General features: G+C 43.7%; 3 protein-coding genes and 1 long non-coding RNA gene across 24 annotated transcripts; 2 read left to right on the top strand and 2 right to left on the bottom strand.

The window, feature by feature from the left end:
• Positions 1-819: 819 nt before the first annotated feature.
• Positions 820-48,905, top strand: CSNK1D (casein kinase 1 delta). 5 transcript variants are annotated; one of them, XM_024104731.3, is made up of 10 exons: positions 820-1,134; positions 16,752-16,862; positions 17,779-17,927; positions 18,425-18,653; positions 19,622-19,792; positions 23,582-23,730; positions 28,000-28,171; positions 33,510-33,556; positions 44,816-44,880; positions 46,714-48,905. In XM_024104731.3, exons 1-9 carry the CDS (start codon positions 1,059-1,061, stop codon positions 44,846-44,848), a joined length of 1,137 nt encoding a protein of 378 aa, XP_023960499.1. In that variant the 5' UTR covers positions 820-1,058; the 3' UTR covers positions 44,849-44,880; positions 46,714-48,905. The 5 variants fall into 5 exon arrangements, 4 of the variants coding, with proteins under 4 accessions (XP_023960499.1, XP_008165941.1, XP_008165942.1 ...); XM_008167719.4 differs by having other exon boundaries at positions 33,510-33,649; XR_010591945.1 differs by having other exon boundaries at positions 821-1,134; positions 33,510-33,649; positions 35,692-44,880.
• Positions 48,906-62,158: 13,253 nt separating this feature from the next.
• On the bottom strand, positions 62,159-107,220 carry SLC16A3 (solute carrier family 16 member 3). Of its 6 annotated transcripts, none has more exons than XM_024104728.3 (6): positions 106,519-107,007; positions 88,068-88,255; positions 78,708-78,950; positions 78,169-78,312; positions 77,015-77,782; positions 62,159-72,558 (listed from the first exon to the last, which is right to left on the bottom strand). In XM_024104728.3, the coding sequence occupies exons 3-6, from the start codon at positions 78,928-78,930 to the stop codon at positions 72,272-72,274; spliced, it is 1,422 nt and encodes a 473-aa protein (XP_023960496.1). In that variant the 5' UTR covers positions 78,931-78,950; positions 88,068-88,255; positions 106,519-107,007; the 3' UTR covers positions 62,159-72,271. The 6 variants fall into 6 exon arrangements, with proteins under 6 accessions (XP_023960496.1, XP_065419908.1, XP_065419907.1 ...); XM_065563836.1 differs by lacking the exon at positions 106,519-107,007 and adding an exon at positions 98,340-104,455; XM_065563835.1 differs by lacking the exon at positions 106,519-107,007 and adding an exon at positions 89,808-90,106.
• A 13,131-nt stretch (positions 107,221-120,351) lies between these two features.
• Positions 120,352-122,804, bottom strand: LOC112059453 (uncharacterized). Its single transcript, XR_006172333.2, has 3 exons — positions 122,642-122,804; positions 121,462-121,673; positions 120,352-120,922 (listed from the first exon to the last, which is right to left on the bottom strand). It is a non-coding gene; the product is annotated as an uncharacterized LOC112059453 (long non-coding RNA).
• Positions 122,805-130,037: 7,233 nt separating this feature from the next.
• On the top strand, positions 130,038-239,264 carry CCDC57 (coiled-coil domain containing 57). 12 transcript variants are annotated; one of them, XM_042840884.2, is made up of 19 exons: positions 130,045-132,040; positions 140,851-141,259; positions 153,325-153,433; positions 159,791-159,892; positions 161,824-161,981; positions 164,674-164,748; positions 168,784-168,984; positions 172,608-172,766; positions 174,201-174,363; positions 175,450-175,584; positions 181,448-181,676; positions 186,246-186,437; positions 189,853-189,953; positions 200,609-200,837; positions 202,590-202,726; positions 206,268-206,402; positions 206,814-207,039; positions 236,502-236,736; positions 238,121-239,253. In XM_042840884.2, exons 1-18 carry the CDS (start codon positions 131,986-131,988, stop codon positions 236,723-236,725), a joined length of 3,039 nt encoding a protein of 1,012 aa, XP_042696818.1. In that variant the 5' UTR covers positions 130,045-131,985; the 3' UTR covers positions 236,726-236,736; positions 238,121-239,253. The 12 variants fall into 12 exon arrangements, 11 of the variants coding, with proteins under 11 accessions (XP_065419903.1, XP_042696818.1, XP_042696819.1 ...); XR_010591944.1 differs by lacking the exons at positions 236,502-236,736; positions 238,121-239,253 and adding exons at positions 221,971-223,747; positions 224,739-224,878 and having other exon boundaries at positions 130,046-132,040; XM_065563831.1 differs by lacking the exons at positions 236,502-236,736; positions 238,121-239,253 and adding an exon at positions 224,739-225,298 and having other exon boundaries at positions 130,038-130,172.
• The last annotated feature ends 3,074 nt before the right edge of the window (positions 239,265-242,338 follow it).

Genomic DNA, 242,338 nt, shown 5'->3' with positions numbered 1-242,338 from the left:
ACCCCTGCCGCACCCCCCTGCGGCCCTGCCCGAAGCCAGCCAGCCCCACACACACCCCTGCCCGCACCAGCCCTGCACCCCCTGCCCTGTTTCCAGCCAACCCCTGCCACACACCCCTGCCTGAAGCAAGCCAGTCCCGCACTCCTCTGTCTCCAGCCCTGCCAACCCCTGCCGCACCCCCCCGCGGCCCTGCCTTAAGCCAGCCAGCCCACCCCACACCCCCCGTCTCCAACCAGCCCACCCCACACACCCCTGTCTCCAACCAGCCCCGCACCCCTTGCCCTCCCTGCAGCCAGCCCCATGTCCACTGGTGCCCTGCAGTTCCCAGGGCAGTAACCCTGCACACCTGCTTCAATGGGGGGGGCAGGGAACAGCTGGGACCCAGACATGTGCACCCCCTCCCCCGGGAGTGGCGGGGACCCGCACATGTGAAACGGAGCTCATTAATAACTGATCAACAGCATATATGATGCAATGTACATAATATATCATTGTATTATTTATATAGTTATGGAAAGTGAATAATACATGGAAGAAATGAAAGGGCTTTTTTTTACAGGTTTTTTTGTTTTGTTTTGTTTATGTTAGTCATCCCTGCCGGGGTCCCGCCGAAAATGTTCGAATTGGGCCCCGCACTTCCTAAAGCCGGCCCTGCCTCTACGTTAGCCCTGAGGCCGGGGTTTGGGGCTGCAAACCTGGACGGGGCTGCGGTCCGCGCTCCGATGTGGGGGCTGATTCCGGGTCACACGTACCATGGTAGCACGCTCCCTCCAAGAAACCACCCCAGGCCACGCCCTTCAACCAAGTGAGCCCCGCCCCTCTCCCGTTACTAGGGAAGTGAGGTCACACAGTATGGCGGCTCGGGCCCGGAGACGCTGAGGCGATCCGGGACCCTGGGGAATCCGCGTCCATCCGACCCGGAGCGGCGCCGCCCGCTCGCCTCACTGGTTTCGAGCGGCGGGACCGGGGGCTGCGATGGTCACAGGAGTTGCCGGGCTCTGAACTGGCATCCGTGAAGCCGACTTAGGCGGGCAGAGCAGCCGAACTGGGCCGCTGCCATGGAGCTGAGAGTCGGGAACCGGTACCGGCTGGGCCGGAAGATCGGGAGCGGCTCTTTCGGGGATATTTACCTAGGTAAGGCGTGGGCGCGGAGCCTTGTCCTGCAGGGTTCTGTCTCTGCGGTGTTTGAGCAGCTGCCTTGGGGCTCACGAGCCTATCGCGAGGGGTGGGGGCTCTCGGAAGTCTCTCACTGTGTTCGCCCGGGCCGGGGTAGGGAGCAGGGGGGTGGGGTGGGAGTCAGTTCATGCTCCGGTGTCGCCCGAGCTGTTCTGCTGCCAAAGAAATGCCCCCAAATCTCAGGAAACTTCTTGTTGTCACGTACGGAGGAGAGACTAAATTCGCATTGAAGCATCATGCTCTAATTTAGGCAGGGCTGTCAGCCAGATCTCCTGGATTCTATACACATTTTTTTGCTGATTTACTCCCTTTGTGACATTGGGCAAGCTGTTTTCACACCCTGCTCCACTCTCTTCCCATCTGTAAAACGGATAAGGATACTGACTCACCATTTGACGACTGTGTAAAGTGACTTGAAAATGAACCATGAACATTGATGCTAGATATCATTATAATTGCTATAGAGTTGATGAAACTGCTGTGACTTTGTTTACTTTTCTGATTGGCCTATAAGAAATTGGTCAACTAATGATAATTATCAGAGGGATAGCCGTGTTAGTCTGGATCTGTAAAAAGCAACAGAGTCCTGTGGCACCTTTAAGACTAACATATGTATTGGAGCATAAGCTTTCGTGGATGAATACGCCTGCGTCTGACGAAGTGGGTATTCACCCACGAAAGCTTATGCTCCAGTGCATCTGTTAGTCTTAAAGGTGCCACAGGAGACTGTTGCTTTTTAATGATAATTAGGTATGGGCCAAAAAAATCAAACCCTTTTTAAACCAGTATAATCTAGTGGGCCTATGTGACTTTTCTTGCCTTGTGTATCTCACTTACCCAGTCTTGTCATAAGTGTAAGTTCTTCAGGGCAGGGATTGTCTCTTCCTCTATGTTTACACAGCACCCAGTTCTGACTGGAGCCTCTGGATTCTATTAATAATTTAAATCATAAGCAGACTTGAGAAATTGCATCTTTTAAAACACATTTGTAATGTGTTCTAAAAAAAGGTCTCTGGATTTTTATCTTTGGAAGGCTATTCCAATTTTTATAAGCAGACACCTGTGCTAACATGCTACATATAGAATTTGAAAAAAATCAATATGTAGCATGTTAGCACAGGTGTTTGCTTTCAAAAATTGGAGTAAAGATGAGCCATTAAAACATACTTTCCTGCAACCGCTGCTGAAAAATTGTAGCCACCTAAATTAAAAAGAATATCACTGATTTGTGTGTGTGTATCAGCTGCATCTGTATATAAATAAATTAATGTACCTTTCTACACTACAATATTTCTTATTGCAATGGACAGCTGTTCCTCAGAAATAACTTCTAAACTAAAATCACTTGTTCACAGGCACTGAATATTGATTATCCTTGAACAGAACACATGCGTAATGAAGTCTCCATGTTTCTAGCTGAAGGTCTGCAGTGTATATAGACAGAGATCAGGATTCTCAGTCTCTATTAATGTATTCATTTAGAAGGCTGAAGAAGGTGGTATATGTTGCTACGCACATGTAATACCAGTACTCCAGAATCTGCACTGGCTACCTATGGGTTTCTGGGTGGAGTTTAAGATGCTAGTTAGTTTGAGGCCTGCCTGCCTAAGGCCTTGTCTACACTACAGGTGAAATTCAATCTAAGCTACGTAATTTGAGTTACGTGAATAGCATAATTCAAATAGATGTAGCTCAGATCTACTTACTGTGGGGTCCACACTACACAATGTCGACCGGAGATGCTCTCCCATCGACTCCCCCGGAGAGCGATCTGCGGTCATTTGAGCGGGTCTGTAAAGACCTGCTAAATCAACCACCGATGCATTGATTCCCTGGTAAGTGTAGCCTGTGCCTCTCACCATGCAATTCTGCCATAGCTAAGATCAGTAGAGGCATTTGAATTGGAGTTCCCATAGTATATTCAGACCTGTAATTATCCACTGTTGCAGTTCCATCTCTGGGGGGTGATGGCGGAGGCAAGAGAGCAAGCCAGTGCTTGTCATCCCTATCTACACTAGAGCTTCTGCTGGTGGAGCTGCACAAGTGAAGTATTAGGGCATGGCTACACTTGCAGATGTAGAGTGCTGTGAGTTAAACCCACCTTTGTAGAGCGCAGTAGGGAAAGCGCTACAGTCTGTCCACACTGACAGCTTCAAGCACACTGGCATGGCCACATTTGTGGCACTTGCAGCGGCATTGGGAGCGATGCATTATGGGCAGCTATCCTGGCATGCAAGTGACTGCAATGTGCTTTTCGAATGGGGGGGGGGGCGTGGAGTGTGACAGGGAGTGTGTTATGTGTATGTGGGGAGCAAGAGAGTGGGTTTTTGGGGTGTGTCAGAACCAACCTCCCCCGCCTCTCTCTCACTCACGGAGCTTTGAATGGGCATTTCCGCATTCCTGCAGCCGATTTCACAACAATGACAAGAGTGGCCACTTGACTTAAGGGGATGGATTATGGGACGTTTCCGGAGGCTGATCATAGTGCAGTAATGCAACACCTCGTTCACACTTGCACTGCTGTGCTCCAGTGGGGGCAGAGCAAACGTTATTCCACTCGCCAAGGCTGAGTACCAGCAGCGTTGTAGCTGTGGTGTCAGAGCGCTCTATGTGCCTTGCCAGTGTGGACGGGGAGTGAGCTAGGGCGCCCGGGTTCCTTTATTGCACTGTAAGTCACAAGTATAGCCAAGGCCTTAGTCCTGTATTTCCTAGACTAGACAGTCCCTAAAAGAGAGTTGTTTGCAGAACATACTGCATGAGAGTGCCCCCTTTTGGTTCAGAATAACCAACTACTTTGGGGTTAGGGTTAGGCATGATGTTTTGGCAGACATCTGGGGAGAGTTTCAGTTTGAAGGGATATGGTTAATTATGTGGACTTTTTTTGAAGTGGGGGTAGAGAATCTGTTCCCCCCACCTCACCCCCAGGAGGTTTTTGTGAATAACAATTCTTAGTTTTATTATGTTTGTGCATTCAGCTACTTGGTAGGGTGTCTAGAGCCTAGAACAGTTATTGTTTGTCTAAATGTTGAAATAGAAACAAATATGAGCTGAGTCTATACTGTTTTTCCTCCATGTTGGGAAAACAATTTTTAAAACTAGTTTCTTCTCACAATTGTGAAGCCAGTATGAATAGGGCATAACTTAGTCAAAACAAGTTTAAAATCATTTTGAAACTAGTTCACTGCCTAACCAGTAATGACTTTTAATATTCACTCAGTAGATTTTTAAAATTCCACCCAAATTTTAGATTTAGGATTTTGGTTTCTTTCCCTGCCTTATCCTCCTCCTTCACTACAAATATAGGATGTGCTGGGAGGTTAGGGCCCTCTCAAATGACACTTTTCAGAAAGGAGTCCACAGTTCTTCCTCAGTCACTTTGTGCTTTCAGATTCTCTGCCTCATCCCTCAAGTTGTAGGTGTTTAGAATCACACCAAGCTGGCTGTGTAGGACTTGCAGACAGAATTTCAAAATCCAAAGCACTGTCTGAAATAAAACAGTTTGAAGTGCGAATTTAAAAAGAACAAACTAGGGGTTTAATATACCTAAATCTTTTGAAATTGCCCCCTTGAGAGAAAAAGGAAAAAAAGTAGCATGGATTCTCACATGGTATTTTAAATAGTCCCAAGAATGTATAATATACAGATAGAGAAGAATAACACATTTAAAATAGGTAGCTGTTCTAAAGTTTAATACACTAGGCCATAGTCTTTGGAGTCAAACTAGTATACATTTTTACAAAACTTGGCCCACTGTGTTTCAGACTTGCGCATGGTGTTTACTGTCAGTTTGATAACTCCTTATTCTAAATCAGATTTTCACAACCTCATTATGTTTACTATTAAAAATAAAATTTAAAAATCTATACTACTGCTACATTTGACCACAAACCATGAAGGCCACCCCAAAGTTATTCTGGAAACTTTCTTTTCTTTTATTTAGAATTGTAATAAAATGCCTTGCCTACCCTGATCACTCTCAGCAGTTGCAACTCACCACTTGGGAAACACTGCTCTAGAGTATAACCCTGTATGATTTAATTCTTACATCTAAATAGAACAGAATAAAACCAAATGTTTTCACTAATGATATGAACATTGAAAATTATCTAGACTTAAAATGAGGAAACAGGGAACTAGGAATGCAAAATTGTATGGGTTAAAAACATCACCCGCCCTTGTTTTTTATTAAGTAAAAAAAGGCCTTGTAATGTAACACTCCCTTTTCACTCTTTCAAAAACTGAAGTTGATTTTTTTTTTTAAATGTCTCATTTATTGTCTGTCTTTAAGGTAATAGTTTGTTTATTTGGGTTTATACAAAAGAGTGCCTATCCAAGGCTCTTAGGTGCTCTTTATACAAGTTACAAGAAGAAATATTAAATAGCAGCTTAACATCATATCCAGCAGAACTTGATCCCCTACAAAACACTGTCTCCATGTGGATCTCATCCCCATCAAATCCTATCCTCTGCAGCAGCTGATGGAAATATGTGCCTTGCAGCATGCCCTGAAGGTTAGCAGACCAGGACTGTTTCTGACTAGGGTAAGAAAGAAGGCTATTTCTAGAGGTGATGATCCCTGATAGAGAATGCTTCACCACCAGTCCTCTTTCAGACTGAGTGATCTCCATATGGAATGCTTTTACTGATTGCAGCTGTGGTGGTATGGTACAGGGTGGGAGAGAGTCTCTCTAGTCTCTCCAGCTGTGTACTAAAAAAAAAAATTCAAAAATTGCTGCTCTGGTCTGGCAGGGGCAGGGGCAGGGCCAGCTGAGGGGGAGAGGACAGCGGGCCCAGTGAGTTCAGCAGGGGATCAGGGTGCGGGGATGTGGGTCTCTGGGGGGGCTCTAGGCAGTGAGGGGTTTGTGGTGAGGTGCTGGGCAGCATAGGCCTGGGAACTAGGTATGTGGGGGATGCTCCAGCACCCCCAGGCTTTACTTGGGGCTCTACTCCTGACTCCCTGCACCCGGGGTCCCGGCTGCTGGTTCTGGGGTCCTGGCTGCTGGCCCTGCGCACCCACTCTGTGGAAGGGTCTTTGGGCGGGGGCTACTGGGCATAGGGGTCTGTGGGAGGCTTTTAGTTGTGGGGGCACTGGGCATAGAGATCTGTGGGGGAGGTCTTTGGGCAGAGGAGTGCTGGGTATAGAGAGTTGGGGTGGGGCAGCACCTGTCGGGGGTCGGTGTGGAGCGTGGTGCAGATCTGCCCCCGAGGGGAAGGGGCAGGCTGGCAGTGCAGGGTTCGGCAGGCCAGCATTGTCTGGCGCAGTGGTTCTCAACTGGCGGCCCACAATGGTAAATAGGTTGAGAACCACTGTTCTAGTAGGAAGGACCCAAGATATATGGAATGCTGTAGGTGAAAATTAACTCCTTAATAATTTAATAAGCAGATAGACCTCTGTTTCATGATCTGCACTCATGTGCTGCCACAGAAGAACCACTTAATAAGCAGGCCCCTTAAGATTTTGGATTGTACAGCCCTGTCTAAAGCGCACTGCAGTAATCCAGGCTCGAGATGACAAAAGCCAAGATCACAATAGCAAGGTTTGAATCCGAAAGAAACACTCACTATCTCCTGGACATTGCTACTATATGATTGTCTAACAGCAGTGAACGATACCGAAGCACACCCAGATTGCAATTGAGTCACAAATGGCAGGCATATACCCTCTATTAGAGACAGAGAAATAATTTTCTCCATACCTCCTAGTTGCTTTCCTCTGTTTGCCAGCATCCACCTCAATATTAGCCAGATCACGCTTCAGACAACTTCTGCTTTCTTAAGGAGTGCTGTGAAATGTTGCCCAGTCAATATAAACCTTTGTGTTGGCTGAAAACCTGCTTACTTGACAAAGAAGGCTACCTTACCAGGGAAAATTAGGCAATTAAAACTCAAAGTTGCAGTTGATCCCTTTTATTACATTAATAAAAAATTCATTAATTGCAGCCTAGTGTGGGTTTTATGGTTCTCAGAACTAATTTTCGTTAGCATTTTCAAAACTCTGAGTGCTCTCATTCCCCACCTCTCCCCCACACCCAGTGCTATTTCTTTAAAACCAATTATATGCATCAAGCATGCATGTTCTTAGCTCCTTACCCAGGTCTTGGCACTGTATGCTTCGTGCATGCTCCCAGCATGCCTCTTCTCATCCCTCACCCTAAGCGGTAGGGCACCCCCAGATTCAGGCTCACCTGAGGTGTAAGAAGAGGATCTCAGACTACTTCAGAGGGATGATCCTGGTTCATATAGGGTCAGGGAGAGGGACTTAGACCTCCTCCAAAGGAGCAGGGCTTCCCCAGATGCCAGCTCACATGGGGGCCAGAGAGAAGGGCTCTGCCCTTCTCTGAATGACAGGGACCTCTAGATCCTAGCTCATATGGGGAACAGGGAAAGGGGTTCAGACAACTCCAGAGTGACAGCACACCCAGAGGAAGGAAGAACGTCGGGCTAACAGGTGTCCTCTACTCGTGATCCCTTCCACCCACTTCCATGAAACCCCTTCTAGTGTCTGTCCCCTCTCACTTCCCCTGACCCGACTCCTTCCCCTACCACTCATTTTCATTTATCTCCCTCCACTCACTATAGTCCCAAACCCCTCCCCACGCCTCCATTCCCTAATTTCCCCTCCTTGCCAGCAGGCATTCATTTGTGTAATTTATTTTCTTTTCAAAAATAGTTTTAGCACCTTCTGAATTTTATGCTGTACTCTGATTACATTTTTCCAAAACACAAATCCTCAGAGTCAAATTGTAGGAACATGACAACTTTTTTGTACTTTCAGATTTCTTCAAAGGATCAGATTTGAACTCCTAGGTAAGGCTACACTTTAATCATGGGTATTTTTAGTAAAAGTCTTGGACAGGTCACAGGCAAGACTCAAAAAATCACTACCCATGACCTGTCCATGACTTATACCATAAATATCCCTGATTGAATCTTAGGGGAGGGTGCTGCCAGGGCGGGCGGAGCCCATGGCACAGGCTGCTGGGTGAAGGGATCCCTGGGGGACCAGCCACTGCTCTGGCCGCCGCCGGGGCAGGGGAGCCCCAGAGGGCCGGCTGCTGCTCTGGGTGCCCGGGACTGCTGCTGGGAGTCGCAGAGCAGCGGCTACACCCGTTGCATCCGGGGCTGCTGCTCAGGCGGTCCCCAGGGCCAGCCACACTGGCCACTGCAGAAGTCATGGAGTCTGTGACTTCTTTGACAAACATGGAGCCCTATTCATAGTGCCAGAATGTTGCTCAATTTCAGTGACTGTAAGATGTCCCTTAAGCTATTCAGGTCCAGAATCATGGCTGGCTCACAGTTCTCTTGGGAAATCATGCTGCACAGATGCAGACAAATCCGTTAGGTATGAGCCTAATGCTCAAATGCCAATCTGCGGAGCCAAAATCTTTTTTTGAATACTGTTTTCAGTATTTCTTCCTTAAAGAGTTAGTGATTGCCATGCTGAGGTAAATGTTGAGTGATTGAGTCCATTTGGGCAATGATCAAACCATGGCTTTGGAGAAAAGTTGATAAAATCTGTCAATCTTAAGGAACCCTCTGTGACAGGTTCCCCCCAGGGTGTCACCTGGAACTTGGGTACCACTGAGCACTCTGACACACAAGCCTGAGTGCTCTCTCATACTTTACAGCTGTGACAAGCTGCAAAGCCCTCCAGCCTGCACTTTCACCAGCATTCACACAGGTAGGGATACACAGTTACATGCAGTTACACACAGGCTCTCTGACCACCAGATTCTCAGCCTAGTACTCCAGAGTAGTACCATCTTGCCCTGGTCAAATCTGGCCAGTATATGGATTAAATACCCATTCCACCTCTCCCTCAATGTGAAGAGCACAATGCATACCAAGCAGAGATTTCCCCCCATCACTCCAGTCAAAGCTCACTGGTTTATATTAAAACAAAAACAAGTTTATTAACTACAAAAGATAGGTTTTAAGTGATAGCAAACAGATAAAGCAGATTACCTAGCAAACAAAAAACTAAAACTAAGCTTAATATACTAAATAAATTGGATATGAATAGCAGATTCTGACCCTAACTGATGGTACAGGCAAACTTGTAGATTCTTAAGGCAGAGCTACACTTGCTTTGCATCTTGAAATCCCCAGGTATTTCATACACAGGCTAGAAATCCCTTTAGCTTGGGTCCAGCACTTCCCCCAGTTCAGTCTTCGTTCTGCAGGTGTTTCCAGGAGTCGTCTTGTGTGAGGAGTGAAGAACCACGGGTGATGGCATTCCCTGTCTTGTATAGCTTTAGCATATGGCGGGAACCCTTTGTTTCAAAACCTGGTTCTCAGACCTGTTTGTGGGAAAAATACTGCTATCCCAAGATGGTGTCCAGAATCATGTGGTCTGGTCATATATCCTTGTAGGCATAGCAGCCATTACTTACAGGCTGTCTGTAGCCTTCTCAGGAAGGCTCACCAAGTGGGAGATAAGCTTCTCCTAAGGCCTATTGTTTTCCCTAATGGCTCATTGCCCTGAATAGGCCCATCCAAACCAGCTATCTAGACTTAAAGCATCTTGTCTAGTGGGTGTAACCCAGGTGTAATTACATTTGAAGTACAGATACGTAGTCAGCATTTATAACTTCATATACAAAGACGAGGCATGCATATAAATAGGATAATCATATTCAGCAAATCATAACTTTTCCAATGACACCTCACATGACTTATCTTGTACAAAATGCATCATAATTATGCCATAACCCTATTTTAATAATATTACTAGGACGAATATGGGGTGCAGTGTCACACCCACATATGCCAGCAATGCCCCCTCTGCCATGTACATTGGCCAAACCAGACAGTCTCTACACAAAAGAATAAATGGACACAAATCAGATGTCAAGAATTATAACATTCAAAAACCAGTCGGAGAACATTTCAACCTCCCTGGTCACTCAGTTACAGACCTAAAAGTTGCAATTCTCCAACAAAAAAAACTTCAAACACAGACTCCAATGAGAAACTGCAGAACTGGAATTAATTTGCAAACTGGACACCATCAAATTAGGCTTGAATAAAGACTGGGAGTGAATGGGTCATTATACAAGGTAAAAACTATTTCCCCATGCTAATTTGTCTCGTATTGTTACTCACACCTTCTTGTCAACTGTTTGAAATGGGCCATCCTGATTATCACTACAAAATGTTTTTTTCTCCTGCTGATAATAGCCCACCTTAATTGATTAGTCTTGTTAAAGTTGGTATGGCAACACTCATTTTTTCATGTTCTGGTGTGTGTGTGTGTGTGTGTGTGTGTGTGTGTGTGTGTGTATATATAGATATATATATATATCTCCTCTTACTGTATTTTCCACTGCATGCATCTGATGAAGTGGGTTTTAGCCCACGAAAGCTTATGCCCAAATAAATTTGTTAGTCTCTAAGGTGTCACAAGTACTCCTTGTTCTTTTAGTTGTATTTAGGGAGGAAGGCCATGTCTGGGTGGATCTCAAAGTGACACACTTATCCAAAGTAACAGACTTATTCATATTAATAAATTCCAGGGCCAAAAGAGACCATTGTCATCATGTAATTTGACCTCTTGTGTAACAGCCCATAGAACTTCCCCAAAATAATTTATAGAGCATATCTTTTAGACAAACATCCAGTGCTGATTTAAAAATGGTCAGTGATGGAGAATCCACCACAACCCTTGGTATGTGGTTCCAGTGGTTAATTATTCTCATGCTTGCTATATTTGAAATGTCTCAAGTTGAGTAGGGTTACCATATTGCAGTCCTGGAAAAAGAGGACACTCCAAGAGGCCCTGGCCCCGCCCCAACTCCACCCTTTCCACAAAGTCTCCGCCCCCCTGCTCCACCCCCTCCCCTGCTTCCTGCGAATCAAATGGTTGTGGGAAGCCTGAGGCAGGCAGGCAGCAGGTAAGCTGGGGCTGCGGGGGGGGGGGGCATGAGGAGGCGCAGCCCAGTCTACCTCCCCCACCCTGGCTGAGTGGCTCCCTCCGGCGGCTGGCCAAGAGGCTCTGGCCCTGGCAGCTCTGGGCTGTTCCTCACTGCCTCAGCTGCAGCTCCTGAAGCCCTGGATCGCAGGCTCTCCTCCCATATGCTTTCTATAGTCCAAGCTTTGCCTGCAGAGAAGCTGACTATGGGGGTTGCGGGGGGAGATATGGTGCTGAGCACCCCCCTCGCCGGGCCCCCCAGGTGGCGGGTGAGGTGACACCCCCACGTGCCCCGGGCCGGGCTGAGCCTGGTTATGTGTCCCTTTAAGAGCGGGGCCTGGCTGAGCCGAGCCGGCAAGGGGGTGGCTTCGCTACCCGCTGCAGGCTGATGCCGGAGCCTGGGCTGAGAGCCCCGCTCGTCTCCTGCACCAGTTCCGGGCAGGGCTTTGCTGCGGCTCCCCCAGGACTGGGCTGCCCCACGGTAGGGGCGGGTTGCTTGAGGCAGGGCAGGACCCGGTGACGCCGAGGGCTGAACAGGCCCGGCAGGGCAGTGCAGGGGCTGCTGGAGGGGGAAGCTGGGGAAGGGGTGGCACGGCCTCAAACCCCTGGGGCTGCCTGCCCTGTGGAGGAGGCAGAGGGGCGCAAGCCGCAGCAGAACCCCAAACCCCCGGGGGAGGAGATCTGGGGCCAGCCCGGGGAGGCAGGAGCAGCCCTGGGGTTGCTGGGCGCGTTTAAATTATAGTTTCTTTTTTAAAATAATATGTTTAAAATTAAATCTGAATTTATTATAAAATATGTTAGGGCCTAAATTTATCTCTTAAATCATTTAAATAAAAAAATTAGCTGAATCCAGGAACCTCTATCAAAATCTTTTCTATATAAATAAAGAATATGTGGGGAAAAATCTAACTTTTGAGGTAAATATGGCACAGTAGGTCACTGTATTAAGGTCTTGTTTTGTTTAATAACAAACTTTGTGCTCTTTTGCTTGTTTAAATTCCTGTTATCCTAATGCATCTTGACACAAATCATGTGCAAAAAATTATCTAGTAAATAAGCAATATATCATTTATGATTTTCTAGCATACTAAAATATACAATTAATAAGAATCAGAAAATATTAAAATATAAAATTGCTTAAATGTACATAGTTATAGTGGACCTTCTTAGGTAGCAAAAATATGTACCAAATATAGTCTAAAGGCATGATTGAGTTGTAAATCAACATGTTTTAGTGGTTATATTAACCAATAAGAATGCACCTTTCTTTAGAAAATAAATGATGTACACATGGAAAACTTGATTACAATCAATTATTTAAACTGAGGCTTTCCACGTGGTGATTTAAATCATTTATTTAAATAGTCTTGATTTAAATCAATACACCCTGTTCCCTTCTGTGACTGACTTCTTCCCCCATCATCAGCTGCTCTAGGTGTAGATTAAGATCTCTTTGGGCTGCTCTTGCAGAATGGGACCTCAGCAGATGTGGAAGATTTGACTTTTAGTATGTAAATTGATGAGTTTATGACTATGTATTTTATAATGAATACCACAGAATATAACTGAGCTGACCTTATTTTACAACCTATTTTCCTGTTGTATAAGTCCCCTATGGGCACTCATGGTATGTCTACACTGCATTTAGACACCCTTGGCTGGGGTTTGCCAGCGGACTTGGGCTCACGGATCTAGGACTAAGGGGCTGTATAATTGCAGTGTAGATTTTTGGGCTCAGGCTGTAGCCTGAGCTCTGGGACCCTCCCACCTCTCAGGGTCTTAGAGCCTAGGCTCTAGCCTGAGTCCAAACATCTACACTGCAGTTAAACAGCCCTTTAGCCCAGCCCTACAAGCCTGAGTCAGCTGGTGTGGTCCAGCTGCAGGTTTTTAGTACATACTCTCAGAGAACTGAAAATTAACTTAGTAGATTTCCTTTCTAGGAATAACTTCTCTCCAGGTCCAAGACACGCTTCTTTGGGTATGTCTGCACTGTGGTGTAAGCCCGGAGTTAGTAGAACTCAAGTTAGCAGACCCTAGGCTTGTTAATTTAGGGCTTGAATGTTTACACTAATTTGTAACCCCAGGTTAGCAATTGTTGGACCCTGGGACCCCGCCTTGGGCTCCAGTGTGTCTACACTGCGTTATGTGGTCCCAAGTCCAACCACTCATATTCCAGACTTTCTAGTGCACTCCCAGAATGTGGCTGCTCTTGCCCACTGTTCATGGTGCAGTGTGGGAACACTTGACTGTCCAGGGAACAAAGAAAATCAGCCCATGGGATTGTAGATTACTTTTGGTGGACTCCAAGCACAAGTCCAATGGGACTGCTTGTCATGCCCTACTCTAGATGAGTACTTCCAAAGCTGAATTGAAACACTACACCCATTAGTAGAGTTATCTGCCTTTCAACTATGGTTTTGGTCCTACTTTACTCATTGCTGCACCTAGACAGCCAGTTGGCTAGAAATGTATTTTTCAGGCTATGTCTACACTATAAATCAACACCTCTGAGCAATGTAAGTTACACCAACCTAAGTGCTGGTGTGGACACCGCTATGCCAGCAGGGGAGCTTCTCCCACCAACATAGCTACTGCCTCTGGCGGAGGCAGGAGTTAAGACGAAGGGAGAGCTCTCTTCCATCCATTTAGAGCATCTTCACCAGAAGCAGTACAGTGGTGCAGCTGCTGTAGTACAGATATAGCCTCAGTATCCAGTCATCAGGAAGGACTTTCCATTCATATGGGGACTTGGCCTTGGGTTTGTGGGTGATGGATTGTTGGCTAGTAAAGCTTGTGAAAGTGAGCCTGAACAAGGTAAAAGTTATTTGCTTAAAGTAGATCAGTATAATGAGACACTATCTGTGGAGAACAGCAGTTTAGCTATTGGGAGTGGCAACTTGCCTGTTAAGGAAGCTGTCCCACTTTCCAAGTATATATGTGAAATCAGCCATGGTTGCTGGGACAAGGAAAGGATCTCTCCAATTGTTTGTTAAGAACAGCAGTGTGCCTGCTGCAAAAGTGTGTGTCTCTAGCTCTTTGTTGGGGGGAGGGATAGCTCAGTGGTTTGAGCATTGGCCTGCTAAACCCAGGGTTGTGAGTTCAATCCTTGAGGGGGCTACTTAGGGATCTGGGGCAAAAAATAAGTACTTGATCCTGCTAGTGAAGGCAGGGGGCTGGACTCAATGACCTTTCAGGGTCCCTTCCAGTTCTATGAGATAGGTATATCTCCATATATATATATATATATATATATATATTTTTTTTTTTTATTAGAAGAAGCCTGTCAGCCTATGGTGGTTGAAAATTTATCAGTTGTACCAGAGCTGGTTCTGGATTCAACTGAAGCCCAGGAAGGAAATGTTCCTAAGTTTGTCTCTCCTGGGGAGAATGACATAGTAACTAGGTCGCACCCAGTTAGTGTCATAACAAAGTCCCAGGGACCAGGCAGTTCTGGTGTCTATTTTGCCTGTTGCTAGTGTGTTGCTGAGTAAAGATATGACAACTCTGTTTAATCAGGTTGATATCATGACTAGGGCACAAGCAGAGCATTAAGGTGGTTTATCTGTGTTATCCACTAACAGTGTGGATAGCTTTGAGAATGTTTTAAATGGAATGAAGATTGTCAGGGAATTTGAACAACCATATGATAACCAACTTGTTGGGAAGACAATGGTGTTGGAACAGGAATGTCTCCATGTTGATTCTATAAATGAACAGTCTGTGTCTCAGGTTCAGAGGGAAGACTGGGTAGCTGAATCTACAGAGCAGGACAGCAGTGCAGTTAATCTCTCGAATACAGTGGATGGCAAGTAAACTCCCATCTCTAGATACTTTGGATATGTCTTGTAGTGTCTTAGTGGACTCAACATCTGATTCCATGTGGAAGCAGAGGTTGGTAATGGAAGGACAAAAGAACCTTGAGTCTAACATACTAGTGAAAATGGATGGTATCTCTTTAAGATGGAGTCCAGCCTTGGAATTAGTAAAGGTTAAAAATCTGAAAACTAGTAAACAAGCTAGTGTCTGTGTTGTTGTAAATTACTTGACTGATGGTAGGGGGAGAGACTTACCTGTAGCTGTTAGCAAAGAGGACACACCTAGCCAGCCAATGGATTCTGTTACACAAGAGAGCTCAGATTTTGACCCTCCGGAACAGGGAGGAAGCCACAGGTTAACCCTAAAATGCCAAAATCCCAATGGTATTGAGCCAAAGGCATGGCATCACAAAAATGTTTGTAAATATACACTTGTAATAGATTTGATGTTAACTCTTGTAACTAATGTGTTGCTGATACCAAGAACTATAAAAATGTACAGTGTTCCTAATCTTTTGGAAAAACCCTTGAACATGTTAAGAGTGATATATAAGAACACACTTTATGTTAAAAGGCCTTGTGATACTGATATTTCAAAGCTAGTGCCTGCAACCAGTCTTGGAACTTTTCTCAGCAGAAAAGATTCCAGATCTAATGTGCTGTATAAAAAGGGGAAACTGAGGCACACCACCATATTGCTTTCCTGGCTAAATGCCAAGATTTCTACGCTATGGAGAACATTAATATCTACATTGACTTGAAGTTAATTGGGTTCCAAACATTTGCCAGAGCTTGTTAGAATAAATTAGCTATTTTCAAGAGCAGATCTAATCCACTATTGGTCTAACCAAGTTTTACCTTGGGTTTGTAAAGGGATTCAATGATATTGTTACTTCCATAATGAACCTTACAAAGAAAAAGCTTGTTTTGATCAAACATAATTTGGATAAACCATTTCAGTTATACACGACACTGCTAATATGTGTTAGAAGCTGTAGTAATACAGAACCAAGAATGGGAAGTTCCTACCTTCACTTCCCAGCACAGACAGGTTGCCCAACACCTGCTTGCTTTCTCTTCAGAAACAGTTAACAGGTGCAGTTGCTAAAGTTATAAGGTACCAAACAGCACGTCTTATTCAAACCCACTTTATTATTAAGGTAAAAAGCATTATAGAGAAAACAAAAACAATAAAAGAACCTATATGAACGTTAATTAGCTCACCAAGGTTCACCCTAATGTAGATTGTGGAAGGAGCAGTCCTTCAACAACCTCTGCCTCCCAACCCCATGGGATTCTTTGTGGTTACCAGTTCATCACAGCTTCAGCTCAGAACAAGCACCCAGTCTCCTGGGGCCTCAGTAGGCCAACTCCTTCCAACCTCCCTAAGGACTGGAGCCCTCTGCCATGGGCCAGTTTATAACCAGCCTATTTGTTCAAAAACCCTTTAGTTGTCTGTTGGTTAATGGAGAATCCAGTTTGAACTAGTATATGGGTACCTCTCCATGATGTGGCTTCAAAGGACTAATAATAGAGGAACTAGATTAGCATCCTCCCTATTAGAGAGGTACATACAATGCCACAATAATACATGTACAATAGCATTTTAATACAATGTACTCCAAAGATATTAACCCTAACTCAATAAGGTTTAACTTAATTCTGTAAAGTTTATTTTAATTCCATATGGTTCACTCAGGATATTGTCAGTCTGTCACATGATCATTATAGAACAGTTTGTCAGCATCTTGTTTAATTGAAATTATCAATTTTCATACAGGAAACACATTTAGCAATAAATATCTTGGTTTTCTTGCGTTTCAATATCAATTGTCCTTTTCTTTTCTTAGGAACCGACATTGCTGCCGGTGAGGAGGTTGCCATCAAATTGGAATGTGTGAAAACCAAACATCCTCAGCTCCACATAGAGAGTAAAATCTACAAAATGATGCAGGGAGGAGGTAAACTTAAGTTTCTGTCTAATAAGAGTATTTTTGTCTGTGTTCATAGATATCAGATACATTAGTGTTCAGGTTCCCTTTTGGAAATGGGGAACACAGTTTTTCTGTGTTCGAGGATTTGCCCCGAAGACTACCATTTGCTAATCTAGTCAACACAACTCAGAAAAATGTTAAAATATAGCTCTTTTGCTCTGTTCAGTTTTTTAAAAGTTTAAAAGAGGTGGTTATCAGTACTGATGTCTTATTGACCTTCAGTGGGATGCTGTCCAGGCACAGAGGATTATGCTAGCCAATCCCAAAAGAGGTTTGGGGCCTAAACATATAGTTAACTTATTTTTATTATTAACTGCTTCAAATAAATAAAATCCATTTCAAACGCTAAGCACAGATAAATGTTTTTATTATGATATGATCATGGTTCTGGAAATCAGAAAATTGAGTTCTAAAGCTTATTCTGACAAGCACACTCTCTGTCACTTTACCTCAGTCACTTACTTGTCACAGGCTGTCTAGCTGTATAATGGAGCTATTTACCTCCCTTATAGGGACTGTATGAATGTGTGAAATGTTGTCTAAGGCCCTGATCCAACAAAGCACCAATGCATGGGATCACATGCTAAGCACAATATGTGTGTCAGTTCTTTTTTGAAAGAGGAGGATGCTAGTTTAGATATCTCCTGCTATAAATTTTGTGTTAGTCCTTCTGCAGAATCTTAGGTTTATATTCTCAAAACACCTTTACATGGTGTAAAATATTATACATCACTGGAAATACAATAGCCCCCATTGGGAATATTTAAAATTTACAGAAGAATGTGTTTTTTAAATCTGTCTTAAGGGTCTTGAAGGTCCACGTTCATGATCTATAAAACTCAGATGAAAAGCACTGTGAATAAACTATTTTTCTCTGTTCTAGTGGGTATTCCCACAATTAAATGGTGTGGAGCTGAAGGAGACTATAATGTAATGGTGATGGAGTTGTTGGGACCAAGCCTTGAAGATCTATTCAATTTTTGTTCAAGGAAATTCAGTCTGAAGACAGTCCTGTTGCTTGCTGACCAAATGGTAGGAAATTGCTTAGAAGCTTTTGATGATATATACTTATCATAATAAGGTTTTCAAAGAGAGTTTACTGAGCTATATCCCTTGTCAGGAATTCAGAGGTGGGTGGGGTTTGCTATCTCTTTTAAAGGTTGTAACACTCAAAATTAGGTTTATTTTTGTAAATGCAAAACTTTAAATCAATAATTTTGATGAATGTTTAAATTAAAACAGTTTTTGTTGGGATTTAAATATTCTTCTGAATTGTTTACTACCTAGACGTTGTTACATTGTGCTAGTGCAAAACAGCCAGAAAGTGAAGGGGAGTAGAAACAAATGTGAAATTGAGAAAGATACGAAAACAATGTAGTGAAAAGTAAATGAAGTTTGTAAAATACATTTCTTTTAATAATCTGAGATTTTAAATGAAAAAACAGCTAAGAAAATGTCTGTTTTTAAGACTGTTTCTAGTAACAGAAATTCATGCACGTCTCTTGAATTAATTTCTTCTCTGTATCTAGATTAGTCGGATTGAATATATACACTCTAAGAACTTCATCCACCGAGATGTAAAACCTGATAACTTCCTGATGGGTCTGGGAAAGAAAGGCAATCTGGTCTACATCATAGACTTTGGGTTAGCCAAGAAGTATCGGGATGCTCGAACTCACCAGCACATTCCATATCGTGAAAATAAAAACTTAACAGGAACTGCCCGTTATGCATCTATAAACACTCATCTTGGAATTGGTGAGCTGGAGGAAGATAACTTTCTGTCTAGCGAAATATGTATCTGTCATTTTGAGTCTTCAGTTAATGAAATACACAATCTGGATAAATCCTTTTAGCAAGCAGATATTCTTTTGTAGCCGATGCATTGAAAGAAATGCCTATTACTATTAATTGGCTGAGTTTGCAAGGCTTACACTCAACTTGATGCTGTCTGTTTGTCATGCAATAACTTTTGAATGCTGCATCCAATACATTCCAGAATTTCAGCAAATATTTTAGGCAACAATGTGCAGAACCCTGTTGATTTTTTGGGGGAAATTAGAAAACTGAAGGGTGCAAATGTGGGGGGCGGAGAGGCACACAGATTTCTTGCCTCCTATTTAGATGAACCACAAATTCAGGCACCTCTGCAATTGTCTATAAATCAAATAACTGGTTGATAGGGGTATTATGTTGGAAGGCGTTAAATGATTCTATCTCATTTCTGGCCATCATTCCAATAGAATTGAAGATACTAAAACCCTGAATCCCAGTAAGAAAGAAAAGCAATAACAATAGTGGGGGCGGGTGGGAAGCAGGGGGTGCACGTAGCACCTTTGGCATAAAGGTGGGTTACAGAGATTTATTGGAAATAGAAGGGAATGGAAAGGTGGCACACAGGGAACTTGTGGTGGGAAATGGAGGAATGCAAGGGGTCCCCTGGTGTGTGCAATGAACTTGGCTTTCGGTGTGTGATTTCTTTAGGCTTATGTCTGCAGGTAGGAATAAAAGCAGGAAACTAATGGTTCCAAGGAATTAGCAAGTTTTTTCATAACTGCAAGAGGGATAACCGTTTCTAATTATTGGCAAGTTTAAGATGGACTTATTGACCTTCAGCCGTATATTATGTATATGTAAGGCTTTCAGTGACAGTTTGTGGCATAAACATTTTTGTACCTTCACACCATAACATCAAAGCTAACAACTCCACTTTTATACTCTTGTAGAGCAGTCTCGCAGAGACGACTTGGAGTCCTTGGGCTATGTACTGATGTATTTTAACCTGGGCTCCCTACCCTGGCAGGGACTGAAGGCAGCAACAAAAAGACAGAAATATGAACGCATCAGCGAAAAGAAAATGTCTACACCCATTGAGGTTTTGTGTAAAGGATATCCTTGTAAGTTATCCTTTTGATAGTATATTGACAAAGTGAGCTTTTTTTTTTTTTGATTTGTTGACATTGAATGGTAGGTTCTATCACTATTTACATTTTAAGATACATTCATTTAGTGATTACTTTGACATCTGTTCATAAATAGGCATACCAAACTCAATGATGGGCTAAATGTTCATGTACATGGATATCATACTTGCTTGTCAGGACTCCTCCCTGTCCCTTGACCAGCTCTCCTCACCTTCAATTTTATATTTTATTTGAATGTGCATTCATTGGGACTTGGAGATTGAAAGCTGGCTCTCCAGGTCTCCTGACTCTGTACTTGTATCATATTTTTTGCTCTTGTAAAAATGCTGTGCTGTATGAAGACAGACAAAAATAATTATTTATAGGAGTTGACCAGTTCCAGGTTTTCATCCCTTTGAGTGGGCTGGATTGCAAAGTCAGATGCACCAATAGCACCTGCTGTACTTGGGAACATGGAGCATAGGAATTACCACACTGGACTGGATATATGGTCCATCTGATCCAGTATCCTGTCTCTGAGAGTGGCCAACACCAGATGCCTCAGAGGAAGATGCAAGAAACCTTACATTAGGCTAGTATTTTCCCCCACATTTGATCTGCCCTGTCACACTGTCCCTTCCCTCCCCAGAAAAATTAGTTATCTTCCTAATCTCTGGCAGTTAAAAATTGTTTTAAACCCAGACACATGAGGTTTAATCTCTTCCACAGTTTATTATCATTAACTAAAAATGTTCACATTTTTGTTAGCTGTATAAATGTCCAGTCTTTGAATCTTGCTAAGTTTTTGGCCTCAACAACTACCTGTGGTGACACTTCCACAGTTGGAATTGTGTCAAAAACATATTTATTTTCATTTTTTGAATTTTACCACCTTTCAATTTAATTGCATGTTCCTTTGTTCTTGTGTTACAAGAGACAACAGAAGATCCTGATCTGTCTTCTCTGAACCATTCATTTGAGTTGTCTGCATTTCATTTTAAGGAAACAAAGCTTACATTATGGTTGAAAATATTAAAAATGGGAAGCTTGCAGTCTAAAGTTCTCAAACAACGTTAACTCTGCCACTGTGTATATGTATAATTGTGTGTGTGTGTGTGTATATATATATATATATATATATATATATATATATATATATATATATATATATATATATATATATATATATATATAAAAATTGCATGGAGGGTATAGAATAGTAATATATATGTAACAAGAATATTCAGAGTTATAGCTTGTGTGTGTATATAAGGGCTGTCAAACGATTAAAAAAATTATCGTGATTAATCATGCGATTAAAAAAATTAATCGTGCTGTTAAACAACAATAGAATACCATTTATTTTAAATATTTTTGGATGTTTACTACATTTTCAAATATATATACTTTATATTTATATTTATTTATTATTACAAATATTTGCATAGTAAAATATTTTTCAATTCACTTCATACAAGTACTGTAGTGCAATCTCTTTATCATGAAAGTTGAACTTACAAATGTAGAATTATATTTTATTTTGAATGCAGGTGTGTGGTTTTTTTTTTTTTTTTTTTTTTTGGTACAGTGTAAAACTTTAGAGCTTACAAGTCCACTCAGTCCTACTTTTTGGTCAGTCAATCATTCAGAAAAACAAGTTTGGTTACAATTTTCAGGAGATAATGCTGCCTGTTTCTTGTTTACAATGTCACCTGAAAGTGAGAAAAGGCATTCGCATGGCACTGTATTAGCTGGCGTTGCAAGAGGTTTACGTGCCAGATGTGCTAAAGATTCATCTATCCCTTCAGGCTTCAACCACCATTCCAGAGGACATGCTTTCATGCAGATGATGGGTTCTGCTTGATAATGATCCAAAGCAGTGCGGACTGATGCATGTTCATTTTCATTATCTGAGTCAGATGCCAACAGCAGAAGGTTGATTTTCTTTTTTGGTGGTTTGGGTTCTGTAGTTTCTGCATCAGAGTGTTGCTCTTTTAAGACTTCTGACAGCATGTTTCACACCTCGTTCCTCTCAGATTTTGGATGGCACTTCAGAACCTGAAACCTTGGGTTGAGTGCTGTACTTATTTTTAGAAATCTCACATCGGAACCTTCTTTGCATTTTGTCAAATCTGCTGTGAAAGTGTTCTTAAAACGAACATGTGCTGGGTCATCATCCAAGATTGCCAAACATGAAATATATGCAGAATGCGGGTAAAACAGAGCAGGAGACATACAATTCTCCCCCCAAGGAGTACAGTCACAAATTTAATGGACGCATTATTTTTTTTAACGAGCATCATCAGCATGGAAGCATATCCTCTGGAATGGTGGCCGAAGCATGAAGGGGCATATGAATGTTTAGCATATCTGGTATGTAAATACCTTGCAATGGCAGCTACAAAAGTGCCATGCGAACGCCTGTTCTCACTTTCAGGTGACATTGTAAACAAGAAGCAGGCAGCAATATCTCCTGCCAATGTAAACAAACTTGTTTGTCTTAGCGATTGGCAGAATAAGAGGTAGGACTGAGTGGACTTTTAAGCTCTAAAGTTTTACACTGTTTTGTTTTTGAGTGCAGTTATGTAACCAAAAAAAATCTGTATTTGTAAGTTATGCTTTCACAATAAATAGATTGCACTTCAGTACTTGTATGAGGTGAATTGAAAAATACTATTTCTTTTATCATTTTTACAGTACATATATTTGTAATCAAAAATAATATAAAGTGAGTACTGTGCACTTTGCATTCTGTGTTGTAATTGAAATCAATATTGAAAATGTAGAAAAAACATCCAAAAATATTTAATAAATTTCAATTGGTATTGTTTGTGTCAATTAATCGCAGTTAACTCACGCAATTAACTCAATAAAATTGATCGCAATTAATCGCAGTCATATAATATAATAATTTTTTTTCCAGTGTGGCTTATTCAATGTTTTAAACATTCCCCATGTTTATTGCCTTTATGTAGATGCAGGCTATGCTACATTTTGCATTTTAAATACATAGGTGTGTCCAATAGCAAAAATGAATACTCTTCCATGAAATTTTACATAAATAGAGACTGCCCTTATCCTGAGAAAAGTACAATTTAAATGCATTTAGAAGCAGTGAATGGCACACACAAAATAAGACAGTTTTTCCTGTCCACTGTCCTCATTTCCTGTCCACTGTCCTCATTGCTACTGTAGGAGTATAACCTGTTCTTTCCTCTCCCACCTTCAGCTGTTTGGGTGGGTACTCTTTCGTCAGGTCATGTTCTCTGCTGCTGGCAAGTGGGGTTTCTACCTACTTTGTGATTGGTGATGAAATATGGAATGTCACACGAATCCTTCCTTTGATGCCCACATCTTTATAGGTGGAGTCCATTCAATAGCTTATTCTCTACCATTTCCTTGTTCCACCTTATCTCCATGCCATTGAGACACAGTACTGTCTCCTCCAAGTCCCAGCATTATGGTTTTGATTTTCCTTTCATTCAGGGGATTCTGTAACATTTATATTCTTGAACCAAATCTTAATGTCTTTTAGGCTTTAGAATTTCTGTAGACTTGGCAGTGTAAATATTACAGTTGCCCCAGGAAAAATTAATAGCTTAGCAACTAAAATGGTGCTGCATCTTTTTGATTGCTTGATGTGTCTGAAGGAATAGTTGGGAAGATAGTGTTGCATGTGGAAAAGGATGATAAAATTGTGCTATCCCAGAAAACTACATTAATTTTGGAACAATTATTTAAAAGTAAATATGAAGCTAGTAAACTAGATTTCTCTTGTTACAGCCGAGTTTGCTACATACCTGAATTTCTGCCGCTCTTTGCGTTTTGATGACAAACCAGACTATTCTTATCTAAGACAGTTATTCAGAAACCTGTTCCACCGACAAGGCTTCTCCTATGACTATGTATTTGACTGGAACATGCTCAAATTTGTAAGTAGATAATAACATTGCTGACTTAGTCAAAGAGGCCATTGGAAGAATCAAATTCTTCTATTTAGGATAGCTGCTATATATTTTAAGTTTGATTTCTTTACTAACAGTGTATATTTTGACTGCTACCCAAGACTCCCTGTGTTCAAACAACATTTCTGAGGGCCCAGCTTTCTTTTGGTGTTTTGAGTGCAGTCTGAAAGCTCGAAGAAGATTTTCTACAGAGCCTCTTCATTTCTTTAGTAAAGAAAGGGGGCATTGGCTTGAAGAAATATTGAGATGTTCAAATCAACTAGTATATTCCTTACACGAAGAATAAAATTTTAAGGGGAATTGGAACTTCCCATTATGAATTAATAGGTGGTAAGATGTTAATTTTCAAATGAGATCTCTATTGAAACTCTTTAGTAAATGTATTCCTTAACTTGTAGGTGAAAATGTGTTACATTTAATTCTTTACATCGAAAATCTAATTTTTGTCACTCTCTGGGATCATAGTATGGCTACACTGCAATGTAAGTCCAGGATTAGTGGGACGCAAGTTGGCTGACCCTGGGTTAGAGAACCCAGGGCTTGAGAGTCTACACTGATTGTTAACCCTATATTAAGATTTTTCTAACCTGAGCTTGAACCTGGGGCTCCGGGGTCAATACTGCAGCAGACAGACCTGAGTCAAACCAGCCATATCCCAGACTCCCTGGTGCCTTCCTGAAATCTAGCTGCTCTATCCCTTTGACGGTAGTGCACTGTGGGAAAAGTTGACCGTCCATCCTGCAAGTTTGAACATCCTGCCAACACGTCTTGCTGATCGGTCTTTTTGGTCTATGTGGTCCCAGCATCGTGGAGGAGGTGCCTTTTAAAGAACTTACTTTGCTTTTGTTTTCACTCCTGTGTCAGGAAATGGGCAGAGTTTCTGTGAGCTGCTGGTGGACATTGTAGCAGTGATTTTTGGCCCACCAAAAGCAACTGAAAGAGATTATGATGGACCACGAGGAGGAGGGGGCAGAGGAGAGGGAGTACCCAGGCATGGCAGACTCTCACTGGCTAAGGCTGCTCATGACACTCCATATAGCTGCTGATGCCCCCTATGTAGGCTAGTGCTTTTGGTGCAGGACCACAAGAACAGACTGATGGGATCACATCATCATGAAGACCTTGGATGACCAGCAGTGGTTCCAGAACTTTTGCAAGAAGAAAGCTGTGTCTGGAGCTTTGTGAAAGTTTGCCCCACCCACTAGTGTAAAGACATGTATGAAGCCACCCTTACTGGTCCAGAAGCAGGTTGCTATAGCTATCTGGAAATTGGCTACCCCAGACTGCTTCATGTCTATTGCAAACCAGTTTGGTGTTGGAAAGTCAACTGTGAGTAAAGTGGTGGCAGAGGTTCCTGAGGCAATCAGGCACATGGTTTACCCAAGGTGGCGAGCATAAAAGATATTCCTGAAGTAATTGCTAATTTTGAGAGAATGGGGTTTTCCAGATTGCTCTGGGACCATTGATGGGTCACATGTGCCCATGGTTTGTCCTCCTCAAGGAGCACAAGAGTGTATATACCGCAAAGGGTACTACTACATTGTTCCCACCATTCTGAGAGATTTGTAGATGGAATCGTGGTCTAGGCTCAAGCCTGAATCTGAGACCAGGTTTACATTGCAGTGTAGACGTAACCAGTAATTACTAGAAATCACTGTATCAGAATAATGGATGTCTAATACCTAGAGTAGGAGGAACAGGACAATAATTGATCACGAGGGAGAAATTTCCCACAAGTGGCCTTCCCCAAAGTAGGAAATCTTTTGATTGAATCCCTGTGCTTAGAATAATATTTATTGGCGTTTTTATTATGCTTTTGTACAGAAAGAGTTTTCAAAGTTGCCGCGCCTGTTGCTCTTGGGACACCTGATCAGTGCTGCATTCTGGAGAGGTGTAGGGAATGTTTGGGAAAATATAATTCTGCTATTGTAGTTCTGATTTTGGTGATCTCCATCCCAGTTTTCTTCAAGCTATTTGTTGAAACAAAATTTCTGATCTTGCTGCTGCCCATCCCAGTTTCATTACTATGAATCTCAGATCATTCAAAGAAAAATTTGCTGCATCTAGTTATCAGAAAATGCAAACTACCCAAGCTTATAAAACATCTACAAAAACAAATAATTTTTAAAACTTTATATTGCATTAGTTCCCATACTGTCCCTCCCAAACATAGAAGAAGAGACACACCTTGCTTGGAAAGGCTTATAATCTGAAAAAACCCTACCAAGTATCATCAAGGGGGGAGGAAAGGGATAAAATGTATAAGCAAAATGATCAGGGGGTGACTGAATGCTTCTTGTTATATAATTGTTTAAGTGAAATTCTAATTATCCACCATTCAACCCCACACGTATTTCCCTGAGACCAATTCACAGGTTCAGTTGCAATGTTCTTATGTCCCTCCACCTCTGCATTGCGTCCTTCAGCATGGATGAGCAGTTTAAAGTATAAGTTAAATAAGGGAAGGAAGTAAGTCAGTGATTTTGTCAGCTGCTTTTGTTATGCTTCCAGAAAGAGATGTATCTTCAAGAGGGATTTAAATGAAAGAGAGGAAAGTGGCTTTTGTAGATCAGTTCAGGATTGGAATTGCATGCATAGAGGACAACATTAAAAGAAAGCTCGGTGATAGCTGAGAGGCATGGACGAAGTGGGTGTCAAAGTTGTCATTATTCAAACAAGAACAAAAAAGTGCTAAATAGAAGCCTATGGTAATGCCAGCAAAAGTTGATGCAGTACATAAGTGAAGGGAATCCTTCTACATATTCAGAGGGGGCCAGGGATGTGATCAGATCAACTGGTAAGGAGAGCTTAGCAGTTGCATTTTATATGGATTGAATGAGATGTACAGAAATTTGTGCAAGTTACATAACTTAGTTTGCCAGTTCAGATTATTCTTTGTTCAGTGCCCTACTCCTGGATTTTTTGGAAGTTGGCAGTAGCTGGAACCAGCTTCTAATCAGATGCTGACCTAATGGTGATCCTTGTTTTTCACTTCAAAACTAGATTACTGCAATGTCCTCTGCCAGTAGCTTCCCTAAGAGTTTCAAGCGGACTCAGCTTGTGGAGAATGAAATGGTTCAGCTCTTGAGAGGGTGATTTTCTAAGAGTATATTATACCAGTGTTTCATACTTCTGAGTGCAGCTTCAAGTGCTGATTGATGTAAGTCTTGAGTGACATGGAACCCTAAAGATTGCTTTTCCACTATGTCCTGTCACAATGGCTAAGGCCTTGTCTTCGCTACTGGGATAAGTCAACCCAAGTTATGCTACTTCAGCTAAGTGAATAACGTAGCTGGATTCGATGTAGCTTAGGTTGACTTGCCCTGGTGTCTTCACTGCGCTGTGTCAATGGGAGACACTCTTCAGTTGACTTCCCTTACTCTTCTCAGAGAGCTGGACTACCGGAGTCAACCAGAGAGCGCTCCGCCGTTGATTTAGCGGGGCTTCACTAGACCCGCTAAGTTGACCCGTGCTTCATCGATTGCATCAGCGTCGATCTCCCCGTAGTGAAGACAAGCCCTAATATCAGCAGGGTTGTTTCTGGTGTGTTTTTCAGACCCAGGAAAAGTGTGTTCTCAGTCAAGTCCTTCACCAATGAATTCCACTCCTCTTGTGGTCTGCGAGTGTGATCAGCTTTAGGGTACAAAGTAAGATCAAGTACAACCAGATCTTTAATTGGTATTTTCCCATCAAAGCAGGTTCTGGGGTTTGTGAGGTCACCTTCTGAATTTTTGGAAGAAGGCAATTACTGTTACTTGTAACTATTGTGAGGTACCCAGATGCCATGACAATGGACATGTTAGATAGGATTTCTGACACCCCAGTCCTCCTCATAACTATAATATCTGGATGTTATAATGAAATACAAATTAAATTCAATACCATAGTTTTTATGGGAACTTACAGGAACAAACTGTCAGGTTCCATTTCACATGCCATGTGTTAAATGCAACAGAGAGTCCTGTGGCACCTTTAAGACTAACGGATGTATTGGAGCATAAGCTTTCGTGGGTGAATGCCCACTTAGTTGGATGCATCCACCCACGAAAGCTTATGCTCCAATACATCCGTTAGTCTTAAAGGTGCCACAGGACTCAGTCTGGATCTGTAAAAAGCAACAAACACGGCTACCCCTCTGATACATGTTAAATGTTATTTTAGTAATTAGTATTTATATGAAATGGAGTACTAAGCTCAATACTCACCCTAATTGTTAACTAGTTTCATGACTTACAGGGTGCAAGCAGAGCCGCTGAAGATGCTGAACGTGAAAGGAGAGAACGAGAGGAAAGATTGAGACATACACGAAATCCTGCAGTACGTGGTTTACCCTCCACTGCCTCTGGGAGGCTGAGGGGAACGCAAGACGTAGCTCCTCCTCCTCCCCTTACTCCAACTTCACATACTGGTAAGTAATCAAATTCCTGGAGCAGACTCATCTTGCAGACTATGCTATTCTTCAGCTACTTCCTGGTTACTGAACTATACCATTTTGCCCTCCTTCAAAATCAATTTGAGTAAATAACCAGGATTAGGGAAATATTTTATAAATATACTCTCTGTAAATGCTGTTCTTTCCATAAATTACTGGACAGGTTTTCCTTTCTGCTGCGCATAATAATTGCCTTGCTACGTGCTAGTCTGATTTAGATTGTTGCCTTAAATACCTGCTGTGGTTTGGGAACAATTACACACTTTACTCACTCTAGAAGGATCACCTTTTCCAAGTGAACTTGTTCTCAGGACATTCCATTTATAAAGTCATTACATTTTTATGTGTTTTGCTGAGTCCCCACTTCAAACTAATAAATGTAAAAAAAAAATTGTATGTAAAGAGATTTTCCCTAGTGGTGATTTTATTTTAATTGTGTACCAAAATGATTTTCTACTTATGTAAGGAATAACATAAGGTTCCATAGGACTGATCTATTATTTTTTCCTTTAAGGCTTTGTTAAAGATTTAATCACCTAGTGTACTGAAGTTGGGCTTAGATCTTCTTTTATTGCACCTCAGCATAGTTATGAGAAAATAGATTTCCAGCACAGTGGCAAACTGAAATGACTTCAGATACACTTTGAGCTTGCTGCTACATAACAGATCAGTAGTTCCGTACTGACTTCCACTTATTCAGATAATAAAATCAATTTCTTTTTCATGGCATTACCTCCATAGAACCTCACCGCAGAAATCATGTGTTAAGACCTGCTGCTACTGAACATATTAGAGCAGTAGTTGAAGGGAAACACAGAGCTCCCTCAAGGCCCATCCTCCTGCTGGAACCAACCTCTCCCTTTTTACTTCATATTACACAAACAAATCTCAATATCAGTTTTAGGCTGAAAAGTTCACTTTTTCAAATTTTTGATATTTTAATTCACATTTGGTCTTACCCAAAATTAGGAATTGCCAAATCAGACATGTGATCCATCTAGTTTAGCATTCTGTTTCAGACTGTAGTCAGGTTTCAGAGTGGTAGCCGTGTTAGTCTGTATCAGCAAAAACAATGAGTAGTCCTTGTGGCACCTTAAAAAGTAGAGACTAACACATTTATTTTGTTAAAGTGCCACAAGGACTCTTTGTTGTTTAGACTGTAGTCAGTACTAGATGCTTCACAGGATGGGGTGAGAAAGCCCTCAGTAGACAGATGTGGGATAATCTGCCCCTCTTCGTGCTCTTCCTCCCCCCCCCCCCCCCGAAAGTTTTATCCTATTCCCTAATGAACATAAGAATGGCCCTACTGGGCCATCTAGCCCCCAGTATCCTGTCTTCCAATAGTGGCCAATGCCAGGTGCCCCAGAGGGAATGAACAGAACAGGTAATCATCAAGTGATCCATCCCCTGTCACTCATTCCCAGCTTCTGGCAAACAGAGGCTAGGGACACCATCCCTGCCCATCCTGGCGAATAGCCATTGATGGACCTATCCTCCATGAATTTATCTAGTTCTTTTTTTAACCCTGTTATGGTCTTGGCCTTCTCAACATCCTCTGGCAAGAAGTTCCACAGGTTGAAAGTGCGTTGTGTGAAGAAATACTTCCTTTTATTTGTTTTAAACCTGCTGCCTATTAATTTCATTTGGTGATCCCTAGCTCTTGTGTTATGAAAAGTAGTAAACAACACTTCCTTATCTACTTTCTCTACACCAGTTATGATTTTATAGACCTCAATCATATCTCCCCTTAGCCATCTTTCATAAACTGAAAAGTCTGTCTTAATCTCTCCTCATATAAAAGCCATTCCATACCCCTAATAATTTTTGTTACCCTTTTCTGAACCTTTTTCAATTCCAATATATCTTTTTTGAGATGAGGCAACCACATCTGCACATATTATTCAAGATGTGAGCGTACCATGGATTTCTATAGAGGCAACATGATATTTTCTGTCCTATTATCAATCCCTTTCTTAATTATTCCCAGCATTCTGTTTGCCTTTTTGAGTGCCGCTGCACATTGAGTGGATGTTTTCAGAGAACTATCCACATTGACTCCAAGGTCTCTTTCTTGAGTGGTAACAGCTAATTTAGACACCATCATTTTATAGGTATAATTGGGATTATTCTTTCCAATGTGCATTACTTTGCATTTATCAACATTAAATTTCATCTGCCATTTTGTTGCCCAGTCATCCTGTTTTGAGAGATCCTTTTGTAGCTCTTTGCAGTCTGCCTGGGTCTTAACTCTCTTTAGTAATTTTGTATCCTCTGAAAATTTTAGCACCTCACTGTTTACCCCTTTTTCCAGATCATTTATGAATATGTTGAATAGGACTGGTCCCAGAACAGACCCCTGGGGGACACCACTATTTACCTCTCTCCATTCTGAAAACTGACCATTTATACCTACCCTTTGTTTCCTATCTTTTAACCAGTTACCAATCCATGAGAAATTGGGTTAAACTCTGAAGCACAAGTTTTATAATCCTTCCATACTCTTTAATATTATAACTCTGGATATTCTTTGTATCCATATAAATGTTTGCTCTTTCTGAAGTGTACTGAAGTAGTAGTCTCATCAACATCCTGTGGCAGTTTCCACAGTCAAATTATGCATTAAACAAAAGAGCATTTCCTTATATCATTGTATGTCCCCTGTTCTTGTGTTATGAGATGGGGAAAACAGAAGCTTCTAATCTACATTCTCTAGACCATTATTTTATATACTTCTATCATGTCCCATTTTATTATCGGTTTCTCCCTCATACCTCCCTATGGTAGTGGCTAAAACCAGGGAATGTCTTAAATGCATTTATCTCAACCAGTTCTGATGATAAATATCATGAATGCCTCCAGTCTAGGATGGGGAACGCATTTAGGATCTCTGTCTGTGGTCTTCGGAAGCCTAACGAGCAGCAGCTTCACATAAATTTGCTAGAGCTGAGGGCCATCAGGTTGGCTTACAAATCTTTTCACCACAGATCAGAAACATAATTGTGTTGCCTCTGTCAGAAAGTAATCAGTCAGAGTGGATGGTTCATTAAAATAATATCTGCTCTGCACTTGACACTTTAAAAAAAAAAAAAAAAGTTGCTTACATCAAATGGAAGGGGACACATCATCCATTACAAGTGAGCATTCAGATCTTTGGTGGCTCATGTGAAGATCTGTTTGAGACCAAGCAGGGATCCCATGTGTATTAGACACCTTTTACACTGACAAGAAAGAGGTCCTCTTACACCTTTCCTCCACATTTCCATTCATCCTTGAAATATTTATGGAGATTTGGCAGAAGAGACCCAGCATGATCTTAGTCTCACCAACCTGGACACAGCAGACTTGGTTATATCCAAGTTCCTGCATCTGTCCAAAGATTGATCTTCCCTTCCCTCTTATCCCTGCTTCCTCCAATACAAGATTTCTTGTCACAGGAGAACAGCATCTGGTGCAACTGACTGCTGGTCCGTCAGCTAACAGCATAGCTCATAAAGCGACATTTGACGAAGTGGGTATTCACCCACGAAAGCTTACGATCTAATACATCTGTTAGTCTATAGGGTGCTACAGGACTCTTTGCGCTTTTTACAGATCCATACTAACATGGCTACCCCTCTGATATTTGACAGCATAGCTCATGAGTTTCTAGGGCTTGATGTTTTATACTTGATCTGAGATTGAGACAGTCCTGTTTGTCTTCTACAAAATAAAACAGGTTTAAAGGGTTTGTTGAAGGGTAGGAATAAATAATCAATTTTCCTAGTGGAAAGAGGTGAATAGCGGGGTCCCCCAGCGATCTGTATCTGTTCAACATACTAATGAATGATCTGCAAAAGGGGACGAACAGAAGTGGCAATGTTTCTGGACAATACAGAATTAATTCAAGATAGTCAAGTCCAAAGCAGACTCTGAGGAGTTACACAGGGATCTCACAAAGCTGGGTGGCTGGGCAACAAGATGGCAGATCAAATTCAATGTTAAGTGCAAAGTAATAATTTTGTAATAATGGAGATATCCTATCTCCTAGAACTGGAAGGGACCTTGAAAGGTCATCGAGTCCAGCTCCCTGCCTTCACTAGCAGGACCAAGTACTGATTTTGCCTCAGATCCCTAAGTGGCCCCCTCAAGGATTGAGCTCACAACCCTGGGTTTAGCAGGCCAATGCTCAAACCACTGAGCTATCCCTCCCCCCATAATGAACATTGGAAAAAATAATCCCAGCTATATATACATAGTGATGGATTCTGAATTAGCTATTGCCACCCAAGAAAGAGATCGTGGCCTCACTGTGGACAGCTCTCTGAAAACGTCCATTCAATACACAGCAGCAGTCAAAAAGGCTAAAAGTCTGTTAGGAGCTATTAGGAAAGGTATAGAAAATAAGACAGAAAATATCATAATTATAGAATCATAATGCTCCTACATAAATATATGGTGCGCCTACACCTTGAATACTGTGTCCAGTTCTGGTCACCCCATCTCCAAAAAACTGGAAAAGGTTCAAAGAAAAGCAACAAAGGTGATCAAGGATATGGAAACTTCCATACGAGGAACTAAAAAGATTAGGGCTGTTCATCTTAGAAAAAAGGGGAGGGGGGGAATCTGATAGGTCTATAAAATCATAAATAGTGTGGAAAAAGTGAATAAAGGAGTGTTATTTACCCTTTCCTACATAAACCAGAGGTCACCCAATGAAAATAATAGGTAGCAGGTTTAACACAAACAAGAGGAAGTACTACTTCACATGAAGCACAATTAACCTGTGGAACTCATTGTCATGGAATGTTGTGATCCCCAAAAGTATAAGTGTTTTAAAAAAAAAATGACTAAGTTCATGTAGGATAGATCCATAAATAGCTATTACCCATGATGGTCAGGGACACAACACCATGGTCAGGGTGACCCTAAACCTCTGAATATCAGAAGCCAGAAGGGGTAGATAGGGATGGATCACTTCATAATTGCCCTGGAGACAGGGTGCTGGGCAGGATGAGCCATGGTCTGAACCAGTATGGCAGCTCTTTTGTTCTTAAATCTTGAGCTGTCTTCTGTCAAGTTTAAATGAGTGTATACTTTTTTTTTTTTCCCCCTCTCTCCCCGTTGTGATCAAATCCAACGCCTGGTTATTACATATAACTTAACTGCTGTTTCTGCCTACTGTCACTGCAAAAGGGATTTAGGTGTTTGTCCATTCCCTGGTGAAACAGGTTTTTTTTTTTTTAAAAGGTCTTAAAAACTAGCACCTCTTGAAATCCTGTTTAAAACTGTATTACAAGAAAGTTAAGTGATAAGGCTAATACAGTCTTTCTCACAGCTAACGCCTCTCCTCGGCCAGTGTCTGGAATGGAGCGAGAACGGAAAGTGAGTATGAGATTGCATCGTGGTGCCCCTGTCAATATCTCTTCGTCTGATTTAACAGGCCGCCAAGATACTTCTCGCATGTCAACTTCACAGGTACAGAATAAACACCTTTTTATGGGAAAGGGAGGGGTTTAATTTGAGAGTACTTATTTTGATCAGGCTGTTGTACCTTCCTATGTCAGTTTACCAGTTTATCAATGGGATTTCATACTGAAGAATATTCACTTTCTTATTTTATAAAGGAGTTTAGAATATTTAGGTATGTAGTTCCTACCTTTTCGCTTTGTTGGAGGCACCACTCATAAAGCCTTTGTCTTACGATATCAGTTCAATATATAACAAAGTATCATATTGATCTCTAAAGAACTGAACAAGGACAATATTTTTGTTTAATCTCCATCTTTCTATTTCTTTGTGTATGCCCATTGGCAAGCCTTTTAATGCCAGGGCTGTATTAAAGAGCCATATGAGAAGATGTTCAGTATACAGTAGGAGCCCAAAGGGTCGTGTGTGCTATTTGGTGGAACATATGCTATATATTTGTTTCACTAAAGCAGTCAGAACAATTTCCTATATTTGCATTAGACATGATTACAGGTAGTATAATATTCAGGGTCTTAAAGGATCTTAAAATTATCTTAGTAATTTTAACTGCAGAATTCAAAAGTCTTGTGCAATCTAGAAAACATGGCTTGTGCATTTTAGTTTTGTTTTATTTTTTTACTGCTGAGAGGATCTAATATTGTAGAAATATAGCAGTTGCTGTAATTCTGAGGTGGAAATATGATGATGCGGTATACTTAGTCAAGATAATTAAGTCTTGAACAACATTTTTTCTTCCATGTAATCCTTTACTTTTCTATTCCACTTCTGCTTTGTTCCTTCTTTCACTATATCTTTCTTCAAAAAGAAGAACAGGAGTACTTGTGGCACTTTAGAGACTAACAAATTTATTAGAGCATAAGCTTTCGTGGACTACAGCCCACTTCTTCGGATGCATATCCATATGCATCCGAAGAAGTGGGCTGTAGTCCACGAAAGCTTATGCTCTAATAAATTTGTTAGTCTCTAAGGTGCCACAAGTACTCCTGTTCTTCTTTTTGCGGATACAGACTAACACGGCTGCTACTCTGAAATATATCTTTCTTGTTTTGATAGCATGTTTAAGCTAGCTAGCTAACCTAGCTATCAGGTACCTTTCATTTATAACTTTCGGATTTTTCTCTTAATTCCCAGTACTCGTAGTTCCCATTTAAAAGTGTAAAAGTAAAATTTTCTTAAGTTTACTAGTCTTTTGGACATTTTGTAAACATTGGCTTATTTCTTCCCATCTGTGGATTTCTAGAAGAAAAAAAACTGCTAATTGAGTATTTAATACTTATTTGACAATCACATCATCACTGTCTTTAGTTAGAGTGACATAATTCTGTCAGAATTTAATTTGTATGCCTTCTGCAAAGTTCGCTGTCTCTCTGCATTAATGGACTTTTTAACAAGGTTCGGAATTAATAGTAGCTTTTTAATTAGTGAAATTAATACGCTTTTTAAAATGTATAATGCCATTGTTTTTCCTACACATACAGTTAAAATTGTGCCTAAACTGCTTTAGTGACTGATTAAGTGCAACCTGTGTAGCATGGTGGTAGGCTATAGTGTAAATGATCATACTGTGGTGGTGCTCACTATGGAATTGCCTTTAAATCAATACAGCATTCTTAGTGTATAGAGAAGATGAGAAATTCTAGACCCAACAAAACCTGTATCTTAAATTTTAGTGTACACATGGCTTGTCTTAGGGTTCTCTAGAATACAGATTTATCTCCAGACATAGTTAGATTGTAGAGACTTCAGCGGTGTATTTGCTTTGAAATATCAGTTATTGACAGTGTCCTTCTATTGTTTAGGTAGTTTAGTTAATATTAGGGCTATCAATTAATCACGATTAACTCAAAACAAATTAACTCGATTAAAATAATTAATAGTGATTAATCGCACTGTTAAACAGTAATAGAATACCAATTTAAATTTCTTATAACTATCTTTGGATGATTTATACATTTTTAAATATATTGATTTCAGTTACAACACAGAATACAAAGTGTACAGTGCTCACTTTATATTATTTTTTATTACAGATATTTGCACAGTAAGAAAGATCAACAAAAGAAATATTTGCAGTTCACCTCGTATAATGGGGTGGGCAAACTTTTTGGCCCAAGGGCCTCATCTGGGATTAGAAATTGTATGGTGGACCATGAACGCTCACAAAATTGGGGTTGGGGTTCGTGAGGGGGTGAGGGCTCCAGGGTGGGGCCAGAAATGAGGAGTTCAGGATGCAGGAGGGAGCTCTGGACTGGGGCAGCGGGGGGTGAGGGCTCTGGGCTCTGGGGTGGGGCTGGGGATGAGGAGTTTGGGGTGTAGGAGGGTGCTCTGGGCTCGGATCGAGGGGTTTGGAGGGGGATCAGGGCTGGGGCAGGGGGTTGGGGTGCGTGAATTGGTGCAGGCTCCAGCTGGGGATGTAGGCTCTGTGATGAGGCTGGGGATAAGGGGTTTGGGGGGCAGGAAGGTGCTCTGGGCGATCAGGGCTGGGGCAGAGGGTTGGGGTGTGGGCTCAGGAGTGGGGCTGGGGATGAAGAGCAGGGCCGCCCAGAGGATTCAGGGAGCCTGGGACAAAGCGGGGGAGCTGCGGCGCTTGTACTCACCCAGCGACAGTCCGGGTCTTCAGTGGCATTTCAGCGGCGGGGGGCCCTTCAGTCGCTCCGCGTCTTCGGCAGCACTGAAGGGCCCCCCGCCGCCGAAATGCCCCTGAAGACCCGGACCTCCGCCGGGCCGGGACCTGGGGCAAATTGCCCCACTCTCTCCTCTCCCCCCCCCCCCCTCGGGCGGCTGTGATGAAGGGTTTGGGGTGCAGGCTGCACCAGGGCTGCGATGGGGAGAGAAGACTCCCTCCAGCCCTCTCTCCCCATAGGAGCTTGGGGCCCGGTGAGAGGCGCCTCTCCCTAGCTGCGGCAGCTCTGATGGCGCTGAGCTGGGCTGGGGGAGGGGTTCCTCTTCTCCTCAGCTCCAGTGGGGTGGGGATGGGATGGGGGAGGGGGTCCTCTCCCCCGCAGCTCGGGCGGGGTGGGGCTTGACTGGGCTGGGGGAGAGGCTCCTCTCCCCACCTGCACGGCCCTTGAGAGCCTGCTGCACAGCTGTGCAGCTTACAGGGAACTTAGAATGTCACCTGAAAGTGAGAACATTCATTCACATGTCACTCTTGTAGCTGGCGTTGGAAGGTATTTAGGTGCCAGATATGCTGAACATTTGTATGCTCCTTCGTGCTTTGCCCAGAATTCCAGAGGACAGTTTCCATGCTGATAACGCTTGTTTAAAAAAAAAAAAAAGTGTTTAAGTTTGTGACTGAACTCCTCAGAGGAGAATTGTTTATCTCCCGTTCCGTGGTTTTACCTGCATTCTGACATATATATCATGTTACAACAGTTTTGGATGACGACCCAGCATATGTTGTTCGATTTCAGAACACTTTCATTGCAGATTTGACAAAACGCAAAGAAGTTACCAATATGATATTTCTAAAGATAGCTATAGCACTTGACCCAAGGTTTAAGAATCTGAAGTGCCTTCCAAAATCTGAGAGGGACGAGGTGTGGAACATGCTGTCAGAAGTCTTAAAAAAGCAACACTCCTATTTGGAAACTACAGAACCCGAGCCACTATAAAAGAAAATCAACCTTCTGTTGGTGGCATCTGACTCAGATGATGAAAATGAACGTGCATCAGTCTGCACTGCTTTGGATTGTCATCGAGCAGAGCCCTTCATCAGTATGGAAGCATGTCCTCTGGAATGGTGGCTTAAGCATGAAGGGGCATACGAATGCAACTCCAGCTACAAAAGTCCCATGCAAACACCTGTTCTCACTTTCAGGTGATATTGTAAATAAGTGGGCAGCATTATCTCCCAAAAAAATGTAAATAAATGTGTTTTGTCTTAGTGATTGGCTGAACAAGAAGTAGGACTGAGTGGACTTGTAGGCTCTGAAGTTTTATATTGTTTTATTTGAGTGCAGTTATGTAAAAAATAATAATTATAAGTTACACTTTGACAGTAAAGAGATTGCACTATAGTATTTATGAGATTAATTGAAAAATATTATTTCTTTTGTTTGTTTTTTACAGTGCAAATATTTGTAATAAAGTATACAGTGCTCACATAATTTTATATTGTGTTATAATTGAAATAAATATTTGGAAATGTAGAAAACATCCATAAATATTTAAATAATGGTATTCTGTTATTGTTTAACAGTGCAATTAAAACTGAAATTAATTGATTTTTTTTTAATGTTACAATTAATCACAATTAATTTTTTTAAATTCTTTGACAGCCCTATTTGATATACAGGAATATTATCTGGGAAGTAAATTCAGCTCTCATGGTTGGCATTCCACTTTGTTTTGCTTGCAAATGTGTCAAATTTTGAGATGCTAAGTGCTAATCAACATTTTCCATTTTTAAAAATGAATTTAATGATCTGGGATTTTATAATAGAATTAATGAGTTCAGAATTAATTGCAAATACGTTTATTTTGAAAGTGAACTTGAAAGGCTTTCTCCCTTCCAAAATCTTGCAAAAATTGGACATGGCAAACAAAAAAAATCAGTTCAGAGAGCTCTCATTTTACTTGGCTTTAGAAATATACTAAACTGTAGCAGGGGAAACTATCCTCAATGTGGATTTTGGCAGTAGAGTGAAGGAGAGAGTCAAAGATGACAAATAATTGAAAGGGTTGTAGATGCGGGAGTCAGTACTCTGCACATCATGCATCTCATTGAATGAGCCAGGATTATGCAAAATACAGCTTCATTCAGTCCACACTGTTCAAATTCTGTAGCAAAGGAGGCAGCATTCCTCTGGGCTTCAGCCACAGACACTACAGAGCTCTCTTTCTCTCTCACCATTGAACTTGCACACTGAATGGGGAAGTGGAAAACTTTCTATTTATGGATGTGTGTAATAAACGTATAAAGTAATAGCTACTCTTAATACATTTTAGAAATAGTTGAGTTTATAAAATCTTTATTTGGACTGTTTTTTGTGTTCCTCCACTTGTAAAACCAAACTCTCTTAATATCATTACTCCCACAGATCTCAGAGTAAGAGGGAAATATATTTTTAAAGCCTCTTTTAAAATTACCTTAAATTCTTCACACACAGAAATTTTATGACTTTTGAAGTCTGATATGTCAGGACCCATCCAGGTTTTAGAAACAAGTCCTGTTTATCTGTTTTGAAATCTGAGAATGGTCTCCATTTTTAGCTCTGAAGGGCAAGTTACTGAACTTTGAGTCCCAGGTCACTGACCTGTCTCCTGGTCCCTTTAGTTTAAAGCAGGGGAGGGCTGGAGTTGTACAGTTGGGGAGAGGGAAGAGGTGCTTTTTCAGCAGATTGGGAGGAAAGAAAGCAGCTATTTTGAGAAGTCTTAAATTTGGATTTGTATAAATCCTAGCTGAGATAGTGAGCATAATGTAAGTGAGGTGATTATATCTGGACATTAAATACAGCTTATCATATAGCTTTCACTGCCCCATATGTGATGATTTTTATTATGTTCAGAGATTTGGCAAAGTATAGTTAATATTGTTAAATCCCTTGGAGGTCCTCAGATGAAAAGATGATTGTCTTTTCTAGCCCAATAGGCATTATTTCAGTATTTACTCAGTGTTTAACTCTCAGATTTGATGGAATTTGAGATTGTCTTTGTAACAGTCGACATAAAAGCAAGTCATTAGTGGGGAAAAATTGCAGTAAGTGGTGTTTTATTCTTATTCCCTTCCATGTCTGAGTGTATCTTGCTTGTAATGAAGGAATAAAACTCCCGATGGTAAAGTTTCAGAGTGTTCTTAATCCTGGTGTGGTTAGTAATTCATTCCAGTTCTTTAGGTGGCTGTAGTTATGGAATGTTTGGCTCAAATTCGTGCATTGCATTTTTCTGAAGCATTTCTGTATTAAAGTACAAGGAGTATAGTAACATAATCCTGTAACATCTAGAGTTTTATAAATATAAGGCCCTATTCTTTCCAAATAGATCCATGTAGATTTTGGGACTTGCCAACCTGGATTCATGAATCCCTTTGCAATTTTGGAGCCAAGGAGTATAGAAAAGAATAATCTATTTTCATACCATGGTAGCTAGCCAAGGATTTCAAACTTTGTTTAAAAGTCCTGTGGTTTCTCAGTCTATAAACTTATTTACTTTAGTGCATAGTTTAAAACATTTCAGGTCTCCGTTAAACTTCAATCATATTTAGCATTTATTGAATTTCACTGATCTCAGAGACTTCCAAAATATTTTCAGGTCTTTCAGATTTGAATCACACTTTTGTAATTTAATATAGATGACACTACAAGAATAGTTAGGGAAAATGTTTACTATCAATTTCTAATATAAATATATATCATATACAATATTTGAGAATGTGAATATCTTGAACCATCCAGATTTGTTGTCAGTTTCCTCATTGATAATTCCAGACACAAGATGTTCTTCAAAGCATGTATTTAAGATTATCTTATATATGATTAAGGAATCCTGCCTTTTAATTTGCTGATTGTTCCACTTTTGATACTGAAAAATTGGATTCAGGTTGGTGGTGGTAGCTCCAGAATAAAGCAGGAAGTGTTAAAGGTTCTCATTTGCACTGACACTACAGAAATAAGTTTCAGAATTTTTTATTTGAATAGTGAATCATGTCTTAGTTTAGGGGAACTTTTGTTTTCTGTTACAATCCAACCAGACCAAAAGAGATTTTTTCCACATTTAACTTCAAAAGTGCTGAATCCTTTTTATAGAAGATAAAATAAACTTGATTGGGTATTTGGGATCTTTTTGATCAGGAAAATGTCTCATGTCTCACTTCAGTCAAGGGTTCTCCAGGATGATGTTGCCAGTTACTTTTAGGTTTTTTTTTTTTAGCTGTAAGAGATGAAGATACCTGGATATCTGGAACACATAGGTATGTGTTCTTCAAGTAGTCTGTACAGATCCCCACTCCTGGGATGCATCAATGGTGCTGCCTGGACCAAAGTAACCTTCTAGTAGCAGTGCTTGTCAGAGTGCTCTCACACACATGCTGCCCTTCCTCTCGCTGCTACACATATTTGGAGTGAATGGCTATAAAAGGGGGCTTGTCCCACCAACCACCTCAGTTCTTTCCAGCCCTGATAGCAGACAAAACAGGAATCTGGCCATCTCCCCCAACCTGCATTTGATGGAACAGATCATTCCCAGTGCTGTCTTTAGTTTATTATGTAGCAATTTTAATTTCTTTATTTTGCTGAGGATTTCACACGGACTCCGATCCCCCAGTTCCCAACTGTAGAACCGAAGACCACAAAGTTGGGGTTCAAGAGATGTGCCTTTTGCCCTGCTATCTTTCCTATTTCAGATGCACATGTGAATTGTTTGGCCTTCTTGGAGGAAGGTCATTCACTATCTTAATCCTCTATATGCAGCAGACTGACCACCAGGGCTAGCAAAAAGTTTCAGAATCAACTCCAAGCATTGCTACTGGAGGAAGCATTAGCAGCTAAACTTTCTGGCTCCAAGTCCAGGGATCCACAAGTGTTGGAGATCCGATTCCCTTCTGACAAATGATGGGTCCAGAAAACCCAACAGTTCTCTGGTGCAGGTGTCTATCTTCTTAACTGGAGCCAGTCCTAAGGTGCCAGTCAATGTGAATCCACTTCATTGGATCATACTGTGGAGAAATCCCTAGCCTCACAGGTGTCAGACTCTGCTGAAAGAGCCAGACTACGAGAGCATGCCATTAAGGATCTTGTTCCTTACAACAAAATCCAAAATTGTTCCATCAAGGTGGAAGCCAGAGGCAAATCAAATGGTGATATAGAGGACCATCGTTGTAATATAGAGCCATACCCTGCCCCTCATCCAGGGCCAACAGTTAGCTTGAAAATTAATCAGAAGCTTAATAAAACATATATTGCTTCCTTCAAACTGTAGGTTATTGCAAGCTCCATGATTCAGTAGCCCTCTTTTTGTTCTGTGTTTATTCACTAGTATTTCTAGTTCTTCCTGTTTATTCCCCATACCTCTTGAATTAGTATAAAGACATCTAAGATAATGATTTGGTTTTCCCTCTCTGTTCCCTCTTGTCTCTCCTTTATCCTTCCTATAATTGACCATGCTTCCCCCCCACCCCCCCCATTTCCAACCCTTTTCCCAGGTGTCCATGTTTGTGATTTACTTGTAGGCTTTTATCTCCTGTCCCCTTTAAAACTAGTTTAAAGTCCTTCTCACTAGGTTAGCCAGTCTGTATCCAAAGACACTCTTCCCCTTTCTTGATAAGTGGACCCCATCTCCACTCAGCTGTCCTTCCTGGAACAGTAACCTGTGGTCAAGGAAGCCGAACCTCTGTGTATAGAGGAATGTTAAAATACCCCTAAATCCTTAATGAAAAGCAACAGAGCACTCTCTATGGCTTGCCTTAGACATACTCTCATATTAGAAATCTGTAGATCTGCCATTTGGCATCTAGATCAGTTGCTCGGTTGGTAAGACAGTACTGCAATCCTCAACCAGGCATTCTCATCCAACCATGCAGAGGGAGAAGCACTACTTGCCAAATTCCCAAGAGTGGGAATATACCAAAAAGGTACTCTTAAGAAGAAACGAAAGCTACTCACCTGTAACCAGGGTTCTTACAGATGACCTTTGCACATTCACACTCCCAGCCCACCTTCCCTTCTTAGTTGGAATGCTGATTTCAACTACATCAATCTGGGCAAAATTATGGAAAAGCTGCTACAGGTTTCCATTAATAAAGAATTGAAAGAAGGCAATATAATGCTAATCCACATGGTTTTATGGAAAATACATCTTGTCAAGCAAATTTTATTTCATTCTTTGAGATGTTTGGATGATAAAAGTAACTGGATAGATGTAATATACTTAAACTTTTGTAAGGCATTTGATTTAGTACTATATGGCATTCTGATTAAATAACTAGCCCTATACAACAACAATGAAGCACATGTTAAATGGATTAAGACCTGGCTAACTGACAGATCTTCAAAAAGTAGCTGTCAGTTGGGAATCATTAAATAGAGATGTTTCTAGTAAAGTTCTGCAAGGATCAGTTCTAGGGCCACTGCTATTCAGCATGTAAGTTAATGATCTGGAAGTAAATATAAAATCACTGTTGATAATTTTCAGATGGCACCTGTCCAATTTATTTGAATATTAACATTTGATAGACATGCCTGGTCTGTAAAATATGTGTATATAGAGATTTCACTCAATTCAATGAAATCACTTGACACAACATATTATAGGCACTGTAAAGATAAGATGTTCAGTGTGTAATATGGTAACACCCTGTTAAATAGAAACATTGGAATACTGTCAGAGCTATTAGTTTTTGTTTAAAGAGACAACTCTTGTAATTGTTCGATATTTACATGGTAATTTTATTAATTGTAAACTAATAAAAACTTCCTCAAATAATATTTTAAAGCATTTTGGAAGAATTGCAGATAGCGCAAATGTTGGCAGAATGTGGTGAGGACAGGGCAGTCATACATAGTTATCTGGATCGCGTGGAAAGTTGGGCCCATTCCAACAAAATTAGCCAAATGCAATGTCATATATCTGGGCAGAAAGAATGCAGCCCATACCTAAAGAACAGGGGACTGTATCCTGGAAAGTCATGACCCTGAAAAAGGATTTAAGGGTCATAGTGGAGTTCAGTATGAGCTCCCAGTATGATGCTCTGGCAAAAAGTCCTAATGTAGTCCTTAGATTTATAAACAAAGGAATAGGAATTAGGAGTTGGGATGTGTGTTTACCTATGTATATGGCATTGATGAGAGTGATTCTGGAATACTTTGTCCCATGTTGGTGTTCACATTTCAAAAGGAGAGGATGCAGACAAAAGCCTCAAATGATTTGAGGGATGGAAAAAATGCCTTACAGTGAGAGAGATGGAGCTCAGTCTGTTTAGCTTATCAAAAAGTTCAAGAGGTGACTTGATCACTATGTATAAAAGTTCCTTCATGGGGAGAAAATACTTGCTACAAAAGGACTCTTAAATCTATCCGAGAAAGGCATGAGAAGAACCAGTGACTGGAAGTTGAAGCCAGACAAATTCAAATTAGAAATAAGGCACAATATTTTAAAAGTGAGGATTATGAACTACTGGAACAAACGACAAAAGAATATGGTGGATTCTCCATCTTTTAATGTCTTGAAATCCAAGACTGGATTCCTTTCTGGAGGATATGCTCTAGTTAAACACAAGTTAATGGGCTGCACAGAGGTAACTGGAAGAAATGGCCTGTGTGAAGCAGGATATCATACTAGATGAACTAATGGTCTCTTCTGGTGTTAAAATTAATCTATGAACTTTGGATCTGAGAAGGTGGTGGAAGTACCTGAGGCAGTCAGAATGCCATCCTACCTTTTATAGCTACATCCTTTGAGTCTTAAGAGTAGTGGTGGAAGGATAGTGGGTGCATGAGCGCTCCCATGGGCACTGCTGCTAAAATTTCCAGTCCAGACTGTACAATCAGGCACATCTCAGGCGAGTGAATGTGCAGAGGTTGTCTTGAACTCTAGTAACAGGTGAGTAACCTTTGCTTCTCTTCATACAGGGCTCAATTCTGTAAGACTGTTTCAGTGGAACTTCTCACGTGCTTAAAGTTAAGCATGTGCTTAAGTGCTTTGCTGGATGCAGAGTGCATAGCACCTTGCAGGATCTAGCTCTTGCACAACTCCTATTTATGTTAATAGTAGATTGAGAATTTCTCTCTGTAGTTGGGAGGAAAAGGTTTAGAATACTTAAGAATAAAGGAATAATGGAATAAGTCTCTTTGACAAAGGAGAATGTTTTTAAATCAATGGCCAGCACTGGCAATGAACAATCTGTGTTATTACCACTTTATTGGACTAAAACAGAGGCTGGAATAAAAATGCACTCCCATTCATATGTTAATCTTTATAGGGATCATTTTCTACATAGCTCCTCAAACCCTGAGCTTTCAGCTTTCTTTGAGGAAGAATGTTTTTGTTCCTTTTAAAATAGCTATTCGTACAGAAACAAGTCTTGTAGCAATCTGAAATTAAAGTCTTTGGAAAGTATATGTAGGTTCAACTGCAAATTTAGGTTGGATTTTGTAGTCAACTTTATATATTTGGACAGTAGAACTGTTACAAATTGCTGTCTTTTCCCCCCCACCTCAGAATAGCATTCCCTTCGAACATCATGGCAAGTAGCTGCTCGTCTCCTCGTTGGAAGGCAGCACTGGGTGAGTCCCTTCTTGTTAGACCCAAATCTTTTTGGATGGGGTGGGATTAAATCCTGTGGAAACATCAGATTTGGCTCTTCCTCCTCACATTAACTCTTACAATTGTACGCTTTATCTCTGTGCCCTACGCTCAGATGTCAGGTACTTGACATGGCATTAGGATTCCTTCTGACTGTAAAAGTAAACATCCTTCCAAGAGCTGAAGTATTTACTACTATTCTTCCTAAATTCTTTAGCAGAATTAATTAAAATTGGTGATTTGGGAAGCCCCTATGGCTGTTAAGACATTGCTAATAAAATAAACAGACCAGCAACTCTAAAACAAGTCTATCCTAGAACCACTAGTCACACCATAATTATGCTCACAATCTCAGACATCCATTCTAAACTAGATTGATCTTTTAAAATTATGAAAACAGATTACTTGTTCTGAACTTGTCATGGAGAACAAAATTAACTAATTCAAGTAAGGGTTTATCTTGGCATGAGTGGAACAAGTTATTAAAGTAGCCTTCATTTTTCTATATTTTTTAAGTTCTCTTCCATCCCTTATGAGCTGCCAGAGATTAAAAACATTTTCAGATGAACTTCTCTTTAGTGTAGCTGAAACATGAGCACCTTGAATATAGGCAGACTTGAACTTGGACACTCAAAATCCTTTGCCAGTGGATAGTGAAATAATTTCTGCCTTTGTGCGCAGTTTTCTAGTATTTAAGCCAATGGTGTTTTAGCAATAGAAACATTTGTGGGTCAAAATCTGTACCTCACTGTTGAAGGATACTGACTCTTACATTATTTTAGAAGCTGCTTCTTTGCTTTGCTATATATTAAAAAGGCAATCCTATTTTTCTGTTCCTTGTTACATTCTGTAGTTCTTTCCACTGCTTTACTTTCTCTATAAAGCTCCAGCTTGCACTAATCCTACATCTGCATTTGGTGTAGCATCCTTCTCTTCCTCTTTTTTTATTTAATTTTCTCCAGTTGTTCTGTGTACTTGGCTGACTCCAGAAGCTTCTTCTTTCTTAAATTGTTGTTGTAATATTCCAAACTGTCTGCAAATGATGGTTTACTTCTTTAGAGCCCCAATCATTAGGGCTTACTCAAGCAAAGCGCCCATTGAAGTCCAATACAAATCTTGCATGAGTTACGACAGCAGGAAACCAGCTGGATCAAGATCTTGTCTGTTGTGCTTGATCTTTATGTGCCAAAAATGTGGTAGCTACTTAAGACTCTGCTTCTCTATCTTAGAATGATATTGCTACTTTGACACTTGTAACTTCTTAAATTAAATGTACTGATGTGTGATGCCTTTAAATTTCTGTGGGCAGAATGTTACTTAAGACAAACTCAAGGTAAGTAAATAATATTGTGAAATGTGTTTAATATGGCATCACCAGTAAAAAGCCAAAGAGCTCATTTTTTTTAAACATACTTTTAACTTTATGCTTCGATATGGGTTTCTTCAGCCTTGAATCACCATCAGTTTTATTTTGAGAGCTCAGCAGTTTAATGTGGTTTTGTTCTTTTTTTGCATGCATGTTTTTGCTCTGATTTGTTTGTTCTTCAAACTCTGTTTTTGCTGAAGAGGTGCATTTCCTGTGTTAACCTTAATACAGAAGGAAAATGCAGATAACGTGATGTGGCTACAGGTAGGTATGAAATAGCCTGTGTAGTCCATTGGATTATAGATTCTAGAAAGATCATTTTTTCTTTTAACAGGGTTTTTATGCCCAGATGTTTTGCAACAAGTGGCTGAAACAATTTTGGTAGCACCATCTACGTGCTAGTTAAAATGACTTGTGCTGATGTTATCTTGTTCTTTGGCCCTGATAGATTCCTGCTCGTGTGACGACCAGTGTTCTCCAGTCTGCTGTGCACCGATGAAAATAATTTTGCCATAGAGGCAGATAATGCATGGCTGATCGCCTATGTTACCAATGGCTTTACTAGCAAAAATACCCCAACCTAGAGCAGAAACATTACAACTGGAGTTCTCCATGCCACTTACAAAGAGATACTTGCAGGAACATGGACAGACTCCAACAGGTGCCATTAAAAGAGGCTCTTGCCAGAAACCCAATGACCTTAAGTGAACTCTGTAGTAACAGGGCTGGAAAAGGAAGAGATGGTTTACAGAGTTAACCGCCTGTTGTTGAATAGCCATTTCAGTTCTCCCTCCACAGGTGGCAGACTTTACCCCTTTTTATTATTCTACTGTAACTATAAATCTTTTACCTGGTTGGTTTAAGAAAATTTTATATCATTTTGCTAAGATTATTGGCTTAATTCTGTGTAAAGAATTCTGTCTTGCTTTTGTCTGATTTAAAAATGTCAAATATGAACAATCCTGAATTAAAGACAATGACTTGAAATTTCTTGTAAAATTTAGTCTGGCAGGGAATATGTAAATTAATTAAAACCATCTGATTTTATTTAAATTGTTTACTTTTTTTGTATGATCCCATTTGGGATGTGGGGTGGGGGAGTTCTCCTGAAAGTTTTTTAATATGCATTAGTTTTATTACTTTGCTTCTTCCACATTTTAAATGGAACTCTCCGTGAAACACAGAAACATTTTTGAATTTTTACTCTTCTAATACAGTCAGAGAAAACAAAAGATACTGGACAGAAGTGTCTGGGCTCTTTAGAGATGGTGATATTGATAGATAACTTATTCCTAAAGAATGTGAAGAATAAAGAGGGAGAAGGTCTCTGATATTTGAGGAATTTGTTGGAGTTTAGAGATGGTAAGCATGGCATGTGTTTCTCCTTCATTTGAGAAGGAGGATTGTGTATAAAACACTCTTCCTTGGTAAGATCTAGTTTTCTACATTGTGAGATTGGCTGGTTTGAAGACAGTTGCAAGTGGAACAAGAATTACTGCCATTGCAGACTGAGTGAATTTGTGTACATTTACTTCAGCATCCACATACATAAAAACAAGTAATTCTGGTCTGCTGTGTATTACCAAGACTCAAAAAGGAATTATAAACAAAATATTCCTGCTGTGAAATCCTGAGAACTGATTCTCAGGCGTGAATTACATTCGTGATATAATACAAGTTGTATATTTCTGGGATTGCTATTCTTTACCTGGAGTTAAATGACTTGTTCAGATGCCTTGAATGTCCAAAATAAAAAGTGCTCTTGGCAGATGTCCCTATTAAGGAATATGGAAGGATCTTTACATTGTTTCTAACTTAAAACATTTTCATAAAGTAATGCTAAATATTTTATCCTTGCAGGAACTAGAAAAGTAGAATTATTAGTCATATTCAAGAAAAGTTAATGTCAATTTCCCTCTTGAAAATGAAAGTGCAATACATAAGTGTTATTAGAAAGATTCCATCCTATTTGAAAACATAGGCTAAAAACAAATCCATTAATGTTTTCCTTGTGCCTCAAACTTTGTTACGATAGTTTTTATTGTTCCAGAGTTTTGCGAATTCCTTTTCTATCCAAAAATCCACGGACTAAATCTGTCAGTCACTTTTCTTGAGATATTTCAGAATGCTAACTAATTGCTTGTGCTTGCTCTAGATCTCATTGGGGGAAACCTGTGTTTTGGGGGAGTGCAATGGAAAGGTTTAAAAGTTTGGTCCATGGATAATTTTGCATAACAGAATCCCTTACTCAGTTACTGTAGATTTCAGGACTTAAGGCATGTGCACTACCATTTGTACAGTTCTACATTTCACTGTGCTTTCTTTGTAAATATGTGTGGTTAATGATGTAACGTTAGAGAGACTTACAAAGGCAGCTTTTTTTCCTTCCTCTTTATCCAGAATCTTAAATTGCTGTACTGTACTTAAAAGCTGACTGATGCAAATTTCTAGAATTGTACTTGGTTGTGGGCTGTTCTTGCCCTTTCACAATAGTTGTATCCCATCACCGGTAAAAATTAGTTAGAATGTCTGTATAAACCTGTGTATTGGTAACCAATATCTCGGAACACCTCATTTGTACTATCACTGTATTTGTGTACTTTACCAATTGTGTAAATAATAAATTCATAATGACTTCTACTTTTTTCTTAGTGAAATTTCTTTTTAATGGATTCTCAGCACATACACAGGCAAATTCCATACTACTGAGGACATGCAGAAATCGAGGTAATACCGAAACGTTAGCAAGAAGATTGTGGTGTGTACTCCACATTGGAGTACTCTGGCCTAAATTTAGACTAACCATACATTGGGGGAGAACACAAAAGGCCCTCACTCCTGTGCAGGGATTAGTCACAGTCACATTCAGTCCTTCACAAATGCTGAGCATTGAAAACTAGTGCCTACAATGATATCTTTCTTAAAGGTAGGGAGGGGGCAAGGACAGTGTGATGGCCATCTTCCCTGCACTGACCAGCAAAATTGGGTTGGCAAGTCTAGGGGAAAGTATATATTGAAAGTGACACATACTCCCAGAAGTGTGGTGACTGCCTCAGCCAGATCTGGGGGAGGGGACTTCTGCCCCAATCTAGTCTTCTACTGCAAGTGTTGATTGAAAAGCCATGATTCAGCTATGGGTTTTTGTAGGTTTAGAGGGCTATGTCAGCTTATACCAACTAAGGACCTAACCCAGAGTATATAACACTTAGTGCCTGATCCAATGAAGATGATGGGGAAAAGAGTAACAAACCAATAACTGCAGGTAGCCCATGATAAGGACCTAACTGTATAGTAGTAGCCCATTTCTTCTCATTGAAATGAATGCCTTTTTTCCCTAATGGTAAAGTATTATTTATTTACTATAAATATAGTAAACTAATATAGTTTGCTTCAGTTTACAGTCTTATAAAGAGAAGCTTTTTCCAAGTGTTCAGTATTCGTCGTTCTTTTATCAAGTATAACTGTGTATTGATATGAAGCTTGGGAAAACAATTGTTGCGCTGTAAGACTTATAACTGAGTGGTAGGAGCTGTAGGTGAAAAGATGGAGGATGTTTTTCATATAACTAGTAATAATAGCTAGCTCTTAGAGAGAGCTTTTCAGCAGTAGACTGCAAATGCATTAATGCATTTATCCTTGCAACACTCCTGTGAGAGAGAGAAGTATTTTCCCCCATTTTACAGATGAGGAAATGAGGCAGAAAGAGGCCAAGTGACTTGCCAATTGTCACACACAGGAAGTAGTCTGTGGTATAGAGAATTGAACCTGAGTCTGAAGAGTCCTAATAGTATGTATGTTAGTTCTGATGCAGATGTATTACAAACCACTGTTTTCTGGCATTTAATCTTCAAAATTATAATTATTCACAAGTTTCTTCAGGTCATATGTGTCACTGTTGAAAGAATTATTAAAATTATGTTCCGTCAAAGCCTGGAAAGGTAGGCTTTACTTTGCACTTTCATAGCTGAAATGCATTATTTTAAAAAAATCCAGCCTTGCCATGTATGTAGTACTCCATGGGAACAATCTCCTTTGACTTTTTTTTTTTTTTTTAACATTGACTTGGGCACCATATAGGGATAGGATACAGAGGGACCTAGACAAATGAGAGGATTGTGCCAAAAGAAATCAGATGAAGTTCAACAAGGACACGTGCAGAGTCCTGCACTTAGGATGGAAGAATCCCATGCACTGCTACAGACTAGGGACCGAGTGGCTAGGCAGCAGTTCTGCAGAAAAGGACCTAAGGGTTACTGTGTACGAGAAGCTGGATATGAGTCAACAGAGTGCCCTTGTTGCCAAGAAGCCTAACGACATTTTGGGCTGTATACATAGGAGTATTGCCAGCAGATTGAGGGAGGTGCTCATTCCCCTCTATTCGGCATTGGTGAGGCCTCATCTGGTGTACTGTGTCCAGTTTTGGGCGCCACACTACAAGAAAGATGTGGAAAAATTGGAAAGAGTCCAGCGGAGGGCAACAAAAATGATTAGGGGGCTGGAGCACATGACTTATGAGGCGAGGCTGAGGGAACTGGGATTATTTAGTCTGTGGAAGAGAAGAATGAGGGGAGATTTGATAGCTGCTTTCAACTACCTGAAAGGGGGTTCCAAAGAGGATGGATCTAGACTGTTCTCAGTGGTACCAGATGATAGAACAAGGAGTAATGGTCTCAAGTTGCAGTGGGGGAGGTTTAAGCTGGATATTAGGAAAAACTTTTTCACAGGAGGGTGGTGAAGCACTGGAATGGGTTACCTAGGGAGGTGATGGAATCTCCTTCCTTAGATGTTTTTAAGGTCAGGCTTGACAGAGCCCTGGCTGGGATGATTTAGTTGGGGATTGGTCCTGCTTTGAGCAGGGGAGGGGGTTGGACTAGATGACCGCCTCAGGTCCCTTCCAACCCTGATATTCTATGACATGGTGAAGTTTGTGTTACCTTTCAAGAATGTTAATTTTAAAAAAAGTGAAAAGATGCAGAAATGCAAAATTAGGGCTACACCTCTCAAACAAGACACTCAAATTAACGCTTCAGCAAGAGAGATGCCAGTTTATTATCGTCCCTTATGCAGCAGAATATCAAAATGTATACCACTGAGCACTGGTTTTATAGTTTCGTTTTGATGGATCTCCAGTTAATAGTGTAGTGTGGGTGGTTTTTTTGTTTTTTGTTTTTTTTGTTTTTTTTTTGCCACACTGTTTTGCTCTTTTGATGTAAGTGCTTTAATAGCATATGTCAGTTTCAGGGGGACCTGCACTGTATTCTCCCCTCCATAGTCCACCCCTGGTGTATGCATTCTGGTTTCAGGACTCCAGCTGTCATCTGTCCCTGTCTCACGCCTTTCTGACCTGGGGTGCCATATGCAATACACTGTGATGTTCCCAACAAGCCTGTCTGCCTAATGGACAGTACTGGAGTTTTGCTTTCTCTTGGAGGGCTATGAACAATGTATTCCCACCAGTTACTATACAGCTCATTCTAAACAAGCACATTTGTTAAGGTAAAAAGCATTAGAGAAGCCCTAATAAAAACAGTTAACAGACTTAAACACAAACCAACATACCAAGAGTCACCCATCAACCTTATATAGCCCTAGAAGGCTAAAGTCTCTACAGCCCTTCCACAAAGGGTGATGGCTGTCCTTGAACAGAAGGTCCTTTCTGTTTGCTGGAGTAGCAAGAAGGGCCAGTGTCAGTTTAACCTCTATACCAAAAGCATTCTCTTTATTTGAATCCCTTGAAAGCCCAGTTTGACCCAGTATATGCAAACCTCTTCAGTGGGTGGTACTGCTCTAGAGCTGTTTAGTCTCGGTGACATGCCTTAGTCACACCTTTGTGTTTCTGGTTCCGGCATGAGCTGTGATAAATCTTCTTCATGGAGTAGAACAAAACATTCATAAATTTAATAGTGGCCCCCAAAGAGAGTGCATGTCACAACATCAGCTGGGCTATATGAAACTTCTAGATGGAGACACATGACGCATTGGCTGCATCTGGCATTGATGCACGTGCTATAAGATCCTAAGTACTTCCTATGAGGAGGGCCTGGCAGGATTGGGCTGTGAATGGGCAGTGATTATATCTAATATGGATTTGTTCATTTGGGAGTTTGTAAATATTATTGTGTGTTGCACATTAATGTAAAGAAGGCTGTACAGTGATAGCACCATTATATGCTAAGGGAGTCTAATATTTGGGGGTCACGTAAAATAATTAAACTTTGCTATAGAAGGCTAACAATGATTTTCTAATTTTGTCAAGACCATCATTTTAGTGGCAGAATGTACAGTGGGTGAGAGATTTGTTTGAGAAATGCAACCTTAACTATGAATTACAGCCACCACATTAAATATTGTGATGGCTGATGTCCATACTACCCTCCCTGGGTTGGTGGTGTGCATCCTCACCAAGAGCATGCCCACCGACCTAAGAGGAGCAGTGTGTGGAGCTGAGAGCTCCCGGCAGGCTACCCCCGCTCACCTGCCCATTCCCCGTGGGGAGAAGCAGCTGGGGGCTTTTCGCCTCCCTATTCCTTCCCAGGAACTTGGGGGAATTAAAAAGGAAGACAGTTAACAGCTTACATAAGGAACACACTGTCTACACAGACACTGTTGCCCTACATACACCAACATAACCCCTACACCTCTTGTTAAGGTGATTTTATTATGTCTGCATTAGCAGGGAGTTACATGGGCAAGGGGAATATTTCAGTGTGTACACTTCCACTTTTTTGTCAACAAAAGCTGGCTTTTATCAACAAAATGGTGTGTAGACAAGGGTTAGTCGTCTTTTCATGTGTGTGTATGTAGTGTTTACAGAAGAGGTGAGCACCTCTCACTTCCTCTATTTCTTAATATGTTAACATTTTTATGTAGTTATATTGCTGCAGCTGGGCTCTCACTATATGACTATGAATTTTAAATTGGCATAGGGAAAGAAGTAAATTGTCACCACCCATTTAAAACAAAAATCATATGGATGTTATTGCTGGTCTGTAGGCTGACAAAACTGTAGAATTCCAGTTTTCTGGTTTCATCAGCTCCAGGAGCCACAGCACACAGTCACTCCAAGCTATGCACAGCACATTCAGCAGCCCTCTTTGGGGAAAAGACCAGTATAAAATTTAGATATCAAATAACTTTTCCAATACTGAGTGCTACTAATGGATGAACAAAAATTGAAATAGCTGGTTGTATTTGTTGTCTTATTGACATTTATTTGCTATGTATCACATTACATTTTTTAAACAAAATTATATTTTTTCTTGTGATGCCACCTCTCCAGTACAATAATTTTGCTAGTAAAAATAAGGTGATTCTAACAACTTTTTGTCCCCATGTTTAATAATTTTTAGCTGAAATTTAGAGAACTCAAAATTATTTTGACTGAACAACAAAGCATTAACTTTTTTCACCTTTTTTTTTTTTTTTTTTTACTGTCCCTTAGCTTTATAGCAGATCCTTCCTTTGCCATTGGCACTGCTATCTGCTTCTCACTCATTCGGCACTAAATTATCTGAGGGAAACAGAAAACATTGGCAGCTATCTAATTTTCATAGTGTGCAGCCGTATGGTAAGCTACTCAACCTAATTTGAGGGAAGCATAACCAACAAGAACTTAGTCCTACAACAGAAATTAGGTTCCAGAATTTACTGATTTAGACAAATTGATATTAAGGCTCCAAAGTGTTTTGCTGCTAGGAAACATAGTATGCCCATTATTAAATTAACCAGCAAAACTTCAATTTCTATTTTTACAAAGTAGTAACAAATCACTGGAATTACAATCACTGTGTAATAATACTGAATGAGCTCTTGCTCCATATCTATACCACAGCCTTATATTAAGAGACCATTACAAGACTTTAGCTTCTATCAGCATCCATTAGTGCAGGCCCTGGTTCTGCAGAGTCCCATTGACACCACTAGCAGATGCCAATGCAGGACTGTTGCCTAAAGATGCACAGTTAACACTAAAAAGCAACAGAGGGTCCTGTGGCACCTTTGAGATTAACAAAAGTATTGGGACCATAAGCTTTCGTGGGTAAGAACCTCACTTCTTCAGATGCAAGTAATGGAAATCTCCAGAGGCAGGTATAAATCAGTATGGAGATAATGAGGTTAGTTCAATCAGGGAGGGTGAGGTGCTCTGCTAGCAGTTGAGGTATGAACACCAAGGGAGGAGAAACTGTTTCTGTAGTTGGATAGCCATTCACAGTCTTTGTTTAATCCTGATCTGATGGTGTCAAATTTGCAAATGAACTGGAGCTCAGCAGTTTCTCTTTGGAGTCTGGGCCTGTTAGTTAACACTAACAGGGCCTAACTTAAATACTTAAGTTGCATTCACATTTTTTCATTCCCCCTTCTATGCATGCAGTATTATGACAGACTTTAAATGCTACATGTGTTTTCAAATACCTTAGATACACTTGGGCTATGTCTACACTATAGCTTATGTCGGCATAACTTATATTGCTGGAGGATGGGGGAAAATAAATCACTCCCCTGAGTGACATAATTTACGATGACACGCATTGGTGTGGACAGCGCTATATCAGCGGGAGAGCTCTCTCCCATCAGCATAGAGCAGTAACATTAGAGAGCTTACAGAGGCGTAGCTGCATCAGTGCAGGTGTGCCACTGTAAACTCTCTAGTGTAACCGTATCCTTAGACTAATTTTGTCATCCTGCTGCGTGACATATATGCCAACAACTAACTGTCAGGGTTAGGAAGAAATTCCCCATGGCCCTATACCATCCTCTGAAGCATGTTAGCACTGTCCACCTTTAGACAACAAGCTGAACTAGACAGATGGTCTGAACTGGTATGGTAATTTCTGTGCTCACACTGTACAAGGACAACCTTCTGCCTACAACCTCCAGTATAGACTTTATAGCTATAATAGCACCATCTACTTTACTTCTCTGTGCCCTGCTGTCAGGTTTCACAGTGGGGTGTTCCTACTAGCCATAACTGCAGTCCTGTTCTCTGAGCCTAGGCTTAGGACCACCCTTCAGGGAAAAAAACCTCCAGCATTCTCTGCCTCCAAAGCTGTGCAGATGACAGAGTCCAGGGCTCCCTTTGCAGAGGAGTTTTCCATATTATTTAAAAATCTTTTGTAAAGTAAGTTTGTTTGTTGGCTTCAAGGTTTTCTCAAAACCCCTAAACCGAACATTTTCTTTTGGCTTTCTGAGGAGTGTTTCAAGGGTAGCAGCTTCCCACCCAACTCAGAGATAGCAAACAGAGAAGAGGGGAAGCAGAACGGCAACAAATATGCCCAATTTTCTCTCCACCACCACCCCTGGCAGGCCTCCGGGGGTAAAGGTGAGACATCAAACTGACATGTTGGTAAGGAAAGAAATGGCAATAGGCAACAAGGTGACCAGACTAGGGAGCCAGGAGTATGTGACTATGGGTAAGTTGTTTTTCCCCCCCTACCTTTTTCGCATTACTCTCACTGTTAAAACATCGCACTTTATTTCTAGTCAGAATTTGTCAAGCTCCCCTTATGCCTTGGTGGATCTTCTATCTTTTGTCTGTTGGATTGAAAGTCCAAGATCAAAATTTTGTTCCCCATGTAGGCACTTATAAATCAGGATCAAATCAGTTTAACCTTTACTTTAAAAAGCTAAATAGAGTGATCTCTTTGAGCATGAGCCTTTCATAAGGCGTGTTTTCCAATCTTTTAGTCAATCGTGTAGCTTCTCTCTGAACCAGCTCCAATTTACCAACATTCCAGTGCCAAATACAGAAGTAATATAACCTCCCTATTCCTACTTGAGATTCCCCATTTATACATCCAAAGATTGCATAAGCCTTTTTGGCCATAGTGTCACACTGGCTGCTCCTGTTCAGCTGCTTAGCCATCAAAATTTTCAATCTTTCTCAGTGTGTCTCCTTCCCAGGATAAAGTTCCCCTTTCCTATAAGCATGGCCTACATTCTTTGCTTTTATATGTATACATTTGGCTGTATGAAAACAGTGTCTATCTGTGCCCAGCTTACCAAGTGATCTAGCTCACTGCTCCAGTGACATATCCTCATTAGTTAACGTTTGCAGATAACACAAAGATGGGGGAGTGTTATCGGTTATCTCAGTTTTCATCCAAGTCACTGATAAAAATATTAAATAGCATAAGTCCAAGAACCAATCCCCGTGGAAGCCCACAAGAAACACACAGGCTTAATGATGAAGATTCCCCATTTATAATTACATTTTGTGACCCAAGATAAGGTGGGTGAGGTAATATCTTTTATTGGAACAACTTCTGTTGGAGAGAGAGAGACAAGCTTTCATACTGCACAGAGCTCTTCTTCAAGTTTGGGAAACTTATTCAGAGTTGCAGCAAATCAGTCTATAAAATCTTGGTCTAGAGCTTGTATTATCTCTTGGTGAACACATTCTTATGTTATTCAGCAGCCACCTGATGATGTGGTCTGAAAAACTAGTCCATAGCTAACTATACGGAAGTACATGTTCACTTAAAAATATATATAAATTTAATTATAGGCCATATCCACATAGAGACTATGCTTCTAACACCCCCACTCCGGCCTCTGTGTACCCTTTATTTATGCTGCTTCCTGATGAGCCTGGGTATTGGATGCATCCTGGAGTGGACCTGAGGGTAGAGGATGTTGTGGCAGGGATGTTGTGTGCACTGCCAGTTGTAGGCAGCCTTGAGGAGGGTACTGTAACTTAAAGCAGCCTGTCCTCACAGTAGCTTAAGTTACACCAGAAGCTGTTGTGGGTCTTGTAGAACCCAGGATTGGGAGGGTACAAAAGTAGCTCTAAAACCCCTTTGCCCTCCTCTCCTTGAGTTACCCCTCTTTAAGGCACAGTACAGAACCTCAGCCGAAAACACAATGCCTCAATCTACCAAAAATAAAATGCTTTCCCCTCGCCTACTATCCCAATTTCCTCACAGGAAAAGCTTGTGAGAACAGCTAGGCTTTGGAACATGCCCCGACGCTCAATGAATCTGGCCTCCTTTGGAGCAGGAGGGCTAAGTAGTTTTCCAGACCTGAGGCTTCCTCACTGGGACTCTCCAGTACTATCCCCTCCCATTTAGAGGATGTTTGTTTGAGCAACCAAGCTGATTACAATTATCAGCATATCATATGAGGATAGCAACAGGTCCCTATGTCAGCCAACAGTCAAAACACTGCGGGTTTCCATCATATGGAAACAAATTGGAAGCCAATGCAGACTACTGCTTACAAGTGTAACATGCTCTCTACAGCAAACACTGTAAAGATGTGGCCTCCTCCTGGCTGCACCCATGTAGCTTCAGGACAGCTCTGCAAATGGCCCCTGTCCGCAGTGTCCCTTTTGGATAATCTAAAGGTCTCTATGCCAGCATGTCCTCAAATTTATCAACATAATTAAACAGAGGGCAAAAGTCCATAACCAAAAGTTCCACAACATAATCGATGTCCTCCCAGTACATGTAGTCTTTTCTAGTCCATCAACAGAGAACATACCGAATGCCAGTGTCTTCCACCACACCTGGGCTCTTCTTTAGTCCACCTCTATCCTTCTGCCAAGACTGCCACCCTGAGCCCTTCCTTCTGGAATACAATGCTGCTCTTCCTACCAGGAACTCATGCAGCCTCTCTGCTAGGTGCCTCATTATTCCCTCTCAGGCACAGCTGTCCAGCAAGGACATGCCAGCAGGTAAGGTCAACTGCTGCCAGGGCCAGCTCCAGGGTTTTTGCCGCAACAACAAAAAAAAGCCACGATTGCGATCTGCGGCAGCAATTAGGCGGAAGGTCCTTCGTTCCAAGTGGGAGTGAGGGACTGTCCGCCGAATTGCCACCGAATAGCTGGACGTGCCGCCCCTCTCCAGAGTTGCCGCCCCAAGCACCTGCTTGGCAAGCTTGTGCCTGGAGCTGGCCCTGACTGCTGCTCCCCCTGCTTTCAGCCCTCTCCTGTCCTTGGCTCCAGGTCTCCAGCTTGGAGCCAGCAGGCATCTCCTGCTGCTGCTGCTCCGCCTATCTTTAGTCCTCCTGCCCTGGTTTTCTTGCTTTGCTGCCCTTTCCCAGGAACCATTTTCTCTCTGTGATCACTGTGATCTCCTGTTCTGTCTTCTCTGAGTCAGTTTATTGTCTCCTAATTGACTCTCCAGGCCTCTTACAGCTCCCCAGCTGCTGCCCTACTCTTAATTGGCCAAGACATGGAGTACCTAGACTGGAACAGGAGAGCGGAGCCCAGTTTCTTTTAAGGAAGCAGCTACTCTGAAAGAATTGCCACATTCTATATTAGCTCCAGGTTCCAAATGGTCTTAAGGTATAGTCCCATCTAACGTGCATTCTGTCATTAAATTGGGAAGTGACAAAGATCTGGATCACTGTGCTGAGGTCCCCATTTCCAAAATAAAATATTGCTACCGAGTGGGTGAGTGCAGATGAAGACAGCATTCTATTCCTATGATGCTATAGGCAGTATCCAGCAGCAAATAAACAGCCAGCAGGCCCCACAAGTTGTAAACCTGAGTATCAAAGAAACTCCTCACTCAAGGTAGCTAATTTTCCATACCTTATTTCCTGACAGACTCCACCAGAGAGGTCCTTTGGGGCCATCTGCCTGTCCCAAGTCAGGATAAAGGAGGAGGGTTGGGCGTGGGGCTAGCTACTCCACCCCGTAAAAAATTAACTTGCTACAGAAACGCCAACAATAGAGATAACAGAGACTTTTAGCCTGGAAAAAGAAGGGCCTTCAACTCGAAGACACATGACGCTGGGTGGTGAAAGTCGTGACGAAGCCACTAAGCCGATTACCCTTCTTGCAACTAGGAGGATTACCATCGGTACATGGAACATGAGGACCATGTACGAGTCAAGAAAGACGGCACAAGTCGCAGCAGAGATGAGGAGCAACAACCTGACCCTACTAGGCATTAGTGAGACAAGATGGACACAAGCTGGACAGAGACGATTGTTGACAGGAGAGCTGTTGCTGTATTCCGGACATGAAGAGAGCGACGCACCCCACACACAGGGAGTAGGCTTCATGTTGTCCAAGCAGGCACAGAGAGCACTGATTGGTTGGGAGGCACATGGTTCCAGGATTATCACAGCATCCTTCAGAACTAAAATGAAGAGGATTAAGATGAATGTTGTACAGTGCTATGCTCCAACCAATGACAGTGAAGAGGGGGACAAAGACTATTTTTACAACAGACTTCAGAAAATATTAGAGATTCTCCCAGACAAAGACATTACCATCCTTATGGGAGACTTTAATGCCAAAATTGGACCTGACAACACAGGATATGAACAAGTCATGGGGACCCACGCTCTGGGAGAGATGAGTGAGAATGGAGAGAGATTTGTGGATTTGTGTGCACTTAACAACCTGGTCATAGGAGGTAGCATCTTTCCTCACAAGCGGATCCACAAGAGTACTTGGGTATTGCCAGCAGGCACGATAGAAAACCAGATCGATCATGTCTGTATTAGCAAGAAGTTCAGAAGATCTTTGCAGGACGTTAGAGTTAGAAGAGGAGCAGACGTAGCGTCCGACCATCACTTAGTGGTGGCCAGATTGAAGCTGAAGCTGAAGAAGAACTGGATAGACACGTCAGATAAAAGAGCGAAGTATAACGTCAGCCTTTTGAAGGATCATAAGATCAAGGAAGATTTTGGACTGACACTGAAGAATGAGTTTTCAGTACTACAGGATCGGTCTGAGGAAGAGGAAGACAGTGTATCCAACAGATGGCAGGAAGTGAGAGAGACACTTAGGTCAGCATGCCAGGAAGTGCTTGGAATCAAGAAATACCAACAGAAAGAGTGGATCACAGCAGAGACCTTGACTAAGATAGAAGACACCGTGACATTTTGTCTTTCTGATTTGACTGGAAAATAAACTAGAGAGAGCCCTTGGGGGGAGGACTAGAGAGAGCCCTTTTTGCAGTAAAAATGAAGATTCCCTCCTACCCTGCCAGTCACCTGGAATTGAAGCAGAAGAAAGAAGAAGGCAGTAGTTAATAACAGCAGGACTAGAGCAGCAAAGGCTAAAGCGCAAGAAGAGTATGCTGAAGCCCATAAAGTAGTGAAGAGGAATATTAGGAAGGATAAGAGAGATTATGTGGATGGACTGGCAGCAGAAGCGGAACAGGCAGCATACAATGGTAATATGAAACAGCTGTATGACATCACCAAGCGACTGTCTGGAAAGTTCAGCAAGCCAGAACGTCCTGTCAAAGACAAGCAGGGAAAGTCTATAACAGGAATAGAACAGATGAATAGATGGGCGGAGCACTTTGAGGAAATCCTAAATAGACCAGCACCACTAAATCCACCAGACATTGGAAGGTCTTCATTGGCTGGGTCAATCAATTGTGATAGACCTACCAGAGATGAGATCAGAAAAGCCATCACTATGATGAAGAACAGGAAGGCGGCTGGACCTGACGATATTCCAGCAGAGGCCCTGAAAGTAGATCTGGATACTTGAGTGGAAATGCTGTACCCCCTTTTTGAGAAGATATGGGAAGAAGAAGTGATTCCGGCAGACTGGAAAGAGGGATACCTTATTAAAATCCCCAAGAAAGGAGACCTCAGCAATTGTGCCAACTACAGAGGAATCACACTTCTGTCGGTGCCAGGGAAGGTCTTCAACCGAGTTCTCTTAGAGAGAATGAAGGATGCCATCGATCCACAGCTACGAGATGAGCAGGCAGGTTTCCGGCAAAATAGATCATGCACGGACCAGATAGCAATGCTCCGCATCATAGTCGAACAGTCTATGGAATGGAACTCCTCGTTGTACATCAACTTTGTTGACTATGAGAAAGCATTCGATAGCGTGTGGATCGAGAGACTCTCTGGAAGCTCCTTCGGCACTATGGCATCCCAGCAAAGGTGGTTAACTTGATTAAGAACTTATGATGGCATAGACTGTAGAGTGATCCATGAAGGGCAACTTACAAACAGCTTCCAGGTGCAAACCAGAGTCAGACAAGGATGTTTGTTGTCACCATTTCTCTTTCTCCTTGTCATTGATTGGATTATGAAAACATCCACTTATGAGCCCAGGAATGGAATCCAGTGGATGTTGTGGACCCAGCCTGATGACCTGGACTTTGCTATGTGAAAGGAGTGCAAGGTCGTCGGCAAACAGCAGATGCAAGAGAAGACTAACGTAGGGGCAGCCACGTCATCACAGGTTGGCCTCAACATCCAAAAGGACAAGACCAAGATCCTCAAGATTAACTCCATCAGTAATGACCCAGTAATGACTGAATGGAAGCCCTCTGGAAGAAGTGCAGTCCTTCACCTACCTAGGCAGCAGCATCGACCAACAGGGTGGCACAGATGCAGACATCAAAGCAAGGATCAGTAAGGCAAGAGCAGCTTTCTTACAGCTCAAGAACATCTGGAGCTCCAGAGAGCTATCTTTGGCAACAAAGATTAGACTGTTCAATTCCAACGTGAAATCAGTCTTATTGTATGGAGCTGAAACTTGGAGGACAACTAAAACAACCACCAGGAAGATCCAGACCTTCATAAATAGTTGCCTTAGAAGGATTCTCCAGATCTGCTGGCCAGACATCATCAGCAACATCTACCTCTTGGAGAGGACCCGTCAACTTCCAGCAGAGGAAGAAATTAGAAGGAGAAGGTGGGGCTGGTAGGACACACACTACGCAAGCAGCCAACCAACATCACTAGACAGGCATTGCGGTGGAACCCCCAAGGCAAGCGGAAAAGAGGCCGTCCAAGAAACACCTGGCAACGCGACCTTCAGGCTGATAGCCCATTTTTATGCTATACCTGGAACCAGCTAGAGCAAATGGCCCAGGATAGAGGACTCTGGAGATCTGTGGTTGGCGGCCCATACCCCGATTGGGGTGACGGGCATGAGTGAGTGAGTATTTCCTGACACCGTAACATTGACAACAGAATATATATTTATTCACTACATTTGCAACAGTTGACTATAAAAGCATAAAACAAATCTAAATATAAATCCACACACCTTACATTCAAGTGCATTTACTAAAAAGCAGGGACAAAAAGTGATCTTACTTGCATGAAACTGACATGCAAACTCCCCTCCCCCCCTTCCCAACACAAATAAAACAGCCACAAAAATTCTGCACTTACAATTTTGTAACTACAAGAGCTTTGTTCTTCTGGAAACCCTCCATCACCACAGCCTGGCCTTAAACTAAAGCTGCTCTTTGGGAAATACAAAGGCATACACTTGAGTGTGATGGAGGTTTGTTTGTTTTAGAAATAATTTGCATACACGCTACAAGGGTGGGGTAGTGTTTTTTTGTTTGTTTTTTGCTTTGATGGGGCTTAATATATATTAACATTACTGACTGCTAGATTTTCCAATCCTAAATGCTAGACATCCCTCATTCTCAGCTCTAGGAGAGCTGGATAATTTACTAGCAGCTAATATTGATTCTGTTGTTACTGTATTTATAAGGAGGAAAAACAAGGCTCCTGCTCACTATTTTAAAAGGACTGTTGCATTATTTAAAGATGTTTGGTTCAATCTGTTTTCTTGTATAGCCTCCAAGAGGATACATTATGTTATGTTTTTATTTAGAATTAGAATTAAAAGTAATTAATACTTGCTATTGTGTAGGAGGTGGTAAAGCAGCCTTGATAACTCCTCACTTCTCCTTGAAAATATAGAATGTAACTGTCTGCTGCTCCTCTACTTTACTTTGGGTTTGCATACGTTTTATATATATATATATATATGCACAAACCTATGCAGATACACTGAACATGTATGTTATACAGACACACACTGTATTTCTTACATAAGGAAATGTAAGGGCCCAAGATCAAGACAAAATCCAATCTAGAATATTTAACCATAATCTCTATTGTAAACAATATACAGACGGTACAAAGATGAAAACACTTAAAAATTAAAATGTACTGTATATTGTACACCAAAAGAGCGAGTTTTTTTTCTGTTCCTCGCTATTTTAAAAGAAAGCAGTGCAAACTTCTTCTACAATATTGCACTTAGATTTTGCATCTGTATATTCAGGTGGTTTCCCCCATAAGCCAGTTAAATGTGTTCTCAAACCATAGGTCCAGAAAAATTGTAATTGTTCAAATATTTTGGGATGCAAAAGAAGTATTGGCTTCTCCGCAATTTGTGAGTTAAATTTTTTTTTTCCAAAGCGTAAGAAGATGTGCTAGTCTGCAAGACCCTATCTCCTATGCCCGTAAGGTTTGCTAAACAACATGGAATGTTATAAAAATACATTGTGAATATCTGGTGTGCTACGGATTTCAATCACATAAAAGTTACATAACTTGACTCCATTGAGGTCTGGTGCTACTATTGAGGCACTATGCCCCACAAGTGAAGTAGTTACGGGCTACACCTCATGTTCTGCACTTTAAAAAGTTGGACCTATAGCATGTGGAAGTTAAAACAGAAGTATCATTTCAGAGTAAGTGTTTTTATAAAGTTATTTCTTGTCAATTTATAGTAAATAGAATACTTACATTTTGCAAAACTAAGGCCTAGTCTACACTACGAGTTTAGGTCGACTTTAGCAGCATTAAATCGAATTAAGCCTGGACACGTTCACACGACGAAGCCCTTTCTTTCGATTTAAGGGACCCTTTAAACCGTTTTCTTTACTCCGCCTCCGACGAGGAGATTAGCGATAAAATCGGCCTTAGCGGGTCGGAATTGGGGTAGTGTGGATGGAATTCGATGTTATTGGCCTCCGGGAGCTATCCCACAGTGCTTCATTGTGACCGCTCTGGACAGCACTCTCAACTCAGATGCACTGACCAGGTAGACAGGAAAAGCCCCGCGAACGTTTGAATTTCATTTCCTGTTTGCCCAGCGTGAAGAGCACAGGTGACCATGCAGAGCTCATCAGCACAGGTAACTGTGATGGAGTCCCAGGATCGCAAAAGAGCTCCAGCATGGACCGAACGGGAGGTACGGGATCTGCTCGCCATATGGGGAGATGAATCAGTGCTAGCTGAACTCTGTAGCAATAAACGAAATGGCAAAATATTAGAAAAGGTCTGCAAGGCCATGAAGGACAGAGGCCATAACAGGGACACACAGCAGTGCCGCGTGAAAATTAAGGAGCTAAAGCAAGCCTACCACAAAGCCAGAGAGGCAAATGGAAGATCCGGGGCAGAGCCGCAAACATGCCGCTTCTACGCGGAGCTGCATGCCATGCTAGGGGGTGCAGTCACCACTACCCCAACCGTGTGCTATGACTCTGTCACTGGAGAAACACACAGGGAAGAGGGTTCTGAGTACGAGGAAGATGAGGATGAAGATAATGTAGATAGCTCACAGCAGCAAGGAAGCGGAGAAACCGGTTTCCCCAACAGGCAGGATATGTTTATCACCCTGGACCTGGAGCCAGTAACCCCCGAACTCACCCAAGGCGTGCTCCCAGCCCCTGAGGGCACACAGGGGACCTCTAGTGAGTGTACCTTTGTAAATATTACACATGGTTTAAAAGCAAGCGTGTTTAATGATTAATGATTAATTTGCCCTGGCAATCACGGCCAGTACAGCTACTGGAAAAGTCTGTTAACGTGTATGGGGATGGAGCAGAAATGCTCCAGGAACATCTCCAGAAAGCTCTCCTTCATGTACTCCCAAAGCCTTTGCAAAAGGTTTCTGGGGAGGGCTGCCTTATCCTGTCCGCCATGGTAGGACACTTTACCACGCCAGGCCAGTAGCACGTAGTCTGGAATCATTGCATAACAAAGCATGGCAATGTATGGGCCCGGTGTTTGCTGGCATGCAGACAACATCCATTCCTTATCGTGCTTTGTTATCCTCAGGAGAGTGATATCATTCACGGTCACCTGGTTGAAATGGGGTGATTTTATTAAGGGGACATTCAGAGGTGCCCGTTCCTGCTCGGCTGAACAGAAATGTTCCCTGCTGTTAGCCACGTGGTGGGGGGGGGAGCGGTGAAGTGATCATCCCCGATAATTGGGTGTGGGGGAGGAGGGGGGTTACTTGGGTTTGTGCTGCATGTTAACCTGGGAACCACAGCCACTCCTTTTACATTGCAAACCCATTTTAAATGGCCAACCCAATGAGTGCTTGGTATGGGAAATGAGGGCGCTACTGTTTGAAACCATTCCCACATGTTAAGAAGGTTAAAAAAGCCAAAAGACTGTGGCTTAACATGGCTGCCTGCAAGCCGAAATCTGTTGCCTGGCACTGCATGAGTGATCTCTCACACCAAACTGGCAGGCCCTCAATATAAGAGGAAAAATGCGACCTTGTAACGAAAGCACATGTGCTGTGTAACGTGAACAGCAAAATTTAACGTGAAAGAGTGTATCCATTGTTCTCTAAAATGTGTCTTTTTTAACCACCTCTCCCTTCTCCTCCACCAGCTGCAAATGTTTCTCCTTCACAGAGGCTAGTGAAGATTAGAAGGAGAAAACGGCGGACTCGGAATGACATGTTCATGGAGCTCCAGATGTCCTCCCATGCTGAAAGAGCACAGCAGAATGCGTGTAGGCAGTCAATGTCAGACTACAGAAAAGCACAGTATGAACGAGAGGAGAGGTGGCAGACTGAATCTCGGGATGAACAGAGCAAGTGGCGGGCTGAAGATGATAGGTGACGTCAGCTTGCAGACAGAAGGCAACAGTCGATGCTCCGGCTGCTGGAGCATCAAACTGATATGCTCCAGTGTATGGTTGAGCTGCAGGAAAGGCAGCAGGAGCAGAGACCGCCGCTACAGCCCCTGTGTAACCAACAGCCCTCCTCCCCAAGTTCCATAGCCTCCTCACCCAGACGCCCAAGAACACGGGGGGGGGGGGCCCTCCGGCCACCCAGTCACTCCACCCCAGACGATTGCCTGAGCATCAGAAGGCAGGCCTTCAATAAGAGTTAAAGTTTTAAACTGCGATGTGTCCTTTTCCTTCCCTCCTCCCCCACCCATCCCGGGCTACCTGGGCAATTATCCCCCTAGTTGTGTGATGAATTAATAAAGAATGCATGAATGTGAAGTAACAACGACTTTATTGCCTCTGCAAGCGGTGCTTGAAGGGGGGAGGGGAGGGTGGGTTGGTTTACAGGGAAGTAGAGTGAACCGGGTGGGGCGAAGGGTTCAAGGAGAAACAAACAAAAGTTTCACACCGTAGCCTGGCCAGTCACAAAACTAGTTTTCAAAGCTTCTCTGCTGCGCACCGCGCCCAGCTGTGCTCTTCTAACCGCCCTGGTGTCTGGCTGTGCGTAATCAGCGGCCAGGCGATGTGCCTCAACCTCCCACCCCGCCATAAATGTCTCCCCCTTACTCGCACAGATATTGTGGAGCGCACAGCAAGCAGCAATAACAATGGGGATATTCTTTTCGTTGAGGTCTGAGCGAGTCAGTAAGCTGCGCCAGCGCGCTTTTAAACATTCAAATGCACATTCCACCACCATTCGGCACTTGCTCAGCCTGTAGTTGAACAGGTCCTGACTACTGTCCAGGCTGCCTGTGTACGGCTTCATGAGCCATGGCATTAAGGGGTAGGCTGGGTCCCCAAGGATAACTATAGGCATTTCAACATCCCCAACGGTTATTTTCTGGTCCAGGAAGAAAGTCCCTTCCTCCAGCTTTCAAAACAGACCAGAGTGCCTGAAGACGTGAGCATCATGTACCTTTCCCGGCCATCCCATGTTGATGTTGGTGAAATGTCCCTTGTGATCCACCAGGGCTTGCAGCAGCATTGAAAAGTACCCCTTGCAGTTTATGTACTCGGTGGCTTGGTGCTCTGGTGCCAAGATAGGGATATGGGTTCCGTCTATCGCCCCACCACAGTTTGGGAATCCCATTGCAGCAAAGCCATCCACTATGGCCTGCACGTTTCCCAGAGTCACTACCCTTGATATCACCAGGTCTTTCATTGCCCTGACAACTTGGATCATAGCAGCCCCCACAGTAGATTTGCCCACTCCAAATTGATTCCCGACTGACTGGTAGCTGTCTGGCGTTGCAAGCTTCCACAGGGCTATCGCCACTCACTTCTCAACTGTGAAGGCTGCTCTCATCCTGGTATTCTGGAGCTTCAGGGCAGGGGAAAGCAAGTCACAAAGTTCCATAAAAGTGCCCTTACACATGCGAAAGTTTCGCAGCCACTGGGAATCGTCCCACACCTGCAGCATGGCGGTCCCACCAGTCTGTGCTTGTTTCCCGGGCCCAGAATCGGCGTTCCACGGCATGAACCTGCCCCAGTAACACCATGATTTGTACATTGCTGGGGCCTGTACTTTGTGAGAGGTCTATGTCCATAATTAATTTCCTCATCACTCTCGTCGCCATGCTGCAATCGCCTCCTTGGCTGGTCCTGATTTTGCTTTGGCATGTCCTGGCTCTGCATATACTCCAGGACAATGCGCGTGGTGTTCATAGTGCTCATAATTGCCGCGGTGATCTGAGCGGGCTCCATGATCCCAGTGCTATGGCATCTGGTCTGAAAAAAGGCGCGAAACTAGTATCTGACGGACGGAGGGAGGGAGGGGCGAGTGATGACATGGCTACTATTGAGGCACTATGCCCCCCAAGTGAAGTACGACATGGCGTACAGGTACAGGGAATTAAAATCAACAAAGGTGGCTGCGCATCAGGGAGAAACACAAACAGCTGTCACATAGAATGCCCCCCCCCCAAAGATTGAACTCAAAACCCTGGGTTTAGCAGGCCGTTGATTTCACGGAGGGAGGGGGAAGCAAATGAATACAGAACAAATCTATTTTTTACATCGACAGTGCAGCATGACTGATAGCCCTCGGCATCTTCTGGGCGCTTGGCAGAAAATACTGGGCGCTTGGCAGAAAATAGCATACTACGACTGATAGCCATCATCGTCGAGACTGCCTAGGTGCCCATGATTGACAGCCACTGCAGTACGACGACGACGGATACCAGTTGTAATATACCATCTTCTACCAAAAGGCAAGGGGCTGCTGCTGTGTGCAATGCAGCCCCACGTCTGCCAGCACCCAGATCGCCGATGAAGGCTACCAGGCATACTGCCCCGTCTACTGCCAAAAGGCAATTAGCTGCTGCTGTGTAGCAATGCAGTACCACATCTGCCGGAACCCAGAGGACATATGGTGACGGTGAGCTGAGCTGAGCTGAGCGGGTATGTTGTCTGCACAGGTAACCCAGGTAAAAAGGCGCGAATCGATTGTCTGCCATTGCTCTGATGGAGGAGGAGGTGCCTGATGACATGTACCCAGAACCCCCCGCGACACTGTTTTGCATCATTCAGGCATTGGGATCTCAACCCAGAATTCCAATGGGCGACGGAGACTGCGGGAACTGTGGGATAGCTACCCACAGTGCAACGCTCCGGAAGTTGACGCTAGCCTCGGTACTGTGGACACGGTCCGCTGAATTCATGCACTTAGAGCATTTTATGTGGGGACACACACAATCAGCTGTATACAACCGATTTCTATAAAACCAGCTTCTATAAATTCGACCTAATTTCGTAGTGCAGACATACCCTAAGTCATGGCTCTAAGGAAACATTTTCCCCTTTCTCCTGTCTGATATATTTTCCAGTTACTGTTTTTAAGGTAGCACTGGAAAACCTAAGAACTGGCATTTTTACAGCATTAGGAGAAAACAATGGTGTACAGAATAATTCTCCAGGGGAACTGCATGGCTCACGAACTGGTGTAGGAAAAGCTTATACCTATTTTCATTGCCTCAGTGATATGTTCTGAGAATGTGTTAACTTGTCCTTGGTAAGCGGTTAAGATACAGAAAGAATAAATATATAATTTAGAGTCTTAGGATAAGTCACCCTATATTAGTTCGACTTACAGTCACCGCAGTAATTACTGCAGTGGTGCTTGTCCATACTACACTCATTGGGTCGGTGGCGCATGTCCCCAGTAGGAATGCTTCCACTGACCTAAGAGGGGCAGTTGGGGAAACTGGGAAAGCCCAGTCTCTCAACTCCATTGGCAGCTCCCTTCCAGGAGACTAGCTGCCACACAGGCTCCTGGGTTCCTGGCAGGCTGCCCCTCACCCTCTGCTCCCCATTCTCCACTGGGGTAAGGGGTGGGCCTCCCTATTCCCTGCCAGGAGAAGGGGGAAGCTGCTCAGGGCTTCTTCCCCCTCCCCCCACCTGCTCCCTGCCAGAAGCCAGACATCCTAGTTAAATTCAACACCATTCAGCAACTGCCCACTAAACTCAACTGAAATGAGACCCAAGTGTTACAACCCACAAGAGACTAGACTTATGCGCCACAGGCACATCCTCTGCAGCCTTTCCTTTCCCCAAAACCATTTTTATAATGTATTTTAATGATTCTCTTCATTCATCAAAAAAAAAAAAAAAGTGTTCTGCATAAGGCTATAATTTAGTCATGGGTATTTTTAGTACAAATCATGGACAGGTCACAGCCAATAAAGAAAAATTCACAGCCTGTGACCTATCCATGACTTATACCAATGACTTAATCTCAGGGAGCAGGCACTGCTAGGAGGAGCGCTCTGGGGGGGGCACCCTGGGGAGGGCCTGCTGTGGGGAGAAGCCTCAGGGGGCCGCTGCTCAGCAGGGGGGCTAAGGGCACCAGGTGCCAGAGGCCGCTGACGGTGGCTGCTCCTGCCACCCCCGGGACCGCTGCTCACATGGTCCCCGGGGCCAGCCACACTGGCTGCTTCTCAGGTGGTCCCCAGGGCCAGCTGCCCATGGCCATCCAAGCAGTGGCTGGTGCGGCTGGCCCTGGGGTTGCCTGAGCGCCTGGCTGTGGAGCTGCTTCAGCAGTGGCGTGTATGGCTGTCCCCAGGGCTACCTGAGCGACCTTGGGGTCAGCCACACTGGCCACTGCCGAAGTCACGGAGGTTGTGTAAAATCAGATTCTATGACTTCCATGACCGACACGGAACCCTAGTTATGCGTTGGGTTAAATCCCATTGAAATTGGTGGGCATAACAGCTGCCTTTCCATTCAGGCTAAATGAGGGAGCAGTTAAATGCCTCTTTGTTTAATAATAGCTGAAACACTAGAGGTCACTGTCCAAAACCCTGAACTCCATGGTAAAGCTGATTAAGAGGAAGCTATTCCATGCGGTCTGAGGGATTGCCTGGGGACTCACATAGCAAATGTAGGGACTAGGGCATTGATTGTGGAGCTGTTTGTGTCTATTTGGGGTGTTTTTAGCACAAGAAATGAAGACACCAAACAGCAGGTCCCAGGGCAGAAAAGCCAAGGACACAGGCAGAATAAGTACTGGGAGCGTAGTGCTGAGAAAAGCTAAGGCCAGGTCTACACTATGGGAACTATATCAACATAGCTATGGTGTGCTAGCAATGCTGGCATAACCCTATAGCATAGCTACAGTGACAAAAGGTCCTCCTCTCTCCACTGTAGGAGCACCACCTCCCTGAGCAACTATAGCTAGACTGACAGAAGCACTGTTTTGTCAATCTCCATGCTTCTATACCAGGAGGTTAGGCTGGCATAGCTATGTTTTTCAGGGAAGTGGATATTTCCCACCCCCCCACCGCCCCAAAGTGACATAGCCCAAAAGCTCTCTCAGGCCTAGTCTACTCTTAAAATTTAGGTCAACATGGTTAAGTGATTGGAAATGGGGCTTCGACTTGTAAGCAGGGACACTGAATGCAGCAGGACTCAAACACTAAGAGACAAGGAAACAGGACTTTGTACATTCTTTGTAAATAAAAAAAGATTGCATCAAATAAACCACCTGACTACATCACCCATTTTACCTCTGAAAATTCCAAGACTCCAAATTTTTATCTAACTGATCAGGTCAAAAGGGGTGTAATGCATGCATAGGGCCAAATCCTGCTCACCTTACTTCTCCAATTAGTAATATTAAGTCAGTGAGACTATATACAGGAGTGATAGATAGGATGACCAGATGTCCCATTTTTAAAGGGACAGTCCTGTTTTGGGGGACTTTTTCTTAGATAGGCACCTATTGCCCCATCCCATTTTTTCCCCCACAGTTGCTATCTGGTCACCCTAGTGATAGAGAGATTTTTCCCCTAATGAAAAGGGAGAGTAACTTAGGGAGTTACTTTTAATTATTTTTAGCACTCTACTAGTATTCAGGGTATGTGAAGAAGCAAAGTCAGCATATTGCTGTACAGAAGTAAGGAGTCAATCTCATGCTGATATCTAATAGCATAGGATGTAACAGCTGCTAGCGTTGTGTGACTTTTCAACCAATTTCAGTAGCAGATGCCTGCATGTGTCAGCGCAGTAGTTACCAATAGGAGTCAGTGTATGTGCAATGCACATAGGCTGTAAAGAAAACAAGGTAAGCCTAGGTAAGGATTAATACTGCTCATTTCATTTTCTTTAGATGCTATTTAGGAATAGCAATTATGTGATTTGCTAAGAACAGGGTCTGAGTGCCTTTCAGTGTACAATATTTACAATAAAAATCCCAATTAAGAAAATTACATGTTTAGCTAAAACTCAGAAATACACTTACTTAAAACAAAGTAATAGATATTATTCTTATTATCCAACTTAGATTAGGGCTGAGCCAAAAAAAAAATCTAAAAATAACTAAAAGTAAGATGTTTCAAAAACCTTCTGGAGACCAGTAAGTTCCTGAGATTTTTTTCCCTCATCTCATTCTTTCTCCTTGAGAAAGAACACAGAAAGGGAAGTTACGTTTAATTGTACCACACAAACACAAACAATTTCACCCATATTGAATGAAAATGTACATATCATTCCTCTCTAATTCAAATATATTTTCTTCCAAGTGAGAATTTTCTGGTGATGCATAGCAGGATTTCTACATTTGGTAACAAAGGCTGCTTAGTTTACTTAAAATGTTACAAACACAGAGCTCCACCTCTCACTGATAAATCCAGTTTTAGGTGAAAAGGATTCTTAACAAAGCTTCCAAACAGTGATTTGATTAGCTGATTGGCTCCCAGTTGGTCAAGCAGATGGCCCAGCCCTAAACTAGTTCCGTTTCTAAAATAGTGTTGAAATTATCTCACTCTTCCCTAAATGCTTTGCCACTCATCCTGTGTCACTCACACACACGTTTCTGGGTTAGTTACAATTTCCCCATTTTTTTCAGGTTCATCTTTCAGAAATTGTTCTACTTCAATAGAGTCCACCTTGGCATCTTCAGGTGTTTTGTCTTCGGATTTGTTTAACTCTTCTCTTTCTGCTGCCTCCTCTTTTGTTTGTGGCACTTCTGATTTTTTCTTAACACAGAAGAAATTTCCTAAAGCCATCACAAGGGCTGAAGTAACAACTTCAACTCCAGCAATAATAAAAACAAACATATACGTGCCTGTTGCATCCAAGAGTTTGCCTGAAAGACAAAATTCACAGGTAATTAACAAAAAATGCTTCTCTTGTAATAAATCTTTTTTTTTTTTAAACAAAATTAATTTTCCAAATGATTCTTGAAGTGAAAAATCTTACAGGAGTACTGGCATTTTGAGGTAAGATTTTCAAACGTGCCTAAAATTTGGGAACATAGGTCCCACTGAAAGTCTGTTCCCAAATCACTTAGGTGCTTTTGAAAAATTTACCCTTGAAGTCCAATTGATTTTTAAAACAAGTCAAAATAGTTTCACATACATTATGTGCCCTGGGGTTCCTGGCTAATGTCAGTGGTTTTACAGTTTCCTATTTAAAAAAAAAAAAAATTTCCCCCTCCCCTGTTTTGTGTCAAAGACCCACGCTAACAAAAGGGGATAACTGCCAAGCTAACTATGGCAGGAGGTGGGGTTGGGGGTGTGTGAAACTGACTGTATACAATGTGCTGTCAAATGGACAAGGTAAACAAACTGAAAAAAATAACCAATTTCTTTCAATTCTATTAATCTTACATAATTTATAACAAAAGACCAGAAAGAAGTGTGATTTTTAAATCAACGTTGGGTTCTTTTTAAGTGACATATAAAGGGTCTGATTCTGCATCCTTACCTTCACCATGCTTCTCTGTTTGCACATGAAATTTTCCAGGCCCATTGTTTACATTTAGAAATCTATGTACCTGATTGCACTTGTGAATCATAGAACTTGAAGCAGGCTGACCAGATAGCAAGTGTGAAAAATCGGGATGGGGGTGGAGGGTAATAGGTGCCTATATAAGAAAAAGCCCCAAATATCAGGACTATCCCTATAAAATCAGGACATCTGGTCACCCTAACTAGAAGGGACCTCAAAGGGTCATCTAGTCCAATCCCCTGCACAAGACCGGACTAAGTATTACCTGTCAGGGATGGTCTAGATGTTTGTCCAACCTGCTCTTAAAAATCCCCAATGATGGAGATTCCACAACCTCCCTAGGCAATTTATTCCAGTTCTTAACCACCCTGACAGTTAGGAAGGTTTTCCTAATGTCCAACCTAAACGTCCCTTGCTGCAATTTAAGCCCATTGCTTCTTGTCCTATCCTCAGAGGTTAAGAACAATTTTTCTCCCTCCTCCTTGTAACAACCTTTTATGTGTTTGAAAACTGTTATGTCCCCTCTCAATCTTCTCTTCTCCAGACTAAACAAACCCAATTTTTTCAATCTTCCTTCATAGGTCATGTTTTCTAGACCTTTAATAATTTTTGTTATTCTTCTCTGGACTTTCTCAAATTGTCCACATCTTTCCTGAAATGTGGCACCCAGAACTGGACACAATGCTCCAGTTGAGGCCTAATCAGCATGGAGTAGAGCGGAAGAATTACTTCTCGTGTCTTCCTTACAATACTTTTGCTAATACACCCCGGAATGATGTTTGCTTTTTTTGCAACAGCATATTTAGCTTGTGATCCACTAAGACCCCCAGATCACTTTCCACAGTACTCCTTCCTAGCCAGTCATTTCCCATTTTATATGTGTGCAACTGATTGTTCCTTCCTAAGTGGAGTACTTTGCATGTGTCTGAAGTAAATAGGATGAAATTCCATAAGGACCATTTCTCCAGTTTGTCCAGATCATTTTGAATTTTAATCCTATCCTCCAAAGCACTTGCAACCTCTCCCAGCTTGATATCGTCCACAAACTTTATAAGTGTACTCTCTATGCCATTATCTAAATCACTGATGAAGATATTGAACAGAACCAGACCCAGAACCGATCCCTGCAGGACCCCACTCGTTATGCCATTCCAGCATGACCTTGAACCACTGATAACTACTCCCTGGAAACAATTTTCCAACCAGTTATGCACCCACCTTATAGTAGCTCCATCTAGGTTGTATTTCCCTAGTTTGTTTATGAGAAGGTCATGCGAGACTATATCAAAAACCACATCTACCACTTCCCCCCTATCCACAAGGCTTGTTACCTTGTCAAAGAAAGCTATCAAGTTGGTTTGACATGATTTGTTCTTGATAAATCTGTGCTGACTATTATTTATCATATTATCTTCTAGGGGTTTGCAAACTGATTGCTTAATTATTTGCTCCATTATCTTTCCGGGTACAGAAGTTAAGCTGACTGGTCTGTAATTCCCCGGGTTGTCCTTATTTCCCTTTTTATAGATGAGCACTATATTTGCCCTCTTCCAGTCTTCTGGAACGTCTCCCGTCTTTCATGCCTTTTCAAAGATAATTGCTAATGGCTCAGATATCTCCTCAGTTAGCTCCTTGAGTATTCTAGGATGCATTTCATCGGGCCCTGGTGATTTGAAGACATCTAACTTGTCTAAGTAATCATGATCTTAGACATCCATGTGTCAGAAGTTGTTCCCACAATTATGTGGCTCCAATATGTAGGCACAAACAGGGAGAAGACTGTCTTTTAAAAATATGTTTCAAAATTAGTAGATGCTTGCGTTTTTATAGTAAATGCATTTTTAAGGCATTTAACAGCAATAACTTTTGTCAAACATAAATATACTTATTGGGAGAGTATTTTAAGACATTTTTCAGCTTGTAGAACAGGGCTTAGGAATGCTCTCTTGTTATGTCAACTTTAAAATATACTGTATTGTTTAAATGTCCTGAAACTTGCAAAACAACAAACACAAAACAACAATCATAATAAGCTGGGATAGAGCTGACCATGACTCAAGGCAGCTATTGATACATTTCAATATAAACTATTTGCATGGGCAGATAAAGCCTGTACTACTTACACCTGCCTCTTTTCACTCCTGATAGCATTTTCCCTTCCACCCAAGTGCTGCATTTCATATGCTTTTAGATTTAACTTTCACTTAGCGAGCAAAATCTGGAGCACAGAACTGTCTCACAATTCAGCTTCTTAATTCAATTAAATTCAGGTGGACCCAGGGGTAGGAGTATTATTGAAGTGGTGATTGGGCCCTCAGCTGCTTGGAAAGGTTCTCGTTTTACAAGAGACTAAATTAAAGAATAGATACCCCCCCCAAAAAACAAAAACAAACAAAATCTTACAAATAAAATAAACTGTAGAGTGAAGTTATATTGCATGAAGTCACCACCATATTTTTTTCAAAAAATTATTTTTAATACATGTCACTGTCACCTAATTTGCAGGACTGTGCAGAGCACTCTGCATGGGCTTGCACAGAGGCGGGCGGGTGGATGACATTAGATAGAAAAGGATAATGCACTGGAATGGGTTACCTATGGAGGTGGAATCTCCTTCCTTAGAGGTTTTTACGGTCAGGCTTGACAAAGCCTTGGCTGGGATGATTTAGTTGGGGATTGGTCCTGCTTTAAGCAGGGGGTTGTACTAGATGACCTCCTGAGGTCCCTTCCAACCCTGATATTCTATGATTCTAAGGGCTGGTCCACACTAAGCCCCCAGTTCGAACTAAGATACGCAACTTCAGCTACGTGAATAACGTAGCTGAAGTCGAAGTATCTTAGTTCGAACTTAAAGGTACTTACCGCGGGTCCACACGTGGCAGGCAGGCTCCCCCGTCGACTCTGCCTACTCCTCTCGTGGAGCAGGATTACCGGCGTCGACGCCGAGCACTTCCGGGATCGATTTATCGCGTCTAGACAAGACGCGATAAATCGATCCCAGAAGATGGGTTGCTTGCAGCCGAACCAGCGGGTAAGTATAGACGTACCCTAAGTGTTGTGTGAAAAAATAATTTCCTTTGATCAGTTTTGAATTTCCCACTTCCTTTTAATTTCCCTTTGTTCTTGTATGATGAGATAGGGAGAACAGAAGCTCTCAATCTTTTACCACATCAGCTCTTATTGTCTCCTTTCTAAGGTAACAATCCCAATCTTTTCAATCCCTCTTCATGAGAGATTTCAGAGTAGCAGCCGTGTTAGTCTGTATCCGCAAAAAGAACAGGAGTACTTGTGGCACCTTAGAGACTAACAAATTTATTAGAGCATAAGCTTTCGTGGACTACAGCCCATGCATCCGAAGAAGTGGGCTGTAGTCCACGAAAGCTTATGCTCTAATAAATTTGTTAGTCTCTAAGGTGCCACAAGTACTCCTGTTCTTCATGAGAGAGTTTTTCACATGACACTAATTATTCACTTCGTGAAGTTTTCCTCCACCTTCAAATTCCCTATGGGGAGGTAGAATCTGTTCCATTGGGTTTTTAAATAGGGAAAGATTTCAGAGATGGGCCTGAACAAACCCCCAAATCCAAACAGGTCTGAACTTTACAAGAGTTGTGAACTTTCTGGCTTAGACCCATCTCTGATTCTAACAGCAATAAGTTATGTGACTGTGTGCATCGTTAGATCTATGGCGTTTACTTCTTGGGTGACTAATGTTACTTGGCTTTCTATCTCTTGTCTCAACACACATAAGTAGGCACCACTGTTTGAATAACACAAATGGTGTTAAACTCTTAATTGAATGGAATATTTACCTGCTGATGGTGGACCGATTAGAACAGCTAGAGCTTCAGCCAGAAGCACCAAGCCAATGGCACTGGAAAACTTCTGAGTACCCACAATAGCCATGAGAACTTCAAACTGAAGAGCACCTACCATTCCATAGGAAATGCCAAAGAAAATGCAGAAGACCGCCAAGCCACCATAATTGGTAGACATGGAACCTATGAGATCTGTAAAACCATTAAAAATCATAGCAAAACTAAAGAGATAAACACAGCGTGGTCTGACCCACTTCAGACCAGCTACCACTCCACAAATAGGCCGGGCAAAGATATCAACGAACCCAAGAATGCTCAGAAGAAAAGCTGATTTGGTGTCTGGATATCCCAAATCCTTGGCATAGCTCACCACAAAGACTGGAGGCACAAAGAGGCCCAGCACCATGATGGAGGCAGCCACAGTGTAGACTAAAAAACCAACATCTTTAAAGACACTGAAATCCAGAAGCTTTTTCTTTGTTTTCTTCTCAGTAAGTTCTTTAGCAGCTTCAGATTTCTTAGGAGGTTCCAAAGGCCTCATTAATGCCCCACAAACACAGCAGTTGAGCAGCATTCCACCCAGTATAAGGAATCCCCCTCGCCAGCCATACTCATGTTGCAGTATTTGCCCCAGAGGAGAGAGGGTACAAAGAAACACAGGGCTTCCAGCAGCAGCAAGCCCATTAGCTAAAGGGCGGCGTTTGTCAAAGTAGCGATTTAACATGATGAGTGATGGCTGGAAGTTGAGTGCCAGACCCAAACCTGAAATAGAGAGCACACAAAAGTCAGGCGTGAGCTGCAGTGTCTATATAAAAATCTCCACCGTCACAACATTCTTTGATTCACAAATACGGACAAAAAAGGTCAGGCTTCTCTTATGTCAACTGGAGGAAAGATTCCAGAATAATCAAAAACCATTAAAAATGTTCCATCATAATATTATTCCTGCACGCAATGGCTAACATAACAGAAGAGTTAACATTTGTTAGAACTAGTCTGACTAGTTCCTTCCAGGTTGACTTGGGCTCTTCAGAGAGGCCCATTACTGAGGATCTAATGCTTTAGGTGTTTGCCATTGATACCAGTGCGAACGTCAGAATCTGAGATGGAGCTAACTTGCGCATTGTCAGTCACCCACACCTACTTACCAGTAATGACACCTGCAGTGAGATAAAGCTGAATGATGCTGGTACAGAAGGAAGCTGTCACCATACCCAGCGAAGCAAAGAGCCCTCCAACCAGCATGACTGGACGACAGCCAAACCAATTGACACACATGCTACACAGGGGACCTGAGGAAGAGGAACAAGAATATGCTTGATACAGTAACCAGGACAATCCAATTTCTCTATTGATTTAATCTATAGATTCGCATTTCTTCCCACACTTTGTGCACATCTCCTCTCTGGTAACTCTCCATACTCAGCACTTTGCAACTTCAGAGTGCTGTGAAACTTTCTTTTTCTACGGAGGATGATGAAAAGGAAGTTACAGAGACTCTCTTTTTATAGACATGATGGATGTACCCAGGGAACTGACAATTCATATGTTGCCCTATAGTTAATTTTTTCGAAATGCCTGTTTTGCACGCAGATTAACAATAAGCACTTAAGACCTTTCCTTCTAATGTGAATTTTATTTGTTTGTGTCCCAGACTACATTGTTTTAAAAAACAGATATAATTTACCTGTTCCATAGAGCATAGCCAGTAGAATGGAGGAAATCCATGCTGTGTCACTGTATCCAACACCAAACTCCCGGATAAGCTCTTTAAAGAAGACACTAACAGCCTTTGGAAAGGCATAGGAAAATCCAGTGATGACAAACCCTCCAAAGAGAATGGCCCAGCCCCAACCCCCATCAGGGGCTTTGACACCAGATGGAGCATCATCAACCACCACAGCTCCCATAGTGAAACTCAATGGGTTGCCTAAGAAATAATAAAAATACAGTTACTAGAATCCATAGATACATATTGGAATGATAATCCACTCAAGTTTATTCCACAGGAAGGAGGTGTTGTATATGCAGACACATGAAACGTGAAAACATTCTAAATATAGTGGCCGAAGACTTGGGAACAGAGGTTTGTTTGTTTTTTCCTCCTAATAAACAGAAAATCTGTAGCCATTATGCAGAAATGTAATTATTTGGTAGAATTTTTAATGGATATACATCACAGATCACCTGAAGTTCAAATAGAGAGGATTTCAACCAAAAAGATAGTTTTATAGAGAACTAAGATAAATTCATTATTTCTTGGTTTCTCTTTGCATATCATAAATATGTTAAGCCCACTTGCTATACAGGAAACTCTGCTTTCCTTATGCTGCGAGGACTGTTTGTCAATAACCTTACAAGACCTAGATGCTAGCAAGGAAGGGTGATTCAGTGCTTAGGGCAGTAGCCTAGCATTTGGGAGACCAGGGTTAAAGCCTCTGCTCTGCCACAGACTTCCTGTGTGATCTTGGACAAGTCACTCTGTGCCTCACTTCCCCATCTGTAAAATGGGCATGCTAGTACCTCACATGGACGTTGTTAGGATAAATACTTTATATAGCTTTTGAGGCATTCAGATACAATGGTAATGGGTGCGGGGGCAGAGAAATACAATAGATTAGATAGACACAGACAGACCGACCTACAGTGGTGACACACCTGCAGGCAATTTTCAAAGAACTAAAAACAGTTATAAATCATAGCAATTGTGATTCTTCAGTAGGATTGAAGGAAGAAACTGCCCCCTCATACTCACCCCTCTCAGGTTATGGGCCTGAGAGTGAGTGACAGGATGAACACTGATGCTGTCACTGTGACAGAGAAACAGAGAGTTTGAAAGGAGAGAGGGCCTGAGACTCAGGAGATCTGGATTCAGTTCTTGACTCTGCCAGACGCTGCCTCTGTGACATTGGGCATGTCACTTAAATTCTTTATGCCTCAAATCTCTATCTTGAAAGTGCAGATAATACTGTAGTCAACCAGGCCTTGGGGCGGTCAGGCCTAGTGGTTGAAATGAGCATTTTTCCTGCTGGTTATAGCTGGGTCCAGGGTGGGCAGAGTCCAGGAATGAGCCAAGGGTCAGTGCCACAGAGATAGAAGCCAAATGCCAGAGCTGGAAGGTCAACCAGGAGCATAAGCCAGAGGCAGAGCTGGGGATTGAAACCAGAAGCAGAGGGGGAATAGGGGCTACAACAGGGACTGGTAGCAAGTTGGAGCAGGGCTGGAACAAGAGCAAGTGCAGCTGTGGACATAGTACATACTGAGCAAGCCCCTGATTTTTGTTTTTGTCACATCAGCTTCATCATACAAGGCTAGGACATCCACTGGTTTCATTCATTTTTGGCTAAGGTTTTTTTGTTTTGTTTTAAATATATCCTTTTACTCAGGCTAGGATCCTTAAGGACATGCAGCATGGCCTTTTTTGCACTATTCCATTTCCTTGACAGTCTCACTAATCCTTTAGGGAAAAAGGAAACTGCACAAGGAGAACATTGTGCATCACTATCAGAATCCACAGTATTTCAGGAATAAAATACAACCATTGTAAGTGACGAACACCTAATAAAAGTTTGCCTAGTGATACTATCTCCCTCCTTGGTTATGGTTGTGATAAGGAATTTTGTTTAAATTGGAAACAGATAATTCAGTCCCGCTGCCCACACTGCAGAATTCTGCCCTCCTCCCTCATACATTGGGTTTAATAACTGGATAGGGGAAAGACTTTTTGTGGGACCCTCTTGTTAGAATACTTGAGGAACGTCAGTGGTTCATTAATTTGAATTCATTAGTACTCAATTAAAAAAAAAAAACACACCTTGGTCACCAAATTGAGAGTTCACCTGAATGAAAATCTGAGTGTCCACTGTCACGGGAAAGTCACACTAAAACTATAAAATTTATCTTATTATTGCATTATATGGGCCTGCTTGGGGTAAGTGGCATATGATCTTACATAATATATTGTACACATGCTCAAAATATGGGATGAGGGCCTGACAAAATAAATTATGCCAGCAGGTTATGCTGAAGACACAATAACCCTCTTAACATTCAAATTATGACACAATTTTTGAGTTAAATGTCAGATAAGCTACTAATATATATCTCAGCATCATTGCACTTCACAAAATTCAAGATAACAAAGCTAAAGAGCCAATTAATAAAGAAGATGGAAACTAGCTCAGTCTGAGGAAGTGTTCAGACTCCTGAATTTAGTATCATACTAAAACAATACATTGAAACTTTCTAGCCCTAAATAGTTTTCCCATAGGAGTTTGTTTTATATGCATGTCACAGGGCGAGTTATTCTTTTAAAGGCAGGCATAGGTCCAGTCCATCCTTCCTCCTAGTTCTGACTCTTTAAGGACATGCAGTTTAGCTGTATCCATGTTAGGTGCAGTATATTAGAGAGACAAGGGGGTGAGGTAACATCGTTCATTGGTCCAATTTCTGTTGATGCAAGACACAACCTTCAGTTGAGAGAGAGAGAGACAAGATTTTGAACAAAAGTTGGTCCAATAAATGATATTACCTCACTCACCTGGTCTCTTTAAGGACAGGTATTCTGGGACTTGTAGTTGCATGAAAAGTCATATGACAGCAGTCTTTAAAAAAAGCTTGCGGGGGGGACAAGGCTAATATGCTCTGCTCAGTGTGAGGGAGACCTAGGTAAGAAACCCATAGAAGGGAGCTGATGGAGAAGGGGCTTGAGGGAACCTATCTGGAAGAAGATTGAGGAAAGGGTTGGGGAAGAGGCCTAGGGGGATGGCAAGCAAGTGCTTTGGAGATAAGAAGCAGGATTTATTTTTTAGGTGGAGTGGACAGCAGCTTCATAGAGCCTAACGTAGAGGGAGGGTTGCTAACTGTCATGATTTTATTGAGAGTCATGTGATAGCTAGTGTTTTTCTTAAAGCCATAGTTCTGGGAATTGAATGTCAGAATCTCAACTTTTAATTTCAAAGAGTATGTTTATAGCTTTCATAATTGCAGAGAAAAGCTTGAAAACAAAAAGCCTAATGGCTCAAAACCTAGAAGGCAAATAAGACCCAACATCTCATGATTTTTGGGCCTAATTAATGATTTTTGAAAGCTAGGGATTGGCAATGCTGGCACACAGAAGAGGTGTGGAAATGCCTCCAGCCATGGTGGGGGAGCTTAAAGAGAGAAAGCCTTAGACCACAGAGAGACTGAAGTAATGTTTTGTCTCCATTTTCCTAGAGTGTAAGACTGGTCACAGACCTCACTTTGGGGGTGGGGTCCTACACTTATTTGGACAGATCACTTAAAAATCGCCAACCCACCAAATCACCCTACCAGGCAAAGGAAATCTGAAGTGGTGGAGAAATCTGCATGCAAGAGAGGTAAGATGCCCATTACTAAGCAATACTTCTATTCTCTTATGAAATATCAAGACTGTGATTGTTGATTCATTATGCATTTTGTACTTGGCTCACTGTGCCTTATTCCTGATAAATGCACTTCAAAACCAGTGTGTAGACCTCGCTATCTTTCTGGTACAGACTTGCTGTCTAGACAGCTGCGTGCTGAATACATGATCATTCTTAGTCTGAAATGAGTGTCCTTTCTATGACATTTAGACCAGCACTCTGCTACTTGGAAGAAATAATTTCACATTCATGTTCCAGAAATAAACCTGGCAGTGATCATCAGTGATCTATTTCACAGGTCTGTTCTTTAAGGGAAAGCTAGCACCACACTCCCCCCCCCCTTTTTTTGGGGGGGGAGGGGAATTCAATTGCAACAGATACCTGGTATTCAGGAAGTTGGGTATTGTGGAAGCAGAGAAAGAACTGACAGAAAGGAACTGCAATACATGACAGTTCGTTAGCAAGAGTCAGGCTAACTGTAACCCTGATAACGCGAGATTTGTAGAAGCGAGGATTGTGTGAGGCGGGTGAGAAAGAACTGTTGAAGAAGTCATTATGACCTGGTATAGATAAGGTGTAGAAGACCTTGTGTAGATAAGGTATAGAAAATATTGTATGTTGGCAAGAGTCAAAACAAGTGAAGAAATAAGATATCAGAATGACCTATGTATAAACAAAATGCAACTGTTGCTCATTATTGTCTGTAACAAAAGGTATAAATGCTTGCTGTAATTGTTTACCTGTTGAGAGACCTGCTTAGCTCTCTCCCTCTGCGCAATTGTGAGAGTTAATAAAGCATCTGACTTGCTGTACCTAAACAAATAGTGAGAACTCTGTTTTTCTCCGACAATTTGGGGGCTCGTCCGGGATGGCAACGCCCGCAGAGGCACCGGCAGCTGCTACGGTTCGTTCCCCTTCGAACCCCATGGCGCCACAATAGAGGTAGGAGACCTTTTGAAATCTCTATTGGGGTGTTGGAGGAGGACTGTCCATGGGGCCATCTGTCCCTGGTGGGCTCACGCCATCCGAACTTATTGACTGTGCAGCAAGGTCAGATGCTGAGCGGCTTAGGGGAATTCTTGCCGCCCCCTGTATGCATATGCGAGGTGCATAGGTATGCACCGGTGTTGAGGGGTTGTTACCGCCTCAGGAGGGGTTTTTACCGCCTCGAGTGATGCATCGAGGTACTTGGGAATAGTACCTGGAATAAAGCCTTGGGGTGTGTGTGTGTGTGTGTGTGTGTGTGTACGTACACCAGTGTGAATTGAGTGTTACCGGAAGTCGCCCAGAGTACTCTGCGAAGTCTTTTGGCTCGTGACAAGAACTACTCTAACGCAAGCCCGGTAACTAGAGGATCTTTTAGGAGATCCGACCCACGGTGGGCTAACTCGGCCTGACATCGTCCGGCGAGGAGGCTACCTGGGTCTAGGAGTGTGTGAACCCATCTTCCCTCCCCTTTTCCTCTCCGTGTGAGCCACTGACAGTCTGACCATCTCACTGGATGCAACAGAGTAAGTGGCGCCGTCTCTCTGAGACTAGCCGACGCTCTTTGCTGAAGTGAGGTGTAGGAGGGTCGTGGCCATCCTCGTTAGTCTCTCCTGTGTGAATACCCTGTAGGGAGAGATCCTTAGTTTATGTGCCGCTAGCGTGGACAGGGCATCCTCCTCCCTGTGTGTGTGATTGGAAAATGGGTGGGGGACAGTCTAAGGATTCCCTCTCACCCACTAAGGGTACCCCAGCTTATTTCATGTACGTACATTATGGTATTAAAACCTGCAGGTATTTAGAGAATTGGAATCATTACACGTGTGAAAATTCATCTAAACAATGCCCACTAGAAGGTAACTTCAATTTAGATAAGATCATACATCTCAGAGGAGCTTTTAATCACAAAAAAGCCTCTGACACACAATGGGAGCAATTTGTCTAGTGAGGAAAGGAACGGGTTAATTTGAAATTCAGCTTGGTCCAGAGATAAAGAGAAAGTTAATCTGCGTTCAAGGTCAAGAATCAATGCAGACCAGGCTAAGTACAAAGAAAAACTGCTTTCAGCCCCAGCTGGCTGTGAAAAATATAGACATAGTCCAACCAAAGGCAATACAAGTTACAGCGCTGAGATTACATTTGCAAAGCTTAACTGTCCAGTGAGATCCAACAGTCTGCCTTTGCGACCCTGGAGCCGGCGTGGTTTGGGGACGCTGAAGAAGCCACAGGCAGCCGGCCTGGACTGGAATCACTGAAAAGACGCCCCAGGAGACCTCAGGGTGTAAAAGAACTGCTCTCCCAAGAGAGGAAGCAAGTTGGAGATTGCACAGCACCTTCTCTGAACGTTATACACAGACATGGCCAGTCTGGACGTACGTGTGTGAGTATGAAAGTGTGCCTACTCTCAACCGCAGTAAGTCTGAGAACCGGAGAGGGATTTAGCATTCCTCTTTCCACCCCGGTTGACCGGGAAGGGTGTCAGGTGGATCTACCCCAGTTGTAGCAGGACTGGGCAATAGAGAAGTTGGAGAAAAGGGAAGAGTTGTGTACTTGATAACTAGAATTGAGCAATTAAGAGCATAGATCATGAACCAGGCAGCAACTCAAACCTACGCCCAGGGCAAGTTGCAAGCCTTGAGACAGGACTTCCAGGCAGAAAAGGAAGCACTGGCTAAGCAAGTACCGGTCCTTCAGGGACTTATCAGAATGTAACCATTTGTGTTTGCATATGCTGTAAGAGCAGTGTGTTTCCCACAAGAGAAAATTGAATAGTTAAACGCCAATGGGCCATGCGTTTTGCCCAAGTGGCAAGCCTCACGAGGGAGGACTCGGGTAGCCTTGTGAGTAAGAATGTTTAAGAGAAGAGACCAGGAAGGGTGAGGGCTAGTTGAGAAGCCCACCCTCCTATCTAAATTGGTAGTGAAAAAGCCAGTGCCCATGGAAGGGACAGTTCAGCGAGAAAAGCAGGATCGGGCCCAAGCGGGTAGGCAATAGATAGAGAGATTGGAGAACAGGTTGGAAACTTTGAGGGCATAGTGGAAGGAAAGGAGTAAGTAATTATAAGCATGGGGATTTCAAATCCCCAGGATAATAATTGAAATGGTAAAATGTGTGTAAGACAGAGTCTTTGTACCAAGGTGCAAGGCTCTCCTTTCTTCTGCTGAATAAAGCAACTCTTCCTTATTCCTGTCTGGCTGTTATTGGCTCTCAGCTAGGTGGGCCCGATATTTTGGTGACAGTTACTGGCGACTCCGGTTAATTAATTTCTGTCTTATACATTTAGGCGTTAGGTGTGTGGACAGAACTGAGCCGTTTATTCGTAATTCCTCAGAGTGGAAGCCATCGCGTGCGATGAAGCTCTGAGGTTGAATTGGGATCCTTCTGTCCCGTCCCCTGTAACGGTCAGTATTAGTAGAAATTCCTGTAATAGGATCCTATTAGGCCATAATTCCCTCTGTTCTCTGTGTAATTCTCTGTTAGAGTATCAGCAGGCAGATGGGTGGGTCTCTGGTAAAACCCTCTAAGGATAGCCCTTTGAATTATATGTTAAGTAAATGGCCTTTACCCGGTGTTCAGGAAAGAATAAAGATTTGAATTTGTTTTTGGGTAACAAAATAGCAGATAAAAGATCTGGTAAAAAGAGAGAGAAGGACAGTGCCCCTGGCTCTGTGTGGTCGAGCTGTCACTTTACTAGGGGTGCATGGAGATTTTGTAAGCACAAAAGAAACAGTTACACCTTGTGTAGAAATTGATGTGGCTAGTGTTGTAGAAATTGAATTGTGGATAGGATGTGCATTTTCCCCAGAACATGTGCAGTGTATATTGTAGCAGAGGTAAAAGAAATGCAAACCTACCAATATAGGTTGTGTTGTCTCTTTCAGATCACTGGGTGTTTGAAAGCAGGAGTTAGAAGTAAAAGGCAATCAAAAGTCTGGGAAAGTTAATTGTGACTTCTTAAGTAAGAATCTTTAAGCTGTGGATAGCTTTGGATCTGGAAGCAAGCCAGAAAGCATCTATATTAATGCAATTTTCTAACTAATAAAAGGTAGAAGCCACTGAAACCTGGGCTGCCTATGAAACAAATACAAGGAAATATGGGGTAATTCCTCTGTTTTGTCTAAAATCAACAAGAGTATGTGTGTATATAAAGGAAATATTTTAAGCAATGACTGACTACCCAGAAGGGGTAGACCTCTGTTCTTTTGTCTTTCAGATCATCAGAGAAAACGGATGCCAGCTGAACAGCATTCAATGTACCATGCATTTACTGGCACAATAGGAATTATTTTTGTGTTCTTTGTCCTGTCTTGTGGCCAGAATTGTTGGGTTTAATATTTTCATAATTTTTCAATTAAAAAAATCTGGCCAATGTCACATTGAACAGAGTTCTCACTATTTGTTTAGGTACAGCAAGTCAGATGCTTTATTAACTCTCACAATTGCGCAGAAGGAGAGAGCTAAGCAGGTCTCTCAACAGGTAAACAATTACAGCAAGCATTTATACCTTTTGTTACAGACAATAATGAGCAACAGTTGCATTTTGTTTATACATAGGTCATTCTGATATCTTATTTCTTCACTTGTTTTGACTCTTGCCAACATACAATATTTTCTATACCTTATCTACACAAGGTCTTCTACACCTTATCTATACCAGGTCATAATGACTTCTTACACAGTTCTTTCTCACCCGCCTCACACAATCCTCGCTTCTACAAATCTCGCGTTATCAGGGTTACAGTTAGCCTGACTCTTGCTAACGAACTGTCATGCATTGTCATTACATCCAATCAAAACCCCTAAGGTTGAAGCATCTGACCCTAAAACCAGTATAATACCAACAGGCTGTGAAGCATAAAACCCCAAGAAAGTAAATGTATTTTAAACATGGATGCCAATATTTTTAAAGGTATGTGCTTCCTCAGTACCTTTTGAATGTTAAGTCACTTTTATTTTGGAGTATAAGCCCCTAATCCTTCAAACACTTAAATGTGCTGAACTTTTACTACTGTGAGTAGTCCCATTAAGTTTGTCTTACACACTTAACTCTGAAATTTTGGAATGGAATTTCCATCTGGAATATAAACTGAAAAATTAAAGAATCCTTTGTGGAAGAAAGAAAACAAAATGCCTTGTAGTAAGAGACTTAAAGAACTCAATCTGTTAATGTTTCAATCTATTTTGATAAAATAACTTAACAGTATACAAGTACCTGGATGGGTAATAAAGGGCTCTCTAATCTAGAAGAGAAAGGCAGAACAAGGCATTAAATATAAACACACTCTGAGAAATCTCATGTGTCCAAAAAGAAATTCTGGAGACACTAGGATACCAAAGACATATGTCACGCAGGGGCATGCACAAGGGGCAAGTAGGGGCACACTCTCCCACTCCCTTCCCCTCCCACCCCCCAATAATCAGTGGGGGCCCAGAACTCCAGGCAGGGAGAGCAAGCTCCTCAGCCCCCAGGCCCCTCCAAAAGCAATGAAATTTAAATTCCAGCACATGCCTGGCTTCCTAACACTGGGGTCAACAGGAGTGAAGAGACTATATGTACTTTACTGATAATTATTTTTGCACAGCAAGTTAAAATTCATTAATGTATTTAAACTTGTTGGTTTAATACGTTTTGCTAAATAAAATCATATGCCATTCCGTTTCAGTAAATGTATTACCATTAATTTATTTTGTCGCAAAATTAGGTGATTTGGAATTTGTTCCATTCATCATATAGGTTTCTACCAAAATATTCTTCTTGAGCAAATAGCCAAAGTTGGATTGTATTTCCAGTACATCTGCTAGATAAGTTAGCTTCCTGATTCCAGGGTCTTCAGGACTTTGGTGTGCATATAGAGTGAAGCAACTGCAGGAAAAAGTATTGTTTCCATCATGACATTTTTACAGGAACAAGTTTACAAATGACAGAAAGTAATAGAAGAGACTTTCTATCTTCTCTCCCTCCCCCATGTGCTCTAGTATCTGGATACCCAACTTAAAAAACAAACAACTTTTCCTACCACAGACGACAGGTCACTACTACTTCCTGTAGATATGGTTTTATGTGTGCCTGTACTGTTTCTTTGGTGAATTTACAGCAAAATTCTTTTAAGGGTAATCCTCTCTAAACTGACATAATTTAGTCACTAAAATATCCATCTGCAAAGCCTCACAGGGGCAGATGGATTATTAACGAATCACTGTTAAATGGCAGCACACTAATTCTTACTAGAAAAAAAAAATAGATACAAAATAATGCTTTGACAGAATTCTTTGTCTCCAGTTAGTCAAGCTGCTCCAAGGCTAAACAATGGGAGTATGAATAATGGAGTAGATGACTCTCTCTAAAATTAGAATTCCCACTCTGTCCAGCAGGACAAGGAACCTTTTTTAGAAGCTTCTGTGTCCATAGGCGCTGACTCCGTGGGTGCTCCATGGCTGGAGCACTCACGGGAAAAAATTTTGGGTGCTGAGCACCCACCAGCAGCCCCCTACCCCCATCAGCTCCCCCCACTGCCTCTGCCTGCTGGCGGGCCCTGCAGATCGGTGCCTCCCCCTCCCTCCCTGCGCCTCCCGCCCGCTGCAATCAGCTGTTTCGTGGCGTGCAGGAGGCTCTGGGGGCAGGACCGGCTCTAGGCACCAGCTTGTCAAGCAGGTGCTTGGAGCGGCCGCTCCGGAGAGGGGCAGCACAACCAGGTATTCGGCGACAATTCGGCGGACGATCCCTCACTCCGCCTGGGAGTGAAGGACCTCCCGCCAAATTGCCGCCGCAGATCGCGGCTTTTTTTGTGTTTGTTTTGGCTGCTTGGGGTGGCCAAAACCCTAGAGCCGGCCCTGTCTGGGGAGGATGGGGCGGAACTGGTGGGAAGAGGCGGAGTGGGGCCTGGGGGGGGGGGGGGGAGGGGGGGAGTGGGAGCCGGGCATGGGGCAGAGTCAGGGGTCGAGCACCCCCTGGCACTTTAGAGAGTCGGGGCCTGCATCTATGAAAGCAAAACATTTTCTTTACAATCCAGGAAAAAACATTATAAAAACAGACATCTAGGAAGAAGCTAGTGACTTCCCTTCATATACAGTCCACCTGCCAATTAAAGTCTCTGCCAACAGATGAGTGCCTTGCTTTTACACAGTAAAACTCCAAATTCATTCCCAAAGCCAGCTGTGAAAACCCTCAGATTCATGCCCAAACCACTCTGTCAGGCTCTGCCAGTGCATGCAAGAATAAAACATAAGGGCCAAATTCTGTACTCAGTTACACTGAGACCAGAATTAGACCACAGGAGACTTTGCCAGGGATAAGCCTATCAGAGTGAAGCATTCAATACCCATTATGCAAACAAAAGATACAGTATTGCTGCAACTGATATGTGTAACGTTCCCAGTCCCCAAATCAGGAATTCTATGCTTAGCTGAAAGAATACCTGTTCCCTGCAGAAACATGAGCATCCATCCATCCATCCATGGGTGCACACTTTGTGCCAGCTGCTCACTCACATCAGGAACAGCACGTACCTGTAAACTTATTCTGATCCACAGTTGCACGGGCAGAAGCCCAACTACCAGAACTGTTCATTGCATTCATACTGTAGGTGGAATACAGGTATTCTTACTTCTTTGGTTTTGCCTCACTGTATGAGGGATAAGAATACTACATAGTGAGTCACAGTGTGTTTTGGTATTTCATTTTTATAAAACCTATATCGTTTTTTTCCCCAGCCCTCTATCTAAAAAAGCCTCATTGACAGAAATGGAACCAGGCTACCATTCTGGTAAAAATGGCAGCTCAGTAGAGAATGCTGCTGACCCGAGTTGTGCTGCATGAAAGTTCCTAGCGAAAGCAGTCTCTGGAAGCCAGGACCCCAAAAAGTTTGAATTTGGCAGCAACAAAAAACACTTCAAAGTCAGTTACTGGAACAAGAGAACAATGTTCTAAACATCAAAGGTCTCACAGATTGTGAGGGAGATGGACAACTATGACCTTGAAATCCTGGGCATGTGGGTGGCCAAAACAGGTGGGAATAAGAAGTGCTTCAAGCAAGAGAAGAAACATCTCATCTATTCAGGTTGTAGTGGCACTTGTAAACTCAGAGGGAGTAGCACTCATTAAGATAGGTGAATTTTTCCCACCCACAGAATCTATCAACCAATGCCTCATGTGTCAGATTTCAAACCAAATTCCTAAAGATGTCAATCATACAGTGCTATGCTCTGATAGAGGAATACAGTGATGAGGATAAAGATAAGGTCTATAAATGCCTCAAGTATAATTGAAGGTATTGAGGTAAAACGGAATATGGTTAATGGAAAAATTGTGAAACAAGTTGAAATTATTAAAAAATGTTGAACACAATAGTTGGTGTGAATCGGTTTTGGGATGGTCACCTCCCACAAAAGGAGTTCTGAATGTAATGTTGCATCCTATAGTTGTAATATGTAGTATACAAATTGTTTGGTTTCACAGTAGTAGCCGTGTTAGTCTGTATCAGCAAAAAGAATGAAACTGTTAGAAATGGGCCATCCTGATTATCACTACAAAAGTTTTTTTCCCCTTGCTGATAATAGCCAATGATTACTTTCGTTATAGCTCGTATGGCAACACCCATTTTTTCAGGGTGTGTGTGTGTGAGATAATCTTCCTACTGTATTTTCCACTGCATGCATCCGATGAAGTGGGTTTTAGCCCACGAAAGTTTAGGTCAAATAAATTTGTTAGTCTCTAAGGTGCCACAAGTACTCCTCATTCTTTTTACAAATTGTTTGTCAGTTATGCTTTTCATGTGTTTTTGGACCAAAATCGTGTATTTTACATTGTGAAGCGTTCAAGAGAAAATGAGAATTGAAATGAACCTGTTCAGCAAATTAGAAGTGTGATAAAAAATTTGTAAATAGGCCCTGAAATGAAGTATAACCATAAGGAATATCTTCCTTTGAGGACTGGTGAGCCAACGATGGGTATGATGCCTGAAAGACAGGGGCAACCTAAGGCAGGCCCAGTTGTTGGGAAAGAAAAGAAAAGAAAAAGCAGTGGAATGCAGGCTGCGCTACCAGGAACATGACCAGCAGAGTAAATGCAGCCTAGAGCTATCAATCAAGCTGTCCGATGTGTAACCTCTGTGAATCTGCACATATGCAAAAGGGACTCCTGGCCTGAGGTATGCAGGTCTCAGGATCCTACTTATGATTATGATTCATGTGAAAGATAACTATTTTTAGGTAAACAGTTCTTGGCTGGTTGATTGGGTTAAACTAACAACAGCTCAGGCTCTGTGTTGTTAGGTAAACAAAGTAACCAATCAACAGTTCACATGGCTATGTATTGATTGGTCAATTGTTTTAACTTTCACTCTCTCTCTCCCAGTTTATTGGAGCTATCTGCTGGTCAGATTATACCACCATGACTCTGCTGAACAGAGCTCTGGTGTCTGTAAACCTACATCTTTAACAAACAATTTGTTAAATACTTACCTGTGTTCCAAGAGTCAATTTCTGTATGGATCAGGAAGTTAGCAGGCAGAACCTGAGGGATTACTACCACCTAGAGCAGGGGTGGGGAACCGCTGGCCCACTGCTTCTTTTCATCTGGCCTGCGGCAAGTCTCTGCACTGTGGGCTGGACACCCTGAGCCTCGGCGCTGCCCCACGGGGTTGGAGCCGCGAGCACCAGCTTGTCCCTGCAGCCCCTAGGCGGAGGGGTGATCAGGGAAGCTCCACACACTGTCCTCGTCCCCGGCGCTGGCTCCGCAGCTCCCATTGGCTGGGAACCATGGTCAACGGGAGCTGCGGGGGCAGCGTCTACAGGAGCAGGCAGCATGCGGAGCTGCCGGACCCCTCCGCCTAGGGATCAGACATGCCGGTCACCTTGGGGAGCAGAGCAGAGCCAGGGCAGGCAGGGAGCCTGCCTTAGCCCTGGTGCGCTGCCAACTGGGAGCCGCCTGAGGTAAGCACCTCCCAGCCAGAGCCTACTCCCCACACACCCCCCTGCATCCCAACACCAGAGTCCCCTCCTGCACCCAAACTCCCTCCTGGAGTCTGCACCCCAACCCTGTCCCAGCCCTGAGCCCTCTCCCGCACCCAAGCTCCCACCTGGAGCCCACACCCCAAACCGCCTCTTGTACCCTAACCCCATCCCATCCCCAACCCAGAGCCCACACCGCCAGCTAGAGCAACACCCCCTCCCACACCCAAATCCCCTGCCCCGAGCCCGCTTGTGCACCCCAAACCTCTTGGCCTCAGCCCAGAGCCCCCTCCCACACCCTGAACCCATTTCTGGCTCCACCACAGAGCCTAGGGAAGCCCTGAGCCTCTGTGCCCCCACAGAAGTGGGGAGCTGTGGCCAATGGGAGCTGCGGGGGCAGTGCTTACAGAGAGGGGCCACATGCCCCCCCCCACCCTCTCCAGGAGCCGCAGGGGTGCATTGGCCCCTTCCCGGAGCGGCATGGGGCCCAGGGTAGGCAGGGAGCCTGCCTTAGCAGCAGGCACACTGTACCGCCAACCGGGAGCCGCTGGAGATAAGTGCTGCCCAGTGGGAGGCCACACCCCCCAACCTTGAGCCCCCTCCTGGAGCCAGCACCCAAAACCTCCTCCTGCATCCCAACACTCTGCCCCAGCCCAGAGCCCCCTTCTGCACCCAAACTCCCTCCCAGAGCTGCACCCCTCATGCCCTCCTGTACCCCAACCCTCTGCCCCAGGTTCAGCCCAGTTCCCCCTCACACACTGCAAACCCCTCAGTCCCAGCCCAGAGCCTGCACCCCCTCCCAAACCCCTACCCCAGCGAAAGTGAGTGAGGGTGGGGGGAGAGCGAGCAACAGGAGGGGAAATGGAGTGAGCAGGGCAGGGCTTTGGGGAAGGGGTGGGGTAGATTCTGGGTTGCTCTTAAATTCAAAAAAAGTTATCTTGGGTGTAAAAAAAGGTTGGAGACCATTGAGTTACAGTAATTTTTGATAAAATAAAAGCATCCTTCGATAGATAATTAATTCTCAGAAACACCTGCCCCATATCAGTTACAAGTGGTTCCTTTCTCGACATCTGGACATTTCCCGAAGCATCACAAGTTTAGAGTTAAAAGGACAGTGTTATTTAACACCACACGAACACACTACAGAAAACTTTCAGCTTACCAACAACACAATACGGTCAGCTAAAGTTCAGAGTAAAAACAAAATGGATAATAATGTAAAAGCCTTGTAGGGCAATGACATTAATTTATCCCAAATAAAACTCTTTAATGTTGTGTAGCCAGCACCTGTGGCTAACACAGAAAAGATTCTGAGATGTTTAGCCAAGAAATCATGAGTGTTTAACATAAAAAAAAAAAAAAAAAAAAAAAAGATTAATATTTACCAACACTGAAGAAAAATGGGACATCCTCAGAGATAGTGATTCAAGCGGCAACCATCACAGTTAGATATTAAAATAGACAGCCAGAATTGGATAAACCAAGAGATGTTTTCTCTCATAGAGGAAAGAAAAGCACTGAAGGGGGAAGTCCCAAATGCTAAGACCAACTAAATATTGGAAAAAATAAAAGGAGGAGTACAAGAAAGCAAACAAAACAGTGAAAAAACAACACAATGAAAAATAAATGGAGATATGTTGAAGACCTAGCAGCTGAAGGTGAAATTGCTGCTATGACTGGTAAACAACTCTGTGGTTTCCTATTGACTAAAACCCTGTGTGGAAATTTCAAAACATGAAATGGGCCAATAAAAAATTAAGATGGAGAAATGCTTACAACTGAAGTAGAACAGAACAAGAGATGAGTGGAGCATTTCAAATAAGTCCTAAGACAAGCTCTACCTCACTATCAGAATTCAGTTAAACAGGCAAACCTGGTCAACTTGAGATTAACATTGGTCCAACATATATGTCAGGCTGGAGTCGAAAAGCTGAAAAACAACAGAAGTGTTGGGAAATGATAAAAATCACAGCAGCAATGCTAGAAGCACTGGACACCAACACCCTAATGAAACTGACAAAGCTGTTCAAGGAAGTTTAGGGGGGGGGGGAAAAAAGAGACCCCTTGTGGCCAGTGAAAACATGGGAGAATGGTCAGAATACCCAAAAACAGTAATCCTAATGACTGTAGAAACTGGAGAGGAGTCTCTGTTGTAGGGAAAGTTTTCTGTAGTGTGGTACTACCCAGGATGAAAGAGGCAGTGAATGCAAAGCTGGGGAAGATCAGGCTGAAGAGATCTGTATAGATCAGATTTTCATGTTAAGGACATCATAGAAGGATGTCTAGAATGGCAGGCTCCCCGTATCAATTTAATTGATTTTCAAAAAGCATGTGACAACCTGCATAGGCATGCATTGTGGAATATTCTACAGTCTGATGGAATTCCAGCTAAAGTCGTCAACATCATTAACCTATGTACAGTGACACAAAGTCTGCTGTAAAAGTGAACCAGACAACAGCATGGTTCAACTGGACACAGGTGTAAAACAGGGCTGCATTCTTGCTCTCCTGTTGGTTGGCATTGCCATAGACTGGCTGATGAAGAAATGTATTAGCAACACAAACACTGGCATAGCATGGGTAGATAGCAAAGTCTAGGCCTTCTAAACATTTGCCAAATATATCATTCCATTCAATAACACCCGCAGAAAGCTACAAAGCCAGACACCTTGGCAAAAAAAACAGCAGGCCAAAGCAAGGCTCAAAATCAGTTATGCCAAAACAAACATCCTTGAAACCTAGATGTCAAGCAGCAACATCATACTGAAAGGTAAAAAACTTCAAGAAAGTAGAACAGTTCATTTATCTGGGCAGCACCATAATAGCCAACAGAGATCTCAAGAAAGAAGTGATATCAAGGTTAAGAAAGGCATCCATAGTATTTCACTACACTCAACATATGGAAATCAAATATATACAGTACCAAAACAAAAAAATGTTTAATTAAAATATAATCTCAGTGCTAACATATGGCTATGAGAGTTGGAGATCTATTAAAAATAGGGTGACCAGACAGCAAATATGAAAAATCGGGACAGGGGGTGGGGGTTAATAGGAGCCTATATAAGAAAAAGACCTAAAAATCGGGACTGTCCCTATAAAATCGGGACATCTGGTCACCCTAATTAAAAAGTTAGAAAATGAGATGCCTTTGAAAATATAGCCTTTGAAAGACTCTGGGCATTGAATGCAGAGACTTTACCAACCTGCAGCTTGTTTTCATTAGAATTAGAAGGAAGCGTTGTACAAATTGTGGCATGTACTCTGGATGCCAAGACACAAACTCCCACCTGAAGCTGTCAAGTGAAAATCATCTGGTGTAGGGAAACAAAACAGCCCAAGAAAAGCCTTAAGAAGGCCCCTTATAAGGGGGAAGGGGGCAGAATAGTTGCTCTCAAGACCATAGAGCAGATGGAAGCAGCTGCTCATGACAGAGACGGATGGAAGAGACTTGTTACTGCCCTGTGTGCCAACACTGACGTGAGAAGGCTGTACTAATAAATAAAACACAGGCCACATCCTAGAAATAGTTTTATTTCCCTGCTTGCCTGGCTCTTGAGCCAGTGAAACAGACAGCAACTTGACTGAGCAAAGGTACTACTTGCATCCAGCCCTTCCCTTACCCACTGAAGCCTCCTAGTGAGGACCTCCTGTCTTCAAGCCAGGTCTTCTGCATGTAAAATCAGACCCATGGAGTGTCAGAGAAGATTCAATCAAGTAGTGCTGCAGGTGGTGATTTAACAGCTGAGCCACCTGCAAGCAGCTACAGAGTCTTCCTGGACCACTATATGCACTTCTCCTCACCTGCCCTTTATCAAAGGTGAACACCAGATTATGGCAGAACACTTGAGGAGGGGAGGAAGGGATGATCAGCTCTTCAAAAGGGAAAATAAAGGACACTTACAATGCGGTAAGGGAGGGTGGTGAAGGGAACAGATTGTGTGTGATTATCATGGAGGATAGGTCCATCAATGGCTATTAGCCAGGATGCGCAGGGATGGTGTCCCTAGCCTCTGTTTGCCAGAAGCTGGGAATGGGTGACAGGGGATGGATCACTTGAGGATTCACCTGTTCATTCCCTCGAAAGCAGCTGGCATTGGCCACTGTCAGAAGATATGATATAGAGCTAGATGGATCTTTGGTCTGACCCAGTATAACCATTCTTATGTGTGGGTCAGGAAAGTGGGCATAGCAGGGTGTGATGAAGTGAAGAAACTGTCCACCAGCATAGCTTAGATTAAGGACAGCCTTTGGGCCCAGCTAGCCCCACCTTATTATACCTGCAGCCAATGTCAAGCCTAGAGGGGGTAGAAAAGGAGAGGGCATGGCCCAGTTCAGGGCTGACTGGTGAAGAGGTATGAGCTAGCTACTGCCCCATCTGATTGGAAGGACCACTCACTTGGCAGCCACCAGGGAGCACATTCTGTCTACCTGCATAGGGATGCTGTGAAGGAGACCTAGGAATCTCTGGCAAATCAGGTAACTGGATGATCACACCCCAGAGATATTGTGGGGGTTTGGCTGTACCAAACTTATAGATGCCCTGCCTGAATGAGCCTGCGACAGTGGCAGGGTGTCACCCAACATCCATGAGAGGGCACCATGGGAGGCAAGCCACCCCAGCAAATTGGACAATGGGGCCACACCCCAAACTGAAAGGACTCTGGTAGGAAGTAGCCCAGGGCAGTGGATTTAGACTCCATGCTTAGAATGCCTCCTACTCAGGGGTCAACTCCCCCAGGCACCTAGTGGAGTGGTAGGGCCTGGGTCTCCCTACCCCCACTGCTTGAAAGACTGAGGCACCTTGACCAAGGAAACAAGTGGCTGGAAGTCAGGCACACAAAACTAGCCTGCCTGGCCCTCCAAGCACTGTTACACATGGCTTTGGCAATAAGGGAAGGGGTAGAGGGAGAAGTCTCAACTACTCTCTCATAAGCTGAGCTATCCCCACCTCACCTTCTCTCTTTTCAAGATAAAACTGAACAATTTACAGTAAAAATCAGGGTAGAAGAAAATAATCCTCATACCACTCAATTCTTTTACCTTTTTCTCCCAGTATCAGCCCCTCTCTTCTCTGTATCTAGATGCCCAACACCTTTAGAAAAGAAAAATTTCCTATGCTCTCATCTTGTGTCTCTGATCTCCACTCTCTCCTAGATTTTCTATTTGTTTTTTGATCCTGTTGCTTCTTTTTCCCCCTCTGCCATACTTTCCCTCTGTTCATTGCTCCCCTCCTTTTTCCTCTTCCATCCCTAAACTGATCTTCCCCTTGCTTTGTCAAATTCATTCCTTTTCTTATTCACCGTCAGTCCTTTGTCTCCCCCTTATGCTCTCTCAACAACAGATTTCAGAGTAGCAGCCGTGTTAGTCTGTATCCGCAAAAAGAACAGGAGTACTTGTGGCACCTTAGAGACTAACAAATTTATTAGAGCATAAGCTTTAGAGGATGAACCTCAACAACAGAGGTTCCCTGCTGCCCTAGACCTGCTCTAATCAGGTGTTCACTGCTGATGCAGGGACAACAGCTTCCAGCAGATGGGAGATGTGACTGAGCAAGACTCACTGTTCCCAGAACTATGCCCATATGTAGATCTAACTTTGCTGGGTGGAGATGGCTAGCTCAAGGGAAGGTCTGGCTCAATGTGGGAAGAGCAGAGGTAGGGCAATCCTGATGGGCAGCCCCTAGGCACACATGTTCCCAGCAAACATGCTATTCATTTTTCTGGCCTAACCAGCCAGGGCCAGTGGCTCCTTCCAGTCTGCCTGGGTTACAAAAACCTGGGCAGAATAATGGATTTTTCTGAAATCTGTAGGAACAATCACTGAAAGCAGGGGCAGTTCTCATTTCCTGGGACACACACCCATCATATTAGGCTTCCTTGTGTCTCCCTGTTTCTGGGGGAGAGGAGTGGCAAAACTCAATATGAATGAATGAGTGTAGCAGTGAGGGACAGGAAGAATGGGGAGAGGAGTAAACAGGGAGGAAAACAAGTACAGACCTGAGAAAGAACAGGATGGAGATGAAGATCAGGAAAAGAGGAAACAGTGAAGGGAAACCAAAGCACGTGCGCCCGCCGCGGGAGGCTAGGAGCCTGTAACAGAATGGGCGGAAGCAGCAACGTGCAGTTTCTCCCACCCCAGACTGGAAAAGGGCCCAGTTTTCATTCGCCGAGCGGGAGGCCCGGCTGCCTTCTCCCTCGTGCGCCGTGAGCCCATCGAGCCATCTCCGCCGCCGCCAGTTCACGCCGCAGCGTCCCACCTTCCCGGCCTCCGCTCCCCACCCGCTGGTCCTTGGGATGCGCTGCCGCCCCACAGCTTGGCGCTGCTGCGGGGCTTGGCTCGGGGAGGCTCCATGTCGGGCTCAGGCAGGACTCAGGGGCGACACTCGCTGATGCGAGTGCGCTCAGCAAAGGCACATCTGACACTCGAGCGCCCGGCTGCACTGAGACGTGAAGGACGTGACTCAGGCAGACGGGAGCTGTTGCTACCGTAATTACCAGATACGCCCTTGTCATTCTAGGAGCCCTGGTTTGTATGGCCAGAGGATTCACGGTCTCACCACACCGCCCAGAGCGAATGTAATTACTAGAGAATAGCTCTCTCTGCCTCCATTATCTCTCCCCCCCCCCCATTTTACTTCAATATACCCTAAATCTGCCTTTTAAAAAGAATACCAGCCTCTTTCCAGTCACCGTCACCACACAAGGAACTAAACTTTCTATTATTATTCATATATGCAACACTAATGGCAATTATAATATGTAATGGTTTGTGTATCAACATAACTGTGAAAGGAATACACATACAAACAGCAGTCAGTAGCTATCACATTTGCTCTATTCTATATATGATCCGGTTTGCTTACAATCTATGTTGTACTGCATGCTCAGTATAGAAAGACACTGCTCTACATATGGGTTGAAATGGAGCATTCCAGGAAGTAGATTTTTCAGCCCAAGAATAAATTACACTTACAGTAGCTGTATCAAAGTAATAGGGACTCATCATATGGATTGATGTGATACTTCCAGATCTCATATTATGTTATACAACAAGAGAACAGCAAAGACTCAAGGGTGCTGGAACAATTTGTATAGCGGGGGTGCTGAGAGCCATTGAACCACATTGGAAACCACTTCAAGCCAACGGGTGCAGCAGCACCCCTAGTACCAGCACCTATGCCAACAATTGCAGATACGACAGCTCCAGAAACTCTGAGGGGCCCTGTCTATGTCTATGTTAGAAAATGAGCAATCAATCCTCCTCTTGTGTAGTTATCTACCCTTTGCAGAGCAGGTCAAACCAGGTTCACTACCTTATTCAGAAAGCCCTTTCAACTCTATTTGGCCTGGTCTACATAGGCTGGCTAATCACATTTGTGTGCTTACAAAGAGGCGCAGTCTTTGAAAATAGGCTAGTTTTCTATTGTAGATGGGCCCATAGGGTCCAATTTTCATAGCTGCTGTTGACCCACAACTTGAACTGAAGTAGAGAGCTGCAAATACCCAGAACATCTAAAAAATCAGGCCCTTGGGTTCCATAGGGAAACAGAGCAAAATCAATTTACTCTTTTCCCTCCCAAAAAAGTGTCAAAGTATATAGGACTAGAGTTCGAAATAAAACAGCAATTTTTCAAAATTGGTCTAATGATGGATTCACACAGAGCTATGAGACAGTCTAATCTTAACCCATTGCCAATTCTCCATATTAAATATGAATTGATGTTAGAAGAGAAGTCTAAAAACTATGAGCGATGAGCTCCATCTCTTTAAACTTATAGAGAAAGCAGATAATGAGCAGTCCACTAGATTAATACCTTCCATCAGGGACAGTGTGTGTTAGAAAGGAGATTTACTAGTCTCACCCAAAATGTCTTTTCAACAATTGTCACAACACAGTGTTAAGATCTCAGTGGTAACTCGTTCCTTGTCTGGTGCTAGCAACAGTGAAAGAACTAGAGGAGCAGTATTGGTGGTAGCAATGGCAGTGAAATGTTAAGGGGAAAAAAATCTAATACAGACAAGAACTAAACTAACTGATAGATTGGAGATGAAACATCCTCTATTGGCAGGTTACTCAAAAATTGTCCATTACAGGGATTCAAGCACCTTTCTCTGCAATAGCTGACTCTGGCTGTAGTCAGAGATGGGGGCGGGGGAGAAAAATCAGACTAACTAGGCTTAATATATGGAGATATACCTATCTCATAGAACTGGAAGGGACCCTGAAATGAAAGGTCCTTGAGTCCAGCCCCCTGCCTTCACTAGCAAGACCAAATACTGATTTTGCCCCCGATCCTTAAGTGGCCCCCTCAAGGACTGAACTCACAACCCTGGATTTAGCAGGCCAATGCTCAAACCACTGAGTTATCCCTTCTGATCCAGCCCACCCATTCCTATATGCCTATGTGTTATGTTTACACTAAATTTCACCTATTAAAGAACTGCATGCTTTAGTAATATTACCCATTTTTAATCATATATAAAATAACCAAAAGAGAATGGGAAGGTTTTATATGCTTCTGCTCTCCAAATTATGTCTTTGCCTGTTCCCTTGGAAACCAGTGCAGGAATAAATATGATGGAACATTAGCTGATTGTTTACAGCAATATACAGGATGCTGTAGGTATGAGAAGTGTTGGCTTACTGTACCCAAAAGGAGAAGCTTTGTAATATAAAATTTTTTTAAACAGAGCAGTTTTAGGATTTGCAAGTCAGCCTGACACCTTTTATTGCCTGTGTAGCAGTATCTCATGGTGCAGGGATTAAGGCACAGATTTTTAAAGGTATTGGGCCACTCAGCGTTCCAAGGCCTAACTGATTTAGGAGCCTAAGTCTCAATTCCCAATGGGTACCAAAAGGAAAGCAGATCTTTGATTAGTAGCAATAGAGCAGCAGTTGAGATCAGGACCCCATTGTGTTTCTTGGTGCTATACAAATGCAAAGGAAAGATGATCCAAACCTGAGAGTTGGGTCTCCTAAGTTTAGTATATTAAAGATTGGAAATTGCTTAGTAGTATGATTATGTGGGGCATACAATACCTAGGTGGATAAAAGAGATGGTACCTACCCTGAAGATCTTAATCTACATGGACAAGACAGAAAAAGAATGCATTATTATCCCCAGTTTACAGATGGTGAATGGAAACCGAGATATTGACTTCTCCAAAATCACATGGGAAATTATGACCCCTATAGAGATCAATTAATTTTCATTAGACCTCTCCCTTTAAAGCAACCCTCCTCCTACTGATACACTTTTCAAGTCTGCATAGTCAGCCCTGCAACACAGCATGAATACACCTCTATTCTGACACTTTGCTGAATTATTTTTGTGTATTTTTAAATGTCACATCTCGATTACTATAACTCACTTCAATAGTTTCCCAGAATTATCCAGATCCAAACTCTAATCTGTTCAGACTGTAAAGCGGTCTTCTCACTCACACAAACAACATCCTCAAAGGCTATCACTGACATCCCATCCACAAGCCCCTTCTAACTACCTCTGTGACTGTCTCTCCCCCATGTCCACTTGAGCCTTTTTTTCCTACCAATCCTGGCTTCCTTTCCACCATGAGAGGTGAATTCTTCACTTCTGCTCTTTGAAACAGTTTGCCAGTTTCTATCATTCCCCTTCTGTCTCTTAACATCCCCCAATCTAATAAAACCCCATGCACCAATTCTATGCTGTCTAGCTGTTGATCATGTTCCACATCAGCACTTACTATATCACCAGCCCATTTCCTATGTCTATTTACCTTCACACCATCTTATTGTGACACTTCCATTGGTGTAACTACAGTAATATACATGGAGATACTCATCTGAACAATACATTAAACTATATTCAAACCCTCCCTATAGAGAGGAAGCTGGATGCTGCTCCTTTTGAAGATAGGCAATGCTGATCATTACATCACCTGGGATACTAATGGGAATTACAGGAAGTACTCCTTTCTAAACACTGAGCATGTTACCACCAAATATGTCCAGCCTACGCTCCTCCAGAAACAAAACTATCTGAAGATGCAAATATAAATCTGGCTCAATACACTCAGAAATGTTTACGTAGATTTCCTCATATCAACAGAGCTAGAAAGAGTATGTCTGTCAATTATTTTCTTTAACAAACATTTATAGTTAAAGAACACCCATAAGTCCAGCTTTCACCCTATGAACCCTTAAAGTGTAATTCTAATCAAGATGTCATGGATCCCTTAGCTTACTGACATTCACTAATTTCTATGTCAAATGTGCTTAATGTACAAATAAGCAGATTTTTTCCCCTAATGCCTGTGTTTTTACATCACATCCACCACCACTGTATCTAAGTGCCTTACTGTCAGCATCACAAACTCACCTTGTGAACTGATAGTCAATCCATGCCCTGTCTTTGTACATAATCAGCTGAAAGCTAACTTATTAGAGACACCTGCATAGCCCCACTGAAACTCCATTGCCTTCAGTATGTTTGCAAAGGTAGATGTTACTGGACCTGAAACTAGCATTCAGTACATAATTGTGTTGATGGTACATGAGAAGGACTAGAACTAAAGTATGTCTTACAGCTAGGCTGGCTCTGCAGTACTTCTAAGAGTAATAAATAGTATAAAAAATTGTCATAACTTCTTCATAGCAGGGACTGCCTTTATTCTGTGTTTTTTGAAGCACAAAATAAATAAATACTAATGAAGGCTCAAATCCAGCAAACACATACACATTTGATTACTCATACTGAACATTATGGGACTACTCAGGTATACAGAGTTGTTCACATGCATAAGTGCTTATCGGATCAGGGCCGGCTCCAGGATTTTGGCCGCCCGAAGCAGCCACTCCCCCCCTACCCCACCCCCCAAAAAAAGTCCACAATAGTGATCTGCTGTGGCAATTCGGCAGAAGGTCTTTCGCTCCGAGCGGGAGTGAGGGACCGTCCGCCGAATTGCTGCTGAATAGCTGGACCTGCCACCCCTCTCCGGAGTGGCCGCCCCAAGCACCTGCTTGCCAAGCTGGTGCCTGGAGCCGGCCCTGTGTAGGATCAAAAGCAGATATGAGTGAATATACAGGAAGAGGTCTGTTGTGTAAGATGGTGTCATTTTACTCAGTCACTTTTCAGCATAGAAGTAGAACTCTACTTTACAGTCTCACAATTTAAAGTCTATGTGAATTTATGCCTCAAGAATATATGCTTCATTCACAATTTAAGAATGCATACAACTGATGTGAATCCTTGTCCTAAATTACTACTTCCAACTTAATTACAATACTGATACATTGTACTAACCCATGCACACAGACTTCTGGTCCAAACTCTCTTTCAAACTCCTGATTTGCCATTCCAAAATAATGGAACCACCACTCCATCAGACACAGACATTGCAAAACTTTAAATAACTCACTATGTAACTCTAAGAGGAACATAACTTTTAATTTATCTGTATTCAGCACTCATGCAGTCAAACACAATGTCCATTTCTGTCTGTGTTCCAGGACCAGTGCTAATAATCTTGTCAAATAAGGAAATGGAACTGTTAAAATTTCAGTCTCTTGCTTTTGATTTTTTTAAAAAGCCAAATAAATTAAATAAGGCAAAGCAATAACTCAGTGTGTGAACAGCCAATCCATTTGTTTGCAAAGTTAGCGTAGTAAGGAAGTTGCAAATCAAAGCAAATGCCCTGAATCTGTACAAAAAGGAGAACATAGATGGGGGTGGGGAGGGGGGGGAGAAAAAGTGTGTGTACCTACCTGCAGACACATCCTGGCTCAACCAGAAGAGGTTGAAGTTGTCTCAAGCTGGTCACCAAAAAATTAGCCACCAATATCAATAGCCACTTTTGAAAATATCAGGGGGTAGCCATGTTAGTCTGTACCCACAAAAACAACAAGGAGTCTGGTGGCCCCTTAAAGATTAAGGGATTTATTTGGGCATGAGCTTTCGTGGATAAAAAAACCCTCACTTCTGTTAGTCTTTAAGGTGCCACCAGACTCCTTGTTACTTTCAAAAATGTTGGCCTAAGTAGCTAATGATGTTCACATGCTGTGCTGAGATAATTTGTCTTCTTTATAAAGGGGAATATTGGTAGGGCCCTACCAAATTCAAGTCCATGAAAAACACATCGCAGACTGAAACCTGCCCCCCCCCCCCCCCGTGAAATCTGGTCTTGTGTGCTTTTACACCATGCTATACAGATTTCATGGGGGAGACCAGTGTTTTTTTCAAATTGGGGGTCCTGACCCAAAAGGAAATTGCAGGGGGGGGACCAGGGGTGTCACAAGGTTATTCTAGGGGCATCATGGTGTTGCCATCCTTACTTCTACACTGCCTTCAGAGCTGGGCAGCTGGAGAGTGGCAGTTGTTGGCCAAGTGCCCACCTCTGCAGACAGCAGCGCAGAAGTAAGGGTGGCAAAACCATAACATGCCATCTTTACTTCTGCGCTGCTGCTGGCAGTATCTCTGCCTTCAGAGCTGGGTTCCCAGACAGCAGCCACTGCTATCCAGCTGCCCAGCTCTGAAGGCAGCTGCCACCAGCAGCAGTAAGGGCAGCAGTACCCCAACCCCCACCCCTCCTCCCCCACACACACAATAACCTTGCAACCCCTCCCCCCAACTCCTTTTTGGGTCAGGACCCCTACAATTACAACACTGTGACATTTCACATATAAATACCTAAAATCATGAAATTTATGATTTTTAAAATCCTATGGACCATGAAATTGACCCAAATAGACCATGAATTTGGTAGGGCCCTACATATTGTGCTTTACTCTGTTTAGTCTTCTATTAAACTTAGTTTGCAGATTTTACATTTAATTGAAGAGGATTTCAGAATTTAAATCATGCTAAAATAAAATATAAGAACATAAGAATGGCCATACTAGGTCAGACTAATGGTCCATCTAGCCTAGCATCCTGCCTTCCCACACTGGACAATGCCAGGGGAGAGAGGAGAGATAAAGGGAATAAAGAAGGGATGGTTGGATGAATAAATCCTCAGCTCCCAGATCTAGGTATAAAACTATCAGAGGCATCACATGAAACACAGAAAACAGCAAGGAATCGATGGCAAAGGCATTTGAGTATCACATTATATATACACCTCTTCAGTACTTGCTGGTGAGGGACACCCTAGCCTAGCCTCAAATGAGAACACTGGGAATAAACGCTCCCAAGACCGCAGTCTTACCAGCTTCATGGTGCAGTGCTTACGTTATAACCACGGAGAAATCCTCCGGATTGTTCTACTCTCAAGAATAATGTAAAGAGTTAAGACAAGACACTAGATAGAAAAGCCTCTTTATTACCTTGTCCAACCCAAAACGGAACAAATCAACTTCCGAGGCTAATTTTGCATATTAATTGTCTGTAACTCAGCCCGATGCAGGCTCATATGAAAACACATCCTTCCCAAGAGCCGGCAGAACCAGATCAGCCGCCACTGGAGCTAGGGTCCGGAGGAGGGGGAGGGGGATCCCAGCTCCAGAGAAGGGAGCCGCAGAGCGCGGGGCCATTGGACACCTGACGCGCAGGTTGGGCACCGGAACATTTTGTGCCTGCGCCATGCCAGCGGAGACAGTCTGTTCCCATCACTCACCGCACGCGAACACGCAGCTCCCACCCTGGGTCTCTGAGCTCCCCAGGGGGCCCAGACTGTCTCCGCGGAGCGGCGCTACAAAGCACCCGAAGCAGAGAATCTGGACAAAGAACAATAGAGGGGATGCACCTCCCGCTGGCGAGTGGCGACCGTTCCCCGCCCCTCCTGCTGCACAAAGGTGCCAGCCTCCCCCGGTTCAGCTCGGATGAGGCTTTTTCTGACAGGCTGGTCGAGTCTTGCCAATGACCAGGCTCGGCTCAAGCACCCCCGCACCCCGGTGTCCTGGAGCGCCGGCCGAGGGAAAGAGGATGCGCGGTGCGCTCCAAGCCCGGACCGCACCGGCCTCATGACCTAGCCCAGGCTAATCTGGAAACCCCAACTCCTGGGTTCTGGCCCGCGTCGGGCCGGATCTCTGTCCCGGTTCTGGAGCAGCTGATTTAATCTGCAGCGCCAGGATCCCTCCTGGGGAGGCTCCGACCCGCTGCGGGGCTCGGGGAAGCAGCTGCCGCCTGCGCACCGGAGCGGACAGTCAGCATCTCAGCATCCCGAACGGCTGCGCCCCGGCTCCCTGGGATTCACGTACCTGGGACGAGCCTGCGCCGGTCTCAATCCCGGTTCCGAGACCGACCCAACCCGCTGCTTTCGTCTCGGCTTCCGGGCGATTTATCGCCTGTTACTCAGCAGTAGCGGGCGGCAGCCGCTAGTTTCCGACGAACGTCAGAGCAGCCGGGTCCGGACTCCTGACGGGTCCTAACGCCTCCTATCGCCCGGTTAATTCAGAGCCAAGCCAGCCCCCGACCTGGGCCCACCCGGGCCACAGCCAGATTGGTCATAACGATCATCATAACATCCAGGGCTACAGATTCGGAGCCACCCCCTCCCGGGCTACCTAACCAGAACCATCCGGGCAATAGGCTCACGGCCAAAGGTCTGGGTACAAGCAGGTCCAGAGCCTTAGGACCTAATTCCCTGAAGTCCCATGTAGAAGTCAAAGTCCTAAACTCCCCGGGTTTCAGGGCACTGGCTCCCCCCTCATCCTAACAGTTTCCAAGCTCCAGGGTCACGCCGCTTTGGGTAGCTGGGATACAGGACTCCTGAGTTCGCAGACTGGCTCTGACACTCACCTATTTGCTGTGAGCCTGAGCATATCACTTACCCTAACATGAAGATTAAGGAGCTAGGCAGCAGCTCCCTGCATTAAAGGCACCTTAGATGCCTGGTGTTATTATTTCAGTGTCTCATTATATCAAACCTATTCAGGCTCTGTCACACCCAAACTGGCTGCATTAATCAGTGTGGGGATCATTATACACCCAAAACAGGTGATTCTGATCCAGTTAATTCTCCCTGGTTTAGCTGTTAATTTTGAGTGGTGAGCTTTGCATTTCAGGAGCCCTGTTACCAAGGTTAATGCAGGATGGTGGGTGTGCTGGATATCAGAAATAAAACAAGTATTTTAAGGGCTGGGAGATCAATATGTTGAACAAAAGGCAGATCTCATGAGCAGTTGCATGGTCGGCTGTATAAAAATTCAAGATTCTAGCTCTAATCTGACCAATTAAAGTATTTTTGTTTTTTTATTAATTATTTTTAGGACACAGGCAATGTGAAATTTAATGGGGTTGTATCTTTTATCTCTGACCCCTCTCCCCACCCAAGCTGCAGACTTCTCTGGAATTGCTCAGATTTCACCTTTCTCCCTGGAAAATCTGTTCACTGACCCTTTCCTATGCAAGGCTATTTTATTCTTAAAGTAAAATAACAACAGAGAAAACATATTAAAAATAAAAGAATGTACATGCATGATAATATGCTTACCAGAGATCACCCCAAGCCTAACATGGGCTCTGGCAGGAGAAATCCTTCAAAATTCTACCCAAGGGGTTCTTTGTGGTTTTAAGTTCATCACTGATTCAGCTGAGAACAAGCCCATAGTCTCACAGGGCCTCAGTAGGCCCAGTCCTTCCAACCCTTCCCTAAGGACTTGGGCCCTGCATGGACCACAAGTCCTGTCCTTTTGCTGAATCACAAAAAATAAAAAGGCCCTGACCCTGTTTCAAACTAAAAATCCTTTATTTGTCTGCTGTTCCCTGCATAATCAAGTTTGAAATAATATATGTGCCCCTCCCCAGGGGGTAGTTTTGAATTGCTGATAACTGGAGGACTGCACCCCCTATTCCTTATAGTGATATTAATATGATATGATTGTGACATAATTATGATGTATTTTATGCAAGATAAGTCATGTGAGGTGTAATTGGAAAAGTTATGATTCGCTGAATATGATTATCCTACAGATGCCCCCCGGGTTACGCAAATCCGACTTACGCAAATCCGTATTTACAGAAAAAGTTCTGTAAGCTAGAACTATTTTTTTTTTTCTGTTGCATAATGGTCAGGTATACGTTTCCGACTTACACAAAATTCGAGTTACGCAAGGCGTTCCAGAATGGAACGCTTGTGTAAGTTGGGGAGCGTCTGTATTTGTATGCATCTATCATGTTTGTATCTGAAGTCATGAATATTGACTATGGGCATGGCTACACTTGCAGTTGTAGAGTGCCGGGAGTTAAACCAGCCCTTGGAGACCGCAACAGAGAAAGCGCTGCTGTGTGTTCATACTGTCAGCTGAAAGTGCAGTGGCGAAGCCACACTTGGCAGCACTTGCACCAGCATTGGGAGCAGAGCATTATGGGCAGTTATCCCACAAAGCACCTCTTCCCATTCTGGCACTGTGGCTTGTGGGAAGGGGGAGGGGACGCGGGGCATCCTGGGTCCTGTCCCAATGCCCTGTGATGCATCGCTTCGCATCCCAGCAATCCCTGTGCTTCTGTCCATATTTGGCGTCATCTTTCAACGGTTTTTGTACTGCACGCTCTGTCTTCCCTTTCGGTCTGCAGGAATGGATCCCCAACTTGTGAGGAACATGCTGATGGGTCTCGCCAGCACGTCACAAATTGCAGTCAAGTTACTTCTTAAGCTACAAAGTGACAATGAGGAGTCCGATAATGATGTCGACACGCATAACGCATATGACACGAGATTGCTTGTGACATTCACGGACATGCTCACCACAGTGGAACGCCGCTTTTGGGCTCGGGAAACAAGCACTGAGTGGTGGGATCACATCATCATGCAAGTCTGGGATGACGAGCAGTGGTTGCAGAACTTTCGGATGAAGAAATCCACTTTCATGGGACTGTGTGCTGAGCTCACCCCCACCCTGCGGCGCAAGGACCCGAGATTGAGAGCTGCCCTGCCAGTGGAGAAACGCATGGTTATTGCAATTCGGAAGCTGGCTACTCCAGACAGCTACTGATTGGTCGCTAACCAATTCAGAATGGGAAAGTCGACTGTTGGAATCGTGTTGATGCAAGTGTGCAGGGTCATTAATCGCATCCTGCTCAGAAGAACCATGACTCTGGGCAGCGTGCATGACATTGTGGCTGGCTTTGCACAAATGGGTTTCCCTAACTGCGGAGGGGTGATAGATGGCACGCATATTCCAATTCTGGCACCAGACCACCTAGCCTCCAAGTACATAAATCGGAAGGGGTATTTCTCGATGGTTCTCCAGGCGCTTGTGGATCACCGTGGGCATATCATGGACATTAACACAGGCTGGTCTGGAAAGGTGCATGACACACACATCTTTTGGAACACAGGCCCGTTCAGGAAGCTGCAAGCTGGGACTTTCTTCCCGGACCAGAAGATGACCTTAGGGGAAGTCAAAATGTCCACTGTGATCCTTGGAGACCTGGCCTACCCTTTAATGCCATGGCTTATGAAACCATACACAGGGAGCCTTGACAGCAGTAAGGAGTGGATCAACAACAGGCTGAGTCAGTGCAGATGACTGTTAAGTGTGCTTTTGGCCATTTAAATGGCTGCTGGTGCTGTCTGTATGGGAAGCTGGACTTTTTTTTTTTAACATCCCCACGGTTATCGCTGCGTACTGTACCCTCCATAACATTTGTGAAGGGAAGGATGAAAGCTTCACTCAGGCATGGACCATGGAGATTCAACACCTGGAGGCTGAATTTGAATAGCCAGAGACCAGGGCTATTAGAGGGGCCCAGCGTGGGGCTGTAAGGCTTAGGGATGCCTTGAGGGAGCAATTTGATGCTGAAAGCCACCAGCAATGTTTGGTGCCCTGCACAGGAGTGAAGTGCAGTGGTTCCAATGCTAGTAGACATCTGTGTTTGCTATGTATGATGGACTGACTTGCAGTGCCTGTTGCTTTCCTGGGCTTTGCTATCTTTTACTTAATGCAATAAAGAATGTTTGCAAAGCCAAAAAATTCATTTATTGAAAAGAAACACAACTTCTGGGGAAACACACATGGCATGACACATCTGTGCTGTGTGGGAGGAGGGAAGGGGACGGGGTGGGGAACAGGACAATCACAGATTTGCATATGTCCTGTTATCATATTCAGCCTTCCTGTCTGGAGCGCTGTGCTATGAGTGCTGCACTTCAGGCTGGCTAAAATGCATGGTGAAGGGGATTTAGTGCAGTGGGTAAGGGTCATAGTTTGCAGGGCTGGGTGGTGAAGCTACAGGTGTTGGAGGCAGCTGATGGCGACAGGAAACCGGATGTTGGGGAAAGTGGGTTGGCGGTGACATGGGGGTACAAGGGAAAGAGTTTTGGGACTAGGTCTGCGGAGGGGGCGGGCGCAGATCTGCTCCGTCTGCAGTACTATGAGTGTCTGCATTGAGTCTGCTTGGCACTCCATAATGCTTAGGAGCCGCTCCGTGGTTTGTTGCCGGTGATCCGCATTCTCCTGGCGGAGCCTCCTTTCGGTATCCCACCTCTCCTGTACTTTTTGATTCTCAGTAAGGGACTGCTGCATGACTTCATGCAGAAGGTCCTCCCTTGCTTCTTCACGGCTGCTTCCTGATTCTTTGCAGCCTTTCGGCCGTTGATAACAAGGACGTCTGGGATCTCAAGGTTCTGTAAAGTCAAAATGCAACATTTAACAGAGGCAGCATTGTTCACACTAGACAGAGCAATGATTCAGCCACAATAGCAGAAAGTGCCCGTCCCAAAGTGAGCGCACATAACCCACAAGAGCACTGAAATGGTGAGTAATCACAGGGGCAAGGGTGACTGATTGTTCCAGGGCTGAACTGTCCTCTGGGGTCCTGTGCCTTGGGGAGACCCAACAGCTGCAGGGGGCCCCTATATTGAACACTGTCCCCACATTTTCCACAGGATGAGTTCATCCTGGAAGATATCTCGCTGCTGAGGGTCCTGGGAAGCAAGGGAGGGTCTTCTACTACAATGCGGCTTCCGCCCTGGCCCTTATGTGGATTGCCTGTGTGCAGCAATAGTCCCCCCACCCCTCATGGAACAGTGGCGCGGACATGTTAGCCTTACTGGGACAAGGAGCACAGTAGCTCTGCCAAGGAACCCGCGCAAGCAGATTGCCCAGCTTCTGCATGAGACCTTCGATGAGATCACTGAGGCCGATTACCACAATGTGAAAGAGCACATCAATGCTCTATTCCGCATCTAGGCATGCACGCAGCCCTGACCCTTCTTTCTGCAACCCTCCTTGCCCCAATAGTCCACACCGAACAACTCCCTTCCCAAAATAAAAGCCACTTACCGGGCACCTCCTCTGCTGTTTGTTCTTCCCCCAGCACCATCTGCTGTAACTGGCTACCTTCCTCCTGGCTTGAAAACAGCTCCTGGCTGCATGCATCTATGGATGCCGTGTCGTCCTCTGGCTCTAGGCCCCCCTCCTTCTCAGCACCCTCACTCCCGCTTTCCTCCTCCTGCCTTGTTGCACTCTGGGTCGCCACGGCCTCTGAAGTGTCCATGGTGCTCTTCAGAGTGGAGGTGAGGTCATGCCCAAGTATCTCATCCAGCTCTTTGTAGAAACAGCAGGTCGTGGGCGCAGCACTGGAGTGGCGGTTTGCCTCCCGCACTTTGTGGTAGGCATTCCGTAGCTCCTTCACTTTAACCCTGCACACACTGGGTCCTGGTCATGGCCCCTTTCTATCATAGCTCTTGATATCTGCCCATAGGTATCATAATTCCTACAGCTGGAGCGCAGCTGGGACTGGACAGCTTCCTCCCCCCAAACATTGATGAGGTCCAGCACCTCGCCATTGCTCCATTCTGGGGATTGCCTGGCGCATGGAGGCATGGTCACCTGGAAAGTTGCGCTGAGAGAACTCCATGCCTTGCTGAGCAAATAGGAAGGGGAATTTCAAAATTCCCAGAGAATTTAAAGGGTGGGTATGACAGTTGGTCACCTGAGGGCAGGGCAGTAAAGTTCAAAGTGATGACCAGAGTGGCTAGAACAGGCTTTGTGGGACACTTCATGGAGTCCGACCAGAGCACATTAATAGCCAGGGTGTACACACTGGCACCGCGGCACTCCAGCCGGGGTGCAGCAAGCTATGCTTCTCATGGAGGTGGATTACCAGAGGCGCTCCAGCTGCAGAGTCCTGGCACTCTACGTGCCTTGCAAGTGTGGACATCTCAGGAGTTAGGGCGCCCGGGGCTGATTTAATACGCTCCAACTTGCAAGTGTAGCCAAGGCCTAAATATCTGTATTTAAAATGTAGTTACACGTGGATAACACCCAGTAGACTAGATGCTTTCAGTGTAGATAGTGGGTGGGGAAAGGCCTATTCAGGGAAATGGGCCATTAGGAAAAAACAATAGGCCTTTGGAGATGCGGGTGAGCCTTCCTGAGAATACTACAAACAGCTGCTACTCTGAAGCCTGTAAGTAATGGCTGCTGTGACTCTGCAAGGACATGTGATCAGACCACATGTCTCTAGACTCCATTTTGGGAGGTCAGTATTTTTCCAGACTGGTCTGGGAACCAAGCTTTGGAATGAATGCCCACCATATGCAAAAGCTATATAAGGGAGGGAGTGATATCATCTGTGGTTCTTCACTCCCCACACAAGAAGACTCCTGGAAACACCTGAGGAACAAAGACTGAACTGGGGGAAGTGCTGGACCAATGCTAAAGGGATCTCTAGCCTGTGAATGAAACACCTGGGGATTCCAAGCTGTAAAGCAAGTACAGCTTGTGCCTTAAGAATCTTCAGCCTGCTTGTATCATCGCTTAGGGAGAGAATCTGCTAATTCATAGCCAATCTATTTAATATATTAAGTTTAGTTTGTGTTTTTTATTTTCTAGGTAATCTGCTTTGATCTATTTGCTATCACTTAAAATCTATCTTTTGTCATTAATAAACTTGTTTTCGCTCTATCTAAACCAGTGAGTTGGAGTGAAGTGTATGGGAATCATAATTCAGGGGGAGAAAGATGTTGCATATTCCTATCCACATTGAGGGAGGGGGTGAACTTTATAAGCTTATGCTGTACAGTTCCCAGTGCAGGGCAAGATGATATAATTTTGGGTTTATACTCCAGAGGGGTTGTGTGCCTGGGCAGCTGGGAGTTGCCTTGGCTGTAGCCTTCCTATGCAGGGGCTTGTCAGAGAGCCTGTATGTAATTGCAGCTGGGTGTGTCCCTACCTGTATGAATGCTGGTGAAAGTGCAGCTGGAGGGCTTTGCAGCTTGTCACAGCAGTGCAGTGTGAGAGGGAGCCCAGGCTGGTGGATCAGGGGGCTCAGTAGCACCCCAGTTCCAAGTGGCACCCCGGGGGGAACCCATCACAGACTTACTTTAGAATTTTTGAATTTGATTAATTATTCAATAAGGAGACAGTGTAGCCAGCAGAACACTGGAGCATTGTGTTTATAGAAGCCTCTTTCCTGTGCTTAATCCTATGTTGCTTCCCTTAAAAAAGACAGAGTGGGAGGTAGGGAAAGGGTGATTATTTGCAATTCAGGACAGAAAGGATAGCTACAAGCATGAGAATGATCTGCTCACCTGGATTTTCAGAGAAAAGTCTTGGGGGTCAGAAAGAGGAAGAGGCTTATAGGAGGAGGTGGCTGCAATTGAGACAGACCTTCAGTCCTGCAGACTCTGGAAATCCCATATGACAGAAATCTTTGCTTACTGAGCATCTTCTAAGCCTGGCAGAAGTAGACCTCTCCTTTTGAGTATATTAGGGCTTGTCTGCATGGGGTGTTTTTGGCAGAATGTGTTCTTGTTTATAAACTTTGTGGAATAACTAACCAAAATAAGTTTGAGTGGTAGCCATGTTAGTCTGTGTCAGCAAAAACACTCCCTGAACATTAAATAATAGACTTAAAAGTGGCAATTCTTCAACAAAAAAACTTCAAAAACAGACTCCAACGAGAAACTGCAGAACTGGAATTAATTTGCAAACTGGACACCATCAAATTAGGCCTGAATAAAGACTGGGAATAGATGGGTCACCACAAAAACTAATTTCCCCTGCTGATACTCACATCTTCTTGTCAACTGTTTGAAATGGGCCATCTTGATTACACTGAACTCATTAGCACTACAAAAGTGATTTTCCTCCCTTCTTGTCAACTGTTGAGAATAGCCCAGTTAATTGAATTAACTCGTTAGCACTGACCCCCCCCCCCCCCAACTTGGTATGGTAACTCCCATCTTTTCATGTGCTGTGTATTTATACCTGCCTCTGTATTTTCCACTCCATGCATCGGATGAAGTGGGTTTTAGCCCATGAAAGTTTATGCCCAAATAAATTTGTTAGTCTCTAAGGTGCTACAAGGACTCCTCATTGTTTTTGTTAATCCAGAATAAGTACATCCACATGGCTGGATTTAATCTACTTCCCTCTGAATCAGTAAGTCTACAAAGCACTGATTTTTTTTCCAAAATAAGTGTACAGCATTCTTGGCAGGTGTCCTATGGTGCATTGTCCCACTGCTTGGCCCTTCCTATGCATTCTAGGAATTTTCCTGTGTCACGTTGTGGGATAGCCATTGGAATTCTAGAATTTAGAGTCAAACTAGCAAAATACCATTATTCCTTTCTTGGAATCCCATGATTTATCCGTCTTTTGTGGTTAAGCACCATTTAAAAACTGATGTCAGCTGCATGGAGGCAACACTGTTGTGATCCTGACATCATTAACATATAGAAACTACTGCACTTGTATTTGTAGTTGCACAGCTGAGTGGCTTCGGCTTTGCAAGTCAGCAGCACCAATCTGGGTAGCGGAAGAGGAGAAGGATGACATCAGGCAGCTACTTGTGGATAAACTTTCTGTGCACTAACTCATCCCCAGATGGCCTTAATTAACTTTCAAAGTATATTATTTAATTTGCAAAAAAATGCCAGAAAAGTTGGGGGGGGGGAGATTTGTATTTTGTGGACACAAGGCATTTTAATCCAAAGAAACAAAAGTTAATGGGGGGGGGGGGAGAGAACTTCCATATAAACAAGCCTTTAGGAGTCCTGGGTGGTAGATACTTCCAACTGCAAATTTCTCCTGCATCCATCACCCACATCCCCCAGTTTATAGGTGACTTTCAGATGGTGCTTCTCAACTGCTTAGAGCTTCTCATGGACTCTTAATTATTTGAGCTTTAAAAAATATTTTCCTTTTAACTTGTGAGGCAAATATGCCTTTTTTACACTTGAATGAAATACATATGCACTATATCAGAGGGATAGCCATGTTAGTCTGGATCTGTAAAAGGTAACAGAGAGTCCTGTGGCACCTTTAAGACTAACAGATGTATTGGAGCATAAGCTTTTGTGGGTGAATACCCACTTCATCAGATGCATGTAATGGAAATTTCCAGAGGCAGGTATAAATATGCAGGCAATATGCACTATAGATATTTTTACTTTGTTGTGCATTTTTAGAATTATAACAATAACATTTTACACTATTAAGTGATTTCACTCAGTGAACTTTGCTGCAGCTATTCAGTAATGCTCTCACACATGCACTGGGGGTCTGTGATGGGGTGTGTATCCTACACAGACCCTGAAGAGGTTAAGGTAGACATGAGAGGCCAATTAACATATTTGGCAGCACCTGTCAGAGAAAGCCAAGGAGCCTGGCTTAATTGATGAAGCCCAGCTGAGGAGAGGTTAGGTGGTGATCATAAAGCCTGGAAGTTTGTAGCAGAAAAATGTTGTAGGAAGAGAGTCTGTAGCCAAGGGTGCTATTGGGAGCTACCTGCCTGCCTGCTACCATCCTGGTTTCCTACAGGATATCTATTGGTGGCAAGTGTGCTAGCCCCAGGTAGAATACTTAACTGCAGCACATTCTGAGGGCTAGTCTACATTGGCAATGCTAAAGCACCCTCTGGCAGATTAGAAGCTAATTTCTAAATTATTCTCTGCAAAAAAATAGTTTCAGGTACCTAAATAGCCCTTGGAATCATGCCACTATCTGTATTCACCTTCTAGGGTAATAGAAGTAAGATGTGGTTTAGGGTGATAGTAAGAAATCTGAGGGAGTAGACCTTAGTTGCCAGCTTCAGGATCCCTGGGCTGGAACCCTATGTAGAGGGTGGGCCTGGGTTCCCCTACTAGCCATTGAGGAAGATGGGGTGAAACCCTCTCAGGCAAGGGGGATAAGGCCCATGGAGCCCAAAGACAGATGGAAAAACTGCTGTAAAGTCATTAGATTATTATAGTTTGGCTGGATTCTACTACCCTGGAAGGGGTGGACTAAAGTGGAACCCAGCCAGAGGGGCCAAGTCATGGGAAGAGATACCACTGCAGCAATAGCGTGACTCTTGGCAAGGGGTGCCACATGGGGAGACAGCCACTACACCATGCCTAGTTACAAAGTGAATGACCCCTTTATAAGGCCCTTGCTGCATAATTTAGATCGAATGTGGCATATAGTCCAAAGAGTCTTTGTAAAAGCTCTACTGCACAAAAACTAACAAATTCAGAATTGAGGTTCCAAAAACAATCTTAACTTTGTTTCATACACAACCATTGACAATAGGACCTTTTTTATGTGATCACACAACGTACATAGACAGATACAAAAGCATATATGTAGATACATTTAATGTTTACAAAACTTTAACAAACAAACATCAATACTATACAATTAAATTTGAGACAAAAATTGTCCCAAACTCTTTAATTCTGGATGCCTAATATTAGCTCCAAAATCCATATTCAGATTACTAAATAATAGCGCTTTTCAGAAGTGCTGAGCATCTGCATCTCCAGCTGAGTTCAGTGCAAGCTGCAAGTATTCAGCACTTCTGAAAATCAGGCCATTTTTATTTAGAAGTTTAACTTTAATCACTCAGGTTTGAAAACTTTGGCCCTAACTTTCCTTCTGGTATACTATATAGCATTATTTACCACGTAATATGAATTATATTCCTCAGGGTTCTGTGGTCAGGTAATGAAAGACCATATTATTATGCATATAGTGGCAAAACTATAGCTGTGAGAACACTAACTGCATTTCAATTACATTTCAGTGTTGCATTAAATTCATGGTTTTGCACTTAATTATTTAAAATGGAGTGTTTACAAACAGTAGGCAACTCCCTCTCCATTGTGAAACTATTTGTAGGTTTTGTTATCTTTTATTCTAACTTACATCAGGGGTTAGGACCAAAATACAGGAGCCAGAAAGATGGCTTTAAGTCACTTTTACCCCACACACTCTCTTGTTGCATTAAGCATAGCTCAATTAGAACAGAGAATCTGTCTGTCTCTTAACTCCTGTTTGTTACTACTGTGACAGATATGGCAACTTCCTGCAATATCCTGTATAAACCTTATTGAATTATGTTTAAGTATTTTAGGAGTTCATTGTATAAAAAATACAAATGTTTATGTAGTTTGCTGGGATTGTATATAATGTGTCTATGGAGGAGACCTGACTAACATAAACCTTGAAGGGTTATGTGCTTCAAAGGATAGCTTGAAACACACTTAAAAGTTAAGTGGGTTTCCCAGGAAATCTCTAGGGGGAAGTGTATACAAATATAATTCCTTTGGTTATGCAAGAACTCAGCCTTTTGAACCTTTAGCTGGAGGAGAGGACATTTTGTCTGCTGATCACCTGTTACATATTATAGATCAAAGCCCCAAATTGTATAAAGAAGTGATTCACAGATTCATGGGTGTGCTTGTTACAAACTTCTACCAGCAGAAAAACTCCTTGGTGGGGTTTGAAGGACTGTTTATCTGCTTGATCTCTTGTTGGAGTTCGGGTGATCACATGATTAGCATGTGTGTATGTTGCCTTATTGTTTGTAATATTGTCTGGGTAATGCTTTCACCTTAAGAATAAATGTTCTTGCTTAGAAAGAACTGTCTGGTAACGTAACTGGGAGAAATTATGCTGTTTATAGCCTCTGAGAAAGGCAAAGCAGGCCTCCTGAGACAATCTGTCTTGCTGGGAAATTCAGTGTAGGCAGGGAACTGTGCAGCCTAGAAAAACCCTGATCAGGAGCGGGACAGAGACATCAGTCTCCACCTGAAAGAGGTGATGGCCAGGGGGCTAGAAATCTAAGCATGGGTGTGCTTGCTGGACCACAGTGGAGAAATATAGGCACAGTTGCCCTGAACTGTGACAACTACTAAAAGGAAAAGAGATTTCATATACTTACAAAATCAGGAAATTCTCAGGTTTCTCCCTAGATATCGCTGTGTAGCTGCATGTAGTGATGTCACCAGTGATGCAGTACTTTCTAAATTGTTGCAAGAGAGGATTGCTGATTCATTGCTTGTTTGATTAAAACTGAACCATGCCGTTCAGGGCAACTGTACCTGTATTCCTCCACTATGGGTATGTCTACATTACAAAATTAGGTTGATTTTATTTAAGTCGACATTGAGCCTCTGATTTAAGCAAGTCAATTCTGCATGTCCTCACTACACTCATTGTATTGGCGGAGGGCCTCCTCATTACCAGGGCTTGCATCAACTCACGGAGTGCTGCACTGTGGGTAGCTATCCCACAGTGCATAGAGCCAAGTGGAATGATGGGCTGGGCTTGCTTGGGATCAAAACATTTGCGTGGGTGGCTATGGGAACATGGCATTAGCCTCCCATGATGCACTTTCCTCCCTTCCTCCCTGAAATCAACGGCAAACAAACCAAGCCTTTTTTGCGCCTTTTTTCCTAAGGGTGGGTTACCCGCGCAGACACTATAGCACGGCAAGCATGGACCCCGCTCAGCTGTACACTGTTGTTGTGATCATTACAAACACCTCACACCTGATGCTGCGGTATTTGCTCAGCCAAAGAAGGAGATGCCAGGCGGAACAATGTGATGCCACATAAGCAGCCCTGCTGGAGGCCATGGAGTGGAGCAATTTGCAGATCCTGGCGACAGTCCTGCTCACACACCACCTTGACATGGTAGAGTGCTGCTTCTGAGCCCAGGAAACAAGCACTGACTGGTGGGATTGCATAGTTATGCAGCTATAGGATGACAAGAAGTGGCTGCAGAACTTTTGAATGTATAAGGCCACTTTCATGGAACTGTGTGAAGAGCTGTCCCCAGCCCTGAAATGCAGCAATAGTAAAATGAGAGCTGCTCTGACAGTTAAGAAGCGAGTGGTGATAGCTCTGTGGAATCTTGCAATGCCAGACTGCTACCGGTCAGTGGAGAATCAATTCGGAGTGTGTAAATCTACCTTGGGGTATGCTGTGATCCAAGTTGCCAGGGCAATCAATAGACTTCTGCTAAGAAAGGTAATGATTCTGGGAAACGTGCAGAACATAGTGGATGGTTTTGCCACGATGGGGTTCCCTAACTGTGGGGGGCGATACACAGAACGCATATCCCTATCTTGGCACCAGACCATCTTGCCAAAGAGTACATAAACTGAAAGGGGTATTTCTCATTGGTGTTGCAAGCGCTGGTGGATCACAGGGGCCTTTTCACTGACATCAACGTGGGATTGTCGGGAAAGGTGCATGATGCGCACATCTTTAAGAACTCTGGTCTGTTCAGAAAGCTGCAAGCAGGAACTTTGTTTCCAGACTACAGAATAACCACTGATGATGTTGAAATGCCAATCGTGATCCTGGGAGACCTAGCCTACCTCTTTCTCCCATGGCTCATGAAGCGGTACACAGGCATCCTGAACAACAGTAAGGAGCAGTTCAACCATAGGCTGAGCAAGTGCAGAATGGTGGTGGAATGTGCCTTTGGACGTTTAAAAGCCGGCTGGCATAGTTAGCTTACTAGGTTAGACCTCAGTTAAAGCAATATCCCCATTGTTGTTGCTGCATGCAGTGTGCTCCATAATATCTGTGAAACAAAGGGAGAAGAGTTTCTGGTGGGGTGGGAGGTTGAGGCAGATCGCCTGGCATCCAATTTTGAGCAGCCAGACACCAGGGCAATAAGAAGAGCACATTGAGGCATGGTGTGTCTCCGTGAGGCTTTGAAAACTAGTTTAATCAATGACCCACAGTAATGCAACACTTGTGTAGTGTTCCTTGCCAAACTGTCCCCTTCATTGCATGTACTCCCCTGTAAACTACACCCCTGCTATCCACAATGTGCTGAATGAATAAAGAGCCTTTTTTCCTCAATCCATCAATTTTTATTATGCTCACAAACACTGAGAGACAGCAAAGAAAAGTAAGATAACCTGGGGCTAAAGGGCTGATAACACTGGGGGAGAGGGGAACAAGGACAGCTTGCTTACAATTGCACTGCAATAACATCAAAGGGAATGGGAATGGGTGCCTTCTGGTCCTTGTACCCTCCCCTGGAGTTGAGTGCAAGGGATACCGGACTCTCTCTCCCCCCCCCCCCCCATCCTAGGAAGTCTGGGAGAGGAGGATGTGGAACTTGGCGACGATGACAGCAGGTTCAGCATAGGCTGCAGTGGGACTCTAAAGTCCAGATGCCTTTCTTGAACCTCAACCAGATGCCTCAATATGTCTGTTTGCTTCATCATAATCCACACCATCTCATCTTGCTTGTCTGACTTATGTTCCCTGCATGCTCTCGTGTCCTCACGGTCATTATGCAGGCTCTCCAACAGTGCAATCCTCCATGTGCTGAGCTCCATCTTGTCATTCTTGGGGGCACACATTAGCTCATTGAACATATCCTCCTGAGTCTTCTTTTTCTGCTGTGACAGGGCAAGGCCAGATGCCTATAGGAAAGTAGTGGGAGACAGATATATTAGCCCCAGGCTAAACAGATCCCTGTTAGCAGGGTAAGCAAATGGCAGTTGCTCCAGGTCAATTAAGACATCTGGGGCCAATTAAGATCCTTCCAGAAAGCAGTGAAGACAGCTAGGTTGATTGGGACACCTGAAGCCAATCAAGGGCTGTCTGAAACTAGTTAAAAGCCTCCCAGTTAGCCAGGTGGGTGCGTGTGTAAGGAGCGGTAGGAGGAAGTCACACTGCTGGAGAAACTAGGCAGTACAAACCCTATCCAGCACAGGGGAGGAGGCCTTGAGGTAAGGGTGAAGTAGATGGTGAGGAAGTGTAGGGGGGCTGCTGCGGGGAAGTGGCCCAGGGAATTGTACCCGTTCTGTTTCAAAGTCAGCTACCAAGGGTTGCTGCTATTAGGGTCCCTGAGCTGGAACCTGGAGTAGAGGGCGGGCCCGGGTTCCCCCCACTCTCCCCCATTAATCACAGAGACTGTGAAGCAACAGAGCCTGTGCAAGGGAGAGTTGCTTCTTCCTACCTCTGTTGCTGGCTTATGATGAAAATGGCTCAGTAGGCTGTGACCCTTGCCCCTTGAGAAAAAAGGGCTACGTGGAAGGTGTCTGAGTCTAGCATAATCAGCCTGGAAGTGTGGGACCCAGTGAGACAAGGTAGGAGCTCTGCCACACCGCCTTTTAATCTGGGAAAGTCTCTGTCCCGGTGTGGAAGATGCGCCTATGGATAAAGTTTCAGCTGCAAAGAATACAAAGCACAAGGGTAGCATTGACAATGCATACATTGTTTCTGGTGCAAGGTTAAATCTTTTTTATAAAAGAAATACCCCTCAATGCACTTCCATGCAAGCCATAACGTAAGCAGAACCGCTGGCTACTGCAAGAGTCTGTTTGCTGCTTCAGCCAGGGTGAGTAAAGCCACGAGACATAGGCGAGAGGTCTTGTGCTGCAGTTTTTGTTAAGACATCCTTGGATCAATGGTTCTGACCTCAGCACAGCTCCCTTTCCCATAGCAACCTGGATGGTGCTTGAGGACAGGCACCAGTGTAAAACCCAGCAAATAGTTTGATTGATTGTTATACCAGGTTGAGGTAGAAGGGAGATGAACAGGAAGTGACGCCCACCCCACCCTTTTAAAATGCTGGCTGCAATACAGGGTGATCCCTTCCAGCCACAACCAGGGCATGCTTGGGAAAGCGTGATTGTGTGACCCAAAATTCACCAAATGGGGTGGATTACCTGTTGAATTGCTTGTGGTTTAAGGGCTAGCATCTAAAACTCCCCCCATTTCTCCTACGTGACCATATGCGATATGACTCTCCGAGGGTAACAGAGTTGGAAACATAAGGGAGCAGATGCTGCAAGCATCTGGGTACAGGCCTGGTCCTTATCCTGCAATGCTGAGTGCTGCAATGATGGCAGAAGAGTTAATATTGGAGTGGCATGGGAAAGTGTCCTACCGTGGTGGATGAAATAAGGCAGCCCTTCCCAGAAACCTTCTGCAGAGTACCTCCATAAAAGCTTCCTAGAGATCTTCATGGAGGATTTCCAGGCCATCCCTGGGCATATAAACAGTCTTTTTCAGAGAGCACCCTCTGTGTAGCTGGAGTGGCTGCTGATAACCACTATCCCAATGTTTTTATTGAAACTCAACATTAAAAATAATACCATGTAACTCCTACAGTTTGATTGAAAATGTGTACTCACCAGAGGTGGCTTCCCCAGCCTCACGCTCCTTCGATAACACTGGTCTACAATTTTTGAGAAGTCGTCTGCTTCAGAGATAAAATGTGCTATTTATTATGTATTTTGATGTGCTGAATTCAAATATGACAATTAAAACAACTGATTGGCTACTGTTTCTAAGATATTTAAGTTTTTACATTTTATGTCTATGTATATTGTGTAGATAGTAGAGTTTTAATCATAAATTGTAAACCTGTCTTTTCATGTGTTTATGGTTGCTTTACATGATAATATTTCACCTGTCCTGTTTATGTAACACTTTAAAAATCAACAAGAGGGTTATATAAATAAAATTTATTATGAAACAAAAGGCAAAAAACTATTATGTACATAGTTTAGTCCTATTCAGTGTCTACTCAGCGCTTCTTGGCTTGTCTCTTGTATTCATTAAATGGAGCATCTCTTGTCACTGCCCAGCAATAATCTTCAAGCATTGATGGGCTCCATTTGCCCTGATAGCGTTTCTCCATTGTTGCAATGTCCTGGTGAAATCGCTCGCCGTGCTCTGCTCCGCTGTTCGGTGGAAAAAAATCTAGATGAGAGTGCAAAAAATGTATCTTTAGTGACATGTTGCAACCAAGGCTTTTGTATGCCTTGAGGAGGTTTTCCACCAACAACCTGTAGTTGTCTGCCTTGTTGTTTCCGAGAAAATTTATTGCCACTAACTGGAAGGTTTTCCATGCCATCTTTTCCTTGCCACGCAGTGCATAGTCAAATGCATCTTCTCGAAGAAGTTCACGAATCCGAGGACCAACAAAGACACCTTCCTTTATCTTAGCTTCACTTAACCTTGGAAATTTTCCACGGAGGTACTTGAAAGCTGCTTGTGTTTTGTCAATAGCCTTGACAAAGTTCTTCATCAGACCCAGCTTGATGTGTAAGGGTGGTAACAAAATCTTCCTTGATTCAACAAGTGGTGGATGCTGAACACTTTTCCTCCCAGGCTCCAATGACTGTCGGAGTGGCCAATCTTTCTTGATGTAGTGGGAGAAAACAGCAGTACTTTGTGTATCCAGTCTGCAGACCAAGCAAGAGAGCAACAACCTTCAAATCTCCACAAAGCTGCCACTGATGTTGGTCATAGTTTATGCACCTCAAAAGTTGTCTCATGTTGTCATAGGTTTCCTTCATATGGACTGCATGATCAACTGGAATTGATTGCAAAACATTGCCATTATGCAATAAAACAGCTTTAAGACTCGTCTTCGATGAATCAATTAACAGTCTCCACTCATCTGGATCGTGAACTATGTTGAGGGCTGCCATCACACCATCGATGTTGTTGCAGGCTACAAGATCACCTTCCATGAAGAAGAATGGGACAAGATCCTTTTGACGGTCACGGAACATGGAAACCCTAACATCACCTGCCAGGAGATTCCACTGCTGTAGTCTGGAGCCCAACAGCTCTGCGTTACTCTTGGGTAGTTCCAAATCCCTGACAAGGTCATTCAGTTCACCTTGTGTTATGAGGTGTGGTTCAGAGGAGGAGGATGGGAGAAAATGTGGGTCCTGTGACATTGATGGTTCAGGACCAGAAGTTTCATCCTCTTCCTCTTCCTCGTCTGACTCAAGTGAGAATGATTCTGGTGCATCAGGAACCGGCAGTCCTTCTCCGTGGGGTACTGGGCGTATAGCTGATGGAATGTTTGGATAATGCACAGTCCACTTTTTCTTCTTTGACACACCTTTCCCAACTGGAGGCACCATGCAGAAGTAACAATTGCTGGTATGATCTGTTGGCTCTCTCCAAATCATTGGCACTGCAAAAGGCATAGATTTCCTTTTCCTGTTCAACCACTGGCGAAGATTTTTTGCACAAGTGTTGCAGCATATGTGTGGGGCCCACCTCTTGTCCTGATCTCCAATTTTGCAGCCAAAATAAAGGTGATAGGCTTTCTTAACCATAGTGTCAAGTATCAGGGGGGTAGCTGTGTTAGTCTGAATCTGTAAAAAGCAACAGAGGGTCCTGTGGTACCTTTAAGATTAACAGAAGTATTGGGAGCATAAGCTTTCGTGGGTAAGAACCTCACTTCTTCAGATGCAAGAAGTGAAGTTCTTACCCACGAAAGCTTATGCTCCCAATACTTCTGTTAGTCTTAAAGGTGCCACAGGACCCTCTGTTGCTTTTAACCATAGTGGTTATACTGTGCTTTTGTGATGCAAAAGTCATTTCACCACAAACATAGCAGAAGTTATCTGCACTGTTCACACAAGTACGAGGCATCTCTGCTCACTTTGGCTAAACAGAAATGTGTCCCTTTGCAAAATCAAACATTGACAAATAAGAGAGCATGACACTATGATTTCTAGAGCTTATATTTGGCAATTTGTTCAGCAGAGTGATGTAAGCTTCGTTATGATTGCATCATCCATGACTTCTAGGACTAACATGATGCAATTCATATCATGTATGATGCAATACCAGCTTCAGATTGCATCATTCATTGTTTTGCCTAAAAAGCAAGTACTGTCCAAACCCAGTCATAGATTTATTCATAGATCCAGTCAAAGATGTATTTTAGTCATTTCTGGTTTAAATTGAGATCCCTTCCCTTTATAACTCACTTATCCTCCGCCATTCCCAAGTCAAGGGTCGTATATACTGACCCAATAGCATATCTTGAAAACTAGAGCCAATCAACAATTTTAAGCATCATTTTCGTTCTCAGTGACCCAGAATTAGTAAAGTTTGACTACATTTATTTCAGAAGCATTTTGGCTGTTTGGTCCTGTGAGGCGATGGGCTCCAGAGTTAAAAAAAGGTCTTGGCTGTCGGGGAGAATGGATCCTCCATTTGCCTGCCACGCATTCTCGTCCTCCTCTTCCTCGTCAACAATGTCGTCCTTGTTGTTGCCCGAGGTCGCCCCAGGGAAGAAGGTGTCCATGGAGCGTTTTGGGGTAGTGGTGGGGTGGCCACCTAGAACTGCATGCAGCTCCTAATAGAAGTGGCATGTCTGTAGCTCAGAACCAGAGAAACTGTTCGCCTGCCTTGTCTTCTGATATACTTGCCAATGCTCCTTTATTTTCACGCGGCACTGCTGTGTGTCCCTGGTGTAGCCCTTCTCCCCCATGCCCTGCGCGATTTTGGCATACATGTTAACGTTTCTTCTGCTGGTTCGGAGCTCTGCCTGCATAGACTCTTCTACCTACACAGCAATAAGATCCACTACCTCCTGTGTGCTCTCCATGTTGGAGTGCATTTGTGGCCTTGAGTATCCATGGTCAGCTGTGCTGATGAGCTCTCCATGCTGATCAAACAGGAAATGAAAATTCAAAAGTTCCCAGGTCTTTAACAGGGGGGTGGCTGTTTCCTGTGTACCTGGCTGAAGTGCAGTGGAATTGAAAGTGCTCTCCAGAGCGGTCACTGTGGAGCACTGTGGGACACCTTCTAGAGGCTAATTCATTTGAATTACACAGCACAGTGTCTACACTATCCCCATGTCGACGTGTGAATGTTTATTGAAGCGCTACACCTCTCGCAGAGATGGAGGACAGAGGTTGACTTTACAAGACCTTTAGGTTGGTGGAAGGGACTCAGTAGTGTAGACACATACTTTATTAACTTGACCTAACGCGGCATATGTCGACCTAACTTTGTAGTGTATACCAGGCCTATGGTCCAGCAACGGGACCCATGGTTGGGTTTCTAGCTCCCTAGCCATCACCTCTCTTGGGTGGAGCTAGTTACCGTGGGTCAGGTTACAGCAGAAGAAGACGGTGCAGCTTGTGAGTTGCTCTCCGTGACAGAGGATCCCGGACTCCATTTTGTCTTTCTCAACCTGAGAGGCTGCCTGCCAACTGAGCCTGGTAGCCCTCTTCTGTAACGCAATCTAGTGGATAGCCAAGGCTTGATATTGACCAGGAGCACCTAGTGCCACAAAGGAAAGACTTAGCCTTGAGGCTCTGCCTTCCCAGAAAGAACTGATTCCCAGCTGTATCTGGTAAGCCTACCTTGCACCGGAAGAGGACAGCTAGGGATTCACAGGAAAGGGCACTACACCCTTTTTTCAGGCTTCAACTCCACCATCCAGCTAAGTCATAAGGCATGACTTCATACACCTGTAGTTATTGTGAAATATAGATTTGGGTGCTGCCTTTGAGGATCTGGGCCTTAGAGCTTGTCCATAGAGAGAATTAGCACATGGGAAGCTGGGGTGTAAATCTACAGTCACTAGCCTGCTGTGTACTAAGTTGCCATGTGGACCCTGTTACTGTGCACTTAAAGTTCTTTAGTGTGTTTTGACCTTTTGCTTTTTGAAACAGCAGTAGGCCAAAGCCCACTATAGAATTTGTAGAGCTCAGTAACAGAGTCCACAGCTAGTGTGTGGCGAACTCGAGCACTGTAGACTTACACTTCAGCTTGCCATGCACTAAATTGTTGTGTGGACCTGTGCTTAGTGTCCAGCTGTACTATGTGCATTTTGTTACAATGATGGATGGTTAGGTAGGACTACTATATAGTAAAGGTTGTGTTGGTACTCTCATTATAACCCAACTTTCACATGCTCAGAACGTTCTGAAAATTTTTCTTTTGGGGCCAAAAGATTCCCAGCTTGTTCTTAGACCAGAGATATTTTTTTTTTAAGTTTGAGACAAATCCTATTCTTCTGTTCAGAAAAGGTGTCAATTTATATATATATAAATATAGTCAAATTAAACATCAGGCATCTCAAAGGGCAAATAACTCATCATTGAGTCTAGTTTTTATAACAATTATTAATGGAAAAACCTTCTTGGTGGCTATAAGTCCCTTAGTATTGGGGAGGACATTATATTGTTATTCTTAAAAGCATTTATTTTATTATCCAAATAAGAAATATGCCTGAATCAGTGACAATGCAACAACTTCTTTGTTGTTGTTGATCCTATACACCTCTACCATAATGCTAATTTCTATAAGGCTCTGGTTGGAAAAAGGAGGCATGAGGTCTCTTTAGTCTGGCAGAACCTGGAAACTTGAGATAAATCATCAGTGAACAAACATGTCAGTAAGTTAACTACATGCTTGCCAGACAGATGAGTCATTGAGAGTCACTAAAGCGGATGATACTTTACATCCTGCTTCTTCCTCCATCTCACATAGATAGTTAATTGAGTACGGGAAGGAGGAGAAGAAGGAGTTCAAATCTTATTTTGGTTTCTGGATATATTAAAAATAACTTTAAATTATGGGTTCCTAGCAATGTCTCCTTAACAAAAATCCCTATTACTGCATGATGCAATCACCTCTATTTGCTAGACATGAGTTTGATACGAACTCTTCAGAACCTTCCCAAGCAATGTGTAATAGGTGTTGGGAGTCTGCTCATTACATAACTACTCCTAAGAGCTGCAGCTAAAAGGAGTCATGGCACTATCCTTCAGAAATACAGCTTGTGTGCAGGATGGGGTGGGAAGAAATCAGTTGATACTAGATAACCTAGGGGTGGGGATGGAATATGTGGGAAGAGGCACTGAGGGAAGGGACTTATATAATGGATTCACAAATTCCAAGGCCAGAAGGGACCATCATGATAATTTAATCTGACCTCCTGTATTACATAGCCCATAAACATATCTAACATAATTCCCAGAGCATTTTTTTAGAATAACACCCAGTACTGACCTATACATTGTCAGTAATGCAGACTCCACCATGCCCCTTGGTAAATTGCTCCAGGGGTTGATTCCTCTCACCATTTAAAAATTTACATCTTAGTTCCAGTCTGAATTTGTCTAGCTTCAACTTTCAGCCATTGGATCATGTTAGGCTTTTCTCTGTTAGACTGAAGAACCCATTATTACATATATGTTCCCATATAGATACTGGCAGACTGTAATCAAATCACCCCTTAACTTTCACTTTAAGCTAAATATCAGCTAGTGCAATGGTTCTCAACCTTTCCAGACTACTGTACCCCTTTCAGGATTCTGATTTGTCTTGCATACCCCAAGTTTCACCTCACTTAAAAACTACTTGCTTACAAAATCAGACATAAAAATACAAGTGTGATAGCATGCTATTACTGAAAAAGTGTTTACTTTCTCATTTTTACCAAATAATTATAAAACAACGTTCTTGGAATATAAATATTGTACTTGCATTTCAGTATGATACTTGAGCTTGTTTTTCACTTGTGAGCCTTGTCTGAAGCCAGAACCCTCACCCCCTGGAGATGAAGCATGTAACTTAGCTGCACGAGGCCCTGGGCAATTGCACTGCTTGCTACCCCTAATGCTGGCCCTGCACCTGTGACCCCCCCCCCCCCAAACCTGTCCCATGACCCCCCTGGGGGTTGCAACCTCCAGGTTGAGTAACACTGCTCTAGATGAGTTGAGTACCCCTGTAAGACCTCTGTGTACCCCCAGGGGTACATGCACCCCAGGTTGAGAACTACTGAGCTAATGTATGTGTGTGAGGGGGAGAAAGCGATAGAATTGAGGAAGAGGCTGATACTAGATGTTGGGATGGGGGTATAAAAGGAATAATATTAGGGGAGGGACATGTGTGCTCATGTAATATAGTGTGGTTTCTCAAACAGTGGGTCATGACTGTCATGATAGAGGGGTGACTGTGCTAAACCTGAGTGGCAGTGTGACCACTTGTGCCAGGTCGCAATTCCCAGAATGGGGAGCCGGGCCCAGCCCTGCAGGACAGGAGCTGCCACTGTGAGGTGAATGTGGAGCAGATTCACATGCCAACCAAAACTCTGCCCCACTGGGCTTCCCCTCTGGACCAGGCTAGGATTAGGGTTATGGATGGGATGAAGGGTGCTGCTGTGAGTGGTCTGTGCCCTCTCAATGGTGAAGGAGAAGAATCCTGGCCTATTGGCCCTCACCCACAAATTTGAACCCTGGTTAGGTCACAAAAAAAGACAACATGCAGTTGGTGCATTGCCTTAAACCAGTGATAGAGTGAAGGGGCTGATACCTGCCAAGGGGGAGGGAGAATTTGTGGAAAATGTAGGTAAAGGGGATAATACTGCATAATCGGGGAGGAGCTAAAAGAACAGGGCTGACACCTGTTTGTTGGGGAAGATGGGAAGGGGTGTGATGGTGATGTTTAGTACTTCCTAATGTTAAGGAAAATTTGCTTATGTAATTCCATTTTGGTTTGGGCCCGCCCTTAGCTAGAAGCAAGCACATCGCGTACCAGGAGACAAGGGGGGAGGAAGGGGGACATCTGGACACAAAGAGATAAGGGCAACAGGGAAAAAAGCTAACCGCATGCCTAAGTAGTTGCAACCCTAGGCAGCATGGGCAAGGGCCTAGCGGGGATAGGTGGTAGATAAGAAAAAGGCTTGTTTATTGGCTAAGGCTTACGATGCACGAGGGCAGCATGCCTTGCTTAAAGGTATATAATCTTTGTGTAACCTCCATTTTGGGTCCCTCCCTGATTAGCAGGGGGGCACCGCACTCAGGCATAATAAACCTGTTATCTTTGGATACTCTGCAGTCGTGGATTTGTTTATGTGCCTCAGCCTAGACTCGAACTGCGCGTGACCTATAGGTATAATTCGCAACACTAATGAAGGTAGAGTTAGAGGCAATTTTGGGGAAAGGGACTGATACTAGCTAATTGTGTGTGGAGAGAGAGCTGGTAGGAGGTAAAGGGCTTAAATTGGATAATAATGGGCGGGACAGCCAGGACTAGCGAATGGGAGGTATGATGACCACATGATTGAAGAAAATGAAGGAAATTGTATGAATCTCCTATGGCAGAGCATGTTCATAGGGGCTTAGATGATGTAGGTGAATAAGGGACAGATGAATGGGACATTGGTAAAGGATTGATAGATTCTGGGGGTTGATGAGGGATATGAGTGGATAGGGCCTTGGTGGGGAATTTTTGGGAGCACAGGTTGGTGGGGGAAATGGGTAGCTAGGGGGTTGATGGGGGATTTGAGGACTTGATTAGAGAATGGGTTGATGGTGAATGTGAGATGATGGGTGTTAATGGGGGGGGGGATATAGATGGATGAGTCGTCAGTGGGGACATTGGTAGATAATACACTGGTGAGAGGTTGATAGGTGAATGGGGCATTGGTGAGGGTTGTTTGATAAAAGTATTGGAATGGGCTGAGCGTGACCGGACGTGGGTTGATGGGGTGAGGGTGGATAGGGATTTGGTGGAGGGGTTTATGGGGTAGAGGGTTGAATAGGGTGGATGGTACATTGGTGGGGTGGTAAAAAGAACAGGAGTACTTGTGGCACCTTAGAGACTAACACACACACACATATATATGTATATACACACACACAGAGAGAGAGAACATGAAACAGTGGGTGGGGTAGTGATAGAGTGCAGCTCCCTCAATGGGGACAGCTCAGGTAAATGGAGACATGGGATAATGGGGAGGAGTTGGCTTATGCTTTAGTGGGAGCTTTGGTTGATGATAGTTACTCAAAGTGGGTAGGAGAGTAAGGCTGCAGAGGCATATGGGGTATGTGGACTGGGGGGTGGATAGTACAGTGGTGCGGTTCCTGCCATTGTTTACATCACAGCAGCTGGCACAACACCCAAGGCGCGTCTCAAGACATTGGCATGATGCCAGACCCGGTCAGAGGCCAACGGGGGGCCTCCATGAGGGCGCGAGGGAAGGGGTTTGAAGCGGATCCCACGGGCGGTCCCGATGGGGTTGGGGCCCACGTTCCCTGGGGAGGCGTGTTCTTGGAACACCAGCAGCAGCTACGGTTCCCATGGAGACGGGGCCTGCTCAGCAGAGACCCGCCGCCGCTTAGAGAGCAACTCGTGAGTTCCCTCCCCTCGCCCCCATCGAGCCCGGGCGCCCAGTCACCCGCGCGTCCCCTCCAGCGAGTCGGGGCGCCCAGTCACCCGCGCCTCGTCGGCCCTCCCGCCCCCCATATCCCACCGGGCTGCTCGGTCCCCCCGAACCGGGGCACTCGGTCACCCACGCGTCCCCCATCTGCCGCTCCCTGTCATACCACCAGGGTGCCCTGTCATTGGTGTGCATCCTGCTGTCCCATTAAGATACCCTGTGACGATTGTAATAATTTAGTTTGATTTCCTCTGTAGTATAGCACAGCCCATAGAACTTACCCAAAATAATTTCTAAAGCATGCATTTTAGGGGGAAAAAAATCCAATTTTGATTAAACATTGTCAGTTATGGAGAGTCCGCCTTGTACCTACTAGCATTAACTTTTAGTTGTGTGATCAGTTTCTCTTTCTCTGTTAGGACAAGGTGGAACAGAGAATACAACCATGTTATCTGCAATAGTTTTTGAGTTAGGAAATGGTCATCTATACTCTTTAGAAATTCCAAGGATGTTTTAGTACTGGCAGCATGAAACCTGCATCATATGTCACTCGAATTGAAGACCTCCATGAACATATTTTTTTCTACGTTACAGATAGGTACATAAAGAGGATGGTCACTGTGTTCCCTAGTATGGTTTGGTAGTCTGTAGCAGAACAGTTAGTACTCCAGCTTGTGCTTTATCTCTTAGGACATTGATCCATAAGGATTTAAGATAATTTTCTTCTGTGCCATTTTTGATGTAGAGTGCCATTCTCCCTCTCCTTATGTCCACTCAATCCTTCCTAAATATCTTATAACCACTGATTTTAACATTCCAATTGTGTGAATTATCCCATCAGGTTTCAGTAATATCAACTATTTATGCTCAATATCAATATCAATTATTTATGCTCACAGATCAGCAATTCCAATTCCTAACATTAGTATATAGATTATTAAAGAATGTATTCTTTTAATGTTCTTTGGTTTCTTGATAATTTTGTTCTCAACATCTCAATTTAGTGTTAAGTGCTTATTTCTTCCCTCCATAGAAGTTGGATCAGTGTTCCACAAAACCTTTACCTTAGTACTTACCTAGCTTGCCATTCCGTTCCAGAATCTTCTGCCTTCTGTCTTCCTTTACTTGTGGGACAGGAAGAATCTCAGAGAAGATTGTTTGGATAGTCTTCTTCAGCTGAGTTCCCTGAAGTAATCTACTAGTTTTTGTAGTATTTCATAAAAAGGATCAGATTTTGGATTAAAGCTATCTCTTCCGGTGTTCCATAGCTGAATCTTTTGAACTGAGAATACTTCATCCTTGGCTCTCATGTACTTTGTTTTGGGCTTTGTGGTATATGGTGACCCAAAGAAAGACATTTGTTTTAGCAGTTCATAGATTGAAATGCATTCTTTAAATGCATGTAGCTGTGATTTAACTCACTGTTTTGAGATTGGGACAAAGCCCTTAAACTGGTAGTGGAAATGAATGGGGAGGACTGAAGTACAGTCTTGATGTGTACAGTCTTGGGTGTACTGTGAAGTACAGTAATCTTGTCTGGGAGGTGACAAATGCATTGATCACTGGGGCCAGCTTCTCATCCCGGAGGTAGGGGTAAAGTTTCCTAGTGCATTGGAGATTGGAAAAAAGATGTTTTTAGCCACAAGTGCTACCTAGTGAGCTAAGCTTTAGTGATGATTCAAACAGACCCCAAGACTTTGAACCATTCTGACAAAAGGAGGCTGTATGTCTTTGACAGAAAGGTAGAGGTGTGCAGAGTTCTAACTAGTTCTTCAAAGTGCTTCCCCCCCCTTTCAGCCAGTATCACTTGGTCTTGTCTGGGTTGGTCTGAGCCATCTGCCATCTGATCTTTTATAGGCATTGTAATATTTTTAGTAATGGGAGTCATTGGATCAGTGACAAATGAGATAGACATTTGAATGTCATCAGCATATTGTTGGCAGCTGAGCCCAGAGCATCTCACAATCTAAGTGGTCTCATGTAGATATTCAGTATGGATCCTAGTGAGATTCTTCATGATTACTCCTCTTCCCCAAAGGCCCTCTTACCAATCATCATTCTTTGGGTTCAACTGGAGAGAAGTCATTGGAATCATTGTAATGTTATGATTTACCCCAGCTGTGTTACGCAGACAGTTTAGCAGTACTTCATTGTTTCTTGTATCAAAAGTTGCAGATACATCCTGCAATATGAACATGAAAATCTTGCCTGTATCCATGACCATTAGGAAGTAATTTTTGGTGCCACTTGGGCTGTGTCTTTACTGTACTCTGACTGAAGCTTGATTGTGAGACATCCAGGATTTTGTTCCAACTGCTGTATAAAATAATGCAGTAGTTTTCACAATACTGTATACATACCTGTCATAGTTTTAGTAATTCCCTATTGTGAATACTGCTGCTCTCAGAAGCAAATGCTTTCTTCCCATTATTAAGTTCTGTATTTTTAAAGCTTTCCTCACCCCCGTCTAAACCAAGGAAATACTGAGGGACTAGAACAAACCCAAAAAGAAATGACATTTTTTTCTCTGTTAATTACTATTTTCAGTTAAATCACATGCACACAAAACATTAACACTTTTTCTAAATGTAAAATGGAAGATCCTGTAAAAGTAAAGATTGATTTACTCTAAGTTTCATGTTGTTTAACCTCCTTTTGAAAAAATGTGACTTCAGTTTGATAGATACTTAAGGGGAGGTGACAGAGTGGCAGTAAGATGGAAGATCTAAATTTTGCTCCCTTCTGACTGTTACAAAGGTCTTGTCTAAAGATTGTATGGCCAAGTTTAGCCAATGAAGTATGTGTCAGGTTTTATTTTAAAAGCACTTATGAAACTGTTTTGATACCACTCTGTTTATGGGCTGGCACAAAAGCCTCTTTTGTTTAACAGAGCAGATAACTGTTCAGTGCAGTTTGAAATATTTTGAGATGATTCAGCCCACTAATGGATTTTGAACTAATGATAATGTTGTTACATTCTGTGTATAAACTTGGCATTTGTTCCTTTGCATTAGAAATATTTTACTTAACATTTGTGGCTGTGTTAACAGCCAAATGCATTTGGAGCAGCAGCAGCTAAAAGGAGTAAGAGGGAGATATAAAAAGAACAGACCTTTCTTTAATGTTGTCTGATAAGTACAAGAAGCACAAAAGAAACATTGCTCATAAATGCCCAGTAATATTGCTTTTGGTAGGAAATATCCATCTCTGCTTACTAAAGTAAAAAAGAGAGATTGGATTATAATATTATGAACACCTTCTCCATAAATACACAACTATCAAATTTAAGTTGAAGAGAGTATTCCATTTAATTTTTCTTCCATTAATGGAAACAGTAATGACAATGGCAAAACTGAGCCACAGCAAATTTTAAAATCCATCCAGACCACTGATTCCTCTAACAATGGTTACTATGTGATTTGTCAGAGAAAAACAAAGCTTCCTCAGAATACTATGCTGCTTATCATTTTCCATCCTGACCCTCACAGACTAAATTTTAAACCCTGAAGAATGAGATTTGTTAGGTCTATGGGGAAAGAAATCATGTTTAAAATGTGGCATCCTTTTGGAGCAGGGATATTGTATCAGGTTTGCTGATCTGAAAATCTATTTTGCATTTTAAGAGATTAAAGAGCCACCATTGGAAAGACCTGCCAGTCTGATTTATTGTTCTCTGTATCCCCATGCTTATACAGGCAGGATTATCTGTAATAACTGATACAGAATAATACTGTGCTGTGAGAGCATCTGTACTGACTCCAGAGATTTAGGAAAAGGGGCTGAGCAGAGACTATCATATATTATTTTTACAGCACCCAGAAGTGTGAATGGCACTGTACAGAATAAATTGAAAGTCATGGTCCCTGTCCTGAAGAATTTATAATATACTAGATATGATGTAAATGATTGAGGATAACAAACAGTAGGAAGAGGGTGAGAATGGACAAGGATTACAGCAATAAGACTACAAGATTACTCAATTTAGGCTTGTGCACATCTTGAGAGGTAGATTTAAAGATAATTTTAAAATATTGTAATTATTTGACTCATCTTCTGAGTATTGAGAATGGAATTTCAAGGGAAGAGAGGATAGTGGCTTGGCAGAGTAGAATTGGAAGGGAATGATGTGGAAAAAGGTACCCAGATGATTGGGGTGGGGGGAAGTGGACAAATAGGGCATAGAGACTAGCACCATCAGCAGAATGGAGAGGTCAGGGAGGCAATGAAATAAGAGACCATTTTGGAGTGTGGTGAGTAAAGTTATTTTCTTTAAGAGGAGCAAAATACATGGGTGAGTCACAACTGTTCAGGCCTGGAGTGGATTTTATAGCCCTAAAAATTGGAGTCTCTAATGGAAAATGTATCATTTCCTTTCTGGTGGTAGTGGTGAGAGCAAAAGTAAAGGATTTTATGTTACTTTTATTATTTGTATTACCATAGTGTATAGCGGCCCTGGTTATAGACCAGGATCCCTTTGTGCTTGGTGCTGTACAAAAACAGAAACAAAAATGGTCCCTGCCCAAGAGTCTTATGGTCAGAAGTGCTTTCATAGAATATCAGGGTTGAAAGGGACCTCAGGAGGTCATCTAGTCCAATCCTCTGCTCAAAGCAGGACCAACACCAACTCTTCCAGGAGACTGGTCTGGGTTGAGAGGTATATCTGTGAGTTGTCAGCATAGAAATGGTAGTTGAATTTGTGTTTGCAGATTAGATTTCCCAGAGGTAATGAGAGAACAGAAAACATTAGAGAGTTTTGTTCAGCCTTCTACATAAACAGCTAGCATCTTCCTGAAAATTGTCATTACTGAGCAGGTGCTGATGAGTCCCTAGGTCAGACAGTGAAAGCTGCCACAAAGACCAAAAGTATTAGGAATATAAACTATAATTGAAGCTTTATGGGGGATGGATAAGGAAGAACAGTCCAATGAAGAAGAAGAAGAGCTCTGTGTTACTCAAAAGCTTGTCTCTGTGTCTTCCACCAACAGAAGTTGGTCCAATAAAAGAAATTATTTCACCCACCTTGTCTCAGTCCCATTAAGTAACAGGTTAATTAAAAAAAAATCTTAAAATGGACACCGTTACATATAGAAAACACTGTTGCCTCTATACATCAATGCAAGGGCCTTATCTTCACTAGAAAAAAAGGTATATTTTTAACATATGTTTCAGTTCTAATGTGGACATAAATTATAGTTCTAACATGTGTTAGATGGTCAACTACAACTGCCTTGTCTTTTTCCACTGTACTTTTTACTCTCCCCCCAAGTTAATAAATTGCCAATTAAATCAAGGTACGTTACATGTTTGCAAAGGCTAATGTGAACATTCCCTATGCATTTGATAAGGAAATAATTATTTATTTTTTACCTTAAAGATCATCCTAGGGCAGTGGTTTTCAAACTTTTTAGGCTGCGTACCCCTTTCCAAATAATGTTAGTGTACCCTATACTCCCATCTGAAATAGGCAGAGGCAATGCGTGGGGAGGCACATGGGGTCATGTGCCCCCCAAGTTTTCTGCCTTCTATTTAGCAGCAGCTTGTAGAAGTTTTCAAACTATGGGGCGCACCCCCCCTCTAGGGGGGCACAGAGGAATGTACAGGGGGGGGCGAGCAGCAATGCCAGGTGGCTCAGGGAGGGAACGCCACCTCCATCGCCTGACTCAACTCAGTGGGCCACCCAGCCTGTCTGTATTTGGGGGAGCACAACTAAAAATGTAACTCCAAGGGGGGGGGCTTAGCTCATTGCGTCCCTCCCCCCAACCCAGACAGCGTGGGTGGCCCGCTGAGGTGAGTCGGGGGTGGAGTGGTGCTCCCTTCCTAAGCCCCGCTGTGTGGGGCTGGCCTAGCTGCCTCTCTTCCCCCCCCTACCCCGCAAACAGTCCTCTGCGCCCCCATTAGGGGTACGTGCTCCACAGTTTGAAAAGTTCTGTATTAAATAAAATGTGTGGTCCGCCAGTACAGGATTTTTCTCACATGCCCCCTGACAAGAGTTTGTGTACCCTAGTTTGAAAACCACTGTCCTAGGATAAAGAACAAATGTTTGTACCCTGGAACAAAGTATAGTGAGTGCCCATACTAGCCTTTACACATTTAGATGGCAATCAGTTAGCTTGAAGGGAAAAAAGGATAGTGCAAAGACTGTAATAGTGTATGTCTATCAAATTATGAACTTAATTTTGTTCTGTGACCTCCATTGTGCATCCTGTCTTTATGTGCTAACTGCCATTTTGTATTCTGTGTCAAAAACAACAGCCTGATCTTGACAAGGTCAGTCTATTATGCTGCATAATTATGACCATTATGACTTTTTTTAGTGAAAACTGAAACAAAAAGGTTAGTAGTGATTGGATGTCTAACATAGTGAATGCCAGTGAAAATGAGGCTAAAATAGGGAAAGAACAAGTTAAAAATTGCTTAGACAAGTTAGATGTCTTCAAGTCACCAGGGCCTGATGAAATACATCCTAGAATACTCAAGGAGCTGACTGAGGAAGTATCTGAGCCATTAGTGCAGGGGTGGGCAAACTTTTTGGGCCGAGGGCCACAACTGGATGGGGAAATAGTATGCAGGGGGTTGCAGTGCAGGAGGGGTGCAGGGTGCAGCAGGGAGCTCAGGGCAGGGGGTTGGGGGGCAGGTAGGGAGCTTAGGGCAGGGAGTTGTGGAGCGGGGTACAGGAGGGGTTCGGGCTCCAGCCCTGCTTACCTCAAGCGGCTCCGGGGTGGCAACAGCGCGCACTGGGACCAGCAGGCTCCCTGCCTGCCCTGGCCCTGGCCCTGGCCCTGGCCCCGGCCCCGTGCCGCTCAAGGAAGCGCTGCGGCCCCTGGGGGAGGAGGGGCGGAGGGCTCTGCGTGCACTGCCCTTGCCATGCCTCCAGGTACCTCCCCCGAAGCTCCCATTGGCCGCGGTTCCCCGTTCCCGGCCAATGGGAGCTGTGGGGGGCGGTGCTTGGAGGCAAGGGCAACGCATGGAGCCCTCTGCCCCCCACCCGGGGGCTGCAGGGATGTGGTGCCAGTGGCGCCGCAGGCTGGAATCCAAAGCCCTGAGGGGCCGGATCCGGCCCGCAGGCCGTAGTTTGCCCACCCCTGCATTAGTGATTAGATTGAAAAGTCATGGCAGACGGGAGAGATTCCAGAGGACTGAAAAATGGCATTATATTTGGCCATCTATAAAAAGGGAAGTAAGGACAACCTGGGGAATTACAGACCAGTCATTTTAACTTCAGTACCTGGAAAGATAATGAAGCAAATAATTAAGCAATCAGTTTGCAAACACCTAGAACAGGGGTGGGCAAACTATGGCCCGCGGGCCGGGTCCGGCTTACAAGCTGTTTTAAGGTGGCCCATGAGCTCCTGCTGGGGAGTGGGGTCTGGAGCTTGCTCTGCTCCGGAGCTCCAGTCGGGGCGCAGGGTCGGAGGCCACACCACGCAGCTCCCGGAAGCTGCGGCATGGCCCCGCTCCGGCGCTCCAGCCGGGGTGCAGGGTTGGGGGGCGCATCACGTGGCTCCCAGAAGCCGCGGCATGGCCCCCTCCGGTGCTCCAATGGGAGCTGCAGGGGTGCTGTCTATAATTTAGGATCCATCATAGAACAATCTAGGTCCATCAACTTGGATTGTCTCTCAACTGCTGGCTCTGCCTAACCCAATGGCACAGTGAACTGTCTATACAAAAGCCTGCATGGGGGAAAGGGGCTAGAGTTTCTCAAGCTGTGTCTACACAACAAGCACCACATGGCAGTGCTGAAGCCAGGCTGCTGTAACACTGTAGTGTAGATGCTTTCTACAGTGTTGGAAAGGGTTTTTCCATTGCTGTGGAAAATCTTACCCCCTCTAGAGATGGTAGCTAAGTTGATGGAAGAATTCTTTCATCAACCTAATGGTGTCTATACTGTGGCATAGGTTGGGTTAACTATGTCGCTTGCATCTGAATTTTTGACACCACTGAGCCACACAGCTAGATTGACCTAAGTTTTAGGTGTAGACCAAGCCTCAGTCTGGGCACATGGCTAGAATGAGTGAGATTGTATATAAGAGGGGGTACTCTTAGAGAAGTGGAGATCATTCACTAACACATGACAGAAGACCAGGCTGGAGAGAGAAAAGGAAGGCAGAAGAGAGGGACTCTGCATAGACTGAAATACTGACTAGATCTCAGATTTGCAGGAGGAGAGAAATCAAACTAGAGAGTCACTGTAACTCTCTAGTGCTTTTTAAGAGTAGAGTGACTGGATAAGAAATTCCTTTGCTAAGTTTGTGTTCTTTGCCTTCATACCACGTTGGGCCTGAAGCAGTTAAACTAGAAGCCTAAAGTGTTCAGAACCACCATGGAACTCTGAGGTATCATGTGGGGGGCTTAGGAGGGCAGAGGCACTGGTTCCGGAGCCTGGAGGCCACCAAACAGTGGAGTCCCATATCCCAAAGAAGGGGTCAGACAATGGGTCTGGGCCTGGAAGTATGCCTTACAGACCCAGAGCTAGGAATTGTGAGTAGGTTCTGTCTAGACCCGGTGGTTTAGGAGAACGTGGGATTGAGCAGTTGGGTCTACTCAAAACAGTTGTGTCCATTCAGAAGGAGACTGGGCCAGGTTGTTACAGACACACCGTAGGAATTTAACACATTAGTTAACTCATGTTAAAAATACACCTTTTTTTCATATTGTAGACATGGCCAAGAAATTTAAAAGCAAAAATGGATAAGATCGGATGTGTGGCATTGCTAAAAGAACCTCTGAATAGGGGTATAACACCTGTGCGACATGGCCCTCACCTGCATAATTGTCCTTCACAGGAATTTTAACAGAATTTGTGGGAAAATGCTGGACACTCATAATCTGAGTTTAAATTTAAAACTAAAATTTAAATTTAAAACTTCCCCCTAAGTTTATAACCAGTGATTTTGGTATCTTGTGGACTATTCTCATCCCAATGGGCTTTTGAAATCCCAGTTACCATACAGAAAATGGAGGAAAAGAATAGATTGGTGAAGGGATGAAGTGGAACACAGACATGAAGAATGGTCAAGTGGTTTGAGTGCTATCCTGGGATTCAGCACTCCTCAGTTAAATTTCCTGCTTCATTACAGACTTCCTGTGTGCCATTGGGCAAGTCTCTGAGTCTCCTGTGCCTCAATTTTCCATCTGCTTAATTGGGGATAATCGTACTTACATATCTCACTGAGGTGTTATGAGGATAAATACATTGAAAAGGTTATGGGGGGGGGGGGTGTCATGTAAGATAAATAGCTTCCTGCTCTTAGCCATGACCCATTTCAGAAAAAGTTAAAGTCCACTTTAAGTCCATAAAACATCTAACTAATTATGCAGTACAACAGATGGAGTGTGGAGAAGTGAATGGTTGGAGAGGAGACATTTTTCAGTCATCAGGCTCCAATCAGTAACTTTCTTCTATCTTAGGCTCAACAATGTTACAAATGGAGAAAGAACTAAATGAACTTCTTGTGAGGAAAGAACAAGAATGGAAAGAGCTACAAGCTCGCCATCTCTGTTTTCAGAAGACAACATTGCAGGATACCAGAAAGCAGCTCCAAGAAATGCATAAAAAATTCAATAGGTTAAAAGAAGATTTCACCTATAATCTGAAAATTCTGGAAGAGAGAGACAGAGAACTGGAGCGCTATGATGCCATGTTTACTCATTTGAAAATGGCTGAAAATGCTAAACAGGCAGAAGTTAGCGATCTTAGGATACAGCTGGATAAGCTGCAACAAACACTTCTCAAGGAAACCCAGAAACAAGAGGCTCTGCAGTACCAATATCAACAAAAACTTAAAGAACATCAGTTAGAGATGGAGCGGCTGCACAGGTAAGAGATATTTTTCTTTATAGTACAGTACTATCTTGGAAAAGTAGACATTGAGCCTTCCAAATGAGCATCTATGGATCTGATAAAGCAATAGTTTCTTTAACACATTAAAAAGGAAGGTACGTACAAATTTGACAAGCAGATTAAAAGCTCCATTCTGGCTGAGCTATGCTTAGCACAAGAACAGAGTTCGGGTCTGCAAAGATAGCTTTAAGTCACCTTTAAAGCATCTGTTTTCACTCTCTAGTGGAGAACTTCCAAACCTCTGGCATTGTTAGAGGAGCCCCAGGGTTGCTCTCAAATGGTGCACCATATCTCTAACGCAAAAGCTGCCAGATGGGGGAGGGGGATTGGCATAGAGGTGGATTTCAGAGTTGATAGAGGGAAGGCTTTTCATAAAATCATAGAAGATTAGTATTGGAAGAGACCTCAGGAGGTCATCTAGTTTAACCCCCTGCTCAAAGCAGGACCAACCCCAATTAAATCATCCCAGCCAGGGCTTTGTCAAGCCGGGCCTTAAAAACCTCTAAGGATGGTGATTCCACCGCCTCCCTAGGTAACCCATTCCAGTGCTTCACCACCCTCCTAGTGAAATAGCTTTTCCTAATATCCAACCTAGACCTCCCCCACTGCAACTTGAGACCATTGCTCCTTGTTCTGACATCACTGAGAACAGCCTAGCTCCATCCTCTTTGGAACATACCTTCAGGTAGTTGAAGGCTGCTATCAAATCCCCCTTCACTCTTCTTTTCTGCAGACTAAATAAGCTCAGTTCCCTCAGCCTCTCCTCATAAATCATGTGTCCCAGACCCCTAATCATTTTTGTTGCCCTCCGCTGGACTCTCTCCAATGTGTCTACATCCTTTCTGTAGTGGGGGGCCCAAAACTGGACGCAGTATTCCAGATGTGGCCTCACCAGTGCCAAATAGAGGGGAATAATCACTTCCCTCGATCTGCTGGCAATGCTACTACTAATGCAGCCCAATATGCCGTTAGCCTTCTTGGCAACCAGAGCACACTGTTGACTCATATCCAACTTCTCATCCACTGTAATCCCCAGGTCCTTTTCTGCAGAACTGCCACGTAGCAGTGCATGGGATTCTTCCGTCCTGAGACTCTGCATTTGTCCTTTTTGAACCTCATCAGATTTCTTTTGGCCCAATCCTCCAATTTGTCTAGGTCACTCTGGACCCTATCACTACCCTGCATATCTACCTCTTCCCCCAGCTTACTATCGTCCACGAACTTGCTGATGGTCCAATACTGGCCACTGCTGGAAGACAGAATATTGGGCTAGATGGACCATTGCCTACCCCAGTAACTTATGGTCTTAACTTATCAAAATCTAAGAGGACAGAGAAAAGCCTCCAGTAATCAAAGTCCTTTAATTAGTCTAATTTGCTTGGAATGTTTCTCTAATATTGAGACAATTAGAGAGTAGTAAGAGACTCCAGACAAGAAAACTTCCCACAGCTTCTCAGTAAATTTATTGACTGATGTTTATTTGTCTGCTGAAGATAGAAATAACTAAAATAGTTAAATGTTAAAATAGTTAAAAGTACTCTTTGATGCATGAAACATATGTGAAACGTACACAATGATAAAATATGCTTTAAGAACCAAAATCTTTAACTAAATTTTACTTAAAACTAGATTTAAAAGAAAATTTTCATAAAAACCATCACTATTTTGAACAAACTCATGCAATCACTCCAACACTAGATCACCATAACTGACTTTTCTCAACAGTATCTAGGTGGATATTGAAGGTCTTTATTGTTTTTGTGAATCTGAATTTGTCTAGCTTAGTGCGAGATTTGAATATGAGAAGTGCTTGTTGAAGTAATGGAACAAGTAGCCAGTTCAAATGGCAAGTTGCCATGTTTTTGACTTATAAATAGTAGTGTCTGACTGCACTTGGTTCTTGGTTTCCAGTGCAAAAGATCAAGGATCTTCCAAGGACTTGGCTCTGCTTAAAAATGTGGCCTTTAGTAATAATAATGCTGACCAAACTTATTAACTTTAAAAATGTCACTTGAGTCTGTGATTTTCTTGCATTAAGAGAAAATTTTAATAAGTAATGATAGACAACTGTGCCTGTTCTGTGGCTTATAAACTTGGAGTAAGATTGTTTGTGACAGAGTGAGACCCTGCCCCTGTCTTCTGCTCTGTCTACACAGACTATTCGGACACCTTCCATTGTTAAATACTACCGGGTAGTTTATGTACATGGTTTTTCCAATGACCTTGTTGGTCCATTCACCACCTCATTTACAGCATCAGGTTTCTCCTCAGCCCTCTGCCCAGGAGAGGGAATAAAGCTGTTCACTGAGAGATCCTTCTTGGTTCTGGCTCAATTAGCTTGCCTCTCTCTTCAGCACTTCCTTCCAGTACCACCTTCTATCCTTTGTGGTAATGGGCTAATTAGCTCTTTAGTCCTCCTCAGCCCATTCTAATCTGCTAATTGGGCACAGTCAGGTCCATCCTTGAGTTTGGAAGAATTAATTGGTGTTTAAGTGATCAGAGTGCTGGCTCAGCTTTTGGTTTCCAGCAGTCTATCATACAGTCCCACAATTGGTCTTGGATAGATGCCTATAACTGGATAGCTGATTTATAGTTTTGTATAGAATTGTTGCATTTTTAGATAATTTCTATAGGGATAAATCGTACCTATGATCTTGGACCAACAGCCCGCAGTTGGATATTGGCAAGTTAAATGAAATAAAAGACAGTAATGACTCGATATTGGAGTTTGATTTAATGGGTTAAAGAAGGGGGGACCTATGCTCTTCATGTTGCTTAAGTAACGGGGAAGAAGGATGAGCCATTCAAAACTGTTTTTCAGTAGATCATATAAGGAACACTAGAGCAACTAACTTGGCTTTGCTATAACTAAGGCTATGATTTTTGTCATGGACATTTTTAGTAAAAGTCATGCACAGGTCACGGGCAAGTAACAAAAATTCACAGAAGCCGTGACCTGTCCCTGACTTTTACTAAAAATGTCCATGACACATAGGTGGAGGGAGGAGAGTCCAGCATCCTGCCCTGCTGTGACTGGGTGCTGCGGCCTGTGGCTGGGAGCTGTGGGGGTTGCCTCTGGGGGCTGGAGAGCTCTGGGGGATTCCCCCCACACCCGTGGTGGCTGGGGAGCTCCGGGGGTCCCCAGCACCCGTGGAGTCTGGGGAGCTGTGCCTCCCCCCGCCCTTGGTGGCTGGGGAGCTGCCGCCTCCCTCCCCCCCCCCCCCCATGGCAGCTGGGGGTCTCCGGGGATTCACAGCACCCACGGTGTCTGGGGAGCTGCCAGGGGATTCCCCCCATGGTGTCTGGGGAGCTGTGGGGGGATTCCCCCCACTGTCTGCGGGGATTAGGGAGCTATGGGTGTCCCCACCATCCATGGGGACTGGGGAGCTGTGGGGGATTTTGCCGCCGCCAGCTGAGGAACTGCCTGGGAGCTGTGGGGGACCCCCGTACCTGTGGTGGCTGGGGAACTGCCGGGGGATTCCCCCCACCGTCCATAGGGATTAGGGAGCTCCGGGGGTCCCCGGCACCCATGGGGACTGAGGAGCTGTGGGGGATTCCCCTGCCACGGCCAGCTGAGGAGCTGCCTGGGAGCTGGGGAGCTGTGGGGCACCCCCGTAACTGTGGCGACTGGGGAGCTGTGGGGGACCCCGCCATTCCAGGCGGCAGGGGTATCCCAAAGCTCCCGGCCACCAGAGGAGGTGGGGGTTGCCAGCAGCTCCCAGCCGCTACGTGCTGAAGTCATGGAGGTCTGCCGAAGTCATGGATTCCATGACTTCTGCAACCTCCGTGACCAAATCGTAGCCTTAGCTATAACAGAGTCATTTTCTGTAATGAAAAGAGAGAAAAATGCACACTGAGCTAGACCCTCACTTAACTAGCAACAGACTTGTTTGCTGGGTGGAGGAGATGGAGAAGGAGACACTATTACATGTCGGAATGTACTTATTTTTAAGACTTTGAGACAGTTTTAAGCTTTGTGATTTAAGTTTCTAACTAGTTTAGTGATATATTATAGATCCTGCTGCCCGAAGAGGTTGCGCCAGGACAAGTTTCCTTGAAGCCTGCTACTGCCAATCTTCTGTATTATCACCTTGACTCCTTTTTTTGGTGTGTGTGGGAGGGTACAAATAGTACCTCTGTTTTTTCATAGCCTAGTCTTCAGTCACCTGTGCATAAGGATGTCCCTACCAGCAGGTAACACTGCAGAAGAATGTTAGAGAAATGTTTGCTGTAGGGGGAACTCACAGCAAAAAAGGTTTGCTTTTCTGTAAAAGCCATTATAAAGATGATCTCCAGACGTATATGCATAAATTTATACATGATTAAGTATAGTTAAAATTAGATTCGTGTATATTGCTGACTTCTTATCAACATGATATCTTTTGGCAAAAAAGACAGAGCTAAGCTCCCTTCATAATTCAATTAATGATGCTCTGTATTTGTTGCTGCTAAATAATACAATCATAGAAATGTATGGCTGGTAGGGACCTTGAGAAGTCATCAAGTGCAGCCCACTGTGCTGAGGCAGGACCAAGTACACCTACACTATCCCTGACAGGTGTTTGACCATCCTGTCCTTTAAAATCTCCAATGATGGGATTCCACAGTGTCCTGTGGAAACCCCTATTCCATAGCTTAACTGTCCTTATAGTTAGAAAGATTTTCTTAATATCTAACCTAAATATCCCTTGTTGCAGATTAAACCCATTAATTCTTGTCCTACCTTCAGTGGACATGAAGAATAATTGCGCACAGTCCTTCTTATAAAAGCCCTTAACATATTTGAAGACTGCTATAAGGTTCCCGCTCAATCTTCTTTTCTCAAGACTAAACATGCCCAGTTTTTTTTAACCTTTCCTTATAGTTCAGATTTTCTAAACCTCTTATAATTTTTATTGCTCTCTTCTGGACTCTCTCCAACTTGTCCACATCTTTCTTAAACTTTGGTGTCCAGAACTGGGCACAGTTCTCCAGCTGAGGCTTCTCCAGTGCTGAGTAGAGCGGAACAGTTACCTTCTGTGTTGTACATATGGCTAGAATATTAGCCTTTTTCTCAGATGCATCACATGGTTGACTCATGTTCAAGTTGTGATCAATTATAACCTCCCAATTCTTTTCTGCAGTACTACCACCGAGCTCATTATTCTCCATTTTGTCATTGTGCATTTGATTTTTTCCTTCCTAAGTGAACTGCTTGGCACTTATCTTTATTAAATTTCATCTTGTTGAATTCAGACCAATTCTCCAATTTGTCAAGGTTGTTTTGAATTCTAATCCTGTCCTCCAAAGTGCCATGCTCCTCATCTCTGCACTAATGCCTTTTCCAGGCTCTGGTACTGACTCAGACTTCTGGATACCATAGCTCTCCAACACCCTCCAGATTTTTTTCCCCAAGATGACCTCTTCATACCAGAAGAACTGCAGTCTCACCTGTTATGGACTTCTGACAACCCCTTCCCCAGTACCGCTCAGACACCTTCAACTGCAATCCTCCTGGATTGAACACCAGTAGGACCTTCTGTCTCTGGTACTGACACCTGTATTTGATGTTCCCCCTTTCAGCCGAGGGGAGGATATTTCTTCAGACTGATGTCTTAGCACAAGGCTCTTTTTCAGCACCATACCATCACACCCTTCTGAGCCACTATTCCTGAACTTCCAGATCCCACCAGATGCCCTAAATTCAGGGGTTATGAGTATCTGTGGGGACTGTTCCATTATCTGCTTATTCAGTAGGCTTACTAGAATCCCTGGGGTAACTTTGGTGAACAATTTTGTAGGGTACCTGCCAGAAAAAGACCCATATACCTGCTGGTACTGCATCATGCTGAGTACTGACTGACCAGTCTTTGGTACCACATGATTGTCCTCTGGTACCCTATGGCCCTTTGGCACCAGGAGGCATGAAGAACAGCAGGAGTGACAAATGGAGGAAACTCAGTCTTGTCATCAAAGTCCTCACTATCCCCTGATGAGGCGATAGTGGCCCCTCCGCCCTCTTATGCTGATAACCTTCAGGCCTCCCAAGTCCTCATGAAATGTCTGGCAGAATCCCTCCACATCCCATTAGAAGAGAAACAGGAGTCTCAACACATTCTGAATATCACCTGTAAGAGGAAATTAGCCCTCCTAATCAATGAGGCTCTGTTACTGCCTATTCGCACCCTCTGGCCAACAATAACAATATTCTTAGACAGCAGAGGTCTGTTATGCCGAGTGTCCATGACCACACTGTATGGCTTTATTCCAGATGTCTAAATGCTCCTTGGGGTTATTAGTGATCTCGTGCAGCCAGGTTAATCGTGGGGTGACTGTGTAACTTCTGCCAGCCTGTTCCCCTCCTGACCTGAAGTCCCATCTTCAGGGCTCTATGTGCACAGACTTTGTCTCTGAGGCAAGCAATGTGCCCAAAAAGGGCTAGCTAGTAGTGGCCAATGATGACTTAAATTCTTGAGGCCAATTCTCAAAGATACATCCCTATTACTGATAAAGTCAAACCATCTCTTACGCATATGAAATGCCTCCAGCTTCCTGGTGTCTTGTTTAAGCAGCGTCCATGTTTCCAATCCATATCAGAGGTACGCAGGTTTGATAAAGTCTGGCAAACACCTAGCACTATCCAACCCACCTATAAATGGGTGGATAAAAAGTACTATATTCCTGGCAAGGGAATAGAGCATTTCTTTTTCCACCCCACTCCCAGTTCCCTGGTGGTGGATGTGGCTAATGAAGGAAATTGACAGACCTGCTCCAGACCCTTTCCCTATGTTATGGAGTCTATATGTTTAGCCCTCCTGGATACAAAAAAGCTACTCCTTGGCAGCTCTCCAGTTTCAGATGGCAACCTACCAACTCCTGTTGGCAAAATATTTAACACGTTTTCCAAGTTCACACATTTTATTGAACATCTGCCACAGGACCAGAAGAAATAATTTCAAGTCCTCATTTTGGAAGATAGTTGATAGTTAAAACCTGCCTCCAGGCTGCCTTACATGCACCAGACACAGCTCCTAGATTCTTAGCCACAACTGTGGTTATATGGAGAACATCCTGGTTCCAGTCTTATGGTCTCCTGAGAGAGGTGCAGAATATGATTGAACGGCCCAAGCCCTTCAGTGATGACAGACTCCTCCTTCCACACCCTGTGGGACTTGAGGGCAACATTATGGCCTCTGAGAATTTACATTTGTGCAACAAAGATATGGTTTAGTAGGTCCCAGATGTCTCAGCACTCTAAATCGTTTCAATACCAAGGGTGTTATGAATCCATTGGGATGTGGCCTCGGTACAGTAACAGTACATTCCACTCAGACTGAGTCCACATCTATAATGCTACTGAAAGATGTTATAATAGAAATCTGTAGGAGTGCAACCTGGTCATCTCTTCATATCTTTGCCAAGCATTACACCATCTTACCTGCTTCCAGAGATGATACTACCTTTGACAACGCAGTCCTTTGAACTGTCTTAGACTTGCCTCCTCAGCACTCACTCTTAGTTACTGCTTGGGAGTATCCTGTGCTAGAGCACCCATAAGGACATATACTCAAAGAAGGAGAGGTTACTTACCATACAATGACTTGAGTTCTTCTAAATGTTTTGTCCCTCTGGGTGCTCCATCTCTCCCTCTCCTCCCCCTTGGCTGTGGAGATTCTGCTTCGTGGTTGAGAAGAAATTGAGTGGCAGCGGATCCGCACCACCTTACATGTCCTTGTTTGGAGGCTCAAGGTGCTGTTCTGCTCAGGTTTGGGACCGTGGATGCTTTGCATTCTCTGGTGGGGAGCACACATGGGCATGCACACATCCAATGATGGACCACCAAAGGGACAAAACATGTTGAAGAACTGAAGTTACTCTAAGGGAAGTACGCTCCTGGTCCCCTGTGCATTCCAAGAATTTATTGGAAATGTTGTGTTTTGCTGTATTACTTTTTCAACAGATGTCTGGGTAGTTAACGTCTCCCATTACTACCAAGTCTTGGGTTTTGCATAGTTCTGTTTGTTCCTCATTCACCTCTGGAAGTATTAGTACATAAGCTAAATTATGACTAAGGCTGCAAATCTGTCACGGCCCCCCACCCTCCCCGGAGCACTGCTTTACCACGTTATATCCGAATTCATGTTATATCGGGTCGCGTTATATTGGGGTAGAGGTGTATATACACTTTTTATGAGGTCCAGAAAGAGGTGAGAGGCCCACCAGTTGAAAGTCCCTGGTAAAGATAAAAGGGAGAAAAATAGGAGTGACATCTGTGACTCTGTACCTCAGGGAACACCCTGCACCCCCATATTCATCCTTATGATTGTGTGGTATCCAATGTAAAATTTGTCATGTCAGGTGTCTTCTGAAGGCTCATGATGCACTGAGCATTGTTGTTATAGTAATGTTATAGGTTGTAATTTCATGTATATAGTTATGAGGCTGAAAATGTGTCCTCATGGCTTAAAACAAGCCCAGGCAAAACTCTCTAGGAGCAGAGGGACAGTTCACACCTCATCAGGGCATGTATGGGACAAACCCAGCCCAGCCTCACAGGAACAAAGGACACTGGCCTAGACCGCAACAAAGGAGCTGTTGGACTCTCGAATGAGTCACCCCCCCTTCCCTTGGTCAGTTTGGGACTACGATGGGGTAATGCTCACCTGACTTTGAAGGGTGGGGGCAAAGCCAAGAGGGAAGAAAGGACATGATAAAAGTGAGAGAAGTTTGCCATGCTCTCTCTCGCTTCCACCTACATCTACAGACACCACCATCAAGCGACTGAAGAACTGGTCAAAGAGGAGAGCGTGGCTGAAGGGCAGCCAGCCTGCCAGTGGTGAGAAGCATCTAAGTTTGTAAGGGCACTGAAAGTGTTAGGATCAGCTTAGAATGTGTTTTGCTTTTATTTAATTTGACCAAATCTGACTTGTTATGCTTTGACTTATAATCACTTAAAATCTATCTTTTGTAGTTAATAAATTTGTTTATTCTACCTGAAGCAGAGCATTTGGTTTGAAGCATGTCAGAGACTCCCCTTGGGATAACAAGCGTGGTACATATAAATTTCTTTGTTAAATTGACGAACTCATATAAGTTTGCAGTGTCCAGCGGGCATAACTGGGCACTGCAAGATGGAGGTTTCAAGAGTTGTGTCTGGGACCAGAGATATTGGCTAGTGTAATTCGGTTGCACAATCTATGGAGCAGCTTACATGCCAGAGGCTGTGCGTGAACAGTCCAGGAGTGGGGCTTCTCACAGCAGAGCAGGGTAAGGCTGGCTCCCGGAGTTAAGGATTGGAGTGACCTAGCAGATCACCTGTCTGCATAACACCAGGGGAATGTCACAACATCATGATAGGGGTCTACTATAGACCACCAAATCAGAAAAAGGAGGTGGATGAGGAACAAAACTGAAATATCCAAAAACCACCTGGAAGAAAATCTAAAATAATTGCTGTAATGTTTTCAGATGACAGAAAAATTGGTGGAGTGGTAAATAATGGTGAGAACAGGTAACTTATATGGAGTCACCTGGATCACTTGATAAATTGGCCACAAACAAAAACCATGTGTTTTAGCTAGATTCAAGGTCATACATGTAGAAGCAAAGAATGTAGGTCATAGTTACTGCATGGGGAACTGTATCCTGGAAAGCAGTGACTCTGAAGAGCACTTAGGGATTCTAGTGAATGACCAGCTGAACATGAGTCCCCAGTGTGATGCTATGGCTAAGTGTTTTATGTAATCCTTGGATGCATAATTAGAGGAATATCGAATAGGACCAAAGAGGTAGTATTTCTTCTGTTTATGATATTATTACAGTAATGGTCTCATCAATGTGTCCAGTTCTGGTTTCTGTGCTTTAATAAGGATGTTGAAGAATTAGAAGGGGTTCATTAAAGAGCCACCAGAATGAGGTAAGATCTGGAAAGCTGCCTTTCAGGGGCAGACTTAAGAAGCTCAATCTATTTAGCTTATTGTTGTGGGGCAAGCACGTCCGTCTTGGGTCAGGATCGTTACAGCCCCACGGCTGAATCCACTCAACCACCCTTAGCCTTGGGGTGGTGCAACCTAGAGGCCAAAGTCAGTATGGCTGTCCTCTCCCTCAGGGTTGCGTGGCCTAATAACCGGAGTCAATATAGCTGCCCTCTCTTTTGGGGCTAGGTGGTCTGATGGCCAATGGGGAGAACAGGGCTGGCACCTAGGGGCAGGTGGCTGCTGGGACCCAGTTCCCTCTGCTCCACTGGGTCCCAGCCCAGGGTCCTGTCAGTGGTGAGAGTATTTGCCACTGAGTTAGTGGGGATCCAATCAAAACACACTGACATCACTTGGCCCAATGGCTAGTCCTCCCCTGGGCCACTTCCTACCCTATCTCTGGAAGCAGTGGTCTGGGCATCTCTGGGGTCGCTGGGTTCCTCGGTGTGTGTAGCTCCTGATGACACCGACCTCACTCGGGCGTCTGTAGGCCTCTGGGTATCTGCCTGGGTCTCTGCATCTCTGGCTTCAGCGGTCTCAGGCTTCAGCAGCTCCTGGACTGGAGCCTGCAATGTGCATCCTCCCTCCTCAGCCATCAGCCCTGACTGAGCTTAGCTGCTCCCTTTTATACCTGGGTTCCAGCTGAAGCATGCCCAGCAGGGCCAAGGGGGCATGGCCTCCTCTGCCCGCAGAGTAGGATTAACTGCTGCTGAACCAGTGCAGTGCAAGCGTGCCCTGTCTCATTTATCAAAGAGAAAGTTCAGAGATGGTTGATCATGCTGTATAAGTACCTACACAGGAAGAAGATATCTGATGCCAGAGGGCTCTTTAACCTATCAGACAAAGGCATAATGAGATCCAATGTCTGGAAGTTGAAGCTAGCCAAATTCAAACTTGAAACGAGTCAGATTTCTAACAATAAGGGTAATTAATCACTGGGCAACTTACAAGGGATGTGTTGGAGTCTCCATCACTTGAAGTCTTTTACTCTTTAGGCCAGGTCTACACTACAGAGTTTATCAGCCTAGCTATGTCTGTCAGAAAGTGTGAAAAATCACCCCTAACTGACATAGCTATGCTGGTAAATCCCCCCATGTAGATACTGCTTATATTGGCAAAAGAGTCCTTTTGATGGCATAGCTTATGTCATTCAGGGAGGTGGTTTAAGTATACTGGCAAAAGACTTCTTTTTGCTGGTATAGTCTGCATCTCAACTAGGAAAACAACAAGGAGTCTGGTGGCACCTTAAAGACTAACAGATTTATTTGGGCATAAGCTTTCGTGAGTTAAAACCTCACTTCAAGGTTAACTCACAAAAGCTTATGCCCAAATAAATCTGTTAGTCTTTAAGGTGCCACCAGACTACTTGTTGTTTTTGTAGATACAGACTAACACGGCTACCCCCTGATATCTCAACTAGGAGACTTTGCTGGTATAGCTGTACTGGCTTTGTAGTGTAGTCTAGCCTGGATTAGACATCTTTCTAAAAAATATGCTGAAGCTCAACCAGAAGTTATAGCCTATGCAGGAGTTTGAATTAGATGATTATAAGGGTCCCTTCTGATCTGAAAATGTATTAATTGTTAAATATTTACTTATTTGTAAGACCTGGTCTACACTGGGGGTGGTATCGATCTAAGTTATGCAACTTCAGCTACGTGAATAACGTAGCTGAAGTCGACGTACTTAGACCTACTCACTGCAGTGTCTTCACTGCAGTGAGTCGACTGTTGCCGCTCCCCCGTCGACCCTGCCTGTGCCTCTCACGGCGGTGGAGTAGAGGAGTTGACGGGAGAGTGCTCGGGAGTCAATTTATCGCATCTAAACTAGACGATAAATCGATCCCCGCTGGATCAATCGCTGCCTGCCAATCCGGCGGGTAGTGTAAACATACCCTAAGAGAATGAAAACAATTATTTTGTAATTGTATGTTGTGAATGGAAAGTTAAGATGCATTTTTGTTTAAGAAATTACATTTTTGCAAGTTATATTTCTGAGTGCATTGTTCCTGGAAGAACCTTTCAGAAGCACCTATTAATAGTTCATAATTGACCACATTTCATATAAATTTGTTTGGTGTTGTTACAGTTCTAAGGTTTCTGACATTGACCATCACTGTGAGGAGTATAAGAAGCTGAAACAGCAGTTGGAGAGAAAACTCCAAGAAGTGGAAGGAGAGCTTGCTTTGCAGAAACAGGTACAGGAGTCTATAGAAAACAACTTTGTGTTAAACAAGCCACAGTAGATGTAATTTCTACTTTACAGTCCATCCATTCTTATGGGAGAATTATGCATTATAGATCATAGAATCATAGGTTGGAAGGGACCTCAGGAGGTCATCTAGTCCAACCCCCTGCTCAAAGCAGGACCAATTCCCAACTAAATCATCCCAGCCAGGGCTTTGTCAAGCCTGACCTTTAAAAACCTCTAAGGAAGGAGAGTCCACCACCTCCCTAGATAACCCATTCCAGTGTTTCACCACCCTTGAGACCATTACTCCTTGTTCTGTCATCTGGTACCACTGAGAACAGTCTAGATCCATCTTCTTTGGAACCCCCTTTCAGTTAGTTGAAAGCAGCTATCAAATCTCCCCTCATTCTTCTCTTCTGCAGACTAAACAATCCCAGTTCCCTCAGCCTCTCCTCATAAGTCATGTGCTCCAGCCCACTAAACATTTTTGTTGCCCTCCGCTGGACTCTTTCCAATTTTTCCACATCCTTCTTGTAGTGTGGGGCCCAAAACTGAACACAGCACTCCAGATGAGGAGTCGAATAGAGGGGAATGATCACATCCCTCGATCTGCTGGCAAAGCCCCTACTTATACAGCCCAAAATGCCGTTAGCCTTCTTGGCAACAAGGGCACACTGTTGACTCATATCCAGCTTCTCGTCCACTGTAACCCCAAGGTCTTTTTCTGCAGAACTGCTGCCTAGCCATTCGGTCCCTAGTCTGTAACATGGGATTCTTCCATCCTAAGTGCAGGACTCTGCACTTGTCCTTGTTGAACCTCATCAGGTTTCTTTTGGTCCAATCCTCTCATTTGTCTAGGTCCCTCTGTATCCTATCCCTACCGTCCAGCATATCTACCACTCCTCCCAGTTTAGTGTCATCTGCAAACCTGCTGAGAGTGCAGTCCCTGCCATCCTCCAGATCATTAATGAAGATATTGAACAAAACCGGCCCCCAGGACCGACCCCTGGGGCACGCCACTTGAAACCGGCTGCCAACTAGACATGGAGCCGTTGATCACTACCCGTTGAGCCTGACGATCTAGCCAGCTTTCTATCCACCTTATAGTCCATTCATCTAGCCCATACTTCTTTAACTTGGTGGCAAGAATACTGTGGGAGACCTTATCAAAAGCTTTGCTAAAGTCAAGGAATAGCACATCCACTTCTTTCCCCTCATCCACATAGTCCGTTATCTCCTCATAGAAGGCAATTAGGTTAGTCAGGCATGACTTGCCCTTAGTGAATCAATGCTGACTGTTTCTGATCACTTTCCTCTCCTCTAAGTGCTTCAGAATTGATTCCTTGAGGACCTGCTCCATGATTTTTCAAGGGACTGAGGTGAGGCTGACTGGCCTGTAGTTCCCTGGATCCTTCTCCTTCTCTTTTTTTAAAGATGGGCACTACATTAGCCTTTTTCCAGTCATCCAGGACCTCCCCCGATCGCCATGAGTTTTCAAAGATAATGGCCAATGGCTCTGCAATCACAAACCCAACTCCTTTAGCACCCTTGGATGCAGTGCATCTAGCCCCATGGACTCGTGCTCGTCCAGTTTTTCTAAATAGTCCCGAACCACTTCTTTCTCCACAGAGGCCTGGTCACCTTCTCCCCATACTGAGCTGCCCAGTGCAGCAGTCTGGGAGCTGACCTTGTTCATGAAGACAGAGGCAAAAAAAATCATTGAGTACATTAGCTTTTTCCACATCCTCTGTTACTAGGTTGCCTCCCTCATTCAGTAAGAGGCCCACATTTTCCTTGACTTTCTTCTTGTTGCTAACATACCTGAAGAAACCCTTCTTGTTACTCTTAACATTTCTTCAAAAAGAACAGGAGTACTTGTGGCACCTTAGAGACTAACAAATTTATTAGAGCATAAGCTTTCGTGGACTACAGCCCACTTCTTCGGATGCATATAGAGTGGAATAAATATTGAGGAGATATATATACACACATACAGAGAGCATGAACAGGTGGGAGTTGTCTTACCAACTCTGAGAGACCAATTGAGTAAGAGAAAAAAAACTTTTGAAGTGATAATCAAGATAGCCCAGTACAGACAGTTTGATAAGAAGTGTGAGAATACTTACAAGGGGAGATAGATTCAATGTTTGTAATGGCTCAGCCATTCCCAGTCCTTATTCAATCCTGAGTTGATTGTGTCTAGTTTGCATATCAATTCCAGCAGTCTGAACTTAACATTTCTTGCTAGCTGCAACTCCAAGTGTGATTTGGCCTTCCTGATTTCACTCCTGCATGCCTGAGCAATATTTTTATACTCCTCCCTGGTCATTTGTCCAATCTTCCACTTCTTGTAAGCTTCTTTTTTGTGTTTAAGGTCAGCAAGGATTTCACTGTTAAGCCAAGCTGGTCGCCTGCCATATTTACTGTTCTTTCTACACATTGGGATGTTTTTTTCCTGCAACCTCAATAAGGATTCTGTAAAATACAGCCAGCTCTCCTGGACTCCTTTCCCCCTTCATGTTGTTCTCCCAGGGGATCCTGCCCATCAGTTCCCTGAGGGAGTCGAAGTCTGCTTTTCTGAAGTCCAGGGTCCGTATTCTGCTGCTCTCCTTTCTTCCTTGTGTCAGGATCCTGAACTCGACCATCTCATGGTCACTGCCTCCCAGGTTCCCATCCACTTTTGCTTCTCCTACTAATTCTTCCCAGTTTGTGAGCAGCAGGTCTAGAAGAGCTCTGCCCCTAGTTGGTTCCTCCAGCACTTGCACCAGGAAATTGTCCCCTACACTTTCCAAAAACTTCCTGGATTGTCTGTGCACCGCTGTATTGCTCTCTCAGCAGATATCAGGGTGATTAAAGTCTCCCATGAAAACCAGGGCCTGTGATCTAGTAACTTCTGCTAGTTACCGGAAGAAAGCCTCATCCACTTCATCCCCCTGGTCTGGTGGTCTATAGCAGACTCCCACCACAACATCACCTTTGTTGCTCACACTTCTAAACTTAATCCAAAGACTCTCAGGTTTTTCTGCAGTTTCATACCGGAGCTCTGAGCAGTCATACTCCTCTCTTACATACAATGCAACTCCCCCACCTTTTCTGCCCTGCCTGTCCTTCCTGAACAGTTTTATATCCATCCATGACAGTACTCCAGTCATGTGAGTTATCCCACCAAGTCTCTGTTATTCCAGTGACATCATAGTTCCTTGACTGTGCCAGGACTTCCAGTTCTCCCTGCTTGTTTCCCAGGCTTCTTGCATTTGTGTATAGGCCCTTAAGATAACTCGCTGATTGTCCCGCTTTCTCAGTCTGAGACAGGAGTCCTCCCCTCTTGCACTCTCCTGCTCGTGTTTCCTCCCGGCATCCCATTTCCCCACTTACCTCAGGGCTTTGCTCTCCTTCCCCCGGTGAACCTAGTTTAAAGCCCTCCTCACTAGGTTAGCCAGCCTGCTTGTGAAGATGCTCTTCCCTCTCTTCATTAGGTGGAGCCCATCTCTGCCTAGCACTCCTCCTCCTTCTTGGAATATCATCCCATGGTCGAAGAATCCAAAGCCTTCTCTCCGACACCACCTACGTAGCCATTCGTTGACTTCCACAATTTGACGGTCTCTACCCAGGCCTTTTCCCTGCACAGAGAAGATGGACGAGAACACCACTTGCGCCTCAAACTCCTTTATCCTTCTTCCCAGAGCCACGTAGTCTGCAGTGATCCGCTCAAGGTCATTCTTGGCAGTATCATTGGTGCCCACGTGGAGAAGCAGGAAGGGGTAGCGATCCGAGGGCTTGATGAATCTCGGCAGTCTCTCCGTCACATCGTGAATCCTAGCTCCTGGCAAGCAGCAGACCTCTCTGTTTTCTCAGTCGGGGCGGCAGATAGACTCAGTCCCCCTGAGGAGGGAGTCTCCGACCACCACCACCCTCCTCCTTCTCTTGGGAGCGGTGGTCGTGGAACCCCCATCCCTAGGACAGTGCATCTCATGCCTTCCAATCTGTGGAGTCTCCTTCTGCTCCCTTCCCTCAGATGTATCATCTAGTCCACTCTCCGCATTAGTACCTGTGGAGAGAACATGAAAACGGTTGCTCACCTGTATTTCCATTGCTGGTACATGGATGCTCCTCTTTCTTCTTCTGGAGATGACATGCTGCCAAGTTTCTTCACCGTCCCTCAGTCGCCTCTGCGCAACCTGCTCCAATTCCTCAGAACGTTGTGCCTGTAGAAGCATATCCTGACGTCTGTCCAGGAAATCTTCATTTTCTCATATGCAACGCAGGGTCAATACTTGTTTCTCCAGACCTCGAACCTTCTCTTCCAATATGGAGACCAGCTTGCATTTTGTACAGACAAAGTCATTTCTGTCCTGTGGAAGAAAGACAAACATGGCACAACCTGTGCAGGTTACAACAACTGAACGCTCACCTTCCATAATTTCTTCCTTCTAAGAGCTTCCTCAGCTGTTGCAGCAACTCACGGAAGCCCGTGAGATGTAAGCCTCAGTGGGCTCTCCCGAGGCAAACTCCCTCTGTTAGCCTCCACTGTTCGCTGCTCAGCTGGTTCACTGCTGACTACCTTTTTATACCAGTCAGGCCCACTCAAGGCCCTCCTGGAACAAAGCACTCCCAATTCACACTGTTCAAACAAACAATCAAACAATCAAGCACACGGTCAAACTGACAAACTGGCCCCTGCAACAGACACTCAGATACTCACCAACACAGTCCCTGCAACAGACACTCAGATACTCATCAACACAGCCCCCCTAATGCAGCACTTAGCGTACCTCCTCTCTGACAGATCCCAAGCAAACTCCCTCTGTTAGCCTCTGCTGTTTGCAGCTCCCCTCTGCTGTTTGCCGCATCAAGATCATGTTGTTTTGGGGCATTTTATTAACTTCAGTAAAACTACTGACTCCTCTCATTGCTTCAATTCTCCAATTGTATTTGTGCCAAATTTTCTGAAGATTTAGATTTTTCTGGTAGTATTCATAGTTCAAGTAACTAGAATAACATCTAATTTATGCAAGAATAGAAAAAATGGTCACACTCTAATATCAAGTTGCATTTATAAAATATTAATAAATGATAAATATGTGTTTTAATCAATTGTCATAGATTATTATGAAGTCCAACAGGTCACTAGATTGTGTATAACCATTTGTAACTACTTTACTGATATGATTATAACCATCTATAACACACACTATTCATGTCTGTTAAAATTTAACATTTATTATCCCTTTATAAACTATTTATAAATGGAACCTTAATACACAGTATGACCAAAAACATTATGCTGAAATCATTTATTCTGTTTTTCGCAACTTGTAGTCTACTTGATTTATTGTCATTAGTAGTTTGAGGTTATTGCTTGTTTTTTGACAATTCATATGTCTAGAAGAGGGGTGGCCAACCTGAGCCTGAGAAGGAGCCAATATTTACTAATGTACTTTTCCAAAGAGCCACAGTAATACATCAGCAGCCCCCCATTAGCACCCCTCACCCTGGCTCCCAGAGCCTCCCACCCACCGGCAGCCCAGCTGATCAGCACCTTCTCCTCCCTCCCCTCCCGATCAGCTGTTTCATGGCATGCAGGAGGCTCTGTGGGGGGAGGCGTGAGGGCACAGCAGGCTCAGGGGAAGGGGTGGTGTGGGGGCAGGGCCTGTGGCAGAGCCAGGGGTTGAGCAGTGAGCACCCCTCGGCACATTGGAAAGTTGGCGCCTGTAACTCCAGCCCCAGAGTCGGTGCCTATACAAGGAGCCGCATATTAACTTCTGAAGAGCCGCATGTGGCTCTGGAGCCACAGGTAGGACACCCCTGGTCTAGAAGGAAAACCCCACAGTACTGGAAGAAACAGCACATTCTTGGATCCATATGGGGGTATAGTTTATTTCACTGTTCAAGTAAGATTTAAAGCAAAACTCATATTTTCTTATCAAAAGTTATAGGTTGCATAGTTGGATAAATATTTATTATAAAGGAATATGACTTTAACATATGTACATTTTTAGTTAAGAAATACATTTGGTAATTTCATCTTTTCTACGACTGTGGATTGTTTTGACTTTAATATTACATGGAAGATGCCATTTTAGGTAACACAGGAGCCTTCTTTACACTGAGCTTTTTCTTTAAATTCCCCATTGTTGTTGTAGCATTGGCATAGCTCCACTGGTGCAAGCAATGGTGAGAGAATTACTGTACCCCAGACACAATGTTTTAGCCAGTTTGTTGTCTAATTCTCCTCAAATCAAACCTAGATAAGACAGTGGTTAAGACACAATGGTTTAAGACACAGTGGTAGCTGACAGATGGTCTATATTAGGATTCCCATTCTTTATGCAATTATTAATCCATTCCCTGTAATCCATTACAGGAGCTGCTAGTGGAATTTGGTGCAGAAATTAAAAAGAGAGAACATGCATTTCGACAGCGGGCAGATGAAATGAGTAATTTAGTTCTTTCTCATGAACTGAAGGTAATTGTGTCTTTAAGCTATACTTTCATTTTGTCTACAAAATAAACACACTTTACTATCATCCCAAGTTTGATATATTCTGTGACACACATAGACAGGTCACACTCTTCCTTTCTTCGCTAGTGGACCGAATGAGTTGTTTCCAGGATAGTAGAAACTGGAGGTACTTGAGGGTTGCATCTTAATTCCATTATGGTTAACAGAATCTTCCTGCACACTGATGAGAAAATTTACCTGTCAGTCTCCAGAATGCCTATCTCATGAGATTGATGTTTGTTGACTATTAGTGAAGAAATATGCAGAGAATCTAAATAGAAAGATGAATTCAACATCACTTGGGTGTACCCTTTTTGTTACCAGTGTCAAGTTATTTCAGTGTGTTCTAATTTTTTAAAGCGCTTATGAGATAGGTACCACTCAAAACCAGTTACAGCATCTTGTGCATAGATATTGACAAAGGCTTTTACTTCCTCAGACTTTATTGAGTTTAAGACATCATTATAACAGTAATAAGGTGAAATTAGATATTTTATAAATTTGTTTTTGTTTCATCATTTATGGCTTTTGAATTTGAAGGCTAAAGGGCCGAATTCTGGCCCCTGTCTGGCTGCTGCTAACTTGGTGCCTTTATGTAGTATTTCCTATTCCTGTTTTCCTTGTTGAATTTAAACTTTTATGTATTATTGTTTTTTATTAATACATAGATATCAAATAGATAGTGTATGTGGTACAGCTGAGTTGATACAGTGGAAGAAACCTTGACCTTTGGAATTTTCTGACTTTGGAGTGCTTATTTTATAACTTTATGTATGTTTGTGTGTCCATAATTGTAGTGCTGACCTAAATATGTGCTTTTCAACATCTGTTCATGTTAAGTTTATTATTTGAATGCCACCAGTGTGCTAAGTGCTGTATAAATAGAGGAAGACACTCTGTCTATAGGTTAAAGATCTTTTCTAAGTCAAATATAGATAACACATTTCAGATACAAATAATATATTTGATAATGATGCAAACTTTAGGCAATTGAGGGAGATTTTTTTCATTAATGAGGCACATTGCTGAAGTAAGTAGAGATCATTGTTGAAAAGCTTTTCGAAGAAGGGAATTTTAAGTGGTGATCCAAAGGGAAAATGGTAGGTCATTTAGTACACAAAAAGAGGTCTAGGGTTAGCAAGGAAGATAAATGAGGGGAAAGGATACAAAATGAGTGTTTGGGAGGTGTATAAAAGGGAGAGGGTGAATGGGAATAAATGAGTGGAGATTGCACTCATAGTGTGGGTTTTCAAACGAGCTCAGTGTTGGCCTGGGGCTAATCCCAATCAAAGTAACTGACACTTCTGAAAATCTCACCCATAAGATTTATTCTAGTATTTTATTGCATTTTACTATTTATAAAATAGTTCAATTAGACCAAGCAAGTGTTTTGACCTTTTAAAAAAAATCCTAACTAAAAAAAATCAAAATCAAAGAGGGAAGTATTGTGCCTGGTTGACAGGTTTCAGAGTGGCAGCCGTGTTAGTCTGTATCAGCAAAAAGAACAGGAGTACTTGTGGCACCTTAGACTTGTTAGTCTCTAAGGTGCCACAAGTATTCCTTTTCTTTGTGCCTAGATGGGAAGAGAAAGAACTCTTTCTGGAGTAGGAATACATTTTCATGATCCAACCCTAAGGCAGGGATTGCAATCTCTTCTGATTTCAAAAAGGGTAGGAGAAGAGGGAGGAGGTAGAGTTTTAGCACCCTGATATTATTTTGTTGTTCTTGAGATATTATGAGTTTCTCTTGATATGCTGATTATATGTGGTGGGGTTTACAACCTTCCTGCTGTCGCCAGGAGCATAGTGAAATAGTTCTGTTACGCCCTTGTTATTACTTTCTAATTTTGAGTAATTTGAGTAATTACATTCTAATTTTGTTTCCTCCTTTGAAAGGTGAAGTTGTTGACCAGAGAACTGGAGGCTCTGAAAGAGGCTGGGATGAAAGCTGCAGAATCATTGCAAATAGCAGAAACTACTAATTTGAAGTTGGAGAAAGAGGCCAAATGCAAGGACTGGGAACTTAAAGATCTTGCAGCTGTGAAAGATGCTCAGTACTGTACAACCCTAGCTATGATTAAGAGCAACTACTTTTGAATTCACGCTTCCCTTCTTTTCCTTCCACACTCTTTTATAATCTCAGCAGCTTCATACCTCTTGTATAAACAATCACCTACTCAAATAGTACATACTATCCTATTCACAACAGAAGGAAATGTCCATTGATCAAAGTGCTCACTAGAGTGTCTCTGGGTAGTGTGGGTTTTAGACCAGTTCTGCTGCATTCTTTATTTGGTGTAATTTTTTAAAAATTTTCTTTGTTTGTATAAAGTATTTATAAACACTGTGTAATAGTTCAGGCATGCAATGTATGTTTGAGCATTATCTCAGTCTCTCCCGAGGTCACCCTTTCCAAGAGACACGTCTATACCTGCACTTCTTTCAGAGTGGAACCCTATGGTTCACCCCACTTTGTCGCCAGGTTACAGTACATCCTGTTTTACCGGCTGTACTTACCTCCACCAGGCCCATCTGGATTCAGGCCTGCTATATGCTTCCCCCCCAAGGACCTCTGACCAGCTGGTAAACCCATTGATAGAAAACAGCTTACTCAAAACAGAGTATGGTTTATTTATTCATAGGAACTTCACGAACAGAGAGAACAGGATTAAAAATAACAAAAGCTTATATGCATATTGTCTTCCCTAAGCTTGGCCCTACCTTGCCAGTTCAGGTCGGACTGCACTTATTCCTTGTGCTCCAATATCTGGGAACCGTGTTACTTTAGACCCTCCATCCTTCTTCCTCTCTCCAGATCTAGGTTTTTAACTGCTTTCAGTGTCTTTGTTGAACATTCCTGCCTGGGCTCCCCCCCCCCTTTGGAGTCACCAACCTGCTTGCTGATCAGAGCATGGTGGGGGTGAATTTTCAAAGGAATTGACACTTGTGTTATATTAAGTATTGGGATTAGGGTTAGCTACACTTATTGTCTGCCTTCCTGTAGTCCTACAGAGCCCCATAGAACTGAGTTAACCCTTAGGCTTCCATATAGCTATCGCCCACTCATAATCAAACAAATGGAGTTTCCCATAATCATCATAAAAATATTACAGATTGGTCCCTCATTTTTCACACACTGCTATGTGGAAACTTGGTGTAGATTATCACATTTTTACTTTCATAAACTTCTTAAACCAGCTGTTCGTCAGAGCTTGTAAACTCTGTAGGTTGTGCATGAATTTAAGGGCAAAGTACTTTGACACAGACAGGCTTACAATTGGTCCATCTTTCCTAAAGTGTAGTGCCCAGAACTGGACACAGTAGTACAGCTGAAGCCTCATCAGTGCCAAGTAGAGCGGGACAATTACCTCACATGTCTTATATACGACACTCCAGTTAGTACACTCTAGAATATTAGCCTTTTTTTCAGCTGCTGTTGACTCATATTCAGCTTGTGATCCACTGTATCCCCTGATCATTTTCAGCAGTACTACCACCTAGCCCATTATTCCTCATTTTATAGTTGTTCATTTGATTTTTCCTGCCTGAGTGAAGTACTTAGGACTTAGCCTTATTGAATTTCATCTTGTTGAATTCAGACTAATTCTCCAGTTTGTCAAGGTTGTTTTGAATTTTAATCCTGTCCTCCAACGTGCACCCCTTCTTAGATAGGTGTTATCTGCAAACTTTATAACCATATTCTCCACTCCATTATCTGAGTCATTAATGAAAATATTGAATAGTACCAGACCCGAGACTGATCCCTTTCGGGACCTCAGTAGATATACCGTCCCAGTTTGACAGCGAATCACTGAGTATGGTCTTTCAACCAGTTGTTCACTCACCTTATAGTAATATCATCTAGACCACATTTTGTTGGTTTGCTTATGAGAACGTCACGTGGGACTGTGTCAAAAGCTTTACTAAAATCAAGATATATCATGTCTACTGCTTTCCCCCATCTGCTAGCCCAGTAACCCTGTCAAAGAAGGAAATTAGATGGGTTTTTAAACAATGACATTAATTTTAAAAATCAATACATTTTTACAAAAAGAGAAGTGCGTCTGATTTTTTTTTCAAGCCATTGTATCTCATTAGCTCCTGTTGTAACGGGCTCCCTTCACAGGGTCTGACTCTCAAACACCTCAGTGAAGAACATGGTATAAATCTAAATAGAGAGAGACTGTATGTCCTTTAAATTCACTGCCATTTTTATAGATGGAATTCCTAAATGTGCCTTTTTATTTTCTTTTTAGAAGATCATTGCTTTGACTTCAAATGGAATTGATTAAGCCAACTGCCAGAGCTTCTTTCTTGCTTCAGTTCCCATCTTAGCTACTAGTCGTCTCACTTTATTCATAGGAAGCAAACTCAAACATTTCTTTTGCTTTGTCTCACATTTTGTCTAATTCAAGTTCTTACATATCACTATAATTCTCAGTCCCTTCTTCTTGTTATTCTCTCATTTTTACTTCTCTCTGAAAGCAATACATTCTCGTACCACATGCCCATTCTCAAATATCTAACCACCTTTGAACCTTGTTCTAAATTCTGTCCATTGTCCACTTTCTGACTTTATCCCTCCTTTCCTGGCCATTTAATATTTGACCTTTTTCTGGTTTCTTCTCCTTATTCTGAGTTACTTAATCCCCACCATCTTCCTTCCTTGCTGTAACTAAGCATAACAATTTCAGTTACAAAATTGATAAATCTTATTTCTTCCTTTCCCAATGTTTGCTAATTTAGGATACAGGATTTAGAATGTAAACTTCATTTAGTATACCAGACCTGGCAAAAAGAAGAGGAAACATTTCAGAGAAAGTAAGTATTTCTGATATATAATATTGTATTTCTCAGTATTACATGTTTGTTTAAGGAAGCATTATTTCACTGTGTGACATCAGCCTGTATAAGTGTTCTATCTTAACAAATAGATTGCATGTAGATCAATTCATGAGAGTTTCAGTATTCATTTGTCACTACCAGTTACTCATATGGTTCCTTATTCAGTTCTGAGGTTTCCTGACATCAATAAGTACAACTGTGTAATGGCTGTGGAACACCTGACTCAGCAGAATGTTTTTGCCATGTCTTTTCTCCTAAATTTTAGCCAGCCCTTCTCTGCCTCTCTTTAAGTGTATTCTTCTTTCGGTGTAGAAGATTGGTAAATGAAATGATGATGAAAACTTGATTATTCAGCTTACAAGAGAAGTTCTTCTTCGAGTGCTTGCTCCTGTTGATTCCATTCTAGGTGTGTGCGTGCCCATGTGCACAGTTGTCAGAGACTTTTGCCTTAGCAGTATCTGTAGGGTTGGCTGTGATGCCCCCTTGAGTGCCGCGCTCATGTGTCGGTATATCAGGCATGGCCAGTCCTACACCCTCTTGGTTCCTTCTTACCGGCCGTGGTGGTTGGCCGGAGCACCTCTCCCTTGCTTCGCAAGTGGTCAGCGGTTTCTTTACTCTTCGAACTTCATGTTCCAGATGTAAATAGTTTTGGTTTATTGTAGATTAGTTATTAACCCTAACCCTAAACTGTTAAGAACTGTAGTTAGTCAGCTAAGGTCCTGGCGGGGCATGCCCCAGTCACTGGGTTTTAAGCCCTGCGCTGACTGTAATAGGCCTATGCCTGTTAGTGACCTGCATGGCAGCTGTCTGAAGTGCCTGGAGGAATCCCACATTAGAGAACAGTGTCGCATCTGTAAGAACTTTTGTCCCAGGACACAGAAAGAACGCGACGTTCACTTGAGGGCCCTACTCATGGAGGCTGCTCTTCGCCCAGCCTCAGAAGTGCACCCCCAGCACTGGGCTGTACCTGGCATCAGTCCCTTTTGCTAGTGCCCAAGAAAAAGACCAAGAAGCGGGACCTGGCACCAAACAAGTTGGACCAAGGGGCACTGGGCAAAGGACACTGCTCGAGCCACTCGTCCACACCAGAGCTGTAAGGGGGCACATCCTTGAGGGGATCTCCTACCCTCCTAAGGGATCTGCCACCAATTCCAGGGAGTGGTAGGGAACCCAGACTGATGGCGCAGTCACCACCTTCTCAGCTCCCAGCTTCCAGAGAGCAAAGGACTCTCCCATTGCAGCCGGCTCCGCATGCAGCGATACACCCGACAAAGGCTCCAGATGAGGGCAAGCCAGCCGTGAAAGCCTCCCAGAAGGCAGTGGGTGATGTCGGTCTCTGGAGCCAAGGCAATAATAATAATATATGGAGATATACCTATCTCATAGAGCTGGAAGGGACCCTGAAAGGTCATTGAGTCCAGCCCCCTGCCTTCACTAGCAGGACCAAGTACTGATTGACCCCAGATCCCTAAGTGGCCCCCTCAAGAACTGAACTCACAACCCTGGGTTTAGCAGGCCAAACCACTGAGCTATCCCCTCTCCCCAAAGCAGAGCCCTTTGTTGCCACCATAGGCAGCAGGGGAACCCCTGCTTCGGGGAGGCTAGCCCGCCGGCCCCACCCCTTCTGCCCAAGGGCCCCCCCCACGCATGCCGGAGCTCCAACCACCTCCCTCCCTCCCCTCGTAAAAGGAAAAGCCCTGAGGGGGCCCCCCAACCAGAGGAGCCCGAGCCGTCCTTAGCCACATTGGGCCAAGCCGCCGCTGCCAGCCCCCAAATGCCAGTCCCCCGACCCACCGCCAGCAACAGCCTGAGCCTCCACCCCCCCCCAAGCACCGGGCCGAGAATTTAGGAGAAATGTAATCTGAGTACAGCAGATAATTCATACAATCATAGAATATCAGGGTTGGAAGGGGACCTCAGGAGGTCATCTAGTCCAACCCCCTGCTCAAAGCAGGACCTAATCCCAACTAAATCATCCCAGCCAGGGCTTTGTCAAGCCTGATCTTAAAAACCTCTAAGGAAGGAAATTCCACCACCTCCCTAGGTAACCCATTCCAGTGCTTCACCACCCTCCTGTGAAAAAGTTTTTCCTAATATCCAACCTAAACCTCCCGCACTGCAACTTGAGACCGTTACTCCTTGTTCTGTCATCTGGTACCACTGAGAACAGTCTAGATCCATCCTCTTTGGAACCCCCTTTTAGGTAGTTGAAAGCAGCTATCAAATCCCCCCTCATTCTTCTCTTCTGCAGACTAAACAATCCCAGTTCCCTCAGCCTCTCCTCATAAGTCATGTGCTCCAGCCCACTAAACATTTTTGTTGCCCTCCGCTGGACTCTTTCCAATTTTTCCACATCCTTCTTGTAGTGTAGGGCCCAAAACTGGACACAGTACTCCAGGTAAGGCCTCACCAATGTCGAATAGAGGGGAATGATTACGTCCCTCGATCTGCTGGCAATGCTCCTACTTATACAGCCCAAAATGCCGTTAGCCTTCTTGGCAACAAGGGCACACTGTTGACTCATATCTAGCTTCTCGTCCACTGTAACCCCTAGGTCCTTTTCTACAGAACTGCTGCCTAGCCAGTCGGTCCCTAGTCTGTAACAGTGAATGGGATTCTTCCGTCCTAAATGAGAGGAGGAGCACTTAAGAATGACATAGCAGCCATGTGGCCTAGCAAAAAGAACTCTGGACTGGGACTAAGAAGATCTGGACTCTATTCCCAGCTCTGTAACTTGGAAATATCTGCATGCACTACAGCTGCATTCACTGTCAGCTGTAGCTGTATTGAATGGCAGAAGGACTAGTTGGAGAAGGTTGGCGGAGCTGCGATTGTGATATGAAGCAATCTGGGAGGCCTTGCCCTTTGAATTGTCTGAGCCCCTCTCCCCTTGTGTGTGATGAAAGGAAGGAGTTGAATGTGTACGTTGAAGGATGCACTTAGCTTCATTTCAGCACTGAGCTGTGTGACATGTGTCATTAGTGGTGCCCAGGAGTCTTCTTCCCATGGGAATAGTCAGCAGCAAGGTGGGATATGAGAATGATCTGTGAGCTTAATGATGGGTAAATGAAAGTATAATGTTAGATGGCATCCTGTGCATAAGGATGAAGAGGCTGGAAACTTAGCATGTATGGTGTTGTTTCTGTGGAGCTGGCTCAGTATTTGAGTGAACAGGTGTGGGTAACTCCTGTTAAGTACAGCTCACCTAAGCAGAAGTTTTGCTTTTGCAAAAAGAAAGCATTCGATCCTGTCCTACAATGACCTTGTGCCCTGTTCCCTTATTCTTCTGCACTGTCTTCAAAAACAAAGTGTGAGTAGGTGGGTTTATTGGGTCATTGCTCAAAGATGAAAAAGTTAAGGTTGTGTGGACTTGTACCTCAATTCTTCATTTCCTAGTTTTTAGAGGTTTGAGTGTAACTGAATTTGACCTTCCAGAAGGACACAAGACACCCCAGGGCAACCTTAACTCTGCGTTAACAAAGCATATTGTCAGTCAATTAAGAAAGTGTATTAAGAAAGTGACAGTTTTGTTAATGTTGTTGAAGTTTAATGCCTTGATTCAATAAAGCATTTCAATATGTGCTTAACTTTAAGCATGAGTGGTCCCACTGTTGTCAAATGGGCTATTTTATGTACTTAAGGGTAAGCACATGCTTAAGTGCTTTGCCGAATGGCTGCTAAACTCATTAAAATTATATAATATATTTTTGTCATTTTACTCCAGATTGCTTGGCTCCTTTGAATAGTATCATTCTTTGTTGAAGAAAATATTTAATCTGTCCCATGGATAGATGAGATTGACTCTAATGGTTTTGGTACTTATTCTGAGAGCTTTGACTTTTTAGTTCTCCAGATCTTTGCAAACAGAAGTGACACAAATATTTGTCAGTCCCACTGATACACACAAGTTTACTCTGTACTTTGTATCAGTTAGGGGTATGTGTGTCTTCATTTTAAATCTTGGACTTGAGGGAAAAACCCAAACAAACAATTGCATATTTGTGTTTCTAGACATGAGGTGCTAGATCGCTTTGCGAAGGAAAAGGATGCAGTACTGGCTTCAGTGAAAGAAGTCCATGCTGAGCAAATACAGAAGTGGGAAAATCAGATAAGAGAACTGCAAATAAGTCATGAAACTCTGGAAATGGAGCTGCGTAGAAGGGAATGGAAGCATGCAGATTGTTTGAAAGAGAAAGACACTGTTATTGAAAAGTGAGTGATTTGATTCATCTTAGTTCAATGAAATACAAGTGAAGATAGAATTCAGAATATCTTACATGAGCAGTGTTGTGTTTCATTGCTTATATGAATCAAAAAGTGTACAATTATTTAATTAAGATTGCTTTAAATACCAGGTGTGGTATCTGACCAAAGGTGAGTATTTATAGAATTTTGGAAGTAAAATGTTTTTGAGAGTAGAACCAGTGGAAAAAATTTATTTTTGCTATTACCAACATAAAAATTTAAGACCTTTTTTTAACCTCTCTATTGTTGAAAGTGAGAGGTTGTTAAAGTTAAAATATGGCATAGATATATCCTTAGGTTGGACTTTTATAGTCTGGTAAAATCTGTTTTGATTTGGCTAAATTATAAGTTTAGAAATTGTACTACTCTCATGTGAACTAATATTTTTAAAAACAGCAAGGGTTTTTAGGATTTGGGGTTTTTTTGTTTGGAATTTTAGTAATATTTTTCCAGCATTATAATGCCAAAATAGCTACAAGATGGGATAGGCCCGTTACTCAGTAGGGGTGGGGGGGAAACAATAACAGAAAATGTAGAAATGGCAGAGGTGCTTAATGATTCTTTGTTTCGGTTTTCACAAAGAAGGTTGGTGGTGATTGGATGTCTAACATAGTGAATCCCCGTGAAAATGAGGTAGGATCAGAGGCTAAAATAGGGAAAGAACAAGTTAAAAATTACTTAGACAAGTTAGATGTCTTCAAGTCACCAGGGCCTGATGAAATGCATCCTAGAATACTCAAGGAGCTGACTGAGGAGATATCTGAGCCATTAGTGATTATCTTTGAAAAGTCATGGAAGATGGGAGAGATTCCAGAAGATGGGAAAAGGGCAAATATAGTGCCAATCTATAAAAAGGGAAATAAGGACAACCCGGGGAATTACAGACCAGTCAGCTTAACTTCTGTACCCAGAAAGATAATGGAGCAAATAATTAAGCAATCAAGTTGCAAACATCTAGAAGATAATAAGGTGATAAGTAACAGTCAGCATGGATTTGTCAAGAACAAATCGTGTCAACCAACCTGATAGCTTTCTTTGATGAGTAACAAGCCTTGTGGATAGAGGGGAAGCGGTAGATGTGGTATATCTTGACTTTAGTCAAGTTTTTTTTTTTATACCATCTCGAATGACCCTCTCATAAACAAACTAGGGAAATGCAACCTAGATGGAGCTACTATAAGGTGGGTGTAAAACTGGTTAGAAAACCATTCCCAGAGAGTAGTTATCAGTGGTTCGCAGTCATGCTGGAGGGACATAATGAGTGGGGTCCCATAGGGATCAGTTCTGGGTCCGATTCTGTTCAATATCTTTATCAATGATTTAGATAATGGCATAGCCAGAACACTCATAAAGTTTGTGGATGATACCAAGCTGGGAGGGGTTGCAAGTGCTTTGGAGGACAGGATTAAAATTCAAAATGATCTGGACAAACTGGAGAAATGGTCTGAAGTAAATAGGATGAAATTCAATAAGGACTAATGCAAAGTACTCCATTTAGGAAGGAACAATAGGTTGCACACATACAAAATGGGAAATGACTGCCTAGGAAGGAGTATTGTGGAAAGGGATCTGGGGGTCATAGTGGACCACAAGCTAAATGTGAATCAACAGTGTAACATTGTTGCAAAAAAAGCGAACATCATTCTGGGATGTATTAGCTGGACTGTTGTAAGCAAAACATGAGAAGTAATTCTTCCACTCTACTCTCCGCTGAGTAGGCCTCAACTGGAGTAGTGTGCCCAGTTCTGGGAGCCACATTTCAGGAAGGATGTGGACAAATTGGAGAGAGACCAGAAAAGAGCAACAAAAATGATTAAAAGTCTAGAAAACATGACCTATGAGATAAGATTGAAAAAATTGGGTTTTTTTTAGTCTGGAAAAGAGAAGACTGAGAGGGGGCATGACAACAGTTTTCAAGTACATAAAAGGTTGTTACAAGGAAGAAGGAAAAAATTTGTTCTTCTTAGTCTCTGAGGATAGGACAAGAAGCAAGGGGGTTAAATTGCAGCAAAGGAGGTTTAGGTTGGACATTAGGAAAAACTTCCTAACTCTCAGTATTTTTAAGCACTGAAATAAATTGCCTAGGGAGGTTGTGAATCTCCATCATTGGAGATTTTTAAGAGCAGGTTTGACAAACACCTGTCAGGAATGGTCTAGATAATACTTAGTACTGCCATGAGTGTAAGGGACTGGACTAGATGACCTCTCGAGGTCCCTTCCAGTCCTATGCTTCTATGGTCATTCCACCTTCTCTCCCCTCTCTGAGCTTGTGATATATCAATACCAGACAGGTTGAGGTGAGCAGCACATGACTGACACAATCATCCAGCCAAATTCTGCTGATAGTCTTTGAGGTCATGTGTCTTGGCTGATATTAAGTTGTTGATGGGTCATCAATAGAACTATTACTATCTTGCATATAACCAGCATGAACCTGAGTTTCAGATTGTATGCTCCAGGTGTCACTCCTCCAGAGAGATGGTCACAGGTAAAGTCACAGAGATGGATGGTCTCATCTAGGAGTTAGTCTTGTTTTGTGCACATCATGTCTGGGATTGGGGTGATCAGGGAGTGTTTGCCCTTTGGGTTTGGCATCCCCCTTGTGTGCCCAATCCTAAGACATACTAGGATATTTTTATCCCCTTCAACTGCTGTACTGTCATGTTGTTTCTTGAAAAGTAGCATATCCCCTGGTGAATGTTGGGGATAAATTTAATATTGGTTGTGGAGATAGGATAGAAGAAAGGTAGGAGGGAAGAAAGTGGGTTTGGTCTCCACAATAACGCTTTAAAGGGTAAGATAAGTAAATACCAGAGGCTTTTCTGCTGGCCTAGGATTTACCGTCCTTTCCTCTTTTTGAACTTCTAGTCAACCTCCTCATACGGACTCTGAGCTGTGTGTATATTGGAAATGTGGACTGATATTGAGAAAATAACACCTGACATAATTCAGGGACACAATAACTGACTGGTAGAAATGAGCCTCTTTGGCTAAGGAGCCTGTTTTAAGGCTTCCCTTGGCCTGGAAGACTGCAGCTGGAACAACATGGGCCTTTTTTTCTAGGGTGCCTCCATTTTTTTTACACATTTGATAGTACACAATTTGCAAGCACACATTTCTGACTCAAAAAAGTGGGCGCTTCTGTGATATTTAAAAAGATTTGTCATAAAACAGTCCTCAGTCCTCTTCACTGAAAGTCTATTAATTTCTGTGGTTTTTAGAGAAATCATCATTAATATTAATATTGCTTTGGTATATTTGCAAAATGTAACTTTTAGGAGGATAATACACCTCTACCCCAATATAACACGACCCGATATAACATGAATTTGGATATAACGTGGTAAAGCAGTGATCCGGGGGGGCGGGGCTGCGCACTCCAGTGGATCAAAGCAAGTTCGATAGAACGCGGTTTCACCTATAACACGGTAAGATTTTTTGGCTCCCGAGGACAGCGTTATATCAAGGTAGAGGTGTAATAGACATGTATTTAATAGAATCAGTTGCTTTGAATAAGACTTGCTTGCTGTCTTAAAAAGAAAAAAGATATTTTGTTTGTAGGAGTATATGTTTTTATATACTTTGTATAGGCTTCAAAGAGAGCTAACAACACTGAAAACAAGCTGGGATTCTCATCTAGCTCAAATCTCCAAAGAGACTGTTTCTAAAGACCTTCAAATTCAGTCATTGCATGAGGAGGAGGTGAAGCTGAGGGCAGAATTGGCCAGATTCCAGCAGGATATAGAAAGGTAAGGGATTCTAAGAGATTGCTAAACCTTTGACCCCTTAATGGTTTTGTTTAGGGATAAATATTTAGAGTGGGTATTTTAAAAGCTCTCATGATATGTCTGCACTGTAGCTGGGAGCGAGCCTTCTAGCCCAGATGGACAGACTTGCACTGGGGGCTCAAGCTAGCACCCTAAAAATAGCACTGTGGAGGTTGCAGCTTCAGCGAAGACATGAGCTGGCCACCCTAGCTCAGACCCAGGGGGTCAGATGGGCTTGAGACCCCGAACTGCAGCCCAAGCCACAACATCCACACTGCTATTTTTAGCACATTAGCTCAAGCCCCCACTAGTGTAAGTCTGTCTATCTGAACTGAAAGGCTTGCTCCCACTTGCAGTGTAGACATACTCCAAGTGATTGGACCTACCCTTGGTGCCATTTAAATCAATAGGAATTTTGGCGTTGATTTCAGTGGGAGCAGCATTTAGTCAATACTGAGTGCTCTGGAAAATCCCACCCTTAAGTCTGATTCTTTTACTTTCCCCTATCAACCATGTGTCCTGGTTCACCCGAGCATCAATTATATTCCATTCTCAAGGTGTCTCATTCTACTTTTCTGTTATATTACAAATGGAAGAAAAATCACAGTTCAATCATCCTGGAGTTTCTCTATGTTGTTATCTCCATCTTTGTTTAACCAGAGTCATATTCTATTTCACACAACCTAGTTTTTTTTCCATGGTTGTAATTTCTTCTCATTTCATTTACCCATTCAGCTAACAATTTTTTTTTTTGCCATTTTGAATTCATTTCTACAAGTTGATTTACTATCCATGAATACTATATTCCTACCTTATCTCTACACTCCCTTTTTCCATTTCTTGTATAATCCCAGTATTCATTTCAGCTGTATACATAACTATCTTCATTCATGACACATTAGCCTTCCCTCTGTGCCTCCTTTGTGGTACAATATCCTGTAGGATCTTCCATCCTTCACTTACTTCTTTCCCCATTAATACTTCTGTTCATGGGACCTTGTCCAATAGTTCCCTTCATTTCTCTAGTTGTTCTTTATAGAATTGGTGTAACTTTGTCTAACTACTACTTTATAATTTTCTTTCTCAGTTTTCACCAAATTGATTGGCATGTACTCCAAGAATTCTCCTTTACTATCAATACCCTAATTAGCTCCCTTCCAAGTACATATAAAATCCAAAATTGCCTCTCCTCAGATTGTCTTCCACATTCTTTGAAACAAGAAGTTGCCCTCTACAGAGTTCAAAATGTCAGTTAATTACCCATTGTATGTTTCAGTAATTAAAATCTCCCTTCAGCACCAGAGCTTCAGATATTGGACATACTATGTTGTTTCCCCAGTTCGATGGTCTCTTAGTAACTGAACTAGAAATTCAGGGAATGGAAAAAAACATTCACGCTGGTCCTCTGTGTCATAGGTATAAGCAGCAACTGTCTCTGGCAGCAGAACGAGAGCAGATTCTGGAACGGGCTAAAGTGCAAGCAGAACTGGACTGGCAGCGGCGCTGTGAAAATGCTGAAAGAAATCAATATCAGAAATCAGAGGATCTAATACAGAGCCTGTCAACAGCAAGGGACCAGGTCATTATTAGATCAAATTGACTTTGGTCTGTACTGAATGGTTTCATCACTCTCGAGGTCTCTTCCAGCCTTACATTTCTGTGATTCTACAGACTATTTACTTGGATTTAGAATAATAAAAAAAAGATACCCTGTCCAAGGCTGTAGGCACCTTAACATCATTAATAAAACAATAAAATCCCAGCCACATTAAAGTAATCATTTCAACAGGAATTCAGACAGCCGGACACCTACAAATTCTCTTTTCTACTCCTTCATCATTATGGGAAGCTTACCCTCAGAACTCTCCCCAGAGCCTATCAAACAGATATTTTTTGCAATGTTTTCAGGAAGTCACCCAAATTCGGGATATTTTGGATCAAGTGAGGGGAGCAAGTCCTAGGTCTCGGAGCCCTCATGGAGAACACTCTGCCAGCCACCCTTTTCTCTTTTCTCATGAAAGGAGTTCAGGTTGAACACCCCAGCTGTGTCAGTATGGCATAGAAAGAGAAGTGATTCCTCAGGTACATAAACTCCACCTGGAAACCAATGGGGAGCCAGTGTAGATCCCAGAGCACTGGTGTCATATTCTTCCAGCAATATGCCCTGCTCATGAAGCAAGCCATTGGATTTTGCACCAGCTTCAATCTCTGAATGGTTTTAAAGTATAGTCCCATGTAGAATGGACTACATTGCAGACACACCTTCTTGTTCAGAGATTTTACAGAATGTACTGGTTGATGGTTGTCAATGGCCAGTTGCTAAGTAACCACATGGGTATAATGAAATGACCTGTTTACTATTTTAAAAAGTAAACTTTAATCCTGGTGTTTTATAACACCATTCTGTATCCCAAGTGCTTTATAGACATTAATGAATATCTGGGAGGCAAATTATTATTATTGTCACTTTTACAGGTTAGGAAGTTGAGGCACAGGGAAGTTAAGTGACTTTTTCAGGGTCACATAGGAGGTCTGTGGCAGAGCCAGAAATAGAACACATGTTTCTTGATTTCCTGTCATGTGATTGAACCAGAAGACCATTGTTCCTCCCTTCTTATAGCTCTGTACTGTCTGTACTTAAGACACAGTAATTTGTGTTTTGTAGGTTACAGCTCAGCTACAAGAGAAGGAAAAGAAGCTGTGTGAAATGGAAACAGTCCTGTCTGCTTTGACCTTTGAAAGAGACCAAGCAGTGCAGGCTCTTCAGAAACATGGTATATTGCCTGAAGGAGAGAAACAGGTTAGACAACACTTATTGCCTTGTCTTTGGTTGAATTAATTCCGATACAGCTAGCTATGTGGGGCTTGTCTTCACTAAATCTGTATACCTCAAGTTAATTGATTGCTTGTTAATTTGAGGTACAAACATTTCCAGCCTGGAACAAATGTATAGGGGTGTCTACACTAGCCTTTACAAATGTGTTAAGTATCTGTACCTCTGGTCAATGTATACCATAGAAGATATTCCATTTAACAGATGTAACGTGTGCACTGGAAAGGACGGTCAGAGACCCCAACAATTCATTTTGGGATATTATCCTTTAAAGGAAAATTCAGTGATTAATGCGAACACCTTAGGTAACTTAAGGGCTAGATCAGTGGTTCCCAACTTTTTTCGTCTGGCAGGCACCAGACGACGACTCACGGAGGACCGTGGTGGTGGACGAGCATCCGCCATGCTGCCGACAAGCAGTGTCATCCAGAGGCGTCGCCGCCGCCGAAATGCCGCCGAAAATTGGCGGCATTTCGGCAGCGACACCTATTGACATTGCCGCTTGTCGGCGGCATTTCGGCGGATGCTCATCTGCCGGCCAGTACGTGGGCACAATGGCGCCCGCGGGCACCGCGTTGGGGACCCCTGGGCTAGATTATCATTGGCCTTATTCAGTCATGCAATGGGCCCTCTCTTACTCCCCTGTTTGGTCCTGCTCAGATTTAGATTCTGGCCATAGGAAGGACAGAAGAGGCTACTCGTCCACTACTTTGAATGAGTGGACAGGGATGGGGAGGAGCCCTGACTGCCCCAGTCACTCACTGGCCAAAGTGTTATGCCAGGTGTACAGAGGAGGTAAACTGCTCCAAGAAAAGGAGGAGCAGAGAAAGAATTGTGATTCTCTGTTCTGCTCCAGGGTTGGCACAGTGCAGATTTTAAGGTTATGTTAGTCTTAAATGAATATTTTAAAAATATATGAAATTGCAAAATCTGTTTAGAATGCCTGCTGCTGTTTTAATATCTCAATTACTGTCTCCCATTAAGAGCTGCCATTTTACTAATTCATCTCAGCAGGAAGTCCAATTTGCAAACATAGGCTTCAGTTGCAAATGTACTTAAGCACAGTGGGACGTAGGGCAATAGTCATCATCCCATCACATGGAACCATAGGTGCTGCATTTGTAAAATTTTTAGTGGGGCCCAGAGGTCAGGGATGCAAGGGACAGCGCCTCCTATAATTGGAGTCTGGGGGGGTGAAACCCTCCCAATTAGGAGAAAAATACCTGCCATACCTCCAGCATACTTGGTGCATAGGGTCACAGTGCCACTCAAATTTGGCCCAGATACCCCCAATGCCACTCAAATTTGGGGTGTCCCAGTAAGTAACCTGGATCCCCTCTTCTGGTTGCACTCTTGGCTTAAACATTGGTAGGGCTGGGCCTTCTTTCCAGAATATTGGTGGGGCCTGGTCCCCCATGAGCCCATATAGCCCAGCGTCTATGCATGGAAGAATGATTCTCTGCTGAGTTTTCCCTGAATCATAGAATCATAAAAGTATAGGACTGGAAGGGACCTCAAGAGGTCATAGTCCAGTCCCATGCACTCAAGGCAGGATTAGGTAATAATTAGATCATTCCTGACAGATGTTTGTCTAACCTGTTCTTAAAAACCTCCAATGATGGAGATTCCACAACCTCTCTAGGCAATTTGTTCCTGTACTTAACTACCCTTACAGGAAGTCTTTCCTAATGTCCAACCTAAACCTCCCCTGCTACAATTTAAGCCCATTGCTTCTAGTCCTATCCTCAGAGGCTAAGGAGAACAATTTTTCACCCTCTTCTTTCTGTACTTCGTGTCTCCCCTCAGTCTTCTCTTCTCCAGACTAAACAAACCAATTTTTTTTCAATATTTCCTCATAGGTCCTTTTTTCTAGACAGTTTTGTTGCTCTCCTCTGGACTTTCTCCAATTTGTCCAGACCTTTCCTGATAGGTGGCGCTCAGAATTGGACACAATACTCCAGTTGAGGCCTAATCAGCATGGAGTAGAATGGAAGAATTACTTCTTGTGTCTTGCTTCCAACATTCCTGCAGAACGATGTTTGCTTTTTTGGCAACAGTGTTACACTGTTGACTCATATTTAGCTTGTGCTCCACTATCACTCCCAGATCCCTTTCCGCAATACTTCTTCCTAGGCAGTCATTTCCCATTTTGTATGTGTGCAACTGATTGTTCCTTCCTAAGTGGAGTACTTTGCGTTTGTCCTTATTGAATTTCATCCTATTTATATCAGATCATTGTCCAATTTGTCCAGATTATTTTGAATTTTAATCTTATCCTCCAAAGCACTTGCAACCCCTCCCACCTTGGTATCATCTGCAAACTTTATAAGTGTACTGTCTATCCTTGAGTGGCACTGCGACCCCATGCACCAGGTATGATGGAGGTATGGCAGGTATTTTCTCCTACTGGGGGGTTTTGCCCCCAGACTGCAATTTAGAGGGCTCTACAGCTTGTACCCCGACCTCTGAGTCCCACCAAAAATTTTATAAGGAATTATTCCTTTTGAGGATCTTAGGAAGAATGTACTATTTTTCTCAATTTATTTCTGCAGTTAGCTAGAAAAATGGATTATAAGTGAAAGTTAGTTTGTGTTTTCATTAGGTGGTAATATGGTTTTAAATTTGTTGTGGACAAAGATGAAATGGTTGGCTCCTCCCCAGCCCCATCTCATATCCTGTACTTCTAATCTTATATTAATATGTCATTGTGGCTGTCCTTGAAGGACTGTATATTTCCCATCCTTGTTGAAGTAAAGTGGCCTTTTAGTACTGCAAAATCATTCTTGCTGCCTTCTGTCCTTGAAGATTGTAGTCCACAGATACTTGGCTCTGGACCAGTTCGTATATGACCAGAAATAGAAAGCAGGCACATAAATTGTGTGTAGACAGAAACTTGGCTTCTTGTTTGAATATTACAGTGGAAGGAACTATAATGTTCAGGGAATAATTTTTGCCTTTGAATGGCATGTGCTAAAGATCTGAAAGAAATTAAATTCTGTTGGAAATATTAAAAAATTACTGTTTTATAAGTTTCATTGTGATGAGGTAGACAGAAATATCATCCCACTGCAGCAAGTAACAGTTAAGGGACAGGCTTGTCATGTGTATTTACATAATTATGCCACCTCTGACTGAATAAAAATTTGGGAGACTGTCGAGAATCCCAGACTGAGAGAGCAGAAGGAAAATTTGAAAATCTGAAAATATTCCAGAGGAAAACATTTTTGAGGTTGCTGTACTCTAAATGGGGAAGCAGGCAATAAAGAGTTTTTCAGCAATGCTTAAAATTATGCTGTAAATATTAAAATGGAATAAATCGGACATGAAAAAACCATCATGTGGTGAAGAAATCTGCAGGTAGGATTTAGAAAGTTGGAAAGAGACTTGTCTGTTAGAATATTGAAGAAAAATGGAGAACCATATCCCTAGCATATTTTTTCATAATGTAGCTGAACATCTAATACGAATCAGCCTAATAATACATATTTCCAAGATACATTCAGTTTGTGCATTAATTTTGGACTTTCATTTGTTTTCTACTTTCATATTTTATATTGTGTTAAGGACTGCAGTGCAGTAGAACAGGAAAATGTATCCCAAGCATAGTTGAATCCCTAAACACTACTTTCTGGCTATATGTGTAACTTTCAACACCTCTGCCATCTGTATTACTGATCCCTGCTTTAGGTTTAAATCCTTCTAATCAACTTGCAAATCATTGAGAAATGTGAAAACTTTCCTGGGGCTGGACAGGAGATTTCTGATTTTGCTAATATCTGTTGCTTCACCCCATTGAGATTTTGGCAGAACTGTATTCATAACAGGCCTTTCTGAAGGATGAAAGTGAAGAACGTATTGTGGTACACCCTAGTGCCCAATCACTACTTGTTAACCAGGAAAATGGGGTCCTCCCTGAATAGAACATGAAGAACTGTGTATGTATTAAAAAGCAGTATTAACCAGGTCTACTATTTTCAGGAGCTAGGATACAGAATTTTTAGCTCAAAGAAAATACTACAATACAGTTTTTATATATTCCCAGGCACAACGTACATGAAAATAGTTAAGGTTGCAAATACATATCAATTAAGAAAAACAATTGTTACAGTATTTCTACTATTTTAAAACAACAACAAGCACATATTTGAAAGCCTGGAAATCTAAATTAAGAATAAAGTTCTAGGGGCAGATCCTCAGCTGGTGTAAATTGTCATAGTTCCATTGAAGTCAATAGATCTATGGCAGTTTTCAGCTGCTGAGAATCTATTCCTTTAGGTTACACAAACAACCTTAACTCTGGCCCCACATCAATACTCATCTTTGCCTGTCCAACAACTGCTTGTTTACACCCAACTACCAAAATGCCATACCACAGTGTCATAACATTTCTAATATGGATCACAAACCCTCTGCTGCAAACCATCTCCCATTCGTCACATATGAGCCACAAACCGAAATGCAAGCACTCCTCAACTTCAATACTTAAGTTTTACATTCTCATAACATTTCATATAAATATCATATAGTAGCATAACTAAACCAAGCATTTTGTTACATTTATTAATCTTATGCTTTCTCAAAAATTCTCCTCTGGCAGAAATTTCTCTACACAAGAAATTTCAGGTGGAAAGAATTTGTTTTGAGGAAGTAGTAAGGTGAGGGGACAAAACTGGGCTGACGATGGAAAGCTGGTTATTGTGTAACCTTTCTTATAGAGTCACTTCAGCAACTTTATAAGAAAGTGCAGACTGCATCGCCATATATATCTGAAACTCACCTGACTCTCCATTCATACTGGCTGCTTTTATTCTTCCCTCACTGTAAGTTGGTGCCAATAATTATTACTGAGATATTTTCAGTGTTACATTTCTGTTTACATTTATAATTTTTCCTTTTCTGCCTCTGAGACACTATACCCATCTGTGCAAAATGTTCTCTCTTGTCTCTGCTTTTGATGAAGGACCCTATTTAAATAAAAAAAATGAAGGACCCTATTTAAATAAACAAAACGTGCCCCTGTGCCCAGCCCACCCTGGCCTGGGGCTGGCAAGACAGGCGCTCAGGGCATCAGTGATCAGGGTCAGGCCAGGCCTGCAGCCTCGGCGGGTCTCCTGGCTGCAGGGTAACTGCATTGTTGGTGCTTTGGGGGGGTGCCCTTGTTAGTTGTTTGCCTAATTTAATAGAGGGGAGCGTGTCAGGCCACCGGTGCAGAAGCACGCATGGGCACACAGGTGTGGGCATTTTTCTCTCCCGTGTGAGCCCCCCTGTGTATGTGTGACCAATGCGGGGGAACAGGCGCATGCAGCACTGTGTGCCCATGTGCTTGTGCGTGACTGGGGCATGGGCCAGTGTGTAAATGCACATGGGTGTGAGCACCTCTGGGGCTGCCCCCCTCTCCCGCGTGCACGACTACAACCACAGGCGCACGAGGGCGTGTGCACATGCATCCGAAGAAGTGGGCTGTAGTCCACGAAAGCTTATGCTCTAATAAATTTGTTAGCCTCTAAGGTGCCACAAGTACTCCTGTTCTTCCTATTTAAATAAAAACTCCATTGAATAGAGAGGGGAAGAGTGTATTTCTGTCAGTTAAACTGATCTACTTTTTCTTTGTCATTTTGATAAATCTGACCACAGTTCTAACTGTTGTACTTTTTTCTCAGGTAACTCCCAGAATTACCTGATTATTTTCCTCTTTCAGCTGTTCTCTTCCCATATGATCTTAATACTTTTTAACCTTGAGCGGATTATTATTTGCTGTGTTTGGAAGACACAAAACTCTAGTTTGTCTCTATCACTGATAATAACATGATGTCACTGATTTATTTTTCAGATGTTTCTAGGTGGTGATAAAGGAGTTCTTGGAAAAGATTTTCCTGCCACAGAGATCCAAAGATTAAAGGAACAGAACACCAGCCTGCGGGCTGCTATTGCAGAAATGAGGAAAGAAATGGAGACTCTCAGTGATCAGACAGCATCCTCGTTCCCCAGGAAAGAAAATATACAATATACACAGCAAACTGCCAATGATGCTAAGGCTGCTACAGTCATATTTACTCCTGGTAATATAGAGAACTGGGTTGAAAGTGCTACTCTGTAGTAGTTGTGTATGGCATTTCACACTTTCCTCTCAAGTCACAGCTCTTGCCTTAGAATACTATTTTCAACTTATTTAACAGAAATAATAGCTATAAACAAGAAAAAATGCTATTTTAAAATGTATCCTGCCTGCTTTGTCCACTGCTTGCAGGAAAAGCAGCCTGTTGGAGCTAGCTGGTGGGGGCTTGTAATCAGGGTGGACTGGCAGCCCCCAATCAGCTCCCCTAAGTTCCCTGTGCTGCAGCTGCCCAGCAGGCTAGCAATTGCCGGCACTGAGCTGTCCCTCCCTCACTGCCATGTGCTGCTCCTGCCCTCTGCCTTGGAGCTGCTCCCAGAGACTCCTGCTTGCGGTAGGGGGGAAGTGGGGGGCTAATGTCAGGGTGTCCCCCTCCCCCTGCACTCCACTTACCCCATTTCCATAGAGCAGGGGGTACATGACAGGGTGGAGGGAGCTTCCAGGCAGCAGCTGCAGTCTCAGCAAGCTGATCTAATTAACAAGGCAGTGTACTTAAGACTGGGGTCAGCTACTTAAAGGGGAAATGTGCATCTCTCGCTCTCAGACACAGGTGTGTGTCTCTGTCTCTGTCTGCTATGCTTTCTCCCCTCCCTCCATGCCTGCTGCCTTGTAGTAGGGTTACCATACGTCCTCTTTTTCCCTGGACATGTCCGGCTTTTCGGCACTCAAACCCCCGTCCGGGGGAATTGCCAAAAAGCCGAACGTGTCCGGGAAAATGGCGGCTCTGCTCCTCCCCTGACTCTTCGGCTCTGTTTAAGAGCCGAGCTGCCCAAGCGCTATGGGCTTCAGGCAGCCCCCTTGCCTCCGGACCCCAGCCACCGGCCTGGCACTTCCCCTCCCGGGCTCCGGCGGCGCAGGGTCCGGAGGCATGGGGGCTGCCCGAAGCCGGTAGCGCTCGGGCAGCCTGGCTCTTAAACAGAGCCGAAGAGTCAGCAGAGGAGCAGAGCCTCCGCGGCTCTGCTCCTCCCCTGACACTTCGGCTCTGTTTAAGAGCCGGGCATGGGGGCTGCCCGAAGCCGGTAGCGCTCGGGCAGCCCGGCTCTGTTTAAGAGCCGGGCTGCCCGAGCGCTACCGGCTTCGGGCAGCCCCTATGCCTCCGGACCCTGCGCCGCCGGAGCCCGGGAGGGGAAGTGCCCGGCTGGGGGCGCAGGGTCCGGAGGCAAGGGGGCTGCCCGAAGCCCAAGCGCTACTGGCTTCACGGTTTGCCGGGCAGCCTCCAGACCCTGCGCCCCCGGCTGGGCGCTTCCCCTCCCAGGCTCCAGCTGTGCTGGGGAAGCGCCGGCCGGGGGCGCAGGGTCTGGGGGCTGCCCGGCAAACCGTGAAGCCGGTAGCGCTCGGGCAGCCCTTTCCCCGTGGCTGGGAGTGGGAGGGAGGAGGGGGCGGAGTTAGGGCAGGGAAGGGGCGGGGTTGGGGTGGGGCTGGGTGGGGAAATGGGCGGGGCCAGGGCCCGTGGAGTGTCCTCTTTTTTTATTTAATAGATATGGTAACCCTACTTGTAGAGTGAGGCTACATTAACAACCAGTTAATCATTGAGGGCTCAGCCAAATGCTAGTTCATCATTTAGCAGTAAGGTATTCCCTGAGAAATATCCCACCCTCTGACTTCACCCCAGCTTCACAATCATCATTGCTGTGTGCCAGTATTAAATTGTTTGTTTAAAACTTATACTGCTTGTGTGTGTGTGTGTGTGTGTGTGGTGTGTGTGTGTGTGTGTGTATATATATATAGAGAGAGAGAGAGAGAGAGTCTTTTGTCTGGTGAAAAAAATTTCCCTGGAACCTAACCCCCTCATTTACATTAAATCTTATGGGGAAATTGGATTTGCTTAGCATTGTTTCACTTAAAGTCACATTTTTCAGGAACATAACTACAACGTTAAGTGAGGAGTTACTCTATTTTAAATACTCATCACTCAGAAGGAAATTCAGAGAAGAATACATGGGTTGTGAATGAACATGTACATTACAGGGGGAACTGGTAGCAACTACTATAGTTAAGATTTGCCAGTTATTTCTATTCGCAACCCCCAGCTCATAACTTGCTGAAAATTTAACCATTTGAGCTACAGTTTTGCAGGCATAGTCTCTACCAAAAATTTTCTAAAATAAAGTTTGGGCCAAAATTGTTCACTTTTTTGAGTATAAGGAGAATGAAAACTACAATTTCCCCTTCATAAAGAAATTCTTGTGACCTTTTTTGAACTTTGGGAAAGAAAGATAACTGTAATTTGATAGGGAAATAACCATCCCAAAAGAGAAGCATTTGAATGTTTTGGTGAAAAATTGACCATTTTTTGAGCCTTTTAATGGCCCTTTTGCACATGCATGGTACAATTGGTATAGATTTTTTAAACCCTTTTTTTTTTTGCCAATAATCTAAACATGTGCAGATGAACTGCATATTTGCTCACTGCACATGCCTCGCTTAGCTAAACATTCAACTTCTGAGTCCTCTGAATTATTCCAAAGCCAGCCTAGACCATTTTCTGGATCTGAGAAAACCAGACAGACCCAGCAAAGTAGATTCTCCTGCACCTGCTGCATTCCCCTCCAAAATGGCTGTTTATTCTGTTCTAACTTTGAGGTTTCATTTTGAATAATTATGAATAGTTAAGAATAGTTAACACAGTTATTTTACACCTTGCCATTTCCAAGCAAACATGAATTGATGGGCTAATTATTATGTGCAGAGGTGTTCATTAGACATAAACTCTTATTTTACCTATTAATTTATACTCTGTTAGTGAAACAATATGATTACTCAGTTCAATCAAAGATTTCTATTCATTAATTCTAAAGGACATTTCTCTCTTCAATCTTCTATGCTAGTTCTGATATGTGCATATAGTTCTTCCCTGCTAATAGCTGAAGACAATACCATTGAGCCTTTTTGTTGACACCATCTTCCTATATATAAAAAGTTTCCAGCTGCCAGAGCTCAGTTGTTTCTGTTTCCAGCAGTTGGAGGATATAGTACTCTTATCAGCTGGATCTGATGCTGTTCACCCGAGGGTACTGAAAGAATTAGCTGAAGAATTCTCTGCGCCACTGGCAATAATATTTACGAACTTATGGATGACAGGAGAGGTCCCAGAAGACTGGAGAAGGGCTAATGTAATGCCCATTTATAAAAGGGGGAAAAAGGAGGAGCTGGGGAACTAGAGACCAGTCAGCTTGACTTCAATACCTGGGAAGCTACTAGAGCGATGTATAAAACATTCAGTTTGCGAATACCCGGAGGATGAAGGGGTGATCACTAGAACAAATCATGCAAAACCAGCTTGGTTTCCTTCTTTGACAGGGCAACTGATTTGGTGGATGGGGGAATGTGTTGGACATAACATACCTGGACTTCATCAAGGCTTTTGATACAGTCCCATATGCCATTCTGATAAGTAAGCTGAAGAAATGCAGGCTCGACAGAACTCCCACTAAGTGGATACATAATTGGTTAAACAACTGCAAACAAAGAGTAACTATTAATGGAATCAGGTTGTTGGGTTGGACGGATGTCTCAAGTGGGATTCCACAGGGATCTGATCAAGTTTGCAGGTGACACAAAGCTAGGGAGGCTGCCAACACTTTGGAGGATAGAGCTAAAATTCAGAGCGATCTTGCTAAACTGGAGAACCGGGCTATAGACAACAAAGTGAAATTCAACAAAGACAAACGTAAGGTGCTACACTTAGGGGGAAAAAATCAAATGCACAAATACAGAATTGGGGGAAACTGGCTTGGCAGCAGCACAGCTAAGAAGGATCTGGGAGTTGTCGTGGATCACCACCTCAACATGAGTCAGCAATGCGATGGTGTTGCAAAAAAAGCAAATGCAATTTTAGGTTGCATTAACAGAGGCATAGCATGAAAACCATGGGAAGTGATAGTACTGCTCTACTTGGTGCTGGTTAGGCCTCAGCTGGAGAACTGTCCAGTTTTGGTCACCAGTGTATAGAAAGGATGTAGAGAAACTGGAAAGGATCCAGAGGCGAGTGTCAAAGATGATCAAAGGGATGGAATGCAACCCATATGAGCAAAGTCTGAAGGAAATGGGTCTGTTTAGTTTGGAAAAGAGGAGATTAAGGGGGATATGATTGTGGTCTTCAAATACTTGAAAGGCTGCAATAAAAAAGACGGAGAAATGTTCTCCTTTTGCCACAAAAGGCAATGATTTCAAACTACAGCATAGCAGATTTAGATTAAATCTCAGGAAAATTTTCCTAACTGGTCCTAACAGTAGGACAATGGAACAGACTACCTAGGGAGGCTATGGAAGCTTCTTCACTGGAGGTTTTCAAAAGGAGGCTGGATAGCCATCTGCCTTGGATGGTTTAGACACAACAAATCCTGCACTTTGGCAGGGGTTAGACTAAGATGATCCTTGCGGTCCCTTCTAACTCTAGAACTGTATGATTGGATAAAAGGAAATTCTCTAGCAAGTGGTCTGCCAAACTCACTATGATTTAATTGCTTGTTTAAGTTAAAATACCTTTTCCAAGATCATTTTTTTATGTTTGTAGATTATGTTCAATCCCTGGAAGAGGAAATAAGAAAGTTAAAGCATAAATACTGGATAATGGAAGAGCAACTAGAAAAGGCATTTAAATTTTCCAGAAAATCATCTGCTCCATCCCATGACCCATCCAGCACTCAGCACCACTCAGCTACACCCATCACTCAGCTCCACACCCACAATTTCCAGGAAACTAATGGTAAGAGAAACATGTTTTAGCATTAATCTCAACTAGGATCCAGTTGGTGCCTCCCTGCCATGTGGCCTTGTAGGAGAACTGCAAAGGAGAACCAGCCTCAGACTCCTGCTGGTAGGAGCAGAAGCAGCCAAAGCATACTTTTGGCACTCTTGACATTCCAGTTAAAACTGCGGAATGTTCTCAGACTTTTTCTCTGCCCTGTGCTGATTGGCTGTTTGCTCCAACCTACTACTCCTCCATCCCCTCCCTCACATCCTCCTCACTTCTGCTTCACTCCACACCTGCCCTTCCTGCCCCCTGCAGTAGTCATATCATATAATTTAATTTTCTGGGAATTTAGCAGTGTTTATATAAAAAATTAATAAACAGCCAAAGAGGAGTGTAAAAAATTAACTTCACAGTTTTCTAGGTGAATATCAGGGTTAATACTGGGGAACAGGAAGAGAGAAAAAAGCAACAGAGAGAAAAGTAAGAGTTTATTGTTTATGAAATCATTATCTCTAATGCCTAATTACTTTGGGTGACTTTTACAGTTACACTGAGGCCTCTTGTATCAAGTGTAAATTCCAAAAGTCCTAGGGAGTGTAGGAAAAGTGTCTTTTCCAAGGCTTGTTCTCCTGAAGTCTTGGACATATCCCTGGACCCAGCTTCTCACACAGGCTATCACTGGGGTCTGTGGGTGGTGAGTAAGGGGTGCCCAGTGAGAAGAGGGAAGGTCCCCAATACTCATGGATCCCAAAATCATCTTTCCTGTCACAGAGGTGGGACACAGGGGCAGGGAGTCAGGAGAGAGCAGTTCCCAGTCACTGATTTGCAAACAGCAGGGGGGCTGCCATTACCCTCCTCCCCACATCGTGTGCTCTCCAGGTCTACTCCTCAGGGCCACAGGGAGATAGAACAACTGTTCCTGGCCCAGGGGCAGGCAGGAGCTCTGTCTGGTGGTGCAGTGGATGGAGTTTTGTGCTCTGGGGCTCCTCTCCAGACAATGACATGTCTCCAGACAGAGCTGCTCACAGGAATTATCACAGAAAGGGGAAATGGGGGGTGGGGTGGCAGGGAGAGGGGTGTCTGTGGGGGCTAGGGGTACCTGATTCGGTGGCAGGGGGAGGAGGTGTCAGATGGGGGAAGGGGTGCCCAGCATTCATGGGGGGGAAGTTGGGGAGGGAGGTACCTGGTGGGTGGGAGTGGTAGATAGGGGAAGTGGACTGGTGGAGAGAGATGGGCTTCCTGGCATGCACAGGGGGGAGGGGGTCTGGAAGTGGGGAGGGAGACAGAGATTGGGGGAGCAGACAGGAGTCTTTGCCCTGGGCCGTGCTGAATGGCTGCGGTCAGGAGGGGGCCAGTACTCACCAGGTGCAGCCTTCCACTCCTTGTAGCCTATCATTGCAGCAGTCAGTGGTCTCAGCAGGCTCCTTGCCCATCTTGCGCAGCTGCAATGGTCACCAACTGGCACTTACCCTCCCCCGTGCAGGTGCACTGTGCTTTCTGTTATGGAGTCTGCAAACAGGCCTGGGGAGTTTGAGCAGGTACAAAATCCAGATAGAAAATGGAAAAATCTGAATACTGGATTTTTCAAAACCTACATTTTTTTGGAGGGTTTATGGTAAAACCTGAAAACAAAGGGCACTACTTATAACGATGACACTCTTTCTAGTCTAATAGTATCTCTGGAGGATATTAAAGAGCTGCTACTAAAGTAGAAATTTTAAAATCAGCAGGTCCAAATAATATGCATCCAGCTGATTAGCCACTGAATTCCCAGGATAGAGTTGGCCATATTTATAGGATGATCTACATTCTTTGTTGCTAGATGTATACATTTACATTTGGCCATATAAAAACACATACTGTTTGCCTGTACCAAGCTTACCAAGCGATCCAGATCGCTATCAGTGACATATCCTCTTTATTTTTTTCCACTTCTTCAATCTTTGTGTCATCTGCAAACTTTATCAGTGTTGATTTTGTTTTCTGATTAAAATGTTTAATAGTGTAGGGTCAAGAACTGATCCCTGAGGGACCCCACTAAAAGAAACACCCGTTCAATGATGATTGTCGATTTACAGTTACATTTAGAGACCTATCAGTTAGCCAGCTTTTACTCCATTTAATGTATGACATGTTGATTTTGTATTCTAGTTTCTTAATCAAAATGTTATGTAGCACCAAGTCAAATGCCTTTACAGAAGTCTAAGAATATTATATTTGTATTATTACCTTGATCAATCACATTTGTAATCTCATCATAAAAAGATATCACATTAGCGTGACAGGAGCTATTTTCCATAAATCCATGTTTATTGGCATTAATTATATTACTCTCTTAATTAATTAAAAAATATATATGGAGATATACCAATCTCATAGAACTGGAAGGGACCCTGAAAGGTTGTTGAGTCCAGCCCCTTGCCTTCACTAGCAAGTACTGATTTTGCCCCAGATCCCTAAGTGGCCCCTTCAAGGACTGAACTCACAACCCTGGGTTTAGTAGGCCAGTGCGCAAACCACTGAGCTATCTCTCCCCCCCATATGAGTTATATCAGCTGTTCTGTTGTTTTGCCCAGGATCAATGTCAGGCTGACAGTCCTATAATTTCCTGGGTTGTCGGGTCCACCCTTTTAAAATATTGGCACAACATTAGTTTTTTCTAGTCTTCTGGAAAAAGTGTTCCAAGGGTTATTGAAAATAAATATGCTGACTCTAAGGGTACGTTTATACTTACCTGCTGGTTCGGCGGCAAGCAATCGATCTTCTGGGATCGATTTATCGCGTCTTGTCTAGACGCGATAAATCGATCCCGGAAGTGCTCGCTGTCGACGCCGGTAATCCTGCTCCGCGAGAGGAGTAGGCGGAGTCGACGTGGGAGCCTGCCTGCCGCGTGTGGACCCGCGGTAAGTACCTTTAAGTTCGAAATAAGATACTTCGACTTCAGCTACGTTATTCACGTAGCTGAAGTCGAAGTATCTTAGTTTGAACTAGGGGCTTAGTGTGGACCAGCCCTAAGGCTACCATCTCCTAATCATCCTATTTACATTTGGAACTAATTTTGGAATGTGAATACCAGGTGCCCAAGATTATTTCCGCCGATGTAGCACCCTTTAAACAAAGTTATTGAGAGGTGAATGCTCATGATTTATGAAGCATGAGCCCTGTTGTATTATCTAGAAGTATTTCTGTCTGTCAAAGACAAATAATAACCATATACTGTTAAGTTACCCTACTGTATCTGCATGTTCAGGACTGTCTACTATAAAATATTCATTACCTCTGCTGGAACAATATACCTGTGTTGAAATCAGACCAGATAGTTGCTATTTAAATCCCTCAAATAAAAGATTCTTGATCCATGGTGTAGTTCTTGTAGGTGCTAATATGTTGTGGTGTTTTTTTGCTTTATTTACCTTTTTTCTTTCAGGTGCATTTTGTGCTCATGAAGTTTTCTCTGGAGCTCCTTTGAAGAAGCTGGAAGCCAGAACAGCACCCTTGGATGCCATGGTAACACAGCACATACAAAAGGTATGAAGAATCTTGAGCTACCCAAAGCTGTTATCTTTGCTATTTTATATATTTTTGTTATACAAATTTTCTTTGTGGGTAAAATGTTCAGTATATGGAGCAAGATCTGTCGCACAGGCTGGCCTTTACAAAGGTGTCAGGGACTGGCCTACTGTGATAGATTCCTGTAAGGGAGAATGAGCCAATTCAGATCTACCTGGAAGTAATTAGATCTGTAGGTAGCTGGTTGGGTACTAAGCCTGCTAAAGGATTACCAGGGCTCAGCTGAGGTGGTCCCTAGAGACAGGAAGCTCCTGAGCAGAAGTACTCCCACAAGAGCAAAGCAGGAGAGCTCAGCAGAGCAGGGGCCTGGAAGGTGTGCTGTGGGGGACGGAGAACTCCTGAACTGTGGCAGGAAGCCCAGCCTGTTAGGAGCTATATGCTGAGCTGCAGCTGACAGATCTCCACAGACCTCTGGCACCAGCAAAAGATTCTCCTCACATAACTGGCAAGAGGCCTGACTCCAGGGAAGGTACTGAGCCAAGAGAACCCTGTTGGAGGGGAGTAGCGGCCCCTGGTTGGAACAGATAATCTAAGATTGACTCTGTTGCCCAGCTAGGATGCTGAGGTGAAGGTTTTCTTGTATTTTCATTAGGCCTTCAGAAGGGGCCTTGTTCACTTTGTAAAGCCTTGTTTAACTTATTGATGATGTATGGGAAAACTGAGGCTTGGTCCACTTGGGGTGCTATAGGGCAGGTACACCCTGTGACATCCTCCATCTGGCTAATCAGTGCTGTCCAAGACTGGAGAGGAAATAAAGATGGCTTTAAGCCAACTTTATGTTCCTCCAGTCCTGGGGCAAGCTGGTGTCTGGTACTGTCCCTGGTTCATGTCCTTTCTTGATGTTTACACTTTTCAGATATTTTGTCATGCCTACTACCTTTTGTTGTTGCTTGTCTAAACTATGCAGATCTCACTCTTTTAGTCTTTTCTCATAAATTGATTCTTCCATCCCCCAATAATTTGTATTGCTCTTTTCTGAACTCCCACAAATATTTCAATATCTTTCCTGTAATGAGACACACAGACTTGAATGCAGTATTTTAGGTGTGATCTCACCAGAGTCCTAGAAAGAAAGCAGAACTATTATGTTGATGTTTCATAATGTGTGATGGTTTTTATATGCAATTCAAACTACATTCATTGTTTTTTTTTACAACTATATCACTTTGATAAACTCATGTCTGATTTGCTGTCCGCTAGAGCCATAAAACTGCTTAAAAGAGTAAAAAACATGCCTTAATGGATAGACTTAAGGAGCTCACTTAACTTAACAAAGAGAATGTTAAAGGGTGGTCTCTGTCTCTCCCTCTCTCCCCCGCTGCAGCAGCTCCCGAGCTGGGGCTCGGAAGGAGGACTGTCTCTCCCTGGCAGCCACAGCCCTGGAGCTGGGGAAAGTCATCTCTTTCTCTGGCTGCCGCAGCCCTGCACATCCCAAATTCACCCCACCCGCTCTTCTCACCCACTGCCCCCTACCACCTATTCCCTCCAAGGCCACCACCTCACCTTACATGTGTGTCTTCTCCAGGTCCAGGCACCTAATTAGTGAAGCCACACCTTCACAGCTCCACTAATTAGGTGGGTGGCCTGTCAATGTCTTGTGTGCGGCCGCCCAGGCGTGCACCTTAGAGGGAACTATCTGTGGACCACCTGAATGGAGCTCGGTCCGCAGACCACAGGTTGAGAACCTCTGATGTAGATCATTTTACTGTCAAGAACTTAGTTTTCATATGTTGAGTGGTTATGCTTCTGATAGTTATGCCCCTTAGGAAGCCACCTGATGTGCTGAGATAGCACTGAGTCTACCTGTTCTGCCAGTTTGGGCCCCCTTTAACCTGTCTTGCTGAGCCAGGCAATTAAAGCTGCCTCTAACCCACACAGGCAGGGCCACACCCAGCTGCAGATCACTCTGGGAAGACTCAGTTTAAGGGACTTGCTCCAACACTCTGATGCTCACTCCTTTTAAGGGATACAACCCAAAGCTTTTATGAAATTCGCCCCCTCCCTCAATGTAGAGAGAGGTGTGCACACTTCTTGCCCCCCCAGTTAGAAATTACAGAAACTGGGTTTAATAATAAACAAAACAAATTTTATTAACTATAAGAGACAGATTTTAAGTGGTAAAAGGGGTAACAAACAGAACAAAGCAGATTACTGACCAAACGAAATCAAACACGCAAACTAAGCTAGTTTCACTAAAGAAATTGGTTACAAATAGTATTTCTCACCCTAGATGTTGTTGCAGGCAGGTTGCAAAGTTTCTGTGATTCAGAGTTCCAGTTACATTCCTTTTCAGACTGGACCGCTGTCTCAGTCTGGACTCCCCCTTTGCCTTCCCTTCAGGTGGCGTTTGCAGTCTTTCTTCTTGGGCAGACAGCCATGGAGAGGAGTCCAGTTTGCCTTCCTCCCCACCCTTAAATAGGATTTACTTAAGGCAGGATTCCTTTGTTTCCCATACTTGATCCCCCTTCCCTTACAGTGGAAAGTTATAAGAAGTCCCAGGAAATGTTTTAGTATCAGGTTACAAGACCACCTGACTCTGTAGTATCACAGCGTCCATGAGTAAGTGGCAGTATGGAGTGTCCACAGGAAAGCCAAGCTTTTCACAGTCCATTGTCCTCACTGATGGGCCATCCACCCTGTCTGGCTTTTCCATTGTTGTACCTGAAGTGTTAGCAGTTGGCGTCACCCAAAGTAGCACAGTTGAAATACAGATACATAGTCAATATTCCTAACTTCAGATACAGAAATGATACAGGCATACAAATTGGATAATCATATTCAGTAAATCATAACCTTTCCAATGATATCTCGCATGAGCCATTTTGCATAAAGTATATATCAGTTATGTCATATTCATAGTATAAGCATATTTTCATAAAGAATATGGAATGACACATCACAATGCTGTACTTCTATATAATATGTTTTCCAGTTGTGAGCATGAATAGGGGTCAATTTTATGGATTTGCTAAGTTGCCAGTTAGATTTTAAAGCTGAAATCTAACAGACTAGACTTGCCAATTTGATAAGTGTTTATGGTCACTATTGTGATGGAATTTAATCAGGATAACCCATTTTTATTGAGTTCAGGGAGAATTAGGGTATGTCTTAACTACCAATGTTAAAGCGCTGCCATGGCAGCGCTTTAACGTGGCTGTGTAGTCGCGGCACCAGCGCCAGCAGTGGGAGAGAGCTCTCCTAGCGCTGTAAAAATAACCCACCCCCACGAGGGGAATAGCTCCCAGCGCTGGTGCACTGTCTATACTGCCACTTTACAGCGCTGAAACGTGCATCACTCCAGGGGGTGTTTTTCACACCCCTGAGCGAGAAAGTTTCAGCACTGTAAAGTGGCAGTGTAGACAAGGCCTGAGCTTATTAATTTTAACTCTAGGTTCTTTTCAGGTCAATTTTTACCTTGGACCCAGTATTTCTTAAATCAGGACACCTAGTGTTTTTAATCAACACTTTATTCATTCATCCAAAACTACATAAGTATATACACAGTTACATACATCAAATTTTCTAGGTATGTACAGAACACACAAATGCAGTCTCTCCAGCAATTGTCATAGGGTAAGTTTGAGTCTCAGCAGTTATACGATATATCAATACAAATGATCAAGATTCTTATTACATTTTCTTATGCTCATCAATCATCACTTCTTTAATACTGCTAACACATTTCTTATTCCAAGAAGTAAGGATGTTTTATTTTAAAGACTCTTTTAAGAGTGAGGTCCCTGCTATTTGAATAGTTTGGTATGGAAAAGTCAAGTTTAAAATGTCAAAAGCAATTACGGAAAGTTGTTATTTAAATCTCTCTTAGGCCGCTTTGCTTGGGCTTACAAAGGAGAGCACGCATGTAGCATTAATTAGTTAAAATCCAAAACATGAGGTCTCACTAAAGAGTGTGGACTCAACAAGAGAACTTTCAGTTATTTATATTCAAGAACAGAAAGAGAAATACAATCTTTGAAATGAAATCGTATAGTTTCTTCTTTGTCCTGTTAACCCTGGAACTGGGTCTTTTCTACACAGCTGGTCCAAGTGTTGGTAGCACTTCTGGATTCTGCAGCTTCTATATAAATTCATTCAGCTCTAGGGTCCACATGAGGGCAATCTTCTTATTTTCTATTGGGTACTGATTTTCAGGGCACTCTGATTTCAGCTTAGTTTATCTGCTGCTTCCATTGTTATCCAGTAGATGGCAATAGTGTATAAGAAATTTCTTCCATGTTTCTCTGAGTTGGAGGGTTTTCATGTTTGATCAGTTTCAAAAATTTCACGTCCGGATTAGCATACATTATTCATGGAATTCCACCCCTCTCCCATTTTTAAGCAATTTCTCTTAATATTTCAAAGTTATACTCTGGTTATGTGATTATATCTTTCAATATCTTGCATGGATTCTTAAAAATCTCCAATGATGGAGATTCCACAACCTCCCTAGGCAACTTATTCCACTTCTTAACCACTCTGATAGTTAGGAAGTTTTTCCTAATGCGCAACCTAAACTGCCCTTGCTGCAATTTAAGTCCATTGTTTCTAGTCCTACCTTCAGAGGTTAAGAAGAGCAATTTTTCTCCCTCCTCCTTATAACAAGCTTTTATGTACTTGAAAACTGTTATCATGTCCCCTCTCAGTCTTCTCTTCTCCAGACTGAACAAACCCAATTTTTTCAATCTTCCCTCATAGGTCATGTTTTCTAGACCTTTAATCATTTTTGTTGCTCTTTTCTGGTCTCTCTCTAATTTGTCCACATTCTTCCTGAAATGTGGCACCCAGAACTGGACACAGTATTCCAGTTGAGACCTAATTAGCGCAGAGTAGAGCGGAAGAATTACTTCTTGTGTCTTGCTCACAATACTTCTGCTAATACATCCCAGAATGATGTTTGTTTTTTTGGCAACAGTGTTACACTGACTCATATTTAGCTTGTGGTCCACTATGACCCCCAGATCCCTTTCCACATTACTCCTTCCTAGGCAGTCATTTCCCATGTATGTGTGCAACCAATTGTTCCTTCCTAAATGGAGTACTTTGCATTTGTCCTTATTGAATTTCATCCTATTTACTTCAGACCATTTCTCCAGTTTGTCCAGATCATTTTGAATTTTAATCCTATCCTCCAAATCACTTGCAACCCCTCCTAGCTTGGTATCATCTGTAAACTTTATAAGTGTACTCACTATACCATTATCTAAATCATTTATGAAGATATTGAACAGAATCAGACCCAGAACTGATCCCTGCAGGACCCCACTCTTTATGTCCTTCCAGCATGACTGTAAACCACTGATAACTACTCTCTGGGAATGGTTTTCTAACCAGTTTTGCACCCACCTTATGTAGCTCCTCCATCTAGGTTGCATTTTCCTAGTTTGTTTATGAGAAGGTCATGTGAGACAGTATCAAAAGCTTTACTAAAGTCAAGATATACCACATCTACCGCTTCCCCACTATCCACAAGGCTTGTTACCCTGTCAAAGAAAGCTATCAGGTTGGTTTGACACGATTTGTTCTTGACAAATCCATGCTGACTGTTCCTTATCACCTTATTATCTTCTAGATGTTTGCAAATTGATTGCTTAATTATTTGCTCCACCACTTACCTTGTGCATGTTGGTTCTATCACTAGGCCTTTTATACCAGGCCTCATGTTTCTGGCTCACTCCCTCTCTACTACAATGAGCACTAAGTTTGTGTTCTTCGTTTTCTGGTTGCCTAGGTTGACACACCTGGGGACTGAATGTAGAAGTACTGAGCTCTCACAACTGCAACTGAAGTCAATGGAAGCTGTGAGTGCTCAGCACCTCCAGCAGTAAGACAGTGTTCTGGAGGAATGAGAACAGAGGGACAGAGTTCTAGACCTGACTCTGCCAGTTATTCACTATGTGGTCTCATGTCAAGTCTTTGACTGAGTTTCTCCATGTGTAAAATGGGGATAATACTGTTCTTCTATCTCAACATTTATTGTGAAGATATATTAATGAATATTTGTGAGGCACTCAAGTACTATGGGGTCTAGTGTCCTGGAAAAGAGCATGGTGAAATAAATCTGTATTAATTGAGACATTGGATAACATGCAGTAAATAACGCAATGGACATTAATTGAATAATGGGAATAAAAATACTGCTGCCTCATTCCTTGAGCACTGGCCATCCTCTGTTCTGAATAAGACAAATGCTGTGGAAAAAATAGTAGGTGGTCATTTAATTAAAGACTGTGTCAAAATACACATGTCCTATGGGGCAGAATTAAGATTGCATGGACAATCTAAATTTTTCCATTTCCTAACTTTCAAGTGTTTGACTTTGTACCTTAAATAATGTTCTTTTAACATAGATTTTTAGTATGTAAATATAGGCAGTGGTGGTAGTTAAGGTTGCCTAATACTTTCCATTATAAGAACCTGTGTTCAGTTTGTTATAACTGCCTAGCTTTAGCCATTTGGACTGAATTTTTCCTTGTCAGGTGTCTCGGAAAGTTTCAGCAAAAACTGTTGAGGCATTTCCATGTATGAGTTGTCAAGGAGTCCAACTCCTGAGCAAGCCCCACATGCCCAGAAGCAACTCGCCAACTGGTATCCTCTTGTGGCTGGGTGTGGTGGTTGTTTCGGAGAATAACAGCGTTCTCACTCTTTGTTTGGGTACAGCAAAGTCAGATACTTTATTCTCTTTAACAGCTGTGTAAAGGAAGAGAGTGCACTAGGACACAGGGTCTCCCCCTCCTAGGCAGGTCTCTTCACAGGTAAACAATTACAGCAAGCATTTATACCTTTGTTACAGACAATAATAAGCAACAGCTGCATTTTGTTTATACATTGGTCATTCTGATATCTTGTTTTTCTCACTTATGTAGACTCTTAGTCTACATTCCATATTGTCTGCACATTATCTAACATTATCTACACAAAAAAGCAACAGAGGGCACCTTTAAGACTAACAGAAGTATTGGGAGCATAAGCTTTCGTGGGTAAGAACCTCACTTCTTCAGATGCAAGTAATGGAAATCTCCAGAGGCAGGTATAAATCAGTCTGGAGATAACGAGGTTAGTTCAATCAGGGAGGGTGAGGTGCTCTGCTAGCAGTTGAGGTGTGAACACCAAGGGAGGAGAAACTGCTTCTGTAGTTGGATAGCCATTCACAGTCTTTGTTTAATCCTGATCTGATGGTGTCAAATTTGCAAATGAACTGGAGCTCAACAGTTTCTCTTTGGAGTCTGGTCCTGAAGTTTTTTTGCTGTAAGATGGCTACCTTAACATCTGCTATTGTGTGGCCAGGGAGGTTGAAGTGTTCTCCTACAGGTTTTTGTATATTGCCATTCCTGATATCTGACTTGTGTCCATTTATCCTCTTGCGTAGTGACAGTCCAGTTTGGCCAATGTACATCCCGCAAGGATTCGTTCTTGGCCCTGCGCTATTTCACATTCTTATCAATGACCTGAGCCAGCTCCACTACAGCTATTTCCTTCCCCCTGGGAGGATGAGATGATCTGGAGCGAAACGTGGACGTTATTCTGTAGCCTGGAGGCTGCAGCTCCGCAGCGGGGCGGGCAGAGCCCGGGGCGGCTCCAGCTGGCCCCACTCAGAAGGTTTGGCAGACTTCAGGATAGGCGAGGCTGAGCAGGATATTTCCTACAGTTACTCCTCCAAGCAGTTAAGAACTGCTGTGGCACCCAGCACCATAACTGAGAATAGAGAGACTCTCTCTCCTGTGCTCTCAATGCTTTTCGTGCTGGTGCCTGGGCAGCATGAGGAGAAGGAAGCAGCCTGACTTATTCAAATACAGTGGTATGGAGAAGAGGACTGGAAGGATGTGGAGAGTACAGGCTGAAGGGACAGCGGTAGCGGAGTAGGATAGGGACAGTTTATGCAGGGATAGGACCAAAAGGGAAAGTGGACAGAATGCAACATGGCAGATTGGAACTGAGTAGAGGCAAAAGGGTCTGTACCTTCCACTGTACCTTGCAGTTACTATATCTGGCAAATTGTGTATCTCCTCCCCTGCTAATGGCTGGTCCACACACAGAATAATTGTTTATTATAGCTGTAAATTACTGTGTTAACTCCAGTCCTACTGATGTCCCATGTAGAGCTCAGTATGCTTCCATATGAATACATTTCTATTTATTTTGTCAGTTTTGTTTTTTTAAAAACTGAGCAAATTACAAACAACCTTAATTTGCCTCCCTTGTGTATATGTATTATGAAGCAGTCTTTAGTTATATGATCACATACTATTTTTCCTCATGACCCCTGTCTTCTCCAGTGCACAGGATCAAATGTAGTCAGAGAATCAATCAGATGTGGCAAAAGTACACTTTGAATGGCAGGGCAGAGAGATGGAAGTGGGAACAGAGTGGGTGCTCTGCATGGGGAATGAGGGGAGTGACTGACACTCAGAGGAACTGGTTCCAGGTTGGGAAGGGGGATCCTTGCAGTTCATGTTTCTCTCATTAGCGACAGAATGTAGCTGCTCCCAGCCCCAGCCTACCACCCCAGTTCCTATCTGCTCCCTTGGCCTGATCATGGGCACCATGGTGCCCCTCTGGGTCCTACTCTTGTCTTCATCTCCCCATGCATGCATACAGTTTACAGAGCAAATCACATAAGCCAAACTTTTCACAGGTGGCAGCTGTTTATTCCTTATTTGCTGAGTGCATATCTTGAGACACCTGGGTCCTGATTTGCAGAAATGCTGCATATTCACATCAGTAAATTAAGTAAATGGGAGCTGTGCTTTAAACATATAAAGCATTATTAAAAGGCTAAGTACTCTGAATAATCTGGTTCTAGGCGCATCAACTTTGGCACTCAACATTAGTGGACATTTGACAATTTTAGTTTTAATCTCTCTGTGACTTAACTCTCCATCTGTAAAAACGGGGCTAATAGTACCACCTTACCAAATAGGGGTGTTGTAAAAATTAATGTTTGTGAAGAATTTAAGTACTCCAGGGATGAGTGTCATTAAAAAGTCTATGATGAAATTAATAATTCTGTATTCAGTGCAGGTTTCAAATGATGTGCAGTATATAAAGCTTGAGGCCTCACATTGAATGGTGAGGATAAAAGAAATAGTGAATAGCTACCCATTTAGTTAGCCTGATCTATCCAGCCCACTGAATGAGACAGATCCAGTTTTGTAAAAGATTCCAAGGCCTGAAGGAACCATTCTGATCATCTAATCTGGCCTCCGTCATAATGCAACCCATAGAACTTCAACAAAATAATGCCTTTTCAATTGCATAGCTTTAAAAAAATTCAATCTTGATTTAAAAATTCCCACTGATGGAGAAGCCACCACAACTCTTGGTGAATTGTTCCAGTGGTTAATTACTCTGTTAAAATGTATGCATTATGTCCAGTCTGAACAGGTCTAGCTTCAACTTCCAGCTACTGGATTTTGTTACATCTTTGTCTGCTCATTATCAAATATTTAGTCCTCATGTGCAGATACTTTATAGACTGATTAAATCACCCCTTAACCTTCTCTTTGATAAGCTATAATAGTTTGATCTCCTTGAGTCTATTGTTATAAGGCATGTTTTCTAATCTTTTAATCATTCTCATGGCTCTTCTCTGAGCCCTCCAATTTATCAACGTTCTTCTTGAATTGTGGATATCAGAACCGGACACAGTACTGTAACAGCAATCGCACCAGTGCCAAATACAGAGGTAAAACAACCTCTATACTCCTACTCGAGATTCTCCTGTTTATGCATCCAACGATCACATTAGTCCTTTTGGCCACAGTGTTCCATTGGGAGTTCATGTTCAGCTGGTTCTCCACCACAACTCCCAAATCTTTTTCGGAGCCACTGCTTCCCAGGATAGAGTCACCCATTTTGTAAGTATGACCCACATTCTTTGTTCCTTTGCTTGTGCCCAGATTGCCAACTGATCTAGGTCTGTATCAGTGGCCTGTCTTCTTCATTATTTATCACTACCGCAATTTTTTTGTCATCTTCAGGGGGAAAAAAATAAAGTGAACTTGTAATTAAAGATTCTCATAATGCATATGCACAGGTGAGCCAAATTAAGGTTGCACAGGTCAACTTAATTCTGGAATTTTCTAACTTTTGAGTGCTTGACTTTGCAACATTAATTTTTAACAGCATTTTTTGGTATGTGATATATTACATCCAAGAATATGACTTTTTTTGTACTGGGGTGTTGCACAAAGAGCTTGCATTTAATTTACTGCCTACTGTGAATTCTCATTCTCAAGATCTTTCTCAGGCTTACTGCTCTCCATTTTATAATTGTGCTTTTTCTTTCCTCCTCCTAGATGTCTGGTATTACATTTACTAGTAATGAATTCCATGTTAGTGTATGAAGACCACTGTTCTAATCTTTTCAGATGGTGATTTAGGCCCTGGCTGAATTTATACCGTAGACTACATTGCTAATGGAAATACTAAAAATGGGCTCCAGTATCGGCTCCAGTTGAAAGTGTTACCATTCAACTATTTTGTTTTGTTGTTGTTGTTTTTGGCTTTTTGGGGGGGGGGGGGGGAGGGAACAACCAACTTCTAAGTAAAATAGTTTGTATCCTACTCTTATCCTTAAATTAAAGGAACTTTTATGCTGTCTCTTTCCCATTCAGGGTTCAGTGATTAAAGGGCTTCAAGACGAGATTGTAGATCTCAGACAACATTTATCAGGGGTGGAGTCAGGCGATGGCCCCCACCATTGTATAAATTGCTCTGCACAGCAGATGCAGAGTAAACTGAAGGAAGCAGTGAGAAAGATCTCTATTCTGAGCCAAGAAAAGCAACAACTAATTGAAATGGGAAACAGACTTCGAGCAGAACTTGGTGTAGTATCAAAGGAAGGTAAATTCATTCTATATAAGGCTTTTGTTCCTGATGGGAGAGTAAATCACACTGATTTGACATGTAGAGAGCTAGATGGGCTTGTCTACACTTACCAGGGGATCAATGAGTGGCAATTGATGCATCGCTGGTCAATTTAGCGGGTCTAGTGAAGACCCACTAAATCGACGCAGATCGCTCTCCCATTGACTCCGCTGGATCGAGAAGAGTAGGAGGAGTCAATAGGAGAGTGTCTCCCGTCGACATTGCGTGGTGTGGATCCCATGGTAAGTAGATCTAAACTATGTCGATTTGAGTTACGCTATTCATGTAGCCCAAATTGCATAGCTTAGATCGAATTTCTCCTGTAGTGTAGACAAGGCTTAATGTGAAAGTAAAGTGCGGGGAGCAGGCTGATCTCTGAGACAGTGCATTTCTGTTCCTAATGTGAGAATTAGGTGCCAGTGCAGGGGTGGGCAAACTTTTTGGCCCAAGGGCCACATCTGGAATAGAAATTGTATGGCGGGCCATGAATGCTCAGAAAATTGGGGTTGGGGTGAGGGGCTCTAGTTGGGGGTGCAGGCTCCAGGGTGGGGCCAGAAATTAGGAGTTCAGGGTGAGGGAGGGGGCTCTGGGCTGGGTTGGGGGAGTGGGGTGCAGTGGGGGAAGTGAGGACTCTGGCTGGGGGGATGCAGGCTCTGGGGTGGGGCTGGGGTTGAGGAATTTGGGGTACAGGAGGGTGCTCCAGGCTGGGATCGAGGGGTTTGGAGTGTGGGAGGGGGATCAGAGCTGGGGCAGGGGGTTGGGGCATGGGGGGAGGCTCAAGGGTGCAGGCTCCGAGCAGCGCTTACCTCAAGCAGCTCCCGGAAGCACTGTCATGTCCCTTCTCCGGCTCCTATGTGGAGGCACAGCCAGGCAGCTCTGCACGCTGCCCTGTCTGCAGGCACCGTTCCTGCAGCTCCCATTGGAGCACTGGAGGGGACCATTAGAGCGCATGGAGCCAGAGGGGGGCCATGCTGTGGCTTCCGGGAGCTGCGTGGAGCAGCCCCCGACCCTACTCCCTGTCTGGAGTGCCAGAGCGGGGCGATGCCGCGGCTTCCAGGAGCCGTGTGGTGTGGCCCTTGACCCTGCTGGGCAAGCCCCAGACCCCACTCCCCAGCGGGAGCTCGCAGGCTGGCTTAAAACGGCTTACAGCAGATCTGGCCCACAGGCCATAGTTTGCCCACTCCTGTGCTAGTGGTTGAGAGCAAGTTTGTCCCTAATGCAGAAGATGCTGGGCTAAAACATGACACAGAGTTTGCCAGTCAGTAACTCTTGGATATGAAGATATTCAGTAAAGAACAACCTAGTGCTAAAGTGTCAGTGTGGACTTTGCATAAGAGTGAAAATTTGGTTCTGTATTTATAAAGAGGTTATTCGTCTCATGGAATCATTGTTTGATCCTCATGGAAGAGGAGAAGAAAGCAGAATAACCTTATCGAATAAACTTAAGATGAATTTTGAGGTCATGTGAGAAAATTTCATTGTAGAATTAAAATCTCTACAATGAAAATCTCTCACTAGTAAAAGGGTTGAAAAAAATCACTAGTAGGAAAAGACATTTCTAGGCCAATTCTGACACAGCTTTGTATCCCTATGCAATGAGAGGCTGCCATGTTCTGTAACTCATTTATGACTACTGTAAGCACCTAAATGAAGAGGAAATATTTTTTTTAGTTAAGAGTGACAATATAGAAAATTCCCTCTTCATAATTTATTTTCTCTCCTTTTTAGGACTTCAGCATTACATTAGCTCTAAACAGTGCCCTGTTCATACTGTTTATGGTGCTCTGTATCCTAAAGAGCTTGCCAATGAAGCACAACATCGATTCTCAGCTTTAGAGCATCTACAGTACCAGCTTACAACACAGGTAATGATATATCCTCCATAAAACTAGGCTTTTGATCAGATTATTGAGACATTGTGCTAAACCCGTATTTTCAGTTGCTTATAACTGTCCCCAGAATCTTCTTGGATTGAAATATCTCATGCTAGATCTCAGCCCAGAAGCCTTTTTGGACCATTTGTGATAACTCCATTTGGCTGACTTTGAGTTAACTAAACCTAGAGTGGAGGGGAAATGTTTTTCACCTAAGAAACTTTTCAGATTCATTTCTATGTTACTATATTAAAATTTCAGTCCTAAATGAGGAGTATGTCTGTCTTGAAGAAATTTAGATTTAAAATGATAGTTGTGGTCCATTTGAAAACATGTGACATATGTTTAAATTTACTTGGAATTCACAGATTTTTTAAAATGCACTCATCCAAATAATTATAATAGCATGTACATTCAAACATGCAAACTGGGAGCATGAGGGGAGGAAGTTGGAGAAGGGAGCGCTAAAGTCAGATTTTATTCGTTTAAAATGAAGTTATGGTCAGAAAAACTAGGGTTACCATCCGTCCAGGTTTCCCCGGACATGTCCGGCTTTTTCAGCCTTAAATGGCCGTCCGGGGGGGATTTCTAATGAAGTAGAAATATCCGGGATTTCCCCCTTCCCCTCCTGCGCAGTGCGGCGCAGCTGATTGGACGCCTGGCCTGATTGAAAGCCGCTCGCAGCCACTAGGGCCTCTAGCAGCCAGAGTCCCTCCCCTTCCCCCCGCTCCCTCCTCCCCCACAGAGCAGCGTGGAAGTGTTTGAGTCCACGTGGAGCCTGCATTTCTCCCTCTGCCGGGTGAGTGGGGGGAGCAGGGCAGGCGGCGGCGGGGGTGTGTGTAGAGGCTGCAGGGCGAGTGGGGAGCAGGGGGCACAGAGGCTGCAGGGGCGGGGGGGTGGAGAGGCTGCAGGGCGAGTGGGGAGCAGGGGGCACAGAGGCTGCAGGGGTGGGGGGTGCAGAGGCTGCAGGGCGAGTGGGGAGCAGGGGGCACAGAGGCTGCAGGGGTGGGGGGGTGCAGAGGCTGCAGGGCGAGTGGGGAGCTGGGGGCACAAAGGCTGCAGGGGCGGGGGGGTGCAGAGGCTGCAGGGTGAGGAGGAGCAGGGCAGGCAAGGGCATAGAGGCTGCAGGGCGAGTGGGGATCAGGGAAGCACTTAGCAACCCCCAGCCAAGATCAGAGCAGGAGGGAGGAGGGGGAATGCGGGGTGCTCAGAGGAGGGGGCAGAGTTGGGGCAGGGACTTTGGGGAAGGGGTTGGAATGGGGGCGGAGAAGGGGTGGGGTTGGGGCGGGGAAGGGGCGGGGAAGGGGCGGGGAAGGGGCGGAGTTGGGGCAGTGCCGGGGGTGGGACCAGGGCCCCGTGGAGTGTCCTCTTTTTTAAATGTTTGAATATGGTAACCCTAGAAAAACAGAATGTGAGTGAAATCCTGGCTCTATAGCGGTCAGTCGGGGGTTTGCCATTGACTTTGGTGGAGCTGGCATTTCACTCTGTGTACTTTAATTAATCAGTAGATACGTTCTTTGTATGCATTGAGTCAGAGCTGCTGTCTTTTCACTACTCTCAACCCTGTAGCACCAGCACAGTTTTGCAAGAGGGAGCTAGAGCTCTTCTGACTTACACATCTTCAATAGAACTACTAACCAAATGCCAGTGACACAAAGTTCACTCTCAATCCATCCACCAACAGCCATATGCTCAGGGCCAGTGCAAGAAAGTTTCGCGCCCTAGGCAAAACTTCCACCTGTGCCTCTTCCCCCCCGACCCCAGCCCTGCGGCAGCTCCCAGCCCTGAGGCGCCCTTCCCCCCCCCCCCCCGCGGCAGCTCCCTCCCCCCCCCCCCGGGAGCCATGCGGCAGCTCCCCACCCCAGCTCACCTCTGCTCCACCTCCTCCCCAAGCATGCCGCCCCCGCTCTAATTCTCTTCCCCTCCCAGGCTTGCGGTGCCAAACACCTGATTGGCGCTGCAAGCCTGGGAGGCGGGAGAAGTGGACCAGCGACCGCGCGCTTGGGGATGGGGTGTAGGAACGATGTAAAAAAAATTGGGGGCACCGCTTTTTGGCGCCCCCAAATCTTGGTGCCCTAGGCAACCGCCTAATTTGCCTAAATGATAGCACTTGCCCTGCATATGCTATTCCAGTAACAATCAAAGGTAATTGTCATCATAGCTTCAAAACCATGGTTGACATGTTGCAAACCTATGCCATTAGTGACCTGCACTCCAGCTGCTTAAAGTGCTAGGGGGAAACTCAGGTGAGGGACAAGTGCCAGATCTGTCGGGACTTCAGACCCTGCACTAAAAAGGAAAGAGACATTAGGCTGAAGGTTGTCCTCATGGAAGCCGCCCTCAGATAACTCTCGGAGCTGAGCCGCTCCGATTTGGCACTGAATACTTTGGCATTGGTGCAAAGTGCTCCCTGGCACTGAGCTCTTCTTGCAGAGGTGCTGGAACTAGGGGTGCTGGGGGTGCTGCTGTACCCCGTGGCTTGAAGTGGTTTCCATTATATACGGGGTTTACAGTTTGGTTCAATGGCTCTCAGCACACACACACCCAACTATAAAAATTGTTCCAGCACCCCTGGAGGTTGTGGAGAGAGTTTGGGAGGAATTATTAGGAGTGGAGTTTTGGCCATTGTCAAGGGTGAGCATTGTCAAGGGGTGAGCACATCCCCTTGGAGCCCTACTAGTGCATTGCACTCAGCATCCCCTTGGGTTCTTTCAATCAAAAACCTGTATCTCCTTTCTGGGATCTGATTTATTAATTTCTTCTACATAGGATGACTTGCTTGTTAGTTGCCCCTGCACTGGGTCCCTAGAAAAGTCCTGGTCAGCTGTTCATGCTAATTCAGAGTTATTACCTCTCTACTTAAATAGGAGTGCTCAGCTCTCCTCCTTGGGGCTGGGTTATAATTTAGCCAGCTGAAAACTCGTAGCCATCTGCTTCCTCAGCTGGCGCCTTTTTCCTCAATTAATCTTCAGGCTAAGAGGATCCAGCAGGCAGCCCTCTCTTCCTGGTGTCTGTCCTGTTATGAGGGAATAGCTAGCATATATGCTAGTCCCCATCTCAAATCCAGCTCATTCCCAATTGACTGGGTGAGATGGGAACCTGGCCATATCCTTTCTGCAAGGCTCCTGGCTCCAGGCCCCTAAAGATACAGTGATGAGATTTCGTCCCAAGCATCATTCATTCCTGGGACTGCTTCCTCTCTGTCTATATCCCCCTTAGGTCCTTATACTGAACATTTCAAACCTTTAAAGGTCCATGTCATGTAGCGGGATGGGCTGACCACTACGTGTTACTGCGTGTGCAGGGAAAATTACCCCGTCATCGCAATATTGATCTTGTGGGTACATAATGTAGTTTAATTTCCTACTTGACACATAAAATAGAGATATTATTTAGTGCTTACAGTAATCACAAGAAACTGACCTGTAAATACAGTCTTTCCAGAGGCTCAGGAAACACGTTGCAGGTTATCTGTAGATGCTTGTGTTAAATGAAATGTGCAATAATTTGGGCTGGCTTCTTTTCATAACAGGAGCTCCAGTATGCACAGCGACAACGTTTCTCAAGATTGACTTCTATGATTACGTTTCCTAGCTCAATAGAGAGCTTAAGTGCTGGAAATGTTCCAAGTAGGAGTGGTGAGGGAGCGGAACTACCTGAGATTCAGGTACATTCCAGGAATTTTTGACTAGTTTGATCTACTTTTAAACATGTGATTTAGTTCTATGTAACTAATACTCATTTTCTAGAAGACACTGAAAATTCATTACTTTAGTTGTTTATTGATTAAGTGCAAAATAGTATTTATAATACAGCTTTATTTTATAAAACATATTTTAAACAAGTTGTATCCCAACCACACTGTCCATGTTCTAACCTCATCCTCTTTCCCCTTATGCCCTGTCTAAATTAGAAATAATAACACAGCTTGTCTCCCAGCTGCTGAAACCATCTAGCTATCTCATTGAGAAGCTCCCAGCCCTACCCTCTCGCCTCCCTCTTTTGATAAACCCAATTTCCAGGTGTCCTCCATCTGAAGAGTAGATATCCTCTTAAGGGGATGTTTTGATTCTCACAGGTTCAACTGGAATCTTCTGTTAGAAATTGCAGTCCAGGGCAACAAAAGGAATGTACATCCTCAGAAACAGACCAATCACAGCAACTCAGTAGGGAGAGCACTAGCCAATCCCAACAGGCCTGGATGTCATCATCTGGAGTACACAGCTCCCTCCAGGATATTTGGCAGATTCTAGATATGGGATCAAGCCCTTCTATTCTCAGCCCTCAAAGCAACATAGATCAAGGTAAGCATGACTAGGAAAGAATTCACAGTAGGTCAGTCTTCTGGAGGAGTGAAGATACAATAGTAGATTCTCTCTATTTACACTAATTTTAGTATATGAGAGTGGTCCTAAAGTTACAGTCACTTAATTATCCATAAACCCAACTGTCATAGATGTTCCAGGAATTACTTAGATAACTGAATATTGAACAGTTAAGAGGAACACTAACACTTCTCCCCAGTATTATCATCCTTATTAAGAATACTCTTCCCCTCTTAATAAAACAATTAACTAGAGGAATATAATACCACTCGCCTTTATAGCAGAACTTTATTAGGAGAAGATATTAAAATGAGTCCTCAATAACTGAACAATTCATATACTGTCATGTTGCTGTTGGAACAGCATTGTAACTTGGTCAGTCCTTACAAAGCTATTATTTTGTGGCAGGTATATGCTCCCATAATATTATTTATTTGTATTATGGTAACAGATAGAGACCCCAGCTGAGATCAGGGACCCATTGTGCAAGTTATCATACAAACATATAGTAAGGAACAGTCCCTACCTGAAAAATGTTACAGTTTAACTAGAAAAGACAAAACAGACAAAGGGTGGAAGGAGAAATAGAGGGACAGAGAGCTAATGCAAAATGGCCAAGGTTACACAACGGAATAACACCCGTGTCTCCTGACTTCCAGCCCAGTCCCCTGTCCACTGGACAGCACTGCCTCTCCAAAACCCTACTATGCTAACAATTTATTGGCACAGATTTAAAGATATCTCTGTAATTCTGAGGCACTGTGGATTAATGTTGCATAGTGTTTAAGGCCAGAAAGGTCCATTAGATCATCTTGCCTGAACTCCTGTACATCATAGACCATTACATTTCATCTAGATACCCCTATATAAAAGTCAGAGATTTTGGTTAGACCAAAACATTTCAGCCCTCAGGAGACTTAACTATGTGTCACATGCTGAGTACAGGAGAAAACAAGGTGGCACCAATACCCAAGGTCCCTGCTGTGGCACAGAATTGATTGAGATGATCCCAGCAGGTGAACCATGCCCTTTGCTTCAGAAGAAGGTGAAAAATCCTCAAGATCTCAGTCATTCTGACCTGAAGGAAAATTCCTTCCTGATCCCAAATCTGGTAATCAGTATGATTTTGAGCATATGAGCAAGACAAGATGTGTGAGATAATATCTTTTATTGGACCAACTTCTGTTGGTGAGACAGACGAGCTTTTGAGCTTGCACACAGCTCTTCTTCAGGTTTGAAGAAACTAACTCCCAGCCATGCATCTAGAAAGAAGATCCTCTATAACTTCTCAGGCCACTGGTCCACTGCTTGGTGTCCCATCTCCAGCTGTAACCAATCTCTGATGCTTCAGAGGAAGGCAAAACTGAAAACTGAATACATTTAAGCCAATTGTACATCAGCTTAAAAAATTCCTTCCTGATCCCTGCAGGCAACTGGCTGAAGCCCTGAAGTATAAGATTTGATTATAGAACTGAAAGTGTTATGAGCCTGTTGAGAGTGAGGCAGGCAAACCTGTTCTCCCCATGGCCTTGAAGGAAGGGGAAGACTAGGGGAGACTCAGTAACAGATTCCAAAATCAGAAAGGACTATTATGACCATCCATCCTGCCCCCATGCACACAGGCCATAGAATTTCTCTTAGAAGCTTGATTAAAGTGTATCTTTTAAAAAGATATCTAATTTCTTCATAAAGACTCTAAGCGATGGTGAATTCACCACCTCTCCCAGTAAGCTGTTCCAATGTTTAATCACACTCACTGCTAGGAAATTGTGTCTTATTTCAATGTTGAATTTATCTAAATTCAACTTCCAGCGATTGGATCCTGTTATGCCTTTGTCAGCAATGTTGGAAAGCCCCCCACCCCATCAGATGTCTTTTATAGCTGTAAGTGCCTATGTGCAGCAACTGAGTCGCCTTTCAGCTGTATCTTGGATAAGCTGAGCTCCCTAAACCTCACATTTTAAGCAGGGCCGGTGCAACCATTTAGGCAAACTAGGCTGCTGCCTAGGGCGCCTAGTGGTTGGGGGTGCCTAAAAGCCCGCTCAAGCGAGGAGGTGGAATGGAGGTGAGCTGGGGCGGGGGGGAAAGGGGGGGAGGAGAGAGGCAGCGTGGGGAGGGCCACCCACAGTAACGGGGGGGTGGGGAGACGCACAGGGGAACTGCTCCCCGCCCCAGATCACCTCCACTCTACCTCCTCCGCTGAGCACTCAGCCCCTGCTCTAAGTCTCCTCCAATCGGCGCCGCAAGCCTGCGAGGAGAGGAGAATTAGAGCGGCGCCGGCGTGCTCAGCGGAGGAGGTGGAGACGAGGCGAGCTGGGGCGGGCTCCCCAGGCGGGGTTAGCTTCCACGGGGGGGGACTCCGCAGGCGGGGTTAGCTGCTGTGGAGGCAGGCTCCCCGGGTGGGGTTAGCTTCCGCGGGGAGAGTGGGGGGGTCTCCCTGGGCGGGGTTAGCTGCCGCGGAGAGGGTGTAGCTGCTGCCGGGGGGGAGGGCTCCCCGGGTGGGGGGGGTGGCGGGGTCCCCGGGTGGGGGGCTGGGTTAGCTGCCGCGGGGGGACGGGGTTAGCTGGGGGGGGGGGGGGGAGTGCGAAACTTCCTTGCACCGGCCCTGATTTTAAGGCTTGTTTTTCAGCCCCTCGATCATTTTTATGGCCTTTTGTTGAACTCTCTGTAGTATTTCCACATCCTCCTTGAAGAGTGGCTATCAGAACTGGACATAGTATTCTAGTAGTGATCTTACCAATGCTATGTACAGAGGCAAGTTCACTTACCTACTTCTACTTGATGTTCCCCTTTTTATTACATTCAAGGAGCACATTAGCCCTTTTTGTCACAGCATTGTATTGAGGTCTCATGTTGAGTTGATTATCTATCATGACTCCTAAGTGCTTTACCAAAACTGAATCTTGCATCCTGTAGGTATAACCTCCGATCTTGGTTCCCAGATGTATTACCTTGCATTTGGCTGTATTAAAACACATTTTGTTGCATTGTAACCATTTAACCAGGCAATTCAGATCACTGTGTAACAGTAACCTGTCCTCCTCGTTATTTACTACCCCAGCAATCTTTGTCTCATCTGCAAATTTTATCAGCAAATGTTTTATAAAATCATTATTTTATATATCGTTATTATTGTATACGTTCATCTAGATTATTCATAAAAATATTAGTGTGATACTATATCTCACCATTACCAACTACATGTTGAGATCTGTCAGTGAACCAGTTTCTAAACCATCTAATGTTTTTTTAACCCTGTTAATTGCATATTGTGACATTCCCCAGGGTACAGTCTGGACTGTTGAACAGATGCATCCCCTCAATTTTCCAGCGTGGGGTGCCTTTCTCACTGCTTCGTTGTGAGAGTAACCACTCCTGGTTTGCTCACAAACAGCCTCCAGCATGTAAATCACTCCCAGCTATACTGTATGAGTGCTATAGCTAGCCACCCATGAATTACACTGCAGGGCAATACCAGGAAACTCTCAGTCCCAGACTTTTCCCCAGAAATGTGGATCTTGTACTACCCAGTACCATCCTGGACAATACAAGCTCATTGAAGGTATATCATTTCATTAATAGAAAATATGCACAAATCCTGTTACCCCAAATGCAGTTTCCCAAACACTTCAATCCAAACACTCACTGGTTTAGATCAAGCAAGTTTATTAACTACAGAAAGATAGATTTTTAAGTGATTACAAGTAGGGCTGTTGATTGATCGCAGTTAACTCACATGATTAACTAAAAAAAATTAATCGCGATTAAAAAAATTAATCACACTGTTAAACAATAGAATACCAATTGAAATGTATTACATATTTGTGGATGTTCTACTTTTTCAAATATATTGATTTCTATTATGACACAGAATACAAAGTGCACAGTGCTCACTTTATATTATTATTTTTATTACAAATATTTGCACTGTAAAAATGATAAACAAAAGTAGTATTTTTCAATTCACCTCATACAAGTATTGTAGTGCAATCTCTTTTTCGTGAAAGTGTAACTTACAAATGTCATTTTTTGTTACATAACTACACTCAAAAACAAAACAGTGTAAAACTTTAGAGCCTATAAGTCCACTCAGTCCTACTTCTTGTTCAGCCAATCGCTAAGACAAACAAATTTGTTTACATTTATAGGAGATACCGCTGCCTGCTACTTATTTACAGTGTCACCTGAAAGTGAGAACAGGCATTCGCATGGCACTTTTGTAGCCGCTGTTGCAAGGTATTTACGTGCTGGATATGCTAAACATTCGTATGCCCCTTTATGCTTCAGCCACCATTCTAGAGGACATGCTTCCATGCTGATGATGCTCGTTAAAAAAATAATGCGTTAATTGAATTTGTGACTGAACTCCTTGGAGAATAGTGTATATCCTGTTCTGTTTTACCTGCAGTCTACCATATATTTCATGTTATAGCAGTCTTTGATGATGACCCAGCACATGTTCGTTTTAAGAACACTTTCACAGCAGATTTGACAAAATGCAAAGAAGATGTGAGATTTCTAAAAATAGCTATAGCACTCAACCCAAGTTTTAAGAATCTGAAGTGCTGTCCAAAATCTGAAAGGGACGAGGTGTGGAGCATGCTTTCAGAAGTCTTAAAAGAGCAATGCTCAGATGCGGAAACTACAGAACCCAAACCACCAAAAAAGAAAATCAATCTTTTGCTGGTGGCATCTGACTCAGATGATGAAAATGAACATACATCGGTCTGCTTTGCTTTGGATTGTTATTGAGCAGAACCCATCATCAGCATGGATGCATGACTTCTGGAAAGGTGGTTAAAGCATGAAGGGATATATGAATCTTTAGCGCATCTCGCACGTTAATATCTTGCAACTCCGGCTACAACAGTGCCATGCGAACACCTGTTCTCCCTTTCAGGTGACACTGTAAACAAGAAGCAGGAAGCATTATCTCCTGCAAATTGTAACCAAACTTGTTTGTTTGAGCGATTGGCTGACGTAGGACTGAGTGGACTTGTAGGCTCTAAAGTTTTACATTTTTATTTTTGAATGCAGTTATTTTTTGTACATAATTCTACATTTGTAAGTTCAACTTTCATGATAAAGAGATTGCACTACAGTACTTGTATGAGATGAATTGAAAAATGCTATTTCTTTTATTTTTTACAGAGCAAATATTTGTAATAAAAATAAATATAAAGTGAGCATTGTACACTTTGTGTTGTAATTGAAATCAATATATTTGAAAATGTAGAAGACATCCAAAAATATTTAAATAAATGGTATTCTGTTATTGTTTAACACCATGATTAATTGCGATTGATTTTTTTTTAGTCGTTTAACAGCCCTAATTACAAGTAATGAGGCATAAAAGTCAGAATTGGTTAAAAAGAAATAAAATATAAAACGCAACTAACACCTAATTTAACAAGCTAAGTGAATTCAAAGCAAAAGGTTTATCTCACGACATGCTTTAGCAGTATTACTGGTTGGATCTTTCAGCCAGGATCCCTCCTCAGTCCAATGATGCTTCCTTTGTCCTTCAGGTGGTGTTGATGCCGTGAGTAGAGATGAAAGGAGCGATCATTTGGGGCGTCTGTTCCCCCATTTTTATATCTTTTCCTCCTCTTTGCGAAACATCTCCAGGTGGGGTTAAGGAGACAGAAAGTCTGTGGGATGGGAACTTCCAGCTGTTTCTTTGCCAAGATGTAAATTTCTTGCTCACACTCTTTCCTGCCAAAGAATAGCTGCTTGACCAAGTGATAGTCCGTTTGATTTTGTTGACACCTAGCTAAGGTGTCAGTTTGCGTTTTGTCTTTGAGGAACAAGTTTGTGCCTGCTTTTCTGAACTTGGAATATGTCTCAGTAATTTTATACAGTAGAATCTTATAACTTTACATACAATGAGGTCCTGTGGCACCTTTGAGACTAACAGAAGTACTGGGAGCATAAGCTTTCGTGGGTAAGAACCTCACTTCTTCAGATGCAAGAACCTCACATCTTGCATCTGAAGAAGTGAGGTTCTTACCCACGAAAGCTTATGCTCCCAGTACTTCTGTTAGTCTCAAAGGTGCCACAGGACCCTCTGTTGCTTTTTACAGATTCAGACTAACACGGCTACCCTCTGATACTTTACATACAATGTTGTTGTCACATATTTTACCAGCACAGTATGAGTTTTTCAGTGATACCTCACAAGGCATACTTTGTACAAAATCCATTATAGCTTTGTAAAAAGAGTGAACATAGGGATACAGACTGTCACACATATAATGAAAGTTTGTAAATCAAAATGTCATGTGGTACTAGGTCAAATACCTTGGAGAAATCCATATGTATTCTATCAATACAGTTCCTTTTATCAATGCTATCCAAAAATGACAACAGCTTTATTTGACAAGATCTATCTTCTGAGAAACCATGCAGAGTGGCATTCTTTTTTTTTTTTTTTGTCTCTAATCCTTTGTTGCTAGTCACAAATTAACTGTTCCATTATTTTACCCAGAATCTCTGTCTGGATGATCAGTCTATGGAACCCTGGATCATCCCTTGACCCTTTTTAAATATTGGAACTATGTTGGCAATCCGCCAGTCCTTTGGAATTTTCCCAATTTTTCAAGATTTTTTTTAAATATTTACGTCAGTGGTTCAGAGAGCTCCTCAGCTAGTTCCTTTATGATCGTTGGATGTAAGTTATCTGGGAGTACTGATTTGAAAATGTTAATTTTAGCAGATGCCGCGTCACATCCTCCTTTGTTACAGATGGCAAACTTTCTGTTCCATCTACATCATCATATGGGTTGGATACATCTTCCTGCTTCATTCCAAATTCTGAACAGAAATATCCATTCAACATTAGTTCCTTGTTTACCATCCTTTATATATAATTGTTTTATGTTTTATTACCACTTTTGCATCTTCTTTTAACCAGGTTGGCTTCTAGCCAAGAATTACCTTTTTGTCTATCTGTGGGATCATGGATATCCAATAGGACAGTGGTTCTCAAACTTTAGCAACCCGAGGATCCCCATTTTGATTTAAATTTTTTTTGCGGACCCCCAAACCCCCCACTAAGCCCCAGGCCCCACCCCCACCCCACCTCTTCCTGCCCCCGCTTCACCCCTGCCCCTCCCCCAAGCTCACCCCATCCCCGCTCCTCTCCCTCCCTCCCAGCGCCCCCTGCACACCACTGAACAGCTGTTCCCCGGCATGCAGGACTCAGGAGGCTCTGGGAAGGAGGGGGAGGAGTTGATCAGCAGGGCCCTTGGATCCCTGGAGTACCCTCATGGATCCCCAAGGTCCAGAGACCCCAGTTTGAGAAACACTGCAATAGGATATCCTTGAACAAGTCCCAGTTTTCGTTAAAGCTTTTCATTTCAGATTTGTTTTCCCAGACAGTTATACCACTGATTACATTAATCTTTGGGAAATTAACCCTTTTAAAGTTCTAAATATACATATTATTGATTGGTGCCATCTTCTGTTTGCACAAGGTAAATGTAACGAGATTGTGATCTTTGGTACAGTGGTAACACTAATGTTTAGGTCAGTGATTAACTCTTATTTGAGTTAATGAGGTCCAACTATTGAAGGTACCCCATGTTGGGTGCAGGACTTCCTGTGTTAAGAAATTATCATTTATTATTTTGAGAAACTTTAGGGGAGTTTTGTAACTGGCTGCATGAGGTGTCCAGCAAATGCCCCTGTCATGGGGCAGCTGCCTCACTCCAAGGTAAAAGGGATTAAGAGCAGCTGAGGGAGGCTGGTGAGGTAGTTGGTCCCAGGTGTGGCTGGCTTAATCAGGCCACAGCTGGCCTGGATAAAAGGGCTGTGGGGCCAGGAGACAGAAGAGTCTCTCTCTAGCATTGGAGAGAGATGGATCTAGCTGCCTGAAGGAGCAAAGGGTACCTTGGACAGAGCAGTGCTGGGGAAGGGCAAGAGGAGCTCCAGCCTGACAACTCCCCAGGCTGAGGCCTTGCTAAAGGTCTACGTAGGTACTGGGGCTGGGAGGTGCAGCCTGGGAATAGGCAGAGGCAGCTGGTCTGACCCCCTTGCCAATGATGAGTCCTGTTTCTAAAAGGTCAGCTACCATAGCTGATACTATTAGGGTCCCTGGGCTGGAGCCCGGAGTAGAGGGTGGGCCCAGGCTCCCCCCTTGCCCCCTCCTCCCCCCCCAAATTAATCACTGAGACTGGGAGACAACAGAGACTGTGCAAGGGAGAGTAGTTCTAGAGTAGTTCTCCTCCCTTGCTGGCTTATGATGAAAATGGCTCAGTAGGCTATGACCCTTGCCTCTAGAGAGAGAAGGGCTATGTGGAGGGTCACAGTGAGCCTCTGAGGCTAGCAAAATCCGCCAGGAAACGCGGGACCCACGGAGACAAGGACAGAGCTTTGTCACAACAGGATAAACAAAAACTGTGTTTGGTCATGTATATGTCATGAAAATTTTGCTGATAATACCATGTTGTTTCATGCTGCTGAGTCTGGTGCAACATAGCTGGCAACCTTACAAGGACACCAATTTCCTAACCTCTAGCAACTTCCAACCAGAGTTGCAACACTTGCTGCAAGATTTTCAGGTGTCCAGAGCCCACTGAAATAGAAGAGAGCAGTTTCAGAGGGGTAGCCAAGTTAGTCTGTATCAGCAAAAACAACGAGGAGTCCTTGTGGCTCCTTAGAGACTAACAAAATTATTTGGGCATAAGCTTTCGTGGGCTATAACCCACTTCATCAGATGCATGGAGTGGAAAATACAGTAGGCAGGTGTAAATACACAGCAAGAGAGACACCACTATCTTGCTGTCTCTCCCCACCCTACTTATTTCTCATTTGAATCCACTGCAGTTTTACATCACTTGTGCATGTGCACACTATGCTAATTGTATTGGTGGTGTGCTTCCTCACCAGGAGCACTTGTATTGATGCAGAGTGCAGTGCACCATAGGTATCTATCTCACTGTGCAACTCGCCACCTTCCAGTGCAGGGTGTTTTATGAAGTTTTTGCAATGCCTCTTGAGTAGGGCCCTACCAAATTCACAGTTCACTTTGGTCAATTTCATGGCCACAGGGTCTTAAAATTGGTCAGTTTCACAATTTCAGATGTTTGCATCTGAAATTTCACGGTGTTGTAACCGTGGGGGTCCTGGTCCAAAAAGTGATTCTGGGGGAGTCCCAAAGCTATTATAGGGGTGTTGCAGGATTGCCATACTCACTTCTGTTTCCTGCAGCTGTAGGAGGCTCCCAGAGGTGGAGGTAGGTCCTCTCTCTCCACTGCTGCTGGGAGCGCCCCACATGAGGGCTCCTAGCCACTAGTCAGGGCCAGTGGTGGGTTAACATATGAGGCCCATAGGGCCCATGCCCAGATGCCCTGGACAGGAGCCACAGGGTGGAAGCCCTAAGCCCCAGCAGGCGTTGCAGGGGCTGAGCTCGGATGCCTTGAGCCCCGACTGGAGCTGAGGGGGAGAGGGGAGGTGGAAGTCTGGTGCTCAGGCAGGACCTGGGGGGCAGGGCAAAAGCCCCAGGGAGTGGCAGCCCCAAGCCCAGGTCCCTGAGCTTGGGCAGCAGCAGCAACCCCCAGCCCAGGCACCCTGAGCCTGGGCAGGAGCCGTGGGGGACAGCAGTCCCCAGCCTGGGTGCCTCGAGCCTGGGCAGGAGCCCCAGGAGATGGTAGCCTGGAGCCCAGCTCTAAGGCTGCTGCAGCACAGAAGTGAGGGTGTAGTTTTGGAGTTGGGTCTGATCTCCCTCCAATAACAGCCAAGCAGGGGAAGGACAAGTTCTGCCCTCCCCAGCCCGGCTGATTTCAGGGAGATCAGATTTCACGGGTCAGGGCCAATTTCACAGTCCATGACATGTTTTTCACAGCCGTGAAATTGTAGGGCCCTACTCATGAGGCCAAAACAAGTCATACGGGATGACTGGGTACATGAGGTCAACTAGACAAATTAGAGGATTGGGCCAAAAGAAACCTGATGAGGTTCAACAAGGACAAGTGCAGAGTCCTGCACTTAGGATGGAAGAATCCCATGCACTGCTACAGACTAGGGACCGAATGGCTAGGAAGCAGTTCTGCAGAAAAGGACCTACAGGTTACAGTGGACGAGAAGCTGGATGTGAGTCAACAGTGTGCCCTTGTTGCTGTCAAAGTTAGACTCAAGACACATAGTTTGTCAGACCACTCTGTTTTATTAGCACAGCGCTCTGCTAATACATTCAGATAATGTGAGCCCCCATGCAAGATTCAAACAGTCTTATTTATACAGATAAAAGCATGCGAACTAAACAAAGGGACAGAGAGAGCAAATTGAAGAATTTGCCTAGGGCACAATATGTATATCCTACTTCCTTATTAGCTCTTATTATCTAAGGCTAACGCTTCACCAATCGCCCTTAAGAGGAGCAATTGATTAACAGTTTCCTGACACCTGGATTGCAGCATTTCATACAGCATTCTTTAATTCATTCTATTTCTTTAATATAATTCATTTCACTTTCACATTGCCAAGAAGGCTAACAGCATTCTGGGCTGTATAAGTAGGGGCATTGCCAGCAGATCAAGGGACATGATCGTTCCCCTCTATTCAACATTGGTGAGGCCTCATCTGGAGTATTGTGTCCAGTTTTGGGCCCCACACTACAAGAAGGATGTGGAAAAATTGGAAAGAGTCCAGTGGAGGGCAACAAAAATGATTAGGGGGCTGGAGCACGTGACTTGTGAGGAGAGGCTGAGGGAACTGGGATTGTTTAGTCTGCAGAAGAGAAGAATGAGAGGAGATTTGATAGCTGCTTTCAACTCACTCAGACTGTGGGGACCTAAAAGGGGGTTCCAAAGAGGATGGATCTAGACTGTTCTCAGTGGTACCTGATGACAGAACAAGGAATAATGGTCTCAGGTTGCAGTTGGGGAGGTTTAGGTTGGATTTTAGGAAAAACTTTTTCACTAGGAGGGTGGTGAAACACTGGAATGGGTTACCTAGGGAGGTGGTGGAATCTCCTTCCTTAGAAGTTTTTAAGGTCAGGCTTGACAAAGCCCTGGCTGGGTTGATTTAGTTGGGAATTGGTCCTGCTTTGAGCAGGGGGTTGGACTAGATGACCTCCTGAGGTCCCTTCCAACCCTGATATTCTGTGATTCTAAACTTCCCATAATGTAGTGTTCTCCATCCTATAATTTCATCTGCAGCCCATAATATTTCACCCTTTTTTTTTTCAAAATCCCTGCAAACCTGTGTGTCCCTTTTCACTGTCCACCATCTCTGACAGAAGCATGGAGCATGTAAAGCTGTGCACTACTGTCATGAGTATTGCAAGCACAGGGCACCTGATCCTATGGTATTTGCAGAGCTGCAAAAGGAGCTGTGGGGAATACGACAATTCCTTGGAGGCTAGCTTGCGGTGGGACATAGAAACAATTCAAGGTTGTTGGCAGTGTTCACAGAGCAGCCGCAGATGGTGGAGCGCTGCTTCTGGGTCTGAGAAATAAGCACTGACTGGTGGGATCACATCATCAAACAGGTTTGAGATGACAAGCAGCAGCTGCAGAACGTTTGGCTGTGCAAGGCTACATTGCTGGATCTGTGCGCTGAACTTGCCTCAGCCCTCCAGCGCAGGGAGACCAAAATGAGAGCTGCACTGACAGTTGAGAAGCAAGTGGTGATTGCCCTGTGGAAACTTACAATGTCAGATTGCTACTGATCAGTCCAGAATCAATTTGGAGTCAGGAAATCCACCACAGGGGCGATTGTCATGCACATGTGCAGGGCTATTAATCACCTCCTGTTATGCAGGACTGTGACTCTGGGCAATGTGCAGGGCGTAGTGGATGGTTTTGCAGCAGTGGGGTTCCCAATCTGCAGTGGGGTGACAGATGGCATGACTACAGTGCTTAAATTCAGCTGGAGCTGTCCAGAGAGATCTCTGGTAAATATTTTCCCTTGACTCCAGCCTGATGCTATTGGTTCTGAACGGGGGTTCTGCAGCTCCAAACCAATTTCAGGGGTTCCGTGGGGCCCCACAGCTGAAGCCTGAGCCTCGGCATGCCCTGCAGGGCATAAGCCCCAAGCCCCAGCACACCCCACAGGGCTGAAGCCTGGAGCCCTGAATGGGGAGTGGCATGGGGGGCTTTGGGAAATACTCTGAGAATTTAAGCCCTGCACACACATCCCCATTTTATCACCATACCACCTTGCCACAGAGCACATCAGCTGAAAGGGCTACTTTTCTATGGTAATGCAAACACTGTTAGATCACCGGGGACACTTTACAGACATGTATGTGGGCTGGTTAGGGAAGGAGCATTATGCATTCATCTTTAAGAACACAGGACTGATCCCCCACACTGGTTATCAAGAAGCAAAAAAAAGATATGACACAGCCCCCTTTATTGCATTCAAGTCTCTGGCTCCCAATCAGCACCTAGGTCCAGTACAGTGAGAAGTTATTTTAAACTCTGCTAACATATACAAAATATTCTTCTGACGTCATCAGGTCATTATAGGTTTGGATTTTAACCAAAATACCACACTGCCAGCCAATCCTTTAGTGTCTAAAGCTAAAGGTTTATTATAAAGAGAGAACAAGAAGAGAGATGTTAAATGGTAAAACAGTGACATACATACAAAGACTTCGAAGTCCATATATCAGGTTCTTAGCAGTATTGGTGAGTTTGCTGGCTTGAAAGTCCCTCTGGTACACATCCACAGCTTGGATGGGTCATTCAGTCCTTTGTTCAGAGCTTCAGTTTGCAGCAAAGTTCCTCCAGAAGTAAGAAGTGGGATTGAAGACAAAATGGAGAAGATGCAGCTGCCTTTTATAGATTTTTGCCATGCGGCTTGTGCTTCCTTTGTTTCAAACAGAACCTGCCCAACACATGGCTTGGAAGCCTTAGAGTTCTGTCGATAGGCATGCCCTGCATGCCTTGCTGAGTCATAAGGTGTATTCCTTGCCTTCTCTCAATGGATCGGTTGTAAATCTGATGGTCCTTAATGGGCTATCAAGCAGGTTAGGCAGTGCTGAAACTGTCTGGGGGTGTCACCCAGAAGCACAGCACAAGTTTTGAAATACAGAAAATACATACATATCTATAACCCGTAATACAAAGGTGATACAAACATATAAACAAGATTATCATATTTGGCAAATTATAGCATTTTCACAGATATCTTACATGGCATATCTGGCATAACTCATTGCCATTTTACCATATTGGTATTCATAATATCCTAAAGTGTCCCCCAGATTCTATACAGCATCACATTGATAAATTGGAGAGGGTTCAGAGAAGAGCCACAAGAATGATTAAAGAAAGGACTGGAAAATATGCCTTTGTAGATACAGACTCAGTCACAGTCTGTTTAGCTTAACATAGGGAAGGTTACAGAATAACTTGATCAGGTTTATAAGTTCTTAAACGGGAAAAAATATTTGATAATGGGATCTTCAGTCTAGCAGACAAAGGCATAACATTCAGTGGCTGGAAGTTGAAGTTAGACAACATTCAGACTTGAAATAAAGCATAGATATTTAACAGTGAGGATAATTAAGCATTGGTACCACTTACCCTGGGTTGTGGGGGCATCCCCATCATTGTCCATTTTAAAATCAAGGTTGAATGTTTTTCTAAAAGATTCTGTTCTTCAAATAGGAATTATTTGGGGAAAGATCTGTGGCCTGTGCTATACAGGAGGTAAGACTAAGAGATAAGTGGTCCCTTCTGGCCTTGGAATCTATAAAAACCATCTTTGATTGTCAGTAATATTGAATCTTCATTCATATACAATTCTGTACGTCTGAAGCCTGGGGGCCTTTAATTAGTTTAGATTTATTTGGGTATTAAGGTGTCTGAATAATATGAAGTTGCATGGACTCAAATTCAACTCACTGCTAGTATATGAGTGCATGGTGGTGGGGTTTTTTTCGGGGGTGGGGTGGGGGAGAGTTGTTTTTGCTGGCTAGAAAATCATTGTTTCTTTCGTTTTGTGTAAGATGAGAGAGCCTAAGCAACACTTCTTGACCTGAAGCTGAGAATAAGTTGTGAAAACAGAGTATTTTGAAAAGCCTAGAATTTCAAATAAAATAGTATGTTATAATAAAAGTGGTTTTTTGGGGGAAGGGGGGTTTGAAGGAAGACAAGTAAGACATGCTAAATGCAAAGGGTAAGGTACATAATTTATGTATGGTTTGTGTAAGAGGTTCCTGGCTGTGGCTGTCAACCCTGTCTGGCCACTCTCTGTACTGCTTGAAGGTCCCTGAGCTAAAACACACTCAGAACTTGTTTTTACACCTGGGAGAAGAAGTGGCCATTGACTTTGGGCTAAAGGAATACCAGGAAATCAAATTAATTAATCACCCAAAGAAACAAATATGGCAGCTGAGGATCTCTAAAATGCGGGAAGTCTGTTACCCTAAACTGGCAGCTGGGGGAGGGCCTGAATGGAATAGGAGCAGCTAAGTTTGGCATTTGGTTTGAGAATGCATCGTGTGTTAAAGAGCAAAAGAACTGGAGATGCTTGGAACTTAAATAACTTTTCTGTTGCAATATTTGAACTTAGATATAGAAAACTAAAGAGCCACTTTACCACAGCCCCTTTCTTGCTGTTATTGGCTCAGCTGTCTGGCCAGAAATTCTACACTTTATGGGTCAGATGTTATCTCTTACTGTCTCATACTAGACAGAATTTCAACAGCTTTGACTTCAGACTGTTGGACTTTTAAGAGCTATCCATGTAGGTAAAATGCCAGCCACGGCAGGGATGTTGGGTAAAACTTTAACCAAGAGAGATTTCTACTTCTTTCTGGCTCTAGACAGAAGAGGACTCACTATTTCTGATCTATGTAAAGTAAAACTTTTCATCTTCAAAGTGCTTTACAAATATTAACTAATTGGCCCTGGTTATGCTTTCTACACTTAAAAATTTTTCCAACCTGAACTGCAGTTATTCCTGGTGGCAAGTGATTCAATGTTTCTGCAGCAGTGGTGGCAGTTCTAAACGTACATACAGGGCCAACGTTTCGGCAGCATAAAAAGCCTCCTTTTTGAAGATTCAGCTTGCATATACAAAATGTCTACCCAGAATTCAACTACAGGCTAGAGTGACCAAATGTCCTGATTTTATAGGGACAGTCCAGATATTTGGGGCTTTTTCTTACATAGGTGCCTATTACCCCCCACCCTCTGTCCCAATTTTTCACACTTGCTATCTGGTCAGCCTGCTGCAGGCACAAATCTCAGAATGTGGGTGTGTATCAAAGAGGCATGGCCTTGGAGATTGACAGTGAGGGAGGGCCAGATGCCCCCTGGTGGGGAGAACCAGGAAGGCCATGCTCACCACGCTGGAAGCAGAGGGGTGGGACAGGAACAGAAAGTATAAAAAGCGGGCCCTGTACTTGCTCAGTTGCGAGGCAGCTGCCAAAGGAGATGGACACATTCTCCCCCCTCTTCAGGCCAAGAGGCCTGTGCTTGTCTGTCTACCACAAGAGCCAGGATGACAGATTGTACCTGGGTGCGTAACCCTTGGCCGGAGCTCCCTAGACTGTTTGCTGGGTGCTTGCCCCTGCCTGAGGCCTGGAACCCAAGACAGTGTTTGGTACCCTGCCCGGTCTGAGGGCCTAGGTTTTCAAGACTATACCTGACTATAACCTGCCTGAGGGTTGGGCTTTAAACTGTTTGGCGCGCTCCCCCTGCCTGAGGGCTTGGGCCCCTGAACAACTCACTGCTCTACCCTGCTGGAGGGATCGAGCACTGAGGCCTGGTCTACACTAGGAGGTTATGTCAAATTTAGCAGCGTTAAATCGAATTAACTCTGCACCCGTCCACACAACAAAGCTATTTAGTTCGACATAGAGGTCTCTTAAATTCGACTTCTGTACTCCTCTGCAACGAGGGGAGTAGCGCTAAATTCGACATGGCCATGTCGAATTAGGGTAGGTATGGATGGAAAAAGACGCTAATAGCTCCGGGAGCTATCCCACAGTGCACCACTTTGTTGACGCTCTGGACAGCAGTCCGAGCTTGGATGCTCTGACCAGCCACACAGGAAAATCCCCGGGAAAATTTGAATTCCTTTTCCTCTCTGGGCAGTTTGAATCTCATTTCCTGTTTGGACATCATGGCGAGCTCAGCAGCACTGGCAACGATGCAGAGCTCTCCAGCAGAGATGGCCATGCAATTCCAGAATAGAAAGAGGGCCCCAGCATGGACTGATAGGGAAGTCTTGGATCTGATCGCTGTGTGGGGTGATGAGTCCCTGCTTTCGGAGCTGCGATCGAAAAGACAGAATGCAAAGATCTACGAGAAGATCTCAAAAACCATGACAGAGAGAGGATACAGCCGGGATGCAACGCAGTGCCGTGTGAAAATCAAGGAGCTGAGACAAGGGTACCAGAAGACCAAAGAGGCAAACGGACATTCCAGATCCCAGCCCCAGACATGCCGTTTCTACGAGGCACTGCATTCCATCCTAGATGCGGCCGCCACCACTACCCCACCACTGACCGTGGACTCTGAGGATGGGATATTGTCGACGGCCGCTTCCTCGGAGATGTTAGCGGACGGGGAAGATGAGGAAGGAGATGAGGAGGACGAGGCAGTCAACAGCGCTTACAACGCTGATTTCCCAGACAGCCAGGATCTCTTCATCACCCTCACAGAGATCCCCTACCAACCGTCCCCAAGCGTTAACCCGGACCCAGAATCAGGAGAAGGATCAGTCGGTAAGTGTTTTAAACATGTAAAAATTTATTTTGAACAGAACATTAATATTAACATTTGGTTTTTCATGATTACTTTGCCCTAGGCGCTTAATGATTTAGTCCTTGGCAGTGCAACTACTGCAAAACAATTAACAATGTCCGGTTTATCATGATTGGTTTGCCCTAGGCGCTCAACTGTTTAGTCCTTGCCAGTGCAGCTACAGTAAAATTCGGTCTATATGTCCGGGGATAGAGCTGAAATCCTCATGGGACATCTCCATGAAGCTCTCCTGGAGGTAATTGGAAAGCCTTTGCATGAGGTTCCATGGGAGAGCGGCCTTGTTGTGTCCTCCGTAGTAGGAAACGTTTCCACGCCAGGCTAGCAGCAAGTACTCCGGGATCATTGCCTTGCAGAGCATGGCAGCATATGGCCCTGGTCTTTGCAGGCTTTCACGAAGCATGCGTTCTCTGTCGGTATCTGAAATCCTCATCAGAGTGATTTCGCTCATGGTGACCTGCTTTGAATTAGGGGAATGTTAGTATTGGGACTGCTTGCCTGTTCCTTTACAGAACTGTAAACGGCGGTTTACAGCCATGTGGTGGAGGCGGGAGAGGGGCAGCATACAGGAATCTTTCCTGGGGACAGCCGCGAGGGGTGGGACAGGGGCAGAGTTCATGCTTGCCAGATTGCTGGCAGCAGGAACTGGCCAACGCTAGGAGCATTGCTTTGAACGTGAAAGGAGGGCAGTGCTATTATTAAAGTTTTAAGCAGCCACAAGTCTACAGCTTACCATGTCAGCCTGCTACCCAGATTCCGCTGTCCTGCCCCGCTTGTCTGATCTGCACTGCAAGACCCCAGGCACTGAATGCGAAGGCCGAAAATTTGACCTTGTCCTGAGTGCGCATGTAATAGGTGCTGTGCATGGTCTTGTTCACAGAGAAAGACTATGTTCTTTGTTCACAAAAAAATTGATCTTTCTGAGGAATTCACTCCCTTTTTCCCATCCCACAGCTGTGACTGTCTCCGGACCTACCCTGGCATCACACTCCCAGAGGCTGTCACAGATTAGGCGTAGAAAGAAAAGGACACGGGACGACATGTTCTCAGAACTTATGGGCTGCTCCCGAGCCGAGGCAACCCAGCAGACCCAGTGGAGGGAGAACATGTCACAATACCAGCGAGCACACAGCGAACGGGAGGAGAGGTGGCGGCAGGAAGACCAGCAGGCGACTCAAACACTGCTTGGACTAATGAGGGAGCAAACGGACACGCTCCGGTGCCTTGTGGATGTTCTGCAGGACCGGAGGCAGGAGGACAGAGCCCCGCTGCAGTCTATCTGTAACCACCCTCCCCCGCCACAAAGTTCCATCCCCCCCTCACCCAAAGTACCAAGAAGGAGGGGCGGCAGAGTCCGTGAAAACTGTCACTCCATCCCTGCAGACTGCTCACGTAGCAGAAGGCTGTCATTCCCCAAAATTTGATAAGTCCTTTCCTTCCCGCCTCACTCAAGTCCCCATCCCAGTTTCATCCCCTAACTGTGTAGTTGCTAATAAAAAATACGTTTCTGTTAATTACTGTTTCCATCATGTTTTTTTAGAGGAGAGTCTGTTTGAAGGGGGGGAAGGGGGTTGGTAATTGGACAGGACAGTCACCTTTACCAGGGTACAGACACGGGGGCAGGTTCAGCAGCAGGTCACACACACCTTGCAGTCACTAGGCACCCTGGTGAGTCTGGGAGGTGGTTTTCATTTTCTGTGTGGGGTGGGGCTATGTGACTTTGTGGTGGGGGAGGGCGGTTAGAGATCTTATGCAGCGGTCCTTATCCTGGATCACAGAGCCACGCAGCAGGGGATCGGTAACCGTCCTCCCCCTGCCACAAAGTCACATAGCCCCCACACACAGAGTCCCGAACAGGAGGGGTGGCAGGCTCCGTTGAAACAACCAGTCCACCAGTGTGGACCACTCTAGAAGCAGGAGCCTGTCATTCCTCGAGTTTAGAAGCATCCTTTGCATCACTACACTACACCCGCTCCCCACCACAGTCTGCATCCCAGTTTCAACACTTTACTGCGAAAACAGTAATAAAGAAAACGGTGTTCATTAACAAATTTCCAGTGATTTTATTTTTAAACATGTGTTGGAAGGGGGGGAACTGGGTGAACGGGGTATGAAACTGGAGAGGATAGTGAACATTCACTGGGTAAAGAAACGGGGGCAGGTTCAGCTTCTCTGTAAACAAACCTAATAGTCACAGGTTACCCTGCTCACTCAGGAACCTAGCTTTCAAAGCCTCCCGGATGCACAGCACGTCCCGGTGGACTCTTCTAATCGCACGGCTGTCTGGCTGGGCGTAATCAGCAGCCAGGCGATTTGCCTCAACCTTCCACCCCGCCATAAAGGTCTCCCCCTTGCTCTCACAGAGATTGTGGAGCACACAGCAAGCTGCAATAACAATGGGGATATTGGTTTCGCTGAGATCAGAGCGAGTCAGTAAGCTTCTCCATCTCCCCTTGAGATGTCCAAAAGCACACTCCACCACCATTCTGCACTTGCTCAGACGGTAGTTGAAGAGTTCTTTTTCACTGTCCAGGGCGCCTGTATAGGGCTTCATGAGCCAGGGCATTAGCGGGTAGGCTGGGTCCCCAAGGATCACTATAGGCATCTCCACATCCCCAACAGTTATTTTGTGGTCCGGGAAGTAAATACCTTCCAGCAGCCGTCTAAACAGACCAGAGTTCCTGAAAACACGAGCGTCATGAACCTTGCCCGGCCATCTGACATTGATGTTTGTAAAACGTATCCTATGGTCCACCAGTGCTTGCAGCACCATTGAAAAGTAGCCCTTTCGGTTAATGTACTGGCTGGCCTGGTGGTCCGGTCCCAGGATAGGGATGTGAGTTCCATCTATAGCCCCACCACAGTTTGGGAATCCCATCGCGGCAAAGCCATCTATGATGATCTCCACGTTTCCCAGGGTCACTACCTTTGACAGCAGTACCTCAACGATTGCGTTGGCTACTTGCATCACAACAACTCCCATGGTAGATTTGCCCACGCCAAAGTGGTTCGCGACTGACCGGTAGCTGTCTGGCATTGCAAGCTTCCAGAGGGCTATGGCCACTCGCTTCTGGACAGTCAGGTCTGCTCACATCCGTGTGTCCTTGCGCTTCAGGGCAGGGGACAGCAACTCACAAAGTTCCAGGAAAGTTCCCTTCCGCATGCGAAAGTTTCGCAGCCACTGTGATTCATCCCAGACCTGCAGCACTATGCGGTCCCACCAGTCCGTGCTTGTTTCCCGTGCCCAGAATCGCTGTTCCACAGCATCAACATGACCCATTGCCACCATGATGTCCATGGCGCGGGGTCCCGTGCTTTGTGACAGGTCTGTGCCACTCTCAGACTTCATGTCCTCACCGCGCTGCCGTTGCCTCCTCGCCCGATTTCTCAGCATCTGCCTCTGGAAAAGGTGGATGATAAGGTGCGAGGTGTTGACAATGGCCATAACTGCAGCGATGGTCGCAGCGGGCTCCATGCTCGCAGTGCTGTGGTGTCCGCACTGTCGCTCACCAGAAAAGTGCACGATCTGATTGCCCGCCGGCGCTTTCAGGGAGGGAGGGCGGGAGTGACGGTTGGATGATGACAGTTACCCAAAACCACCCTCGACACATTTTTTTCTCCAGCAGGCATTGGGGGCTCGACCCAGAATTCCAATGGGCAGCGGGGCCTGCGGGAACTGTGGGATAGCTGCCCACAGTGCACCGCTTCCAATGTCGACGCTTGCCCCGTTAGTGTGGACTCACACAGTCGAATTACTGTCCTTAGTGTGGATACACACGTTCGACTTTGTAATATCAATTCCACATATTCGATTTAAGTAAAATCAAACTACTCTCGTAGTGTAGACATACCCTGAGACTGCTAACTTCCCCATTATCTTAGACTGTCCTTACAGGGGTATGACCGCAAAGAGGTGTGGCCTCCCTTGGAAAGTGACAGCGCAGGAGGGCCACACACGCCTACAGGGTACAAATCAGATGTAGGGTAAAACTTTCAAAAGAACCTAAGTGACTTGGGAACTTAAGAACCATTTTCAAAAGTGATTTAGGCACTTGGCCAAAGTCCCATTGACTTTCAATGAGACTCAGGCTCTTAAGAGTCTAAGTCACTTTTGAAATTGGGCCTTAAACTCCTAAGTCACTTTGGGGCTTTTGAAAGTTTTACATATACTCAGATTTATACCTGCTAAAAGAGAAACCAGGCCCAGCCTTTCTGAAAATTTACCACACATAGCATATCTTCCTGATGGTTGTATCAAACGCCTTTCAGAGCTATGTACAGTACCAGGCAGACTCTGACATATGGAGCTTTTCCTGCCCTTACTCCACTGCCCTCTTGTAAATATTTTTGCTTTAAATAGCGTATATCAATTAATGCAGACACTTTGTGTTCAAAACCCACTTTTGGGAATGGGCATATAGGATTTTAAGACTGGAGGCATTCAGATTAGTCCATCCCCTGCACGAACGCAGGGCAAAGTATGCCTAGACCATCCCTATTAGGTGCTTGTGCAACCTGTTCTTAAAAATCTCCAATGATGGGGATTCCACAGCCTCCCTGGGTAACCTGTTCAAGTTCTTAACTATCCTTATAGTTTAAAAGTTTTTCCTAATATCTAATCAAAATCTCCCTTACTGCAACCTAACCTGATTACACATGTCCTACCCTCAGTGGACAAGGAAATCAACTGATCATTGTCCTCTTTATAACAGCCCTTAACATATGACTGTTCTCAGGTCTCCCCTTAGTCTGTTTTTCTCAAGATTAAATATACCCAAGTCTTTCAATGTTTCCTCATGGGTAATGTTTTCTAGATGTTTTATTTTTATTGCTCTCCTCTGGACTCTCTCTAATATGTACACATCTTTCTTAAAGTATGGTGCCCCAAACTGGACACAGGACTTCAGCTGAGGCCTCTCCAGTGCTGAACAGAGCAGAATTACCGCCTGTGTCTTACATACAACACCTCTGTCAATACATTCCAGAACTATATTAGCATTTTTTGCAATTACTTCATTCTGTATACTAATTTCATCTAGACCACATTTCCCTACTTTACTTATGAGAATGTCATGTGGGGCTGTGTCAAAAGCCTAAATCAAGATATATCACATCTACTGCTTCCCCCATCCACTAGGTCAGTAATCCTGTCAAAGAAGGAAATTAGGTTGGTCTGGCATGATCTGTTCTTGACAAATCTATGTTGGCAGTTACTTATCTCCCTATCATCTACTTGGTGCGTACAAATGGATTGTTTTAATCATTTGTTCCAGTATCTTTCCAATGTCAAAGTTAGGCTAACTGGTCTATAAATCCCCAGGTCCTCTTTTTTTCCTCCCATTTGTAAAGATAGATAATATGTTTGCCCTTCTCCGGTCTTCTGAGGCCTCACCCTCACTGTCCTCCATGGGTTCTTGAACATAACTGCTAATGGTTCTGAAATGTTCAGCTAGATCCTTAAATACTCTAGAATCATAGGGTTAGATGAGACTTCAAAGAAGGGACTTGCCAAGATGGAAGATTTGTTGTGTTTAAACCATCCAAGACAGATGGCTATCCAGCCTCTCTTTTGAAAACCTCCATTGAAGGAGCTTCCATAACCTCCTAAGGCAGTCTGTTCCATTGTCCCAGTGTTCTCACAGCTAGGAAGTTTTTCCTGAGAAATAATCTAAATCTCCTATGCTGTAGTTTGAACCCGTTGCCTCTTGTCCTGATCTCTGCAAAAGAGAACAACTTTTCTCCATCTTTTTTTATGGCAGCCTTTCAAATCTCTGAAGACAATTTATTATATTCCCCCTTACTTTCCTCTTTTCTGAACTAAACATAGCCAGTTCCTTCAGCCTTTGTTCATATGGCTTGCATTCCATCCCTTTGATCATCTTTGTCACTTGCCTCTGGATCCTTTCTATACACTGGTGATCAAAACTGGACATAGTACTCCAGGTGAGGCCTAACCAGCGCCGAATAGAGCGGTACTGTCACCATCCGAGACCTGCATGCTATGCCTCTGTTAATGCAACCTACAATTGCATTATTTTTTTTTTGCAACAGTATCGCATTGCTGACTCATGTTGAGGTTATGATCCACCACAACTCCCAGGTCCTTCTCAGCAATGCTGCTGCCAAGCCAGTTTTCCCCCATTCTGTATTTGTGCATTTGTTTCATCAGGCTCTGATGACTTATATAACGTATCTAAGGCTTTGTCTACACTGGAAACTGAACGACAAAACTTTTGTCGTTCAGAGGTGTGAAACCCCCCTCCCCCGAATGACAAAAGTTTTGCTGACCAAAAGCACCAGTGTGAACAGTGCTTTGTCGGCAGGAGAGCTCTCCTGCCAACAAACCTACTGCTGCTTGTTGGGGTTGGAACTTTTTTGTCGGTAGGAGAGTTCTCTCCTGCTGACGAACAGCAGCTACACTGCGCGCCTTTTAGCGGCATGGCTGTAGCGGCACAGCTGTGTCGCTAAAAGGTGTGTAGTGTAGACATAGCGTAAGTATTCTTTAAGCTCTTCTTTCCCTATTTTGGCCTGAGTTCCTTCCCCTTTGTTGTTAATATTAATTGTGTTAAGCATTGCTGTTCTTTATATTAATGGACAAAAAAGAAGTTAAAATGTACTTTTCTTTCATGACACAGCCTCCACACAGGGCGCGGCAGGGGAGGGCGCGGGGGGGAGGGCGGCCAGAGCCCCGGGGGGAGGGCGGCGAGCCCCGGCCGGGGCTCCACTCTCCCCGGCGGCCGGGGGAAGGGCGCCGGAGGGGGAGGGCGGCCGGAGCCCTGGGAGGAGGGCGGAGTGCCCGGCCGGGGCTCCACTCTCCCCGGCGGCCAGAGCGCCGGGGGGAGGGCGGCGAGTCCCAGTCGGGGCTCCGCTCTCCCCGGCGGCCAGAGCCGGAGCGCCACACTGCGCCGCCCCCTCCAGGTGCCGCCCCAAACACAAGCTTGGTGGGCTGGTGCCTGGAGCCGGCCCTGCCTCCACAGAAACCCAGTGTAAATATTATGTCTAACTATGTGGCCACAGAAGCATTTTTGAGAGTAGCTGGCCGTTAAAGGGTGTGTGCACATATACCAAGTGGCCTACATTTCATACACTAGTGTAGAAATACTCCATGCCCTCTAGCAGTTTCTCTATCCACCTAGTGGAACAGTCAGAGAACCAACTTCTTTCTCCTGCATGTTTCTTTGCATAAAATAGTTGTAAATAGTTTGAAAGGAGTTTGATTTTTTTTCCTAGTTCTCATCAATTTTTTGTTGGTTTTCTGTTATCTCAGGCCTTGCCCAAGATAATGAACCTGTGTAGGAAAATAGGGTTTAAGGAGTGTTCTCCTTGCCCCACTATGTTTCCCCTTTCATCTGGGCATGAAAAGTACCTTTTAGTTCTCATTTCTCAGGCATTTAGCATAGGGCTGTGATGCCTGCAAGGCCTTGCCCAAGATGACCATAAAACTCCTCTCTGGAACCTGCTCCTGCAAGAGACTAGTAGCACGAGTCTGGGCAGGGCCAGCTCCAGGCACCAGCTTGTCAAGCAGGTGCTTGGGGCGGCCACTCCGGAGAGGGGCGGCACGTCCAACTATTCGGCGGCAATTCGGCGGACGGTCCCTCTCTCCGGCTCGGAGTGAAGGACCTTTCGCCGAATTGCCGCCGCAGATCACGATCACGGGGGTGGGGGGGAGGGTTGTTTTTGTTTTTTGTTTTTGTTTGGTTTTTTTGGCTGCTTGGGGCGGCCAAAACCCTGGAGACAGCCCTGAGTCTGGGTGATCTTCTCCTAAAGTGTTCACCCCATGTACAAACAGTGTGGCTGCTGAGCCTCCATCAGTTCCAAAACCTGATCCAAAATCCCAGTCCTATTGCAAACACTTCTCGAACCATCGAAGGAAGTTCTTCCAACTAAAGATCAGAGTTCTTCAGAGGAAGCTGAAGAAAACACCTTTTACAATTCCAGGAGTTCCAAGAGGCCATATAGTTCAGCAAAATGGTGTTCCCACAGAGATCTGTTGTCTCATCCAGGCAGACCCCATTGCAGTCTGCTTCTGTGGATCATAGGATTCCCAAGAAAAACAATGCCTCTTCTGATCCAAGCAGGTTGGATCAGTTATCCTTTACCCATCAGATCTGTTTGTCCAAAGTACTAGGAGTCAACATTCTTTGAAGGCAATGGGAGAGGGGATGCTGAATGACTTGGAACTGTCGGTGCTGATGAACCCTGCCTACTCCCCCTTTGCATCCATTGGACTGGTTCCTCCAAAATCTCCTCTGAAACAGTTATCCCCTCAGCATTGTGCATATGAACCCTTAGTGCTGAAAGAAGTTTGTTTCAAGGCTAGACTGGTGCCATCATCTGATCTGTGGAGCCCATGGAACTGAGCTCAGTATTGTGGCCTTGGATCCAAGATAAGTAGGTCAATCCCATTCTGCTGCAAATCCTGATGAGGAGGAACCTAGTTCAATCAAAGAAAAATAGTTGGAGCTTTATGTCCCCTTGGACACCTCCCAGAGTTTAAAACTTATCTAGGTTTTCTTCATGTAGATACTATACCGCTTGGGACTACTTCTTCAAGTGTTGTCCCGGTGGGTGCTCCACTTCAGGTGTCGGTGTGTCCCGGTGCTGTTGATCAGAGATTTATAGTAGCAGTGTCCACATGGGTCATGCTTGCGCAGGAGGCATCTTGTGGTCGTTGGTGCCGCATGTAGCACACGCACAACCCAAGCCCTTCAGTTCCTTCTCAACTGTCCTCGGTTAAAGATGCAGCGCTGGGGCAGTGTTAGCACTCTTCCCTAAAACCGTTAGAAAAATATTTTAAATAGCTAGTTAGTTAGATAGAAAGTGATAGTGTTAGTTTTATTCTAAAAATAATTTTGGTTTTATTTCTTTAGCTACCTCCCCACAGGGGACAGTTAGCCGTTAAGATGTCTGGCTCCCCAGGCTTCAAACACTGCAGCTCCTGCTACAAAGGAGTCCGTTTCAGACAGACTCTCATTGTGTGTACGCTGTCTGGGTGAGGCGCATAGCCCCCAAAAATGTGCCCACTGCAGCAATTTGAAAGTGAGAGCCTGACATGAGCGGGATCTTAGGCTAAAAATGATTTTAATGGAGAAATCCCTACAACCCAACTCGGACAAGCAGACTGCCTCTCCGGGCACTCCTCCAACTGAAAAAGGAGATGTACCCTCTAAAAGACCAAAAAAAGAGGGCTCAGACTTCTCCTCAGAGAGTACCGCAAAAACAACGGCGGTCTCCTGCCAGGTCGCTACCCCCAATGCTGACATATGCTCAGCTGAGCACCTACGATGCTCCAGTGACCTCCGGCACCACCGAGATCCAAACGAAGGAGACGGAGTTTAGGCACAGACAAAGACATGTCTCCTCCATGGCACCGAATTCACCCTTAAGGGACTCTGCACCAAGTGTCTCATCAGACACCATGCCTCCACCCCCGGTACCAACAATGCAGTCAGCACCAGTGGAGAAAACCAAGTTGGCACCGACCACACTGACCAAACAGTCACAGCATTGGTCGGCACTGATGCCAGCAAGAGTGGAACCGACGGTCCAGACATCAGCACCGACACAGTCTCTGCTGCACCAGAGAGACTTGATGATATCGTCGGCACCGCACTCCCTGATACTCACTACTGAGGGCTCCCCTACAGGCTATAGAGGAGATCTTGATATTGCACATTTTTCTAGCAAAGATGATGATGAGATGCAGGAACAAAGCACCTTCTCACCACACCATTTCTCACCGAAAGCACATCAACCATCTTAGAGTCATATGAGGTCAAGATATCTCCAGACGGCTCAACCATGGTGCAGACCACCATGGATGTAGACCCTAATGGCCTTTCCAATGCAATAGGCACATTGGGAACCCTGGGCATCTTACATAGACTATAAAAAGCGAATGACCCAGTGAGACAGTCCTAGGTGTGCCCTTCTTGTACTTCATCCCCTGATAAAGCTGTTTTGACTGCTCCCTTGTTTCCTCTAAGTGACATCAGTTGTTGATATTCCTTTAGTATCTTTGCCCAGAGAGTCTCACAAAAAATAGAAATCCTGGCTCTCCAGGTTTAAAAAAAAAAAAAAATCAAACAAACTCACAACTCTTCCCTCTGCTGCTGACAGGTATAATAATACCATAGGTAATAACCTGAGTTGAAAGGGTGCAGTTCATTACAAGTGGTCACTCAAACCCTAAGTGTTTTACCAGGTGAGCACCGTCCATACACATACTTGTTTGCTACATATTAGAACAACCAGGGGCTAAAATTCTGCTTCAAAGTGTGCAAGGATATGCAGTGTGTATCATGTCTTTCTGATACATAGAGGGGAAAGTGCTCCTTTACACCTTTCCTCCATTTCCTTTCGTCCCCAGAGTTCTGAGGAGGATTCAACAGGTCTGAGCCTGTGCATGGCAGACCTAGTTCTTGGAACGTCTGTGCCCGTGTAAAGATTATCCATTCAGTCTTTGTCCTTCTGAGTTAAGATCTGTCATCTCAGCCAAATGGCAGGATGGGGTATTTGGACCTCAAGTCATTTTACTTGACAGTGTAACTGCTAGGTTTTTAGGTCAGGATGTCCTTAATGCTTGTCTCAGGAGAACAAGGCAGCCCTCCTAGACTCCATCCACCAGGAAATATTATGCTGTCATACAGAAAACTTGTTTAAAAGTTTTGCTCAAGGTAGAAGCCTTGCTTTGGTATCATCCCAGTTTTAGTTACCTTAGACTTTCTTCTATCTCTCTGGTGTGGTCAAAGATATTATTGACAACTGCAAAGGTTTATTTTAGTCTACTATGTCCCTGCAAAACAGACGCCTCTTGATGCAGTAATCTTTAAAGCAGCTCACAGATATGTACCCTCCCATCAAGAAATTACTCATCCTTTGGATTTGAGTTTGATGTTGAACAAGTTAATGGAAATGCTTTTTGAGCCCTTGGGATCTTTCTCCTTGTATCATCTCTTACTGAAGGAATCATTCCTGGTGGTGATTTCCTCCTCATCAGCGTTCCAGGTCCTGCTGGCCAATTCTATCCTTTTTCACAATGTTAAACCAGTATTTAGGTCTCAACTCCAATAACTAACCACAGTTGTGTCTTGAGTCTCATATCATATAAGTTAACGGCACTATATGTGCTTTTCCCAAAGACCCAGGGCCACGCTGGGGAGTGAGGTGGCACACGCCTAATGTCAAAACAGTTGTTAGACAGAACAGTGACTCTTGTTCACATACTGAATGGACTCCCCTCTGTTACGCAGCCCAGAATTAAATAGGTTTAGGACATTGAGAGGAACTGAGGGTCAAATAGATAGGGCAAAGAATTTAAACCAATCAATCAATCGAGTGCAGGGCCCAATGGACATTTACATGTTCCCTAACTCTGACTATTGCTCAAAGCTGGTTACATAGTCAGGCATGCAACACCTACTGTGCGGCTCTATAAAGGCAATATAATCAATATTCAGTTTTCAGAATGGAGAGAAGTAAATAGTGGTGTCCCCCAGGGGTCTGTTCTGGGACCAGTCCTATTCAACATATTCATAAATGATCTGGAAAAAGGGGTAAACAGTGAGGTGGCAAAATTTGCAGAGGATACAAAATTACTAAAGCGAGTTAAGACCCAGACAAACTGTGAAGAGCTACAAAAGGATCTCTCAAAAACTGGGTGTCTGGGCAACAAAATGGCAGATGAAATTTAATGTTGACAAATGCAAAGTAATGCACATTGGAAAGCATAATTCCAACTATACATATAAAATGATGGGGTCTAAATTAGCTGTTACCACTCAAGAAAGAGATCTTGGAGTCATTGTGGATAGTTCTCTGAAAACATCCACTCAATGTGCAGCGGCAGTCAAAAAAGCTAACAGAATGCTGGGAATAATTAAGAAAGGGATTGATAATAGGACAGAAAATATCATATTGCCTCTATATAAATCCATGGTATGCCCACATCTTGAATACTGTGTGCAGATGTGGTCGCCCCATCTCAAAAAAGATATATTGGAATTGGAATTGGAAAGGGTTCAGAAAAGGGCAACAGAAATGATTTGGGGTATGGAACAGCTTCCATATGAGAAGAGATTAATAAGACTGGGACTTTTCAGCTTGGAAAAGAGACGGCTAAGGGGAGATATGATTGAGGTCTATAAAATCATGACTGGTGTAAAGAAAGTAGATAAGGAAGTGTTGTTTACTACTTCTCATAACACAAGAACTAGAGGTCACCAAATGAAATTAATAGGCAGCAGGTTTAAAACAAATAAAAGGAAGCATTTCTTTACACAACACACAGTCAACCTGTGGAACTCCTTGCCAGAGGATGTTGTGATATCCAAGACCATAACAGGGTTCAAAAAAGAACTAGATACATTCATGGAGGATAGGTCCATTGATGGCTATTAGTCAGGATGGGCGGGAATGGTGTCCCTAGCTTCTATTTGCCAGAAGCTGGGAATGAGCGACAGAGGATGGATCGCTTGATGATTACCTATTCTGTTAATTCCCTCTGGGGCATCTGGCACTGGCCATTGTCGGAAGACAGGATACTGGGCTATATGGACCTTTGGCCTGATCCAGCAGGGCCATTCTTATGTTCTTATGTTGTTCTATTCTGAGAACAAAAGGTACTGACAGTAAATAACTCCATTTTCCTCAACTCTTCAGTCTTACTCATAACTGCAAATGGAAGAACAAATACATTCTCTCCTTTCCTTTGTTCAGTAGAGTTCAAAGCTACCCACACAGCCAAGAAGTTTGAAGAGTCTCAGCAAAATATCGAAACTGGGGATCAAGAAAGAGCACCAGCTGCTGACTTGACAGTCAAAGGAACCAACATTGAAGTTCAACCAAAGTTAATAGCCAACAAATCATCTCGGACTCACCCCATAAAGTCAAAAATCTCCCACCAGATGCAAAAAATCCGGAACTACAATGTTAAACATTGATTTCTTTGACAGTAAGTTTAGCTCTGTACAAACTCTGAGTACAGGACTGCCCCTGCCCCTAAGAGCTTACAGTCTAAATAGACCAGACAGCCAGAGGCTGGGGGAAGGGATAGAACTCACTAGCAGAATGAACAAGGAGATGGCAGCAAATGTGGGGTTAGTTCCATAGTTTAATTTTTACTGTTTATTTGTTTACTCACTTATTTTGGATGGGTTTACTTAGGAGGGGATAAGCTAAATGGAAACAGAAGGGAAGTGGATAGGAGAAGAGGATAAGAGAGGCAAGGGTGACGTTCAGGTGAAGGGACTGTTGGGGAGAGGAGGGAGAGGGTTGGACAGCCAATCAGCACGTAACTGAGAAAGTACAATCAAAAGTGTGGATGGTTCTCTGAATATCCAGAGGTCCTTGTTTTGGCACCTTTAGCCTCTTTGACTCCTCTCTGCACATCTCCAGGGCACAGGGAAAGGGGTGAGGCATCACTTGGGTACTAGTGCCCCCAAAGTGGGGTGTCTCCCCTACACAGTTCTGGGTTCAGGAAGGTGCTGAGGGAGGGATAGCCCCAGCTTATTGTTTGACCTTATTAAATGTCAGTTCATCCACCTGCTTTCTGGAGGTTAGTATAGATTCCCAGCTATTAAAGATTTAAACTCTTGTGTCTTTAGGCAGAGCTTGCAGTTTTTAGCAAAATTTTGTTGAGAAACACTGGAGTGTGGGTTAGACAGGGAAAAATGTATCTCTGTGGGCTGCCTTAGCATGCTATTTTCCTATGCTTACTAACACTGCACTCATTCTACATACTGTAACAATCAATTCTCTGTAGCTGCTTAATATTAATTTTAAAGTCAGGGGTACAAAGAGATGGGCCCTGATTCTGCACTACTTTGTACCTTCTGTAGGCATTTATGCGTGTGCAAAATGGGTGTAAAATGATACAAAAACAGAATTCTCCATTCACTTACACTGGTGGTATTGATTAGCACAGGTGTAAGTGATGTCACAAGTTTCAAGACTGTGAGAATCAGGCTCATTAATAATACTTCGAATCTTTCATTGGATGAACTAAAAGCATTGTACAAATGACTAAGCCTTACAACATGTTTCCAGCTGAAATTGCAGGAAAAATTTTGAGTTGTAATTTGACCAGCACACCACTGTACTTATGAAAAGTGTCATGACCTTTGAATGATCATGAGTTCTCAGGATCTCTGTTTTGTTTCGTTTTGAAAATGGCAAGATGGCACCTCCAGTAGCATTGCAGGAAGCTGGGGTATTGGTTTCGTGCTAAAGCCCTGACTCTCCAAACATTTATTCATGTGCTTAACTTTACTACTGGGAGTGGTCCTATTGAAAAGGACTACTCGTGGTAGTAAAATTAATAATGTGTGTGTTTGCAGGTTAAGAGCCTAAGATGGAAGAAAGACTTACTGAATCACCTGCACTTCTTCCTGCAACACATAGGTGTCCAAATTCTGTCTCTAGACAACCCTGCTCAGTTTGAGATCTGAAAGGAACACAGTACAAAGTTGTACAGCGTGGCTGTAGGCAGCTCAAGAGTAACGTGAAAAAATTGTTCAATGTTCTGTTCAAAAATGTTTTGCTTTAACATATAGATAATACGAATGGTAATACAAATAATATGGTATTATAAATAATAAATAATAGTAATAAGTTGCATGCTTAGTAGCCATTAATTTCATTGTGCTTTTATTATGTCAGTACTGGATCTGAGGCGTCCTCTGTGCCCTTTCCCAATTTATTTTGCTTGAAGGTCCCATCATCAGATTAAATACTTTTTACATTGTTCCTTCATGGACCAGAACAACATGATGCATTCCCCTCATCCAGAGCCTGCTGTGACTGCAGCTCAAAGCACAGTGGTTTCCAACAAGTAGGGAAATTTTGACCTCACATCATAGTTGCAGCCAACTGTTGCTATACAGTTTGCCTGAATTCAAAAGTTTTGAAATAATTATAGAATATACATTCCAGCAACTTTGCAACTCTTGTTTCCAATGGTTTCAATTTGAACATGAAGATTCAGAGCAGCTCGGTATGATGTGGCTCCGCATCCTGGTGAGAAGTGCAAGGCTGAAGCATTAATATGGTGATACCCTAATGAGGAAAGCCACATTCCCATTCAATTAATTGTTATAACAACATTCTAACATCTGGTTGACCCTTAGAAAATTCTTTTCCTACTAAACTGATCTGTATGGCCTGTACACTGGGTGTTTAGCTCAGATTTCAAAAGTGGCTTTGGATTTTAAAATCTATGGCATGCCTGTTTATGCAGATACCTTGCCAGGAAGGCAATTTTTGTTCATTCAGCTTCCCTGAGCAACTTCTGCTTTAGCAAACTGTAGATGGTGGCAAGAGATGTTTTTGGTTGATCCCTTCATTCCATTTTCTTCTTCTGATGGTAAGAGGCAGAATTTTATTTTATTGCAGTTAACATTAGCTGAGAATAACTCTTAAATTGGTGTTGACCCAGCAGGAATGGTACAAGAACAAATATACAAGGAGAATATACAACATGGCAGAGGGGCATTGCTGGCACATGATGGCATATATCACATTGGTAGATGTGCAGGTGAACGAGCCTCTGATAGTGTGGCTGATGTGATTAGGTGATTAGGTCACATCAGCCACACCATCAGGGGCTCGTTCACCTGCATATCTACCAATGTGATATATGCCATCATGTGCCAGCAATGCCCCTCTGCCATGTACATTGGCCAAACCGGACAGTCTCTACGCAAAAGAATAAATGGACACAAATCAGACGTCAAGAATTATAACATAACATTCAAAAACCAGTCGGTGAACACTTCAACCTCCCTGGTCACTCTATTACAGATCTAAAAGTCGCAATTATTCAACAAAAAAACTTCAAAAACAGACTCCAACGAGAAACTGCAGAACTGGAATTAATTTGCAAAATGGACACCATTAAATTAGGCTTGAATAAAGACTGGGAGTCGATGAGTCATTACACAAACTAAACTATTTCCCCATGCTAATTTTCCCCCACTGTTACTCTCACCGTTACTCTCACCTTCTTGTCAACTGTTTGAAATGGGCCATCCTGATTATCACTACAAAAGTTTTTTTTCTCCTGCTGATAATAGCCCATCTTCTTCGATTAGTCTCATTAGATTTGGTATGGCAACACCCATTTTTTCATGCTCTCTCCTACTCTTTTCCTACTGTATTTTCCACTGCATGCATCTGATGAAGTGGGCTTTAGCCCACAAAAGCTTATGCTCAAATAAATTGGTTAGTATCTAAGGTGCCACAAGTACTCCTCGTTCTTTTTATTCCATTTGTGTATTGAAAATACTCTTAGTTGCCATAACATCAGCCCGATGAGTGAGGGAGTTACGTACCCTAATGGCTAATCCATCTTTCCCTATATTTCACAAAAACAAGGTGGTGCTTTGGCCTAAACCTAGATTCTTATCCAAAGAGGTTTATGACTTTCACATTAACCAAACAATACATTTGCCAGTTTTCTTTCCTAGCCCTCACAGTCATAAAGATGAATCAAAGTTAAATACACTTGACACTAAGAGGACCCTAGCCTACTATCCAAACAAGAGTAACATTTCACAAGTCCTCCACTCTTTTATTTCTTATGTGAACAATCATAAAGGTGGTCAGGCTGTCTCTTCACAAATGTTATCTAGGTGAATTAGAAAATGTATAGAGAAACACTATAAACTAAGATCTATTTCTGTCCGTTGGGATTAAATCACACTCTACTAGAGCAATGTCTCTCTCCATTGAGTGCCTGAGGACTTGTCTACACTACCACTTAAGTCGACGTAAATTACGTCACTCAGGTGTGTAAAAAAACCACCCCCTGAGCATCGTAACTTACATCGACTTAAGGCCGTGTCTACTCTGCACTTTGTCAGCAGGAGACGCTCTCCTGTCAACATAGCTTCCACTTCTCATTGAGGTGGATTAATTACATCGATGGGAGAGCGCTCTCCCATCGACTTAGTGCATCTTCACCACACCTGCTAAATCAATACCGCTGCATGAATTGCAGTGGCACTGATTTAGCGCTGTAGTGAAGACAAGCCCTTACATATCACAGAGATCTATGGGTCTGCCTCTTGGTGCTTTGTACATACATTTACAAGATGTGCAAAATTTAGAATAATAAAATCATAGGGTTAGATGGGACCGCACTGGTCATCTAGTCCTACCCCCTGCCAAGATGCAGGATTTGTTGTGTCTAAACCATCCAAGGCAGATGACTATCCAGCCTCCTTTTGACAACCTCCCTTGGCAGACTGTTCCATTGTCCTACAGTTCATACGCTTAGGAAAATTTCCCTGAGATTTAATCTAAATCTGCTATGCTTTAATGTGAACCATTGCCTCTTGTCCTGCCTTCTGTGACAAAAGAGAACAACTTTTCTCTACTCTGAAACCTTTCATCTTTTTTATGGCAGCCTTTCAAATATCTGAAGACAATTTATCATATCCCCCCTTAATCTCCTCTTTTCTGAACTAAACATACCCAGTTCCTTCAGCCTTTGCTCATATGGCTTGCATTCCATCACTTTGATCATCTTTGTTGCTCGTCTCTGGATCCCTTCCAGTTTCTCTACATCCTTTCAATACATTGGTGACCAAAACTGAACAATTCTCCAGCTGAGGTCTAACCAGCACCAAGTAGAGCAGTCACCTCTCATGACTTTTATGCTATGCCTCTGTTAATGCAACCTAAAATTGCATTTTCTTTTTTTGCAACAACATCGCATTGCTGACTCACGTTGAGGTGGTGATCCACGACAACTCCCAGATCCTTCTCAGCGGTGCTGCTGCCAAGCCAGTTATCCCCCATTCTATATTTGTGCATTTGTTTTTTCTTCCCTAAGTGTAACACCTTACATTTGACTTTGCTGAATTTCATTTTGTTGGCTATAGCCCAGTTCTCCAGTTTATCAAGATCACTCTGAATTTTAACTCTATCCTCCACAAAGTTTTGGCAGTCCCCTAGCTTTGGGTCACTGGCAAATTTGATCAGTATGCGCTCTATTCCTACATCCAGGTCATTAATAAAGATGTTAAACAATACTGGACCCAGAACAGATCCCTGTGGAACCCCACTTGAGACTCCCTCCACTCTGACATAATGCCATTAATAGTTACACTTTGTTTGTGGTTGTTTAACCAATTATGTATCCCCTTAATGGTAGTTCCACCAAGCCCGCATTTCTTCAGCTTACTTATGAGACTGTCATGTGGGACCTTGTGTCCAGAGCTGACACACAATTGATAGGGCAGTATTGTAATCTTTATTCCGTTGCTGGAGCACTGTTTGCCAATTTGTCCCACGAGTGGGAATATCCAGAAGGCACTTGCAGATTAAATGAAGATTCCTTACTTGTAACTGGAATTCTTTAAGGTGGACTCTGTATACTCAAATTTCCTTGTGCACTTTTTCCTTTTCCTAGGAGTCTTCCTGAAATCCTGATTTGAGGTGATGGAAGGAACTGAGGCAGCGGATGGTGCTAAGCCTCTTTTTGTACTTTCAATAGTGCCAACTCTTGTGGATTTTTTTTTTTTTAGCAAATGATGAGATTTTGGCCAGGTTGG

This window comes from Chrysemys picta, chromosome 12 (assembly GCF_011386835.1).
Source record: "Chrysemys picta bellii isolate R12L10 chromosome 12, ASM1138683v2, whole genome shotgun sequence".
NCBI lineage: Eukaryota > Metazoa > Chordata > Testudines > Emydidae > Chrysemys > Chrysemys picta.
The sequence above is the reverse complement of the archived record's forward strand: the minus strand, read 5'-3'. Positions and strand labels throughout refer to the sequence as shown.

Coding starts and splice junctions, on each gene's coding strand:
- SLC16A3 (XM_065563837.1), bottom strand. CDS start 78,930: ATGGGAGCTGTGGTGGTTGATGATGCTCCATCTGGTGTCAAAGCCCCT. Junction 78,313..78,707: donor GGCTATGCTCTATGGAACAG/GTAAATTATATC, acceptor CCTCTTCCTCAG/GTCCCCTGTGTAGCATGTGT. Junction 77,783..78,168: donor CACTGCAGGTGTCATTACTG/GTAAGTAGGTGT, acceptor TCTCTATTTCAG/GTTTGGGTCTGGCACTCAAC.
- CSNK1D (XM_005283098.5), top strand. CDS start 1,059: ATGGAGCTGAGAGTCGGGAACCGGTACCGGCTGGGCCGGAAGATCGGG. Junction 28,172..33,509: donor TACTCCAACTTCACATACTG/GTAAGTAATCAA, acceptor TCTTTCTCACAG/CTAACGCCTCTCCTCGGCCA. Junction 33,650..46,713: donor CTCGCATGTCAACTTCACAG/GTACAGAATAAA, acceptor TGGCCCTGATAG/ATTCCTGCTCGTGTGACGAC.
- CCDC57 (XM_065563829.1), top strand. CDS start 131,986: ATGTCACTCGAATTGAAGACCTCCATGAACATATTTTTTTCTACGTTA. Junction 164,749..168,783: donor GAGGAAACATTTCAGAGAAA/GTAAGTATTTCT, acceptor TTGTGTTTCTAG/ACATGAGGTGCTAGATCGCT. Junction 172,767..174,200: donor TTCCAGCAGGATATAGAAAG/GTAAGGGATTCT, acceptor TCTGTGTCATAG/GTATAAGCAGCAACTGTCTC.